This window comes from Pezoporus flaviventris, unplaced genomic scaffold, assembly GCF_033815535.1.
Source record: "Pezoporus flaviventris isolate CSIRO_AGI_PZ_B2104156 unplaced genomic scaffold, CSIRO_AGI_Pfla_v1 ptg000031l, whole genome shotgun sequence".
NCBI classification, from domain to species: domain Eukaryota; kingdom Metazoa; phylum Chordata; class Aves; order Psittaciformes; family Psittacidae; genus Pezoporus; species Pezoporus flaviventris.
Window position 1 is genome coordinate 30711799 of NW_026892579.1, and position 216001 is coordinate 30927799.

At 39.2% G+C, this 216001-nt stretch overlaps 3 protein-coding genes across 10 annotated transcripts; all 3 read right to left on the reverse strand.

The window, feature by feature from the left end:
- Nucleotides 1-12268: 12268 nt before the first annotated feature.
- TINAG (tubulointerstitial nephritis antigen) lies at nucleotides 12269-67697 on the reverse strand. Its single transcript, XM_061460601.1, has 11 exons — nucleotides 67193-67697; nucleotides 62805-62868; nucleotides 61683-61772; nucleotides 58651-58765; nucleotides 49455-49578; nucleotides 47113-47260; nucleotides 37808-37988; nucleotides 37306-37351; nucleotides 32083-32188; nucleotides 13549-13594; nucleotides 12269-12494 (listed from the first exon to the last, which is right to left on the reverse strand). The coding sequence occupies exons 1-11, from the start codon at nucleotides 67560-67562 to the stop codon at nucleotides 12384-12386; spliced, it is 1401 nt and encodes a 466-aa protein (XP_061316585.1). The 5' UTR covers nucleotides 67563-67697; the 3' UTR covers nucleotides 12269-12383.
- A 7588-nt stretch (nucleotides 67698-75285) lies between these two features.
- MLIP (muscular LMNA interacting protein) lies at nucleotides 75286-186775 on the reverse strand. 8 transcript variants are annotated; one of them, XM_061460608.1, is made up of 13 exons: nucleotides 182898-183208; nucleotides 138831-138989; nucleotides 136462-136830; nucleotides 129541-131175; nucleotides 124704-124775; nucleotides 116856-116921; nucleotides 116688-116771; nucleotides 116530-116589; nucleotides 114765-114809; nucleotides 113115-113159; nucleotides 84731-84784; nucleotides 77556-77590; nucleotides 75286-75392 (listed from the first exon to the last, which is right to left on the reverse strand). In XM_061460608.1, the coding sequence occupies exons 1-12, from the start codon at nucleotides 182955-182957 to the stop codon at nucleotides 77564-77566; spliced, it is 2676 nt and encodes an 891-aa protein (XP_061316592.1). In that variant the 5' UTR covers nucleotides 182958-183208; the 3' UTR covers nucleotides 75286-75392; nucleotides 77556-77563. The 8 variants fall into 8 exon arrangements, with proteins under 8 accessions (XP_061316592.1, XP_061316591.1, XP_061316593.1 ...); XM_061460607.1 differs by lacking the exon at nucleotides 84731-84784 and adding an exon at nucleotides 103209-103334 and having other exon boundaries at nucleotides 182898-183182; XM_061460609.1 differs by lacking the exon at nucleotides 84731-84784 and having other exon boundaries at nucleotides 182898-183209.
- Nucleotides 186776-190041: 3266 nt separating this feature from the next.
- LOC133273390 (uncharacterized) lies at nucleotides 190042-208633 on the reverse strand. The gene is made up of 6 exons (XM_061461783.1): nucleotides 208613-208633; nucleotides 208087-208290; nucleotides 205757-205993; nucleotides 203727-203804; nucleotides 201870-201965; nucleotides 190042-190215 (listed from the first exon to the last, which is right to left on the reverse strand). Exons 1-6 carry the CDS (start codon nucleotides 208631-208633, stop codon nucleotides 190063-190065), a joined length of 789 nt encoding a protein of 262 aa, XP_061317767.1. The 3' UTR covers nucleotides 190042-190062.
- Between the last annotated feature and the right edge of the window lie 7368 nt (nucleotides 208634-216001).

Consider the following 216001-nt stretch of genomic DNA (forward strand, 5'->3'; position numbering starts at 1 on the left):
CTTCTAAATTGAAATATAACTCAGCTTGCCATCTAAAAAAACATTTGTCCCAGGAAAATTTTAGTATAATGACATAAGAATAAAGTTACCCACCTGAAGTCACTGTTATATTTTTGTGAATGAGATATGAATATGGTTATTAAAAAAGACCTTTTCTACTCCAGTAAGAAGCCATCCCCTAAGCCCAAGGATCTAAGAACTCTTAACAGCAGTGTGCCAGCTTTAATTAGTCTTGGAAAAAGGGTGATTTGACACCACACAAAGTAGGAAAGTACATAAGAAATAAATTCCAGTTTATTTAATCTTTTAATTCTAAAACAAGTGGAAATGCCCATAACTATTTGCATTAAGTAAACTTAAGTAAACTTAAAATTGCCACAGCATACTACAATATTTCCTAACACACATGCCAAATTCACTAACATTCATAATATTATCTTTGCTGAGGAATGAATATACATATAATAAATGCACACAACATTACTAAATACAGAGTGATATATGTTTTTTTATCTTTATTTTAAATTTCACATCCTAGAGACTTAGCAAATATTTTATGTTCCTAACATCAAGTGAAGATGGGAGAAATTCAGATTAATTTTACCATTTTTAATGTTGGATTGCAAAGCTTACGTAACTACAGAGAAAGGGTTTGAAATGCTGTCCATGTGTAGACAAAAAGTCCTTGAAACTGACTGAAAAAAACCCACCTTTTTTAATGTGTTTATGAGTTGCATAAATCTCTTGATTATTTGAGATCTGACAAGGATTTAGCTGTAGGATTTAGCAAGACACTTCTGCTAAAGAGAGCAATGGGCGAATGCTGTGTTTACGTTGCAGCATGACACTGGTTATTGTTTCCTATTACAGTTAGATTGAGTGTAAACTACAGGCAAGATAAATAAATCCCAGCAAACCAGTGCCATTTTAAATTATTCACATCTAAAGAAACCAATGAATAAGATGACTTCATTCTTTCAGTTGCATTCAGCTCAGACAGGATTACAGCCAACCTGGAGAAACTGCTAATGAAACTTACTGCTTTTCTAAGAATAGAGACCTCAGCTTGAAATCTAATGCTTGTGCTTCTGCCGAGCCTAAAGAGAATGGAAATGTAGCTATAAATAATTTTTGGAAAGACATCATTGCATTACAATGTTTGCCGATATTCAATAAACCTATATTTGCCCGTTTGAAGGACTCTCTATACCTCTCTATGATAAGCAGCTTTATTGGTTCAAAAAAAGAAAAAGGAAGTTAAATCCCTGTGTCCTGTTATCACTGTGGGAATTGCATGTGTGGGAGTTAACATAAGGAACTGCAAAGGGAATAAAGTGCAAAACTAGGCTCAAAAAACATCATTGTTTGATTTTGTTTGTTTGGTTTTTGACTTCTTTCATACACCTCATTTTGTGGGAAGTTTCATTCCTACATAAAAAGATTTTTTCTGAATTGTTATAATCTTAAACAATGTATTTTTGCTTCAGGTCATAAAGTAAATGATTCCAGCCTCTTTGATCTCAATCAGGACCTTATGAATTGCTATGAAAGCTGCACACATTCATCTTCTCTCTGAACCTCACACAGTTTAGATGAATGTACACTAAATATGTATTGAAATCAATCTGAGTCCTTTTGAGGACAAGAATTTCTAAAAACAGGCATGATCATAATTTCAAGGAGTATTTATCTGGCAAGTAAATTCACTAATAAAGAGGTGGAAGAATCTAAGACCTACCCGTTTACTATGCCTAGCAAAGTCAAAGTAGGAATAAAGAGAAACCATTTAGACAGGGATGATACATAATCCACAAGGGGTTGTATAAATGTCTCCATGTATTTCAGTATAAAAAACGTTCAAAGCATTAGTCACATTTCCTTTACCGTCCCTCATTTTAGTTACACACACATCCACATGTGATTACAAAACAGGTAGTTATCTGCCACCTTCTTCAGAAGATCTTTGTTCTGGTGTATCACAGGAGATTTGAGAGGTAAACTCACTTACTAACCTTGGAGCAATCATATGTTAATTTCCACCACTAATGCGAGAACTTGCATGTACATTCATACACAAAACTGTGTACCTCTTAGTTTAAATCAAGTGCCTAAATATGAGCTGGAAATTGTGTATCAATTTGCTCATATAGAAAGGAAGCACAGTGTAAAGGGCAAAATAAAGAAAACGAGTGGTATCACGTGGTAATTCTAGTGGATGAAGGACTGCATGACCATATCAGGCAGAATTTCTGACTTCCTTGTTCTAGGCACCATTTTGCAGCTTTTAGAAAGTAAAGACTCGCTTTAAGATAAATGAAATATTGATTTTTAGGTTGTAGCTAGACTCCATTAAGATGCTCTTGTAAGTCACATTGCATCTGCAAAGAGTGGAGTTTTATGACCATAAATCAGTTTTCTGATACCCATAAGAGGGTTTTTCACCCAGACATAATTCACCCAACTTCCCTGTGCATTAATAAAACTTGCCTTGCAGCTTTCTTAAGCACTTTCAAAAAAAACCTTACCTGCATGTCTGGTATTGAGTATATCAATCATGACTGTTATACCATAGACACTCCTTTTGTTTCTGAATACAGCAGCTATAGAAATAGCATTGTGAAGAAAGAGACAATCAATAACTCACAGAGCATTTCTCTGTGTTTTGAAAGCAGATGTTTTGAAAATATGTTTGAATAACGAACAAACTTTTGACCAATGCGGTGCACGGTTTGAAGTGCCTCTGGCTCTGCTAGGCCTGTTTACACTGCCAGATGCAGCAACGCTCAAACTCCAGAAGGTGCTTTAACACAACAGACCTGGAGCCTGGATTGCTACAAAAACCATGAAGTGGAGGCTCAGCACTTAGACCTCAAAGGGACACTCCAGCCACCACCAGGTCATCCTCACTCCAGCCCTGAGCAAAAGCAGTTCTTCCCTCTACTCTGGGTGAATATCAGCCTTGAAAGTCAAATTAACAGAAAGAAATTGCTGATTCCTGGATTACCTCAGTCTTTGAATCGTCCAAAGTTTTACCGTATCTCTGGAAATTCCATCCAGTTGCCTAATCCTGGGAAGGTGGGAATGCATTACAAATGGGCAGGTCAGCCGGAGGGAGGAAGAATAATACCCAGAGAAGCCTATTTCACTTAAAGAAGGGGGAAAACCCACATGGACTGCACTGGGATAGAATTTATTTCAAGATGAAAGATTTCTTTGGTAGTAATTTAACAGACAACATACAAGGATTTTCAGGATCTTCAGGTTTCTTCCATGGGCAAAAGTGCAATCTTTACAATACTTTTTTACCTGCTACCAGTAAGCAACATGCTTGATAATGACCTTATACAGAGGTCATAGATTTCCTACATACAAATAATCACTGATTAGCAAAATGAAATGTTAAGCAAACTAAAGGACATTTGTTCAGTGAAAGGTCAGGAAAAGTTTGATTTTTCAGCAATTACAATTTGACATTACTTGTGCCATGCAGTTATAGTGGTACTATGCTTTTTCAGGAATTACATCACAATTGATAAATAAGTACCACATACATACATATGTATGCAAATTTGCTATGTTTTCCTCTACTGGAAAGCAAATGCTAAGGCAGAAAAATTATTATTCCTCCCCCCCCCCAAGAAAAGGCATAAACAAAGGAATTAACTTCTTTGATCATATAAACACAGACAGCATTCTCCTGGAGATAGCTTTCATGTGTAGACGTACACAAGCCTACAGAGATATTGTTACATCTGGTTCTGGTACAGAGTATGACCCCTTGAATAAAGACAAGTACTGTCACCCAGACCAGCATTGCTCTAAGGCCATATCTTGATAACAATCCCATGGGTAATATAATTGAATCCTTTCGGAAAAATGTGAACACTGGGGAGAACTGAATGAAAGTTGGGCTCAAAGAAAGAGGGAGACTTTCAAACTAAATAAAAAGAAAAAGCTGGGTTTTTCCCAGCTCAGCTAAGTCTGAATTCAGACCGCCAGTCTCATTAAATCCTAGGTAGAGAACAATCTTTGTGCTCACTAAGGATGCCAACATTGCTCCTCTGGGTTTTTGCATGCATTTGCAGGGAGGGAAAGAAGCTGGTGAATAAAATAAACCAGTGCCCATCTCTCATTACGACACCACAGGAGTCAGATCTTTGTATTCAAGAACACACATGGTCAAAGAATTATTTCTTTTCCCTTTCCCTCTAGTGCTCCTCCTGTGCGAGAGCATCACCACTGACACCAAAGAGAGTGGTGTTTTTGCAGAGCAGTCCCTGTGGTAAGAAAACATGAAGTTCTTGGCCTCTGGATAAACATTAATTCATGTATAATGAGGTTGTTTGTTTTTTTTTTAAATAAAAGATGTTACAGGAAGAAGTTATTATACAAACCCTTCTTGTATAGTTAATGTTCTCAGCAAAGCAAATTCACCTGCTTTCTACAGATACCTTCATGGCCTTTAGACTGAGCAACCTGCCTTTAGAATGAGAATTTTATTTTCTTCCCTGAGATTTGCCTAGTCCTACTCACCCTGACTACCTGAATTACCTGTCACTGGGATTTAGCATTCCTTCAGAACAGCCCAATACCCAAGTGCTTTGGAGAAAATGTACTCACTGTGTTTATTCAGATACACAGGTCCATGCATCCACAAATGCACACATGTACTGTAGCTATTGTCATGCCAATTAGTGTGATCCCAGCACACACATTGCAAACAGCTTCTAACCCTCCCTGAAGCTGAACTTACTTATTTGGAAACTCGGGGCATCTCACACAAAGGGAATTGTAAATAGCCTTAAAAGCCACACATGCACAACACTGTCTTGGGGCATCCATCTTAACTATTCAAGCATCTTGCTTTCCTAGCATCAGCTGGACTTTCAGGTTTAATCCAAAGGCTTTTCTTAGCCTCTTTATTCAAGTGTGACCAGTTTTTCTCAAGATTTTATCTTAACTAATAGTTCACCTCTTTTTTAAGGTGAGTCTCTGATGGAAAAAAGCCTCTGCTGTTGGAGCTATATACTGGGTGAGCAGAGTACCCCAGTGAGGACTGAGCATGCATTGTTATGTATAGAAGGGAAGCTGACAGAGACTCAGGCTGAAAGAAGATTGAACAAAATCAGACTGATAGGTGATATTAAAACTGCTGTTATGCCCGTTTATATTTTTTCCACTTGGGTGGTCTGTCCATTGAGAAAATTCAGTATCCAGGAATTACATTAGATTTCTTGTCCTTATGCTCTCCTGAAGTAAATTTCAGCAGCCTTTTTGAGACCTCATGAAAATTTATGGGAGCACAATATTTCACAGATGGCTTGTCTGCAACCTTATTTAAATACCAACCTCACTGTCCCAAATATAAGTCTGTCAGTAGTAACAGAGATAATACAGAAATGCAAACACATTAAGAGGGAACACACTGTGAGGAGGCAGAGAAGCATCAGAACAGTGAATGAAAATCTGCATTAAAACTAGCCAATTAATGAAATGCCATCTGTTCATCAAAACTTCATTCAAAAGCAGGAAGTTTTCCTGTTTAATGGAATAATTAATACATCAGGGTTTGAAAAAAATAGTGATCAGTTGGGTTTTTTTCCCCTCTATGAAGCCTTTTCTCTGTGATGAATCATTCTGCAACGATTTACCTTGAAAATGACACTAGAGCAGCCTCCCCCATGTTGCTCTAGTATTTTTCTCTGTAGAAGTGTTTTATGAAACTTAGCAGGATCTATTCACTGGAAGTCAAATGTGCTTTATTTAAACAAAATAATAATAAGCTTAATGCCTTCCTTCAGTGCAGCTGTGTTAATCTTCTGTCACAGTCAGTTCATTTGGGGTTTGGACAACAAGGCAGAGTGAGGTGGGGTGAGTTCCAAGCCAGGCTGGGTAGAGTAGAACCATTACAAGATGATGTGTAATATAACTTCCAGTAGAAACATACTCTTGCTTTTGGCTTTCTCAGAGCTTGGCCTGCACTTGCTAAAATATCTGTAAGTGTTTCTAATAATAACTTATTATAATTTTTGGTTTCTAGTGAGCTGAAACCCAGCAAAACTCGCTGAGTTTTGTTTCCAAGACAAAAGTACAATTAGTTTTTGCTTCCAGACCTGGTGGAAAATAGGAAGAATCATTAAACCACTTTTCCCCTGCTCTCTGCTTCTACTCTTTTTGCGTTTCTCTTAATGTCAAGGCTTTCACAAGCTTCAGCAATTTGACTTCTATTGAGGTCACACACTCTTAATACAATTTTCTGCAGGCTGTGGATCATGCCAGCTAGGAGTACAGAGTAAAAGAAAACGACACATGCTGGTTCTAAATCCTTGATTGTCCAGTTTCCCTGTTTGCAAGCTTCTTGATGAGCAGAAGCCCTGTTGGGGGATTTATGCTATCTCAGTGAACAGCATTACTGTTGCATACAAAAGCAATATTGCCAGTGAATTTGGACCACCACCTGAGTTCTTCACACTATGACAGTATAGACACTAGGGCTAAATATTTGCCTTTAACACCTCAGTTTTCTAGAAATTTTTCTTTGATAAAACATTGTGCCCTTTGTCATGATTTGATAGATGTAATGCTCTAAATGGGTGCTTTCATTCTGGTTTTGCTGCAGAGAAAAAGAAGAGGATAGTACTCAGAGTTTTGCAATGGAAACACGGTTGTGCTTAGACCAAATCAGTTGCTTAAATTCCTGAGTTCCTATCTATGTGTTTATGTGGCTGTCACTGTTGACACAGCTGAGTGAAACCTCCAGATAACTCTAAAATGTTTCATACACAGCTTGAGGTGGTCCTTGGCTTCAAGTGCCCCCAAAAACTTTAAAGCACTGAGGATTTCAGTGGCAAGGAGAATCTGACCAACTGGCTCACGCTTCTCACCTGCCTTCTCTGAGTATGGCTTTGAGTAGTGCTGCTCCCTCATCAAGGTTTCCAGGCACAGTAATAAAGTGTTATAGATGAAGCAGTAACAATCACCAATGTTAAGTAATACAGTATGTGTATTTGACAGCCACACTTTTATAAATAAAAGCAAAAATCAACTCCTTTCATTACATTCCTTCTGTTTTTAATATTCCCTAAAACCAAGTTGGTGTTATATGAAGTAGAGGTTCTTTCTGTGCAGCCCTCACTCACTGAGCTCCACCAGCCTCCTTGGCTCTGAGTGACTGCTGAGCAACATAAGGGACCAGGAGTTAAAGACCAAGAAAATTTCAGCAGCAGGGAGTCCCCACATTGAATGTGTCTGGAAATAAACATAGTAACTGGATATAGGTATATCTTGGCTGAAGGGACATAAGAGTGCTTTAGAATAAAGCAGTGTTACTCATAATCTGCTGTTTAGGCAGATTATGCCTAAACATAACTCAGGCAAAGATAGAATCTCCATCCTGCTAAAGGCTTAATCCTTGCAGGGGGTGCAAATATGTAAACCAGTTGTTCATACAGGAAACAGTTACCAAATGGTAGATACAGAATTAGTGCCCAGCTGCAACTCCTGCCGTGTCTCTAGTAAAGCATTAAGCTGAAAAGATTTACAAGCAATCTCCCTCCATATCTAGTTCACAGAAGTGTAGCTCCTTTTCTTGCTTGCTCTCAATCTAACAACTTTCCTTGATCCTTGAACTACAGAAGATTGTTATTCCTCTCAGAGCTTGTCTAGTCCCTGCTCCAGATGCTAGTTCCTTATTTCCCTTGGATTTCCCTTTCTGCTTATATTCCCTTAAAACATGTTACATGTAGAGCTGTACAATTTTGAGGGGAAGCTCTCCTAGAAGGACTTCACTCTAGACATTCAGACAAAGCAGCCACCCACAAAAAAACCCTTCTCTTTTTACCTAACCACAGCTTTCTAAGAAAAACGAACAGACAGTAACCAGCAGACAGGAAAAATTCAAGCCACATATTACATTTGCTAATTAAAGGCAGGATAGAAATGACTCAGTGCTGGCACAAGGGCTCCTCAGTTCTCCAAAGATGGCATTCAAGGGGTTGTTCATATGCCCTACTTCTCCCATAATTTGAAACATTTAAATACCCCGCTGGCAAAACCTTTTCCTCTGGTCCAACCACATTTTGCAGCCCGGCTGCCTTCAGCTTTTTGTTCTCAATTGTGCTTATTAGGTGAGATGTTCAGACACTTTTCTCAATTTTAGCAGGAGTATGCACATGATGAGCTTTCATGCTAATGTATTGCTGTGTGAAAGCATTTTCATCATGCATGATTATGAGATAGTAACATGAAATTGAGTTCTGTGTGCAGTTCTGGTGCCCTCAACATAAAAAGACATGGAACTGCTAGAACAAGTCCAGAGAAGGGCCATAAGGATGATCAGGGGACTGGAGCACCTCCCGTATGAAGACAGGCTGAAAAAGTTGGGGCTGTTCAGCCTGGAGAAGAGAAGGCTGCGTGGAGACCTCATAGCAGCCTTCCAATATCTGAAGGGGGCCTATAGGGATGCTGGGGAGGGACTCTTCATTGGGGACTGTAGTGATAGGACAAGGAGTAATGGGTTAAAACTTAAACAGGGAAATCTTAGATTAGATACAAGGAGAAATTTCCTGTTAGGGTGGTGAGGCACTGGAATGGGTTGCCCAGGGAAGCTGTGAATGCTCCATCCCTGGTGGTGTTCAAGGCCAGGTTGGACAGAGCCTTGGGTGCCATGGTTTAGTGTGAGGTGTCCCTGCCCATGCCAGGGGGTTGGAACTTGATGATCTTAAGGTCCTTTCCAACCCTAACGATTCTATGATTCTAAACTAAAATCCCTGTTATGGAAAGTGTCATCAAATTTTCAGAGTTCTTAATGAAGATGAGCAAACTTGGGAGCTGGGGAAACCTGGTTTTGCCAAATTGTGCGCACTGATTGCTAGTGAAGTAGGGAAAGACCTTTCTGTGCCTCTTAGGCCCCCAAAATCTCTGGCTCGACGCAGGTGTAGGGGCAACTCCCTGTGACTCATTTGTTCAATCCTGACTCAGACCCCTCAGCAGAGCAATCACCTTCAGGAATTCAGTGCTTGCACCCCTATGCAAACAAAATGATTCAGCTGTAGAATATTAACAGGCTTGATAACATTTTCTATTAAATAGGAAGCCAATCTTCAGAGTGTGATTTGTTATCATTTAACAGATGGGCTATCTTTCTGTAGAAATAGGATGGAACAAAGGGGTAAAGATAGTGTTAAAAAAAAAGCTGAGTACCTTTATTGGCTTCTTAGCTGTTTTAATTTTAAAATTAATTCCACTTAAAGCCATCTCAAAGGGCACTAACAGCGTTCATCTATTAGATACTGTCAATAAAGTTTAGGATCTGATTGCAGGAAAGCACTGAAAGATGATCAATATAAATTACAAAAGGAGCCTCTTCTGCTCAGTTAATATTGGGAAGATTCAAACTCTCCCAAAGTTCATAGGTATTTCTGTTTGGATTTCTATCTGAAACTGTTTCTAAATGTACAGGAATTTCGACAAGTTTTCCATTAGATATGAATACTGTCAGGTACTAAGTCCCAAGACATACACTCTTCTAGCTATTTTAATACCCAGTTTTAAAGTTTCATGGTTAAATTGACAACTAATCAAAATTCTTATAGCATGCTGTTAACAAGATATACAGTAATGTGCAATCTGACTGGGGATTTCTTTTTTTTGCTTGCCATAAAGATGAAACCTGAAGGCCTTTCCTACATTGCCTTCCCTTCCTGTTACCACTCTTTTCTGCAGTTCCCACAGACTATTACACATACCAATGATTTAAAGTTGATGAGCTGCCTATTGAATTAACTTCAGCTACATATTGTTCCTTCCTATTCGTGCAGAAGAAAGCTTCAGGCTAGATGATACTTGTAGTCCAATCTAGCAGGCATAATTCAGCATTAGTGATGGAGAGACCGAAAAAGAAGAGAAATAAGAGAGGTGGCCTCTTAATGAAGAACAAGTTTCCTCATACTCTCACCAAACAGTGGACTAGAAGACCTTAAAGTCCTTCTGACATTTATAATCTGTCTCCAGGTGGTCTGCATGAGACAGAGCCACTGGTGGCTCCCAGAATTTACTCTTTCTTGATCACTTTAAGTGAGAAGACCTGCACTAGCAGGAGATCTTTTACTTGTGCTCTGAATAGCAGCAGAATAGCTGCCTCAACAAGGTTGTTTTCAAAGAGCAAATTGGCTTCCAGGTACAGACACTTTTTGCCTGCCTATTAAATTCTGAGCGCTGTCACATTTCCACAGACAGTAGCCTTATGAAACCAAGGGAATACTGAGAGCATGGTGCACACATACACCACTCAGATCACCAAAGGCCTACTCCATAAGGTGGGTAAAGAAGTATTGCTTTGCAAGCCATCAAATTGCTTTGGCGTGATTCGATTCATTTCACTTGCATATGATGCTTTGTTCAAACCAAAATGACCCTTTGATCAGGTAAAGATTTAGCAGATTAGTTTTGAGCTTTCTCATCACTGAAGAAAATTAATGTGACAGCCCAGATCCTAGAAAGATCTCACAAGCAAATCTGGAGTAGCTACAGCTACTGACAAAAGAGCTAGAGCTGTGTGGATCAGCTTGAAGTTTAATAGAACAAAAAACCTTAGAGTTGACTGAATATGTTTCTACAGGGTCATTCATACCAGAGCTATATTCTACTCTATTAAAATCCTGATGTTTATGGAATCAATGCATGGCAACATTAGGAAGCAGCTGTGTAGATGGCCTGGTATGTTTTCTTCTAAAGTACTGGTTTAGCACACCAAACCTAGAAAAGTTTTTTTCTGCTCTTAGATCTGCAAAAATTGCTCGTGTTACAAATGCTATAAATCTCAAGCGATGAAGGTTTTTACATTCCAATTCAATTTATTGTATGACACTAGAGGCCACAGAAGAGCTGTTCAGCAGTATGATACTAACATTTTAATGATGGCTCTTTCAGTTGTGATGCAACAGAAATTGTGATCTAGGTTTAATATAGGAGTCGTTATTTCAGGAGGAAAGACAGTGGATGTATACCACTACCATGAAAAGTTCTTGACAGAAAAGCTATTGCTCCTTTGTTAATGACACTAGAAGTCCAGTTCTTAATTTTCTAGAAAGAATGAAGCATAAACCATTAAAAACCTTGAAGGTGTCACTGGAAATTCATGGCAACTTTCCCCCCCCCCCACCTATTTGACATTCTAGGGTTGTTTCATAGATCATTTTATGACTGATGATTCCTGTGGGCATTTGGTTTCTAGGTTAATTGAAACTAAAAGGGGTAGAAAGTAAATAATTTCTTCTTACATTAGTAGTTGCAATATATACATATTTGAATGAACAAATAAGTAAAACAGTCCTTACATCTGTCAAGACTTGTAGAAATGTGGATAGGCATGGATACATGACAGTAGGCTTTTTCTTCAGACAGAAACAGTTATCTGAGCATTAGGAGCAAAAGAGACTCTGGGTGTCCTGCCTGCACTAACTGTCCTTCTGGCCAACACCAGGAACTATGCCTGGACTACAGATATGTCAGTGGAGGCAAAGAACAGAATGTCTTTTCAATCTTTATCTACTGGAAACAGACTTTTGAGAATGGGCATACATGTTTGTTCCCAGGTTAAACAGTGAGTGGAAGGCAAGCAGTTCAGAAATTAATCTAGTCTAGACTTAATTGAGGAGAAATTACATTTTCTTCTTTATTTTACTTTAATTAAACAAATAATTAGAATTTTACATTTTTAGTTCTGGCTGTGGGAAAGGAAATATACTGTTTCATTGCAAGTAATTTTTGTATTACTCTAAATGTATCAACTTTATGGAATCTACTACTAAAAAAGTTAATTTCCAGGAAAAGAAAATGATACATAGATAAAACTTATCTAAGCTAGGATAGGAAATAATTGGTTTGCAACAATTAAAACTCAGATTTCTTTGGTATTTTTTATCCAGTGTGACAATGAGTTGTCTGAGCCAATTGTGTGAAAGAGCACATAATATTTCTAAAGCGATTTCTGTCCAGAGTATGTATTGTAAGGAGATTAATATTAGCATTGTAACTCCATGTATTTTAGTCACTGTTCAATCAGCCATTAGTAATATAACAAAATATTGGTGAGAAGTAAATAACAGAGGAGGGAACTTCCTGAAAGACACCAAGGTTTTCAGTAGTTCTGGATACAACTTGCTATTAGCATAAAGGGGTGTTTGTACCAGGAAAGATCTGAGAGTGTTGCAATAGTTGTAGTCCATTCGAGTCAGAAAGCTTTAATGAGCTATAACAGCAAGAAAGGTAACTTACAGAGAAGACGTTTTTATTTCTCTAGAAAGACTCAATATGCAACAATGGAAATAATGGATACATAAAGCAGAGTATGGTACAATACAGCTAGGGTGGAAGACTATGGGCTATCCCAAAGTAGCTAAAATCAGCTTCTCAATATCACACTCATTTCGCCCACGTAGAATCCTAAAATAACCATTTTCTCCCCAAGTTTTTCCCCAGGAATTTGCAGCAATCTAAAGAAAAACAAAAAGGAAGAAAATAATTTAGTTTTAAAGTAGCATTTAAGAATGCAGGTGTAAAATGCAGAAAGAACCTCTTGTTAGTTTCTTTTTAAAAAAGCAGTTTCTCAGATTTGGTGAGCTGAGAATCAGAATGCATGTTTTTCTGATTTCAAATAATTTGTTCCTTTTTGTTTTGATCAAAATTTCAGTTCTGAAACCAGGATTAATAAAAATGGAATACTATTTCTAAAAGGCAGCTACATATATTGAAACAAAAATCATTTGGTAACATAACTGTTGGCTGGAGAAAGCAGTCATTGAAATAACAGTGGTCAAAATTCCAATTACAACTAATCTGTTAAAGAGAGACCCAAGATATGAAAAATCTGACTTTTAATAAATTAAGTTCCATTCAGGTAGCTATTAGCATACTGAGCAATTTAGTTTCTAATGAAGTCTGTAAAAGTTTTGCCCTAGATGTCAGTGAAACTACCTACCAAAAGACTTCTGCCATCAGCTCCAAATTACCTTTATTGAACACAGGAATAATGAGATGAGCTGTTAACTGTAAGTAGAGTAATAAAATTTGACTGACTTACTCTAAATGTCCGAAAATGACTTTTTTTTTTTCTGATATATGTATCACATTTGCCAATGCTGTTTAGATAGATAGCTTGTCTTTTCCGAACTTTTTAACAAGTAATGCATTGTTTTTATGAAGTCTCATTTGCAGGCATCAAAAATAACTGAGTCTTCAAGGGGAATCTGAGTAAAATGTGAGAGTTTGTAGAAGATTTAAAACAGAAAAGACCATGTAGGAAAAAAACACAGATATAGGTAGGACACTGGATAAAACAGGCTTTGAAATTGAGGTAGATGATGCTATAGTTCAAAGGTCAATATTATATAAGCTGACAGAAAGGGAATAGAATTCTGAAGGAGATTGAGGGTGAAGGAAAAAAATAGATGCAGAGAGTGAATTAAAAGAAAGAAGTTGTTTTTAGATAATCTGTGTTGTAAAGGTTGTTTCTTTCTCTTCAAAACCCACTACTAAGGATTTACTTACCCAGAACTTCTGTTTCTGTCCATTTTTGTCAGTTAATGCTCCCCACCTGTGACAAGAGATGGTCTGAGTGAAGCATTTCATGGATATATTCACATTTTGAAGCTTTAAACAAGCAAACAGAAAATAAAAGCTTGTCTTAGTATCAGAACAAGGCCTGAGTAATAGGCATCTCCATGTTTAAATAACAAATTCTAATGATGAAAATGAAAGTAAGCATCCTGTTAGCCACAAGCCAAATCACCATTAGGGACTACAAAAACTTAATGCATGTGTACTTTTATCATTGTAAAAAACTTGTTTTAGTGACAGGATCTCTCTGGAGAGCTTGCCATCTGAACTGAACTGTGTAAGACTACTGAAATTAATGGGAACACATTTCTTCAATTCAGCTTAAGATCCCTCTGAACGTTTTTGTTAAAGATTTCATCCAACACCTTTACAAAAATAGCTGGTGATTTGGGACTGAAAATGCTCCCAGTTTTTCTCAGCTCAAATTAAGCTGCTGACAGCCTAATCTGTTTTATGGCACAGTGTAGGGGATGACTTGTAAACTCACCTGATGTTTCTTTGACATCTTTGAGGACACGTTTAATGTTGTGGCACCATGCATGAAAACACACAAGAAATTGTCCCTGCCTGCTATGTGATAGGACTTTCATAATTGTGTGTTTGTAGCTGAACTGCACAGTGCTCTGAGTTGTTAACATCAGTTATATATATACAGGAGAGAAGTTCCAAATCAATCATCTGTATGTAGCTCAATGAGCAGCTCAATGCAGCTGCACTGCACTTCTTAGGTAGCTAGGTATATATGGTATGTCTACAGGCTGCTCAAAGAGCTCTTTCCTGTTCTATATGAGTGTTTGTCAAGATACTATTTATAGGTCATGATGCATGGGTGCCTATAAAAAGGCACAAATAAACAGAAAACCAAGGACGTGAACTTTTGCAGATTTTTTCATAGTATAAAGTTAATTTTAGAACATCCCGAATGCCACCTACAAGGTATTTATTTGTGTATATCCCACCAATGCCACTATTTGAGCTGTGTTTGCAGTGCTGCATTTGAAAGGCAAACAGCAAAACTATGATAAGAAATCCCACATTGTGGATGGGAAATCAGGATTTTTGTCTTTGTAAAACCAATTTTAACAGCCAAGATGGCATCCATTTTCCTTAGTTGGTAGTAAACCCTAATGTATGCGGAGTATTTGCACTTCCAGCCAAAGGAATCGAAACAAATTGATGACTAGCAGGGAGGTGAAGTCTGTATTGCAATTGCAAACACAAATTGTAGCTACTGCTCATTATATGCAAAAAGTCATAAAAACAATGTTGATCATAATGACAATTGACAGTAACTGCTGTTTTTTAAAAACGCCCTATAACAGCACATGAAAGTTAAAGGATTATTAATATTATTCATTAATAAAACTAATATTATTTGCCATTTCTTGGCAAAATATGTTTCAGATACAGTCATGATTATAAATTAAAAAAAAATAAATAGGCTGTCTGATTTCATAACTGATTCAGACTTGTTTCTTTCTTTGTGACCATTTTACTAAAAAAAAAAAAAAAATCAGCTGTAGTGTGAAAGTCCAATATTTACATCAGCCTTAAAGACAGAGGAAAATTGCCTTGAATTTATATTCATGTATTCCTGCATTCACTATTAAACATTATCTCTCCCACTTGTTTGAGCAGAATGATGACCAGGTCCTGCAGACTCACATTTCTGTGATTAAATATTTTTCTAACACTTGTTATTTTCTTTAAAAAAAAAAGAAAAAAAAAGTCAGCATCTTGTTTCATACACTGATAGGAATCTACAGATTCTCAGAAGTGTTTCTAAATGGAAAAAAATTTAGAAACCAAAATGGAAAAAGGATCTTTTTTTTATCCTTGACAGTAACATAGCCATGAATTTAATTTCCTAGATTTTGTTCCATCATAGTCAGATACAGAGGTACTAGACATTCATTTTATCTTACGGTTTAAAAAAAAAGCTGTTTTCTCAGTAACCTCTGCTCATGGACATTCACCCAAACACTCCAAACTAAAATACATTGAATTAAAGTATACTAGAGTACAGCCAGCAGGACAAGAGAAGTGACTAATCCCCTTTATTCAGGACCTGCCATGCTGAATCTGGAGCACCGTGCCCAGTTTTGGGCTTCCCCATACAGGAATGACATTAAGAGACTAGAATAAGACCAGCATGAGTCCACTGAGATGTTTGGGATCTGGGCACATGATATATGAGAAAAGGCTGATGTAGCCGGCTTTGTTCAGCCCTCAGGAGTGGTGGCTCCAGGGAGATGTATTAGTTGTCTTCTGCTTTTCAAAGGTTGGGTATAGAGAAGATAGAGTAGACTCTCCTGATAAAAGCACAGCTGATGGTCAGAAGATGAGTCACAGTTTTCAGCAGGGAGAATTTCAATTGAACATAAGGAAAAAGAAGTATTTTACAGCAGGAGTGTTTAGACATTACTGAATTGAGAGCTTGTGGAATATCTGTCCTCAGACATATCCAAAACTCAACTTGAGAAGACCCATGAACCTTAACTATGAAGGTTGTTCTGCTTCGAGGTAGCGGATTCAACTAAATGACTTTCAGAGATCCCTTCTAATGTGAAGTGTTCAGTGGTGTAATCAACTTGATCTAAGATGGCCTTGCCAATTTAGGGTGCAGAGAGTTGGACCAAACATCTTCCAGCCTCAGTCTACAGTTCTACAAATTCTTAAATTTTGTATTAAATATATAGATTTTGTGTAACAGATAACTACGTATACTAATAGATGGTGGTGGGGCAAGTGATTTTGTCAATTTTTTTAATATCTGCAGTCTAAAGATAGAAAATAAGGCTGATTTGCAGCTTACTGATCAAAACCAGTCCTGGCGTTAGGGCATGAATTGGGAACAGGACTTAGCAGGAAAGGTGGAACAGTGTGTTATCTCTATCAATTACGTCCTTTACTGGCAGCAACTGTGGCATGAGGTCCTAGGCCTGTTTACCAAGCCTTTCCTAAAACTTGGCACTTGTTCCAAAGACTGGCTGAGATTTACCAGTTCTTATTTCTCCCAGACTAATGCGCTTCTCTCAGTCTGATAAGGCATTGTCTGTAACAGAAACAGCTGTTGTTTTGTGAATTGCGCTCTATATATACTGTTCAATGATGCGTTTTTTTTGTAGCCACATGCCAGTTTGATTAGACATCTTGTCTTGGGGAATGAATGCCAGCTCCATCAAAAGCATTTCTGGATATTTCTTGGCTCATTCATACTATTTTCTAAAGAGGAAGGAATTCTTTCAAAAAACTCCTTAGTGGAAAGTGTTTCTGCAGTAGTATCTTTAGGAAAGGAGGACATATTTTTGAAAATGGATTTCTCAATTGTCTAAAATAGATTTCTCAGCTTAAGTATTGTATTTTATCTTTTCAGTTTCTCTTTGTCCTGGGTTCAGCAGTAGCAGTCATGTTTCTCCTCCTTGGTAGCTGGTGCAGTGCAGTGTTTTGACTTTCGGCTCGGGAACAGAGCTGAAAGAGATGTTTTGGTTTGGCCAAGGACTTTGTGAGCCTCATGCTCTGCCAGGGAGGAGGGGAAGCTGGGAGGAAGCAGAGACAGGACACCTGACCCAAACTGACCAAAGAGCTATTCCATACCACAGCACGTCATGCCCAGGATGTAAGTGGGAGTTAGCCGGAAGGGCTGGGAGACTGCAGGGTTGGAGGAGGTATCGGTCGGAGCTTGGTCGGGCTTGGGGGGCGAGTTATCGGTCAGCGGGTGGTGAGGTGTTGTATTCTCTTCCCTTGTTATTTCCTTTATCATTATTATCATTGGTGGTAGCAGTAGTGATTTGTGTTATACCTTAGTTACTAAACTGTTCTTATCTCAACCCGTGGGAGTTGCATTCTTTTGATTCTCCTCTCCGTCCCTCCGAGAGCAGGGGGAGGGCAAGAAAGGGGGGGAAGTGAGCGAACGAATTACCTGACTGGGTTTAAACCACGACACTCTTTTTCCCTTTTACTGCCTATAAAGAAAACTACTTTAGTAATTTTCATGATTTCAGCCTTATTGATGGAATAATTTTATTCTTCATTGTATCCCTTAGCTACACCTGTCAAACATTATGGCATTCAAGCACAGCTTCCACTTTAAGCTTAATTTAAGTTTAGATTCCTCAGAGAAAACAAATCTCTAAATATTCTTTCTGTTGTTAAGCCAGGCATAGGAAGGTGAATTTTCTGAGTTATAAAGAAATATGTGACATAAATTAATAATATTGAATCCAGCTTGAATTTTCAGTGCTGTTTTACTTGCTGCTGTAAGTATTACTCCTTGAAATATGAACAGTGACTGAGAGGAATTTGTTAAAATTACCAAATAATATTTAGTAATTGAAAATAAATTCAGAGGAAATGTTAACCTTCTAAAACTCTTAGCCATCCATTAGGCTGACTGGAAACTGATTACTTCTTCCTTCCACAATTCAGAAAACAATCTTGTTTCGATTGAGTTCATGTCCTGTATGTTTTCCTACATAGATGGGACTCTGTACAAATACATTTACCTGAATCTGGGTAATCTTGGTGATTTGACTTCTTTATTTCATATTTTAAGATAGATATTAGCTGCAAAATTTTATTTATTAATAAATTAAAAAGGAGCCTTCGTGGAAGACACTGTAGGAGTAAAAAGGAACCTGGTATATTATTGACAGCAACTGTGGAAAATGATAGCATTCCAGATAATTTTTCCCTGCATAGCAGCAGCTCAGAGGAAGTGTTGGTTGGTCCCTCAAAGTCTTCAAAACCAAAATTTTTAAAAAATCAAGTAACTAGAAGTATAATCCTGAAGGCGCTAAGTATGACATCAGGGTTTAAAAGTGAAACCTATACCATCCACTTCTGTCCCAGAAAAGTGAAACATTTGTACACGTTGTGGCAGGCATAATGTAGGACAAAGATACTATTAACCAATGAAAATTTTTGCTTTGCTTATACTGTGGAGAAACAGAATACATAATAGTTCCTTTACAATATTTTCAAAAACATAGTTAATAGCATGTACTACTGTTTTACTGGTTTCTTTTGAGATTGAAGCTGTACATTGGCATTGTTATCCTTACTGTAAATGTTAATGTCAGTACTGAAATCAGAATTTGTCTTTTTCCTGTCAGTAAAACACTGTGGGATTTAGTTCAAGATTAAGATATCTAAATGTATGTGTCCCACAGTAGTAAACAGAGTATAATGTCAACCATTCACTTTCCTAAAGGCAGGTGTTCAGGGCTATTTGAGGGGCCTCAGGGTGCTTGAGATGTCCAGGTGTTTCTGGGAAACATGACAAAGGACCTATGAGACATCCACATCCTTTGAAGACACAGCTAGGTGGGAGACTCTTCCCACTTCTGCTAACATCAAATATTTGCATGGGGGCAACTAACTGATCCATGAGCAGTTGTATCTGAGTTGCCCTCCAGTCTCCACTGACTTTGTGGACTAGATCACTACCTCTGATGAGAATTTGGATATCTAGCACATCACACCTACCTGAATATGACATTGAATCCTGACATAATTAACTGCCTAATTCTGAGCAGAACAAAGGAGAAGACTGGAAGTTACTAGGAAATATACTGTGAATAGAATATTAGAATGGGAATCAGCAGACAATAGAATGTATCAGCTTTAAGAACTAGAGAACTGTAACACAGATAAATGACGAGGAAAATTAAGACATTAAGACTGAAAGACTTGGATTCTGTCCATCTTAAACAATCAGGTATAAAATCAAAGAATTTAGACAAGGTGGTGAAACTATCATGATAAATAACATGGGAATTGTTGTTCTAATGTTTATCTGTTTTTCACAATATAACACAAAATCATAGATTGCACAGTTTGGTTGAACAAAATTAAACTAGGAATGCACTGTGTGAAAAAGGTCACTAAACTAATCTGGGATGCATTTTATACTCCCTCATGGCTTGGAGCAAGAGCTGGTTTAGGGACCAACAAACTGGAACGGAAAATGACACTTTAGTTAATCTTTCCTGTTAAAAAGCTGTGCCTTGGCATCTCAAGTCATGGAACAGAAAACCTTTCTGCTGAGCATTGTAAGTGAAAATGATTTAGTAGAAAAAAAAAATCCTGTTGCCATTATCTGCTTTCAGAAAGCAATCTTAAAAGAAAAGAAATGTGAATCTATTAATGAATCTGAGAGTTATTAATATTTTGACTATAAGTTAAAATCAATGGGAATTAATAAATGATCGTCACTACTTCATAAACAACTGACACTTTCAGAGTTGTTAGCTGATATAATTTCTTTAATATAGGCAATATAGTATCTCCTCCTACAGTTAATTTTCTTTCTCTGACTATTCTTGTTTGTGAGATCCCGTAGTTCATGTAACCAATGTAGTCATTGCCAATTTTTCCTAAAGTAGACATATACAAACTACGTGCTTTTAACGCATGACATTCCACCTTGTTAAAAGTAATCAGAGATTTCATGTGTCTCCAGGGAACCTAAGGCCTTGAAAGCTAATAGATGTGATAGTCAGTAGCAAAATAGACATGCAGTCTGCCTTAGGTATGTTAACAATATTAGAAAGAAGGCATAAGAAGCTGGGATTAAATATAGGCAAGATCATGACTCTTTTGAGTAAAGAGTTATACAGTATGTGACTGGATCACTACACTAAATATGATATGTCACTGATAAAAAAAAGCAATAGCAATAGGTATTTGTGTGACGAATTAAGAAAATAAGTCAAAATACATGGACGCTAACAACCTAGATGAATGTAAGGCTCAGTCACCAAGCAGAAAGAGAAAATTGCCATATATAAGCATCTATAGATAGAAAACTGAGCGGAAGTCCAGGAAAGAGAACAAGAAAAAAATATCCCAGCAATGAAGTAACTTAACTCCAAGTAGAAATGACAGAGACTTAAAAGTGAGTTGACGCATTCTTGTACAACATCCATTAGAGAACAATATTACATTTTCTGGAAGATCATCAAAATGATCCAATAGCACTTTTTTGTCTCTTGCTTTTGTGATTATTCCAGCTTGATATTTACTCCGAATGAATGACATTTGAAAAACAAACAGATGCTGGACCTCATTACTCACAGAGACAGGGAATCTATTAGGGTTATTCCTACAAAGCTTTAGACCACTAATGCCCCCACCTTTGGCATTTTTAGGAAAAGATTTAAACCTTACCTCCTCCAAAATTTCCACTTTTATTAAGAAGACAAAGAAGAGATTTTAAGGAATCACTAAGGAGAAGGTCTGCCTATCAATTACCAAAAGTTATTTTTAAAAGGAAGTTTTCTTCTGTCTGACAAAAATATTCTGTAATATTTCTGAAATACACAACTCAGCTTTTCTAAAAGAACCCATCATGATCTTCAATCAAAAATAACCTAGAATAAAAAGAAGCAATTTCATTGAATTACATTCCTTCCCCTTCAGGAGAAAAAGTAAGCAAGGTATTTCCACTTACTTGAAGGAAACCAGCTCCAACTGACTCTGTAAAGAGAATTTTGGTGCTCTTTCAGATAAAAGGATGAGGACTTGCATGTTTCCATAAAAGGATTTTCATCATTTTGCGTCCATTTTTATGCAGTGGAGGCATCTTAGCTCTCCCTCTCAGAAATAACTTTCCCTTGATGTGAACTCTGTAGGAGTAGGCCCTGAATGCACAACACTGCCTGACAGTTAAATAACCAGAATACAGAGACTGGTTCAGTATTCTTCTACAGAATGGAAACTGGTTTTGAACTTTCCTAGTTTCTTTTTCAAGAAACTATGTTAGTACAATGGAAGTATAATTCACAATTATAACGAATATTTTCAGAAAAAAAATAGTTGATTATTAAATATCTTCAAATAAAATAGTAGAAACTATAGAAGTATAACCTAACACAACAAAAAGGCTTATCAGCCTACACTGAGGTGTTTTGTAGGAGAACAGACTGGGTCATATAACTGATATAATACCACCAGACAAAAAAAAAGGTATAGCTATTGCAGGTTATGTAATTATATTCTTCATGCTGTAACACAAAATACTAGTGCCTTTCAAAACCTAAGATTTTCATCTACTCAATAAGACAAAAGTTTTGGTTTTACTCTTTTATTAATAAGAAGGTGGTTGGGGTCACTGACTAGTGTTCTCCATGAGATAAAAATTCCTAGAAAATGGTTGCTGGAATTTGAAACTATAGTTTTGCCTGGACTTTTCAGCATGAGAGATGAGTCAAATTATCAGTGAGTCAATAGTTAAACCATTCCAACAAATCTACTGTAATGAATTATATTGGAGACAGTCTCATGGATTTAACTCCATGAATCATCAGACACTGCGTGTTTTTTCCCCATCATCTTCTAATTTATTTCTTTTTCTTGTAAAACATTTTGAGGTGTGTCGTGGTTTAAACCCAGTCAGGCAACTTGTTCACTGACTCCCAGTGAGTGGTGCCGGGCTGACAGCAATCAAGGGCCCCCCCACACACACACCAGGGCTCTCTCCTTTCCTGCTCCCAGAGGAAGGGGGAGGAGGATCGAAAGAGTTACCCCCCCACCCCAGGCATGACGTGCTGTGGTATGGAATACCTCTTTGGCTAGCCTGGGTCAGGCGCCCCGTCTCTGCTTCCTCACAGCTTCCCCTCCTCCCTGGCAGAGCATGAGCCTCACAAAGTCCTTGGTCAGGGTAAACATCACTTAGCAACAACCAAAAACATTGGTTTCACCAACACTGTTCCCAGGCTGGAAGTCAAAACACAGCACTGCACCAGCTACCATGAAGGAGAAACATGACTGCTACTGCTGAACCCAGGACATTATCCACCCCTTATTCCATACCATTCACGTCATGCTCAGATCCCACATTTTCAATACTCCATCGCTCTCCCACATACATGCATCCATATACACACAGACCAAGAGAAAAAGATCATTTTCTTAGTGCATGGACCAATCCCTATAATGCTGCTGAGTCCATTCGGTCCATGATGTCAGGTTCCATCTCTTGTAACAATCTTTCAGGGCAGGAAAGGCTGTGTGCAGTACTGGATCGTTGCCTGCTGATGCTGGTCGTTCCTTTACTGCAGAGCTCATTCGGTTCTATCAAAGTTCATTCTCTGTTGGGATGATGGTTGGAGGGAAGTCAGGGCTAGTTGCTGGTGACCTGGAGACATCTAGTTGATGGGCTATAAAAGCATTACACAGCAGGCCACAGCATACAATTAAGTTCACTGGCTGTTTTCCCCTAAAATCAAATCCCCTTGAGGTATACATCGGACTTCCCCATCTTCCCGCATTACCCACCAAGTATATCCAGGTCCCTGAGGAAAAGCAATCCCACGAGTGGGTTTGCCTTTACCTGAAGCAGGAATAACCCAGACTGTCTTCCCCAGCAAATTCTTCATATGCACCACGGGAACTTTGTCCCCCTCTACAATATGTAAAAGTTCTGACTGGGCTGGGCCAGCCCTGTTGGCAGAACCTCTGGTGTTGACCAACCAGGTGGCCTTTGGTAAGTGTGTATCCCAATGCTTGAAAGTTCCCCCACCCATTGCTCTCAGTGTAGTTTTTAACAGCCCATTGTACGGTTCGATTTTCCCAGAGGCTGGTGCATGGTAGTGGATGTGATATACCCACTCAATGCCATGCTCTTTGGCCCAAATATCTATAAGGTTATTTTGGAAATGAGTCCCATTGTCTGACTCAATTCTCTCTGGGGTGCCGTGTCGCCACAAAATCTGTTTCTCAAGGCCCAGAATAGTGTTCCGGGCAGTGGCACGGGGCACAGCATGTGTTTCCAGCCACCCGGTGGTTGCTTCCACCATGGTAAGCACATGGCGCTTGCCTTGGCGGGTTGGTGGCAGTGTGATATAGTCAATCTGCCAGGCCTCCCCATATTTATACTTTAACCATCGTCCTCCGTACCAAAGAGGCTTTAACCGCTTAGCTTGTTTAATTGCAGCACATGTTTCACACTCATGAATAACCTGGGCAATAGTGTCCATTGTTAAGTCCACCCCTCGGTCACAGACCCATCTATATGTTGCATCTCTGCCCTGATGGCCTGAAGTGTCATGGGCCCACCGGGCCAAAAATAATTCACCTTTATGTTGCCAATCTAAGTCCATCTGAGCCACTTCAATCTTAGCCGCTTTATCCACTTGTTGGTTGTTCTGGTGTTCCTCAGTGGCCCAACTCTTGGGTACATGGGCATCTACATGACGTACCTTCACCACCAGGTTCTGCACCCTGGCAGCAATATCTTTCCACAGTGCAGCAGCCCAGATGGGTTTACCTCTGCGTTGCCAGTTGCTCTGCTTCCATTGCTTCAACCACCCCCACAGGGCATTTGCCACCATCCATGAGTCAGTATAGAGATAAAGTACTGGCCACTTTTCTCGTTCAGCAATGTCCAGGGCCAGCTGGATGGCTTTCACCTCGGCAAACTGACTCAATTCACCCTCTCCTTCAGCAGTTTCTGCAACTTGTTGTCCAGGACGCCATACAGCTGCCTTCCATCTCCGATGCTTTCCCACAATACGGCAGGACCCATCAGTAAACAAGGCATACTGCTTTTCACTTTCTGACAGTTTATTATATGGTGGGGCCTCTTCAGCACACACCGCCTCCTCCTTTGGTGACATTCCAAAATCTTTGCCCTCTGGCCAGTCCATGATGACTTCTAGAATGCCTGGACCACTGAGATTTCCTATTCGAGTTCGTTGTGTAATTAGTGCAGCCCATTTACTCCATGTAGCATCAGTTGCATGATGTGTAGAGGAGACCCTGCCTTTGAACATCCAGCCCAGCACGGGAAACCAGGGTGCCAGGAGGAGCTGTGCTTCAGTGCCAATCACTTTCGAACCCCTTCATAGGCTGCCAGTATCTCTTTCTCAGTTGGGGTATAGCTGGCCTCAGATCCTTTGTATCCCCGACTCCAAAAGCCAAGGGGTCGACCTCGAGTCTCCCCTGGAGCTTTCTGCCAGAGGCTCCAGGTAGGACCATTCTCCCCAGCTGCAGTGTACAGCACATTTTTTACATCTGGCCTGGTCTGGGCTGCTCCAAGGGCTACTGCATGAACTATCTCGTGTTTAATTTGCTCAAAGGCTTGTTGTTGCTCAGGGCCCCATTTAAAATCATTCTTCTTCTGGGTCACATGATAGAGAGAGCTTACAATCGAACTGTAATTCGGGATGTGCATTCTCCAGAACCCCACTGCACCCAAGAAAGCTTGCGTTTCTTTCTTATTAGTTGGTGGAGACATTGCTGTTATCTTGTTGATCACATCTGTGGGGATCTGTCTACGTCCATCTTGCCATTTTATTCCCAAAAATTGAATCTCCTGTGCAGGTCCCTTGACCTTACTCCGTTTTATGGCAAAACCGGCTTTCAGCAGGATTTGGATTATTTTCCTCCCCTTCTCAAAGACTTCTTCTACTGTATCACCCCACACAATAATGTCATCAATGTATTGCAGGTGTTCTGGAGCTTGCCCCTGTTCCAGTGCAGTCTGGATCAGTCCATGGCAAATGGTAGGGCTGTGTTTCCACCCCTGGGGCAGTGGGTTCCAAGTGAACTGGACACCCCTCCAAGTAAAAGCAAACTGTGGCCTGCACTCTGCTGCCAAAGGAATGGAGAAAAATGCATTGGCAATATCAATCGTGACATACCACTTGGCTGCCTTTGACTCTAGTTCATACTGAAGTTCTAGCACGTCCGGTACGGCAGCACTCAATGGTGGTGTGACTTCATTCAGGCCACGATAGTCTACTGTTAGTCTCCATTCTCCATTAGACTTTCGCACTGGCCATATGGGGCTATTGAAGGGTGAGCGAGTCCTGCTGATCACCCCCTGACTCTCCAGTCTACGGATCAGCTGATGGATGGGAATCAGGGAGTCTCGGTTGGTGCGATATTGCCGCCGGTGCACTGTTGTGGTCGCAATTGGCACTTGTTGCTCTTCAACTTTCAGCAACCCCACAGCAGAGGGATCTTCTGAGAGACCAGGCAAGGTGGACAGCTGCTCAATTTCCTCAGTCTCCAAAGCAACAATACCAAAAGCCCATCGGTACCCTTTTGGGTCTTTGAAGTACCCTCTCTTGAGGTAGTCTATGCCGAGGATGCATGGAGCCTCTGGACCAGTCACAATAGGGTGCTTTTGCCATTCCCTCCCAGTCAGGCTGATTTCAGCCTCCAGCACAGTCAACTCTTGGGATCCTCCTGTCACTCCAGAAATATAGATGGATTTCACCCTTGATAGCTTGATGGCACGACGGTACACTGTGCACCGGTATCTACTAGAGCCTTATACTTCTGTGGGACTGATGTGCCAGGCCATCTGATCCACACAGTCCAGTAAATCCGATTGTCCCCTACCTCCACCTGGCTGGAGGCCGGGCCCCTCTGGGACCCTGCCACAGAGGCACCCCCAGCCCTGCCCAGCCCAGCACAGCCTGGCCCGGCCTAGCCCGGCCGGTCCCATCCTCACTTTGACTTCCAGCCTGGGAACAGTGTTGGTGAAACCGATGTTTTCGGTTGTTGCTCAGTGATGTTTACCCTGACCAAGGACTTTGTGAGGCTCATGCTCTGCCAGGGAGGAGGGGAAGCTGTGAGGAAGCAGAGACGGGGCGCCTGACCCAGGCTAGCCAAGGAGGTATTCCATACCACAGCACGTCATGCCCAGGGTGGGGGGTAACTCTTTCGATCCTCCTCCCCCTTCCTCTGGGAGCAGGGAAGGAGAGAGCCCCAGTGGGGGGGGGGGCCTCGATTGTTGTCAGCCCGGCACCACTCACTGGGAGTGAGTGAATGAGTTGCCTGACTGGGTTTAAACCACGACAGTTCTTTTTGGCGCCCAACGTGGGGCATGAGGGGTTGAGATAATGACAGATCTGACTGGATTAATAGTCACTCATCACAATGCTGATTTATTGGCTCTCAAGGTTGTTCCTCTTGATCTCACAGTTTCAGTATATCATATCTTACTTCCATCCGGTATTTGCTGTATTAGTGTTTTTCAAGTGTGGGGCTTGGGCTAAGGTTTTTGTCTCATTGTACTTTATGGTAATGACTTGTAATAAAATAGAATCATTGATCATGAAACTGATCTGGCTTATGTTCCCAGTGTGGTCACCACCTTTGTATTTTGGGAGGTATATAATAGAAGTGCTTAGCGATTACACATCTTTTTTCTCCTTCTCAGGTGCTCAACCTGTGAAGGAGACATCCTTTTACCCTCCCAGTCATCCCTCCAGACCATTTACATTTGAGAGTTTTGAAGTTTTTGAATGGCCTTTTAATACTGTTGAGACTTGTTTGCTGATCGTGATGGGAATCACCATGCTAGCACGCATACAGAGTGTGTTTTGCCCACTACTGATTTCAAGAGTTAAGCAGAGTCAGGTTTGGGTCTTGTCTGGGGTCAAACGATGATGTAGGAGGACCAAGAGATTTTCCCTGAGGCTGGACAGCCATGAGTGGCAGGGTGCGTGGGATAGTATGGGCAGGTATCTAGGTCAGTGGGCCCCTCCAGTACTTCGGAATTTCACTACCGAACAAGTGCAAAATCCAGAAGAATTAATAACACACTTAAATGAGGTGTGTGGTCATTCTGGCCATACCAGAGATGGACAAATCATGGCAACGTGCTGGGGCTTGGCCTATGCTTACAGGGCCTTGTTCAACACTATCCAGCACCTTCAAAAGGAAAAGAATGTCGGTGGATCTGAGGGCAAAGCAACAGTCAGCACAGCTACTCCAGCTCCAGGCACAGCAGCTTCACCACCCCCAGTGACAAGTACAGTCGCTACTCAAACTTTGGCTGCAATGAACAGAGCAGCTACCCCAGCAGCAAGTACAGCAGCTGCTCAAACTTCGACTGCAACAGACAGCGCGGTTACCCCAGCTCCAAGCACAGCAGCTGTGCCACCCCCAGCAACAAGTACAGTTGCTACTCAAACCACAGCGCTGCACCAGCTACCACAAAGGAGAAACATGACTGCTACTGCTGAACCCAGGACAGAGGTGTTACTGTTTAATTTTTAAACTATAATATCTGATGTTGATTGTTTGATAAATGTACAATCAACAAAGTAGATTTCCACCCTGCCCTTAAAAAAAAAGAAAACTCAAACCAAGATTTTAGTCAGGAAAAAATAATTTGGGTCATGACTTTTGTTGGTTTAAGAAGTTACTTATTTGTTGTTATTCTGAATCTAAGCTCAGTGAGGACAAGTGAAGAGGAAAACAAAAACAGTGTGTTCAAAGCCAAAATATGCGATGTCACTAATAGGAGTCACAGTTATCTATTTCAAGCCTTTGGACTTTGCACAGGTGAGTCAATTGTTTATTAAATCTTGCAGTGCTGTTGCTCTGACTATTTCCTCAATACTAAAACAAAAGGTTTTGCCTCACATGTCAATTTTATATCCATTAGTATAGTTTTTCATGTTAAGTAACATTCAACTGAAGTTTTTTCAGGGCATAGATGTTTCAATGCCATTTAATCTGCTGCACTATTGAATTTAAAGCTTCCAGTGAATCACTGATAAAAATAGAGGGGAAAAAGTGTTTCCACTTGATGTAAAACCCTCAATGTCCTTTTATGAAAGTCCTTTGTCATTCTGATCACCTTCCAAACACCTAAAAATCTATTTTGTTTGTGAAACAGTATCTAAGGCTTTTAATAAAATTGGTTTTGTCCCCTTCAAGCCTTGAGGTGGCAATCCATAGATCTGATTGTAGCCAAAGTATTGGGAGTTTGGGGCCTTTCTGAATTTTTCACTGTCAGGGGATCAGCAGATACAGCTTTTTTAAGGCTTTTTGAGCTTTTTTTCAGATATCACAGCTTGACACTGATACTGAAGTAATGCAGAGGAGAGAATCTGAGAGAAGATTTGTCTGAACAGGCTGCAGACATTAATGATGGATACTTTACTTCACTATGCCCAACTTTGTAAAGATTATATTTAAACTAGAACTGTAGCTATATAAGCAAATGTAATTCCTCTATGCTGAACAGACTTTGGCATCTTTACACCATTAATAAATCTGCCTCATGTTTTCTTTCCCTATGGATACTACATTTCTGTCATCTTTTCCTAGGTGGAACTAAGAGCAGCAGGAAAAGAAGATTAGAAAAAAAAAAAAAAAAAGCGCTGATTTTACAGAGGCTTTGCTATAGAATAAGCTTGACAGGTTTGTTCAGCAACTTTAGGTGAAATGTATAGATTTGAGAGATGAATCTGCTATCAAGTTCATCTTTGATATGAATTTGATCTACTTTGATTATTAAGAGGCCTTGAGATAAAGGTGGCAGTTTCCCATGTCAGTCATTAATCTTCTTAAAATAACAGTGCACAGAAGAAAAATTTAAAATTACCAAACTTTGACCAATTTATCTTCCTTAGTCCCACTTGCTATTTGCATTTTCATTGTGCTTTCTCATCTTGTTTTCATTCTGGTGCCATTAAGAGTTGTAATATGTATATGTATATACACATAAGTCCGTACATATACACAAACATAAATATGCAAGACATTCTGAAGACACTATCTTACTATAAATATTATGTATCATTCAGATGGTCATTTTGATTTTAAGCTACTTTATGATTCTATTACAAGTGAAATTCCTCTAGTCCAATCTAATTCTAATGTTATCTATGTAAGTCTGATGTTACTCCACAGGTTCTTTTATAGTCAGCAGAAAGAAATAAGATCCAGCAAAGCAATTCAACTCATGTTTACCAGGACAGAGCAGAAGAATAGTCATGGAAGGTAACACCATGGGTGCCCAGTTGTGAGATAGGAATCTGACTATTGCACATCAAAATTTAGCTATTATGAAACCCAGTCTCTGTTACTTGCTTTTTCTGCTAACCTCCTTCTCTTTGGAATACAGACACAGAAACTGCTTGAGAGATCCTACTTTCTCTAAATGTCAGTGGGGTCAGTCCGTCCTGCCTTTGAATTGCTGAAAGCCCTATTACGCTGTCCATGTAAACTGTGATCAAACCTAAATTGTCTGCTATCTATCTGCAACCACAGTTTCCAGCTGGCTGTTCCATATTTTTCTGTCCTGCTTCCATGCTGTTCTGTCTTTTCCCACTCTCTCCCTGAGCCTGAGGTCACATAATAGCTCACTGGAGATAGACGCATAGTCTCATAAGAGCTGATTTTATAAATAAGGAGCCTTCAAAATAAAATAACTAGTAATTTCAAGTTGCAAAAGAAGGGAAACCAGTCAGTGGATTTACAATCCTTATAATTAAACGATCACTTAGTTTGTATGTGCATTTCAGGGTTTGTACAAATAGCTATTCTAGGCTTCACCAAAATTTATTTTCATTCTATAACTCTGCACCTTATATATTGCAAAATTCATGGGCAGTTTAAGACCTCAGAAATGCTTCTGAGAGATTAGAAATACCAGTTCAATATGATCATTCACTATTATGGCTGCCTTTTCATAGAATCATAGAATAGTTAGGGTTGGAAAGGACCTTAAGATCATCTACTTCCAAGCCCCCTGCCATGGGCAGGGACACCTCACACTAAAACATATCACCCAAGGCCTTGTCCAGCCTGGTCTTGAACACTGCCAGGGATGGAGCATTCACAACCTCTCTGGGCAACCCATTCCAGTGCCTCACCACCCTAAGAGGAAAGAATTTCCTCCTTATATCCAAGGATACCCCTTGTCCTATCACTAAATGTCCCTAATGAAGAGTCCCTCCCCAGCATCCCTATAGGCCCTCTTCAGATACTGGAAGGCTGCTATGAGGTCTCCATGCAGCCTTCCCTTCTCCAGGCTGAACAGCCCCAGCTTTCTCAGCCTGTCTTCATACGGGAGGTGCTCAAGTCCCCTGATCATCCTTGTGGTGCTTCTCTGGACTTGTTCCAACATTTCCATGTCCTTTTTATGTTGAGGACACAAGAACTGCACACAATACTCCAAGTGAGGTCTCACAAGAGCAGAGTAGTGGGGCAGGATCACCTCCTTTGACCTGCTGGTCACGCTTCTTTTGATGCAGCCCAGGATACGGTTGGCTTTCTGGGCTGCAAGTGCACAATGCCGGCTCATGTTCATTTTCTCATCAACCAACACCCCCAAGTCTTTCTCTGCAGGGCCGCTCTGAATCTCTTCTCTGCCCAACCTGTAGCTGTGCCTGGGATTGCTCTGACTGAGGTGTAGGACCTTGCACTTGCCATGGTTAAACTTCATGAGGTTGGCATCAGCCCACCTCACAAGTGTGTCAAGGTCCCTCTGGATGGCATTCCTTCCCTCCAGCGTATCAACCGAACCACACAACTTGGTGTCATCGGAAACTTGCTGAGGGCGCACTCAATCCCACTGTCCATGTCAGCGACGAAGACGTTAAACAAGACCAGTCCCAACACCAATCCCTGAGGGACACCACTTGTTACTGGTCTCCAGCCGGACATTGAGCCATTGACCACAACTCCTTTTGTGCGGCCATCCAGCCAGTTCTTTATCCACCGAGTGGTCCATCCATCAAATTGATGTCTCTCCAATTTAGAGACAAGGATGTCGTGTGGGACAGTGTTGAACGCTTTGCACAAGTCCAGGTAGATGCCATCAACTGCTCTACCCCTGTCCATCTGTTCCGTAGCCCCATCATAGAAGGCCACCAAATTGGTCAGGCAGGATTTCTCCTTAGTGAAGCCATGCTGGCTGTCACCAAGCACCTTGTTGATTTTCATGTGCCTTAGCATGCCTTCCAGGAGAATCTGCTCCAAGATTTTGCCAGGCACAGAGGTGAGACTGACTGGTCTGTGATTCCCTGGGTCATCCATTTTCCCCTTCTTGAAAATGGGGGTTATATTTCCCTTTTTCCAGTAGTTGGGAACTTCACCTGACAGCCATGATTTCTCAAATATGATGGCCAGTGGCTTAGCAACTTCATTCACCAGCTCTTTACAAATATTTAATCTCTTTTACAAAAGCAGTTATAACTAAAAAATCCATCTAAATAAATATCAACCCACATGAAACCCCAACATTTTTTACCCTATGTGTCAGCATGTCTCTGCTCCTTTTCCTTCCTCTAGGAATCATCTCAGCTAAGCAGAATGCAATAATCATCAATAGTTTTAGTTGAAGTCCAACTTTAGTGAAATTCTAGTGATTATTTCATGTAGGTCAAGGAGTTTGCATTATTCTTTGCTCAATAAAACAACATATGGCACATATAGCTTGGGTGAAGGTTTTTTACACCCAAGCCACACATTTTACATTCAAACTAATTCAAACAAATTAATGACATGAAAAACTGATAGTTTAATCTTGAAGATATTAAAACCTGTATCAAAGAGCAGTTTTAGACTTAATGGTGAAGATTCACATTTTACATTAGGAGTTAACAGTGCTCCACCTCTGGAAATGAAATGTTTGAGTTCTAGACTGGCTATTGACATTTTATAGTGTTCATCACTGACAGAGAAAAAGGGAAAAGAATACACTTTACTCACCCAAGGAGTTTGACTGAATGAGTTTTCCATCTAGATCCTGCTTTTTGGGAGTGTCTATAGATTCCCCCTTTGTAAAGGAAAAAATCTTCATACACTTTCATTATAGCTAAAAAATAAACCAAACAACAAAAACCAGGAAAAATCAGCAGTCAGCAAATATTTCTTCAATTCTTGTTTTCTCCTTGCATTTTACCAGTGAGATTTTTTTGTGTGTTGGACTGTGTAAGTGTACTTTGCAATTACACTAAATTCACTTATTTCAGAAGTTCACTGCTGTGAGTGATCCGAGAGAAATATTCTAACAGAGTTCCCTCAAAGGTCTCTTGTCAAATTAATTGGGTTTCTATGTCATAAAAATTCCCTATCATAGACTTTTTCCAGTACAATGAGAAGAAATATTGCTTTGTGTAGGTTTACTTATGTTTTCTCAGTTCCATTGAAATCCAGTTCAATAAAACAAATATCAAGGTTCATGTACAAAATCCTCAGTTCTGACAGGCACCTGCATATTCAGGAGAAGTATTTAACAGACAATGCATATCCTGTGAAATACAGTGGAGTAACCTGTATGCCTTTTTATGAAACCCAGATACAGCGCAATAAGTACACAGCAATCTTCTTACGGAAAACTAAATTGTATATATGTTCATTATGCCTTTCAGCTAAAAGTGTGGGAATAAACCTCCTCTGTATCCATAAAAGTGTAAGACTGAAGAGCTGATGAGCTTGGCATTTTATGCCAAAGAATGAAGATTGCAATTTGAATTTTATTTTTATTCATTATTTCCTAGGAATATCATTCATTTCTCCTTTATGAAAAATTTGTTTAGTTTATTTTCCACATTTGGTCTTCCACCTTAGTATCATTTGCCTTGTTATATCTGGGCTACAGATCCAGAGAAATGAAAGTATTTCCCGGTTTGCATTACCTTTAGAATCCAGTGAATGAGAAGCATTACATAAGAGCTTAACTTCAACTTAGTTTTAGCTTATGATTTTAACAGTCTTAGACTGCCACACATCTTGGAACATAAGAATTAGTAAAATCCAGTTTCCTACAGTCTTGCATCTTGGGAGTTCCATAAAGTAAATATGTATTGTACTGACCATTTTTATGTGATTGGACCATTTATACTGTATGTGCCTGGTATAGATCTGTGGTATCCATTAAGGTGAGCTCATGCTGCAGTTTTTTTCTGTCTGGCATACTTTCAAATTTCTTTTTTCCTACCTGCATAAACTCAAAGGAAATTAACTATTTTTATAACCTCTTGGCCTCTATCATACTTGGCTGAACACAGAAAACATTCACAAATTTTAGGGGATGAAAGAAAACAGCTAAATAAATGGTCAAATGAGCCCATATGCCCAGGAAACCTGGCTAAAAAAATACTTTGCTAATGAGGTCTCTCACATAAAAAATGTATGCCAACAAAAATGCATGTGGAATAAGCAGCCATGATGCTACCTAGGTGGCAAGTCTGGGGGAGAGATAAATCATTTAAATCAGAAAAAAAGTTAAATGCTTTTAATGAATAATGTTACATCTTCTGCCAAGTTGTCTGCAGAACCAGAGCTCACACATATTGACAGCAATAGACTGGAAAATAATGCATTCTTTTTGACTCTCCTCTCCGTCCCTCCGGGAGCAGGGGGAGGGCAAGAAGGGGGGGTCCTCGATTGTTGTCAGCCTGGCACCACTCACTGGGAGTGAGTGAACAAGTTGCCTGACTGGGTTTAAACCATGACACTTTATTCTTGGTTTCTAGCTGCAAGCTCAGGACTCTGTTAGAGCTCTCTGCAAAGGTTTATTCCCTCCCTCCCCCTAGGCTCACCACTGTATAGAGCTAGGAGTTTAACTCCTGCTGGTGTCCCTGTACTGCTATGCAAAATTCCAGCTGTTGAGGTTTCTGAGATTCAGAGAAGCTTGTGGAGGGAGAGTTTTAAAACAGTACAGAGGAACAGAAAGGGAAAAAAAGACTCCCACTGGCCTTAGTCCAGGTGAGGATGTCAGAGGAGAAGCGCAGGTGATCAGTCTTTTAAAAAAATATTGTAGAAGCTTCCCTGGATTTTGTTTTGATATCTTGGCCAAAGGGAGGCAAAGAAATAGGGGTGAGTGCAAGGACTGCAGAATTCACTTCTCCCACAGTAGGTCTGAGGTTAGAAGATCACATCTATCATCAGGCTGAGACAGGATAAGGTAGTTTCATTTCTAAATCACATTGTTATTTGAAATCAAGTTCCATATATTCAGTTTCAGAAAACAATTTATTCTTTATCAGGAGCTCTAAGTCAAAAACATGTACTTGGCTCTGAGAAGAAACATATCTAAATTATTTCCACTAAAATGAAATAGAAAATTTGAAGTGTATTTCCAGAATAACTTTAGTCTATGTGAGAGAATTTTATCCACGATTACATATCTCCATTATGTGTGCGTGTATGAATATATATTTCTCTATATATGCAAATATATATACCTGTGTATTTGCATATCTATTTACCTATGTGTGTATATATCCCTGCAATCAGGAGCTAAATAATGATACAGTCTTTGGAATAAAGTGAGTTGGGTATGTGAAGTGTAAGGTAGACAGTGAGATGATAATTCAAAATCAAGCACTGAAATATTTTATTTCGTAACTCTGTCCTGATATGGATTGTGACTTGGACAGGATGAGATGATCACAGTCCACCAGCCAACTTTGTTCCCTCCCATGTAGAAGAGACTTTGTATTTTCCGAAATGAATGGATTATTAATGAATCAGTAGAGCTAGTGATTTTCCTAAGGTTGACAGTAACTCATGTATCAGCTACCACAGTCACGCTGAGCTGTCAGATCTGTACATATAAAAGAAGTAGATTATAAAATTCTTAAATAAGAATTTGTGTCTCATAGACATATGAAGATATAAAGAACTAAAAGCACTTGCTACAAAAAGAACTAGAGTGTAACGCTGTACATTAATGTAGCCTAGTATTTTCTCCGGATCTTTTTCTTGTGTTAGCAAATTAAATACACCTTTTTTCTTTCCAATATCATAATAGCTGAAATTATAACCTTCGCAGGGTCAAAACTTTAATGTATTACCAAGAATGTGTTTCTTTTTCTTTTGATTGAGACTGACTACTGTGACAGGAAGGATTGCTTTCCTTCATCAGCATTATAACTATCAGAACATTATCGAAAGTCCATTTTAAAAAAAAGACAAATGGGCAACATTAGATTGTTCATTTGAATGCTTTTAAAGCATTGATGAAGCTTCACTGTGTTTATTTGAAATCAGATTTTTTTAAAAAACTAGTGTTCATTATTTGCATCTAAAAGTGCTAATAGCTCAGTTCCTGACCCATTAAAACAATGAGGTATGTCAGAGACAAATTGTCATTCAAATTTGACAGCTGTATAGGAGAAACTTTTCAACTACATTCCTACACATACTGTTTCATAATTGTTAAAAAATATGCATTTTCCTTAACATTCAATATGCCCCAAATCCATGTACATTCATGATCAAACAGGATGACTTTCTACATCATGATCTTGAAAGGATCTTGAATATTTTCCAGCTATTAAACATTACATATTAGATAAGACTGGTTATAAACACTTTGTAACTTCTTGAGGAATGACAAGTGAATAAATAATGGAAAAATCTCTTTCGGTAGAAGACCTTTTGCAGAAAGTTTTGGGGAAAAAAAAAAAAGTATGATATGATTTGAAAATTAGAAGTATGCACTAATTTCATTTGTAGTACAGGAAGATAGAAGAGAGAATCAGTGGTGAACTACTGAGTCATAATTAGGACTCTTAAAAATCTCATTATAACAAAAAGAAAAAATGGAATGTGATTTTACTCAGTCATACACACTCTCAGTCATAAACTCTTCTTCAGATTTTTCTACAAACAGCATTACCTTAACCTGACTAGACATTTTCTCTGAAAAAGCATTGACATTTAAAAAGAAAAATTGTATGAATTATTGTGTGGTTAAAACCTAACAAATGGCTGAACATAGATTATTTTATGTGGAAGATTTAGTAATGACAGATTAATCCAGCAAACTGTATATACATGGACTACAAATGCAATATTAGAGAGAAGCCCCAAAATTTTTCTTGAGGATAGTAATCTTTTCATTTTCTTAAAGCCAGCAGAAATTACTGCATTCACTTCTAGATCAAATGCAGCATGAGAAAGAATATTTTCCTTGAGCAAACAAACTTGAGTAGAACAAAAAGGACTGATGATTTTGAGCTTGTCAAGTTTGAGCTTCAGATTAATTGCAACTTCCCACAAAAAGAGCTTTAATAAGTAATTTCAACTGCATGACATACTGAAATGAATTAAATCTAAGAATCAAGACCATTTTGATAATAAATTGGAGGTCATGATAATTTGCCATATAATTGAGGGCAATAGAAACACAGAAGTCACCTGAAGTAAAAGGCTTTGGTTTTTTCTTCAAGATGGGTGGACATCCTGAACTATGACATTTCCCCATCACCCCAAACTCCACAGCTCTCAACCTCTCCAGTTACACTGACCTGAGGGTTGAGCAGGAACCTGCATTTTCAAGTGCTGCCAGCACCATCAGTGACTCCAAACAGACAGTGTTCAGGCTAAACAACATTTCTGCAGTTCCTCATTCCTTGCTGAAGTCTCTTTATTTCTCTAAGAGGTCAGGGATCTCCATTGCAGGGTTCAGCACAGAATTTCAAAACTAGCAGCCCTCTACAACCACGAATATTTGGGTTCTGAAAGGGAGAATTCTGGAAGTATTCCAGAACTTAATGATTTGTTGGAGGGCCCATATACTGCACCATTGCCTTCAGGCTTGGTGGGTTAGGCTCAGCTAATGGGGAATCAATATCAGCCCTAAAGAGGAGAGCTTTGCTAACGTTTACCTCCTCCTGCACATCCCCAAATTACTATTTCATCAATAAGCAAGAAAATGTCATGGGAAAAAGGCACATTTCCAGCACACAGATTTTCAACAAATCCAGCTCAAGACCATTTTACTCATCATAGTCTATGTTGCAGTATATCCAACTTTAGGGGCACTAGTTGCCCACCAAACATCCCTGGATGAACTACAGTGCATATGTCTGTCCTATTCACTGTGGAATATAATTTGCGTTTTCTAATATTTTGATACAGGGACATTGCACACTTCAATTATTTCAATAATAATATTATCATTTTCCAAACTTACCATACCTTGCACTGGTCCTTTGTCCATGATTTCTTTCATTATATCAGTTTCCTGAAGGAAGGTAAGAACAACAGCAGAGAGGGCAAGAGAAGATAACACATTCTATTACATAAAATTAAAACTCATACTAATTTACAATTATGTACATAACATCTATGTATGGATGATATGAATGTACGATTGTACTTGTATTTCTGCTAGACAATATTTAGTTTGCCAAATGAACAAAACTTTCAGAAGCATGTTTAAGAAGCACTAACGCAGTTATGACTGCATGCTTTCTTTTCTATCTCTAATAAGTACCACAAGCAGCAGCTTTAAAAAGATGATGTAAAACTGAGAAGCTATAAAGAATTTGAACTCTTCTGAAAATACAAGGGTAATACACAGGAAAAAAGTCACAGCTCCAGTCTTTAAGTAAAGTGAACATATTTCCATATGCCAGATAATTTTCAAGCCCCAGAGGAGAAAACTGAGTGAGACAATGGGTGAACAGCATTAACTTACTTTTGAGGAGACCCTGTAGTGGGCGGCACACCGGTATAACCGATTGGATTCCACCAAAGCATTTGGACATGGTCCATTTGTATGGTTTTTCCCATATTCGCTTGACACATAACAGTGACTTTCACCTGATGGCTCCAGGTGGCTCTTCCAAAATGATGGATAACAAGCATAGGACACAACCCTGTTTAGTTATTTAAAAAAAAAAAAAAAAAGTTGATAAAAAACTTCCTTAAACATTTTTATAGTTTTATTTTAAGTTGGAACACTGACAAAATATATGACAAAACAGGTGAGAATGCATAGGTACCAGAGAGGTGGGACTTCCTGCAATTTCACAGCTTGGTTATTTTGCAGTAACATTCAGACTGTTCCTTAGTGGAAAGACAGGTTTATGTTTGGAAGTGAATGTGGACCAAAGAGCAAACAGAGACAAACTTTGTGAAGTTCAGTGTGCACAAAAGCCTGGGGACTATCCCACGGGGCTCAGGCCACAGGGGTCCTCCTATCAGTTCCTGATTATTGGCAGCAATGAGCCTCTCGAGGAAAATAAATGACAGGTTGTGGCATGATATCACAGGGGCATCTACATCTCTAAAATTATGTTCGCTATTTCTTAGAAAAATATCTATCTCAAAATATTTTCTGAATGCTTAGAGAGTTTTTGGTCACACATAGAGCAATTTAATTTTTCCTACCATTTATTATAAATCTGCATTAAAACTTTCAATTTCAAAGTTTTAGAGTTTATATAAAGAAAATATAAGTAATTTTTAACACTTTTAAATTAAATTCCATATTCTACAAAGATTAATTTAAAAATATAAATTCAAGTAATTACTGGGCAGTTCATTCTATCAAAGATTTCAATGTGCAAAAATTCATTTATGTAAAGAATAATGGGGGAAACGTGTAATAGCAAATACATGTCTCCTATGAAAACAGGCTAAGTGGGAGTTCTTCAGCCTGGAGAAGAGAAGGCTCATGGGAGACCTTATATCAGCCTTTCAGTACCTAAAGAGGCCTACAAGAAAGCTGAAAACAGACTTTTTACAAGGGCGTATAGTGATAGAACAAGAGGTAATGGCTTTGTATTGAAAGGGGATAGATTTAGATCAGATGTTAGGAAGAAATGATTCATTATGAAGGTGGTGAGACACTGGCACAGTTTGCCCAGAGAAGTTGTGGCTCCCCCATCCCTGGAAATGTTCAAGGCCAGGTTGGATAAGGCTTTGAGCAACCTAGTCCAGTGTAAGGTGACCCTACCCCTGGCAGGAGGTTGGAACTAGATGACCTTAAGGTGCTTTCCAACCCTAACTATTCTGTGACTCTATGTATTGCCTTTTTTTTTTTTTAAAGAAAAAAAAAAATCTTCCAATAACGAAGATTTTATCTGTCCAACACATTCATGAGACATCACTTGGAGTATTGTGTGCAGTTCTGGTGTCCTCAACATAAAAAGGACATGGAAATGTTGGAACAAGTCCAGAGGAAGGCCACGAGGATGATCAGGGGACGGGAGCTCCTCTCATATGAAGACACGCTGAGAAAGTTGGGGCTGTTCATCCTGGAGAAGGGAAGGCTGCGTGGAGACCTCATAGCAGCCTTCCAGTATCTGAAGGGGGCCTACAGGGATGCTGGGGAGGGACTCTTCATTAGGGACTGTAGTGACAGGACAAGGGGTAACGGTTCAAACTTAAACAGGGGAAGTTTAGATTGGATATAAGGAAGAAGTTCTTTCCTGTTAGGGTGGTGAGGCACTGGAATGGGTTGCCCGAAGAAGTTGTGAATGCTCCATCCCTGGTGGTGCTCAAGACCAAGTTGGACCGAGCCTTGGGTGCCATGGTTTAGTGTGAGTTGTCCCTACCCACGGCAGAGGGGCTGGAACTTGATGTTCTTAAAGTCCTTTCCAACCCTAACTATTCCATGATTCTATGATTCTATTTCTAGTTATAGGCTTTAAAGGCTTAAAGACATTTAACTGATTTTTGACAGTTGAGTGATTGAGGAGGTGTTGTGATAACTCACCTGTGACTTATACCCATGCTAATTTTGTATTTGAAAATCTCCAAAGTGCTAAAATCAAATGATCTTTGAAGCACAGGTTAGGAGCCTTCATTGCATTCAATGGAAAAGGGCAATAAAAATGAGGTTGTTTCAAGGAAAGGTAAGGAAGTGTTTTAATTCTTTACCTTGGCAATACATCAAATGAATTGCTGCTTCATACAGTAAGTTTGTTTCAAGTAGTTTACCATGAATTGTTCAGCCATTTTGACTGCTTGGCTTAGTTGAACATCCTTTTTACTTCACTAAAATGAAGGAAAAAGTGTGTATTTAAAATGCACCTACTAACAATCTCAAAGGTGCACTGAATCTTCCACTTATTATTTTATCCTTGTTATGAGATATTGCAATCGTCTAGTTTTCTACTTTGCACTGCTAGATGTTTCCAAAACAACATACTCATTTCTGTACAGTGCCATGGAGGCTTATGGGAGGGTTCCTTTTAAAGAGTCTAATTAAATAGTTCATTGAAGCAGAATATTTTAAAATAGGCAGTCTTATTGAAAGGATATGCACTTAAGTAGCTCACCAATTGTCCTGAACTTTCTGAACCTGAAGAAATAAAATCTGTATTTCATTTAATGTTCTAGTTTTTTTTTTCATTTGTGCTTACCTGTGTATACTTAGTTGCCAGGAATTTTACAAGCTGAGTACATACATGCTTCAGCTACTTTGAGTAAGTCATGGCATTTTCCCATTATCATTTGGTGGTATAAAAATTGACCCGAAGAGAATGTCTTTTTGATTACCAAATTCTTTCTGCCTGAACTAGACGAACACACACAGAAGATCAAAAAAGCAGTAATTCTGCCTGCTTGAAAAGGGATTTTCCATCCAAAGTTGTTAGGTTGTTAGGGTGTCGTTACTTAGGTACTCACTGGCAACCTCTTTTATTCCTTTCTGAATATCTGAAATTATTCTGGATTCCCAGATTTCCAGTGGGGAATGTATTTAGGCCAAATATACATGAGCTGTTATTAATAATTTAAAAATTTCTTATGTTTTGCTTCTATTGTTAGATAAAAAGAAACCTTTGTTTTGTATATTTAGACATATCATATATGTAAATATAAAATGTTTCTATCTCTAATAAATGCGTCTATAAAATATATTTATAAAATATATCTATCTCTACATACATAATCATTCTAGTCACCACTGATCACCAAGTTCCAAAAGAAATATACTGCTGATGAGTGTAATCAGGCCTTTAAGGCAAGTAAGGTGAACAGATACCCTCCTCAGAGCATGATCTGGTATAGGCAGGGCAGGAGCAGGTGATTGCAACCCTGTGTAAGAAATGGCATGACGCTATTCCTCAGGTGTACTTACAAACATCTCAGAGAGAGACAGCAAAGTAAAAATTCATTCCTGGAGTAGGGATTTTTTTTCCCCTCCTTTCAGTTGGATTGTCCCTCTGGAGTTGTCACAGGTTCTGCATGGATGGGTCTTACTTCTATGGCAATAGAAGTGAAGCACCGAGTGACACACTGGCATACTGGAGCTGTGTGGTAATCCAAACATGATGATTCATTCTGGACTAACAGTCACTTTTGAATCCTTTCACTAGCCATATTCTGCAGTCATGATTAACAGAATTCAACAGCTCTTTACTGAAACATGAGTTCGTACATGCTGAAGCATCAGAACAGTTAACATTAAATGCATTTCAGAAAGACCTTGCCAGAAAAGTCATAGAGGAAAAATAAAATAGAGAAATAAATAAGAATGCATTTATATGTGCAGATACATACACATATAGAAAAATACTACCAGGAGAAAGCAGCATTCAGAGAGAAGCAACAAAAGTCTCCAGTGTGTTCCTACATTCTTGAGAGAATTTATCTGAAGTCATTTTTATATGTTCAATCTAATGAAATTTCTTGCGGTTTTATCATATTTGAATTGTGTTGAATTTTATCACATCTGAATTGTGAGGTGAGAATATAATCTCAAATATTAGATTATGTTATTAGCAAGTTGACCAAAACTAATAGCAATAACATCCTTATCATACCTGGAAATTGCTAACAGCCCAAGGTACAAATCAGATCAAGCCCTGATTAGAAGCAGTAGTTTTGTTCAAACGTGTAACCTTTTACTATATGAAAAAAAAATGTTTCTTCCTCATTATTGAAGTCTATAATCTTTTCATTTCCCTTACTAGATAAAATAGGTGTTTTCAAACCACACTGATTTCTCCTAAATTGTGGCTTGCAACTGAAATGTCTAAAATTAATAATAAATAGAAATAGAATATGGATTTATTCTTTAATCGATGGAGAAAGAGAGAGAGAGAGAGTTTGACAGTGATTCTGCTCCACCTGGAGAGATTTCACTATTAACTGGGTGCTCAGTGATTCTGACAAGTCAGGTCCTAGCACTGGCCTAACCTTGAGCTTTATGAAGGTCTTTCATTGACTTCAGTGAGGATAGTCTAAGTCAGCACTTGATTTTCCTCAAAATCTATCAAAATCATGAGATAAGCATACTTCAGAAATCGGGAAAACAGAAGATTTAAAACAGTATTGAACACCTGCTGTGAAAATTTACAAGCCCACAAAGAAAATCAATGCACTTTCTCCCTATTGCAAGGAATGGAGATAATGAAAAAAATTGATTGCAATATATTGGTTCATAAATAAAAGTCACCTGAAAGTGCAAGGAAGCAAGCACTATTTAACAGGGCTCATTCAAAAGACACTTCAGACTTTTATATCATAAATTTACATCTTTTTTTTCATTGTCAAAAGTAAATAGTTATGGATTATAGGGTTTCAGCTACAAAAATTATTCAATTATCAGTCCAATGAATCAAAAATGTTTATTCTGTTTTTCGTTGTTGTCTGTACTATTTACTCTTGGCCACTGTCAAAGACAAAATATTGGGCTAGATGGACCCTTTCTCAGGTACAGCATAGCCATTGTTGCGTGCTTCCAGTATCTGTCCTCAGAAATATTTGAATATTTTCCGTAAGGTGTTTATTTGTGTCTGGAACTCTTGGAAGAGGACTCGAAATATCATTTAAACTTGAGGAAAGAACATCAGGATTAAAGAATGTTGTTTATAAAAATAGTTGAGTAAGACATATCATCAGTGTAGTAGTACACTGATGATGAATTAGTGATCAGGGACAAGAATGGGCAGCCAGCAAAGGCCTGTGAGAGCTCAGTGATGTTGTACATGTGGCATCTGACCCTGTGGGGACAAGAAAACTGGATAAACGACTAAGAAAATAGTCTCAGACTGTGAAGATGTATTGGAGATCTAGATAGTCTCAAAAAAACTGTGGTTGTTCTCACAACTGCCTGGCAGATTCTTTAATCACTCATCACTGATCACCAATAAGCTGCAAGAAGCTGGTGAATACCACAAGCCATCTCAGGTGACTGAGCAATAATGCAAGTACTGGGGAATTGGGAGGTGAAAAGACAGCTCCCACGTGTGCTCTGGCGAACTCAGGTGCCCTACCTGTACGCTTCCAGCCTCACAGGAGTCAGAAAGCCTGCTCTGCACACCATTTTCACACTGGTGCTCTGCGGTCAGAGAGAGAGCAATCTTTTCACTACTTCGTTTACACCAGCATGAGCTCCTGTGTGAGTACAGCTTGGTTGATAACCAAGTACCTCATACAGTCTCAGCCCGTTACATTTTCCTTATAGAAATAAATTAACCCTTGTACACTTAATCTGCCTCTGCAGAACAGGCAGTGACACTACCCACACTGCTTCAGGTAAAAGAAATTTAGCTTTCCGGTACAGGAAGAGTCTTACTACTATGGGCTCATGGTGGTTATGCCCATGAAGAAATAACAGTCAGAGGGAACAGAAGACTAGGCAGTTTTCTTATTGTTGCATTCTTTTTGGCTTTTCCTCTACAATTAGATTGCTCCAACTGCTGTGGAGACAATACTTATTAAAATGGATCTCTTAGCAACACTGGCAATTCTTGTGCTCCTGCCCTCAACATCGTAATCAAGCAAACAATCCAGTGAGAAAGAGTATTTACTGTCTTAGGAACATGAGTTACTGACTAAAGGAGCCTGTTCTTCTACTTACAGAAAAGTGTTGGTTAAAATGTTAAGTTATAATTTTCATCTGTTCATGAATGAAGCTTCTGCCCATGAGGTAAAACCCCCCATTAGTTGTTGATGGGTTTTTGGATAGAATCCATTAGCGCCCACAGTAATCGTTCAACTAAAGGGTCTCACACTTAAAACCTTTAAACCCTGAGACAGAAAGACAGAGGAACACTTGATGTAAATTCTCCACATAACAACACAAAATCCCTGTCAGATCAGAAATAGCTTGGTACACTTGAAGAAATCAGAATGATCACTCTTTATACTGTGTCTGTGTGAATGACAGTGCTTTGGTCTTCATTTAGATTACAGGCTGCCATGTCAAATATGACATCCGATGCATCATGCCTGACATTCTTTTGCTCTTTCCATGGTTTGTTTCTTTGTTTGTTTTTAAACTAAAATTTAAAGTTGACAGACAGCACACCCAAGATACTTCTGTCTGTCAGTATCAGGCATATCAAAGCTAGAGTAAGGGTATGAAAGTGAGAGAGGAAACAGATTTTGGTAGTAAGCAAAAAAGATAAAAAATTTTCTATAATTTATGCTGAGAAACAGCAGAATGTAACACAGTATATAATATCTGGTTGTTCCATATTCTCCTGGGAGCCATTTCCAGGCACATGAAATTCAAGAGGTTGACTGAGAACAGGCAGATTTACCATGGTAAGTTATATCTCACCATGATGAGATGATGAGATGACCTGGCCATGATGAAATGACTGCCTCTACAGAGAATAAGAAAAGCAGTGGACATCATTTTCCTTGACTTCATGAGTGTTTTCAGCATGGTCTTCTGTGGTGGTGTTCTAGCTTACTGGACTAGATGCCAGCAGTGTGCGCTCACAACCCAGAAAGCCAACCATATCCTGGGCTGCATCAAAAGGAGCATGACCAGCAGGTTGAAGGAGGTGATCCTGCCCCTCTACTCTGCTCTCGGGAGACCTCACCTGGAGTACTGTGTGCAGTTCTGGTGTCCTCGACATAAGAAGGACATGGAAATGTTGGAACAAGTCCAGAGGAGGGCCACGAGAATGATCAGGGGACTGGAGCTCCTCTCATATGAAGACACGCTGAGAAAGTTGGGGCTGTTCATCCTGGAGAAGGGAAGGCTGCGTGGAGACCTCATAGCAGCCTTCCAGTATCTGAAGGGGGCCTACAGGGATGCTGGGGAGGGACTCTTCATTAGGGACTGTAGTGATAGGACAAGGGGTAACGGTTCAAACTTAAACAGGGGAAGTTTAGATTGGATATAAGGAAGAAATTCTTTCCTGTTAGGGTGGTGAGGCACTGGAATAGGTTGCCCAGAGAAGCTGTGAATGCTCCATCCCTGGTGGTGTTCAAGGCCAGGTTGGACAGAACCTTGGGTGACATGGTTTAGTGTGAGGTGTCCCTGCCCATGGCAGGAGGGTTGGAAGTAGATGATCTGAAGATCCTTTCCAACCCTAACTATTCTATGATTCTATGAGTTGCTTACAAGGTCAGTAAGTGAACTGAACTGGCATGCTGACAGGCCAAATGATCAAAGTAACTGGTGCCTGTTTGCTAGTGACTTTCTTCATGAGCCAACACAGCGACAGCACTACCTTGCATCTCAATAGAGATCTGGACAGTGGGACATAAAGCAGTAAGGCACCCTCAGTAAATTTGTGGAGGATGCCAAATTGGTGGGGAGTGGTTAGTGTTTAGCAGTCCTTTCATTCAGAGCAACATCACAGGCTAGAGAAATGAGCTGACAGAAACTTCATGAAGTTCAAGGAAGGCAGAAAATAATCCTGCTTCTGAGCCAGAGCTGCCCATGCAGAAGTACTGGAAGGGCATTGCCTGTGCAGTTTCACAGAGAAGGACCTGTGGTCCTGATGGGCACAAAGATGAACACGGATTAGCAGTGGGCCCTCCCAGCAAACACAGACAATCAATACTGGCTTGTCTTATCAAGAATATAGCCAAGACATTGTGAGAAGTTATTATTCTCTTCAAATTGTCACTTTTGTGGTTACATGTGCGGTACTGTATGGGATCCCCAGTGAAAACACTGACAAACTGAGCAAATCCAATGGAAGGCACTTAGAGGTCTGAAGCACATGATATGGAAAGAGAGGGTGAGGCAGCTAGATTTGCTCAGCCCAGAGAAATGAAAGCTAAAAGGGAATCTAATTACTGCCTTTCACTATGTAACGAGAGGTTGTAGAGGAGACAGAGCAAGACTCTTCTTGGAGATACACAGTGAAAAGCTGAAAGGTACCATCACAGGCTGTACTAAGGAATATGCTGATTAGATATATGAAAAAGCAAATGTTTGACCACAAAAGTGGTCCTGAAGGAAAGGCTGTGGAACCTCCATTCTTGGAGATACTCAGAATATGACAGGGGGTATGGCCTGAGCAACCTGATCTAATTTCAGAGTTAGTCATGCTTCGAGCAGAAAGTTGGACTAGGTGACCTCCAAAACTTCATACCAAGCTAAATCATTCTGTGATTCTAAAAATTATTATATGTAATTTTAAAAAAGCTTCTAGCTCTTTGTGTGGAGTTTGAGAGATGTTAACTTTGCTTAGTCCCACCTGAAAAATGTCTAGATATACTCTTTGTTACAGTGTCGCATACTGGCACAATCTTGGGATGGGATGATTGCTATTTGCTTTACAGAAAGACAGTGTTTGATCTTTTGAATATTAAAAATGTTGTCTCATGCAACTGCCTGCTTACTCAAGGTTGTTTAATGTGAAGAGCCTGTAGCCCAAAAACCATAGAAGTTTTGAATCCCCTTACAGTATTGTCTTTAACATAAAAAGCTTTCTTGTTTATCTTGCTTTAGAGAGGATACCATTTTCCCCAGTTGTATTACAGCTAATAACAACATCTAGATATAATAAGGCTTAAATGGGAGCAGGATGGTTGAAGTTTTCTCACTGAGAGCTCTCATTCAAAATAATCTTCACTCACTTCTTCAGGAATGCTAGGTTGTTCTTCATAAAAGTGATTTAAAGAAGGTATAAATGAGAGAAAGTGACAGTCTTGATGAAGTAATACGGTTAACCGGGGCAAAGCTGAATGCTTCTTTTTGAAAGGTCAGAAATTATCATTGTAGCACAAGCAACACTGTATCCTAAGCAACTAGACCAAGTTAAAATTACCTAGACAGATGGATTAAATATTTACCCATGCGTTTTCAGATATCTCCAAGCACCATCAATACTTCCACCATTACATCCATGATTCCTGGTATCACAAGAGATCAAATTCTGAACAGAAAGGTTGTCTGTCATCTGACCACCAGAATGAATTGTTATCCTATCTGCCGCAACACCTGTTTTGAAACAAATATTCCATTATCAAAACCAAATAATTACAGCTTCACATTGGTTATTGTGAAATAGGGACTGAAATACAACTTCAATATCTTTTGTCTGTGCAGATACCTTTACAAAACAATACAGATTTAATTAGTACAGATGTTCGAGAGAGGATGGTGAAACTGCAAATCATCATGAGCAACTTTGCTGTAAATCAACAGATTTACTGGTTATCATAAAGTCCCATATATGTAAACACAAATGAAGCATTTACGTAATTTAGTCTGATGGTTTCTAGTATGTTTGTAAATGCATATTCATTTCTGTTTGACTTCAGCAGAAGATGCAAATACTACCCCACCTCTCTGCAGCTGAATCTCCAAATCTCTCCTCTTCCTTTTTTACCTTCCCTACTTTAGTTGAGAAAAAGAAGAAAGGCAAAAATGAACAGTCCTATGAAGGAAAAAATTCAAGACTGAATGTATTGGTTTTAGTGGAAAGAATATTTGGAATTGTTCATACTAATGTGTAGAAGTGGGATTCATTGGAGCACCCTCCCTTATTACACAAAATTTTTCTTCTGAGACAGACACCTTAGATGTCTGAACTCAATCAGATAGTCATAATTCTAAGTACTAATATATTTATGCACTGATTTGAAGGCAGGCTAGGCTAAGTTGTGTGTGAAATTAAGCTACTCTTCCTTTCTTTAATGAGTGATAATGAAACAATTATTAGGCCCCAATCCCAGCCATTACCTGTTCTTAAATTATATTTTTATTATTGTTAAACTTTATTTTTCAACCTGAAAAGAATAAAAAGCACCCACCTTGAAATCTAAAGCACTATTGAAATCAGCACTAACTTCAGTGAACTCTGGACATGACTTCAGAAGAGTCAATCTGCTGATAGCAGCTGATAGCAACTGTGTTCTTTACTTTTTTGATATGTCAGATGAAGGTGAATTTATTTTCATAAATGTAAAAACTTTTTACTGAAGAGCTCTGGAATACTCACAGGAATTACTCATGATAAGAAAAAATGATGCAGTAGTGTTTGTCTATTTGTTGAGCAACAATTAATCTTACCAAGAAGGATTGAAAATTCAGATTGAAAATGCTAGAGGCACCTAAACAACATAGGAAGGCATCTCATAGTATTTAACATTGAAAAGAACTATGTGAATTAAGAACAAAAGATTCAATTACAAAAGGGAAAATTTAGACTGAAGATCTGGAAAGTCTTTCCTTCTGTAAACTCTGTTCATCTTTGCAATAATTTGTCCAGAGAGCTGCTAGAAGCTTTCTTGGTTTCCTCTTTTATAGCTACACTGAACAAGACATATTAGTAACAGAGTGCCTTCAGTCTCTTTGCCAGGGAGCTGGGATTAATTGAACTAAATGTTCCTTTCCTTCTCTTACTGCTGTGATTTAAGGAAGTGGTTGCAGAAACCTACACCCATGAGGACCCACTGGCCAGGTTAAGTCAAAAAGACTGATTGCAAAATTTTTCTTCTCTATCTTTATATGTACCAATATATACTGAGATTTACTGCAACATAAGAAAAATGAACATAAATGATTGCTGTACCTTCTTTTGTGTAAGTGACACAAACACTTGTGTCCATTTCTCCTAAAACCAGAGGTTGCAGCACATGCAGTTTGAATTACCTTACTGACATTTCCTTTCTTGCCGAATCTGAAAACGGTTACTTCCACAAATATTTGAGCAGTTTCAGGGTTTTCTTCTCATAAAATTATTGAAAAGGTTATACTTAATTTGCTGGAATAGCAATGGTTGGACAATGGTAAATGGTAATGTAAACATACATTTACCATTACAACCCCCCCCCCCGTTTTAAGCTTTGAAGTCAAGAATGCAATTGTGCAAGCAAGGGGTGCAGGTTTTTAAAAAGTTACTCTATCAATTACAAAAAAGTGCATTAGTTAATTTATTTTCTGCTTTCTGTCACCAAAACACCTCCCTGTGTTACATGAACTTATGAAAAGCCAACAAATCTCTACAGCTTAGATGGACTTCTTAAGACTTCGGGATGACTTAAAGGGAAAGCTGTAGAAATGTAAATGTTCTTAGTTGGTGATAAAAAGTGAACAGCAAGCTGAAGTTACTCCATTAATAATCAATACAAGTTTTCACCACACACCTAACATCGAAGATATTTTTTAAAGGAGAAAAAAATAATTTTACTTGCGGTTGAAAAAGCCCAGGATGCACCACAGTTTCGTTGATCCAGAGGATCATGAATCCACTCAGGCCATGCATAAGTGGCTGCAAAAAATGCAGGAAAGTATTCTTCTGGAAGTGAATTTCCCTAAAACAAAATGTATATGCTTCAATACTTAATTTTATCTTAAATTTTACCTAATTTTACTTTTAAAGTTCTTAAATTTCAAAATGAGGAAACCCAAAGCATTGGCATCTGTGGCTTCCTCAGCACCAGTGTGATGGTTACACTGTGGCTGAGAGCTGTGGACCCCCTGAGAGTAGGAGGGTTCTGGCACTCTACTAGCTGAGCTGGAAAGCTGAGCTAAACGACTGTCAACCTGAATAACCTTCTAGTTTCTCTCTGATTTTTATCTCAAACAACAATTCCCTATGCAACACATTAATTATGACCATATAATTAATTATGGCATTTTGGGGGAAAAGCCTTCTACTACAAACAGCAGAGAATTTAGTTACCTGTTACCTTATTCTCCTTGACACATGGCTGTAGGTAGGAAATTTTAGTCACCCTGGGAGGGAGGCATCAGTGTATCATTGATCATTGCATATCACTGATTTGTCTTTTACACAGAGGATTTTCAATCTCCAGCACTTATTCCAGAACAAAAATCAGTGATTTTCCTTTTGCGCTGCACTCCAATGTTGTATAGATGAAAATTCATGATCTGTTTACTAAAGCCATTTGGACAGCCAGTTCTTCATCTCTTAGCCCTGATTTATATCCTCCAAACTTTGTATATCTGCATATGCGAGAACCATCTGGCACAATTGCTATTAATCTGCTTTGCATTCAACATACCAAAACCATTCATTCATGTTTGGTTGGGTTTTTTTGCTGTTGAACTTTATGGAATGATTGCTTCTGCTGTTCTGGGAAATAGGAATAGCCACATAGAATGACAATATTAGTCCATCTAGTCCATCAGTTTGTCTCAAACAATTGTTGACAACATCTGTTTTAGAGGAAAATACAATATACAAACTACAAGAATGTGTTCCTAAGCAAAACATTTCCTGATGCTTTCTTAAAAGCAGCCTCATATCCTGAAGCACAAGCTTCAATTCTGTCCATATTCCTTTATTTTACTTTGATTTACTTAGTTTTCTAATCCTGTCCTTGCTGAACCATTTTTCTAAATTTCTTGTGTGACCTGTAAGACTTCATACCTATTCCTAAAATGATTTAAACTCTTGAGCTCAGTTCTTTCAAACTATTTAAAGACACTCTGAGGAACCAGACTTCACCACTATGGCTGTATCTAAAATGGTTTGTTGTGTATGCTGGGAAACAGCATTGCCTCCCGCTACCTTGTACACCTGGGTTTCTCACTGAAAACAATGACTGAGAAGTGGTTAGAGATAAAAGCGGTTTGTACCTCGGCTCTGTATCATAAAATCACAGAATCACAGAATAGTTAGGGTTGGAAAGGATATTAAGATCATCTAGTTCCAAATTCCTGCCATGGGCAGGGACACCTCACACTAAAACATCTCACCCAAGGCTCTGTCCAAACTGGCCTTGAACACCAACAGGGATGGAGCATTCACAACTTCCTTGGGCAACCCATTCCAGTGCCTCACCACCCTAAGAGGAAAGAATTTCCTCCTCATATCCAATCTAAACTTCCCCTGTTTTAAGTTTTAACCTAACCCCTTGTCCTATCACTACAGTTCTTAGTGAAGAGTCCCTCCCCAGCATCCCTATAGGCCCCCTTCAGATACTGGAAGGCTGCTATGAGGTCTCCACGCAGCCTTCTCTTCTCCAGGCTGAACAGCCCCAACTTTCTCAGCCTGTCTTCATACAGGAGGTGCTCCAGCCCCCTGATCATCCTCGTGGCCCTCCTCTGGACTTGTTCCAACATTTCCATGTCCTTCTTATGTCGAGGACACCAGAACTGCACACAGTACTCCAGGTGAGGTCTTACGAGAGCAGAGTAGAGGGGCAGGATCAACTCCTTTGACCTGCTGGTCACGCTTCTTTTGATGCAGCCCAGGATACGGTTGGCTTTCTGGGCTGCGAGCGCACACTGAAGCTGGCTCATGTTCATTTTCTCATCAACCAACACCCCCAGGTCCTTCTCCACAGGGCTGCTCTGAATCTCTTCTCTGCCCAACCTGTAGCTGTGCCTGGGATTGCTCTGACTGAGGTGTAGGACCTTGCACTTGGCATGGTTAAACTTCATGAGGTTGGCATCAGCCCACCTCACAAGCATGTCGAGGTCCCTCTGGATGGCATTGCTTCCCTCCAGCATATCAACTGAACCACACAGCTTGGTGTCATTGGCAACAAGACCGGTCCCAACACCGATCCCTGAGGGACACCACCCGTTACTGGTCTCCAGCTGGACATTGAGCCATTGACCACAACTTTTTGTGTGCGGCCATCCAGCCAGTTCTTTATTCACTGAGTGGTCCATCCATCAAATTGATGTCTCTCCAATTTAGAGACAAGGATGTTGTGTGGGACAGTGTTGAACGCTTTACACAAGTTCAGGTAGATGACATCAACTGTTCTACCCCTGTCCATCAGTTCCGTAGCCCCAACATAGAAGGCCACCAAATTGGTCAGGCAGGATTTCTCCTTAGTGAAGCCATGCTGGCTGTCACCAAGCACCTTGTTGATTTTCATGTGCCTTAGCATGCCTTCCAGGAGAATCTGCTCCTAGATTTTGCCAGGCACAGAGGTGAGACTGACTGGTCTGTAATTCCCTGGGTCATCCATTTTCCCCTTCTTGAAAATGGGGGTTATATTTCCCTTTTTCCAGTCATCGGGAACTTCACCTGACTGCCGTGATTTTTGAAACATGATGGCCAGTGGCTTAGCAACTTCATTCATCAGCTCCTTCAGGACCCGTGGATGGATCTCATCAGGACCCATGGCTTGTGAACGTTCAGATTCTTATGATGGTCTCAAACCAGATCCTCTCCTACAGTGGGCCTAGGGTCTTCATTCTCACAGTCCCTCTGTCTGCCTTCCAAGATTTAGGTGGTGCAGTCAGAGCCTTTGCCAGTGAAGACTGAGGCAAAGAATTCATTAAGAACCTCAGCCTTCTCCAAATCCAGGGTAGCCAGTTCTCCTGATTGTTCCCGAAGAGGGCCCACGTTGTCCCTAGCCTTTTATTTCCAATGTACCTATAGAATCTCTTCCTGTTATCTTTCACATCCCTAGCCAAGTTTAATTCTAACTGGGCCTTAGCTTTCCTAACCTGGTCCCTAGCTTCCCAGACAACATCCTTGTTGCGGTTGCCTGTCCTTGCTTCCACCTTTTATAAGCCTCTTTTTTCCCTCAAAGTTTCCTCAGCAGATCCTTATCCATCCATGGAGGTCTCCTGGCCCTCCTGCTGCACTTCCTTCTAGTTGAGATGCAACACTCCTGAGCTTGTAGCAGGTGAACCTTGAGTATCAGCCAACAATCTTGGGCCCCCCTGCCCTCTAGGGCTATATCCTATGGAACCTTACTGAGCAGGTTCCTGAAGAGGCCAAAGCCTGCTCTTTTGAAGTTCAGGGCAGTGAGCTTGCTGCACGCTCTTCTCACTGTCCTGAGGATCTCAAATTCAACCATCTCGTGATTGCTGCATCCAAGGCTGCCCTGGAGCATCACATTTCCAATGAGCCCTTCCCTGTTGGTGAGCACGAGGTTAAGCATGGCACCTCTCCTTGTCGGCTCCTCTATGACTTGCAGAAGGAAGTTGTCTTCCACACAATCGAGGAACCTCCTGGATTGCTTGTGCCAGGCCATACCATCACTCCAACAGATGTCAGGGTGGTTGAAGTCACCCATGAGAACAAGGGCCTGCGAGCATGAGGCTTTTCCTATCTGTCTATGGAGTGCTTCATCCGCAGGTTCTCCTTGATCAGGCGGTCTGTAACAGATCCCCACAGTAATGTCTCCCATCGCTGTTCTCCCTTTAACCCTGACCCACAAACTCTCTGTGGACTGCTCACCTGTCCCCAGACAGAGTTCCATACTCTCCAGCCTATCCCTAACATAAAGGGCAACTCCCCCTCCCCGCCTGCCAGGCCTGTCTTTTCTAAAGAGCCTGTAACCTTCCATTCCAACACTCCAGTCACAGGAGCCATCCCACCATGTTTCTGCAATGCCTATTATATCATATACCCGTAGACATGCGCACATCTCTAATTCCTCTTGTTTGCTCCCCATGCTATGGGCGTCTGTATGGAGGAACCTGAGCCGAGCTCCAAATGAAGCTGGCTCATTGGTTGGGGCAGCTGAAATATCTCTACATTGCTCCAAGCACAAGCGAGGGACTTACTAGAGCAGGCAGCCTCTCTGCAACATCCCTGATCTGAGTCTCTGGTACCAACACACCTCCCTTGAGACTGGGTCAGGCTAACAGATGGGTGCCTCTGTTCCTTTCAAAGCAGAGTCCCCTACTACTATGAGCCGCCAATTTTTCCTGGAGGCATCAGTAGTGATCCTATTTACGGGAGCATTAGCTGGTTGTTCACATGTTGATGTGTGTGTATCTGACGCTAAAATGGAATACAGACCCAACAGACAGATTAATGCAATCTGTGGATATGCCTAGACCCAGTAAAACTCAAGTGCTTCTAGGTTCACTATGTTAGATGCAGTCCGTGAGTTCTAAATACTATTAAAGTATACTGAAAACCATTAAGTCACTTAAGTACTTCTGAAAGTTTTGCCTGCAACCATGGAAAGCCAGTAATCTTTTAAACCTTGCTAAAATATTAATGTCAATATTTTGATTAACCACTTTCGGAAGTCTGATTTCTCAAAAGCTTGTGAGATGCATGGGACTTGCAACCTCAAGTGGCACACAGAAGGCAACAGAAGGCTAATTTCAACAATATCTCGCTAAATTCTTACATTCATTATTAATGAGCAAGCACAAGCAGAAGATTTACTTTGAAGATTAGAGAAATCATACAGGTGAAATCCTAGACAAATAGTGTTTCTTTTACGTGATAAAACTGCTCATTATCAACCACTAAACAAGTAAAATTTGGCAAAGGTTGCTTAGCATGCTTAAGAGGGCAGTGACCGCTTACAATTTTACAAATGAGGCAGTTGAGAAAATAAAATTCTAAATAGATCTTCTGTCTGAAAAAATGTGTCACTTTATGTATTCCTAAACTGCTGCCAATGTATTTAATAGCCTTATATTGTAAATCCCAGAGCAAAATCCTCATTAACCCTCAGCCTTGTCATTTAGAAATGCAGGATTGACCTGTAGCCAGAAACATTAGCTTTTTATGAGAGAAGTTCCTATCCTAATATTGAGAAGCACTGCCGCTTTGTATCAAATATTTAGTCTAGACAATTGTTTTGCAATGTGTGATCCATGAAGCAGCTTCAGATAGCACAATGCAATCAGCAAAATGAATGAGTGGCAAACTATTTTTAAACCTTCATATGTATTCTCTGTAGTCAAGGTAGGCCAAAACAGGAAGGTAAGTGAATGTAAAAGAACACTCATACTTCAGCTATGACTTCAGTAAAGTTAGATGGCCCTTCAGAGAAAAAAAGGCTGAAGATGATTACTGAATTTGCAAATGTGGATATAGTTTTTCTTAAACTATGCATTCCATTTTCTTGTAAGATGGCACGTAGGTGAGTACCTTGTTGCTGACGGGTTCAGACCCCACCGTTGCCTGAACACATACTGACAGAATACCATTAAATGTGTATCATCACGATGTGTTTTAAAGGCACAGCAGGTATATATGTGTGCTACACAGACCTTCAAGAACGATTACACTATCCCCTGTAGTGAGTAAACACTTTCAAAATGCCTTCTCATATAACACACATGACACTATTGGGGGCTTCAGTTCTGTCAGGAGTCACAACAGGTTTAGTGGTGTATTTAGCTGTCTGCCTATGTTCAGGTCTAGGCATACTCTGCAGCACAGGGCCCTCAGTTCAGATTTAGTTCTTGTTCCAAATCATTGTCTTTTAGGTATTCTATTGTGACAGCATTTTAATCTACCCTTCCAGATGTATGCATTACCTTATTGAGCAGGTATAGTCTTTTATTAATAGCAGAGCTTTTGAAAGCTCTATAAACAATTTCAAAAGTTTGTGTTTTCCCTAAGATGAAAGGTAGCTCTGTCAAACCATTTAATTTGACGTTATGTTAAAGAAGCTGTATTTGTAGTTGAAAAAGCTTCTACTCTACAACTAAACCTTTCAGGACTGCAGATAACTAGGACTCTGCCACAGATGTAACATAGTTAACACAGAAAGGCTTTATATTCTTTAGTCCTTTTTTCCACGCAATTGAGTAAGCGGCCCCTTCTATACAAAAAAGCTTTTCTCAAGCATCCTCCAAAGACAGTAAAAAATAATCAGAACAGCCAGAAACTATTATTTATTATCTAAAGAGTAGAATAGTAGACCAGCAGCATGCTGAAGAAATTATTTTCATTTATAGCAAAAAAAAAAGTTATTTTTAATGAATGGGTAGCTATGGTTCTCTTTCTACATCATCAAACCTACCAGGTTTTAATCAGGCCAGTACAAGACAAAGCTCAAAATTTCTGAACACTAATTGTAGCATTTTTATCAACTAAGTGTATGACTTTGGGCAAATGACTTGCAGTTTTCTCACTTGCAAAATGGGAAAGGCAGTAGTAATCCCAGGGAATACATGAATATTTAATTACTGCCAATTTATCCACAATAAGTAACTAGTACATTGGCCTGCAGGTAAATTGGTACTCAGGAAAGTCAGTTAAAGGTCAAGCCATTAAGGTTTGGAGAATGTCTGAAAAATATATGTCATTATTTCTGAATTTCATCATTCATACCTTTTTACTCTCTTCTGAGTTGTCACCTAGTTACAGGTGAAGCTTAATGGAAATAATGTCATTCTTTTTTTGTCACTTAGGACTTTGTAAAAGTGTTAACATGCTTCACCAAATAGCAGTAACAGAAAATTATTCTTGAGAGGTGAAGCAGAGTCTCTGAAAATCTGGTAAGATACTTACCTTATAAAGCACCTGGAAGTTGATGCCATTGCTGAGCCAAACCCATGCTATGAATTTGCCAGATCACGCAGTGACAATAGATATGGAGCTGGCTATGAGTGAATAAAACCTTTCTTTTTTTCTTTTTTTTAAATATTTTTGTGAAGTATTAAAGCATGGCACATAATTGAGAATTTCCTCAGGCAGAACAAGGACACTATAGAGATTATGGTCTTCTAGAAAACTAGAGAACGGGACAGAATCAGGGAGATTTGAAGCTTTTCAGGAAGCTTCAGAGAAAACTATTTTTACATCAAGACTAGGTAAGACAGAAACTACTGGGGTAAGAGCAAGAAAGTTCTAATAATTCTGAAGAGAAACTATAGGAATGAAGCAGGCTTATGTACGATTCAAAGAAATTTTCTGCAAGCTCAGAGAATTCTCCCGAAGCTGACAAAGTTAGACAGAGATTATTTCATAGTTTTAGCTTTTGTAAGTAGAGTAAAATATTTCTTTGAATCCTGTGCAAATCTTGTGCATCCAGCAATATGTAGGACTTCCTGAGGGCCAAATGCATGAGTGCACAAAGCTGGATTTCTGGACAACAATGCACTAAAGCTCCTCAGGTGTCTGGCGGTGCCAAAGGTAGTTGGGTTGTGGCTCACAGATTTTGTAAAAATGTAACAGGTAGAGAAAATTTGCCTGAGAAATGTATCAGTGGAACAAAGACTTCAAGTAGTGTGTCTGTCAAAGCTATGGGAAACTAAATAACGATAATTAAATACACTAGACATAATGCAGGACCACTGAGTGACCAGCTACCGCAAAGTGAATGGAAAAGAAGAAATACCATGTAGAATTTCTGCAACTTTCTCTGTCTTGTTTTCCTAGGTGGGATTTCTCTCATCTAGCTAGATATTTAGTAATGTAGACGTCAATCTCTGAGCTAGGTACACGATATCCATGCTTCTGTATAAGCATCACACTTTATTCCTCAAGTTAAAAACAACAGCAAATCAACACCAACTGTCTTTAGCCTCAGTGTAGTTAACTGGCAATTTGTAGCAGATACCTACTAAATCTTGCACTAAACCCTTTCATATCATTGTCTTATTTTGACTTGTCATCTTGAACTGAAGTGGATCCTTCTGTGGCTGCGAGGAGTAGCCTAGCAAACCATAAAAGGCAAAACTCCAAAGCTTAGTATCTGTCAACTTCTTGCTCTGATAGCCCTACATAGTGTAATTTTGAGCAAGATAGCCAGCGTGGGCCACAACCCAATGCCTCATCATGCTGATGCAGGAAGCTGTGTGGGACAAAGAACCAATCTGCATCAACTAAAGGGCTAGGATGACTAAAATTGTTGCAGAGGCACATGGTCCTCCCCGTCTTAACCAAATTCCCTGTCAAGTGGTAGCTTTGCACTGTAATTTTGGTTCTTCTAATAGTGTAATTTTGGTTCTTCTAAGAAAGAAGCCAAGAAACTGATCCAAAGAGTTCAAAAATCTGCTCTGGATTCAATAACTATGCATTTCTTCTTTAACTGCTTATCCTATTTACACAACTTAAAGCATATTTGCTTTTATTGCAGAACTAAATATAAGAGCATAAATATATGATAGGAAATTTAATTTAGCTGCCATGAAAATGGCCGTGGCAAAGAGGCATAGAAAGCTGGTAGTAGAGAATCATCTCATTTTCCCATTCTTCCTATCATTTTTCTTTCCATTTGGCTAAACCTCCAGTCTTCTACTGCATCTTTCATTTCATTCTTGTATTCTTTCAGAGCTTCTTTCAAAGACTAGTGTTTAGTCTCAGCTGCTAGTGTCAATGAATTATGACTAATTTAATAATTTTTTCTGGCTACAGCTATGCGTGCGATGATTAATAAATGGAGGCAATAGTATGGAAACATCCTAAAGAAACAAAGATTTCAAACACCGATGATCTACAATGATAAGTCAATATTAATTCATAGATTCCCAAGGTTTAACATTTGCTTTCGCTCCTCCTTGTTTGATTTCCATCAAAAGGACCACACTCTCTGTGGCTTGGAGAACTATTCATATTCAGCACAGAAGCATTTAGCATATTTAACATGGAAGCATTTAGTGTTAAATCCCTGAATCATAATCTTATAATTGTCCACATTTATTTTTCCATGTGATAAAGTTATTTTAAAAATTAACAATTGTACACTTACTGGAGGTTCTTTCATATTCAGCAAGGAATGAGATGGAGGGAAGGTGCCCAGGCGCTTTTTGAAACCTTCTTCCACTGTCATTCCCCAGAACTGAGTGTAGTTGGCAGCTATCCATCTTCCTCACAGACAGAAAACAAACAAGCAAAACCCAGGTTAGGGACACCATTCACTTTAATAACTTGTTTCTTTTTAAGAGCAACACTAACATCCAGAAATAAATCTTTCCAATTACATTTCAAAACCTTGTATTCAATACACACAAGAAAACAGTCTAGAGAAGAGAAGCTGCATGGAGACTTCATAGAAGCCTTGCAGTATCTAAAGGGGGCCTATAAGGATGCTGGGGAGGGACTCTTCACTGGGGAGTGTAGTGACAGGACAAGGGGTAACAGGTTAAAACTTAAACAGGGGAAGTTTAGAATCATAGAATCATAGAATAGTTAGGGTTGGAAAGGACCTTAGGATAATCTAGTTCCAGCCCCCTGCCATGGGCAGGGACACCTCACACTAAACCATGGATGGAGCATTCACAACTTCCTTGGGCAACCCATTCCAGTGCCTCACCATCCTTACAGTAAAGAACTTCCTCCTTATGTCCAATGTAAACTTCCCCTGTTCAAGTTTGAACCCGTTACCCCTTGTCCTGTCACTACAGTTCCTAGTGAAGAGTCCCTCCCCAGCATCCCTATAGCCCCTCTTCAGACACTGGAAGGCTGCGATGAGGTCTCCACACATCCTTCTCTTCTCCAGGATGAACAGCCCCAACTTTCTCAGCCTGTCTTCATACGGGAGGTGCTCCAGTCCCCTGATCATCCTCGTGGCCCTTCTCTAGACCTGTTCCAACAGTTCCATGTCCTTTTTATGTTGAGGACACCAGAACTGCACACAATACTCCAGGCGAGGTCTCCCAAGAGCAGAGTAGAGGGGCAGGATCACCTCCTTCGACCTGCTGGACACACTCCTTTTGGTGCAGCCCAGGATGCGGTTGGCTTTCTGGGCTGTGAGCACACTGAAGCCAACTCATGTTCATTTTCTCATCAACCAACACCCCCAAGTCCTTCTCCACAGGGCTGCTCGGAATCTCTTCTCTGCCCAACCTGTAGCTGTGCCTGGGATTGCTCTGACCCAGGTGTAGGACCTTGTACTTGGCATGGTTAAACTTCATGAGGTTGACATCAGCTCACCTCACAAGCGTGTCAAGGTCCCTCTGGATGGCATTCCTTCCCTCCAGCATATCAACCGAACCACACAGCTTGGTGTCATCGGCAAACTTGCTGAGGGTGCACTCAATCCCACTGTCCATGTCAGTGACAAAGATGTTGAACAAGACCGGTCCCAACACCGATCCCTGAGGGACACCACTCGTTACTGGTTTAGATTAGATATAAAGATACTATGAGGGTGGTGAGGCCCTTGAATGAGTTGCCCGAAGAAGTGGTAAATGCTCCATCCCTGGCAGTGTTTAAAGCAAGGTTGGATAGAGCCTTGAGACCATGGTCTAGTGTGAGGCATCCTTGCCCATGGCAGAGGAGATGGAACTTGATGATCTTAAGGTCTTTTCCAACCCAGACCATTCTATGACTCTATGATTTAGTACAGGCTCTTCTACTGTGAATGAGTGTTGGATGGAGCAATGCAACAGTGTATGGAAAGTGGTGATTTGAGGTCAGCATCATGTCAGCCTGCACGAGACAAGCAACCAATACTTCAGGGAAACACTGGAAAACAAGGTGCTTGATCATAACAGTTAGTGCTGTCTTGAAGTTATGCTCAAATTATGCTTCAGGTCACATGCCCACAGAGAACTAACAGCTTAATGTAGTGAGCTACACTGCTTTCAAGCTCTAGTGCACCAGCAGTGAGACACTGTTGAAGCCAGCAGAAAGCCTACCTGACACATTCTGCCTGAGTTTTACACCAATAGCCAGGTTGAAAGAGAGGGCTTTCTATGGCTGTTTAATTATTCCCTCCCCACTCTCAAGTAGACTAGACTGAGATTGCACTGTTAACTGCAAACTGTGCTCACAACAGAAAAAAAATTACCTTGGAGTCATATACATTTAGAACACACTGAAATTTGTTATTATCAGAAAAGAGCTGGACCACAGGAGACAACATTATTTTTGCCCAGTTTTTTCTTTCTTGTGTATGAGTAGCAAGGAGGCAGGATTCATGCTGCCCAAATGAGAAGCCTCGCTATTCTTGGTCTGCATGTAGTCAGTGAAGAGTGCAAGTACCTGCAGAAGTTGAGTCATATCTCAGCTGGGCTTAACCACCCTGTGGCAAACCTTACCACTGACAAGAGGCAGGTGCAGGGCTCTGGGTGCCTAACATAATTGTCTATCCTAAAACAGTTGGTTTGAATGTCTCTCATGAAGTACAAAACATTTTAGCATTGAGTCACTGTTTGAAATCTGGGTAGTGTCAGTGGTGAATTTAGCACTTCAGCTTCTAGGAAGACAATCCCTGTATCTGTCTGGAAATAGCAGGATACCACAGCACACTTCCTGCACTGAGGTGTCTGTAATCCCTCTGCACAACCTGGGGAAAGCAAGAACTAGCAGCAAGAGAAACACCGAGCTTCACAAAGTTCTGGTCACCATTTGGCCTATCTTCTCCTCTTCGAACATTACCGAGAGTCCTGTTATGTGGAACAGTGCTCTTGAAGGGGGAGAAAAATTACCTTAAATATCTATCATACTTATCCAGGTAATAAATTGAAGAATAAGGGAATATTATCTAAATAATATATTGTGAGGAAAAGAAATTATACTAAATTTGGAGAAAGTTTTAGATAGGTGTTTACAATGTTGACTCTCACTAGCATGAGACTGTTGGTCTTGTTTCATTTCAAACCCTAGAATCAACCCGAGATTTAGGAAATTTTCACAGATGTACACTTACAGTGAAATTTATGTAATGTAAGTAGGGAAGGGAGGGGTGACAAGGACTTCATAACTTGTAATTTGCACATACGTACAATGAGCAATACAGTGGTTTACAACAAAACCTTAAATGAAAAGTGTTCTCACCCATAATCTCCAGAATTGATGTGCTGAATTAAGTCTTGGCGAACAAGACATATTTCTTTTGAACACTTCCAGAGACTTTGCAAGCATTTGCTGAAAGGGCAAGAATATCACTGAGCCCAAAATAAATTGTCAAAGGAAAAACATGCACTTTAACAGCAGAAGGAGGTTGGAGAAAAAACCCAAAAGTTTTCACAATATAAATGTCAAACAGCATTTATGAAAACACGATGCTACTTCACTACCTAATGAATGATAACTGGAACAGGGAGGGAAGGTTTACAGCTTATGAGAAAGACTGTATTTGAAAAATTTTGCTTCCACCTTTGTTAGGCCGAACCAGGCATAAAAGACAATATCCTGTAAATGAGACCTTTAGAGAAAGCTTCACTCTGGAAACCTAGAGAGAAGCCATATGTCAGTAGACACGTTGCACCAAAGACCCTGGGCTATAGTCAGGACAGCAGGAGCCCCAGCTCTTTATGCATGCTGCTGGAGTCCTCTGGGTTTCCCTGGGGCTGGAGGTGCAGGGGTGTTTTTTGGAGCAGCAAAGCAGAAAGGCAGCTCAGGCAGCCAGCTGCTGGGACTAGCAGCAGAGCTCCCCTGCCTGTGCCACCTGCTCCTGTTCCAAAGCAGAGAAAGGGATGTTCAAACAGTTCATCCCTTTCCTGCGTAAATATACATACATATGCTTCCTTTATGAAATAATGTCAGGTTTCATTGCTCATGCCAAAGAAGCAGAGGAAGACATTTTAAAATAATCCCCTAAACTTTAGTGGTATTTGTTTTGTCTGCGTTCAGGTCAGTGCCCAACTCTAGGCTAAAACCATTTTGAGTTAAGTAAGAGGCAGCAGACTGACTGAGCAGGAACAGAATTAGGCCAGGGAGGTGGAGATTTTAATACTCTAACTTTTATATCTTGATTAGAAAGCCCATTGGGTGACTCTTGCCATTCTTCTAAGTTGGCTGTAATCTAGTTCTACAGTAGCTTAATACAGCACTACTCTTCCAGCTATTTTGACTTAATTACGTGTTTAGTATGAATTTAAGAATGCAGACTACCTTAATAACTCTTTCATGACATATGCTAAATAAAATCCAATTTGCTGTTCTCTAGAACATTACCAGGAATTGCAGTTGTCTTTAATTATTGCTCCTTCTCCATAATATCGGCCAGCTCTATAACAACCTGTTAACATAACATATAGATGTGTGAAAAAAATTATCTTTTTTTTAAGTGAATTAACTCAAAATTCTTGCAACTATTGAATTAGTTTTATGAAATGTGCAAAAATTATTTAGTTGAAAGTCGGCAACGTTTATACCCAGTTTCTTCCAAGTAATGTAGGCGGTTTGATGTATTTTAATTTTTTACCAGGTGCATTATCATTCATAGCAAATAAAACCAGCAACAGATTCAAAACACCCACTGAAAAAATATCTTACATGTAAAAATATAATTCTTCAAATAAAGTTATTTTTCAGTAATAAAAATCAATAGAATACATTTCTAATAAAAATCATTTTACATTTATCAATTAAAATAGAAATAAGATTTTCCAGTTATAGAATTTTAAAAAACTAATAACTACTCCAAACCTATTGTAATATTGTAATATAATCTTTTCCCTTCCCAGTTTAATTTCTTTTTGAAAAGCAGGTAGATCAATTATGTTTCAAGGAAACGTGTGTTTCATATATTCTCCAAACCCAATATAAAACCAAAATCGAGTGATGACTTTTCTAAAAAAAATAAATGCTTCCTAATTTTTTTCTTGGATAATACTTCAGTGAAAAAAGACTTTGTGCGTGTTTTAAAATCTTCCACACAAACTTTCTTTGGTGTGCTTGATTGTCAAAACTTCAATGAAAGAAAGATCCAAAATCACAGAATCACAGGATGGTTTGGGTTGGAAGGGACCATAAAGATCATCTAGTTCCAACCCCCCCCCTCCCCCCGCCATAGGCAGGGATACTTTCCACTGAATCAGGTTGCTTAAAGTTTCACCCAGGCTGGCCTGGAAGAATGTCTGCACAGGGCTTTGGATCAAGCCTATAACAAACATTGTACATTTATCACATGGGTCTTTCTTTTCCAGACAGGTAGAGATCATAGTTCCTCCCCCACTGAAAAGGTTTGAAGTCAGAACCCTCAAGTTCTGCTTTCTCCTCCGTTTTCAAGAAACTTAAGCCATATATCATACTGCTATAGTGTTGGCTTGCATTTGCAGTAGTATATCATGCTTTTTCTCTACCGCAGGTGTGAGGAATGCCATCCCCCTCTCATGCTGAGGGCTGTCTGCCATGCGCACCTCAGCTGCCTAAACGTCTCCTGTTGGCATTAGCCATAGCTAATTTCATACCAGAGTAGTCTAGAGCTGATGAATTAATTATATGTGTCTGTCTTTCCCTGTTAGTCATATAGCAGGCTATGTTAGCGCAGGTACAAGAGACATCCCAGCTACGCAGTCTGACATCTAAAGTGTCTGTTCTAATTCAGCTTCTGCTGAGAGCTGAGGCTTTTTTCAGAGAATACATGATGCAAATTACTCAGTTTGTCACAGTCTGCCGCAAAATCAGCATCAGCAAAGTGTCTGGAAGGAGGCATCCAGCAAGATACCTCAAATATATCAAGGGAAGGAAGTACTGATGCAGCATCTGAGGGACAGAGCCCACTGGAGCTCTGCTGGCAGGCATAACCAACTATGCCTGGGAAAAAATACAAACCAGGACAAGTACAGAAGAATCTTTGGGAATCTTTAAGAATGCTTAGGGGACTGAAGATTAAAACCATACAATTTCTTTAATCCAGCCAAATTAAGACCAAGAGGGCCAGGAATGTTGCCTGAGTCATCAGTGGCAGAGGGCAGAGATATCAAAGCTGAAAGACACTGTTTGCATGAGAACACAGCAAGATTGTCTGGCTGTGAACATATTCAGTTGGAATATTAATATATTAAGTGGGAAATTAATTAACTTGAAGATGCAGCCTGATGACTTTATGAATGGGATTATAGGATGTGAAAATCATGGTCGGAAGGAAGAGTATTTGGTAAACAATGATTTTCCTCACAGTCCAGCATTCCTACAGCCTTACAGGTCTTAATCTATTTGCCCGCAGTACTGATGTAAATACTTCTGTCAGTGAAATGTCTCCAGGTTTATTCAGTTGTAGGTCAGATCCTGACTGTGTGGTGCAAAAGCAATAACCAAACTCTCTGGATGTCACTTCTGTACCACCACCAGGATGAGACCCACTGTGTTGAATCTGACAGGGCTTTTTCATACCGTCAGACTAATTGAAAGAAAAACATAAATAATAAATATACTCAAAAACTATAAGAATTCTTCTAATAACAAAAATTAAAATATATTTTAAAAATCCAGAACTTCTGTTTGGCATCGAAGCCAGGCATGTGCACAGTTTCTTATGAAACTATGAAGAAAGCCATCAAAAAACACTGAATTCTGGGTTCACAAAGGCAAAGTCAAAGCAATTCCATACAGTTAAACCAAAACTGGCCCTCCACATGCTGCACACCCATGAAAGAAGTCAAGTAACTTGCTACTGCCATGCACCGAGTCAGTGAATAGATGGCAATGCAGAAATAAAGCACCAAATAGTTTTATTGCTGCTCATTCCAGCCCATGTAAAGCACTTCAGTTTATTGGTTTATTTAAAGAAATATGACTTAGGAAGCACTGAGAGCAAAACCACAGGCAACCAAAAGATCAAAATCTTCCGGGTGAAAAGAACTTTGGCATACGTGGTCTTCTAGTGCTTAAATAATTCTTAGCCAAAGGCAGAAGTATAATCTCAGTAGCTAAAAGTCCGCTAATACTGTTATGCCATTTCTAAAAATATTTCATAGTTTGCTTAATCTACAGACATTCAGTCCTTTTTTTCTATTTTTTCCCTTCCAATTAGATTCTCTCTTCTTCCCTGTTCCTCAGACATTCCAGTTCTAGAAAGTTCCTTTAGAGTTGTGATTTTTTTTCCTTCCATATTTTGACTGCTTTATTATGCCCTTTTTACCCTTTAAGTTACTTACATAACAAATATCCAACAAAGAGATTTTTAAAAAGTTGCAGATTTTCCATCAAGGAAGCACTTTAAGGATCAGAAAAACAGGGTCTTTCTTTGAGGTCCATGAACAGAGTAAATATAATTACCACCTCTTGCAGGTATGTACAGTCCAGGTGTTATAAAACACTGAACATGCATACAAAAATTGGATTAACAAAGGCAGTAAACATGTTATGCCTCACTTATTCCCTTATCTAAACCCTCTGTTATATTTTTACCTTTTAGAGGTGCACCTCCAGGCAGGGCCCACATGGAAAAATGCTGCAGGTTCTGCAGTGATTTGTTTCCATGAAACATCAAACCAGAGCTGCAGGCTGTCAGCTCTGTAGCAGAAATTCTGCTAAATGTTTATGTAAAACTTACGAAAACAGCCTGATCTGCTGGAAATAATATACACTACTGAATCAAATAAATATGAAAGAAATGTCTTTATTTACATAAATAAAGGACATTCTTTTAGATGATTAGAAACGCTTTGGAAAATCGAAGTTGTTTTGCAGCATTTCTGTCACTCCTACTTTTCGTGGTTTGGCTACATGCCTGGCTTACAAGCACAGCCTTCTGAAAAGCTTGTGGTTTGAGTGCTGGAATGCAAGCAGTAGGGTTACTGCAAATAAATAGTTAATTTTAAGGAGTCATGGTATCATTTTTGTTGATTTAGGCTTTTGAAAGTTTGGTACAGTCTCTACATTTTCAGACAGTTTTGGTGTGCCAATAGGAAGAAACTACATAGTCGTAGAATCCACAATTCTAAACTTTTCTCATCAGCAGAGATTTGGCATAAAAGGGAACCAAGGCAGAATCAGCTGCCTGCAGACCATTTTTTTGCAATCTCTAGTTCTAAAAAGTTTAGAGTAGTCCTGAAAGAATTTTCACTACAAACTAACTAGTAAGAAACTAAAATATGCCAGAAATCCTTGATCTAACCACTTCCCTTTACCTGTTCCAGGTCCTCTGCTGTCCCACATTAAAGCTATGCTGGATCAAAACCATTGCACAATAATTCAGAGCAGTATAATTCAGAATAACCCTCAGTTTTCTTGATTATTTGTGTGCACTGATGGATACAATAATTTAGAGCTTGCTGTTCACCTATTGTTGATCTGTGAAGCTCTATTGAAATTGTTGAGATTACACTAATTTTAACTCAATGAGGTTATCTCTGAGAAGTTACAAGTAAAACAGAGATTCTGTTCAACAAAAATATAATTTAACCAATTTAATCAATTTAACCAATACTAAAAATATGTTGCTAGAGACAGAGAAATAAGAGCAAATGTAATTTTACTCCAGTTTCATGCTGTCTTTCTCCACTATGTCTTTAGTCACATTTTTAGGATGCATGCACTGTGATCAGTAAGTTTGCTTCCAAGTATATATTTATCATAATGCACTAATACCAACTGAACATCTTCTCTATGCCTACCTGATGTCAGAGGTGGCCAAGGTTCATTTGGCCTGGTGGGCTCAACATGGTGGTCACAGACATCCCAGTAGTCAGCACAACAGTCTACAGGGCCAGGAGAACCTGAGGCACAGAACTGGTCACAGTAACATATAGCTGCTCTGGAGACAATATTAAAGGTGCAGTCATCGTCTCTTCCTGTGCAACAGCCTCTTACCCTGCAGGATCTCCCCTGATACAGACTCCTTTTTAGCCTGTTCCACTTTGCAGAACCATCATCTTCAACAGGGTAAAGTCCTCCGGAGAAATTTCTTCTAGAGCCAAACTGCTCTGCCATCCAAACTTCACTTGCAATGCAATATAAGATCAATATATGACTTTTGAGACACATTCTTTTACCTCTAGCAGCCTTATTTCAGGCTCTCTGTGTTTCACTTTAGCAGTAAATATCCATCTACTGCACATGCAATTCCTTCAGTTAGTATTCAGAAAGAAGTCTGAGCAGAAATCTACAGACTAAGGTTTTCTAGGAAGACTCTGTATGTGTTAATTATTAGTCAGTCACGTTGTAAACTGATTTATTTTCCCAGGATACAGAGATACTGGAAACAGAGCCATAGCTATGTATTAATCTCTATGAAACATTGGGTGCATTTTTCGCAAGTGGGAAAATTTATAGTAAAGGTTTCAGAATATAAAGAATATGCATGGTCTGGTAGTTTAGTTCTATACTTTACTGAAATCAAAACAATGTGAGGAGTAAGTCAAAGGAAGATCGCTTTCTTTCTGGCTTCATTTACCTGTAACTACTATATTCTCCATGTGATGGGAAACTATATAACAGATTGCATTTCATCTACATTCCGCTTTCTGATATGCAGAGCTATATCACTGTATTAAATATATCCTGCAACCCCTATTTCAATCTTGCTTCCAGTGATCTAGGTTATCTTTATATGCTTCATTTTGCACTGGTTTACTGTGCGTGAACTCAGAAAAAGGTGAGATTCAATATAACCTATTACCCAAAGATGTTCCTTAAAGGTTGACATTTCTTTAGTTAAAATGAACTTGGTAGTCATTGCTAAAGGCGCTATTACTACCCACTGATGAGTGCTCATTCTTATTTAAAAAGGAAATAGCTGTATTTATAAAGCCACAAAGAAAACCAGAGCAGATATCAAAAGATGAATCTAACAGCCTTTATTACTTGATCTCTGCTCTCCAGGTTTTTGGACATCAGTGTCCTGGGTTCAGCAGTAGCAGTCATTTTTCTCCTTCTTAGTAGCTGGTGCAGTGCTGTGTTTTGACTTTTGGCCTGGGAACAGCACTGATAACACCGATGTTTTTAGTTAACCGCTCAAATGTTTAGTCTGACCAAGGGCTTTCTGAGTCTCATGCTCTGCCGGGGAGGAGGGGAAGCCGGGAGGAAGCAGAGAGAGGATGCCTGACCCAAACTGACCAAAGAGGTATTCCATACCACAGCACGTCATGCCCAGGATGTAACTGAGAGTTACCCGGAAGGGCTAGTTGATGGTGGGGTTGGACTAGGTATGGGTCGATGCTTGGTTATGTGGGGTGGGAGTGAGTGACAGGTCGGCTGGTGGTGAGGTGTTGTATTCTCTTCCCTTGTTATTTCCCTTATCATTATTATCATTGGTATCTATATATATACACCTTAGTTACTAAACTGTTCTTATCTCAACCCGGGGGAATTGCATTCTTTTGATTCTCCTCCCCATCACTCTGGGAGCAGGGGGAGGGCAAGAAGGGGGGGAGTGAGTGAAAAAGCTGTGTGGCTGGGTTTAAACCACGACAATCAGACATAAATAAATATGCGTGGTACTTTTGCCAAAGCTTAAAAGAATAAAAAATGAAAGCAGCAAAGAACTTTGACATTCCTAACAGAGATAGAACGTAAGGCTAAATGGCGAAAAGTATCATAGGTTCAAATCTGAACCATTACAAGATAATTTAGGGCTCCAAAGCTGAATAAGCAGAGGAAAAATCTAGTCATAGTTTTTGTTTGCATTCTGTAGCAAATGAGAGGAACCTGGAGAAGGAGGTGGCAGACTGTTTTCTAGGGAATGAAGGAGATCTTCTTCTTTGGGAGTTCAGCTGGGCTTTTCAGTGCTGCAGGAAGTCAGAGCACCAAAGGATAGCTACTTCTGAAAGCGCAGCTGGCAGCACAGCTGGTTTGGGTACATTGCTGTGAATAACAGAGACATTAAGTGCTAGTGTGTGTATATGTGTGTGTACGTTTATCTATGAGCTTGTTGTCAAAATGTTTGAGTCTTTAATAACATTTCTTGCCAGCAGTGCTTTATGTTGGACCTGCTTCCCACAGTGTCCCCACCAGAGCTAAAGAACTGTGAATGACGGGAAATTGCATCAGACCACATGATTTTTACTTTGCTCTGTTGCAAGCAGTCTTCTGTGTGGAAGTTAATAGAAAGGCCAAGGTCAGCAACATGCAATCACTGTACATAATAGGACATAAATCTTATCCTTAAAATTTGCTCTGTGAGGTTTTTTTTATATAAAGTTTTATTTATAAGACAAAAAACTGGACAACATTTAAATCTGTTACTGTTGTATATTGTATCAAATATAACAAAGGAAAATTGGAAAAGACATTCATGGAAACTCAGGTGACGTGCTCACTAGAAATTATAGTCTAGTTCTCTTCCTTATGTCTATGCAGCTCCATCGGTTCCAAGAGAATGACTCCTGATTTGCACTGACATTATCAAAATGCACATCTTCTTTGTTAGCACAGATGTATGGAAATACTTTTACAAAGTTATCTCCTCGCTCTGGAAGCATAAGAAAAAAAAAAGCTACCATATGTGATAAATGTTACAAGCCAGTCAGATTAAGTGAACAGGCTTATCTGTATTTTCACTTATAGACCTCTGGTTTCATTTTGGTTTGTTTGGTATTTTGATATTTATTTTCAACTTTTAAAGACTTGATGATGATAAACCAGAGGCAAGGGATTTGCTTGGAAATGAGCTAGTTTACACAGGAATGAGATTTCCTTTAAAGGAGAGTGAAAATGTAACTCGTACTTCTAAGCAGCTTTGTTTTTTGACACATAAAACTCTGCTGAAACTTGATAAAATTCACTTTCTCCTAGTTTTTGGCATGTGTTCAAATCTTAAAAAAAAAAAAAAAACAATCAAAAACCAAACCAAAAGCCAAAACCATTAATCAATTCTGTTGTGGTTCAGCAAATATTTTATTTCAGTTCTTTCCTTTGTAAGCAAAGTAACCCTGCTCACTGTAAAAAAAAAAAAAAAAAAAAAAAGCATACTGTAACTATTTAAAAATAGTTAAACATGATTCTTTTTCTCTATTGAAGATTAACCTATTCCAAGCACAGCAGCTCCGCTAAGATTTTGAGTTATGGTCCTTGTCTTAGTTCTAGTCTCTACAATTAAGTACAGAATTATCTGACTTGTACCTGTTTCAGCATTACCTGATGTCTACCCTAGAGCTTCAAAAAACACCACACATTGGACAGAAATTCAAATATTAGTATCACTGAACATTTGGTGGAGTAACAGATAGAAAACAGTTTTAAATGTCCAAGAATCTCTTTAAAACTTGAGCAGGATTATTCCACAGCCTTTCTTTCAAAAGTCTCCTGATTTGTCTGAATAAGCCTATTGAGTATTATAAAAATCTCATTTCTAACCAGAGCACTGGAGATAGCAGTGGTCACTGAGGCTCTGGGTGCTGAAGGTGACCTCCAGGATGGACAACCCCATAAGAAGACCACAGCAGCTTCCCTTCTGGCTGCTGCAAGCAGACTAGTGTCAAGCTTTGTGCCCAGATTCAGAAGGAGAATTGCAGTGCTGCTAAATTGTGCCAGGAAAATGGAGTGACTCTCAGCACATTTAGGAAGAAAACAGAACACCAGATGCCAATTCAGTCATTCGCCAGTAGGAAAAGCACAATGCATAAGGGAACCCCTGTAATTTCTTATCTCCAAGTTAAACTCTGCACTGACACAGGCCACCCTTTTCTTTGAACTCAAACAGAAATTTAACTGGTGACTCCTTGCACAAAATACATCACTAATTTGTAATGAGTGCCATAGCTTGCACTTATTACTCTTTCTTATTAATGGCTGTAATACAATGTAAGTAATGCAGTAAAAAACACTTCACCTAAAGCATTGTCTTCTCTCTCCTATGTACTAATGGCAGAATGAGATTCCCAAACTGCAAGTGACTAACTGCTAGATGTGTTTATGCAGAGAAAAGCAGTGTGTTCAAGTGATTTTCTCACTGTCATTTTGGTCTCCATATGTTTGGAGCGGGAGTGGGTGTGCTTTCACCCCGTTTGACAATAGCCTGACAGCTCACTGCTGTGGGTTGTTGGCATGGTATCAAGCAGTGTCACTTTTAATTCACACATTTCAGGCTGACTATCGCAATTATTACAATGCTAATCCAGATTTACATGTAATTTAGAATAATGGTGGTTTAAGTTATAACGCTCATCAGATGTCTAACTAGAGTCCTGCCACAGTATGACTTGCCTCTGTGACCATCATGCCTAGTTCCTCAGATACTTAAATCAACAGATTTAGGGTCAAAGTAAGAGGTATAGGAAGAGAAACTGACCCCAATCACCTATGACAAAGAAATCCCATTCCTCACACACACAGATTCACATATACAAGTGCTCAAGCACTCAATAAACGACCACTGGTAAAAGGTGACTTTATAGGCACAACATTGTACCAAGTGTTTGCTACAGCCTCATAGCCTTTACACTCTTCTCACCACAGTAATTCACCACACATATTTCCCACCCCAGCAGCATCACTTGGTCAACCTCAAGGCAGCAGGTGCCATGTCCTTTTTATTGTCAGCCATACTCCAGCATTGCCTTGAAGTCAGCCCTCTCTGGGCTCAGTCAGGTAAATATATGTGAAGAATGGGGCACGCTGCGCATGAACCAGCACAGTATGCAACCACACAGCTGCAAGCATTCTCCTAAACAGTGTTTCCCTACCTGCAGAACAGGTAAGAGCAGTCATTGTGGCTTATATCTGAATAGGAACCTCACAGGAGACACAACCAGGCATGGAAATCTTGGCGGTGTTCCCAACGTATCATGGACCGCACGCCACCTTTGTTATGCTGTCAGTGTAGATTACTGTGGACAGCTTAGCCTGTGCATGGCTGCACACAGGTTCAGAGAGGTGATGCGTGCAGTAAACTTGCCAATCCCAAACCTCCTGAACCAGTTAGAGGTGACAAGGGGAACATACTGTATTTCACTGTCAGTAGGAGCTCTCAGAAGGTGTCATGCAGGTGTTTCATGGAAGATGGGTACCTACCAGTGTTCATCTCAAATATCTGGCCCTATCTGATGCCAGCAGTGAATGCTGGCACTCCAAGTCCAAACTGTTCCCTTGATCATGAGTAGACTGAGAAGCACAGAGGCAGAAGTAGCCTCCCAAACCAATATTAGAAACCTGAACAGGTTGTCCATATGCTTACTATTAGTCTTAACATCAGGTAGGCTTAGAGGCATTTTTGGATACATACTAAGTTTGGCATTATTGCAATGCAATTGTATCCACTCCACTTGTAAATAAGCTAGCTTGCCGTAGGCTCTTCCCTAAACTTGTAAGCTACACTGTGCCATTTGTTTTGGGGTGTATGACTTGACTAGTGTAGAAATAACCTAGCATCATCTGTGTACTACTCCTTGGATAAGTGAGAGCAGTCCTACAGAAATTGTCAGCTCATTTTTATTCAGACATCTTTTATAATGTACAAAGAGATGCTGCAAGAATGATATATACACCTTATTCATGTGAAACCACTATGCCTTTGCTAATTCACACACTTGATAGCCACTATTAACATACTCACCAGCCCCAGTAAGTCAGCCAGTGAGCCTGTGCAGTGTAAACATCGGTCGGGTGGGGAAAGACTTGGCTTCTTATTCCTCATAACAGGATGATTCTCAGTGTTGCTGAGTTGCCATTTTCTGATCTCTGCTTTTAAGGATTTTTTTTATACCTTAAGGTATAGATTTTTTCCTTTTGTATCCTTGAGCTCTCCTTAAAGGATTCTTTTCTTTTAATACCCTTTCCATTGGTTTCTCAGATACCTTGTAGACTGTAATTACCAACATACTCCCATTTTTCATATATAGACAGAAGCTGTTTGAACAGATAGGGCAAATGTTTTTTTAAATATGCATAGATGAACAAATTTACAAACCCAAAGGTCAATAAAAAATTCCTCTTTTCCCCTTCCTATAATCCCAGGATTTCTTTCTCTTCTTTGTATTCCTTCCACCTGTGGGATTCAGTTTATCATCACTGGGCTAATTTAAACCTAACCCATACCATGTGAATAATTCTCTTGGCTAGACATGCTAGATGGCATTTGTGTTTCACAAAAATGGAATTCAAGAGGAAAATAAAGTTGGGTTTGGAGCAAATTCAGAACAAAGCAAATCTTTTGAAAAAATGGGCAGGGAAGCTTACTACAACTTTTGAGAATCACGTAGATCACACTGATTCTAAATGTTAAATTTTCCCACTTCAGTGCTTTACTGAAAACAAGAAATACTATTAGGTCCTTGGTGGGTAGAGCTATTACATCTTGCACAGTATTTATAACACACTTATAGTTATAAATGTGTTAAGATGTAAAAATGTTTATCTATTGTTAAAATTTTTCAGTAATTTCTTTGTTATATTTACCTATATGTATTCATTTCTGTCCCCAGGAGCTCTCTCTTGAACTCACTGAAATGCTTTTCTCAACTGATTTTTTTTTCCACCATCAGATTAATGAGTATGCTGTCCACAATACAGACACATTTCTGCTATATTTCCATTAAGAAAAAAAACTAATGCAAAACCAAACTTTGTATTTCTATCAATCTGTTCATGACATTCTGAAGGAGATGTGTGCCCCTGTATCAGGGGTAAAATGTATAGTTTACCTATAGGTCGATACCCACTGACTGCCGAACTTCTATTTCCACAGTTCCACCACTCAAAAGTTTAAATGCTGGCTGGATTGAAATTGCACCAGGTTGTCTAGTGCAAGAGGCTGAGTAGCCTGAGACTATTCCATTTAAACTATTTTTAATTTTAATGTTTTAACTGATGATCATATTTTATAAATCAGTTCATTGCATTCATTTTAATGAAAGCAGCAGCAATTCTCATTAAAATATTAATCTTAACCACAATACATAGCAGTGCGTCAGAAGGCAAAATGCTCCTGCACACCAAGACAGGGCTGTGCTGCAAAGGTCTTGAACACACACATACCTGTGAGGTGATTTGTGGTTTAAAGGATCAAAGGATCAGGGAGAAGGCAATCAACTCATGCAAGCATCAACAGTCTGCTTCCTTCAACTTATAAAGCATTTTGGAAGCAAACTGCTTCCAACTGGATCCAGGCTCAGGCAGCATTGTAAGGGAGCAGCACAGGGTAAAAATGAAAAAAGAGCATAAACTGAAGAGGAAGGTGGTGATTATTCCATGTGGGCCAGGAGCACAGCTGACAAATCTGCCTGCACTCTTCAGCTCACACAGACACTGCCCGTTCAAAATGGCTATGAGTATTGCATGGCAGGGAGGAATCATGTGCATGCTGATTGCTGTGGGTACTGACACAAACGTGAATAATTCCCTGATTATTTCACAAACATAAGTGTGTGGTGACAAAATGTGACCAAGGTTAAGAGCATGGGAGTGTTTTCCTTTCCAGCAATGCTGACATTCATTCTCAGCTGCTTGAAATATGTGGAACTAGATTTGCAGGACTGAAAATAAGAATCGCAACAAACACTTTGCAACAAAAATACGGCTTTATTTAATTTCAACATTCATTATTATTTCAAAAGAAAATATGCTGTGTTATATTGGCCATCTCTTAAATTAGCAAGCTCTTCAAAAAATATTACAATATGTCATGTCCATGTGTGTGTCTCTGGGGTTAATTATGCTAGTACATAGTCTCTTGAAAGAGTTTTATTGTTATTACTGCTTTGCAAGTGGCATACTGGAAGCATTTTTGTTGTGTTTTAGGGTTTCGGGGTTTTTTTGTTCGTTTTTTTGTTGATTTTCTTTAATGGTGTTTTAAATAACATTAGTTCTGTGGATTCCTTCTCAGTACAGAAACAGGCCTCGAAATAATCTGCAGTTTTAGCTCTTGATCCTAATCCAAGGCTGCAAAAGAAGAGTTTTTACATGAACAAAAGTTGTCAAAAATACAGATTAATAAACTCTATAACGTGCACTGAGGTCATTTAGTTCTCCTAATTTATACAACTTGAGGATCTAGCTAACAAATGTAACTCATAGTTTAACAGAAAAAAAGTCATAAAGTTGTCCCTGCCCATGGCAAGGTGATGGAACTAGATGATCTTTAAGGCCCCTGCCAACCTAAACCATTATATGTTTCTAATATCTCTTTATAACAGTCCATTATGAAGAGATATAAACTGCTGCGTCTCTACTCTGTCCTTGTTTCTTGTCTTCTGTGTGAAGTGAAGATACTGAAACCTTTAGAACTTTTCTAAATGTTCCATTTGTTTCCCACATCCCATGCAACTGCTTCTTCACTAATACTGAACAGAGACAAGTAATTACCTCCACCATACTATAACCACTCCCTTCAACATCTCCCTGGAATATAATTTTTTGTAACAACATTACCTCTTCAACTTGGATTCAGTTTGTGGTCCTCTGTAATCTTCAGGTTTTTTCCCAGTAGCATTATTGTAATTCCTTTTCAGTTTATGCTGCATTTTTGCTTTTTTTTTTTTTTAATTTGTATTCAATGAATTTTATCATATTGATTTCAAGCCATTTCTCTAAGGTGACATTTTTTGAATTCTAACCCTGCCTCCTTATCTTCTTGCAAGTCCTCCCAAACAGGCAGTATGTGTAAATTTGGTATGTTTACTGTCCATGTGATTGAGCAAGTAATTAATGGCAACGTCTTATAGTGCTAGAGCTAGAAGACAGCATTGTGGAAGCTTGTATGAGATGTCCCCTCACTGTAGTAATAAATGATTGCTCTCAGAGTCCAGCTTTGCAATCAGTTGCACATCTTGGACAGGGCTTTGGGTGACATGGTTTAGTGTGAAGTGTCCCTGCCCATGGCAGGGGTGTTGGAACTTGACAATCTTAAGGTCCTTTCCAACCCTCACTCTTCTATGATTCTATGATTCTATCTACCTTATGTGAATTTAATTTAGTCTGTATCTGCTTTGCTTGCTTATGAATATCACGTGGGCCTGTGTCAAGGATGTGCTGTATCAAACACATCCTCTGTATCTGTTTTGCTGTTAAAGTAGGAAATGAAGTCAACTTGATAGGATTTATTTCTGACATGTCACTGTGCAAGTCATCTCCTCATTTAGGTAGTTGCCTACAAGTGTATTGTTTAAGACTGTTCCAGTATCTTGGAAATGCTATTAGGGCTGACTTCTCTGTAATTCTTTAGATTTTCGTCTCCTCCTTTGTTAGATATGACACTGTGTTTGCCTTTCTCCAGTTTTCTGGGAACTTATTCATCCTGCTAATCACTAATATTTGAGAAATTGCTTTGGTTAAGTATTTTAAGGGTAGGTTTCATTAGACTGTGCTAATTTATCTCAGTATTCCTTCAGGCATTTCTTTCCTTTTCTTTTCATGATCCTACTCCCAAATTCTTAACAATAACTGAAATAATTAACCTATTTTCTGAAAACAGGAACAAAGGAAAAGGTATGGAACATTTCAGCCTTTTCTCTTTCACCTATTTGCTGACCTCCCACATCAAGTACTATGTTATATCTGCTCTCAAGCATAGTTTTGAGCAACCTGGTCTAGTAGAAGGTGTCCCTTCTCATGGCAGGGAGGTTGGAACTACATGATCTTTAAGGTCCCTTCTAACCCATTCTATTATTCAGTGACTCCATGATTTCCAATATAATATTGTTTAACTCTAGCAAACCATTCATTTTAATAGCACTATGGGGTTATGTGCTCAAATATAAAATAATAGTAATCTTATTAATCTTATTTCAATCACCTTACTTCACAATCTAATTCCAGACTATACCTCATTTTTTTCCAACTGTTTGATTGCATCCCACTTGGAATTAATTCAATTGTGCCTTTATTCTGTGAGGTTAAGAAGTTGAGTTATTCTGCATTGCTAATTACTAATGGAAAATCATTCACCAAATATAGCCAGCTTATTATCCAAACATTAATTTTGTAGCTAAAGCATCCTATCATCTTTTTAAACAAAACCATAAAAATTTGTTAAAGTGAGAGTAAAGATATAGTTACATATTCAAAGTGGTACTGTAATCAACTCAGGAAAATAGTAATACTCACCGTTACAGTTAAACAGAACCTCTTTCATTGGCAGCCTGTAAAAAAGGGAATTAAACGATGAAAACAAAATGGAGAGGAGAATAAAAACTGCAGTATGTTAAACAGGCACCGTTCTACAAATTGGTGGACAACTTCATACAGCAAAGTGCCTTTTAAAAGCATTGTTTTCCTGCACTGTTTATTTATAACTCTGCCTACTGAACAGAGGATGACTTTTAAGACATTGACATGTTTGAGGAAGTGTACTGCACATAGCAAATTTCAACAGACAATCATCACCTTGGCTAAATGCATGTTAGAGGACATTTCAGGCTCACTTCTCTTTTGGACCGCACCCTGGAAGGACAGAGCTTGTGCACAGCCATGCATTCATATAGCATGGATACTGTTTTCATCCACCTTAACAAGGTTTTTGACACAGTTTCCTGTTGCAACTTGGTACCCAAACCAAGAAGTAGGGTGAACTACAGTGTGGATGAATAATTGGCTGCTGGGTGACTACTTGCCTAAAAAGATAGTAGTCAACTGTTCAAAGTCTCTGCTCTAGGTGGAATTTCAGAGGATGCTAGGGTGGCGTGGCTGGACGTGGGTGGTAGGAGAGCCAGGAATTCTGGATGTTGCTAACTTGGAGAGGAGGGGGAGACTGATATATGAGGGTATGGCTCCCATATAGAGGACTTCTGCAGATCAGAGGAATGTGCTGGCAGGAGCTTCGTGAACAAAGGCAAATACAGAATCCTGCATCCGGGGGGGGACAAGGTGAATGGATGAAGTGAACAACCCTGTGCAACAGTACAGGCCAATGACTGACTGGCTTACTGGCAGAGAAGGACCTGAGGTCTGATTGGCATCAAACTGAACATGGGCTAGTCCACCCTTTTTGTAGTAAAGGATAACCTCATCTACAGTTTCATTAACTAGAGCATAGCCAGGAGTTATTATTCTGTTTTGCTAGGCAATAGTGAGGCTGCATCTGGAACACAGTTTCCATTTTTGAGCCCTCCCAATAGAAAAGTTTAAGTCAAGCAAACACAAAAACACAGTGGGGGATCATCAGGATGGTGGTGAGCGCTCCCTGATTTCTGGGAAAGGCGTATGATACATGAGGGGAGGCTGCATGGTTTGTTTAACCTCAAAAGTAGGTTAAGGGGTATCTGTTTTCCCTCTCCAGATACTTAATAAGGGTTTATAGACAGCTCAGATTTGCATGGTGAAAGGAAAGGAGGCAACAAGTGGGGAAATTATAACTAGCCATAAGGAAATAAATTTGTTATCATGAGTGGTCAAACACTACAAATAATTTTATGAAGACAGGATGAGAAAGTTGGGGCTGTTCAGCCTGGAGAAGAGAAGGCTGCTAAACAGGGGAAGTTCAGGTAAGATACAAGGAAGAAGCTCTTTACTGTGAGGGTGGTGAGACACTGGAATGCTCCATCCCTGGCAGAGTTCAAAGCCAGGTTGGACAGAGCCTTGAGTAACATGGTTTAGTGTAAGGTGTCCCTGACCATGGCAGGGGCATTGGAACGAGATGATCTTAAGGTCCCTTCCAACTCTAATACTTCTGTGATTCTCAGATTTTACGATTCTGTCATTCTAATTACTTATGCATTACTTAAGTATTGAATAATAAAAAAGCTTCTTCAGATTACAGTTGTGCTCTGACTACTTATTCAGGGCAAGCTCTTCTCTAAAGTTATTATGCAGTAATATGCCATTGTCTAAAGTGGACCAAATACAACAGTTACTTCTTAAAGCCAAATATAACTAGATTAAAATTGCAGTTTAAATTGCATACTGACATTTCATACTTTCTCTGTATTACATTTTTATTAGTTATTTATATGGTATACACTTTCAGGGTTTTAAATGTAAATCTACTGTATAAGTAATACATATACAGTAATACTTCTTATAGCTATCACATTAGAAATAAAATCCCAGTAATGCATTAAATGTTTTTCCCTGTTAATGCATGGTGATTTACAATGCCCTTTCATGTCAGAAAGCTATAACTGAAATATTTTACTTAAAACAAGGAGGTATTATTGAAGCCTGCTAAAAGTATTGCCCAAATACCTGTTGCAAGCATAAATTTCCTGTTTTACATAACAATTATTAAAAATTAAAAAGTTTAATGCATTGCTAAAGTATAAATAGAAAGTATGCCTGCTGATATTTAAAGTTTTTTGTTAGTGAATTTACAAATGTCCATTGTTTGGACCTACCTTTCTACTTATAAATATCAGAAGACTGCAGTTTACGGTTCCCATTTAATCACCCATCCATTTAGAAGATTAAAGAATTTGTTACAGCTAACAGCTGAAATTCTTATTCTATAATAAAAGAAGTAATTATTCCTAATTTTAATGCTTACTTGGTGGATCATCAAATTTTCAGTTAAATGAACTGTTATGATGATATGGAGACAGCCTTGGGCTGCAGTCTTTGGTTTGTTCAAAATAAACTAGTGGCTGGTGAGACTATCACTTCAGAGACGCACTGTTCATTTTGTTCCAAAATATTTTGGAATATCACAGCTTAAGTCAGAACAGTTCTCATTTTGAATGTAAGTGACATCAAAGGATTTTTTAATTTGAAGTATCCAAGAGCTGTTTTAATATGTATTGCTGTTGCCCTATGCCTCATTATCTGTTGCCTTAATCTCTATGTTTAGACTTGGTATGTGCAGCATTCTTTACAAATTGCCTAATGTCCCCTAGCTAGTTAGATAATTCATAAACTCTTTAAACCAGTGGTGCTGTAAATATCACTCTGACCCTGCATCCCAGGTGTGGGAACAGAATTGGTGCTGACTTTGTCACAGTGTGGCACAGGCATACCCTGTGGCCTGGCTAGCTATGGAGCTGACAACAGTACTCTGCCACACTAGTCTGAAGGACAGGGCTGTAATTTTATGCAAGACTAAAAGTATAAAGTGAATAGTGTGTCTGTGATGTGACAGGTAGAAACCCTGTGTTTATATCTCCAAGGAAAGCACTAGGAGCAACACAGTCTTTTGCCCCAATATGTCAGGGTAGGACCTGCGCCAAATGGAAAAACGCAGTTGAACAAAGGAGGTGAACATGTGAGTAAGAGCAGCTTCTGATGCAGTTCCCTCTAGTTTTATTAGGTATTCATCATATCCTGATTCTTGCTTTGACAGAGGTCTTCTTTACAAGTTGAAAAGGTATTGAACAGTACATGAAAGCTGAATCATTCCAGAATACCTAAGCACTACCAGCAACCTCTCTCAGGCTGTCAGGATAACCTGGAGGAGAAGGCAGAGTGTACCCTGCCCTCGCATCTTCTCACCACAGGCAGGGGAGTGCAAGCCTCTGCTATGGGCACAGCCCATGCTCATCCATCCCTGCTCCATAGTTATTATGCTGCCAAGCAACTTCATGGGGGACTTCATAAACTCTGGGATTTTCTGTGTAAATCCAGGGTAAAATGACCAGGGTTTTTTTTAACTGGAAGAACATCACTGTGCTCTGATAGTGCCCGCTTGGAGCTTTCGTCTAACGTTAAAACCCTTACATAAATCATTTAGTACAAGGACTATTTCATAAAACGGGTGCATTTTCTTCCTATATGTAGAGTCTATCAATGATTAATGCTAATGCTGACCTCTGACCAAGAACACTCCTTAAGAAAATAAAGATTAAGAGCAATGTGTAATAGAACTTTGGACCTTACTGACATTTCATTTTCATAGAATCTCAGATTTCAAGGACTTTTGCTACTGAAGCATTTGAAAATGGAGCAGGACAGATAATTGTTTCCTCTGGTAAAAAAAAACCACAAAAAACAACAACAAAAAAAAAAAAACAAGCAAACAAAAACAACAAACAAACAACAAAATAAACCCAGACCCTCCCCCCCCCCCCCGAAAAAAAAACAAAACAAAAAAGAGCTTCTTGCACAAAAGACAGTCAGTGAAATCCTGTCACCATTGAAGACAATGAAATAAACTTTTTCTCATAAGGTCTTTTTATGAATGTTGACCTGTATGTAATGTCTTTTTGTGACTGTATGGGAACTTATGCCCCTTGTTCCTTCTAAAGATTCTGACACAGTACAATTCCGAGAATGATTATAACATCATAACCTGGGCAAACACTAGATTTACTTGAAAAGAAGACAGTATTGGAAATTACTGGTATATGTCTTGGTTAGGTTTTAAAGGCAGCATCCTTCAGATCTCTTCCAATTAAAAACACTGTCTGTAGAGAAGGATTTTTCTAGGAGGAGAATGTCCCTTATTTGCTTTCCTGATTTCTCAGTGACAGAGAATCATGCATGAAGACAAGAATGCTGTTCTTCTGAATACAAAGATAACTCCTTCCCCACCCCCCCTGCCCCTGAATACTTTGCTCTGAGGAAAGCAATACAAATTACTAAGTAGAAACTAGCAGCACCTTCCTTTCTTTCCTTCTCTCACTCCTTCCTAAAGGTCAAGGATGTGCTTGCATTTCACAGAGCATCTGCCCAATCTTTTTTGGAATTGCATAAATCACACTGATGTTTTCTCCGTGTGTTTTTAGCTCTGAGGGAGGAACATTGTGGGAGAATCAGTATGAGCCTATACGTAATCTTAGATAAAAAATTGCATTTTTGTGAGGGCAGAGACTACATGACAGGGATCTAAAGATCTTATTACAGAAGTAGGAGTATGCTGGGCTTATACCTTGACAGAATTTTTCCTAATCAGTTTATACAAACAGGACTTCACTGATAAAAGGGAAACATTAAATTAGGTGGACACCTGTGAGTTGTGTAAACTCATAAAGTGTAAATTCAGTATAAGCAGTCCCTAGATAGATTCCTAAATAAGAAGGAACAATATAGATGCCTGAAAGATATTGTGATATTAGAAATCATCAACCAAGAACTACCACTTTCAGAGCAGCTACAAAATGTGCCTTGAATCTTTTGAGCTGCTTCTGAGTCTATGTTTCTCTCTTGTCTGTCTCCAGGACTGCATAAATGTTGATGTCCTGGGTATCGGTGCTGTATACTTCCCTCTCCAGCAATAGATCTCAAGGGAAACAGATGTCTTTGTTCAGTCCTTCTTGACTGAAAATAAGCAAAGACGGTCATCTTTAGCCATATTTGTGTCTTCTTTGCCCCTTCCTAAATATGGTAAGACATTGCTCAGCCAACATGGCCAACATGCTGTACACTGCTCACCTCCTCCTGCTAAAAAGGAGATATAATTGGGGGGGGAGGGGGGAAGAAGGAAATTAGATAACATTCCCTGTACAAGTATTTTGAAAAGTTCACTGGAGAAGACTTTCTCTGATTTGTAATAGAGAAAACAGAAAATGTGCATCTCTTGATGTTAATTCCTGACCAGCTTGTGGTGAGCCTGACACAATTCTTCCTGCTACATGTGGACTGGATTACACCTGTATAGTCATACTCAGTTACAAAATACAAATTAGTGACAGGCCCCAGGGAACCAGCACAAATAGCTTGCTCAGCTGAACCAAATGGTATTTGACACTTTTCCAACTTTAAAGCTATTTGCTTGCACCCAGCATTATTGTACATGGTGAATGACTGTCACCCAATAAGATTATAATCAGTGGAAAAACAAAGAGTACTGATATCAGCCCAGATAAATCCTTTTGCTTCCAATTGATTGTCTTTAGTCTTTGTAAATGCAGCCACAATTGAATTTTAAAGGTCATGGTACAAATGTTCCAACTGTGGGAGTACATTAAAGTTTTTTAATAAATTGCTTGTTAAAAATTCTGTTCAGTGTTTCTTCAAAATCAAGGCAACTTTCTGAAGACAGTTCTATATATTTTATCTGCCTTGGAACAGATCAAGCTGGCCTTCAACCAAAGGAATTCTGCACTTCTGTTGCCATTGTCAATTCATTTTTAAGAATATCTCATGTTTTTAAGAATATCTCAGTCAAAGTAGTCTAACTTTATGATGTCAGCATGAGATGCTTCACTTTCTGAAGTGATCTTAATAATGCATCAGTTAAATTGTCTTCTTTCTTAAAATAAATATTTTTAAAAAGATTTGACTTTCCATTAGATCTAAAAAGCTCTCCCTCAATGTGGACGAGAGGATGAGAGATGGGGGTTGAGCTGTTTCCTTTCTTCTATAATATTTTCAAATACAGGAAAATCAGGTGCTTCATCAAAGGCTGCATATATATACATATAAACACATGCATACTTACATATATATACATACAAATACACACACACACACACACATATTTATATATGGAAAGGACATGAACGTGTTGGAGACGGTCAGTGGGCTGGAGCACCTGTCCTATAGAGACAGGCTGAGAGGGTTGGGCTTGTTCACCCTGGAGAAGAGAAGGCTCAGGGGAGACCTCAGAGCAGCTTTCCAGTAACTAAAGGGGGCCTGCAAGAAAGCTAGAGAGAGATTACATTCAAAAGCCTATGGAAAAGAATATGATAGTTAATTTAATTACATATGTTGATTTCAACACCAAGGCTGTAATTCAGCTTCATGTTCATGACCTTCTTGGAAAAAAGACTTGCCTGAGCCAGCAGAATCTTTTTATCTTCACTGCCTCAATAGAAAATTGATCACATATAGCAGATCACTTCTGCTCATACTGAATGAATTATCAAGGGTGGTAAACACTGATCCCAGAGTTTAGATATGTAAAAGCAGTAGGGAATTGGCCACTGAATTTAGATTTTAAGATTTGTGTCCTTCTTCAAAGGCAAAAAGAACTGGTACTGAATTTTGATACTAGGCAGACTTGCACTGTATATTTTTATGTTTTCTTGACAGTCCTTTATGAAATTCTCAATAACTAATTCTCCTAAGTGCTTCTAGTAGTTGCATCTGTTATTTAGAACAGAAGTTATAACAGTGACTGTAAATCAGGGAACGGGTGATTTAAATGGGGCTAACTAAAAAGCACATATCAGGAACCTGAAGTGGAAATCTTGGGATTACTCCAAATTCATATAATCAACAGAGTCTGCAACACAACTCTGATGGGTTTTATACTTAATGATTAAGAATAACTAGCATGTATCTAGTCTATGCAATGGACAAAAGCAGACTTGAGAGCACAGCACATTTTTGCTCACCAAGTTGGCACGAACTACATAAATAAAAGATAAAGCTAGCATGCAAATGCTTAACCAAATTAAATGTCAATTGATTACCTCCTTAGAGCTGAGTGTTTCATTTTCTGGAATAGGCACTATGGCATGACTGGGTTGCTGGGCCAAGATGTCAAGTTGGAGAGAGCATGATGTTAAAAACAGGAAAAAGAAATTAATTATCAGTTCAATTTCTATATAAACTATCACTACAGTTTAATAACGAAAGCAAATACCCTCAGTTTTGCAAAGGATAGCAAGGCAATGAAATCCTGTTTGTGTTCAACAGGCTACCTGCCAAAAAGGCTTTTTCACTACTATTTTGTCTGTACGAAAATCCATTTCAAGGTATGGCCCATTTTCTATTATATCATATTCCATAATTAAAAGGGTGGGAAGGGATAGATCACTTTCCAATCTGAAGGAGGTATCTCAACTGAAAATCACATCAAGGGCACCTGCCGTATAATACATCTGAGATACTGCATATAAAGCTATTTAAAATGCAATTGTATTTCTGTCACTTTGAAGATCCATCTTCTTAAATCTCCTTCAAAAGAGCTCTCCTTAATCTTAAATTTCATGGACATAAATCATACAAACACTTAACTAAAAAATGCTGTATAACAGAAATTAGTATTTGCAGAAAGGAGTTTCGGATCTCAGTGATTTTTCAGTGTTTTGAGTATTATATGACTTTCACCTGAGCAATGAAGTTTGATGAGTATGACTCAAGTGAACAACCACACCAATTTCAATAAGATTTTAATTAGTAATAGGTAAATTAGGTAAGTAATAGGATAGTAATTAGGTAAATAGATAAGCCAGAGCTTATAAAGGCAATGTTAAGATCACAAGCTTGTGACGTTTCCCTATGCAGTGACACAGAGACATCCTCTTTAGAGGAAAGCTTGCTGAAAGTGTTGGGGTTTGGGTATTTTAGAATTCTATGAAAACAAGGTTGGAAGAAGCCTATTTTCAGTGTATCAAAGGCATCACTTTGTTTTGGTATTTAGATCAAATAGTTAATTAACAGATGATGTGTTGCTCAAAAAGATATTGCTCTTGCCCTAAGAAGATTAATTTTGAAACTGTGCTTTTCGTGAAGCAAAACTGCTCTGCTAAACTGCCCCTATATATAAAGAAGGATACTGAAGTGGAATATACTCTAATTTTCTGCTATTATGTAATAGATATGCTATGTATTGCTCTCTCTCTTTGTACATTTGCCTTGATTCGTTTTCAGGGAAGCAGGAATCAACTCTAGCAGTAACAGCAGCAGTTACAGAAGTTTGGCCCATTTTGTTTCTTTTTTTTCCTTTTTTTTTCCCCAAAATGAAAAGGCAAATTATTAACTTTAGGCACCAAGTTTATTTATTCATTTATTAAATGTAGACAAGGGAATAATTTTAGGCAAATAAAGAGTAAGGAAGGAGTAAGAAGTCTAGATTCTTTCAGCAGCAATATTTCTCCCTCTGCTGCATACCTGGCTCCTGATTTTAGCCAGCACAGCCCCTAGACTTTACACCACGCCACTACTGCAGCACAGACAGGAGGAATTTAATGGCTTAAGTGGGAGACCAAAGTCCTATTTCTAAGCCAAGCACCCTGCAACTACCAAAGGTGGGCAAACCTTGGTGATACACAGGCACAAAGTTCTAACAACACCTGCAGTGTCATGGCAAGCTTATTTCATTGAAATAAGCCTTGGAGTTATCTATTGCCTCACCAGAATATACATCTTTCTATTCCAGGAAAAGAAGGGTCAATCACAAAGAGAAAAGTATTGATGATTTTCTGGTTACTTTGTGATGTGCACCTAAGTTCTCTGAGAACTGTCTACTGCTTGTTGCAGTAAAGAAAAGCTCCCTAGCCAGGTAGTGATCTGAGAATGCAACAGCTCTTTTTCTTAAATTGCACAAAGACCAGTCAATGAAAAATGCACTTTTATTGTGTTATCTCATCCTGGCCTTTCTTGCTAGTATTCATTGCCTGTCATGGTGACCTGAAATGCCTCTCTGAGTCATGATTCTTCCTTACCTTGTTCCTTGAGTATGAGGTCTCAAGTCCCTCCTTAGTTCTGACAAACCCAGTAATTCTTTCTTTTTTTTTTTTTATCCAAGAAATATATTTGATTCCTTTATTTTGATAGCATCCTCTTTTCAATCTAAAGACCCAACATTTATAGCAGTCTCCATAGAGTGGGAAATTATCTCTATTTTCTGGACATGCACACTTAACATTGACTAATTTGGAGAGGCTTAACTGAAAGAAGAGAAGTGAGAGGCAAACAAGGATTTAACTGATTAATAATGGAGAAAAAAAATGTTTAAAAGGCTGAAGACCTGGAGAAAAACTGAACAGTATAAAGTTCTCTGCTTGCACCAAGCTTCTCTGACATAAGGTACCTTAGAAGAGTTTATACATTCTATAGTCAGGTGTCTGAAGACCTGATTTTGCCATAACATTGGGTCTCATCTTAAGGAAGTCACATATGGTTACATTTATAAAAAGCTTTAAGTAGTACTTTAGTGAATATGCAGCACACAAGCCAAGCACTGCATCCTTTCTGTTGAAATAATGTTTAGCCGTGCAGGTCCCTGAAAGGAGGGTGTTAGAGTTTTTCCTGGAATTGTACAGCTATGCCTCTGCCAGCTGCAAAGGAGCTGAGTGCCTTGGCCTGGGTGACTTCATCCTAATTAGCTGGAGGCTTTTTCACTGTGTTATTTCTATCAAGCATCAGTGTAAACTGAAATGTGTTAACTCTGCTATGGAAGAAGTCCCATGCCCGCCCTCCCGGAGTTTAACCAAGAGGCTACAGAATCTTACTGTTTCCTCCATGATTTTTCCCTACAAATATAATTCTTGTTTTCTTGAATGCACACCAAGCCAATCCCACAAACAGGATGGAACTTGCTGTCCCAGTGTTTTTGCTTTCTGCAGCTCTGTGGGTAAGGAATGTACTCTTTTGGAAATGAGAGAATGAGTCTGAATTTCTGCAGGGTGAGATAAGCACTGTAATCAGGTCTCTCACTGTCTGGGCAAGTATTAAAGGAGGGCATTGGCATCTTCATGTTGTCTTGTCTGCATGGCCATCAGCCGGAGTTGTTGGGAGGACACTTAACAAGACAGACAGCCTACCTGATTAAACTCAACCTTGTGCCTGAATCATAGTACAACTTAAAGCACTAAGCACAGGGAAAAGATCCTCACAGCGAATGATCATCTCAGCAAAGATGAGCTATCAAGATCAGAGTACCAGACAACTTCAAAGTACTGGAATGGAAGATAGGCCGAATGAGGTGGGATTAACACCCTTACTAGACTACCATCCCTGAGAGTCATACAGTAATATGCTCATGTCCACAAGTTCTGAATTATGAATTCAGCTTGGACTATGTACTTTTTATGCATGTATTGTCTTAATGAGACCTCATCAAGCTCTATCACTGGCAGTCTTTCAACTCCAGGTCAAAACAGGTATCAAGAAACCTTAGTTTCTCCCACAGATGTAAAGGAATTGCATCTGTTGATGTTGAAAGATGACAATATGGTTTTTATAATTTGTACTCTTAATGTCAGTTACAAAATTCTGCATTACTCTTACAAGGTTAATTAATAATTTTTAACTTTCCAGATATCATTATTTTCTTATGTTATGATATTTTCCTTATTCTTTCTGAGAACAATGAAAGAGAAAAATAGGCAAATCTGCTTTTGTGGCAGCAAAAATCATACTGTGGAGGGTGGATATCCTGACAATATTTAAGTATTTAAAGCATGTAAGATCAAAGGGAAATTATATGCTTGGCCAAAATAATCTCTTGCAGACTCAGCCAAGGCATAAAAAAGGTGATTATATAACATCTTAGTTAGACCTTTGTTCATTTAGCTCTGTAGGGTAATCAGCAAGACATATTTGCCTTTAAAAGGTCAGTTTATCTTTATTGTGCTATGAATCACAGCTGCCTCAGAATAATATAAAGCTTTCTGAGGTGTTCTCAAGGTAAGACCTTTTTCATAAGTCTAAGTGACTCTCTAGAGGGTCTGCAACCTTTGCTAATTGAGGCACAGGTTTAAAACCCTTTGGAACCAGATAAGGTACATAAAAAATAAGAATGTTTCAACTATAGTAACCAGAGAACATTCATGTATACACTATTCTTTCAAACTTCTTTGTTAAGACCACTAGGTTAATCCACTTTGAAAATAAATAGGTAATATGGATTTGTATGAAACACAGAGTCATTTCTTCACAACAGGAAAAATTACTAATTTCTAAAAGACTAAAAAAGTTTGTTTATACACATATAACAAGCAAACATTTTTTTATAAAACAATTTTATAGATAATTATTTTTTCTGAATGCAAGCACAAGAAATCTAGGGTACCACTAAATGGTGAAACACCTGCAGCAGCAAAGGCTACCTTAGACAAAGGGGAGAGAAAATATATAATGATGTAAAGAGCCAGTTCATAATTATGACAATTCAATATCTCTGAAATTACATGGTATAAAATCCATTTCAAAGATTCAGTCAGTTAAATACCCATTTTTTGCAATTTCCACCTCTCTATAAAGAAAAGTAAAGCAGAAATGCTGATCACAACAAAGATTTATAACACACCTTCAGCCACCTATGTCCTGACTGACTTGCAAATCATTATTATATAGTACCATCCTTGTGCATTTTTAACTTGAAGATTCCAAACCTCTCCCCAGATACTGGTAAGTATGCACACAAGACAGACAGCTCACACACAGGCACGGTTCCCTGACAGGTTTTCACAGGACACAGGCCTGGAGGGCACCAGAGTGGGGTGAGACTGAAAGATCTGTATGAGAATACCAGAGGCTGGAGAAGTTACAGGGCTTTGCAGTAGGGATTCCTTATCTTTAAGTGGAGCTGGAGAGAGGGAGATGCACACAAGTGCAGCAGTACATCAATTTTTCCTTGGGCTACCTTTTCTAAGCCAAGTTGAACATCTCACGCTGGGCTAGCCATTGATGGAACTGGGTGGGGATTTTCTGCTAAAATGATTTTTCAATGAAAAACAGCAGCAACAGAAAAAAAGAAGCTTTCTGCAAAACATTTTGATCCCTTGTAAACTCTCACTGGTCATTTAGAAAATTAAAATGAAGTGTTTAATTGTAAGAAATCCCATCTGTAACTGGCATATTGTGTTTTCTGACCTGGATGTTTCATTTTTCATCACTTCCATAAAACATTCAAATGTATTTCACTGTCAGTTCACTCTGCGGCAACAATGATAAGAGCCTCTGCTCTCTGCTGTGGGCTAATCAAGCTCTGCAGCTCCTCACAGGGCTAATTTCACTATAGGTGATTACGGGAGCTGGTGGCCAGCAAGGGTACTGAGCCCGTAACAAATACTTGGGGGAAGAAAACCACAACCTGCACACCTACAGGGTAAGGCAGCAGAGACAAACATCTTCTAATCATATGGGTTAGATCTGCATTGAGTTAGATCATATAACCCAAATGATGCATATTGATTTCTGGAGTATTTAATGTTTTCAAATTCCCATCTGTATTGGAAAGAACATTTCAGAACTTCCAGCAATACGAGTGTTTGAAATTTCACTCAGCACACTAACTGTGAACTATTTATGGACTCACAGAAACTGAGTCATTGGTCAAAAATGACGATACTTCTCTGCCCCAGGAAGGGGCTCATTGCTCATTGACTGATAACAGCCAAAGAACTTTAACTGCTTTCCAGGTGAGAGTGTGAAATGAAATGGATTTAATTTTCAGAGTTGACCTTCCACCCACATATTTTCTTCCCAGATTAGCTGCAAAACTGAATAAATCCTGTTTTCTGAGTAAGCTTTTCATGCAACAGAGATCTTTGACCTTAGTTACTGTATATCCAAACCACAAACTTTGACTGAATTTTCTAGGGTATACGTGCGTAACTGTCATCGCCTATATAAAAATTTGTATTAAGATTGTATTCTACTATATAATTATTAAAATTATAGCTACTTTTTAATTAATAAAAGGAGAAAGCTAGTACTGTAATTTACAGCTTATCATATATGACCGCTTCATCAAAATTTAGAACACATAGCCAGAAAGAAAAAAAAACCAACCACTAACGCCTTGAAGTTTATAGAATCTTTGTAACATACATAAATACTGGTTTCTTTAATTAAAGCTCGAGTACATACTTGGAATTTCACAGAACTAATTATATTTCATACATTTTTCTAACATAACTAGAAAAAGAGTTAATTAAGGCCATATTTCGGAGTACACATTATATCAATACCTGCCATGACAGTTAATTGAATTTTAATTGTGGCAGTTTGTCCTTTAAAATGCAGAGTTTCCAAGTCAGCTCACTGTTTACTTTTCCTTGATACCTCAGAAGAGTTTTTACAATCTAAAAACCAACAGGTTTTTAGAAACCTGTCTAGAAACATGTGTTCAGTGACATCTAAGATATGAATTTCTATGCAGCTCTGTGTGTTTTGGGATAGTTTCCAGTAACTATGATTTTTTTTTTTTCTTCAGACTTTGTTTTCTCACTGTCTTTAATAAAATGCATACAATTGTTTTTTCTGTGTCTCATACAGGTTGTATGCCTGCTAAATCTTCTTTATATTTTTCACTCAATGGTATATTTCTGCTTTTGTTGTTAAAACCAACAATCTTTACCTCTGTGTTCTGTTCTTTGATATTTTGTCTTCTGTTTTTATTATTGTATTACAAGCAAAGACATGTCATAGAATCATAGAATGGTTAGGGTTGGAAAGGACCTTAAGATCATCTACTTCCAAGCCCCCTGCCATGGGCAGGGACACCTTACGCTAAATCATCTCACCCAAGGCCTCGTCCAACCTGGCCTTGAACACTGCCAGGGATGGAGCATTCACAACCTCCCTGGGCAACCTATTCCAGTGCCTCACCACCCTAACAGGAAAGAATTTCCTCCTTATATCCAATCTAAACTTCCCCTGTTTAACGTGTTACCCCTTGTCCTGTCACTACAGTCTCTAATGAAGAGTCCCTCTCCAGCATCCATTTGCCAAATCATTAATAGAGATTATTTCTTAACGTTCCCATTTTCTGTGCTTTCAAATTCCCTTAGAAATGGAGTCGTATCCAGTTCAAACTCCATCATGGATCATGATCCCAGCATCAGAAGCAGCCTGCAACCTATGGCAAGCTTGCCCCCACCACCATCAGCATGGCATAGAATCCCCTTCACAAACGGTCATTAGAAGCAGATACTAGAAGCGCTGTATTTAGTCTGTTGTGTTTCCTTTGGTTGCTCTCCTAAGATGTGTGCTCACATATTAACCTGAAAATGCAGAAGGCTAAGATAAAGAGATCTTGGAGTTGTTAGCTAGGGCCAGAATTCCTATTATATTTGATATTGGTTTATGCATTTAAAATGTCTGCCTGAAATACATTAAGCAGAAGACTAGATGCAATCTGCATAGAAAACCATGGATAAGACTGAATTCAAGTTTTATATTACATGGAGATTTCTAAGAATAAAACCAAAACATTTTAAACTACTTTTTGGTTCTTGAGACTGGTTTAAGCTTTCCCAGCAAAGACAAGCTGCATAAATAAGAATGCAGAAAACAACAGAAGTGGCTCTAAGTAGGTTCCAAAGAACCAGGACACTTCTGGGCACAGTGTTCACTGGAAAGCACATTTGATTTCTAATGAAAGTGCCTGCGGGCATCTGATCCTATCATGTTCAAGAAAACAACTCTGTGTGAAAACAATTCTTTGTAAAAACAATTTATTGATTTCTAAATGAAGTACACCAAAGATACCAGGGTCCTACCATCAACAGCTTCTCCTAGTGGAAATAAGACAGCAATGCCCTTAAAATTGCCTAACTACCCAGGCCAAACAGAGTGAGGAAGTGGTATTCAATTCCTTCTTTTCCTTTGGAAAAGCTCTCTCTGGAGAAGTGCATAAGAGAGGTCTTTCCAGGCAGTACCAAACTTAAGACATCTTCCTGTTAAGTGAATGCTGTGGTGTCTCCTGTTGAGCCTAAGCTACCGTCTTTCTTCTGTTGAAGAAAGCAATCAATTACCAGGTTATGATCCTTCTAAAGTTCTTTAGGAGAAATGTCTTCCTTTAAAGATCAGCTGAGCAAGATCTCTAAAGGCATTTTCTGCAGGCATTATCAAACCAAGCCCAAAGTGATAGAAATGTCATTTAAGTACAATATGATTTAAATAGTTCACTGAGCCCAAGCAATGCCGTTAAAGGACATAAAAAGGAGCCACAACAATATTAAGAATTAGTACTTTCCCAACGAGGAGGTCCAATTTGTAGCACAGCACTAATGAAATGGCTTGTTTGCCTCTGATTTCTTTTTCTACACTAAAGCAATTGCTCAGGATCACAGACAGTAGAAGGCTGATCAACCACAATACACCTACACAAGTATAGCATTTAAATATCACCATTCAAAAGAGAGACAGAAACTCTATTCTAGAAATAAAAGCAGCTGGGATGATGTCGGGGAGAAAAGTACTTTTCCATGGCAACCTTGAAAGGCTGCCGTGTTCACAGAATGTCAATCCCCACTATGCTACTATTAATCAAACACAAACTCCAATGAGTAGAAGATTGGATGGTGAAGTAAACACAACTGATTTCATCTAAAAAATAAGAAAGATTCTTTTTAAGTATTCTGCTTACCTATACGCCTGCAGACCTGCAAGTGATTATGGAAGGCTGACACAACATTTAGTGATCTCAAGAAAAATCCATTCAGGTCCAGGAAAAAAATGTAATAAATAAATTTGCTTGAGTTCAAATTTGGGCATTAAAGAAAACTTTTTCTGTGCAAGCTTAGACCTTTCCTCCTATAAATAATGTCTGATCAGATACAGAAATGGCAATTTAAAAAAAAAAATCTTGTACTTCTTGCAAAAATCCAGTTCCTGCCAATCCATTTTTAAGGCTGTACTGCTAAAGAATTAGCTGACAGAGAGATTTTCACAGGGGTGTACATGAATCATGTTCTCAGTCTTTGCAGACAGAAAGAAGAGGCAGTTTGAAAGTCAGTAAGGACTAGGAGGCAGTCCCCAGCTGAAGGAGCTACACCTGCTCATCCTCTGGCTCTCCCTTGGGCAGGTCATTCCTTTCTCCTTCAAAATGACAGCTGGTTTCCCAAAATCTAATGCTGTCTGCCTTGACAGGTATTTAATTCAGTCATGCCCCATATGAATCATAGAATCACCAAACAGCCCAGGTTGGAAGAGTTCAACCTTTTTTGGGGAAAGGGAGCCTAGGTGAGATTACCTAGCACCCTGTCCAAACACATCTTGAAAACCTCCAGTGGTGGGGACTTCACCACATCCCTGGGGAGGTTGTTCCAGTGACTGTTCTCACTGTAAATAAATTCTTCATACAACATGAGGAAACCTCTCCCAGTACAAGATGTACCCATTGTCCTTTGTCTTCTCCACGTGCCTTCCTGTGAAGAGGAAGCCTCCATCCTCTTTGTAGCCATCCTTTAAGTACAGGAATACTGTAATGAGGTTCCCCCCTTAGCCTTCTCTTCTCCAGGAAGAAAAGACATAACTCCTTCAGTCTTTCCTCATAGGGCAGATTCTACAGCCCTTTGATCACCTTTGCAGCTCTCCTTTGGATGGTCTCCAATCTGTACACTCCGGTTTTTAATTGCTGGGACCAGAACTGGATACAACATTCCTGATGCAGAGTTGTCCTCTTCCACCCTACAGAGCCCTCTGTTAAAAACTGAAGGGATTCCCAGCAGAAGCACTCTTTGGAATTAACCACAGTTCTGAGTGTTACCACAAGCTCTCCATCCCTGCAACAGTTGTACTCATGTCCACCTTACTGAGCTGTTTTATTCCAAACAAAAGGAAAATAATAGTTTTTAGAATAAAAAGTTCAATTCCCATAATTATTCAAGACCAAGGAATGTAACTAAAAATAGCAGCACCTGATGCCTGGGGGCAGACTAGGGAAGGAGAGGACAAGGGACATAAGGCAAATGAAAACAGAATCAGTTCAGTTGAATTGGCAAAATTCTTATTTCAGAAGCAGCCTGTGCATGGAAGAAAGGAGCCTTCCCTGTTCTCCAAGCAGAAGGATAGACACAATAGCTTTGTTCATGCTTCCTCCTCCCATCAAAGTTAAAACCACATTGTGAAATTATTTCAGCCACAGCTTATGGATTCCATCACTCTGAACAGTTATAACTACAAGAGCTGCCAGGTATATCTTTCAGCTTCATCTGTGTAATTTTATCAGCTATGACGGTTCAGGCATTCGGCGGAGCTTCAAACAAGAACAACCTGGACCTTAGTGTCCTTTTGATACACCATTTCAGATAGAGAAAGCTGTTATTTTTTCACACACCGAACGAGCAAATGAAATTATTCTGGTTTTAGGAGCTCACCATATCTAACATCTCTAATATAAGACACAGGTAATCATTATGGGTTTTTTTTCCATATCCCATTTCTAAGGGAAGACTTGTTCAGTGAAAGTGCAGGTAAAAGATAGCAATGCCCTTCACCAGCACATTGTATCCATTCTCAATGGTATATTTAAAACATATTTTAAATGATTGTTAGGAATTTATGTCAGTGGGTTTTGCCCTCTAGTGGAAGATGAAGCAAAATACAACATATACTTCGAAATGCAACATATATATAATACATATGGATTGACCATGTAGACACTTAGCAAGTGTTTACTAGATGCTAGAGAGGCAACAAGTGAGTCACAGTGCATACTATCCCTTATCCCAGGGAAGGAGAACTGAAGAGGGGGAACACCAGGAATTTACAGAGGTGACAGTCCAGGTTTAGTGGAGAATGGAAAGAAATTACCATAATATCTGGATATTGTTTAAGGAACAGGTCTAACAGTTTGAAATTTCAACACCTGATACTGTGTCTACTGCATTGTGTTTTCTGCTACTTCAATTATATATGAAAATAAATAATTTATTTTTAAATTAAATTTAAAAAACATTAATTTTTAAAAACATGAATACCTCAGACTATAGTTGGGTGGTGCACAAGGTGCACGAGGGCTATTGCCAGAAATAAGAGGCAAATATTGTCAGGGGTTTTATCAACATATACTGATTCAAATGTTAAATATTGATCATGTGAATAAGGTCTAAATTAATCATCCTTTGGTTACCAAAGAATGTTAATACTATAAACCAAAACAGATTAAAAATATATTCTAAGTGGTTAATATTTACTTCTTGTGTAAATAAACCTCTGTTTGTATTAAATTAGCCCAGTATTGATATCTGGTTATTCTGTTTCCCAAGGTATTGGGCCAAACCTACCTCCATTGTCAAAAAGAGAAAAAAGGAAGACTCAAGGAGTTACAGGCCAGTCAGTCTCACCTCAGTGTCTGGCAGGATCATGGAACAGATCCTTCTAGAAACTATAGTAAGGAATATGGACAATAAGGCGGATGATTGGTGACAGACAGAATGGCTTCACAGGGGGCAAATTGTGTCTGACAAATTTGGTGGCCTTCTATGATGGGGTTATGGCACTGATATATAAGGGAAGAGTGATTGACATCCTCTAACTGGACTTGTGCAAGGCATTTGACACTGTCCCACATAACACTGGAGAGGCATAGATTTGACAGATGGACCACTTGGTGGAGAAGGAATTTTAATATCTCTCTGACACATTAAAAAGTATAAAATAGAAAAGTAAAATAAAAAACCTTTACAGATGTATGAAGCTTACAGGAAAGCCACATGAAATACCTTTGCTAACAGTGGACAGTAACAAATGACCCAAGAGAGAAAACTTGTGTTGTACAGAGAAATGGAAGCAACCAAAGAGAAAATATAGCTCTTATACTAACATTATGCAGGAAGAACCTGTTAACATCAGAGAGGTATAGCTGCATTTATCAGTTTGCAAAGCTCACAAAGGTTGCCTGAAATGACAAAAGTTCCTTAAGATCAAAAACTGTGGATGAAGAGGCCTCGTAATCATTACCATATGGTTGGAATGCAAATACACAGGTTGGGCTGTCCTATGACCTTTGTATTCAAGAGAAGAGTTTTGGATACACAGTGCTATGGAAAATCAGAGCAGCTTCAAAATTCCTTATTTGAGCAATTATTCAGCAAGGGTATTCCTGTTTGAGAAAACAGCTAACATGATACACCAAAAAATTACACTATCTTACTATCTTAAGAGAACTTATTCATCTTCCCATACAGATTTCTGAGTTTCTAGCAGTTTTCATTAGCAACAGCTAATACCTCTTTTCATTATAAAAGCTGGCTTCAATGGTCATATGAACTGTTTATTCACATGAATGCCCTGTAATGAACCAGGAAACTTGTTGAAACCCTTGCTGTCTAAAATAAATATGTCAGTCTGTTTTAGTAAAAGTTGAAACCCAGTCTAGCAGATGTGAAAAGGTTCTTTTTTGTTCAGGATGACTCAAAGACAGGACAGAAGGTTGAATTTAGTCTTAGTTTTAGTCCATCCTAATAAGTGGGTAGAATTCTAAATTTTATACATTTCACAGGACAGAGGGGACAGCTTCGGACACTATTGACTTTGCCTATTAACCTATATTATGTTTCTAGTCAGTGGGCATAGAAAGGCTTTTCAAGGCATTTCTTCAAAGTCCAGTGGCTGACCAACATACATTCTCTGCAGAGGTGATAGCTTCTCTCTTAAGCAGTTTCAGCTCCCAATCTGCCTAAAACTAGTAAGTCATATTTCACCCTGTGCTTCTCCTGAAGAGGAAACCATCACACAGCCTAAAGATACAGCACCTAATGCTTGTGTTTTAACCTCTTGCATCCTAAATAAAGCACACTGTACATCTTAGAGTGAGGTTATTTCTCCAGGAATCAAGGTTTGAGCATTTCCAGCCAGGTCCTGTCACAAAAAGAGGACATGGGAAGGATGCATCTGCTGGGTCCAAACAGCATCTTCTATGGACTTCCACAACCAGTGCTTTTCTAACACCAGACAAGAGCTCACTTGACATATTGTAAACACCCTGTGCCAACTGCTCTTTGAAAAGACTTCAGTTAAGCAGCAGGGCCTAGTTTTCACCTTACAAAGCTCATTAGCCAGCCTTGTCACCCACACTTTGGACTACTGAGATTTTGTCTAACTTCATGCTGTTTCAAAGAAGACACCAACGTCAGCAAAGCTGTGGTTCCCTATGTATGGGCAAGAGACAACTGCTTGTCAAGAAGACAGATAAAGCCACTGGAAAAGCCTGTATTTCTCTCAGGTTAGCCTCCCTTCCCTCAGACCCCAAGAAAAAGGAAATAGCCCATTACTTTAGTATGGGTAAATGTCAAAAGTAATCAGAGCATGAGGGATGAAACAGATTATTCCTCCTTTCGAGGACAAATAACTTGAATAAGGAGTAGCCCTGTCCTGGCATGCCTGGAGTAAACAAGCCCTGACACAAGCTGTGCCAAGGAAAGGAAAAGCAGCAATATCTCCAGGGATGCTGAAGACACAGGCTTGTCTGAGATGCATCTCCCAGACCACCTGCCAGGACTGATCCTAAATTTTGCCTGGAATTGAAAGGATAAAAGCCTGACAAAGCTCTTGAATCACGCCACACTTGCCGCTCACCTTATTGTACAAAGAGCTTTGATTGTAAGGGCTATAAGGATTCTCTTGAACATCACACATGATGAAAAGACAAGTGACAGAAAGGTCCAGTGTTTAGACAGTCAGCAAGGGAGACAGATAGAAGACACATAGGGTACTTAGTTGGAGGGATCAGTTTAGTTGAATACAGAGGGTGTAGGAGAGCAGTCTCCTATGAAAAAAAGAAAAGTAAACAAAAGATTAATGGATGAAAGAAAAAAGCTCTGGACAGAAAGCAAAGTGCTTGCCTTGCACCCTTTTTACATTTCACAGGGCTTGATGATTAACTAGGAAAGACACTCTACCTTCATGCCAATACAACTGTTCTACACTAAACACTTTCATTGGCATGAAAGTACACATGAAAAAAACCCTGCTGTAGATGACCCATTAAACCAGCCACACTTTGGCTGATGACCAGTGCATCTCCTTGCATAACCATGTTTTGGGACATTTTCTGGGAGGGTAGGTTGAAGACAAAATCAATCTGAAAACTTGAAAAATTGAAAACAAAATCAAAGTGTTTGAGAGTACAAAAGAAAATCTGCCTTATCTATGTACTAGCAGGATCACTTCAGGCTTTTTAACAAGACTTTTCATCCATGTAAGAGTTAAACCAGTGAAGGTACATACAGAGTCTATTTCACTACTGCAAGCTCTCAGCAATTATCAGTGTTTCTGGTTATAAAAAACCCCAAACATTACATATATGGGGTGCGAAACCTAAAGAATAAAATCCTTTAAAAATAAAAAAAGTTCTTTTAAAAATTTGGGATAGAGTGAAGGATGCATACACAGGTTTTGGCACAAATCTCATGCTCATGTTTTGTCTAGGTCACTGACACAATACACCCACTTGGTGGGCTGAGTCTAGACTGGGAACTCCTTTGCACGCTGTGCCTTTGAGCTCAGTACCCAGAAAATTTGTGACAAGAGCTGTGATGAGTTCCATCAAAACCTAACGTACTAGCTGCCGAAAGAGTCAGAGCGAGCAAACTAGTGAATCAGAGACCAGCAGCAGCAAGAAGCTGGAAGGGGACCAGGCGGCAGTCACTTCACACAGACCTTGCCTCCTGCCTCTTGCACTCCTCCTCAGTGGCACCAGCCCTACTGATTTATTAATGATGAACCTTGGCAAACGGGCTTCATAGCTTCATGCCACTTGTAACTAGTATCTCCTTAGTTCATTTTTCTCTCATTCTTCCCCTGGCCAAAGTGGCTTACTTTTTTAATGACAAAGGAGCCTATGTACATTCTTGTCAATGAATGCTTGCAAGCACATGAATTCTCTAACATTCATTGAGTTGTCTTCATATTAATGTGTAATAAAAAACCCTATTATTTCCCCCAAAAGATTCTATTTCCCTAGTTTCCAATTAAAATCTTCATGAAACCACCAGTCACATCAGCACTGGACATGAGTTACATATACTTCCAATATACTTTATGGTTGTTTTTTGAACAAATTGGAGCATATTTGCAAATTTTCTGAAACATTAATGAAATGTACTAAGCAAGAGAAAAAAAAATCTTTCTCAGAATGGGGAAATTACCATCTCCAGTAATGGTATCTAAAAACGTGGGAAGCTTAATACTGTCATACTGGTACCTCAGTCTGTACCACTGTCTGCAGAAAGTGCTTAGTGGGGGGATATCCACTGAACAGCCAGTGTTACAAATTGTATATGTCCTCAGGAAAAAGCTAATATGAGAAAAAGCCAAAATAAAATGGGCTTTTTCCCTTGTTTATAAATTTTATTGGCACACGAGTGTCAGTCTACTCCCAGAACCCAAACAAAAAGGCGCTTTCTGTGAGCTGAGCAACATCTATCTTTATTAATTCAGAAATCTCTTTTTGTCACTATCCACTACTTTGGATTATCTGCACGAGAACAACTGCCTGTTAAAGCAAAAATTACTGTTTTTTTTACCAGGGAAACGGCCTTTTCCACACAGGGACATTTCTTAATGAAATGAAAAGCAAACAAGCTACTCTCTGCTGTGCAAAAAAAAAAATGTATGTTCGACACAGGGACATGAAGCTGAAGGTCAGCAGTTACAGCTGGCTGCATCGATATGTCTCAAGCTGAATGTCACCCACATAGTCACCAGTGCTTAGTGTCACATTGGGAAGATTGGCACGGAGAGGAAATACTGAAGAGGGCTAAGAAAAATCAAAAGAGAGAATAAAGCTGATACCATCTGGAGTTTCATCTAGTCTGTACCATCCTTGACAATGCAGCCTGAATGTGTCTGTCCTTTCAAGAAGGGCTGGATGAAAAAGGGGTGGCAACATCACATAGTGAGATTTTTATTAGCAATGCTATTAGTGAGAAAGGAAAACAGAGAGATAGGGAGAGAACAGAAATGTTTTTTCCCTCCAGGAGTGGAAAGATCTCCAAAGAAAACCAGGGAAAATCAGTAACAGTATGAGCAGTTTTGTCCTCAGCCAAAGTAGGTACTCTTATTTGAGGACAAGTGCACTAGTACCATCTCTTCTGCAGAAAGCAGGAAGCCTAACTGCTAGCTTCCTGGTTTTAATCCACAGCCCTCACATCCCATGAATGCAGTCAATTTACCTGACTTTGGGGTAATATTAGTGAGAACACCTCCCACTCTTTGGAAGCCAGCCACTGTGCAGCCAAAAATTGTAACTACTGAAATCAGGTGAAGGGGGAAAATGAGTGTCCTTACAGGCTAACAACCCTATGGTTAGAGATGAACACTGCAATTTTCAAGCTGTTGTCTGGGCACTGAGCCCAGTTCTGCAGGCACTGCTATTGCTCTCCTACAGGCACTAAAACCCCTGAGGAGAGTTTCACAGATGCTGTAAGATTATGAACATCCTCATGTGGGCACCCAAGTCTTCTCCACTCACAAGAGACTTGCGTCAGCAAGTGCTGACTATGTCAGCACCATAAACCTACTCTGAGAGGCAAAAGCTAAAATCATAAACATGCTGTCATGATCAGCACTTCAGCATTTTCCCCAGATCTGGCTATTATCATAGTACTGATTGTTCTATTAGACAAACAAAAATGGTTTCTGTTAAGCCAGTGAATCCATCTGTATACAGGTCCAAGTGCTTCCTTTTTCAGAACAAAGTCTTTATAGATATCTCCCAAAGTAACAATCATTTTACAGCAACCTGCAGTATTTCTTATCACAAGCTTAACGTATTCATTGTCAAATTAACTTTTCCATCTATCGAAGTCAGCGCACAATATGTTTAGCTCATTTTAATATATAACATTTATGTAAAATAATTTTGGCTTTCGTTAAAACTACCACATTTATTCCTGGACTTACTGCATCCTCAGTACGTCATTAATATGTACCATAAGTAATTTATGTTTGATTTTTATAATTAGTTTCACAGGTCAGAAAGCTTCAGACTATGGCAACAACCCCAGGTTTGTATTTGCCTAAAAATACAAGTTTGGCAGAATCAGTGCCCAGCCCTGATAAAAGGAAGGTATGAGCTGCCCCTGTCTTTGCAGAGGCCCCACTGAGGTGGTCTAGCAGCAGCTCCAGGGCAGCTCTCTTTCTCTTTCATCCCAGGTGAATGGCAGGACAGCGTCTTGGCATGAGAAGGTTTTCAGTAAGTCAAAGCATGAAAAACTCACTATGAACTCATGTGGAGTCTTGGAACTCAAATATTCACTCTCAGCCTCAGAAGTTCAGAGACAAACTGTAAATCATCATTTTTATTATTATTCTCTCATATTTTATGGAAACTCTATATTCTATAAAAATCTGTAGAATGAGAAACCTTCTGATGCCACCCATATGTGTTGCTGGAACCCACTAACACTACAAATAAATCTTCCTCTCTTTGTAATGCTGCGGTACTCTTGAGAAATGCTAGGATTGTTCTACAGCAAGTCAGAACTATGGTGAGAAATGGGAAGAACTAAAAGGAAAATCATAAAAAAAACCAAATATATCAGTTTTAAAATGGAGAAGAGAAGGCTGCCATTGTTAAAGCCTCTCTCTAATGTGAGAGGCATAGAAGAGAAATTTGAGTGGTAAGGTACTTTATTCACTTCGTGTCTGACAAGAGGACTATTGGCTTCATTTCACTACCCTGGAAATGGAAAATTCCAAACCTGCTGGTTAAGTTAATAATAAACTCTTGCAGGGACATTCAGATTATGTATAGCAGTTAAGGTTTAATTCACATAAATGTACAAATACAAATGAACAAGAAAAGGCTGACAGAACCATTTGTCTAGGGTTTCTCTAAGGCAAGGTCAGCAAACTTCAAGATGTGTTTTTGCAAAGTGACCCTGTGGCTTTATGCAGAGGTCTGCGGGAGAAGACAGCACTTTTGCTGGCCCATGGGCTACATTTTAGTGCCTATCACATGTGATAGAAGAGCTATCCTCTCAAGCTGTGAAAGGACAGCTTGGACCTGGGGTAGCTAGACAGGGGTGTGACACAGAAACTCACTGAGACTCCTCTCCAATCTCCTTTGGAGAAGGAAGAATGAACCTAGCCCAATCCTTGCTGTCCTCATTTCTCTTTAGAGAGGATTCAGATCTGGACCCCAAATGGATGAAAGGCTTTCTAATAGATCTGATCCAGACACCTGCTTGACAAGGGAGCACAGGATTTCTCCTTTCTTTTGTACAGTGTTTCCTACAGACATCATAAAAAAGTCCTCTCCTCAACATATAGGCTTTCAGAACACACCAAAAAAAAATGACGCTTTAGAAAGCCCAGCTGCCCATATCCAGCCTGGAGACTCTCCTCCAGGAGTCAGTGACCATTAGGGAATCATCTAACTTCACAATAAAAGAGACCAGGACAAAAGAAGGGTTTAAGATTATTCCATCATCTTTAAGAAAACTAAATGAGGCTATAGAATCCTTCAGAGTGAGAGTTACTCACCTGCTCAGTATTTTGATCACTGATTTCTTCAAGGTACTTTTTAAAAGGATTGGGTTGATAGGGCTCCTCCTTTTGCTGTGCACTCTTTCCTTTCACCAGCACCGGACGAATGACACCAGGTTTTGTCTTGACCCATAACACAGCCGTGGGAAAAGTGATGGAAGAAAATAAAATAAAATACTTTACAGTTCACAGAGTATTTGTTGGGTCAGTTCCAGAGCAGCTGTACTGACTAGGGTATTTTTAATTTTACCAGTAATTTATTTCACCACTAAAATTATGCAGGTGTCATGCTGCCTGGCCTACTTTTACTACAGATTCTGGACTAAAACAGCAAGAGCTGTTTTTATGCCCAGAACCTCACCACTGACATCTGTTTACTGTCAACACAAAAATAGATGCTGGGCTGTCAGGCTTGTGGGGTTTGCTGGCTGTTTGTGCTAGCTGTTCAGCTGCATCTTGATAAGTTCATCAAGTCACACTTATGCACAACCACACATCTGCTTTCATGCTGCACATTCCTTTCTGGCTTCCTCAAAACAGTAACTTTGAAGCAAGGAAGGGCAACATGTGATGCTGTTAACTTACACCCAGGCAGCAATAGATCAGGGCAAAGTCTTTCTGGGGAACAGTATCAGTGACTGCATGCTGAACTTCATAGAATCGTAGCAGTTTTTATGCTGCACAATGGCTTCCAGCTCCTCCTGTTTGCTACCCATGCTGCTTGCACTTCAGTTGGGCTATTGATTCTACCACCTTTTAAGGAGAAGAAGCCCTGATTCCCACATGACCATTCCCAGGTGCTTCTGTGGTTTCTAACATGTCAATAACCCCTTGTCTTTGCTGCCACATGGATCTTCATCAGCTACCTGATACAGCAGACCAAAGGATCTCACTTGCATGCCATCTCTCAGACATTGGCTTGCCACCCTCAGGATTATCTCTAGCAAGCCCCCTTCAAATCTAATTAAAATATCCTTCGGTGAGCCCTGCAAACTCCTGCGCAAAGATCTTTTCCCCTTTGAGAGAGGTGAACCCCATCTGTTGCCAGCAGACCTGGAGTTATACAGACCAACCCACGACCAAAGAACCCCAGATTCTGCTGGTGACACCAGGCTAGGAGCCAGGTGTTGATCTGCGGCTCTGCCTGTTTCTTCCCTCCTCATTCCCTGCAACTGGTTGGATAGAGGAGAACACTTCTTGTGCTCGTGATCCCTTGCCAGTCATCCCAAGGCCCTGAAGTCTCTCTTGGTTGCCCTTGGACTTTTTATTGTAACTTTGTCACTGCCTACCTGAAAAATTGGGAGCGGATAGTAATCTGAGTGCTGTACTATATTGATAATGGATAGTAATCTGAGTGCTGTACTATATTGATAATGGATAGTAATCTGAGTGCTGTACTATATTGATAATGGATAGTAATCTGAGTGCTGTACTGTATTGATAATGGATAGTAATCTGAGTGCTGTACTGTATTGATAATGGATAGTAATCTGAGTGCTGTACTGTATTGATAATGGATAGTAATCTGAGTGCTGTACTGTATTGATAATGGATAGTAATCTGAGTGCTGTACTGTATTGATAATGGATAGTAATCTGAGTGCTGTACTGTATTGATAATGGATAGTAATCTGAGGGCTGTACTGTATTGATAATGGATAGTAATCTGAGTGCTGTACTGTATTGATAATGGATAGTAATCTGAGGGCTGTACTGTATTGATAATGGATAGTAATCTGAGGGCTGTACTATATTGACAATGGATAGTAATCTGAGGGCTGCTATAGGAAGTTTTCTCTTTGCATCTTTAACACAGGCCCCAGGGAGGCAGCAGATGTCCATAAGAAGTGGGTCCAGTCTGTGTATTGACTGGAGTCTCCTATGACAATGACCTGTCTTTTTTAACTTTATGGAAGCAATTTTGACACAGGACATAGGACAACTCAACCTTGACAATGTCTCCATGCTAGATGAACCATTATCCTTGTCATTGTTCCACTTGCAGAGCCTCACACCCCTCATGCAGGAGCACCTAGGCAGGTGCGGCATCCAGAGGATGGATGCATCCAGGCACTGAGCAGTAATTTGTCACCATTGCCCAAATCCCTTAAGTCGCTGTGTTCAGCCAGGCAGAGAGGGAACAGGGAATCCTCCATATCATACATCCTGTCTGCCTGCTGGGTATGTCTCAGGGAAGGCAGCCTGTGTCTCTTTCACTCTCCCTGATAGACCTCAGTCTACTAACGTTCTCCCTGAGCTCTGTCACTAAGGAGACAGTTCCTTTACCTGGGCACACCTCCCACAGGTCTGGTCATTGCTGCTGTGCAACACCAGTGTAAGAGAAAGGCACAGGCTGCAGCTGGCACCAGGGTGGCAAAGTGCTCCCACCGGAGCTCTGCCTGGGCAGCTGTGACCATTGTGGTGGATGCAAGCTTAGAGAGGCCATAGCTTTCTGCAGGGTAGATACCACTGCTCCCTAGTCAAGCTGGCAGAGAGATTCAGCACCTTCCTGCACACCCTTCTGTGTGAACTGCCACACTCCATGCCCTGTTTGCCCACACTGTTGGCAGCATTTCTGGTCACTGGTGATCCCTAAGGGCTTCTTTTATACACGGGGGGGCTTGGCAGCCATAGCTCCCAGCTCCCCTCCCCAGGTCCTGTCAGCAACTGTCACACGAGCCGCAGGCTCCTGGCAGCTCCCCCAGATCCCCTGAGGTTCCTCGTGTTTGGGAACCCTCCTGTGCTCCATGCTAGAGCACTCTGCTGTGGATAGCACTGGCACCAGTGCCACTCACCTCAGTGACTGAGTGACAGTACCTTTAAGAGTTCACTTAGAAAAGTGCAGTTTTAGAGACTTTAATTAGCATGGATGTGTGATACCCCTCATTTCAGAGAGACTGGATTATTTAGTCAAGAAAAGATCTTAGATAGCTACCAGCCAACCAGAAAAACTGGCTATTGACTTGTCAATTTAGTACATCTGTGATTTTCAGAATCCTTACAGTAAAGTCTGACATGATGGATTGTGACATAAACTCTAAATGGGGGCTAGGGGATAATTTTAAAATACACAACCTGTTCTGTAAACAAAGAAAAGGAAGAAAATACTTCGCATTCTCACTGGAATTTGGGAAGTACTGAAGTCCTGGAGAAATTTGTGATTGAATTTGAACTTTTAAATAAGTCAATTCTTCTCTGTTACAGCTATCCCTGAGAAAATGGGCAGGTTTTGTCACAACTGATACAGATAACAACAGCACTGATGCTAAGCTCCTTCTGTGGTTGCAGCCCAGAGGGACAGCTTGCCCAGCTGAGACTGAGGAAGAGGTGCTGTCATAGCTCTGCATCCTCAGTACCCAGCAGGGTATAAAAATGCAGAGAAGAAACCTTTTTCACTACTAGATTTATTTATGAAATTTAGACTATGTACATTTAATGACACCATACTGCCTATTTACAAGAACAATACACTTAAGCAGTGTATCTGGAATAAAAGAGAAGCTTACTATGATGGCATCTGATATTGCCAGATGTATCATGTAAACTGAATTGTTGATCACTTTCAAATAAGACCTGCAGGCATCCAGCAAGGACAGGGTAGGAGGGGTGCCTATCAGAGGGGAGGGTGCAGGATGCAAGAGAAGTCTCCACACCTTGTGCATCTGCCTCTGCCTTGGGAAAGGACAGAGCAGTGCTCAGGTGCTGAGGTGAAGTTGGCAGAGGAGCAGAAAAGCACAACGTGCTTGGGAAGAGCAAGGGCCAGGCAGCAAAATATTTTCCCTTATCTTTGTAGTTTATCCCCTCCCTCCTTTCCATGGGTTGGGGCCTTTTCTTCTACCTCATCAAATAAGAAGTATATTCAACTGAAAGCAAAACATCAGTCATGAGGTGATATTCATTCTTTAAAAAGGATAATAACTGCTGAGTTGCATTAAAAACTCTTTCATTGCAAAGGTTAACTTAGTGAAAAATATGGTGTTCACTTAATAAATTTATAGTCCATAGTTCACGATTATTTCTTTGTAGAATTCACTATAAAATATTTGTTTTCTTCTCCAAAGTTTCTGAGCAGAGTTTGCAAAAGGGAAAGACTTCTGGCTTTCTACAGAAAAGTAAGTATAAAAATAAAAAGAAAGCTACAGTTGTTATCAAGTCATCATCACACAGACAAAGGACCTGTGGCCTTCTAGCACTCCTTCACACCATGCAATTAAAAGCCCATTGAGGCACCTGAAATCACCAAGGACAAGCTACTCTCCTTATGTAAGAAACCTCTTCCAAAAGCACTTTGTGGAAATACTTTTAAGGGAGCATTTTCTAAACAACATCACACACTCAAGTGTTGACTGAGTCATATGTTTGTGTCTGACTCTGCTAACAAAGTGACAGATATCAGCCAGCAACCAGAAATTGAAATACTTCATTAGCACCCTGACAAAATATATCAAATCTCTGATCCAAACCTAAAAAACTTGAACCCCTCATTTAATAGCAGGTAGCACAACTGACACTCCTGAGAAACAAACTGAAACTTAGTTTTGACAAGGAAGCATTGATCTTCCTAAAACAGCACTGAAAAATGATAAAGGCTGTTACCATAGCAATGGACTGCCATCATAGGGCTACTCCCCTAAGAGCAAATTACACAGAGCCAAGACGCAAGCTCCAGAGCTGACCCATAATCAGCTGTACTGATTTGGTGTCAGGGTACTTCCTGGCATGGTTTTGGCTCAGGTTGGCAAACACACAGTCAGAAATAGCAGGACAGGCTGGGCGAGGGCACCTCTTGATAGGCAGTATGGACATGGCTACCCTTCCTCAGGGACAAAAGGAATTTTGGTGTATGAAAAAGAGCCCTGTGTGATATTTCCCTCAAAAGTCAGAAGACTGAATTACTCGTCTGCAGGTGTATGGCTATGTTCAACTCTATTTTTTCCCTTTGTTATCATGACATTGGTTGTCCCTGAAATCTTGCTGAAACTGGTGGATAAGGTCCCACCTGCAATCCTGTTCCTCTCAGAAGAGGCCCAAATTTCTCTTCATCCCACATTTTCCTGTCTGAATCACTGTCACTTCCCCTTATCCAGAGTATTAAGAGATTACCAGTGTAGGATCAGACCCTCCTCCTCTGTTAGCTAGCAATGACTGCAGCCACTCTTTGAGGTGCTCTAGGTAACTACATAGACATTAAGGCGTTCTGGATACCTGAACAGCTTTTCTATAAACAAGGAAGTTACGTCTTAATGTTTAACAAGGAATTGGCTCTTTCATGTATTTTCAATGCAGTGCTGTTTTGAAGCAGCCTGTCTCTGAGACAACCAGACAAATAATTAACATAGATAAGACATGATTAGATAAAAATACATAACAAAACAGGAGAGCTAGCCTTGTGATAAAAGTTAGCGGCCATCTTTCGTTTCTTTCCGCTCTAAGTCCATCAGAGCCCTCTTGACAAACAGTAAGCACTGACTCTATCTGTTTGGCTGCACGGTCTTTACTTTTTGTACAAACTGTAGTCTTTGAAGCCTTCTGCTTCAACTGGGATAACCAGAGGAACCATTTCCAGTTCTTTCCAACAAAATCTTTAGTTTTGGGGAAAGGGACCCTGGGACAGATGGGGCTAGTTTGTAATGCAGCAAGCCTCAGCTGATGCAGTCATCTTTTTGTCAGCACTGAGACGCCAAAGTTACCTAAAGAGCCTTTAAACTGTTGACAACACCTGCTTTCAGATAGTGAGGAATTGGCTCCCTTGTAATAAAAGAGTATTGCAGTTGCCACTGTCAGCAAAAAGATGGGGTTTGCCCTAACAATACAAACACAGAGGCTTTGTCTAGTTAAACTGTGAAACACCCTAAAATATTCCCCTTTTATTTTTTTTCTGCACAAATAAGTCTTCTCAAAAGGAAACATGTAATTGAACATACTACCTTCTTTTTATTTTCCTTTGTAGAGGTTTACACTTGCAAAAATGCAATAAAACATTTCAGGCAGTGTATCAGTCTATGACAAAGTTCTCCTTCAGTACATTTGAAGGTGTGAAGGCATAAAATTATGGTTAAAAGAATTTCCTCTTCCTCCAGCTAAATAGTAAAACTCACATCACTGAAAGCCTAGGAAGGAAAAATAATTATTTTCTTCACCTCCATGCTGAAGCAGCATCAGTTCTTACACCAGAGCACAGAGAATAAGGACAGTCTGTTTGAAAATTCAAGTTGTCTTTATTTTTGTTCAGACTGAAATATTTGCATTCAAGAAACACAAATTTTCAACAAGATGTCTGATACTATACTGTGTGCTAAACTAAGCCAAAATTAAAATCAACATATTTAGCCCCTTTCCATTTTATTCACTGAGCTTTTTCCTCAACAGCTGGAGAAAAGGGACAGATCCACAATAAGAGCAGTGTGAACAAGGCACTCACCTCTGTTGCTATTCTGCAGCCAACAGAGGAGCAAGTTTGCAAGTCTGGGACCAGAAAAGGGAGCAGGTTTGCTCAGGCACTGCTGACTGTCCAGGCTGGTGGCAAGGAGGGGGACAATGGCAATAAACCCTTCTACTGCACAATCAAAACCTACAAATGACTGTTGCAGCATTAAAATGAATAAACATAATATATTTGGGTACTAAGATAGGCAATACTGGTCCCACATGAATTTTGCCTTACTTGCTTAAGATGCTACAGTTAATGATGATGTCAATAATATGTGTTGTGTTGGTGTGCTGGGTGTGGTTTTGCACTTTGTTGTCATAAATCATTCATACTCATCTTTTAAGAGTAGAAAATCTGTTGATAAGAGTCACAGTGGCAAGCCTAACGCTTCACCTGTCCATTGGATTGAAGTCACATAGCTGAGAGGCAGATAACATTTCTGCTCACCATAAAAATCAGTCTCTGGTATAGCTAGTCAGAGACTCCAAGACAGAAGAAGTAATTAGCTGAATCATAAATCCTGCAAAATTTCTAAGTCAGAAGAAGAATCATTCACGAATAAAGATCACAATGTGCTCAGAGACAGGTTTGCTGTCTGAACACACAAGAATTCCACTGTAGTGATCACAGTTTGAAACAAGTGAATTCAAATATATAGTTAAATAATTAAAATGTTAAGAAAAAAAGACAGAAATCAAAGAAGCTGCCAAAAGTATTAAATAGTTATAAGTGCCGTGAATGCTACTTAAAACAGTAATGTTTTGGAGAAGCTGTGCGTCAGATTATAAGACTTTAAGAGACCAATACTGATGTTCAAAGAGCATCAAAGAAGTGCAAAGATGTGGAAAAAAAAAAAAAAGGATAAGGAGGAAAAAGCTCCAAAGTCAGGAAGTTGTACTCAAATACAATCTACAGAAAGAAAAAAGAAAAAAAAAGGAAAATCTAGCCCATAATATAAAAATGTCATAAATTACATCAAGAAAGAGAAAAAAAAATGGCTAAATTTCCTTACAACTAACAGTCTATAGGGCCAGTAGATAAAATCAAGACAAAAAAGATGCATGAAGAAGAGGAATCCAAGGCTGAAAATTAATTCCTCACTTCAACTTTCTTCACAGGAAGACTTAAGGAGGTTCTCACACTGGCAAAGAAGTAATTTGGAGGAAATGTATGAAGCACAGTGTCAGTAAGACAGATCTGAGAACAAATCAATAACATGAGCAAATAAAGTGCAAGGAATAAATAAAACTCTAAAGCACTTCCAGTGTGAAATTTCCACACTATGAATTGTGGTATTTAACTTCCTCCTTCAGGTATAATCAGCTCCAGAAGAATGAGAAGCGCCAGCTGTGGGGCAGGTTTTACTACAGGAACCTGAAGGGAACAAGGAATCACCAGTCTCTACGTGTGTCATTTTAAGCTGTGCGTAGTAGGAACAAATTATAGTAAAGAACAGAATTACTATATTTTTGAACAAAAAACAGGTAATGTCTTTTCAAAGGGCAATTGTGCCTCATAAATATTTTAAAGCTATTTTAAAGAGTCAGTGATGCAAGAAAGCTGGCTGATACAGCAGATGAGGTTTGCGTTTAAAATACCAATATGAGAATCTTTCAACATGTAGAAACACACATTACAGGAAATCAAGTGAGAAACCACAGACCATCTTCCGTGAGGCTCAGTATTTGTTTTTTTTTTCCCACCAGGTCCTAGAAGCACGGTCAGGGATCACAAAATGAAGCTGCAGCACAGATTATGAATTTCAGTGGATGTGCAGCCATTCTGCACATGGATTTCCAAAGGCTTTGGTGAAGGTCTTTCAGCGGGGTCTACTAAGGAAATGAAAATGCTACGGAATGAAAGAGAGTATTTTCTGTGGACAAATTAAAAGATAGGAAGGAAAAGCGTGGAATAAATGTTCAAATTTCACAATGCAGGGAAGTCACAAAAGAGTTCCTTGGAGACTTGCTCTGGAATCTGGGCTTTGAGTTATCGATAATAGATCAGCTAGAAAAGAGTGGCCAATAAGGTGTCAAAGTTTGACAGTTATACCACATCATTCAGGAGAGTAAAAATAAAATATCAGTGCAAAGAATTACAGAGAGATCTTATGAAACTGAGTGAATGAATGATAAAAAGGGTGAAATTTAACTGAATTCAACATTGATATATTTCACTGGAAAAACTAAGCTATATTGTAAATTTACACAGGCAGTGAAGATCTAGTTAGCTCCAAAACTAGGTGTCACCACTCTGGAAATATATCTTGGATTTATTGTATACAGTACTATGCAAACATTGGCTTACTACTCAATACAAAGAATAACTAAATAAATTACTAGGAATTGCTAAGAAAGGAATAGAAATAAGAATAAAGACTCTTATTATGCTGTCACGTAAGAAGTACTGTGTTCAGAGCTAGACAAGAGTAGTTTATGGTTTTAGTCTCCCAATCTCAAAAACAAAATATTGAAAAAGATACAGAAAAGGACAATGAGGTTCATCAAGGATATGGGACAGTATCCACATTTCTCAAAGAGCAACTAATCAATTTTTACTTTTCTGTATGTAAAAGTTGTCTGATAGGGTAGTGTGGGGTATTATGGTTAATACTTAGAATATAATTATTATTTAGAAAGTGAAGAAAGAATAACTTGCTATTTCAGTACAAGAACGGAGGTCAAGTAGTAGGATTAAAATAAATAAAGTACAATTTCTCACAATGCATGATTGAAAACTAAACCCTATTGCTGCAGAATATTGTAGGGACTTGTTGTACAAAATGTTGAAGTATAATAAGATTCAAAATGTACCTGGAAAAAATTATGAAAGAAGCGGTCAAAGATTACGAAACAGAAGAAACTGATTCAGGAATTCCCTAAAATTCCATTAGCTGAATTACAACGGGAAAAATTTCTCATCCACTTCTCATTTTTCCCCATTTGTGGTCACTGCCACTAGGACAGGATCCATGACCTCTCTTCTGGCTCTTCTTCAGAAAGCTGGGCTCCAACAGGACTAAATCATGATCAGAGCTAAAATGCATTTGCATAATCTCCCTTTCTTTATTTGATTTTTACACTTGCTTTTCACTTGTTAAACCAGCTTTGATTTAAGGTGATGTGTAAGAAGAAAATAGATGCCAGAACATTTTTGCATATAAACAAAATTGTAGAAGTGGGATTTTAAAAGGGTCCAAGAACTATAGTTGTCATAGACCTCAAGATTCAGCAAGACTCTCTAGTTTGTCAATTAGTCCACGGGTTTACAGGTATTGTCAGGATTTACAGTTACTTCAAACAGGTGTGTATTCAGTACAGAAGAAAGCAATATGAGTCTGTAGAAGCAATGCAGCTTTGTAGGAGGATATTTCCTCCAGCTTATTTCAAAGTACTAAGAAAGTAATAATAATTACTTTTGATATTGTGCTTGGGCAAATTTTGAAAAACAGCGTACCACCTGTGCAATACATACCAGCTGACTCTCTGTTACAATAGGTGCTGATTTGTAAAGGCTGGCCTGCAAAAAAGATAAATACACACAGCATTACATACAATATCATAGCGATTATATTTATGACAAGAAAAATCCATGGACAGCAGCATGGAAGCTTTTACTACTGATGCAATGGTATGCAATTGATAAGAGAAGTTAAAATAGTGTTATTTTAGTGTTTTTTAGGTACAACCAAATATAAATGCCAATCATTAACATTTCAGGGAAACCTTTTTTCAAGGGAAACAAAATTCTACTTTTTCATCACAATCTAATCTCAAAATACAAATCCTGACATTTCTTACCTGCCATTGTCTGTTAGCTTACAGCATCAGTGTTATTAATACTGCCAGTTGTATTGGGACTTTGGTCCAACCTTATCATCCTTCTGACTTCACATTATGAAAACCAGAACAATCCTACTCAAGCATTACTTTTTCTTTTTCTGAGTATACATTGAAGCTGTATTTACCCCAATCTAAGTAATTGTGATGAATGCAAAGTATTTATGCATGTATGTGAAATAGCCATGTGCCACATGCTTATCCATGCAGTGCTGATATTCAGAATTTCTGGTGCATTGATCCCTCCCATCAACTCCTTCAAGCATGGCAGGAGTTGCACTGGATTAACACAGCGGTTCTGAATTGATGGTATATGTCAGCCACAGCTTTGGGAGCTGGAGATCTGCTCTGGAGTGTTATTAAATATATTCTGTTCTCACAGACTACATCTGAAACACACTTTTTTTATTTCATCAGAAAGGTGTCTTCCAATATTCTTTCTAATTAGTATGAGCCAGCACAATCTGTCAAGTAAAAATCACAGTATGCAATAAAATATGCATACCACCACATTCAAGAAGCGAAATTGAATTGATCAGTCAAGCATTGTGCTGGCATAAAACTGGAAGGCCTCGGTTGCTTTAGCAGCATTGCTTTGACTTGAGGTTCAACAGAAATGCTGAATGATGAATAGCAAGCAGAGATTTCTCAACACAGGACTAGATGAGTTGTAAGTGAAATATGGAACCTGCAGTAACTGTGTATGCTAGTAAATATTAAAATGTTAATTTGGTTTAATGTTTCAATAATGGAAGAGATGACTCCATGTAGAGATTTTCTTTATATGCTAAAATGTGTGTGTCTGTGACAAGCAGCTTTTCATCATCTCAGGATAAACTAGGGGGTTTCAGCCAGCTCTGTATCTTGGAAAGAAAGTTTGGGTCAACCCCAAATTCTAATGGACAGGCAAGAACTAAAGGGCTTATGCTAAATCCAAATAACTGCAGCTGTCAGCACCCATAACAGTCTGTTTACCAAATAGCTGAGCTCTTGCCACACATTTAAAGGAAAAAACAAAAAAGGTGTTTGAAAACATTAATTTTAATATCATATTCACACAGGTAAAATTAACAATATACACCGCTTTGAAAAGATTCTGGCCATGAGGGATTTACAGCAGCGGGAAAACATCTCAAGTCTCAATTGCCAGCGCTCTAACACACTCACTTCTCTGTACCAGTCAACACCATTTGTCATAATAGATGCCTGTGCACACTAAGTATTATATCAAAAGCAGACAAATTAGACATTTCTGCACGCAAAATGTAATTATAAAAGTACTCACATATCTGGTTTCACGCCCAGCTGCTCTTTGCAGTGCTGTTGACACCTTGTATAAAATAAATAGATATATTAAGAGCAAAGAGTTACTTTGAGGAGTAACCCAAAGAGACTTTCATCATTGTGACAGTTCTTGCTTGCTCAAATTCAAGAAAACGTCAGTTTTCCAGAAAGATTAATGCAATACATAAGTTACCTTAAAGTTTTGCTTGATAAGTTCATTGTAGAAAATACTGTTTAATTTTTACTGCTCAAGAAAATTATCCCACTCTATTGAGGAAGGCATTTAAATTACCTCTGAGAACTCTCATAACAAAATGTTATTATTAGATAGCCATAGTTGTGGTTCCCCCATGAATTTTAAGTTAAATTTCTTCACAAAATAACCTGAAATGGCATCTTTGCATGTTCTCATTTGCAAGAACTTGCTTTCATCTGACTAATCCATGCTATTTCTATGGTATTTTCTTATATGCTTTTTTTCCCTTCCTGTCTATGACCCTCTTTTACACTTAGTTTAAAGCATTTTGTTATAAGCACTTTAGCTGATAAAGGCACTTCTGGTCCCTATGTTGCATCCTATTAAACTCACTTTTTGTCCCCTTTATTTGGTCATGACTGCTAACAGAGGCCTCCAGCTTGGTCAAGGCTCAATTCCCAATTGCCCAAGGAAGTAGGTTTTGGATGCTACAGCATTTTAACCACTTTGGATTCAGCAGACATTGGAAAATATTCCCTCAGCAATTATCTGTGCCTGCTTCTTCATGTTACTATCATGTTTCTGTCTTTCAGCTGCCTGAAGCCTGATTCACCATGGCATGTTTGTTGACAGAAGAAATAATTTCATAAATGAAAATTACATTTTAACTATATATTGAATATAGCCACTCAGGAATACTGGTTCTATGCCTTATTTTTTGCCTGGTGAACTGAACATTGTACAAGCTATTTTGAATGAATGAATTTCTTGATATGTCCCTCTGCCAAAAACCCCTTTCCTCTTGTTTCCAGCTGGATTTCTGTCATTTTCACTTTCCTATAGCTACCATGACCAATGTAAATTTATCCGTGGCAAACCACGTAGGATCCTCTTCCGTTGGTTAGTCATCCTTCTTAACACAGAAGGCACATCAATATAACTTAATGAAACCAGAAGTTTAACACTAGTATAGAAAGTTTTCCCTGTCTCTCACTATATGTTTCTGAGTTATTCAGGGTAAATTAATGTAGTGGGCCACCTCCTTATGTGAGGGGCCAGAGTTAAAAGGAAATCAGCCTTTAAGAGCAAGTCTATTTATTCATTTAATTATCCCATTATTTGAGAATTAATAGTGAACAAAAAAAAAAAGTTCTGAAAGATTTCCAATCATTGAAGCTAGAAACATTTGCTCCTCTGTAGTGAGGACACATAGATGGGAAAAAATCGGTAAGCTGGCCAAAGATGTTGTAGTATGGAAGGCAAGTTATGAAGGATTTCTTCCTAGTGGGTCTTAGCTTTTGAAGACTTAATAAACAGTTTCTCATTCATAAGATAGCCCCTTCTGACTTCAGGAAAGCATTCTGCAGCAAGGACTGCTCTAACTCTAGGGATACATTTCTATCCTTCCATGTCTTTCAAACCACCAGATACTTATACTGACGCTGGATGTCTCAACTGCAGCTTTCATTGCTATAGGTTTTACTGTTGTCATAGGCTCTACTGTGATTTTGTTTGCCTTGATATCTACCTGGAAAGAGTCCTTGGTGTCTGGGTGGGCTTATTCACCTACCTTGCCAACATCTGGCTCCATGCTCATCTGCAGAAAACTTGGAGAAGACTCAGATCGGCGCTGTAAAATTATTTTCAACACAGAACAGACTTATTAATGATGAGGAAAAAAAAAAGGAAAGGAAGAGAAAAAGTCAATCCCCCATACTGATGTGTTACCATAGTCAATGGGTCCTGAAGGACTTGATCAATGACAGCACACAGCTCTTCTGTTTGTTGTCTGAGCTCAGCAGGGGAGCACATCTGAAAAAAAGAGGATGGATCATTCAGTTAACCTATGCTTTTTTGTTTTCTAATAGAGATTTGAAAGTCATATAACAGCACTACCTCTGAATGAGTGTCCAAAGCAGTGTCTTCACTCACACTTGCAGTCTTGGTTGGCTCTTCTAATGCCTGCAATTAAAAAGATGGTGTGACACTGAGTTCAAAATTTTAGAAACCAAGCAAACATAATTTTTGCAATGCTGTGTTTCCAGAGGTGACACTCTAAGTTTCACCATGGAAAGATGGTAGAAAAAGAAGTTACAGGCCTTTGGAGCTGCTTCAGGTTACCAATTTCTGATTCTGAATCAGAGGGGGGTTGCATGGTTGCAGAGAGGGAGAGAGCATATGCAAGTTACTTAGATGAATTATCCCTGCTTTTAAAGATCAGAAACTACCAGCTTAAATTGTCTTCTCTGACAATGTCCCCCTCCTTCACAGTAAGTATAACACTGTGAATGTGTGCCACGTGCCAAAGAAGGGTCAGGGGGCTGCCTGCTGTGCACCATCAGAGGAAAGCCACCAGCTACAGGCATGTGGACAAGTCAGGGGTCTAAGCACACAGGAGGTCCTTTCTTTTCCTCCAGTAGACATTTTCCTTAGAAAGTGCCTCCTTTTTAAAGAGGATTGTGATTACACATTACAACAAACCAATGCCTGATGTTTCTTGATTTTAGCCTGAAATTGGAAGTGTATAAAGAGAAATATGTGCTATACATATGTGATATGCACACAGGTGTGCAATCTCTCCACAAGATTCTTGTGCTTGTATATACCTCCTGTTTTTCTATACCAGTACCACAAGCACACTTGGGAGCAGTGTGAATCAGTTTGCTGATCCCTCAGCTTTATCAGGAAACTCACAAAACACCCTCAAAAGCCAGAATCCAGTGGCTCAGTTCCTTTTTCATCTTCATCCAGAATTTGAGACAAACTCTCACTGCCATCACCCATTACTGCTTTGAAGTGTTTTTCAAACAGGCTTCATGCCGAGACCAAAAATTACTCTGGAAGCCTGCTGATGTGTGAAGCTGGACTACAGGGGAGGGACCTGCAGAGTTTATGTATTTTTTGTTTAACACATTATGCTCTTCTGAAGTTTCATTTTGCTAGTTAATTGGAAAAAAAAATAAGAAAGAACAAAAAGGCATTCCAGTAAAGCACTTTTTCATGCATGTGGGATTCCATAGGAATGGACTGATACCAGTGAGGGGAGTATGAGGGCTGCCAGTCACAGAAGACATGTGGAGCTCTCAGAAAATGGCAGAATTTTTAAATTAAAAAAATGTAAATAAATAAGCATATAGTTAAGCAATTGTTTCTGGGTTTAATTTTGCTCATTACATTTTCTCTGGCAAGTTTCCTGTGCAGCTACTTGCAGCATACATCTATTTATGCATAACTGAAAAGTTAATGACAATTTACTTTTGATATTATTTTTATATCATGCACAAATTATCCTGAACAGAAACGCTGTCATCTCTCAGAGAGTACAGTAATTATAAATGAAGAGTAGCTTCTTTCCAAATAGATTTCTTCCCTCCCCTCCAGTTCTAGACAAACCTGTTTGCCTTAGAGTAGTTGCATTTCAAAAGGAAAAAAGTAAAAGAACGATGATTTTTGACATACAGAAATTACTGTAATCTTATCCCAAGACAGAAGATTAAAAGGTCAACTTTCTCAACTCTGCTGTCTCATCACTGTTACCCAGCTAACTGCTCAGATCAACAGGCAGTCCTGTAAAAGAGGAGGGCTCAGCTAAAGAGCACTACACTCAACTACTGTGTCCCCTGTTCAGGTTCAGTCAAGATTACGTCCTCCTGATAAACATAAAATGAAGTGATAAAATGAACTAGAAGAGTCATTCCAGTACCTGTTAGGGCCAGGATTGCCAAAGTACCCTGTTTTAGGCAGATGATGAGTCTGAACATTAAGAAAACCAACAAGTTTTAGTCAGTCATGGGATAAGAATGCAGAAATTGCTAAGCTTCTCAAAACCTCGAAGAAACAAGTAGGGTAATGAACATAATAAAGTAATTGTAAAAAAACCCCACGTTTCTGCTTCATATTTACTTCACCAGAGCAGTGGGAGAGGGTGAACACAACCAAGGGTAAGAAACAACTACCCAGAAGATTCTGAGGAATCTTTCTATAGGAACTACAGACACATCTACCAAGTCCCTGGTCAGAACTGAGACTTAGGATAACTTAAGTAACCAAACACCCATCTGTCTCAATAGAAACTGGGTACCCAAATTTCTTCGCATTTTGGAGCCTTCATTGACTAAAGAACTCAGGTGAGCCTAGCATAAGGTCTATGTATTCCACAGTCCCCCTGATACACAGACATCATACAGGACCCATGTCAGAGAAAGCTGCAGTGTTTTTCCTTTTTGAACCTTTGGGGAAAGAAAAATTTAATCTTCAAAGTGATCAAACTAATTTCATTCACTGTTTTATCTCCTTTTTTATTTATTTATTTATTTTCTATTTGAACAGCCCTAGTCTTCCAAAGAACAAGAACAAAGAGTACCAGATTTTAGGCATCCCTAAGCATCCCTAACACTTCTACAAAGAAAAAAGGTTCTGTTTAATCTGTTGTTAGCTTTTCAAATTAAAACTTTTTTTTTTCAGCAATGTTTTTTTATTATTTTTTTTTTTGCATTTCCACACAGAGAAAAGTGTGAGATTAAAGAAATATAACTAGTGTTTCTGAACTCATTACTGGAATTAACATGCAATAACGTCATGATTAATTTAAAGCATTAGTCCTATCTACAGTACTGTTGATTAGTGCTATCAACAGTATTGAAGCTTCAGTTTCTGTGCTAACAATATTACATTAAAAATGGAACATTCCCATTTAGGTATTAGATTTTTGTTATTATTATATATGAAAAACAACAGTGAGACCACAGTTTAAAGGAAAGTGCAATTTAGAGAATGAAATGTGTTTGTGACAGAATTTAAATGTTCAGATGAAACAACCAGTTGCTGAACTACTAGTTTTTTTCCCTTGCAAAGGCAAATTCAGGGGCGTGATGCATATGCATCATTGACGTCAGTGATGACTACAACCCTTTCCTCCTCCTTCTCCCAAGATATGAGTGTGCTAAAGCTGTCTTAGGGCTGAAAAGATACTGGTAAATGAGGCAAACAGGATCATCAACATTTTGTTAGAAGAATAAAAACTCTTGACAACATATAGGAAATATTAAGCATTGTTTCATCCATCAGTGAACCACATCAATAGTAGGAGAAAAAAATGAATATTGTAACCTTGATCTGACGCAGCCTCCTTCTTACTTTATTGTGAAAAACCTGGGCTGAGCAAAAGCCAAGAAGTTTCCTCCTATTTTATTTCTTTTGTGTATTTTTCCCATCACTATCTTTTACTAAGCCCTCAGCACATGCAAAAAAATCCCTCTGTATAATGGAACTTCACATACCAGGAGTTCCTTTAACTTATTCCATGAAGATCCTAGGAAATGGTAGTGAAAAACCTGGCTACTTTTCCTCACATAAAATAATTAATACTAAAAGCTGCAAGGCATTTGAAAGAAAGAGTGAGCTCATAGCCACCTCCTACATTGACACAATTGGTTATTATTACAGGCAAACTAGGTCCTTTATCACTCTACAACTGCACAAATTGTTTCCTTTCTTTCTTATCACTAGGTATTTATCTCTAGCCTTGAGAAGCATTTTGACATGAGTAAGTGACCTGGATGCAAGAAATTCACCTAATAAGTGCACACCAGAGGTGCTTGGGGAAAACTAAGGAAGGTTTTATTAAAATAGTCTCTTCAAAGTGTTGTCAGAATTGCTGTTCAGGTCCAGAAAAGTCCTGAAACACTTGATAATAGCCCACCATCCAGCAGTTAGGTCTACCATCTGAAAGTAAGAAAAAAATGTCTTCCAAGTTCCTTCTGTATGATTTCAAGGAGCAACCTGAATTTGCATTTGTCATGATCAGTCCTTATACCAGTGGATATTTGATGATACAGTAGGTAGAGTTCCCTCAAGGCAAGAACACAGAGCTGCACTCCAGTGTAACAGATCACAGTCATATTTCCTCAATTGCATTTCCTTCTTTTCATGCAAAAAAAAAAAAAAGAAAAAAAGGAAAAACAAACAGGAAAAAACAAACCAAAACACTCTCTTTTTCCTTCTGCTTTTTTTCCCTCCACGAGAAGAATATAGTGCACTGCTGGCAGTCTGCTGTGTAGGGGACACAAGTAGGATCTGGTTTAGGAGATGTCTACTTAAGAATCGTCCTGTAGCTCCCTGAAATAAACTCCTCATCACTACTTATTTTGACTGAAAGATATTTTTATAGAAATTTGATAATCTCCAAATAACAGGTTAATTACTTTTTAAATACTGTCTGAGCAGGAACGGAATTTGAATTAGACTATGATCACATCTGGTTAACTAGTAGCTATACAAAAGTGAGTGTCAATAAAGGGGTGACTCACTGACTCAACATTAATAAGGCCAGAAGGAAACACAGTGATCAGACACTAGTCTGACCTCTTCTTTAAACCACAGAACTGTCTGGAATTACTGTATGAAGTGCCAGAAAAGCATCTTGTCTTGATTTTTCAGGTTTTGTGATAAAGAGCTTACTTCTATCTCCAGAAAATTTTTCTAATGGTTAATTCTTTCACTTATATTTTTGCCCTATGCCTACATTAAACTTGTCCAGCTTCCTCTTCTAGCCAGTGGATCCTATCATCTGCAGGGCTGAAGAGTTCATTATCACAGTCTGTGCATCCTCTCCATTGCTATGAATCTGTATGGCTACGATGGCACTGCTGAGAGACCGTGGTTACCACCACCTCATTATCACCATCTTTGCTCTTCTTGCTCAGGCACTGTGGAACTATACCCTTGCTGGTGAGGACAACTGTCCTGCCAGCCTTACTGCCACGCTGGCTCCCAGTTTGCCTTCCTTGTGGAGCAGCCTGCTCTTGCAGGCCTTACAGAGCCTGATCATGCTGACGACACCACCCTTAAAACACCAGTTTTTCCTCTTCTGCCTTCAAAGGAAGTTACTGCCTAATCTTCTAAAGGATATCCTGGATTGGCCTTTTTCTGAGCAGAGCAGAGGTGATCGGACAAACATCAGGTTAATACAAACTCAAACAGCTGGAAAGCATTCCAGTTACAAGATTTGATGAAATTAAGCCACTTCTAGGGTTGGCAAAGTATACACACATATAGTCAATAAGCCTTTTCTTTGCTGCTAATGAGCAGAGATTTGAAAAACTTTCTTGGAGTAAGAGTACTGGAGGATAAGAACACCTCTGGAAAAACCATAAAGATGATGATAGCCTAATGTTTTCATAAGATGATGAAAAATGCTGGCTGAAATTAAAGCAACTACACACTCATAAAATAAAAAAAAACCTGACAAAGAAAGACACAAGGAGACCATTTAGAGGCAGACAAAGCATTGTAACTTACATAACATATCAATGTCAGTCTTCTGTCGTTGGATCTAATTAATACTGCATATGAATTGTCACTAGAATACCCACATCTGATGTGTCTTCTTTCTCACCAAATTAATTAATATAACTATTCACACAGTCAAAAAGTTGACTTATGACAATATGCATTTCTAGTTTCATTGCATAGTAAAACACTTTTTTAGCACTTTAGGCAGATGATGTACTTCTAATCATGCATTCAGCTCAGTAATATCTGTGCCTTGCATCTATTATGTGTCTTTCTTACTTGGTAAAAAAGAAAAAACGCTAGAAAACTTCTCCTCATAACCATGATTCTAATGTTCATAAAACATCACTTACGCTGTTAAAATCTTACTCTAAAATATCTCTCTCTTCTTTTATCCAGTGCATAAAATGCATTGCATAAAATGAGAGCAATATAATTTATGTAAGTAGCATGAGTTCCTTCCCACTTCACTCCCCAGTATTTTTGAGGAGAAAACTTGGATATTACAGATTGGTGCAATGTGGTCTGTGTGTGACTCCTTCATCCTTCCTTTAAGACTAGTACTCTAAATGCATGTCAGCTAGCATAGCAGGACCAACTTAGGAGCACTGTAATTTGCTGCTGGAACAGGTCAATAGGAGATTATTATCCATAATTCCCAAGATGGCAGAAAGCATGTAGTCAGGCCATGATGAAACATACAGTTTACAAATTAAATTAGTCTAGAGCCTCTCCTGGAGGCAAATCCTGTAGCAGAAAATTGATTTCTTATTAGTTTTACATGACTGTGCTTTTGCTACTTAGGGCTACACCAAGGCTAGCATTTCCAATAAAGTGGTGAATAACCAAAAGTCTGTCTAAACACAGATGCCTTTTGAGTCATTACTTTTTCCACAGATACTGGTATTATATATACTATTCAGTTTTACGTATTGGGGGTTGTGAGTAAATGCCCCAGAAATCATCAATGAGATCATGAAAAGGAATCCTTTTTCTTCTGAAAAAGTACAATCAGATGGCTGATTCTAACCTGCCAAACAAAACCCACCCAAAACACATTCTGTAGGGGTGTAGGATCCCCTGCATTAGCTATTTTCCTATACAGAGCCATTCCTATTAGACCATATTGCATGATAAAGCAGACACAACATTCATTAGTGCATTCCAGGTTTAAGTAACAGAAGAATCAGGTATTGCGCAAATGATTAAAAAATCATTTAAGATTAAAAGAACAAGGGAAAATAATTGAATGTCCCTTTTTTAGAAAAAAAAAGTATTTAAAGCAGTTAACTGATAACTATTAGATCACAATCAGTAATATATAAGGACAAAATTATGATCTTCAAAATTCTTACAGTTAAGTTCACCCTCTCCAAAGTTTTTAGGCTCTGAAAACTTCTTTGTAATTAGCTGAGCTGTGTAAATGAATACATATTTGAAGATGTAGTTAGGAATGCTTAATCTTTCAGAAATTAATCAGAGGCTAGTTTCCTGAACTGGGCCCTGGACAGAAATCTGTTTTTTTTTCTGATAAAGCTATAAACTGGATGTCGAAGTGATTAAGCATGTGTTTAAACATGTAAGACATTTAGCTCATTGTTCATCACAGAAAAATTTCGTTCAACTTAGTGGGCTATTCCAACACAAAATATTCTATGATTTTATTCTTTTGTGCAAAACTAATTGTGGGGAGCTGGAATAAAACTAGACATTGGTAGGTACTTTGAACTCTTCATGCAAAATGCAAACTTTCAATTCACTTCCAAAGTTGCATTATCTAAATAAAAACTATACAACCCAGCTTTTGCTGGATGTGTCTCTGGCTGTAAATAAATGCACTAAAGACTTCTTTTTATCTATCAATCATCATACCTTACAGAAAAGGATTTTCACCCCAAACTACATCCTGGGGAGGGGACAGGTCTCTGGCCCATGGTAAGTGTTGGAAGTGCTCAGGGAGGTTGTCTGGGAGAATGGTAGATAGAGGACAGTGCAATGTCCAGGACTGTTCCCACAGTTTAACAATACAGCTGATCAAATTTGCGTATCTTGGGATGTAAAATTTACTAGTATAAACATAGTCTTTGAATAATCAGTAACTGACAGAGACCTACTGATTGGTATGTCCCAGAATATCAGTGCTCCAGACACTTTCCAATGATAAAACAGACTTCGAGAGTTGCCATAAATGGCAGTTCCTTCAGAATGGCAATTCTTTTGTTTTTTGTTTTTTTTTTTACATCAAACTTATTTGCAGAAATTCACATTAGTGAAGGCTTTGCTCTTCAGTGGAAAGTGACCCTGAAAACTGGTTGGATTTAAAATCCTGAGCAGTTAGTTCCCAGTGTTTATACTCTGCAATATCCCCCAAAGAAATGTCAGAATATGTACATAAAGTTGACTGGTGTCAAATACACAACACAATTCCCATGTCTTTGAGTAAACACTAACCTTCTGTTCCATAAGTAATGTGTTTGTAGGGATTGCTGCAAATGCCTTGTAGCTTGTCTTGATCTTGTATTGCTAAAAGGGTAAACCAGAAAGCAGGAAGAGAAGTAAAACATGGTAGAAGAGGAAGAGAGGGAATATGGGAAGAGAGGGGAAAGGTACAACAGAATGAAAGACGATTCCAATTGTCTTGCAGACATGTAGCAGCAATACAGTGCTTACATATTACCTAGGAAAGCTATTTCTTAACATCTAGTGCTTCTGTTAAGATCTTAAAGGACTGTAATGCACATCTTTTGCTTTTAGGAATGAAGTAGGGCAAAGCAAATTCTCTGTACTAGCTTATAACTTCCAAAGTGATTTTGACTACTTTCTGCTGACTACTATCCTTAAATGAGTATCTGGAGAGGCTGTGAAGTTTTTCCAAGTTTGCTTGTGATTTGATATGATGACGCACAGCTACTTCTGCAAGTGCATGCACTTCAACAAGTGCTGCTGTGCGGTCTTATTGCGGACCACTAAGTCAGAGGGATTTCTGTGATTTGATTTAATGAGACTGATTAGGATCCTTAAATGCTGAATTACTTGTATGAGTGGATAGATAATTTAAGTCATGTCACAGCTTTTTATCTCCTGCATAAGTAACTCTACCACCCAAACAAATATTTCAAAGTAACTGTAGGAACTTTCATATTCTAACCAAGCATATAAGACTGGAAATCTAAATCATATAAAATGCATGGGTATTCATATAAAAATTCTAAGATTAGCCTTAAGAATTATTATTTTAAAACAATTTATATGTTAGACTGTTTTAGCTCACCAGTTATTTTTAACTCTTTAGAAACCGTACTTTCTAGTATTCCTTTCTAGTTATGGAGGTTGAATTCAGTAGTTTTAAAATTATTTATGAGATTCTTCTATATTACATGAGTTTAAGAGATAGGATTCTTTACAGGATAATTCATCCACCCCAAAATTGGCATCTATCAAGGTAAAACAAAATCATCCTGTAAATACACCATATTCTTTCCATTAACTATAATAGAATTGCCCAAGTTGTGCTCAGACATTTAACTTTCAGATATCAAAAGTCACGTGAGGTGGATCCTACCCTTTGAACATGCAGACAGCAACACTCTGCTATAAGTATGTGTATATTCATATATATGTGTACGAAATCTATATGCAGATAAAATACTGCTCACTGAAGTAAGATGGAAGACCAAAACTCCAAGCATTAAAATTGCCATATCCACAAAATGTATCCTTGTTTGCTTATAATTGATATTCAATCAAGAAATTTATATAATTGCACATGTAAATGAAATGCAACATATTTACTAGCCCACAGGCTTTTGCGTATGATGAGATGGGCATCATATATGATGAGAATACTGTGACCATTTTGAAGTGGTTGTACTGTCATATGAACTAAACAAAGATAGATCAGGCTGCTAAAATGTAAAATTTTCTATACCACTGGAAGGTGCTCTATCGCTCCCAGATACTGTAGAACCTGTGAACAATGTGCATTTGTCACAGTGTCTGAGATGCGTGGAAAGTCTTTAATTCAGTTTCTCATCTGTATGAATATGTTAACTGACACATTAGTTCATGTTATTTAAAATTCTTATTCAATGCCTAATACATGTAATAATCTGGTTCACAGGAATCTAGCAGTATTTTTAAATAGCCATGGACAGTTAGGTCTGCTGGCTTGTACCATGGTCCAGTCAGAAGCAAACCTAGTCCAATATCAAAGCTCAGGCAAATATCAGCCTGTGGAGTTTTGAGAAAAGTGCCCTACTTTTCTTGCTCAAATGATCACCCAGGGCACCTACAGGGCATTGCAAAGTGTGTTAGACATGTACCTATAAAGCCTTCAAATCAGCGACTAACCATGGTAGTGCAGAGCTCTTCAGGAGTAATCTTTCCTGCTTTGTGGTAATTTTTGCAGCTGTGCTGAGCTCCATGTTGTTACAGTTCATTTGTTCCCCAGCTGTTTTGGGTAGATCTACATGCACTCCTGTGCTACATTTAAATAGGAAAAATCAAAGAATATGTAGAAATGATACCTCATGAAATCACTGCAAAGAGTTTTCAAACAGCAGCCAGAAGTTCTTATTCTAACCTGTTCCTGAGGAATTTTATGTGTCTCCACTCCATCCTACTGTTAATTTTTCTACATTAGGTCCATGAGGACACTATTAATGTGTCTGCAAAGTCTGGGGAGAGGGGTTTTATTACCTTTGGTCACCTGAAGTTCACACTGATCTGTAGATTATGTTTATATTCACTTTGCAAAGCAGTCATATTTTGAAATCACTGGTGATCACAAATATATAAAGCATGGGAAAGCACACATTTATATATGAAAATGCAAACAGTTAAAGAAGTTCATCAGTTATTCTTTGATTTGCATAAATCAATGCATGCATAGACATAGACATTTAAAAGCTCTCATTTCACAATTGCTTTGATATCATGCTAATGAAACAGTTTGATGTGAATACTGAAAAGTACATCTAATATCAAAATTCTGGTTTGATAGGTCTTGGTTTAATAGATGTCTCAACATCAACCACTGTTGAAGCAACATTAAGGTAGATAAATTACACATGCCAAAGTAAGTCACGCACTTATAGATGCTGTGCTTTTCCCTTGATGTTCACTTATCAAATTCATACATGCAAAAATTTTGTCATGCATCGACAGTCATCAGGTGAAGCAACTTGCTTTTTGTCTAGTTCTGAAGTTGAGTTGATTGGCACTAAAGAGACCTAAATGCTGCTTAGGATTTAAATGTTATTTCTCCTCAATTTTTTCTTTTTCTTTTAGTGGAAATATACTGGGATTTGAGGCTGTAGAGTTTTTAGAGAGCTTGGTGCCATTAACAAATCAGTAAAGCTCATTGTGCTATGCCATAAACTAGGTATGAAAATAAATGAGAGCAGGAGGAAAGGCAGGTGTTGAATGCACACTATTATTAACTGTAAATGAAATCTCAGCTTCACACTTTAAAGCCACAAGAGACCTTTCCTTCACTGAACACCCAGCTGCATTTGATTTACAGATTTCAGATCTTCCACGTCCCTGGTGGAGCCAGCTTCTTTGGCATGATTAAAAATTGCACCCAGCTAACAGTCCAAGTCTGTTAAACTGCTGCACACTCTCACTGTCTCATGTGCTTCTGGGGCAGTTTCAAAAGTGCCACCATATCACATGATAAAGCAGGATTAGCAGGAAAAGGACAGTAGGGAAAACAGAAAGGGAGGAATAACCTCCGCAAATATAAACCTATGCAATAGCTCTGCGTCACAAGCAGAGACTTTCCTTATGCCAGAGACTCTCACAATGCTCATTGCACTGACTAGCAGAAACCACAACTGCTTTGCAATCTGCAGGCTCTGTCATGCCTTTCAGTTTTGTCCCGGGGCTTTTTTCCTGGAATTTCTACGATTTCATTTTCTTTTTGATTCATTAAGTAGTACTGACAGGGTGTAGCAACACTGTACAGCTGGGCTTGGCACAACAGTTCCTCTTGGATTATTTGATTTTTAAAAGAACTATTCATGACAATTGCTACTTTGTGCTGATCTAAACCTCTCATTTTCAATTAACATTTTCCAAGCAGTTCAAGTCACCCTGCCATGGCCAAGCTGTTAGGAAAATATCTGACACAACTTGATCTGGCAGACCAGGCTGTAATTTTGTGCTGTGAACAAATACATCAATAAACTGTGATAGCCTTTCAGTGATGGGCAGAGCTCAGATATGAGCAAAATAAGGCACAAAGGAAGCACAGTGCAGAGATAAGATAAAAGAGGCTGAAAAGCCTTCTACATCTCTGATGTCTTCTAGCTCTTCATTTTGCATAGCAGCTCCTTTTGTTTTCACCTACCTGATGCATGCTTTTTGATCAGCTTTCCTTTCCTCCCCCTTCCCATTCTTGCGACTTATCCTTAGGTTTAAAGTGTGACTGGTTCCCAAGCCCTCCTGCAGAAATCACTGTTGTTGCTTATTCTCACTCCACTGGTGGAAGACAAACAGCAGGAGTGTGGCTGATCCATTGAGTGTGAGACTTTCATATTTGCAGTAGCTCATGTTGTAGGGAGACTTTTGTTTGGCTGGGATTTTTATCCTCATGTCCTGTCTAGCACAACAAGATCAAAGTAAAAACGAAAGGGAAGAAGCAAGAGACTGTCCTTGTCCTCCCTTTCTGGCTCTTGGCCCCGAAGTCCCTACTCAGGCTGGGCTCTGCTGTGCCTTTGGACTGGTGAGTGCAGGCTCATGGGGTGTGGGGAAGACAGGCGGGACACGGTGCTTGGGAATCAGCTGTCACTGGAACAGCCAGTTCACATCAATCAGATTAGACTGCTTCTAGCTCAGCCCTGCACCTAAAATCACCAGAATTCTATTCCTTTCAGTGGGAATACATATGGATTTACATTAACATGGGTGCATAGAACGTGGTTTATGTTTATTTTTGACACACTAGTGTTTCATGTGAGCTTCAAAAATAAGTGCACCAAATGTATTTCAGGGCCACTGGACACAAATCCAGTTTCAGCACTGTTTTCCCCCACTCATGAATAAAGTATTTGATTTTTATGCTAAAGGATTCCTCCAGCATCTTCCCCGTAATATAGAACACATTGCTAGCAATTCGATATAGTAGGATTTGGTCTTCGATATTGTCACTATCAATACAAAATCAGTTCCTTTTCAAACATTTTTCTTACGCAGTACATTTATTTTACTAGCCTTGTGCAACATGGATGTGGTTTTTCCTACAGGGACAAAGAACTATTAGAAAATAAGCATGCACTAAGAGTACCTTGGGTTTGATGTTTTCATGGTCAGGAGGCAGGGAAAAAGACTGTGGTGAAGTCGGCTCTCTGGGTCTTGATGGTAGTGTGCCTGATGACTTGTCTGAGACAGAAGATCTGCACTTTAACACAGGAGAGGTGGCAGACTGCTCAGGTCTTGGGGAGCAGGAATTAGACCTATAACTTGTGCACACCAGTGAAGAATTAAGTTGCAGCGGATAGGAATTAAAACTACCGGTTTGTGGAACCAGTGGGGTAGAATGAGGTCGTGAGAGAGAACACTGCTCTGAGGTGCTTGAAGGGGTAGGAGAGGAGACACTTATCTCCTGAACAGACCTTTGGGGAGAATCTGATTTAGGTCTGGAAGCTGGATACAAAAGACTTGGGGAAGGAGATGTGTGTATTTCTCGGGTGGGGGAGAATACACCACTAAGACTAGTAGAAGAAAGCAAAGGATATGACCGGCAGGTAAAAATGGGTGAGTAAGTGTGTACCTTCTGAGACTTCTGAGGTGTCCGGGACCCGGAAGCAGCATGCTGCACCCCTCCTGGGGAAGGAGAGGTAGGGTGTGCATGGGAAAAGGGTGCGGGGGGATGAGGAGGAGGCAGTGTGGACTGCAAACCTGGAGAGGCAACTGATTTTCTATGGGAGAGGATGGGAGATGTCAGAGGACTTTGGGAATCTGGAGAAAGTGTTCTGCCTGGAACATGGCTTCTAGGAGAAAGGGACCCTGCCTGAGGGGTGGGATGAGGCTTGGAGGGTAAAGACTGATGCTGAGCCCACCCTGAAAGCCAATGCTCCTCTCTACTGGGAAAATCTGGCCTTATAGGAGGGCTTGAAACAGATTTCTTGGGGGTTGGAGAAGTCGTTTTGGACTTTTGATCTATTGCAAACATTGAAGAACTAAGGGGGCTAGGAGAAAACGTGGGACAAGAAGCAGGAGAAACTGGTCGTCGCTGGGAAGAGCCTGATCTTAAAATAGCAGTTAAGAGGGTCAGTCTGGTTGGCAGAGGGGATCTGGCTCTTGACTTCGCTAAATTTCCTCTAGATGACATTGGTGTGAAAGGCTCATTTATGCTACATATGGTAGAAGAGGAGTCATAAACAGAGGGTGGAGACAAAGGTTTAGGGCTAGGACATAATGAATGTGTTATTATATGTACAGGGACAGGAGATAAAGCATTCAATCTTTTGGAAGAACTGGGGGATAAAGACTGAGCTGAAGATCCTTGAATTACAGCTGAACGTGAAGGACTGGGGGAAAGACTTGGACTCTTTACTGGAGCAGAGGATGTGGTGAAGCCTCCCATTTTGCAAACACAGCCAGAGGTAAAGAGACTTGATGTTTGAAGGTTATCATACAACTGAGGAGTGGAATAACAACTGTCTGATGTAGAAGAGGTTATTTTAAACACAGAAGGAGGTGAACTATGGGGAGCACAAGCAGACTGAAAGTACAGAGATGAATCCTGTTTAGAAAACCCAGTTGCTGGCTGCCAGTTGTTACAGGAGTCTTCCAACGAAGAGGCTTGATTCAAGTTAGCCTTGGCACCACACGCTACTTTCTGGTTAATTGGAGAAATTAAGTGGACAGCAGGTGGTTTAGAGGAAAGATGATCAGAGATGGAAAGAGTAGAAATTAACTGGAGAAAAAAGAAAAACAAAAATGTTAAAATAGGTGAAACCTGGGAACTGTTAAGCACCCCACATTTCAGTCCTGTGGTCATGCATATAGTGTTTTCATTAGTACTGCTCTGTGGGTTAAAAGCACAGGGCTGTCTTAAATTTAGGGATATAGCCTGATGGATAAAGCTCTCAGGGGAGGTGACAGACGAGTTGTGTGCTAATTTATTCAGACCTCAGTTTTGTTGACATAAACAAGTTTCAAGGCTACTGTATTTTTCATTTCAGGTAAAACCCAAGACAGTTGTTCCATCAGTGTCCAGAATCATGTGATAACCATTCCCACTGTATAATTACAACAGAAAGTAAGAAAAATGCAATATTGTCCCATCTCACCTAACCAGTTCAGTGGAAATGAGCCTTTCTGTAAACGAGATTCAAGTCAAGTACTCATTTTCTTACTCAGTAAATAACACCTTCTGAAGCACTGTGATATCGGAACAAGAAATTCGCTCAGAACTACTTAAATCAGACATCCAGTTTGTTTTCCACTTTTCTTGTCGTTCACAGAGCAGTGCATTTGACAGGCACATAAGAGTCCTTATCCCCTTCTCCACAGTCTTGCAATACACTAACAAAACAGTAATGAGCTCTTTCATGGGTGCCTTTTTTCTTAGGTCTATTCTAATTAGGATTTTTCAAAACTAATTAGAGTGTACAAGTATATTATCAACCGTTTATACAGTTTTATGCTTCTAAAGAAAGAAATTCTCTCAAAATCTTCCAAGTTCTCATAATGCTGATATTAAAAACTGGGGTATACACAATATGAATAGAACATATCAGTATGAAATAGTAAGCTAAGTCAACTGTAAAAACAAAAGGTTAGAAATTATCACCTAACTTTTGACAGAGCATTTTGAAAGCAAGCACATTTACTCTAATCCCTACAAACTTCATATAAACACACCTATTTATTTACTGTTTGATACTCTGAAAATATTATGCAATTCTGTAACAGACAATTATACCCTTTAATTTCTACAGACATGACTTGTACAATACTGTGGCTCAGCTTATGAATTATATTTTTAATACAGATATCTTCCCCGTAAAATAAAGGAATTATTATGATGATTATGGTTATTATTTTTATGTCACACAGTATTAATACATCACAAAACAAAAAGTAGAACAAATCAAATAATAGTTTTAAAGTGAGAAGAAGATGTTAGAAGAATCTCTAACAGAAGAGCAAGATTTGATATTTTTAACAGCTAACCTATATGTAAAAGGCTAAATATGGCTTATATATTCAGATCAGAACCCTATTAGGCAAGCTCTCCCTGCTAAAAGATACTCTATAAATAGAAAGCATTGTAAACTGAAGATACTATCTGTATAAGATAACGTCAGAAAAGCTGAGGCTATCCCTTGATTTATAGAAATATAAGCCAACAACCAGAATGCCTTTACAACCACACTGATTTGCCCTTATTTTATACATGCATTAAGGTGTCCCATTTTGAAGCCAAAAGCCAATAGCTATATACAGGGCAAACATCAGAATATGAAAATTAATAACGATATTGTATCATAAATTCTATTGGATTAAGAAATTGTAACCCTATTTGAAAAAGCTGCTAATTAAGAATAAGAAAAAATATTGGAAAGTGAGAATAATTTACCAACATTTAAGCATTCTGAAAAAATATTCTTAAATATGTCACAAAACATAACACTATTTAATAAGTTAAAAAGCAGCCTGGTAATACATCTGATTGGTAAACTGGAGTAGCCTCCTGAATCTAATAATGAGTTCTGGATGTTGATCAACTAACAAAGCAGGACAGGGGAATGAAATCTTTATTCCAAAATAAAATAGATAAATTTTCCTTACAAGGAAAATGGATTAAAAGAAAATAAGGAACTAGTATGAAACTGCATAATGAACGAGCAGGATGTGCAATGACTTCTAATTAATTAAAAATTAATAAGAAAGATTTATAAGCAGCTAGGAAAATATTCATGGTAGCAGATGATGAATTTGCTCCTGTGAGTATGATAAAAACATTTTGCAGCAGTTTGAACATCACTGAACATTTACATCCTGAGATAATTAAGCCATTATTCAAGTCTTCTGAAAAGATTCTGCTGTTGTATTACAGTATTAACTACACCTATAGATGATCACCCTCTTATTTACAGGATCAGAGAATCATAATCAAAGTTGTTTGGAAGTGACTTCTTGAGGTCATCTAGTCCAGCCTCCTACTCAGAGCAGGGCTGTCACCAACACCAGCAGGTCAGGTCAGCTGTGGTTGCGTCTCATCAAGTACCTAAACCCCTAATGGAGAGACGGCTCCAGGGACCCTGGGCAGCCTGCATCAGTGCTGCACCACCTCCCAGTGAGGAAGATTCTCCACGTGTCCAGCTGGGACCAGACCTACCATGCTTCAAGTTACAGACATTGCTGCCTCATGTGCCACTGCAGACAGGATTTTGGTTCTGTCATCCCTGCAACTGCCCTACAAGTAGTTGTGGGCTGTTTCAAGATGCCTCCTTGGCTGCCTCTTGGTAGAAATCAACAAAGCCAGCTCTCTCAGTCCCAGCTCATATGTGCCTGTCCTGGGTTCAGCAGTAGCAGTCATTTTTTCTCCTTAGTAGCTGGTGCAGTGCTGTGTTTTTGACTTTCGGCCTGGGAATGGTGCTGATAGCACCGGTGTTTTTAGTTACGGCTCAAATGTTTGGTCTGACCAAGGACTTTCTGAGCCTCATGCTCTGCCAGGGAGGAGGGGAAGCCGGGAGATGGCAGAGACAGGACACCTGACCCAAGCTAGCCAAAGGGGTATTCCATACACCACAGTACGTCGTGCCCAGGATGTAACTGAGAGTTACCTGGAAGGGGTAGGACTGCGGGGTAGGACTAGGTATCGGACGGTGCTTGGTCGGGCTGGGGGGGGAGTTATTGGTCGGCGGGTGGTGAGGTGTTGTATTCTTTTCCCTTGTTATTTCCTTTATCATTATTATTGGTGGTAGCAGTAGTGGTTTGTGTTATACCTTAGTTACTAAACTGTTCTTATCTCAGCCCGTGGGAGTTGCATTCTTTTGATTCTCCTCCCCATCCCTCCGGAAGCAGCGGGAGGGCAAAAAGGGAGGGGAGCGAGAGAGCGACTGTGTGATTTATGGCTGACTTTGTTTAAACCACAACAGTGCCTCTGCCAACTTTATGGCTTTGTGATGGATCCCCATTCCCTTCTTCATGTCTCTTGAATCTGGGGTGACTGGCCACAAAACTGAGCATGGTTTCACAGGTGCAGCCTCACCAGTGCCCATAAGTGAGATATAATGACTTGACAAGTGGAATTTGTTTTGCCCTTTTTTTCTTTTTCTGTTCAGTTTCTCTGCTGGTTTAAAACATTTCTGTAGTTGTATTGGGTTAGTGCAGAGCGGGTGAATGACCAAAGTAGACCTGCGTTTCTTTGGTCTGTGGTTCAACTGCAAGCCTTTTTCTCTTCCTAGGCTCACCACAGATATGCATTTCCTGAAAATGTATGAAGAAAGTTGAAATAGGTGTCGATATTACCTTAGGACAAAGGAATCAGGGAACTTGAAAAAGATCTTTATGTTTCATGGATGATGATCCCAGAAATATAAAAGAGGTCATAGTTCAAGTATTGAGCCTTGCCCAGGAGATCTTTGGATTTGAAGCAGCAGAGCTGAGCTGGGTACAAGGCAAGTGGTCTTGTGAGATCACATTGCTTTGGAAGGGCACAAAAATATGTGGCTACTTATACCAACAAGGCCCTGAGACATGTGCTGGTCAAAAAGGAAAAGGGAGAGTGTGACAAACTGAGGGGCAAAAAGGCAAAACTCATGTCTGAGAGCAGAACTGATTCAATGTAGAACTTGTCCTGAGGCTAGTTAGCCATGCTTTGATCTCAGTAGAATTTGATAATTGGACAAAAAATATTCCCTACAAAGCCTGTGACCTGAGAACCAGAAAGTCAGAAAGAAGCACTGGAGACTGTGGAAAACTTGACAAAATCTCTGGAGACTTGAGACAGAAAGCTTAAAAAAACCTATAGGACATTATTTTTTTGTGTATAGTCCTACAAAAAATCCACCCGGTTTCTGTGACACCTTTTAAAGAAACCACCCAAGTAAGCCTGGGAGAATCTGTACACTGAACATTGATGAAATAAATTTGTATTTCCCAAGGACGGTTATTCTTTTACAGGCTGTTTCCTCTACACGGATTTATCTGTGCCCTTATACCTTCCTCAGGTAAAATTCCACTGAGTTCACTGGGAGTTTTTCAGAAGAAATGGACATTTCATAATGGTATGAATCCAAAACCAGAGTGGATTTATTATTCACAATTTCCTCAATCAAAAATTCACACTGAATTTGATGAAAATTTGAGTACCACAAATATTTCAACACAAGATAGGAAGTCCTATTCATTTTCAGAGACAAAGTAGCCATGCTTAAATTTTATTTTTTTGAAGTATCAATGAAGAATTGCATTTTCAAATGATGAAAAGCCTGTCAAGGTCAAAAAAAAAAGTCTGAATTTATTCCATGTATGAAAGATATTGCAATTTTGCTAGAGACAGAGATTTCCTCTGCGTATACACCCTTGAAAACCATCCATGTTATTTCCAAGATGGGAGACATTAACTTTTCATGCAGCAAATTGTATTGATGCATTTTGAAAATGAAACATTTTAAAGATCTTTTTTGAATTGTCCCAGTGACAACTTAAAATTTAAATAAATCAATAAATGTACCCTAAAAACATCAGCATAAAAAGGGCTTTCATATTCATTAGTTCTTTACACTTGTGCAAAGGCAGTGCTAACTAACAATCAGAATAACGGATTATTCTGTTTTTGCAGCCTCTTTACCATAAAGAGTTGCATCAGGTGCTGAAAACAAAAACTGGGCCTGGGAAGTCTGATGGCACTAATTCAAATAATCTACAGGCTCCACTGATTTCAGTACATTTAGCCTAGCTAGGAATCTAAAATCTTCTGATTAACTTGCTGTGAGATGAGCTGCTCTTAAAGGAAAGAACAAAAAGTCTGCATTACCTGTTCCATGTGTACACCAAAGCCATGGAGAGAGGCAGCAAGTCAGAAGGGCTGGGAAAATACTTTAGAGTCCAAACGTGACAGGAATGGCCAACAAAAATGCTAACTAAAAAATAAATTGGCCAAGCTGCTTTGCAAAGTGAGTCAGTGTCCATGTCCTGAAAGCTTTAGTAAGCAAAGGTTAGCTCTGTAGTTTAAAGAACAGGTTACCTGATGTTTTTGTGGATCCACAGTGCTATGGGAAAGTGCAGCACCTGGAATGTGCTCATCTCCAGGAGGTTTCCCTGCCCCAATTCCAGGAGAAACATGGGATGTGGCCAGCAGCTGAGCGCTGATGGCACCATAGCCATTGGAAGGCCGAAGAGCGTTGCTCGAGGCAGCAGCTACTTCATCTTCTTCACCGGAGTCCGTAATCAGGATAAACTCAGCCTTAAAAAGGTCATTCTCCTGCATTTCTCCTTTGCTCAGATTACACCCCGGGGACTGGAAAACCGTTCGGATGCTGTCTGTATGGACGGCCGACACGCAGTCTTTTCTGGCCCCACTCTTTAAGGCCAGTTCATCAGAGACTGCATTAGACTGCAAAAGGTACAAGGAAAAAAATCCCAATTAGCTGCATTTTATTCGTGCTTCCCAAAATGCAAAGTAGTTTTAACTTGCAGTGGTGGCTGGCAGTGCACTACCAAAGGTGCAGAGGGCAAACGAAATTTGGGCATCAACACCGAGCAGAAACAATCTGCCAGGGAGCCCCCCACTTCCAGCTCCCCAGCCGACGTTGCGGGGCTTCTTTCCCAGCATCTCACAGAACAACGGGACTCTGAACACAGCAGTGGCCCAAGCCTGGGGCTGGTTCAGGAACTGAAAAGGAGGGTGCAGTTAAGCCAAATGAGCTGTCATAGCAGACTATGCCAGACACAATGGGAAGGCATCCCGACAGTGGGATCCATGGGAGCAGACAATGCTCCTCAGAGGAGTCTGACAGAAAAATCTGGGACAAAACTTATACATATTAATGAAGAAACAAAGGCCTTTGTGCCAGGTCATCCTCTGAAGACAGCAGACAAAGAATCTGAGGTCAGAGAGCATTACTGTATCTTCAAGTTTGTCAGCACAGGCTACAATTGTTCTTCATATTTTCTGCAATTTCCACTCCCATTGTGTAACTTCTCAAGCATGCTTTGGATGAGAGTGGGAGTAGCGCAAGCTGGGCATGTGACACATCACAAAATCATTCTGTATTGAAACTGCTAAGGTAAGTCATATTTCTCTTGCAGCAGGAATCAGGTGAAAAGACAGGAATACTGTGGACTGCGAGAGAAAGACTGTAGATGGGGCTTATTTTTTAATCCAGGTGGAGGACTATAGTAATTACAAATTTCAACTTCACTTGCAGTTCCATGAGTTCTTGGAGCTCAGTTCTTGAAAAAAATATTGGACTATAATGGGGGAAATGACTATGGAGGTGCTATTTAAATTATCTGATGTTGGTTTGGTTTTTAAAATATTGTTCAGATTCTAGACATTTTAGAAGAAGGAATAAGCTATGTTATGAAGGCCTCACTACTGCTCACTTGCCAGGAAAGTTTTCTCTGCCTACAGGGAAATACAGGGAAACAGATGTGAGGAAAACCTGATTCTGCTTTACCGTTACTTACAGCAAACCCAACATTGAGTGGCTGGAAATGTAATTAATAAGTTAAACATCCTGAGGATAATATTGCAATGCATGTCTCTTCAAGCACATCCATTCTCTGCCCAGACCTAATCTGGTTTTAGACAGACAGGACACTCAAAATGCTGGAGCATGCTCAGGTCAGAAGTCTATGAACTCCTGTGAAAGTTTATGACACAGAAGAGCATCCAGAACTGCAGCACCAGCAATGTCTTAGAGAAGGAGCTGTTTTACAAAAGCAGAATCACCATAAGCATTAATATTAACCAGAGGGCTGCATTTTCTTTTCAAGCAGCGTGGAATAAAACAAGAGACTGTTAAGTGTTGGGAGGCAGAAAGTAGTAACAAACACTGTGAGCTTACCAAAGGAAGAAGTACCAGCAGTCTTGGGCTGGTGGCTTCACTGTCGTAAGTAATCATGGGGATAAGTTTCCAAACACAAAAAACAAGCTTCCACTTTGACACACTCTATGCAGCTATGAAAGGGATTGGCATCTTTGCTGGAAGCCACAACACAGGAATTTGATGAAACCAGGATCCCATGACCAATTCTTGGTCAATTCCTATGTGATAAAACTCCTTGCACACCACCTTTGCTCCTATGAAGATCAGGAAGGAATCGCAGTTTGTCTGCCAAGAATATAGCCTTGCATGACTGACAGAAGGGAGTATCAAGATGGGCAAGGTTTTCCTTCCAATACAAACTCTGCCAAAGGCAAAACAAGCTATTGAGCAGGTATCAGCCTTCCCCAGCACAACAATTCTCCATCTCTGGTAGGCTTGGTAATTAAAATCAAGAACAAGCCAAGGAACAGTTCAAGGGAAAGGGCAGGAGTTCAATGATGCTCAGAATAAAATCATCTATGTCTTTGAAAAGGTGGAAAAATTAGTGCAAACAGAAATCTACCTTATTTATAATTTCTTGATTGCTCAGATCCTTTGGTTCCTCTGGAATTGTCACAAGGAACTTAGAGACATCCACAACCTCACAATGAGTTGGAAGTCGTCCAATGGATGGTACAAATGTGAAGGTCAGAGGTTTGGTTCCAGATTCTTCAGAAGTCACCTAAAAATATCATAATTAGTTCAACTTTTTTATCCAAATAAAGAAAATTTTAGTCAGAGTTGAAAGAACATGAATTATCTACTTAACTTACAAACATATTATTAACTATACCAGTCATTGTGGGCTTTTTATTGGGTCACAGTATATTTTTTTAACATGTATATATATATATATCTCTGAGAACGGAGACCTTGGGACCACTGTAGGAGAGGATCAGGTCTGAGATCATCTTAAAAACCTGAATGTGCATAAGTCCATGGGTCCTGATGAAATCCATCCAGAGGTCCTGAAGGAGCTGGCAAATGAAGCTGCTAAGCCACTGGCCATCATATTTGAGAAATCATGGCAGTCAGGTGAAGTTCCCGACTACTGGAAAAACAGAAATATAACCCCCATTTTCAAGAAGAGGAAAATGGATAACCTGGGGAACTACAGACCAGGCAGTCTCACCTCTGTGCCTGGCAAAATCTTGGAGCAGATTCTCCTGAAAGGCACGCTAAGGCACATGAAAAACAACAAGGTGCTTGGTGATGGGGGCTTGAGCACCTCCTGTATGAAAACAGGCTGAGAAAGTTGGGGCTGTTGAGCCTGGAGAAGAGAAGGCTGCATGGAGACCTCACAGCAGCCTTCAGGTATCTGAAGAGGGCCTACAAGGATGCTGGAGAAGGACTCTTCATTAGGGACTACAGCGATAGGACAAGGGGTAACGGGTTCAAACTTAAATAGGGGAAGTTCAGGTTAGATATAAGGAAGTTCTTTACTGTGAGGGCAGTGAGGCACTGGAATGGGTTGCCCAAGGAAGTTGTGAATGCTCCATCCCTGGTAGTGCTCAAGGCCAGTTTGGATGGAGTCTTGGGTAACATGGTTTAGTGTGTGGTGTCCCTGCCCACGGTAGGAGGGGTAGAATTAGATGATCTTAAGGTCCCTTCCAAACCTAATTATTCTATGATTCTATGATATTAAAGCCTTCTTTACCAGACAAAATTGTCTCGATTTTGCCAAACAACATACTATATATATTAGTGGTATGGCACAGCAGACAGGAGAAAATTTGTTCAATAATTTGTTATTCTTTCCATTTTCCATACCAGCATCAGAAAACCATATTCCATTCATTTCAAGGCTGTTTTTATCTTTGTTTAGCTCCACTTTAATAGAACAACAATGTAATTATACCACTGTATCTGGACATATTGCAGCCTCAAGAGTATTTGTTTAACAACTTTAATTGGAAAAACCTCTGCTCTGCAAAAAGAATACAAAACTTGTTTACGTTTTCCAATGCAAATGCAGCTAATTCTGAACAACATCTGGGGTGAATTCTGATTCAAGGAAAGGATCTTATCCTGATTTCTTCAGGTCATTCAGCCACATGCACGATCTAATTGCATGTCTGTCTGCTTATTTCTCTCTCTCCATCTTGCATTCTTGCTAAGACTGTGTGTGTGGAGCCTGAATGCACTGAAAGAAAAGACTAAGAGAAAGCAATTTAACCTAAACATTCAATTTTACCACAGTGCTCCCCCATCTATTCCATCTCCTTCACCGGAGATACTGAACAGGGAAAAAAGTCCCTACCATGGTAAAATCTCTCAGCTGTTTTGCCAGGTATCAGGGAGTAGAACTACAAAGGTCTTGGCAAGGTAAATAGAAGGAGCTACATCCCAGACCACCAAACCTGACATGTTGACATCCTCACTACTTGATGTAAAAAATCCTTCTTTCTGATTCAAAACTGTGGAATGCATAGATTTCCACTCTTTTTTTTTTTTTTTTAATCATCTGATTTAAAGCTTATGGCAGTTAATTGTGTTTTCAATGAACTCTAATATGCAGAGCTTTGAACTGGAATGAATCATACAGAAAAACAGGACTATTTCTTGGTCTCTGGCTTTTGCTTGCTTGTTTAAAGTAAAACAGATTGGAGAACTATGGCTCTCATTATGCTTCTTTGTAATTTGCGTCCATAAGTAAGTAGCAATTACAAAACAGAGTGGAATTATAGAATACATTCACATTATTCTCCTTATATATATCCTTGTGGCTGGAACATTAAAATTATAGACATAGATTTCCAGTTTTTAAAAAAAAAAAACACATATCTAAACAAATATTCATTAATTCCACTGACAGCTGTCTCCTGGAGGGCTTATGCAAAACAGGGACAGGTTATTTCTACAAACACTACCAAGTGCTCTTTTCTCTACAATTTAGAACTCTGGTCTCTCAGGCAAACCCTGAACAAATTTCCGTGTGTCCTCCTCTAATTCTGAAACAATGAGGTGTTTTGATGTCTGCAAGTGGCAGCTGAGTTCCAAAATCACACCTTTCTATTCACAAACTTACATGAGCAGGTTACATTACACTGCAGGCTTGCTACTCAGCTAGAAGCAAGAGGATCTCCTACTTTCCTCACCCTCCACTTCACACAAGTGGCCAAGCACTGGAGTACATGATGCAGGGCCTGAATCAGTAGCAAAAGACTGATTGTTAAATGCTTCATCGCAGGAGGATCCCTGGATGTTATTTTATGTGACTGAGAAACAACATAGCTCTGTCCTTCCCTCAACACCCAAGGTACCTGAATCTGATCATTGCTTTTCATAAAGAAGCATCACAGGTTTTAAATATTAATAGCCAGCACATTAAACACTTATTGCTTGCTCCTGATATAAGTCAGCAGAGTAACGTCAGTACTCAAGGACATGCTCACTAGGAGGCAGTCACCAGTCCCTATAATGCAGCCAGGGATAGAGCCTCCACCCAAGGACCTGCTGCACCCAGAAGTACTCCTGAAGAAGCAGAATTGCCTGAGCACAAGCAGGAGCATCCATCATATTAGCATCAGCGATTTCTGCACAGCTGACATCCATTACAGTCTTACACAGACCCCAGGTCTCCACTGAAATCAGATGGAGATGGCTTTTGCTTTCCTGCACATCTGTAGCTGTGCTTTCATCTTCTATCTCTAATTAGGAAATGCAGCTAGTGACTCTGGCTACCTCAGTCATCTTTACTAACATTTTCTCCCTCTACCTCACCCTCTTCTCGTGCTCTTGTTTGACACTTGACAGCAGCCATTCTATATCAGTGAGTATTCTTTATCAGAGCACAAAATATTCCTTGTAAGAAAGGAGAGAGAAGTGTGTAAATAGCAAGCCCGCACACAGATTTGTGTGAAAATTTCAGTCAAATGTGGTAGCACTGCTAAACTCACCACACTTTATCTGCATATTTATAATGAGTAAATACAAACAAAAGCCAAGTTACGAGGCTCCAGCCCATTGCACTGTAGTGGAAAGATCTTGCAAGCAGCTAATTCTGTACTGTGTCTTACCCTGCACTTCCAATTTTATTGCTTTGGTGAAAAAAAAAAAAAAAAGAATACATGAAGAAAACTTTGCTGTATTTGGCCTAAACACCTTGTGTAAATAACCATCAAAATTGTTTGCAAGATAAAAATAACATTTGAAAACACATATAAAGATGTGCAAGCTAGAATATCTTTTCAGGTGGGAGGTGCCATTAAAGCATGGCACTATTTATATTCCCCTAGTATATTTTATTTTTCCTAGAGCTTAGAAAGTAAAAACTGACAAATAGAATTACTGCATTTCAGAAAGTTTTGAGTTGCCAGATACTGCATGAGGCAGCGTGCAAGAATGACTTCCTCTTAGGCTCACTCATAGCAAGTAAGAATCAGGAACTTCTAGCAAGTAAAACTTGTCATGCAGTCTAGGCTGCATCACAGAAACCTAGGCAACAAGCAAGTATCACAACGCTAGTTCAGAAAATGCAAACGTTTAAAAAATACATAAAAATACTTTGACATTTTAAAACTTAAATATTAATTAGAAAATATTAAGTAGAAAGAACCATTACATACTTTTTTTAAAAAAAGCTACAGAAAGGATTTTTGCATTTTGTTTAATATACTCATGTCATTTACTGTATATCTCTGGCTGATGTTTTTGTCCTTGAAGAACTGAAAGAAATTAACAGGTTGGATTTTCAGCATTTAATTACACCTGCTGATAGCCACTCTGAATATATAGAGGCAAGGATGGTGAGGAATGTGAAGCTTGAGGGCAGTCATGGCTGCAGTGACCATGAAATGGTGGAGTTTGGGATCCTTAGGGTCCAAGCAGGGTGTGTAGCAAGCTCGCTACCCTGGACTTCAGGAGAGCGGACTTTGGCCTCTTCAGGTTTCTGCTTGGTAGAATAACATGGGATAAAGCCCTGGAGAGAAGAGGGACCAAAGAAAGCTGGTTAATACTTAAAGAACCCCTCCTCCAAGCTCAGGAGCAATGTTTCCCAACAAAGTGGAAGGCAGGATAAAAAACAGGAGGCCTGAATGGATGAACAAGCTTTTGGACAAACTCCAACACAAGAAGGAAGCCTACAGAGGGTGGAAGGCAGCCTTCCAGTACCTAAAGGGGGCCTACAACAAAGCTGGAGAGTGACTATTTACAAGGACAGGTAGTGATGTGAATGGAGTGAGACCCCACCTGCAGTACTGCCTTTAGCTCTGGGGCCTCCAGGGAGTGGACCTGTTGCAGTGAGTCCAGAGGAGGCCACAAAGATGCTGTGAGAGCTTGAGCACTTCTGCTGTGGAGACAGGCTGAGAGATGGGCTTGTTCAGCCTGGAGAAGAAAAGGATCTGGGAAGACCTTAGAACAGCATTTCAGTACTTACAGGAAAGCTGGAGAGGGGCTTTTTACAAGGACACATAGGGACAGGATAAGGGGGAGTTGCTTTAACCTGACAGAGGGAACATTTAGATTAGATTTTAGGAAGAAGTTGTTTACTGTGAGTGTGGTGGGGCACTGCACGGGTTTCCCAAAGAAGCTGTGGCCGCCCCAATCCTGGCACTGTTCAAGGCCAGGCTGGATGGGGCTTGGAGCAACCTGATCTAAGGAAAGGTGTCTCTACCTATGGCAGGAGGGTTGGAATTAGATGATCTTTAAAGTCCCTTCCAACCCAAACCATTCTGTGATTCTGTGATAGGATACATAGCCTTCAAATTCAAACAAATGTAAACATGAAAATTTCTTGCAGGTTATCCTCTTTTCCCCATAACCAGCAGGAACGGTTAAAAGTTCAACGCCGTACATTCCCTGCTGCTGTAATTTACTTGAATCAATAGAGTTACAGTGGCAGAAAAATGCCATATGCTACATCTACTCAAGTTGATACTGATAAATTCTGATTAATATTATATAATCAACTTTATGCACAATGAAATAATTGATTGTTTTTAATTGTATCCTTTCATGTTACTTAGTTCTTTGAAGAATATAAATTACAGAGTTTAATATAAATAACCTTTGAATATCCACTGGGGTCTATAAACTGCTGCATACACATTGCTGAATAGCTTCAAAAACTTATTCTACATAGCTTCCATGACTTCCTGTACCATCAACTTACAAACAGGTTTGTTGCATAATTAATACCATCTGTTTACAACTGCCCCAGGGATAGTAACTTAAATTATATTAATTATTGCTTTCATTACCACAGCTTCTACAGCCTTTACTTGTAGAGCACATTTTTATTGTCTTAGCTACCTTATGAAGGCAAATGAACCTTCCATTTAATCTCTTGCATGTTCTATATACATTCAGCATACTGCCTATTTTGTAATTTAAATTGAGGTTCCATTGTCAGTGATTGCTTCCCAGGATTTCCTTCTGGAATACAGATTGCTAAAGTGAAATTGAATATGCTGGTTCACATTACCACTTCTTCCACTGATTTGCTAATGTAAGTCATTTCACTAACAAGAAGACACCCTGAGAAAACCTCACTCTTGCAATACCAAGTACTTCCTTTTGAGGCTGTTTATTTATTTGTTTAAAGGATAGATAAAGGAAATATATGCATAAATAATAGCAAAATAATAAGCATGTGCATCTTGATATAGAAACATGTTGACTGAAGCACTGTTTTGGTCAGAGTACAAATTCACATGCTCACAATTCCTGTGTGCTAAATATAACTCTAACACACAGAGAGAGCTAACAGCTCACAAAGTGAGAATAGCTAACACCACTCACCCAGTCAGGGAGAGGGGACATCCGAAAATATGGCTTGGGTTGTGTAACCTTTCCTTAAACTCCTTTCCTGTGCTCAGACTAAAGTCAAAGCACACAGAGACATTATCTCCTCCTTGAGACAAATACTAGTCTACTACAGAACAAAGTATCAGTTGAGATGTAAGAATCTTCAGCATGTCTTCATATCCTGATTTATAGCTATCACAGTAACCTAATATGGATTAGCTGATTATTGTGTAATATGAGCTCTGGCTTATCTAAAACCTTTTACAAAGAGCAGCAGATGATCTGAACACCAACTTTGTGAAATTTCAGGGGAAAAAGCTAAATCCAATCCAAAAGTCCAGGATGAAATTACAGCCCAGATGAATTTTGTGCCAAAATTCCCACTGACAGCTGTGGTCCAGGAACTTCCCCAAGCCCTGTGATGTGCCCCTTGTATCACCTTCAGCAGATCATTTTTCCTTCTTTCAGTACATCAGCACACACTAAAATGCACACACAGACAAGTAATTTTTGAAACTTAATGTGTAAAGCACTAAAAAGAGCAAATGAATGATAGTATAAATTGTAATCTGCTATTTAAAACGCAAAAGCTCATTCAGCTGAAGTGCTTCCTTTCAGTAACAATTTTAATTAGCTCTTTAGCCCAGCAGACTTTATACAGCTGTAATTGCTTTTTCATACTGGTCTACATATATGCAGCTAAGCATGGTGAAAAGTAAGTAAAGATAACCTTTAATTTTCTCCTTTGCAAAGAGGGAGTAAAATACTTTGCCTGTTATGTTTAATTGATTTAATTAAAGCATTTTGACTAAATTATCGTAAAACATTAGACACCAAGGATGACTGGGGTGACCCACACCAGACTGCCTCCAGCCATTTCCTCAGCAGGTAATCACCATTTCCTTCTGTCTGCCTGCATTCATTTTACTGCATGGATCAATCAGAAATTATTCAAAAATATTGCTGTTGATTTTGCACAGGACTTTTTGTAGTATGGCCAGGCTTGTCATCTGGTCTTGCACAGAAGGAAGTCAAGGAAGGGCAGAAGTAGACTGAAAAGTTTGAAGGTTGATTGCAAAATAAAATTAAAGAAAACAAATAAATGTTGCTGTCGTGCATGCACACGGACCACTTATGATATACATTAGCAGTCAGAAGGCTCCCTGGGAAATGGGAGACTTCACACCAAGCCCAGTGCCTGTAGATACATAAAAATTTCTGCACCTAAACTCAAGTCCTTACAGGGTCATAGGATTTATGAGATCGTATGTAGAGTACGCATACTAGTGCATACACAGAGACATTCACACACTCTGATGTGCATCATATATGCTTATACAATGTCATGCTACTTCCACTCAACAAAAGGGCTGCAGACTGCTTAGTCACATAACAGCAGCAAGGCACTATAGATCCCAGTTTGCCAGTCCTTTTTTGAAAAACTCTATCTCAATTACTCAGTGAGAAACTGAAAGTTAACTTTATTTTTTTTCCTATAAAAGTTTATTGCAATTTCAGTGCTGAGAGTTTCCAGAGTGCTCCTGTCATTCTCACAGCAGTCTGGGAACACAGTTTCATTAATGTGGATAACATAGCTCTCCTCATGTTCTTTTCCGGAAAGCTGCATCTATGAGTAAGCAGGTGGGAGTTTCAAATCAAGCACTGGGAATAGAAATAAATCCCTACTTTCATCTGTCAGAGCTGAGAGATCAGTCTTGTGGGATGATGCTAGCAAGGAACTCCAGTTTAACAGTAACATGCACCAGCCATTTGCCCTTTGGTTTCTCAAGATGCCTGAATGGCTGAGGGCCTGAGGGATTTCAGGCAGACCAGCTCCCTCCTCATGTATACAAGGCTGACATGCAGTGAGGTTTTGCCACCACACCACTGAGCACTGCCAGTCCTGCCCTCACCACTACAGGAAGATCAAGGTCAGGTGGTTCTGCTACCACAGATGAGTGCCTTCACCTTTCAGAGATGCATCATAAATCAAATTTGGTAACAACCTGGTGATATTGTTGCAAGCAACGTATTTTTGCAGGAGGCGGTACCCAGCATCACATCTGTGTCTATACATATCCCTGCATGTGACATCTAATGGACCATTATTTTTGTACAGTGAAATAACTAGTGAGTTACTCCAGAAAAAGGATATATATATTCTAATAGAATACATGTCATGTTATCAAGAAACTACATCTTGAAGGCTTTTGAAGAAAACCAGGGTATTTTAACAGATGCCTCCAAAAGTACAAGCACAAGATAATAGCAGAAGCCTGGAAACTGCAAATATAGGATAGGAGCCCTAGGACTACAAGCAAAAATTATCAATAATCAGTTATTATTCACTACACGAATGCAGCCCTGTGTGCTGCTATTAAGGATAATAGAGGAAGTAAAAAAACAGTACCCAGCATGTGTAAAACATAACAAACATAGAATTTCTATACCACATAGAATTTGTTGGCCAATAAAAAAAAATGTAAGTGAACTGTTAGCAAACACAGAAAAATAACTTCAAGTGGGCTAGCAGTGAAGGGGAAGTGAGCCTCACCATCAACGTCATACACCTCCTTGCAAACAAGAAGAGGTGCTGGCAGCTCCCATAACAATGCAAATGAAAAAAGAGGTGATAAAAATAAGAAAGTTTGTCTAGGTCAGTTTTAATTGTGTAATTATTGAGAATGAGCTGCAATAATAATCCTCACACTTAAAGTGTAGCTGGACTAGTAATCATCATATAAGCCACCTGTTATGTGAATTTGTGTGCGTTTGTGTGAGCAGTGCAATGAGGAGATGCTAAGAGAAAACAGTAGATTGAAGGCAGGGTAAGTATGAGAGGTAACACATGAAAGTCTTTTCTAAACTGATAAACTCAGGAGATTAGTGGTCCATCTGAACACACAGGAAATGATGAATTCAGAATATGAGGAGTCAGCCCAATCTGCCCGAGATCACCAGGACACACTGGAAACATCAGTGAACAAGTTGAACCCCATCCAAGAATGCAGTAGCTGCTCTACATAGACCATACGGGATTGTACACACAAACAAAGTAACAAGAGGCTCCCAAATTAAGTTCATGACAACTCAACCTAGAAGCCAAAGGCACAGCAGTAGGTCCCTCTGCTTCTGCACAAAGGGTTGCCCTCCCAGCTGTGGCTCCAGCTGGGTAGCTGTGAGTTAGTGCATGAGATTAGAAGAGACCTGCATGAGTAACTAAAGGCACTGTGTGAATAGTTATCCACTGTTAATAAAACCAGCCTCATTCTATCAATGGCAATAAAAAGTGTTCTGATGAACACTGGTTGTGATGACTGACTCCTCTAACTCAACAATTTGTCAGAAAAAAAAAGGAATTAACAATAAATAATAATTATATATAATTAATAATAAATATTAGACTGCTAACACTTTAATTAAATTAACTACAAATTTTTGCATCTCTCCCTGTGTCTTTTTAGTACGCTTGAGCCGCACAAGTTATCTGGTCTTTCACCACACCCTTCAGGCTTGTCAGTGATTTGGATGCAGAGGCCAAAATTGAGCATTTCCCACTTGTGCAACTTCTCTGCTCATTTTTGAAGAACTGTCTTCCTGATTTGTTTACACACAACTGAAGGAGGACTAGTACAGCCTCACATTAGCAGCTGAGTTATGCTTTAAAGAGCTCCAGGTTAACAGCTGTATGTGAAACCTTTCATGGACTCTTCTGAGGATATGCTGGATTTAGGGCTGTCAGTGCTGTGCTCAAACCTGTTGTTACCAACAGCACTTTAGCAGTATTTTGCCTATAGGGCAGCACTGACAGTCTCTCTGTGTTTCCCCAGGTGTAACTCTATCCAAAACACTCCAACAGAGTGTGAACACCCCTATCATCCAAGACAGACAGCAAGAAATGAACAACCATGATCCTTTATACCATGGTCACCTAGTTTTGTAGCAAGCACTCTAAAAAAATTTCTCCTCAAACCTGAAAGACCACAGGTTCAGGCTCAAATTCATTCTCACTTCAAACACTTCCATTAAAGTGTTGGAAGCAAAGAAAACCTCCAATTTCCCTCTTTTGTGTGTTCTCAGCTAAACAATGTTATAAGTACATTTATTTTTATATATATTCTTTTTTCAGGTTAGTTTTTTAAAATATTTTCATTTTTGAACATTGTAAAAGGTAAAGCGGTTTTGAGTGTTAAAACCTTTTGGCTGAGTTTGGTTTAATTGGACAGTAACTTTTCATTTAAAAATAATTGATCTAACAGGGCAAAGAAAACACTTATGTGATGTGCTCTTGGCATCACAGCTCCTGTTAAGTTGCCTCCTGTGTTTGGACTCTCCTATTATTATTATTATAAAAACTTCTGGTTTTATTTCTTTTAAATCTCTGAAATACAACATTTTCAATAGATATACCCACTCCCAAACTGCTGCATCTTCTGTCTGGGCTAAGGAGCTGTTTTTGGAGCAGGTACGCAAAGGATATAAAGAAACAAATAAAGATGTACAGACTAAATTTTCAAAGGCACTGCATCTGGCACCCACATATCAATGACAGATAATACCACATCTTTCATGCTTATCTCACCAGCTGATCTTGACATACTCTCAAATATGATCTTCAAATTCCAAAAAGCCATCCAGCATCTGGATTTATCAAATTTTTTTTATCAGTTGGAAAAAGGTATTTAAAAAAAAAAAACAAAAAAAAGGACGCTTTCATAGATTTCATGAAGAGGAAATTAAAATGTTAGTCTTTATCCACTCTTACATGACCAGACTGAGGACTTCTAGTTTATCTGCTGTCATTTTTTCTGCTGCCATTCCAACAGATAGCAGTGAAAGTCTCATAAAACCAGATAGCCCAGATTCCTCAGCTCCTTGCCATAAGGAACAGAGTTCTTATTGATGTCATTAAGGATACACAGTATTTTGGAAATGTCAGATGCTAAATTTCAGCTTTTTTAACTAATTACAAGATGAGGCTGTTGGTATTTTAATCATTAAAAAATGGATTCTTTCATCCAATATAATCAGCAGTAAGCTTCCCATTAGAAGCCACACCACCCTTTAGAGCCTTCTGCCAAGGGATTTAGTGAGTAATCAATATGAACTCATCTATAAGCATTCTTACCTGTTCTCTGCTAATAAAACTCAGTGGGCTGATAATTCAGATGCCTCTTTCCCCAGGCTGCTGTCTGTAGCATGCACAGCACAGTGCGGGATATATAAAAATGAACATAAAAAAGCACTGAAGAAATTTATGTGATAAAACCAAGGAAGAGGTCATATTTTCCCCTTCTCAGCAAGGATTTTCAGAGGTCCTTTTAATGGGTTATTTCTGAGTGGGTCTGTGTGGGCTCAGAAGAATGCTAGCTACAAGGAGTAATTATTCTGGTGCTCAGCTACTAACAAACGAAAAGGTAAAGCTGAATGGCTGTTGGCTTCTTCCACACATTCACAAGAGGGCAGGATGATAAACTTGAGATATAGTTTTCTTCTCCATGCTAATCATTAAAAAGCAGCTGCCTTTAAACTTTCAACTTGACCTTTCTCAGTTGTAAAGAATACTGCATGTTTAACAGCACCAGGATCACCTTCCTACAATTTCATCTATTTGGAGAAACAACTACACTTGTTCCAATTAAGTAAATTTATTTTTTCCAAGAAAAGCGTTTGTGTGAAGAATTGTCATTTTACAAACTTGACTTTGTCTCATAAAAAAAAAAAACAAAACATATTGAGTTTTGCACTCTGGAATAATCATTCAGCTAAATAGAGTCATGTACCATTCCTCAGATATTTTAGAGTGTAGGAGAAAGAATAGGAGAACTGTAGAACAGTGGACTGCACATTTTGTACCAAGAACAAGCATAATTTCTTTAGCCAACAAATCTGGGCAGCCTGAAAACTGATTTCTATACTGCGCCTCAGGCTTCCTGTGCAGCACTGAGTAAATGCCTATAACCTTGTCTATACTAAAATATTCTGACAGTCCACGTGTACTTCTATCAAAGCTCTATATCCTACATCCACATGACGTTGTCTGACTAGTTGGGGTGAAATTAGCATGTATAGTTAGCATGTTAGGACATGCTAATTTAGGACAACTCTCACCTCACCAGTTTCTGTACCTAGAGGTGACATACAGTATCTATCCAAGCTCCAATATGAGTCCAGCCAAACAGCTCTTCATATCTGGGGCTATCCCATTCAGACAGTAATTTTTACATAAGTCAAGTTCTGGTTTTGCCCTGCAAGTCTTATTCCTGACAGAACAGAAATATAAATGACGCTGTTTCCTTTCAAAATCATGTCTTCCTTCTTTCTAGCCTTATGCTCTTGGTCTTGTATTTCAGGGTCACTTGACGCACCTAGAGACCAGTGATTCTTTCCTTTGTGTTTTTGTGTTGTTCTTAGCAATCTCTCACCACCTAGATTTCTCTTGTCATTCTCTCCATTTCCAGTTTGCAATCTACCTTTGAGTTATGGTAGAGTTTACATCTGACTTGTAGATAAGTGAGAAAACACAGTGATTTTAGGTTTGGCTTCATGACAAAATGTGCTACTAATATCAGACTTCTAAAGAAGGGCCTTTCAAATTCAAGCAACCTTCTGTCGATGTTATAAAGAATACTTTAGACTTTCAGCTGGAAATGTGTAAATAACACTATAGACACTATGAACTAAAAGGATCACAGTATTATAAAAAGGGCTTAAGTTTAACAAAGATCTGCACAGTCATTTACTTTAGACTAAAGAAGCAATTGAGTTTTTTGTCGGAACTTTATTTTCAGGGATTTTATAAACATTTTTATCACCTTAAAATATTTCAAATATTATTTCAAAACCCATATCTAAGCCCAGATTTGTTGGCTTAAAATATTTCAAAGTCCATATTTCCTGTAATACCCAAAAAAAACCTCAGTATCAAGGTTGATCCTGACAGTAATTCCATATAGATCCTGAAACTACCTTCATCACCAGGGAGAACCGCTTACCCTTAAACTCTGCATTAAGTTAGAAAACTAACATATGCCACATTGGAATATATTCTTTCCTCCTCTCCCACGGTTTAACATTTTGATTATGGTAAGTGTTGTGTACTCTCTTCTTCAAACTATAAGGTTAGATTCCAAAATTCTGTAGCCTTTCAAAGCGGCTTTTGTTCCTTTTGCCTTTGTAGCAGATGACTTTGCAGTCTTCTAAGAGCAGAACTGCCAGATTCACAGAGAATGTTGCTCGCTTACTGCAGTGTTATAAAATGTCTGGATGAAGGACAATACTGAGAGACCTAGAAGACATGCTGATTTTTTTTTATGACTTTGGACCATTTTTTGTTGAGAGTTACCTGAAATAATTCAAATTTTACCTGAGAACTGAATTAAAAACGATGCAATTTTTGAACTTGGTCTTAGCTTTGAAAAGGGAGAAAAAAATATATCTTGGATGTCAGTTGAACATTATTTCCGTCATTACTAATAACAGAGCAGTACCATTTACCATCATCATCCCAATTATAACAATGTGCATTATTTCATAAAAAGACTCAACTCCGAGTTAAAGTGAACATCAAAACTCTGAAAAATAATATTATATATATGTACAATTTGCTACCAACAGAGATTGGTATTGTTCATCCATATCCTGAAAAACATGTTTCCGATGGAAATTAATATTACAATTCACATTATATAAATTATAAGGTTAATACAAAATTTAAAAAACTTTAAGTGTTTCAGTGATTACTTTGTTGTTTTGAGATATTAGTCAAAGTTTTAATTTCCAAGAGCAGGGATCATTAGACCAGACATCAAATGTGAATCTTTCATTTAAATTCAACAGGAAAGACCCTATAACTCATAATACTTTTTCACCCAATGTTTTGGCAAGTTAGAAGATTTATAGATAATAAACAGAAATGGACTTAATAAAACTCCTTCTTATGTTTCAGCAAATAACTCTCCTTAGAATTCTATATCCCAGAGATTATCTAAGTCTTGTGAACAATATTAAGAAATCACAAGCATTTTTATAAAGCTCTCACATCTGTATGCACAAGGCACCATGTAATCTGAAAGTGTTATAATCAACATCTAATGAACAGCTTCACAGGTTTACATAATACAAAAGCATATCTAGTCTCAAAGTAAAAAAAAAACCTGAAAACTCTAAAACTGTAAGCAATGTATTAAGAATATCTTAACACCAATGTACTGGCAAATCCAATTTAACTGTATTTATGAATGCTCCTCATTAAAGCTTCAGGTTATTTTAAAATTGTATTTCAGCATTATTTATGTCAGATTCTGTCTTTCTCATGGTGTTAGATTTTATATTCCTACTGACTATGATTGTTTCTTCGGGGGAAAAAAAAAGAAAAAAGGGATTAGAAGCTCAGTCTGGCCAACACTATCCAGCTGAGGTTCTGATTACAGCAGGTCAACAGAAGAGCTCAGGCACTTCAGAAAAGCACAGGGCAGATGTGCCCACAGGATTAGTCCTCTTCTCTGAAACACCCGTTCCCTGACTTTTAAAGAAACTGTAATAAAAGCCATGCATTTTACCAAAAATAGTAGCTACCTCATGCAGTTCATGTCTTACAGTTCCAGTCTTTAATTTTGCATCTGCACATGTCTTACAGTTCTAGTCTTTGATTTTGCATCTGCCCTGCCTATTAGGTCTTGTTTGTTAACCAGCCAGAAATTGGCACATATAAAAGAGTTTGAAAGTTAAGGAAATGAAACAAGTTATTTTTGGAAGTGACACAAAAGCCCTCTTGTACCAAGTACTTATTTTTTCCTCTGCTTCCCAGAAAAGATCCTTGTGGGACATTACCAAATATACTAGTAGATGGTAAAATTTAATTAAATTAAAAGGTTGTGTTTAATTTCAGTAGAAGTCAAATGCTGTGTTTGTTGCATGTTGTATTGCCTCAGCTGACTCTATTGCCAGTATACATAGGAAATCTCATCTCCTTTGCAGCTCTGAAATGGACAAGGAATTTTTCTTCTAAGTATTTTCTTCCACATAAAAAAGTCAACTTGCTCTAACAAAATCTCTCAACAGATCATATTTGCTTTTAGTCACTTTTCATCTGGAAGGTTCCTTGAATCCAGGATGGAGTGACTAGTAGAAACACCAGCATGCAGAGACAGAACTGCTTTTGAATACGCCTCTCTTTGAAGGACAAGATGGAAACTTACCCCAAGTTTCCTACAGCACTGATGAATGCCCCAGCTACCAGGCTATTTTCAGATGTCTCTTTCTCAGATGTGCTTTTCAGCATAAGCTTTGAAAGATGCTATCCTCCATTAGCATCAAGAAACAAACTTTCCTTCAGATAAAGTATTTTCCTAGCAAGGAATGTCAAACCCAGGGATTGAACATTATAACAGTGATAGGACCTACGGTCAGGGAAGAAATCAGCACAAAAGTCCTGAAGATAAGGCCTTGGGTGAAGGATTTAAGAGGCAAGCAAGGAGCTTTAGGCAACTTCAAGGGAGCACTTTGTTCTGCATCACTCTCTGGCACCTGCCTTTGGCCATCGAGCAGCCAAGACCCACTGAAGCACGTGAAGCTCACAAAAAAAGCCAGAAGGCTGCAGATAAAGGGTCTGGATTGAGGGGTTGTCATTAGCCTTTATTATTCTTCCAAAACAATGCATTTGAGGTCACAGATAGATTTGAAGTTATTGGCAGACATTTTTGTTTGGCTTCTTACTATCAATAAATAAACACAAACTTTAAGACTGCACTGGCCCACAGCTGGTTTTGGCAGAATTAAAAAAAAAAAAAAGGCTTACACAGAGGATTTCTGCCACAAAACCAAAATCAGGTCTGCTTCAGAGCTCCTTGTATGCTACACGGGGCACAAACTATTTCTTTTTCATTACACTGTCCCTCTGGTTTACTGGAACCTCAAACATTCATTACAGCAGTCAGGATTTTGAGGCTTTTGGCATGCTTTCTGTAGAAAGCGTGTGTCTGTGCGCGTGTGTGTTTTAAAACGAAAGACAAGAGAATACTGAGTGGGTGAAGGTGAAGAGTCAAGAATTTGGGATTTGTTTTTGCAGTCTATTGCCTATGTCAGTGGGCTATATAGTTGTCCTATTAAAATAAATCAGGCCTTACTCATACAAAATTCTATAGCTTTTAATGGCTACCTGGGAAAAAAATACAGATTTTGAGCTATTTTTAATGAAGTTTTAGAGATGACATAAAATTAACAACAAAAAATCCATGCTGTGATACATTTGCACCTGCCTACTTTAAAATATACCTCATTCCATGAAGACTAATTAAAGGCACAGTCCAGCAAGAATTATGCTGCATCACATCAAAAGATCAAATTCTAAATGATCAGATTGTTTCAGCACCCATAATTATCTAAGTGGCACACTTCAGAAGCTGTTTTTCTCATCCAAACTCAGCTTATCTCTCTTGGAGCATGTGCACATGATTGTGAGTCTATTTTAAAAGGTTATTATCTGGCAGTGGAGGTATAGATAGGGAACCAACCATCTATAGGCTGCTGGACATCTGCAACTGCAAAATAAAACAAATGACCATGAAGAAAACATGTTTATTTAAATATCCTACCATTACTTTTTCCCCTGGGCAGCGTGAGAATGTGTCTCCACTAACATGGGATAGCTTGTTTGAATCAAACAATTCAAGCCATGTTAATCGAACAATTGCAACCATGTAACCTCTCATGTCTGATAAAACAAACCTGAAACTTTACAGAAAACTCCTTGGCAGGATTTTTTTTAGTCAGAAGTATTGAATTATCCATCACTTCTCATATATTTAGCTCTTTCTTAATTGTTTGTCACCACATTAAAACAACCAGCATGCAAATACACACTTAGAAGGTATATTCTGGGTAAGAATTTTTATACACTGTACCCCTCATAGCAACTGATGGGCAAGATAAACCTTCTAATAAGGCTTCATATTTCTTCTCTTTTCAGACTGAGTTCACACTTTTGTAGCACCCACACAATGTCTACTAAGTTATCAAACACTACCTGTAAGCCTAACGAATGCTGACTCCATGCATAGACTTTCTTTTTCTTTATGAAATAACAATCTGATTATTGAAAAATGAAATATAAAAATGAAGATAGAATAAAAGAACAATATTTTTAGGGAATATGCAAAGAATGCATTTAACTCACATAGCAGCAAAAGGGGTTGTACAAAAAATGTTAGTCTTCTGTTAGTTCTTGCCATCATATGCAAAAATGTTCAAACACACAATGAAATTCTGTTCAGAATGAAGAATATTTCAAGAGCCATTAAAAGGTTCCTAAAATTATTGGAATAAAATTGAATCATACAAGGAAAAAAAAAAAGCCCATAATAAGAACATACAGAAACAAAAAAATATTAAAATCTAAGCACTAGCTGATCATCAAGACATGGGAATCAAAAGGACAGTTTAGTTTCCCCACTCTGGCTCAATGAATATTTAATTAAACAACATGAAAGAATTTCATTTGGAGAAACCTGCTCACATGCCTTGTGCCTAATGATAAGACACTGGAATTCTCCTGCAAATTAGGGTTTCTGAGTTCTCTTCCTGTGCTTGCCCCTTTCTCACACATTTCTCTAGGTATGTTACCAGCCACAGCCTGAGACAAGACGCTGTACAAAACAAGACTCTGGTTGATCCAGCTCGGCCACTTTTATAGTCTTATTCTCGTAAGAAACTGATATCTAGTTTAGAGGCCTAAATTTGGAATGAGTCACAGCTGAGAATGCCGAACAAGGCAAGCGGCTTCCCTGTGGTGCAATGTCAGATACTCACCGCTTTCAAGGGCCAGGGTTTAGGCTTGTTTCTGCCTTTTCCTGACGGCTGCCTGAGGCAGCTCCCTGTCATGACTTGAGGTGATACTACAGATAGATCAGTGACCCCTTCTTAAGTTCCTGAGCTCAAACCTGCTGACCTGCTGGCTCAGCAGCTATGCAAAGCTCAAGCTAATTGTGTAGACGGTCATTTCATTTAATAAGTACAGTACAGCTCTGTACTCATTTTCCACAATGAAAGGGTTCCCATCCAGATGGCGGGAGGCACTTAAATCCTTTCCTTTAAACATGGCCCCAGAAGCTGAAGAGGGAGCATGCATGCAGCACAGCCTGGAGATTGCAAGAGACCCCAAAGCACCCAAAGGTTAAAGCTGCATAGGCAATGCTGGACTAAGAGCCATTGAGATTCCACCCCAAAAGACTCACACGTATAAAGGAAACCCCACCCTTACTTCATTCTTCCATAGTACCCACATGGTGAATATGAAATAAAAATCTATGGACAAATGAATTCCAGTGACATCTAGAGTCATCACAGAATTGTGCAAGTTAAATCCTCACAGCTCAGATTTCCACCATCCATTCAGAGTCTGTGCCAGTTATATAAGTAATACCACAATTGCATTTTCAATAGAAAATGTGTATGTTTCCAGACATTTAATTTTGAATGAAACATCCAAAATGGGTTTGTACTCTTTGAAAGAGGAAAAAGCCTTGAATGACATTGAATCTGTTCACAACATCATGAATTGTTGGCAATGAAATTAATTGTATGACAGCCTCTCATAAGAAAATGTTACCTATAATCATTTCATATCCAAACCAATAAATGCTACCTCTATCAGTAAGGGATATGAGGAGGGAGATAGAAGGAGATAGGATAGATAGAGGGAGATACTAAGGGCAATGCTAACAACTGAAGCAATATATAATAACCATATTTATATCAAGGAGTGTGTCATGAAGAAGTCAATGTGATATGTATATTAATACATGCCAAATTTATTATAACATCAAATCAGAGTCCTAGGTCAATGTTTTGTGCAGTTGCTGATAAAAGTGACACTGGTAACAGCAGTATCACTTATCAAGATGTATTAATGTCAGCTCACTTCTCTCACTGCCAGCAGCTAAAATGTATAGTGATAGTGCACTACATACGCTACCCACCTCTCTCTGACAAGATCAACCTAACATGTCAAATCTTTCTAGAAAACACTAATCAACACACTCTGCTACAGTAAACTGAGATACCAAGGCTATCTAACTTAAGAAGCTGATGAATAAATAATAAACCTCCAAGCATTACAAGCAAACTGATTCCTCCAATTGTAGATATTTTAAAGACTGACAATGACTGCAGTTGGACATCATATTTACCAAAAACATCGTATTTATCAAATCATATTTCTTTTAGCAAAATACCTTCACAGTAGTACATATAGCACCTATTAATACAATAATGGCAGTGTAGTAGATACATTTTATAATCTATACAAGACCTTGAAATCATTTTACAGACTTACTCCCAGTGAAGATTTTGTAAGACATACATAAACACAGCAGAAATATACAAGAGATATGTTGCATTTGTCATTGTCAATAAACCATCATTCTAGCCTAACTAGTGTTTTCCTGCTGTAACAGCCTTCATAAAATAAAAATATCCCTTAAAAAAATCATATGAATGACAGCAGTTTTTTCTGTGCCCAAGTAACACCTTCGGGAAAGACTAGTGCCTAAATCTCCAATTTGGAAGTAGTCCTTGGTATCTCACCCCTATTTAAACAAACTCCAGTGAACGTTGCCTACAGTGGTGGTAGCTCACATCACAGTCACTAACCAGCATGTCCATATGTCTCTATCGGATTGAAGGGTGCTGATGTAGCAGTGCATCTGCCCAGATCAGTGAATGAGTTTTGAGGTGGGAAGAGGTGGAAATGTTGGGACCAGAGATGCCTCTGAGATTTTCACTATTGATTTCAGTGAAGAAAGAACATGTCCTCAAGTTTTATCCAAAGTACTTTGACTAAAATATTTATAGAAAGTCAAATGAAGATCTCTTGTTCTGGCTTTATCTAATGAGAAAACAAAGCACAAGGTGGACTTGGTTTGTGTTCTGTCGTATGATTTCTCTGTACTTACATACTTATTTTCCTTTAACTGTGAAATTACTGTAGTGGGATCAACTAGTGGAAACCTAGTCAAATCCTTGGCAAAATCCTCCCAAATCATGAGACAGATTACACTGTTAACAAGGCTGAACATTATCACTGTGAGACATTCTGAATTTAATGCAAAATATGCATTATAACATACTCTTTACATGAGCCCCCAGAGCAACAACCTTTTTTGCATTATTATTTTTTGCATGAGTATAGATATCCTTAAGTAAGGCACATGACAGGTACTCAAAGTTTGAAGAATCACTGATAAAGGTGTTAACAATATTATTACTTTAAGAAGTTGATGCTTTAAAGAGTTTAGATGCAGTCAACTTGCATGTCTTGTGGTGACTGGAAATGCACCATAAATATTATAGATGGTCAGAAGTAGTGTATTAATTTGTCAGTTTCTAAAATGGCAGTAATTAGCAAAAGGTTAATCTCCATCAGTCAATTGCAACTTTAATAAAATACACCGAGAGCCTTTGAGCTTATGGTATGCAATACTGCAAAAGCAATTGTACTTCTCTGCCTGCTTTGGAAGTGAAGTTTTTTGATGACAGCCAGCCAAGTTCATTCCTAGTGATACAGAACACCAGGAAGCAGAGACAGGACACCTGACCCAAACTGACCAAAGAGGTATTCCATACCACAGCACGTCATGCCCAGGATGTAATGGGGAGTTACCCGGAAGGGCTGGGACTGCAGGGTTGGAGGAGGTATCGGTCAGTGCTTGGTTGGACTGAGGGGGGCAAGTTATCAGTCAGCTGGTGGTGAGGTGTTGTATTCTCTTCCCTTGTTATTTCCTTTATCATTATTGTCATTGGTGGTAGCAGCAGTGATTTGTGTTATACCTTAGTTACTAAACTGTTCTTATCTCAACCTATGGGAGTTGCATTCTTTCGATACTCCTCTCCGTCCCTCCGGGAGTAGGGCAAGGGAAAGAAGGGGGGAGAGTGAGTGAACGAGTTGCCTGACTGGGTTTAAACCACAACAAGTATAAAGGCAATAGCTGCAGGGATCTGTTTATCCGTTATCTTCAAACAGAATCAATTTCATGTTTATATATATGTAAATATGTGTAAATATTATTGCACCTTCTTGAACCTTAATTCTCTAAAAGCATTTCCAGAAAACATACTTGATCTATGCAGTAAGTACTGTAATGAAAAAACTTTAAAATAAACCAAATAGCCTCAAACCTGACAAACGGCATGACACTGAGAAAAGGAAATGCTAATGACACTGTACTCTTTGACACAGTCCCCATGATTTGTACGTAAATCCTAAACTATACATCAACACAGGAAGAAAGTAGTAAATGTTTTTCTAACCACAGCTGTTTAAGATTGTATAGGATACTGCAAACCCCTTTTTATTTCTTTAAAACTGTCTAGATATATTGTCAGCAGTAAACAAAAATAAATACATTGATAAACAAAATCTGACACTACTTTTCCTAGGAGAAAGCATTAAATTAGAAATAGGGCAAAGTTTATGAAGAGCTAAAAATGTGCAGGTAGACAGAATGATTCTTATGGCTTCAGGAAGGCATAAAAATCTGAGGAGGAATTCATGACAGAGGTAAAACTCATCTGAGGGAAGATGAAAGGACTGTGGGTTGCTTCTTCAGCTGATGTGAACTGACACCACTCCTTGCATCTCCCTGTGACTTCAATGGTCCACACCACAGAACCAGTGGGGGAAAAAAAAATAAAGCAGCAAAATTTTTCCCAGTGCCATCTACCACTCTGTGAAATAATCCCCCACGAGAGGAAATCCAATTCTTTGCAAGCTGCAGAGATCAGGTTTTTACTAAGAAAGGATGGTATGGTGCAGAAAGGTATTTCTTATCTCAAATATTCATGAATCTATGGTAAGAACTACTATTTATTTCTTACAATGTTTTCCTTTAGCATATAGCCCATTTCTAAATACCTTTCTAAATCCAATTAATATCCTCCATAAGATATTTATAACTTTTGTGATTCAAAAAGTATTTGCAATGCTAAATTATTCTTTCTGCTACACCAGGGATGAGCCTAGCAATATAGAGATTGTTACAGTACTAAACATTAAGGCTGGTGTCTAATAAAGGCAGTTGTGCTTCCTTTTAAAACAAACTTTCTGAATAAATTCTGCCTGAAAAAAACTTAGACCCATGTAAGTATTCCCCAACCACCAGGCATGAGGCAGTTCTTGCAAGAGGTAATGCTCATTCCTTTGTCTATTACAGCTGCTTTATATTCAGAAAATATTCAACATTTATGGTTGCTTTTTGTCCGCTGACACTTAGGAGACATTCTTCATACAGGGTGAGATTTAGGGTTTGGGAAGCACCTTAAGGTTGGTTTAAAGAAGTTTTTCAATAACTGGGTGTCCAGGCTGCTGAAGGCCCCCCACCCACAGCCCGATCCCTGCAGGATGTCTCCTAAAAGGAGCCAATGAGTTTTCCTTTTCCTTTGGAAAGGAAAACAGAAAAGTAGAAATGGCTTCCCCATGCACCTCCATTCTGTGAGGCAGGCTTAGATCAAACCCGTAAGATCAGAGGATGTGTCAAAATAACTCCTGCTTTCTGCATTTGTGATTGGGCTGGAGTTTCAGACTGGCATCAAAATACTCAGAGTATACTGTAAAGAAAACTCACTGAAGCTGAAATTGATGTGCTTGGGAAATTTTAATATAAAAAGCCTTGAATGCCCTAATGTTCATGGATGCCCGTGACTTGAAGGGAACTAAAATTGAGTTTTTCTAGAATTTTGACTGAAACATTAAAATTACGTCTGAATCACACTCAGGATGTGAAACGAATTTCAGCTCAGGCCCCAGATTAGGAGACTTCCTTGCCTTGCCCTGAAGTAAGCTAGCTTGCAACTGTGGTCCATAAGAGCTGTTTAGTTTTTTCGGTTTTTGACGTCTTTAGTTCAAGAATTATGATATATACCTGGAAAACAAATAGGAAAAGACCAAATTCAGTTTAGACTAAACAGACTAAAAATAATCCATGTACCATAGTATTACAAAGACTGCTTTGTTACCTTGCTGATACACTATCCAGAGGTCTGTAGGATCTCCAGAATAGGGTTTTGGGGGTGAGGGAGAAGAGCAACCTGACCCTGATAGCAAGCCCAGTCAACAAATAAATGATGTACTGACATGACAGTAGCAGCTTCTTCCCACTGGTATACAATGGGCCCTGAAGATGCTCAGTACCTCTTGTCAATTAGAAAACTTGAGATAAATGCTGTCTCTACCACAATCCTGCTGTTCTCTATGCGCTGTGCAGATGAAGTGTGGTGGTACCAAAAAGCACACAAGCTGTTCAGCCAGCCCAGGCTATTCAATAACTCCTGGTGCCGTTTTCATCTTATCTATCTCTGAAAGCATTGACAGGAGATTTTGCACGCCAACAAATCTCTCAGAAGACAGTGGCCAACTTCATTAGTTTGTGTGTCTGTCTAAAGAAGTAATTCTCAAAGACAGCCACCAAGGACATATGACCTGTTGCCATCCTACAGATTTCATTCCTGTCTCTGTCACTATGTGACCTTAGGCAAGTCACACTTCATCTTATACTTGCATCTAACATGTCTGTTATTTTCTTGTTGGGGAGGTTTCAGGTATGTAGGGTACCTCACTCTCAGTGATGCAGCACAACACGGCCATGTGCATTGATAAGGTCTATCAGGTGTGATATAACCCAGTCATTCCCCCTTTCTACAAAAGAATATCCTTACTTCTTTATTAGTAGACGGTGTCCTTTGTGAATTTATTCTTGTTTAAATGACAAAAGCTACTCTTTCTGTAAAGATTTTATGTTGTAAGGCACTTTTTTTTTCTTGAACGAAATTGTCTGCATTATGATTTGTTAACAGAAATGGAAAACTAGATGAGAACAATCAACTGGCTCCTCTGTTGCTGCAATTCCAGTAAATTCTTGCAAGACATTATGCAGAGTTTCTGTTTATTTTACTGCTTCAATGCATACTCAATAGTGTATATACACTATGGAGTAAAGCAAAATTCAAGCAATGAGAGTGGGATATTTTCACATATTTCTGTCCCTCACTTTCATGAAGAAGGAGCAGAAAAGTTCTCTGCAGCCCAAATGAAACTTTCATGGATTCCTTGAAAGAAGATGGACTGACTGGTGCAATCTATGAATATATACTAGTTAAGTACTTTGAATCACCCTCTGACAAATTACTACTAGGAGAAAAGCATTTATTAAGTATACGTAATTCATTCCATTAGTATGACCTTTTCTCCATATTTCTTAATTCTATTTTTCCAAAACAGAATAGACTTTCCAGGGAGAAATAGACTTTTCAGGAGTCTATTATCACTCATCCTTTTTTATTTCTGAACCTATGACTGCCCTCTCTTAGGCCATGTCATGTTCCTTCATATTTTTTTCTTTCCTTTTCTTAACCACTAAATCATAGAGATCATCCTGAATTTACAAATACAGCAAAGAGAGTAACCTTCCTGGACTATTCTCTTTGATAAGAAAATAAAGAAATATACAAACTGTATGGGTCAATCACACTGTGATATTGGCATTTAAATGGCAATATTCTATGACAAGAAAGGGTTATGATTATTACGGCTTGGAAACTGCAGTACTTAAATTTATATAATTAACAGTACAAATTGAATGTTTTCCTAATCATTTTATCCTTTATTTTTCAAGTGAGAAATATAAGTAGATCCTTGTTAGCTTGCCAAATGTACCAGAAAGAATATTCAGGATGTAGTAGAATATTTAACCAGGCTGTGTGAATGACTTTAGAAAACATGAAAGACAAAAGTCTGTAAGATAATAAATGCCATTGACATACTTGACATGCTGAAAGTCCTCTTTCAGCTTGAAATACCTTGTGCTATCAATCAAAAAGAGTGGTTCTTAAAATAGTCTAACACTTTTCACAGGAGTAGGAATGTAACCAGCTATTTCTTGGGACTTTGCCCAGATTTCAGTCTACACTTTTTTTTGCATTTTCAATCGCGTATATCTTGAACTTCCCATCTAAAATTTGGTGTGTCAGCTGATATCTCTGTTCCACACCAAAGACAACTCTAAACAACAAATACAATAATTTGAAAGACAATAAAATAGCATTGAAATAATCTGAAAAGCTGGTTTCTGTAGACTTAAACTGCAGTTTCCCATACAGAGAGTTAAGGAAATTTAAGCACTTATCACATCTACATTTGAGCTTGTTCAAGGCTCCATTACGGTCAAAGGAGAGAGAATAGGCATTTCATGGAAAATTATTCATTTCACTCTAAGATTGGCATCCAAACTGCAGCAGAGAATAATGTCCAGGAAGCCCGTGTTTCTATCCACTGACTAGAACAGGCGTCTAGACAACCTGTTGAGATGTGAATGCAGTTGTCTAAACTCAGGAGAGATGATGAATCATAACCTATTGACTAGCCATGTTAACTAAAATGACAATTTCTAAATTTCTAATTTTGGGGAATGAAGATCAGGTCATTAAAGCAAGAACAGACTAAATTAGCAGGAGAAAAAAGATTGTAACTCAGGGCCTACCCACTCTCATCTCTCTGATTATTTCAGAAGACTAGCAAGTAGAATATTACAAAATCTCCTGTAGGTCTCAAACACCTAGAGTTTGACTTCCAAAATTCATAGCATAGGTCTTACATAAACTTAAAATAGTACCTGTCTTTAGTTTCTTTACACTTTCTGTACCAAAATCTCATGGCGGCCCCTGAAATTTCTGTGGGAAGGAACACTGAAATGCCAGAACAACCAAGAAATAGGCATAAATGTCTTTTTTGTTTGTTTTAAAGAAAGCATAGCACAAGAATGCTGGAAAGCATTACTAGAAACTAAATGTAATTTGCTATTAATTACAGAAACTGCAAAACCAGGATAAATCAAATGCTAGAGATTCTTGAATGCTTAATTATTGGCTTAGTCTAGGACTGTTTACGTCCTTGGATTAACTTTCCTCTCCTGCCTTTTTACTGGAAAATGGTTAAAATCAAAATACCACTTCCATTTGCTTTGTGGAATCAAACACTGAATTTGGCATCAGGATCAGGAAAGACCTGACATCAAAAGGGCAACATCAATCGCACAGCAGTAGTTTGTGCCAACATGCGGTATGGCAGCTACAGATTCCTCAGCCGTCAGGGAGATCAAATTTTTGGAATGGTCTTGAGATGGCAAGCTCTCAGCTAAAGGCACACCACCAAGGCATTTGCAAGCTGAGGCTCTCTATCTCCTGGGTGCAGGGACCAATTCTTCTCTTCCCCTGGCCCCAGGATCATCTCTTATTCTCCAGCCCACTGCATACCATGTACATTTACCTGACATCTAGCTTTAGTTAAAGGAGCAAAGTGTTTTTCTTCACCTTGCCTTGTTTGTTTTCAAGGTCTCTTTTCCTCCTTTTTGCTAGCTGTCAAACATAAAAGAGATAGCATTAATCAAAATGGTATGGACAACCTTTCAAGAGACACTGAGCTGGGAATTCTCTTTATAGTCCAAATGAAACACTTCCATCATCCCAGAAGCGGGCTCTTTTGAGATTATAGGCAATTTAAAAAAAAAAAATTAAAAAAATTCCTGCACCATGACGTCAGGCATTAAGAAAAAAAAAATGTTTTAAGACTATTTAATTAGATGAAACTTCCTTGCCATTTTTTTCTGTACTGCAGAGGCACTTTAGCTTGTGACCAAGGAGCCTAGCTACCACCTGCCCACAGGGTACCTGAGGAAGGAAAACAAGTAAAATACACTTTACCAGACTATTGCCTCATGAATTATTTCCTGAAACACAGTTGTTTCCCAAGATTATACATATTCCTTCTTCCCTATTGAATGACCTAAGACTGACATTCATCTGATCAAATGCAAAGGTGTCCAAAATAGAAATCGATATCTGAGCTCTGCTCTCTTTAAATGCAATATGAAGAAATCAGCATTTCTGAGGTGTAGTTCATCCCACTCAAAGGTAAATATTTAATACGGATCAGATTAATCATGTTCTACAATTCCTGTGCTTTTTTTTCATAAACTGTGTAAGAAATTCCAATGACTTTCTCACTCAGAAGTATATCATAGACAGCTAAAGGACAAGATATGAATCCTGTCTAAGCAACATTAATTGAACAATTCATAGACAAGATTCACTGTAAACGTGAGCCAGCGGTACCTAGGGCAAGACTATGCCTACTACAATATTGTGTCAAAAAACAGATACGTATAAAGGGCAGTTTGGTAGAAGACCGAAATTGCCATGAGGCACCACACAAATTTGTCATACAATTGAAACTAGTAGGATTTCATATAACACATAATTACATTAAGAAACCCACTGCCTCAGGAAGTCCCAGATGCCAGAAAGAAAAACAGTCCGAAACCCAAGAAAATATACCCACAAGTGAATAGATCCACTCTTTTACACTAAGGCCAGGAGGACTAGGAAGAAGCAGGAGTATTGATCCTTTTCCCCACACCTTTTTTTCTTAAGCATGACCTGCAGGCAACAGTCAGGGACATGATACTGGGGTAGATGGACCACCCATGAGGTCAGTATGTCCCTTCTTATTTACTGACCTAATATTGACAACACTTTCCTCATGGCAGTAAGTCAACCATGCAATATAACCCTGCCTCACACAGACCGTTTTTTCCTAGGGTTACCAAATACAGCATCAGCCTCAGTTTTACACCAAGAAACAGACCCAAAGCACAAACAGAAAATGCAATCCACCACCCTACGAGCTTTTACAATCCTACTTCATAACATCTGTGCTTGGTCCAATTCTCTATTTCTGATACATTATTTCAGTACAGATATTAACTGGTGAGGACAGTTCATGTAGGAGCCAAACACCTACTTGACATTATCCATTATGTTTGTCATCAATATGACTCATCAGCAGTAGTCTCATCTTCCGTCCTTTTGGGCAAGGTTGAAAAATTGCTAAGAATAGCCATAGAACTTGACTGTGGAGTGTTTTTCTGGGGAACACGAATCTTAGACATGACAAATGACAAGTGACTAATGCTGCTAATTGCATTTTTACCTCCATCTTGTTAAGGGAGAACATAAACAGTAAGAGGTAAGGCTGGCTTTTATAACACTTCTTTCTACTGCATCGTCCCTGTCCCTTCATTTCAAGGCAGTGAAATACCAAACCATTACACAAAACCCTCTCCTAAAAGTCCTGCAACTATTTTTCTAAAGAATCAGACATATGGGGAATTCCCAATAATAATCTGGAGCTCAGTGGTAAGCTATTATTGCAACACAAAACAGAACATATGTTCTGACCCATTCATGTTAAAAAATATTTCACGTATGGCATATCCTTTTTTTCCTCCCCTGCCAACTTCCTCTCCTCCTTTTCTTTTAAAGTAGCCATTAGTTTAACTACTGTATTTCAGCAATGACAGTTGCTATGCACAACCAAATCTGAACTCTTGCAACAAACTGAAATTGATACGTATTGTTCACATTAAGTACTTCTAGATAACTAAGAGAAGTGTGTTAGGGAAGAAAATCTTCTGTATTAAGCTAAGACAATCTCTTTTGAGCCCTTTCAAATCAGCTCTACAGAGGGGAAAAAGAAGAAAAAAAAAAAAAGAAAAAATTTAAATAAGCACAAGAATCCTAAAAATATTTTGCATTAACTACTATTCCATTCATCTCATACTAACTCAGAAAGTTATGAATTGCTGTTATCTTCCAATACAATCAGTGTAAATTAATTATTTCAAAACTCAGTAGAAATAGACCCACAAAACAAGAATGTTCAAATGCTGCTAAAACCAGAAAATAGTTACAGGTGTTTACAAGAAAATCCTTAAAAAAAACAAAACAAAACAAAACAAAAGAACACCCAAAGTTTCCTGGTTCTTTTCTGCTGCAGTCAAGCCTGCATAGAGAGCCCATAAGAACAGATAGCATCAGGAGCAGAGACTACGTCAATATACAAGTCAGCTGGCTAGGGTAAACCTGTGAACCTGTGTTTAGTAGTGGTAAGCTTCAGGACAATGTTTGAAATTTCAGTGTTTTGGGTTTTGTTGTTATTGGGTTTGGGTTTTGTTTTTTTTTAAATCAAGCAGGACAGTATATAATCAAAACCGGCTGCATTCATAGGAAGGGAAACACACGAAGCTGAGCACTAGCAAGTAAGAGTGTGAGTGCATTTTGTAATGGCAAATGCAGTCAGTGCTGACATTCTTTTCTGTATTAGCAGCCAGTCACACAGTACTTACAACAATCATTGACACAGAGTTATCAAATTTTTCAACCGCAAACTCAGATCCCTACAGAGATTAAATCACAGAAGCAATCCAAACAAAATCAGCAGAGTGCTTCTAATGAAGTGTGTGCATAGATCCGCACAAAGTCTTAGCCCCAAGTGCTTATCAGACAGAAACAGGCTGGTAACCAGATGCCAAAAAAATAATAATCATATGTCAGAAATGAAGGATTAATAGCAGTTAGTCTGTTGCTGCTGTAAGTGACAGAAGACAACTGAAAGGAAAAGGAAGGAAACAAAACATTCCCACAAACTACGGCAACTGCACAATCTAATTTGTGTTATCTGACATTACTCCAGGCTTCTGAATGCTGAAAAAAAAGCGCGAGGTTATCTCTCGAGTCAAATAAAGACCCAACCATGGGACTGAAGAGCACTGTAAAGCTGTGAAAGGACAAGTCTTGCTATTATGCCCAAAGCTCCTGTCAGGCTGGAGCAGTGTGGCTGCCTCACATGCCTGGCATGCAGAGAGCCGGAGTGACACAAATCCTGTAAACACTTCAGAAGACATGGGAGAACAAGAGGTCGACCAAAAATGTGACATATTGCCTAGTGCTGATGAGTGAGAAGCAACCCCTACACTGGAAGAACGGCAGCAAAGGAGGATTGTCTGCACATGCTGAAGAGATACTAACCATGGAAATAATAACAGCAAAATAAATCAAGCAAAGATCTAGAGCATTCTCACTTGTAGATATGATGGAAAGTAGCATTCCTGGCTTCCTGAGTAGAAATATATCTTCTAGCATACTAGAATAGGCCATCCTGGGATGTAAAAGTCTCCTTTATACCTACCTATATCTACTTATATATATCAACATATAATTATTTGGGCAAGACTGAGTAACAAGTGCAGTCAAGTGCTTTTATATAAAAGTGCTGGAGGGAAAAGAGGGAAATCTTGTTTATAGTTCAGCTAGGCCCAGTTATGGGAGTCAATGGCAAAACTTGTTTGTACAGAAAGAAAAGAGTTGTCCCTAGGATCACTATCATGTGGAAAGCTGTGACAATGAAGCCAGCAAGCAGATGCAATAGTAGGAAGGCTTTGGTCTCCTTACTGAAATCCCTTATCCTGCAATATGTGAAAAAGCACAACGAAACTTTTTCTTGGAAGAGGCTTTTAAATGTCTATTGGGGAATCAACAGACATTGTGAGAATCCCTTCAACAGTGTGAAAAGTTGCTACAAACACATTAGCAGAAGGATATTGTCCTGTTAAGTGTTCTGCCAAGTAATCTGTGAATTCCACACTTATTTACCAAAAGGTCAAGTAAAAATATTAGGTGTAAATGATGAAGTATTAGATCGATTCCCATGTTTCTTGATCTTCTTTGATTTACACTTATTTCTTAAATCTCACTAACATCACCTCTTAGTGGTTTTACTTAATTTTTCAATAGCAATTGCCTTTTTTCCTCTTCTTTCATTTCTCTCATTTCTGACTTCCATTACTTTTTCTCCACCTTCTCATAACGTTTTTTAGGATTCCCTACCTCTCCAGTCTTTCTGTCAGCTTTCTTCCCAAGCTTTGTCTGACATATCCATTGCAACTATGTCTGTAACCTGCAGTGCAGTATAGAAATGTTTGTGGTGTACACCACATTGCTCAGGACTTCAAGCAGATTAATTCAGCTACTAACAACGCAATTTTCACATTTGGCCACAGCATTGCTAACTGCAAAGACACCACACCGCCTCCACCCTCCAGACTCACTCCATTTTTTACTTCACCAGTGGTTTTCCCTACAGCACTGATTTCACTGGCCTATGCAGGGAAGAATTACAATGATTTAGCTAAATTCCGTTGCTCCAGGAAACAAAGTACTGAAACTCCCACCAAAAGCAATTTAGCAGTTAAAAATAGCACTTATGCCTCAAAAGTGCTTCTAAGTTCAACCTTTCAACCCCTCTTCTCCTTTCAATGTCCAGACGTTTTGAGTATCTGCAAATTCCCGTAAGTATAAATTCAAGAACTAAAATATCCTTAGGTATTTATGCTACCATTATTCATAGAATCAGAGCATGGTTTGGGATGGAAGGCACCTTAAAGATCATCCAGTTGTAACCCTCCTGTTGTGGGCAGGAACACCTTCTGCTACACCAGGTTGCTCAAAGCCCCATCCAACCTGCCCTTGAACATTTCCAGGGATGAGACATCCACAACTTCTCTGGGCAGCCTGTTCCAGTGCCTCACCACTCTCACACGAAAGAACTTCTTCCTTATGTCTAATCTAAATCTGCCTTCTTTCAGTTTAAAGCCATTCCGCCTTGTCCTATCACTACTGCTTGCCCAAAGGTGCTACTGCCTTAGCTCAGCTCAACATTGAGATGCTCATCTCATGCCCAAAGCCAGCCAATGATTATTAATAAGGTATCACAGACCCACATCTCCTGATAGGCAAGATGTAACGCTCAGGGAAAGCAGAGATACCAGATAACAAAACCAGGGACTCTGGAGCACATCCAGGTGCCAGAGGCATTTCTGATGGTGCAGAATTGTTGTTCAGTTGGAGGGCATAGCAGGGTAAAACATTGTGTTAATAGACCAAAAATGTAAACTTAACAGGTGAGAATATAATGAAAGAAAAGTAAGGAATAACAGGCTGTTGCAAATAACCTTCACGGAGAGAGAAATAAATGGTCGTTCTGTGTCTCTTTTTAAAGGTTAAAAAGTAGCTTTCAATTACTTTGTGGGTTAATAGTTCCAAATACCCTAAAGTACTCACCGCGCCACATAATACCTAGCTAGTCATTTCCGTCATTTTCTAAATAACTGATTTAAACACACAGCTCACAGACATAAATGTGCTTTCTGACAATTTTTCTGTCAGATATGTTCATTCCTTTGAAATGAATGTAACAGAAAAAATGCATTTTAAACTTACAATTACAGTTTTAAAACTTCATTAAAACCTATTTAAAATGTACTTCATTTTCCAGCACAAATCCACACATAAATCCTAATTCATGGCAATAGCTTTCTGTTTATGAAATTTACATATTTAATATGTGAATTATAAATATTTAAAATTACATAAACACATTTAGTTAGAGAACTATTTATTGAAATCAAGAATATAACAAATGTTGGGATGTTTAGTCATGAAAAATGAGGAGAAGGGAAAAAATGAGCTGTTTACTGTCTTCTAAAGAAAATCAAGTTCACATGAAATAGTACTTTTTCCATATATTCAATAGCAGCTTGAAATAAACATCTGAACTTGACATGAAAGACATTTACAGAGAATTTATACAAAGAATTTAGTGTACAATGGCATGTGCAGTGTGTTCAGGAGACTAGAGTAGACACTGGTTATGTATTGGTTCCTAACCTTGATCTCAGAGGCCCTGATGTAGATGGTGAAATTGCAACATGCATCATATAAAATTACAGTATTAGTAATGCTAAAGATGATGCAAACTTTATTAATACTTATGCAATGATTTAGAGTCTCCGCTGGTTTCCAAAACAACCAGTTTGAATCCTGAATATTATCTGATTCATTTTAGTCTACATTCAAGAAGCTGGAGCACTAAAATCTCTAATATCCACAAATTTTGCTCTTTTTAAGAAATTGCTTTAACTTGCCCCTCATAAGTGCCACCTACACCCTTCCTGCCAGTGGGTAATTTCTGAGAGCACTTTGCAGTGTGCTGAACTGTGTTTTGAACTCATCCCTTCTGTACGGTCAACGTGGTGGAGGGTGAAAACGCCAAGTTTCCTTTTCTTTGAACATCCTGACCATTTGAGTTATGTTTTCAGCGTGGGTCAGGAAGCACATGTTCTGAAAAATGCAAAAATTATCAATTGGAAACAGAAGGATGAAATATTAGGTATCATTTTACCATATTTTACTTATAAAACTACTGGGGGTAAATGCTCTGATCACATCATATCCTGATTTAGCTGGTGGTGGCAATCCCTAAGCACAATCACCACTTGAGAAGAAATAAATAGCCCATAAGTTATTGGCATTTATGCCATTAACACACTGATAAAACAAAGGAAAATTAAATTCGCTCAGACAATCCAATTTTCCAGAATATAAAGTGTGTATCTTCAGACGTAGATTCTTAGAAGCCATAAATACTGGAGCCCCTGAAAACCCCAGGCAATCTGTCACATGACACAGCACTGCATCACCACAGATTGTTAGCACAGTCCACAACCTTGGAGCCCCTCAGCCCCGATTTCTGCTCCTTAGAACCTGGGCAGGAACTGAAAGTTGACTTCATGAGAGAAATAATTCATCACTGTAATCCTTCAGCACATACCCTTTCTTTCACAGAAAAAGACACTATAACCTAGGATCTTGTTAGATTTAGCTACTCCTCACAAAAACCACTGGCAGTTTCTTGGGATTTTTCTTTTTTAAATGCGATTATCACTGTTAGTTCACCTAATACAATGTAAACAACGTAACTACAATGAAAGCTGCGGTATTTTCATCTGAGATCAGTTTCATCGCAAGTGAAAACATTATCCGCCGAGGAAAAACAGAGAAAGAGAAAAATCACATCCACTTTTCTGCTGGGATTTCAAATACAAATACTTCACATTTTGCTATTTTCTCAGACTGAAAGAAAAAGCACAGTTTTGACTCAGGAGATTTGCTAAGAATTATGATCTGTTTGATTATCAGTTCGGCTGATGTCTGGCTTTTGATCTAGATGTATTTCAATGTGCATTTACTAAAGAAGGATATTACATTATTTAGCTCTTGCTTGAGGCTGAAAAACCTAATGATCTTTTTCTGGCATGTTTGCCATACGAAATTGTCACCAACATCTATATTTGTAAGAAGCAGTAAAATGGTGATAAATGTGCTGTCAGTAAACTTTTGTGAGATATACAGAACCACTATGAATATAATTTAAAATCTATTCAACAGGGGAAAAAATTCTGATGGCTCTTTCCAGAATCTTCAATTTTAGTGGTTCAAGTGAATCCAGTTGATTTTTCCACAGTGTTTAAAAACAAAGCATTTAAAAATCCCTATAATTTTCCCATGTTTTATTTCCAAATTTTTGTCCTGATCAAGGCAAGAAACATAAAAAAGCAAAGACAAAATGGCAATGATTCAATATCTGTCTCATGGAGGTAAATGTGAAATTGGCTTTTGAATTTCTGTAAATCTGTCACTTCTGGAGTATGAATACATTCATTTGTGTACAATTCAAGATATGAAAAGCTCTGGCCTGCTGCTTTCCACTATTCAGAATCCTTAACAAACTAAAAGCTATCGAGCAAATTTACGTTTTCATCTAAATTCAGTATATCTGCTTTTGGCCCTTTTCCTCAAGAATGGATCTTCATTAGCTCAATCTGTATTTAATTAATCCTTTTATGCTTACGAGAGACAGACAGATATAGTAAAAATGCCATCAGAAAATATTTTGAAGTATGTACTACATGTCACTGTCAATCCTTTAGAAAATCTACCAGTTAACTCTCAACACTGTAGTACTTAATGCACAGAGGTTTCCTGTATGACCATGACATTCAATAAAGATTAATATTGTCTTAAAACAACATCGTCAAATAGATCTGATGACAGGATGACCACTGCCAAAACACAAGGTGCAGTTTTTGCTGCTGAACAAGACAACTGACAGTTCAACCATCTATTTCCTAATAAACATTAAAAAATCAGATGTGAAAAAAAATTTCTTGTGAAAACACAGAACCATGTTGGGAAGCCTTTCACTTCAGAACAGCCATTGGGCTGCAGATTTGGCTGTGCAGTATTACACACGCTGTGATGGCATTTGCAGGGCTACATTACAGTAACTCCCCTGCCGTGGCACACCAGAATGTGCTCCCTGGTCTCTCTCCACTTGGACTGGCACAACATTTGACCCTTAGAAAGGCAGGGAAAGCTGCAGAATTCTATTACAGAACTTACTACACAATGTGGTGGGTTGATAAACTAGCACACTTCTTTTTTCCTGCCACAGCCAGCCACCCTACTCCCACTTCTCCTCATCTAGTGGAATCTTCACCTCAGGGATAGATGAAAAAAAACACTAAATCGTCACTTGACAGAGCCTTAATGCATTATTTAGAGTTCCTTTACTAATCAACAGTACATTATAAGAACATATCTTTTATTAAAAAAAAGAGAGAAAAAATAACCACTGCCTTTTCTGGGAGAGATTTTTTTATTAAATGCCCTGATAAAGTTAAGATATTCCAGTTTTTTTAGAAATATCAATGAAGCTATTGCATCATTGCTGCCACAACAGTATTTGCTGCCTTATTTCAAAGACAAGAAAAATAATAAAGATGCCTTGATATTTCTATCATTTTCTTCGAAAGACTTTGATTTTTCTGGGTAAGTTAGTGCTTAAGATGCTTAGACTCAATGTCTAAAATGTATTTAGGAAAATTATTTTAACAAGCAATCATTAATTACCAGCCTTTAAATATAATCTAATGGTGTATCCATGGAGGGCAATATGGGCAAAACAAACTGAAATGTTACGCATTTCATAACTGATCCAAAGGAAACATGGAAGCTTCTTGTTGCTTGTCTGCCTGTTGCCCTCAAAGGCTAGCTCACTTCACATCCACCTTCTTCCTCCCTTTCACTAATCATTTCTTTCCTTTTATTCTGTTCATTGTCAAGTAGCTCTATTTCCAAGAATTCATATCAAAGTAACAGATTTAATGCCACTGCTGTATTATTGAGTGCTTTCAGAATTCAAAGGACAGTGAATTGAAAGCAGTTTGTTTATAATGCAAGAATGAAGAGGTCTTAATGATAAACAGAGGAACATTGTGTATCCATGTTAAATGTGTTAAAGGTGTTTTGCAGATGGAAAAAGCTGTTAGCATGTTTCATGACAAATGCAGTAGTGCAGCTTCAAAATCAAAGACCGAAAGGAAAGTTGTTTGGAAGGGACCTCTGGAGGACATCCACTCCAGTATCCAGGTCAAGGTAAGTCTACTGTCAAAGCAAGGTCAAATCAGCCATGACTTCATATGGTTGAATCCTGACAATTTCCCAGGGTCGATGTTCCACAAATTCTCTGCTTGTTCCAGTGCCTCCCCACACTTCTAACAAAGAGATTTTCCTAGTGTCTGTCCTGAATTTCACTGTCAGCAGCAGTAACAGACAGAGAACATCTTTCCAAGTATCACCCATAACTCACTCCCACGTTCCCGAGGAATATCGTTTGAAAACACATATTTTTTCTCAGTAATGGTCTTCATAGCCAAACTTATTCTGAAAATGGTCTCTCACCCATTCTATCTCTCAAGCTACACATCGGTATTATTCAGGCAAGTACCAAACCAATATCATACCACAGACCAATCTTTCAGTTCAACTGACTTCAAAAAAGTTCCAGTGCCTAGAAATATATTCCCAGGACTATTATCAGCAGGGGCTATCTTTCCATGTTAATAGTTCTTTCTTTGCTGCCTTCCCCAAAATGCAATCATTTGAATTTCCCTTCATGACTTTGTTGCAGCAGTTGATTCAGCTGATAAGACAGGAAGTCTTATCTTTCCCCACTGCAAAAAGCTCAAATATGCAATTGCTACTTGTTCCTAAAAAGCCTCTTATACTATCACATTCAAGTACCTGCAGGAATCTGCTGCCCTCGTCTTCTGAATCCCTGCATGAAATTGCATGGCAATGTTCCACATAACCTCCAGCCAAAAATGAGTTGATGACATCCCTCCAAGACAGCTTTTTTTCCCACTGATGCAACCAAAACCTTCCTCAAGCATGTCAGCAGTGCTGTATAACTGGCATTAGGTTAAAGAAAACGTTTCATAAGCTCAATGAGGTGAAAGCTAAGTGACAGGTTTAGAAAGGAGGACAAACCAGGATTCAGTGTTTCCTGCTTGCTTTTTTCCTGTTTAATGTCACATCAACAGTGCTAAAAATATTCTGCTACTTGCAGCTTCCAAGTTTATTCCTTCCTGCTTGGTGATCAGTTGCTGAAGTAATCCATGACTTCAGGGCTCAGGGATATTTGAAAGTGTCTCCCGTGACAAACCCTTTCAGCTGAAGCTGCTCTAACCTGGGACAAAGCAGCACAAAACTCGTTAAGTGCAACGACTCACCCACCTGAACTCAGCTGCATGACAGAAGCTCCCAGAGAAGGCCACAAGCAAACTCTAGAGGAAAAAATAAGGCTTTCTTCTTAGATAAACAGGAGTCATTTAAATATAGAATCATACAATGGTTTGGGTTGGAAGGGACCTTTGAAGGTCATCTAGTCCAAACCACCCTGCAATGAGCAGGGATATCTTCAACTAGACCACATTGCTCAAAGCCCCATTCAACCTGGCCTTGAAGTTTTTAGGGATGGGGCAGCCAGTTTCTCCGGGCAACCTGTGACAGTGCCTCACCACCTCATCATAAAAGGTTTCTTCCTTATATCTCATCTGAAATATTCATTTGTGTGTATTGTATCGGTCAATTAGTTAAAATGCAGCTTTATATCTTTTCTTAAGAAAATCTCCTTTTTTACATACTATTATAATTACACACTAGAAAGCCTGCATATCTTAAAAAGCTGACATAGAGTCTTGTATCCTCTTGTAATACACTAGAAGTCTCCTGAACAATGAAGAAGTAGTTCATTATTGCACACTTATGTAACAAATGTTTGAAAGCATGGTATTATACGTGTAAAGCGCTTGCCTAACTTTAAAGGTTAATATCATAGAATCACAGAATATATACACACACACATAAAAACTTCTCTGACTCTGCGGTAAGTATGTGTGTTAATTTAGTTTTATATGCTATGCTGGATACGAGCATGATGCTCATACTTCAGTACCGAATTAATCAACTGAGGAATGGATTCAGGCAGGGCAACATATTTTAAGGAGTTTCTTTACTGAGTAGGTGTGTTCTTATAAGAAACAAATAGAAAAGTCAAGGCGTAAAGTAAACCAGTTAAGAAAGAGGACTTAAACAAACAAAAAATCTCTTTTTACCTTTCACCTTCACCCTCTCATCTGAACGACACAGGTCTGCAGCCTTGCAGCTACCAGCCTGTCCCCTGTTAGGGGAGAGGAGAGGCAAAAATGGATGAGGTCTTTGTACCTGGCAGTACATGCCACTATCTTTCTCATAGAGTGTAACCTGCTGAAGCACCTATACATTCTGCTCTCCAGGCTGTACCACTGTACTTCACTTCCTGAATCCCTGCCGTTCTCACCCGCAGCAATTATCACCTTCTCTCTACAAAGAAAAAGAAGCCTAGCTGACCTCAGCAATGCTGTTCTATGATCTTACACTGCTGTCATGGCTAGAAACATACAAGCATGCAGACCCTCAGCCATGCACGCATGCGAGACACCTGATGCACGAGGAACCTACAGACCTGCCCCTTTCACAGACTACAATGCAAGTGGCTTGACTTGAGCCACAAGCTTTTTCCTCCCACCTCAACCTTTCCAGGCTTCCTTCCCCACCCACTGCAGTGAATCTGGAAGGGCATTTGCTTGTGGAAACCGGGAAAGGCTGGCATCCATACAGGCATAAGCACAGTTCCTCTCCAGTGCCATGGGCAGAAGCGGCTATTCTATTTGTTACTCAAACGTAGAGATTTCTCCTGATGCCAAAGATGACTCTGTCATTTGGGCATTTGATTCCCTGCATATGCACAAAAAAAAAAAAAAATTTGCTCTTCCCTCAGCTCCTTTTCTTTCCATGCTGCTTTGCACTAAGACCTTTTACCATGCCTGTTTGACCAGTAGTACAGCCACCCCTGCTCACTCAGCCCCTTCAGTACTGCAGCAACTATTAGGCAGCCAGCAGTACCTGCTATGGGAGCCCGGTGCATACCCAGAGGTAGCACGACAGAGCGCTGACCATAGGGTCCTGGTCCTGGGTAAGATGTGACAGCCTGAGCCTGGAGGCTGTGGTGCCATCTCTGCTCATCTGGCAGCAGCCCCCCACCACCACAAGAGAGAGGGTGACCTGGTAAAGAGGTCCCCATGGGGAGGGTGATTGTACCTGGCACCTCCTGCCATGCCCACTCACACCAGCCTTCACCCAGCTCTCCTCCCTCCTCTTCTACTCTTCAAACAACCTTTCCTGTCCCATACTTACTTCTCACCTGGTTTGCACGTAGTTAAATCAACAACTAAACCTGCAAGCAGGGCCAGTCATCACCATATTAGTCACCATCCTCCATTCTGTTTTGGCTCCCTTAGGTGGTAAACTTCAGGAAATGGACTGTCTTCTCTGAAGAGTCTTTACTTCCCACAGAGAGGACCTAACTTGACAGGGCTCCTTCTTTTGCTACCAGTGAACAAAGATTAACCGTTGTTTCTCTTGTGTAGGCTTGATCTGAACTGTCTACTCTGTATGAGCTGTATTCACATATTGTTTGTGTAAAGCAAATGCTAATTCTCTGTATGAAGTCCTGCAGCCCTTTCTTACAGAGTCCATCCTCTCATCCAAAAGCTAACCTTAATGCTGCTTCAAGCAGTGCATGGCATTCTTTCTGATCCATATATTCATTTGGTTTATTCTGTTCGCTCTTTATCACTACTTACCGTAACAAGAAGGTAAAAAAAAACACAAAAGCAAAAAACACTTATAATGAAAACTAAAGCACAAAGACATTCCCTGTTAAACATGCCAATATAAACATTATTTTAAATGCTATACGTCATGTGCTGCATTTTCACAGGGAGATAAGAGATCAAATAGGAAACAGACAAGTGCGAAATATAATTACAATGATTTCAAATAATAGAGGTAATATGCATTAATGGAAGAGGGCTTCAGAATGTAAACAGACTATTTTGAGCTCTGTTGTCATTTCAACAGGGGAACTGGAATTACTCAGTCCTTCTGAGCTATGCTAAAATCCTTTATGAAAGGGAAAATTGAGTCCATCTGCTTGGTCCAATGTATTTGAGAGTGAGTCATTCTATTTTCACATCACAAAATGCGCCCTCCATTTCCACAGCCAGTTTCACACAAAGACTCTCTTCAGGATCCTGTCTGCCAAGGAATTTTCCTCCAGGAAGCAAAGACAAAAATTCTTTAACAACAAATTTCACAAATATTACATGAAGTATCCTGAAGTGGTAGAGAATTTTATACTATTTATCTTATCCACAGTACACAATGAATGTAAAGGTACACCACCATTTAATAAAACTCTCTGCGAAGCTGCGATTTATGGATGTTATACTTTGAGAATGAACTGGTCTCTATTTAATTGGCACACTGCAGTCAGAATAATTTCAGGATTATATAGATTTTGTTCTTTTGAAAATGTAACAAAGTATACAAGCCCAAGATTTTTCTTACACACATAAATATATATAGGTCATAGGACTGTGACATTGTAGAAATGACTGAGATGTGGTGGCTATAGTGATGTATTGGATGGACACAGGCTTTTCAGAAAGATGAGGAAGGTAAGAAGAGGATCTCTCAATGTGAAGCAGCAGCTTAACTGTGGGGAGTTCTGGTACAGGTTGGACAACAGGGTAGGTGAGTACTTGCAGGTGAGGATCGGAGGAGAGGTCAGTGAAGGTGACATCATACTGGGACTGGGTTAAGGACCACACGGCTGGGGTGAGGAAGTAGATTATGCTCCTCACAACAACTTATTTAAATAACACAAGCAAGTATCTGGATTACAGACCTTGGGTTTTATGGGAGACTTTATCTTCCCTGACACCTGCTGCAGAACAAAACAGCAGGATGCAAGCAACTCAAAGGATTTCTGGATGGTGCCAAATATAGCTTCCTGATACAGGCGCCATACAGGCCAACCAATGTCATGCACAGCTGGATCTGTTATACAGAAATGAGAAAGAAGTGGCTGGGGATATGATACTCAGTGGCAGGCTTGGTGGTAGTGACTGAGAAATAATGAAGCTGAAGATCTTCTGGGGGACTGAGGAAGACCAGTACCAGAGAACCGATCCTGGACTTTAGGAAAGCTGACTTCAGGCTTATTCGGGAGCTGGTAAGTGGGATCCCATGGGAGGCAGCTTGGAAACAGATGGAGCTTGGGAAAGCCATCTTGTATGTGAAAACCACCTCTTACACATGCATGACTGTCCATGCTGGTATTCAGGAAGACAAGCAAACTTATCAGGATGCCAGTGGGGCTAAACAGGGAGTTTGTAGCAGAGCTGCAGTGCAAAAAGGCAGCACAGAAGGTGGAAGCAGGTAGGGATAAGACTAGGGTGACTCAGTGATGTCTTTGCATCAGCCTTCACTAACAAGTTCTCCCAGACCTCTGTGCTCAGCAGCAGAGGTCAAGGAGGAGGAAAGCAACCAGCAGTGGATAAGCATCACATCAAAACAGGGGTACGTGAGCCAATTCAACCAACCCCTGCCTGTCGTAAACAGGTGATTGGGAACAGCATTTGGAAATCATACCTGACCAACCTGATTGCCTTCTACAATGAAATTACTGGACTTATGATTAAGGAGAGAGCAGTGGATGTCATTTACCCTGACTTGCCTCCATACTGTCTCCCACAACATTCTCATATCCTTGCCAGGACATGAGGGCCTTAGTGATTGTCATAGATGGCTAAAACGCTGGCTTGACAACTGAACTTGTTTAATGAACATTCAGATGTTCATTGTTAGTGCTTTATACTCTTCTTGGCTAGAGACCTTCTGAGCTCCCTTTGCACCTGAGTTATCCTATGCTTTTACAAAACAGACATAAAGAAAAAAATCCAGTTAACAGCACATAATGTTGAAAATTGACACCTCCGAGCACCTATAATACAAAATTGTTTATGAATTTGCTATATTGAAGTTAAACATATGCACAGACATGAACAAATGCACATGTAACATGTACAAATAGTATCTGTAGCACAGATTGACACTGCTCCCGTGCAGTGTTGGAATATTGACCTGACCTGCATGTAACAAAGAGAAAAGGACAGAATCAATAAAAGCCCAGGAGGTACAAACCAGGGAAAAGTGATGGTGAAGTGAAATCCATGTAGCAATCCAAAATAAAGGCATTAAGGCTAAACAAGCAAATAAAGAGATGGGGCGAAGAGGAGGCTAGATGCTGTCATCAGGCAGGAGGACGGGCGTGGGGCCAGGGCATTCCTCCACTGCCAGCAGAGCTCCATGAAACCCACCAAAAGCACCCTCTTGCTGAGCACTCACAGGGATGTGACCTGCCGCTGCTGACAGGGACCCTCTCACCTCACCATGTTACAAGAATTCAGTTTTGAAACAACCAAACAGCTGGTGACCTGGCACAAGCATTAACGTGGCTCCCATCAGTGGGGTCCCTGTTTGCTCCAGTTTGCTCCTTAAAATTAGTAAATGATGCGCACAGAGGAAGTCATCAGAAGATCATTAGGATTCGAAATGAAGAGCTCTGCACTGTGGGAAAGCCTGACTTAAGGGTGCCTGCTCAATATTTTGTGCACTAAGATGCAGTCAACAATTACATAATAATAGTGCCTGTTGACATTGCTATGTATTTCCTCCATATATCTGCTAGGACAAAATTTCAAACATTTCCTTCAAAAGCTTTCCTGAAGCTTTTGTGGATTTCACATTTGCTTTTAATTTTGAAGAGTTTTCCTTATATTTTACGTATCAACCACAAATTCAAAATGAAGTCAGTGTATAACATTAATTCACTAATGAGAAAATGAACAAGTAAAACATTAGATATTAGTCAAAACATCATGCTAAAGCTTTACCAATGTTGTTTTGAATGTTACTCTTTATATAAATACTTCTTTTCATAAAAAAAGAAAAGGTACTTTAAGGCCAAGTCATTACTTTCAGTTTCTGCACTTCCCCTTGCCTGGGTGAAACTGTATTTAAAACTGTCAACTAACACAAGCTTGCCAAGTCTCCCTTAATCAAGGCTGGTAAATGTCGCGATTAAACAAGAGTAAATGCTGGCGCACCACGAAATCAAACTAACACAACACCACCACTATTTCAGATAAGTGCTAACAAACTCCGTGCTAATTTGTTTCTTAACAGAAGTGATGACCACCTTCCTTCACAGCTTTGCAAAGTGAAGAATAAACTGCCCTTTTTGTGATATCAAGAATATAGCCTTGTCAATGCATTTCAAGCCCGAGCTAATTAAAAATAAACTCTGGTTTGTCTGTGTTTGTTTTCTTTTAATAATTTGTTTTGTTCACACCTCTTTTCAGTAAGCTCCAGACACACTCCAGACCCAGGCAAACAGTTTCTTCTGCATTTTGCTGATCCAGAGTTATGAATAATAGTGTGCAAAGACATGAAATAGTCCTTCAAGAAAATTCTAATAAAACCACAGACTGTCAGCTGTTGGTTTGGGTTACGATAACAAATTGACATTGAACTGAGAGTTAAGTTTTTGCACTTCACATGCACACAAAATACATTCACAAATTTACGGTATTTCCACAGAAATGTGCCATCACAATTAATTTAACATACATGAATGAAGTTTTAATCTTCAAGGTCAGTGGTTAAAGGAAGCCCAGAAATACTCCTATGAAGTACAACAGAAGATTTGCCTCTCCTTCTTATCATTAAATAAATAAATAAATAAACAGTAACATTTCTCCACATATCTTACCGTTCGTTTTTCCTCTAAAGCATCTCTTCCTGAGACTTTTACCTGTTTTCCTAACTCCATTTCCCAGGGCGTGGGAAAAACACCCTAATATACTGAGCAGAAGTGATTTAACCTCACTACATGTTAGATATCCCAGTACTTTTGGAGTCGGGAGAGAGAAGTATCAGACAGCACTGTGGTGATTTCTGGTCAGCGCATGTTTCCATTTATAGCTGTTGAAAATCCACAAATAGAAGCGTGGGGAGAGGGCAGGCAGCTGCCTCTGATAACAATAAATGTTGGTTTGGCATCACAGAAAATTATTCAGGAGGCATTCTGGTTACTGGACCCATTTACTCCCCCCTCCCCCCTTCTACCCCAAAAGCTCATACTCAAAAACTCCATGAAAATAGATAGCTATGGTCTCAGTAGCACCAGCTTGTATTCACAGAGATTATTAAGCCAGTAAAACATCAAATATGATTAGCTGGCACCATATGTTATATGTTATGTTACGTTAGTATGTTATGTAGAGGCAGAAAGCATACAGAACAGCATTTTTAATTGCTGCTTTAGCATGACTATTGATCTTTCTCCGTTGGGTATTTGGGACTGAACTATGCTCATACACATTCATGCAGAGTGTACTGTCCTTTTCTAATATTAGAACATGACATCTTGGATTTTTGAAACGCAGAAAGAATTGCAAAACTTTCAGCAGGCACTGTGAGCACCCCTAAATATGAGAAATGACCAGTAAGCATTTAAAATGAAGTGAATATCCATACAAATGGTCGTTATGGAGTCAGTTAACTGCAGAAGAATAACCTGGCTCTGGTTCACAATGATAAAGTCAGGAGACCAATATTAGAAACTGTAGCACCAGGGGAACCTCTTGGCAGCTCTGCTGTGGATGCCAAGGTTTATAACACACCCTCCAGTTGCCACATCAACTGAGCTCATGTCGGGAGTGATTCACATACAAGACTAGCTCTGCACGCACAAGCAAGGGAAGGGGAAGCACGATGACACAAAATCACATAGAAAATGTTTGCTACTGTTAAACAAGAATGTTTAACATTCTCTCTGGTCAATCTGGTTCATTAAGAAGTACAGCCCTTTGTAAAGCTGGCACTTTAAGCATCTCACTAAATCCTTCGTGAAGAAAACATACATCCTTTCTTTCTCTTCCTCTCAACATGCTGGTGAAAGAGACTTCTAAAATAGATAGATAGACAGACAGACAACTATAAAAACCTTTTTCATCTTTGTGGAAATGACAGCAAAACTAGGCACTTCTTTCTACTCGTTTCTAGATGGATGTTGTACTCATGTAACCTTTAGAGCCTTGAATAGGAAGAAAAGGCAATCAAAGAAGTCATCACACAACAGTGTATACAGTTTACATACAAAAAGTTGACCAAAACAAAACAACCTTAGAGTATTCCTGTTCTGAAACATTCTTCAGAACAAATTAAAAATATTCCAGTGACAATTATTTTTCTTTAGTCTCTTTTACCTTCATTTTCAGAAGTATACAGCAACCAGTAGAAGAGTAAATGTGGTAAGGCAAACACAAAGAACCAGTCAAACCTACATGGGCTGCTGTAGTAGAAGGAATAAATATGAACTTGATGTCACAAGAGTAAAAATACACCCTGGTGCTTTTCCCAGAAATGCTGGGATAAAAGAGTAAGTGACATAATACCCAGAGGAAAGCTGTAGCTGTTCTCCACTCTTCAGCAGGAAGGCAAACAGCATTAAGAAGTTAGTATCTCTGAAATCTTTTCTACGAGGCTGAAACATATCCCTGTGGTGAGGGACTTGTATAATGCCTTTGCACCACTTAATGTCCTCAAAGGAGGCCTTCCGTGGGATCCAAACAGCAGATACATTACACTGCTGCTTACATTACTGATCATTCCTGCGGCATGGGTGAAAAACTTGAAGCATCTCCACTCCCATTAACCTGTCCATTTGCAATGGTTATGTATCATAGACTAGGACTGGAGCATCTCAGGTGGGGACGTTCAGCTACATGTGCCCAGTGTCCTCCACAGCCCTATCCCACCAGTGGCTGGGATACCCCAGCTGTCAGCAGGTTCCCAAACGGCAGCTCTCAGGGGAGTCTCTCCCTCCTTGTGCTGAGGAATGGTTACCCGTGTTGGTAAAACAGCAGGCTGTATCTGGAGTTCATGCTGTGGGTAATTTAGCACTCATACTAACTACACTAAAAAGTAATCTTCAGTCATGTTTATACTCTCTGCTTCCAGGATCTGTTTTCATGTGTCAGCTCATCCATGTGAATGTTAAAAGTGATCACTACGGAAAGATCAGGGAAATGACTATGAAGTGACTATAATTCCATATAAGATGCTAATGAGAGTACATAGTTTTATAAGTGGGTTTTTCATTAACATAGTGGCTACTAGAGCCTGAATAGGAGATTCCATGGGGAAAAGGAAAAAAAAGGTGAAAATTAAAACACTATGATAAGGAAAGACCTAATTTCTCATGGATGGAAACTCGTACTCTGTATGCATCATGCTGCTGACAGTGCAAGTGCTAGGGAGCTGGAGCAGACTGCATTGGAGATGGGAATGGGAGCAAAAAGCAAGGAATGCAAGAGAGTATGACAGTAAACTTCATGCCATCATGTTAAAATCAGGGAGCACAAAAAATACTGAATGCAAGGCCTGGATTCTAATCCATAAGGACCCTGGATGTAGTGCAGAAAGGCTTACATCTCCTTGTTATCTACCACACCTTGTTTAGCATGACATTTGAAGACTAACTGGAGGAAAGACCATGATCCTAACCATATAAGAATTTGGGTTTATATAATTATAGGAGTACATTTCTTATACCTACATAGAAATAATGGTTATTCTACTCCAAGGACTTTCTAAGACACCATTAGTAACTGTATATTTCCTGTTTTACTTCGCAAGGGAAAACATAGTAAACAGGTGCTAAGTAAAGAGCATGTTCTACACATCGCCTAAATTACTGTGCTGTTTTCAATTACTTCTTTGTACTACAGTCACTGGTCTCTTGACACCTGTCTTTCCCCTCAAAGCAGGACCTAACAAAAGGCCAAGAGATGAAGTTAATGGGGACAGGAGGGGTGGTTTGTTTGGTTTGGGGTTTTTTTTATGTAAGAAGGAAGTGCTGAATATCCAAAATAGAAGCACTATGTAAATAAACCATTTAGGCAGATGTATTTTCTGTACTCATTTGATCTGCTGTTCTTGGAGAAGGAAGCAAGTAACTATTGTGATGTTTGTGGGTCACTCTCAGCTGTGTTTTCACTCATGTGGTTGCAGCAATTCTTTTACTTTGCCCATTTTCATATTCAGCCTGACTTGGCTGTAGCCCAGGGCTGCCAGCAAATGACCGTATCACACATCATACATCTGCACCACATCGTTCTGTTTGCTCAGCATCAAACACACCATAAGCATTCAACAGTCAGAAGTATTAATTCTGACCCTGATGTGCTCAATCATATTATACTCACTTAAAAGCCACCTACTTTATTTACAGTTAACTATGATTAATACAGAACTCATACCTGCAGTGATTTTTCAAGGTCTGATGTGGAGAGAATTTGTCCCACACTTAAAACAAGCATAAAAGCTAAAAGAAAACCCAGTATGCTCCCTTACTACTTGTAACCATTACTCTGGCAGAAGCTGCATATAAAGCTTTCCAGGTTATTTCTGGTGCCCACCCTTCTGTCAGCCCCATCATGTCACGCCAGCAAGAATCTCTTACGTTACTCCAGCACATCCACCCAAGGTCACACGCACATGCCTGGAAACTTCAGGACCTCAGCAGTGTTTCTAGCTGGTATGTCATGGCATGTTGCTTACAGAAATGAAGAGCGCTACAGAGCGGCTGGGACCATACACGGAGCAGGCTTACCTTCCAGGAGGCCTGGAGCCAAGGCAGGAAGCTGATCCTTAGGAGAGGTGGGGCCGCATTCCTGCCGCGGCACCCGGCAGCTGCTGCTGTCGCTCCGTGGTGCACCCCGCCGGCTCTGCAAACACTCGGAGCAGAAGGCGGCAGGCGTGGAAGAAGGAAACATCACAGGAACCGCAAGCCTCCGCTTTGCACATGAGGAAGCAGAGCCCTCCGTGTCATGTACAGGGAGCAGGAGGCTCCTTGGCAAATTTCCTCCAAATGGCAAACTTTGAATACATTTGAGGATAAAACCAAGGAGGGTTATTTCAGTAGGACCATAAATGGATTCTGAGAGCTCTGAGCGTTCTCTGACATGGCAGTCAATGGAAGCTGTAAGTGCTTAAGTGCTCTTTTCGTGGGGCTTTTAAGTCAACTGTGTTAAAGTGGACTGTCCTGCTGGCAAGGTCCTACATGTGCTGTCCTCCAGGAGTACGGACAGCAGTGGAACAAGTGACCTCTTTTCTGTTGCATACCCATTGTTTCAGCTATATACACATGATGTTCCTGAATATTACTGCTATACCCCAGGCTGTAAAATATATTTCAATAGGTGCATTGCAAAATAAAGAAATCTTCCCTCCCATATTCAGTGACACTGTTTGTCTTGCCTTCTTTCACAGTTATGTATGTGGCAATGTTGAGACATGGCTAACAAAATATATTAGGAAAGCATTAAATACCTTGTTAACTACCCTTTAAGTGATGTGGCAGCTGGGAAAAAGAAGAAGCCAGTTGCCCATGGAAAATGAGGAACTGCTCCACAGTCAGGCAGTGGGCTTTTTCTAGGCACTTCACAGGTGAGCAGCAAGCAAGAGCACAGGGTATGAGCTGTCATTAACAGGCCAACTCCCATCATACCTTTTCCACCTTGTCTCACCCACGCTTATCAAACACCAAACCTCAAAAGATACATTACTCAGCACTGATAAGGACACGGGCATCTGACCTCCAACTCTACCCCTCTTTTGCAGAAGAGAAATGAAATATAATCACCTGCCCTAGCATTTTTTTGCTTAAGCAAAGCCTGAATAAACATGTACCAGAGGCTTTGACTGATGGACTTTGTGTTTGACCATTTACAAAATGCTCACGGCCATTTACAAAATGCTCACCGCCATTTCCAAAAACATTTGAATTCATTTGTCAACTTGTGTTCAGGTTTTTTCCACAGAAAGTGCTACCACCGTAAGTTTATACCTAAAACAAAATCCTCAACACTGCAATATGAAATGTGCTTTGAAATCAAATCACTTGAAAAGGATAAAGTGTTTAAAAGTTATCTGAATGCTGACAGCATTTGATTAAAAGCATGTAACTTTGATAGAAAATATTTTTATTTCCAAGACCTAATGAAGGATCTAAAATAAATACCTGTACATGAGGAGGAAAAGAAATGAAATGAAGAACTCTCAACAGCTCTGAACTACAATTTTACCTGCAGCCCGTGGCTGGTTTATAACAGCAGAATTAGTTTACTTCTTCTGCAGCCTAGGAAGACATAATAAAGCAATAATAAACTGTATGTTATTAGCTGGATTGCCAAAGATTTTACAAGTTTTGAGCTTGATATTTTTGCAATATGCATTGATTAAACATCAAGTCATTATGGAAGTACCCTCCTCTTGGAGGAAGAAAAGGGATGGGAAGCAAATATTTTTGAATATAACTTCATTTATCAACATCATTTAAGCTAATTCAAATTGGAATCCACATAATACATTCTTTATTATTAAAGCCATACCAGATTCTAAAGCAATGTTCATTTTGCAAATGAATGAAAATTAGTGTAATATTCCTATTGCTATTTTCAATTAAGATACTGATGTACAAGATAACGAAAAAGCCACAGTGGATGCAGTTGAGAGTCAAGAGTAATCTTGATATCATAGCGTTATTGCAAACCTATCTTTTCTAGATAAAATATCCCTTTTATCAGTAGGGGATATTGTTCTAACTCTGTGACAGCCATACTCTCCTGGGAACTTGTTCCAGAAAAGCCAGCTACCAGCATTCTTTCGAGTCAGATATGAATGAATCACCTGAGAAATGCCGCAGAACGTGATTAAAAGATGAGGATTTACCAGGTACTGAGTTGTCCTATATTATATTTACAGGAAAATAAATTGATACACATCATAAACCCCATAAATGCATACTTTATGCACCTGGAAAAGTCATGACATCCCAGTCTAGCAGAGCCAGACCCCACCTCTGATTTAAGGCAGCACCACATATCTCAAATAAAGATCAATCCCAAAAGGCTGTTCTAAAGCACCTCAAAATGCACTAGAAACCTGACCAGCAGTGAAGAGAATTGAAGGAAGGAACGCTGTTATACAAGAACATTTGCTCTTAAAAGCTTACCTCGTGTATACACACACACACATATATATATATATACATGAAATACTGGCATATCACAGTAAGTAAAATTTGAGGTGTTCTGCTTATATACAAATCAGGAAAAGAAAGAAAAGTCTCAGTTCCTCAAGTATAAGAAATTGATTTTCAATTCACTTTCAGGTGCATAGTTGTGTAAGATGCCTCCAGCATTTAGATCTCATAAAACACAATATACAGGTCCTGTCCAAATCTGATACACATTTACCTAGAGAAACTATTCTTTATTACACTAGAATAAGATAGAGAATTCCAATGGAAATAACATTTCTCTGTAGGGAAGAAAAAAATAACCAAAACCAAAACAAACCAACAGCACTATGTAAAAGACAGAAAAGGATTTTTTATTCTCATAGAAAATGACATTAAAAGGAACAATCCAAAGGAACTTGGGGGTAGAAAAAAGGGTAAGCTATATAGACAAAACATGGACACGAGTTTTAAAAAATACCCTCCCAAACTATACAATTGTTTTCAGTGTGTTTCCAAATGGGTAAATTACCTTCTGAATAAAAATCACATGCTCTTTTCACCATTGTATTTAGGTTCTGTTGGATGCCCTTACAAGTGGCTATTGAAACATGTGGTCACATTCACATAACCTCACCCAGCACATTTTATTTCAAGTGCACAGGTTCTGGTCAAAGGAAAGTTCAAGGCAAAGAAATACAAACATAGGCTCTGCTCCCCCAGCTCAAACCCATCTTCTGTGTAATGGTTTTCCCTACAAATAAGGCATAGCGGTTCAACTACTACATTAAAAGTAATCAAACAATGGGAAAGAAAACCACCCATGAACTCCTTCCAGAGAAGTACTTTATTAGGGAGGGTAAAAAGCACTGTTCAGACAGTCCGAATAGGCATGGCCTTCTGTGCTGTCGGGTTCCTCAGGCTCAAAGTCATCCGGGTCTGGGGGCAACTGGTCGTTATCTTCATCAGAAGTGGAAGGGCGTGTGAGGATTATTCGAGGTATCTTCAGCAAGATGCAAAAGATTTCAGAGAAAAGAGTCAGGTCAAGAGCAGAGAAGTGGGTAAAGGGTTTAAATGTGAAGCAGGTGATGAGACAAATATGAAAGAGATGTAACATAGCAGGGTTTCATAGCATCATAGAATAGTTTACTTTGGAAAAGACCTTTAAGATCAAGTCCAGCTGTTCACCTAACACTGCCAAATCCATCACTAAACCATGTCCCTAGTGCCACATCTACATGTCTTTTAAATACTGCCAGGGATAGTGACTCAACCACTTCCCTGAGCAGCCTGTGCCAGGGCTTGACAACCCTTTCAGTGAAGACATTTTTCTTAATATCTAATCTGAGCCTGGCATAACTTGAGGCCACTTCCTCTCCTCTTATTGCTTGTTACTTGGCTGCACTTCCACTAGCTCTCCCAGTACCATTGGGTGGATCCCATCCAGCTCCATAGACATGTGTGTGTCTAAGCAGGTTGTAACCATTTCCCTTTGGATTAGGGGGGCTTCATTCTGCTCCCTATCCCTGTCTACCAGCTCTGGCTGGTACCCAGAGAACAACTGAATTTACTATAAAAGGCTGAGACAAGTGGCATTAAGTACCTCAGCCTTTTCATCATCCTTTGTCACTATGTTTCCCCCCACATCCAATAAAGAATGGAGGTTCTCCCTAGCCATTTTTTTGTTTCCTTTTGTTTTCAGCTTTCTGAAAGAGAAAGTGTTCTATGCCAAAAATTGCATTGATAATTAAAGCAAAATAGAGATAAATCACCTTTGCCTCTCACTGGCCAGCTTTTTTTTTTTAAAAAAAAAAACACTTCCATAGGAAAAAAGAAAAAAAGGATAGAAAGATCTTTATAAACACAAATCAATATGAAAAATATAGAACTACTATTATTTAACTTCATTATTTATCAAATTCATGCACCTGAAATAAATAAAGTGTTAAGGACCATAAAACATATAAATTATAATTTATGTAACTATAAATTATCTAAAATATAATTATGCTTATAAGCATATCAATTATTGCTCTTTGGAAAACTGCATATTTTGGCTCTTTTTACTGACAAAACGTGTTTAAGGGAAATGGTAAGACAAAATGTCAATCTGTAATTCATTAATAAATATGCATATATGGATTTGATTCGTATCAATTTTTGTGCTACAACTTTGTGTTCTTTGAGAACTATATTGTAATGTTTTGTAATTTATTTAAGTGCTGTAAAGAGAAAAGAGAAGAATACTAGGTTCTTTATGTATAGGCAAATTATGTATCAGTAATGGTTTGTATCAATGAATGGGTTATTACAAATTTAACTCTGATGTGCAAATCAGATATTTTACTAATTTTTAAAAAAGTTTAACATGCAATGAAAACAGATATAACAGTAAGTCAGTATATCTAATGGAACATATAACAGTAAGTCAATATATCTAATGAGCAGGTAATATAATGACAGGTAATACATAAAATGCACATCTTAGGCACAGTCTGAAAATTTTCAAAAAAGGTAGTATTTTTTATTTATCAGCTACTTAGTTGCATTTCTTCACACTTTACAAGAATGATTAATGTTGACACCACACAATTCAATCATTTCTATACTATTTCCTTGCTGTACATTATTAGATTTAGGAAATGACACAAGCACATAGATGCTTCATGGCTGTTCAGCTAGTCAGCCTGTAGTTTTCTGCACTGAAGTAAAATGAATTATTCCCCAGGTTCCATCAATTGCATTAGCTCCAACTCTACTGACTGTTGGGGGGGCATGCACACTACACGTAGATACCGAAATGCACGTGTCAGTCCAGAGCTTAATCTCCCCCATGATGGGCATAAACAAATTTTAAAACCAGGTATAAATGAAGTTATATTCCCTGGAGTATTGAACATTCAGACATAGCTCCTTTTTTTTGTCTTTTTTTCCTTCCTTTTACATAGACAAAGAAGGACACATTTCTGGAAGCTTTAAATAAACTATATAGATCCTAAGTACTGGCCAAGCCAACAGCTCCTGGGAAGATTTTCTTCTGTCATGCACACCTGACAGCACTTATAAGCTTTCCACACACTGGATGTTTCTCTTGGCTCTGTTCATTGCTGAAAGTTATTTCTTATTTAACGATAGCCAGCAGCTTTGTGCTAAAGCGAATGCACATCCTATATATAAGGGTGGTATGCTGGGTCATATATTGAAATATCGCCATTTCAAGAACCAGTGTAGAGATCTATGCCCTATCTGAAGTTATCTGCAGAAATACCCAGGACCAGACTTTGCATTTCATTGAGCTGTCTGTTCAAAGCTCAAGGAAGGCCTTTCTTTTTGTACCATGGTACTAATAGTGTTCACTATTAGTGTTCACTATTCACTAGTAGTGTTAATAGTGTTTCCCCATGACCAGATTGCATTAAATTAGCAAGTATGAAGGAAGAGTCACTGGTATGTCTTTTTCCTTTTGAAGAACAGCCCTTAGCCATTTTGAATGTGAGTTATGGAAATTCTCTTTATCACCATGGTTTCTACTCCTCAGTGATCCCACTTGCAAGGAATCAAATCCAATTCTCTGTAAAAGCTTTTCTTAAAATACTTCATGATTTCTGGAGTCTGATTCTTGGATACTGTTTTTAAATACTATGATGGGACTAAGTCTTACAGTCACAAAGTCAATTTAATTGATGAAATGGAAAATAGAAAAAAAAAAAATCTAGCTGTTAGTGAGGCATAACCCTAAAAAATTAAACTAATAACATGAAGTTCTTGTGTGTTATTCCCCTCCACTACTGAAATACCCTTCTTTTAGAGGCCATTATTAATTTTATTTATCACAAAAAATACACATTTTAAAAAAGAATTATTTAAAAATTATTTAAAATTAATTACCAAAAAAATTTTTAAAAAGTAATTAATTATCTGAAAGAAACATAAAACTGCAATTGTAACAATATTGCTAGAGGAATGAATCCCACAGGATACTCAGTTCTGGCACAAATACTTCACATTTCTCCCTATGTTCAATACACTGCAAGCTGTAATTTGGCTTTCCCAGCTTTCCCAAAAACTTGTTTTATTTCCTTGATGACACACTCTATCCTACACCCACGGTCTGAAAGCCTGAACACCTCTAAGTACTTGAACAGCCAGCTGCAAGACTCTGCAAAAACCAATAGCCCTGTTAGACAATTTCCTGTCCACTGGTTCATGCCTGTCCAACATTTCTATGGTATTTGTATCAGCCTGTTCCATGAAATAAGTGCTGCTGGGGAAAGCCTTCCATGTAATCTTTCATGCTGCTGCAGATAAAGAGGAACTGGCACCAAATGACTAACTTTCTACAGCAGAGGTTGAACAGTGTCTCAACCCAGAAGTGCTGCAAAGGCTGGAAATCTGTGCTCCCAAGAGGAAAGCAGGATCAGCTTTGATCTGCAGCTGTCCCTCTGTATCCTCTCCAGGCAGATGAAAACTCGCACATACACCCACTCATGCTGATTTGGAGTCATAACGCTGAGTTTCTCTAACAAATCAAATATTCTGGTCCAAGCGCAGCCGTATCCTTTCTCCCTCTGCTTGCTGCACATCTCTCTGCCCATTCTCTCACTGAAACCCCTTCTGAACACATTGCTGTCCCCAAACTCACCACTGCTCGTTCCATTGTGGCCAATTGTACTGTTTTGTGCCTGCCTCCTGGACAGGATGTGGAAGAACCCCGATTTCCTTCCTGTTGAATCATAGGTACCAATGACAAAACAAAACAACTCTTAATTGTGAATTGTGCCACCTATGCAATTGCAACAACGAAAAGAGGATCAGGCCTCTACTTTCTCTCTCCTAGCATCAAAGTTATCAATCTCCTGAAAAAAAAAAACAAAAAAACAAACAAAAGAAACCAAACAAACAATAACAACAAAAAACAAAACCAAACAAACAAAAAAACCCCAAAACAAACCAAAAACAACACAAAACAGATGTAAGATGCACACTTCCCAGTTCTACCCACAGTGGACACATCTTCACCTAGCTGTCCCCTAGCAACCTAGCACTCTCCATCACTGCCTTCACATTCACCCTAGCTCCAGAAAAAACACTATCACTACAGGAAAATAAAGCAATCACTAAGTTTTATCAGATTCCTTTCCTTATCCAGTTTTGGTTTTTAGGGGAAAAAAAAAAAAAAAAAAAAAACAAATACGAAACCAAAACAAAGTAACAAAACTCAACATGATCTTTTGTTCCATCCTTTTCTCAAATCCACTGTTTCTCTTCCCAGAAGAGAAATCCCAGAAGTACTTTCAGGTTTCCAGGCTTATCTTCATTAACCAGAGTTTCACCTTGTTATGTAGGCAAGTTTTGCTTTTGAAACTTTTCTTTACCATTCATATTTAAATGCACATTTCCTGGTGCATCATGATTGAAGAAAGACAAAAGAACAGACTTCATGTGCAAAAAAATGTCACAGAAAGTGGAAGCAAACTATTTCCACTGCCCCTTACAAGAAGGGCAAGACAGACATTTGGGATGGAAAGAAGGAAAACCTTTCCAGCACAGGCAACTGATCTCAAGCTGCTTCCCTAAGGCACCTGGGAAAGTGTAGAATTCCCATTTTCTACCAGTAATTCTTCAGAAGTTGGTCCTGGTGTAGGAAAACAGATTATCCAGGATCCTGTGTTGTTCCATTGATTTACTCCACTAGTTTTTACTGAATAGTGTCTGAACTTGTTTAAAATATTTCCGTTGAAATTGCGTAGTCCTCCTACTCGCATCCCATCATCATTCACGCGTTATTAAAATAATACCCGAAGCACGAGTCAATCCCAAGCATCAAAATATATGGACTACTTTTCCAGAAAAATGTAGGATTAACCATTTTAAACAGGTTACTATTTTCCTTTTGCCCCTGAAACTGTATTTGCAGTGCCTAAAAAGTAAATTTCTCAAAGGACATGTCCCATACCAAAACCAGTGTGTTCACTGCGGGAATTTCATTCACTACCTCATTTGCATCTTTCTCACGCTTTTCAACATAAATACTAAGACTTTGGACACTGAAAAGATTCACTAAAAATGTTGTTCTTGTTTAAATCAGGTATTGATAAAAATCAAATTATTTCACGCACTCACTTAATGGAATTACCACCCTTCATCAAATGCTGGGGTCCTTTAGCTGAGCACAGACATGGGCTGCCTACGCAATCCTAGTACACTGCAAGAAGCTCTAAAATATATCCATCTAGATAACCTGGGACAATTCAGCTGTGGTATTGGCTGCAAAAATTCTTTCATATTGAAATAGGATAGGAACAAACCCGCAACTACCTATGATGCTCCAGCTGAAAGCATCTTCTTAAAGCATCATAAATGAGATGTTCTGCCAACAGGTTAACATCCAACAATTTTTAACGTCCTGTTGTGCACATGTGCTTTCCTTTTCCACTTAAAAATGTTTGTCCAAAAGGTTGCAGAACAGTCTGTAAAGAACAGCTCATTTTGTCTTTTTTAACCTTTTCAAAACAAATCCAAACAGAACAAAACCCACCACCTTTTTTCTCTTTTATAAGTCTTCCCCTTTCCCTGACCTCCCCCCTCACAGTGCCATACTCCAATCTTAGCAGCAGAATAAAGCTCTCAAGGCAAGAGTCACAGAAAGCCTGAGCTTCGCATGAAAGGCATAACCAGCAGCGACAGGGCAAAGCACAGCTGCAAGCAAGGCCAGCCGCTGGGGAGAGGCTATGAATCAGAAGGTGATCAGACACATGAAAAGCCCAAGTTTGAAAGAACAGGGGTAAGGGGAAAGGATTTGGATTGACCTTTTGGAAGAAAGACAGACAAATTTTTAACCCTAGTTCAAACAGGTCTGTTTCTAAAGAAAATATTCTTCAGCAAGAAAATACCTCTAATAGGGAAGCCTGCCTACTTGAATTCCATATATCTGAACAGTACATATTTGACTTAACAACTGATCTTCACTGAAGGGCACCAGCCTTAGCACTGGTGTAAACAGGGGAAAGCAAAATCATCTATCCAGATGAGAGCATTTGCAGGGGTTTGCATAAACCTCATAAATAATGTAATGATTTCACACTTAATTTTACCTTTTTTATCATCACTGCTGATGGCAGCATTATTTTAGACTTGAGCAACAGGAAATTGAGACTTCCCACTAAACAGTTCAAACATGCCATTGCTAGATGTGAAAGGCTGCATTTGGTAATGACTGTACTTATGGAAGAAACTGTCTAAATCGAATTTTAAGTGAAGGAGGGCACTGAGTCATGCCTGAAAAAGTGTTACACAACTGAATTTTTAGACAATATTTTTTAAAGAAGATGCCAAAATGCATTCAACTAGAATAACAGAGAATGAGCTGATCAACTGCCGCACAGTTGAGACCAAACTTGCATCTAGTAGGCTATTTCATTAAAGCAATACGATGTGTTGCTCCCAAAGACAGAGATAAAGGATAAAAGCAACCTTCTCCCCAAAATGAAACATCCAGAAAATACAATTTAAAGAGGGACAAAGAGATCTAATTAAATCCTCTTGAATTTGTTACCCACAAGCAACCTCACTGCAGAAGCAGGCAAGGTAGCCAAGGTGCCACAAGGGAGGGAGGCTGGGGCAGAGGCTGAGGCAGAACCACAAGAAACGCCTAATGCACAGCAGCATGTATGAAACCATGAGTATTTGCAACCCCCACCCAGGCATTCAACACAGCTTCCCTTTAATAGCATGTTACCGGGAACATTTTAACTAGCATGTGTTTCAGACTGCATCCCTAACACTCCTCGTCTTGGAAATCCTTGATTGCATCCCTTCCCCTGATGCATTACAGTGTTATTTCACTGCTTTCAAAGCCTGTGGCCAAACTCCAGGAATTATGAAGTCAGATGAAGAGACAGGTATAAACCTCTCCTGCACCCTGGAGAAGATAAATCATGGTCAGGCACGGAAGAAGCACCTCATTATGCTGTGCAGCAGAATACTTCTGCACAAGGAAAGCAGTGGCCCATGCTGCTGCGTTCATGGGGCCACTGGCTCATGACAGCACCTGCTCTGGGTTGGAAGACGGCAGTACATAATTCCTTACACTTGGAGCAGCCACACTGCTCTCAAGAACAGTGAAAGACTCATGCCTGAGCTTTGGCACTGTTTTCAAACATGCTGTCTTGGGTTTGCATGCAGCATTCCAGTGAGAGCTCAGAGCACCCCATCCCTCTTCCCTGAGCTCATTGCTCTTTCGACAGTGGTGTTTTGATCTGAAATCTACTTCAGCTCAGCATGGTTTTCTGGTAGTTCAATGCACTAGACAAATGCCACTGCATTTGCTCTACCCTAAAATTTCTTCTGTGTGAATTTCCTAGAGATTGATATCCTTGAAAGGCCAGGTTTAAAACTGGGTATTTTTTCCCTTCTTATTGGGATAGCATGTGAGCCCTTTTAATGTTGTCTCTGTCTCCCAGAGTGTAGTATATATAACATTTGGGCATGCCACATTTAGAGCAAAGTTCCTTTCTATTCTTCCTATCCAGCAGTTGAGTGCCTCCAAAGGGCAATGCACAAGGCAAGGGAGTTAAGTAAAACTCAACGTTGCATTTCATAGCAGACAAAAATGAAAGATCAGTGTCCATCATGTCATATCTGCAAAGTTGCTGGCCATAAAAGCCTTTTATATAATTCCAACTTCGTAGGAAAATTGCCCTTCCTCCATTTCTTTTATCTTCTAATGTACCACTGGATAATGATTTCCCTGAAACTGGAAATTGGCACTTCATAGATTTTCATTCAAGTGCTTTCTGTGAAATCATTGATGTCCTGACGCTATAAAAACATTGAAGAAAATGAATTCTTTTGATCACATTGGAAGACTTAAAAGGTCCTGCCCCCATAAGCAGTGCTACCCATGGTCCAAGTTACCAAACCTTTGACTTTGAAGAAAGTTCATCACCCCTGTGAAAGGCAGCGGTCATACCTGCAGGAATTCAGTACAGCCACCTCCTCTGCTGAATTCCTACAGAGTCCATGAGGATGCATTTCACAAGGGGAGATGCTGATCATTTGTGTGATTGTTCAAATATTTATCCTCTTTCATTCTCAAATACTATGTTATGTCCTACAGCATGGTACCTTGCTTGAGTCTACTTGTTTCTTGTATGTGTTTCTGCTTATGTTGTCTAAAGTCTTACATTGTCTACCAAAAGATGGGTTTACTTTGTAGATTTTTTTCTGTAACTTTGAGGTATTCCAATACGGTATCTTGAGCAGATCAATTAATGATTTATTTTTTAAAGGTTTTTCCTATTTAGCATTGTTAATTACAAGCTCTGCAAAACTGAAGAATTTAAACTTTGAAGTGAGTCAGTTCTGACTGAGTCAGAATTTGGTATCTCTGCACTTTTAACAGAAAAACTAAAACATTTGGCTTTTTTGGCTTAAAGAAGTTCTTCAGATTTGTCCAATCCTTTGAGAGATTTTATATTAAATAGAAAGTCTCTAATACCCTTATGATGTTAATAGCCCCCAAAAATGGATCCAAGAGATGACATGACGATGCATGTCATGAAGTGATAGGAGATGCTGAAACCCAGCAACACTCTCCATTCAGTCAGACAATATCCATTGGAAACTTTAGTCAGAGCTTGAATAAAAATATTTTTTCTGGAGAAAGACTGTGCAGGGCTTGTTCTGTGTCTGAGAGGATGAGTAGGAAATAAGGAGCAGAGGGCAGAAGACAGAAAAATAAGAGAACTGGAAATGAACTCCAAGTTGCAGTTCCTTCTGTCAGCAGGGGGCACTATTGGCAGCGTTTGTATCCTGCACTTTTTCCTCCCCGCTGTAGTTAGGCTATGCAGCATTTTACACGGCTGTGCAGCATTTTTCACGCAGCCTGCGTGTAGATAGTTCTGTTTCTAACCTGTCATCTTTTGATGTCCATATTTACATACATACTCTTATATTAATATTACAATTTTAAATTCCAAAGACTGTTTAATTTGGTTTTATATATACTAATTAAAGTAAAGGATTCCATATTTTTGGTGTGATCGGCATAGCTGAGAAAAGTCTATAAAATACAGTATGTAAAAAAGTACTATAACTGTAATTAAAGTTCTTGGGCCTCTATATTTCAGTAAAATAACCATATTAAAACCAAGGGTAATTCCCATTTTTCCTTTGCAAAACAAGGACTTGGCATGAAAGAACTTTTCATTTTCTGTCCAATAAAACACTGATCATTCACACTGTCATGGAATCTTAAAGCTGGAACAAAGGGTTTCAAATTGAGTTTGACTGGATGTGTTAACAATTCAAATGAGCCTTTTAGAATAAGTTAGAGCAACCAGGCACATGGAGAACAAAGAGGAAAACTGAATCTGGTAGCAGCATTGCCCTTTATAATGTCAAAGCATCAGGCTCAGAGATGGGATAGGCAATGGAAAGAGATGGATAGAGGGCTATGGATAGCAAATAAGAGACCTAATATTATCACAGCATATGCAAAGAGAATGTTTATTCAGATTCAATTAAAAAAAAAGATAAAGACTGAGTCTATGCTGAAGGGAAGGAACAGTGATGACATAGGAGAGAGGGAGATGGGAGATGGGCAACATCCAGCACATAATTCAGCTTTTACAGGAAGAATAATAAGAGCCTTTGGCTTCTTTGACAACATGCTTCTCTCCTTCCCTGCCTTGATGCAGATGCACCCATCTTCTCTTGAAACCTTGCCAGAAATACAAAGGAAACAAACCTTCCTAGATTCCTAGCAAAGAAGATTCTGCATTAAGGTCCTACTGCCATCTGCTTCTCTGAACATGCAAAACATGTTCTCTATAAGAAGCCAGGCTGCAAACATTTTTCAGATAAGACAGTTACTGAGAAATAAGGGGAACTTCACCAGAGAAAGCCAAGAGTGAGAGGAGTGAGAGGAGATGAGATACTGAGCAGTTCCTGAGCCAGCAGGACACTCCTCAAAAGCCCATAATCCCTAAAACTGATGAAAACTGCTCTAGGTTAAAGGCAATAACTACACAATTGATGGGTTCTGATAAAGATTAAAAAAAAAAAAAGAAAAAAAGAAAGAAAGAAAAAGAAAAAAACCCCAAATACAAGTGTTTCTCCACAGAAGAACACATATTTTGGCTACTTTAGACACTTGGAACATATTCAGCCAAATGACTCCCTCTGTCTACCATGCTCTAAGGTAAGTAAGCATTTTGGTGTAATCTGCCTCCTCCTCCTTTCACAGGTGAAGAACTTTAAGGGAGACATTATTTTCCAAGGGGCATACAACGTAAAAAACAGTCATTTCCTCTTTTTGACTGAAAACACTAAAATTCAGATACACTACAACAGATCCAGGCCCCTAGCAATGTGAGAATCAACAATTTCAACAGTAGTTCCTCTAGCAGGAAACCTTGTGCTTCCTGCAATATGGGTTAAGACTGTAAGAAGCAGCTACCAAGTAGAGCTGGACCAAAACAAATTATAGAAGCATTTTGATCTGGAAAATAAAAGTGGTCTAAATGTTTCACAAGAGGATGCTGGAGACCACAGCCCCCAAAATAAGTTTCTTTAAGAACTCAATAGAAAAAAAACCTTTGTTGGTCCACTTCATAGACAAAAGCTGAAGCTCAACCCTCCTTAAATATCAATTCACACAGGAAACCAGAGGAAACCAAATTTGTGTGGTCTATTTTCTTATTTTTCAGCCAACTAACAAATCACATTATTTAAAAAAATGTGTATGGTTAATAAAAACTGAATGTGGTCTTTGATAATAGTCTTTCATATAGTAGGTAAACTTTCACTTTGCCATTAGCTGGGTTGTGAAGGGCCTTCCTGGAAAAGGATAAAAAAAGGTTGGAAGAGGAATCCAACAAAGCACTCCTCAGGCATTTGCTGTAGGAGAAACAGTTGTAGCTTCCTGGTACTTCAGGCTTAATACAAGTAAGTTGCTTTTTGACCTTAATCATTCAGACATCTTGATCTTACTGTATCTCCCTAATAAAGCCATAATTTCAGGTGTGCACATGATTGTGCCAATTGTGCCATGATTGGACCATCAGAGACTGGACTTCAGAGAGTTGAGATTTTGAGAGTTCACAAAAGTGGATCAGATTTCTTAAAGCCATCCTGCAGGCTCAGCTGTGTCCTGTGGCACGTGTGAGAGGTTTAATCTCATCTGAAAATAGCCACCTAAAATATGGGCATGCAGTTTTAGCCTGTCATGCAAGTTCCCCCTTGAGTCAAAAGATACAAATGGTCACCTCCAGGTAGCAGCTCAACATCTCCCTCCTAAAAGAGGCCTCCTGGAAATGCTGCTCCTTCCATTAACTAGAAAGAGAGTCTAGACAACAGAATAAACACTCAAACCGGAGGGAATGGACACTACTCTTAAAGCCTCCAAAACAGAGTGCTTCAAAAGCTCTGGTCTGGTGCTTATCCAGATGAACTCCACTCAAAACCACATCCCAGCTGCTGTGACAGCCAAGTAAACACTTGATAGGATCATTAATCTTTGGTAGGTGTTCCCCTCTTACAGAGCTGCTAACAAGTATTGTGCTACTCTACCATATTTGCTAGCCTTAATGACAGACAACACAAAGTACTTTGCTAAGCATGATTTGTTACTCACTGGGGCCCCATCTTACTTACTGTTATGATGTGGTTTACTGTTGGGAAGGGACTGCCCTTGGATGAAGCTTCAATGGGACCAGCATCAAGAATGTTGGGTTCTGAAACGAGGGATGCCTTTAAAGAAAAAGCAGCAGAAATGCACATTTTTATTCTGAATGCTGTTTAAGAAGGGAATTCTCTCCCTCTCAGGTTAGTATATAGATGCTTGGCCCTATCATTATATATGATTGCACAGTGAAAGCAAATATTGTAATTCTTGCTATATGCCCTTTTTGATGAACACACTGTATTTGAACTGTTGAAATGGTCGGTTCAACAATAAGCAGTTGTAACACATAGTATCAAGAGAAAAATGCTGGTTATTTGTACACAGATTAGTCCTTTAGTCAAAACATTAGGACTCCTATGGCACACCTAAATGCATTAATTGCTTCTCATCTCCCACATATTAAAAAAGAGGTTTCACACAAACACACACACGCACACACACACACACACACATTCTTTAAATAGATGAAAGATTGTGCCATCTTGTGGGAGACAGAAATCATAACTATTAGTAGGATAACAACAGCAGAACAGAACATTATGCAGTGGAAATTTCTTCTCTTTTTTACTTGCTTCACTATTCATTAAATGAACAGACATCAGTAGCTAGTATATTTCAAATAGCCTCCAAAATAAGAACAAATTATGGCCTCATGGAGGAAGCTAAGCAAAGCAGCTGATATTTAAGATACTGACTCTACCAGAAACTTTGCTCAGAAGTTAAAGCAACTAAAAAGCCTGTTGTTTTTTTTCCTCCTTGATCATCTGATAATGTGAAATATACAAAGAACTATTTGAATTCTTTCATGTTTGTTAAACTATAAAAATTAGATAAGGATAATCTTTTCATAAAATAAAAAAGATAAAATTACACCAAATTCTATCTGTAATTAACCTTTTAGAGATGTCAAATTAACTTCCATATCTGCATTGTGTAACACAGTCCTCTATTTATCAGTCTATAGTATAGTTTTACAAAATTAGTAGGTTATCATTAATTTGACTTTGGTCGATATAGTTTTTAATCCCTATTCCTGGCAATGTAGTAGACATAAAATATTGCCTGCTCTATTCTACCTTAAAATTCAAGAACGAGTGTGCTGGAGTAAAAACTATTAACTTAAGCAAGTATAAATGACAGTTTAAGAGAACAAGAGGTGAAAAAATAATTACAGACCAGTTTCACCTCAAAGCAATTTTGTAGATGCTCTCCTCCCACTCCACCTTTCTCAGCAGGTGAAAAACAAACAGTAAGTTAAAAATATGTACCACAAAACTGTGCGTGATTTTGGGAACCTCTGAAGCTCAAGAGAGTGGCTTCTGATAGGAAAGATGAGGCTTAGGTGGAGCAGCCTGAGACACTTTTATCCTTTGGCACTTGGCACTGTAAGCCTCCATCAGGGGAGTTACTTTGAGCTGTTCTCTCTCAACCAAAAATTACCTCTGAGAAACAAGCTCATCTAGTTTCTATTTCTTTGTAACAACTGAAATGAACTCATCTGGTAAATCTAATACAATGTCATAATAAAGCTTCTTGGACCGAGTACAACTGCATTTCTGCTTACATAACTGCTTACTAAGACCATTATTTTGCTTTAAAAATCAGACATTTAAGTGAACACTTTGAACATACAGATCTGAAAACCAGAATATAATAAGAAGGAATACAATAATTTAATGATATTATTATTTCTTTATAATGTAGTTTGGGAAGTATCTACAAAGCTAAAGCAAACCTAGATCTAGATCTCAAATTTCCCAACTCTGAGTGATTTGATTTGAAGATAACAAGAGAACACACTCCACACTGACAAACAACCCATCTACCTCTGCCACTCTGTGTCCTGCTTGTACCCCAGCCAAGTCTATTGGACCATCTTTCTGCAGCCGTGCAATCACGATCCCCTGGTAACACAAAAGACAGGTTTCAGGCCTGACAGGGTTTCTTGCAGTGTTCTTAGATGTCAAAAGCAAACAGGAAGTAATTAATTTGCAGGACTCGTTGTTCTGCTGCCTCTACTTAAAGAACAACTAAAAGTCTTAGCAAATTAGGAAGAGAAAAAGGTCTCCATAGCTGACACATTTGACAATGAAAAAAAAGTCTTTAATTGTTTACTCTGTGCCAAGGGGGACAGACTGGGAAACAAAGATTTATTTAAATGATAATTAAGGGAGAAGATGTGAGAAACACTTCTCTTAAATGAAGTTAGCTCCTGGGAAGGAGCAAACGGGATGGGAGAGACATGTGGATTGCCAAGGGAGTGACCCCAAACCGAGGCAGAAAGCGGAAACTAGCACACAGTGTTTCAGACAACAGATTGTGTTTGGAAAATCAATGGTTTACATCGGGTTTTCTCTTCAAAATCATCCCTCCAGGAGCTTCCCCATGAAAATCTATTGCTGGCTTCTACTTCAGGAAATATAATCTTTACTCTTGTTCACTTTATTACAAAGATAGTGATGTTACATTGAGGACAACCTCAGAAAGAAAACAACAAAATAATAGCTTCATAGAACTGCTCATCAGTTTCTTTCTCATGTTTACTAGATAAATTTTGAGTTATGAAATGCACCTCATCATTGTCTTTACATGGAGATGAGCCCTTTCCACCAGCAATGCTAATACCAAGACTCCCCATTTGACTGCACACAGTAATGGTTACCTGGAAAAGAATTATAATGGGTAAGTGCACGATTAATGACATGAACAATGCCTATTTATTACATGAACAATGAAAACTTACCTCCCACTCTGAACACCAGCAGCTTTGCCCCTGTAGAGCTCAACCCAGATCAAAATAGTGCTGTGTTTCAACACTGGCATATGTAAGACTAGTCTTTACTCTTTAATAACACAAAGAACGCATTATTTCTCCACGTTTGACAGTCATGCAAAAAACATATAAGGCTGCTGACCAGACCAGTTGTTTCATAAACCCCACTGATTTTCTGAGCATTCAAAATGGCAACAAAGCCAGTACACAGGAGGAATGAAAAGTAAATACTTTTTCATGAGTTTATGAAAAAACCTTTGCTTTCGAGCCTCATCTACAGTCTGATTTGCTTGCTCTCAATACCCTATCAGTCACTTGAAAGCCACCCTACAAGCTGGGTGCTTAGACTTAACATACCCTCCTGCTGGAGACTTCACAGGACCATGCCACCAACAGGTCCCAGCATGGGTGCAACACCCAGTAAGCTGCCCTTCCTGGTGCTACATCCTGTGACCCTAGGGCTGCTGCAAGATTCTGCATCTCCTGCCCATGGGTGGTCACCAGAGGTGGAATCTGTGCTGGGAGACCCCTGTGAGCCAACCTGTATAGTATATTTTCTCCTCATGGGCTCCAAAGCCTGCGAAGATGGGATATATCCATTGAGTTCAGGGTACAACTTTCTCCATAAACTTCAGCCCAAGCCTTGCAGTTCTCTCTTGATAAATTCTCATCCCTTTTCATGGGATGGAGGCTTTCTCATGCTATGATGGTAAGGCCATGCCACTGTTCCATGGACTAAATGAAGACTTAGCTGAGTGCCCACATGCACACATTCTTGAGGTGACCTTACAGTACCAAAGCTGGATATATAAAACGAGTCAGTATTGAGTGACTACAAAGAAAATATTTACTGTTTTTTTAATGTAAAACTCTTTTCCCATATAAGCCAGTGGGCACAAGGTCAAACCTCAGCTCCGTGAAAGAGAAGTCGCAGACATCTACTATGCAATATTCCCTCTTCTTTGCATCTTTCATAAATTACCTCACACAAGAAGGGGACTTCCCCATGAACATAAGGGCTTCCCCACAGACACACACAGACCCTCCCCATTAGCAAGCCCAGCCCATGAAGCAGTTTAATACCTTCAGTGGGGGCTGTGGCACATCAACTGCCCTCGATTCCTCCAGGGTGCATCCACTCTCACTGGGGAAGCTGCCCGCTGCTGAGATGGGTGGCTGCACCTTAATGTTAGTCCCTGAAAGAGTCTTCCCTTTCATTGCCAACTTGTGCTTTTCTTGAAGAACTGTTCTGGTGTTTCTTTGATCTCTCATGCTGTCGTCAGTATCAAACAGACTGCCAGAAAACTTGGAAATAGGTTCCTGGGGGTTAGAGATAAAAAAGGTAAACATAGCAACAACAAGGAGAATACCTATCTGATACCCAGCCCCTACCTGTGGTAAATTGGATGTGTTCCTCTCTATCACATTGCTCTTCATTAGATTTGTTTCAATAAAGACAAATCTGTAACTTTAAAGCAAATGTGCAAGTATCTTTTTTTTACCATTATTTCTCTGGACATGGTTTTCCCTCAGTATGGGGGTAGATATTATGGAAACTAGGAGAGGATTGGCATTCATACAGACTTTCATTGTATCCCCTGGCACACACAAGCACATACAACACACATACACCCAAGTAAGTCCTGCAATGCCCTATTAAAAGGACAGAACATGAGAATGAGACTATTTGGGTCAGCTTCTGGCAGCTCAGTAGCACTGAATCTGCTGTCCAAGGACAAGGAACCATACACCCAAGGCAAAGGAAAGGGCTTTCCATGCAGAAAGTAAAACATTTTTTGCAGTTTCTTAAGGTTCACATTCTATTTTTGGGATCACAGGTGTGGGAGGGAAGGGAAGAACCTACCTTGCATTTACATCACTAAGAAAGGATTTTGTTTAAGCAGTTGGAATGACTTTATTTAGCTGCAAATGGCAGTTGAGTGGAGACCTGCAAACTTAGTGATTTAGGGGTCCACTGGAAGTGGAGCCTCAAAGGTGAGGCATCCTGAAGCCTTCTTTGAAGCCTGGCACTAGGCTGTACCTAATCTGAGATGCAGTGAGGAACTGACAATATCACCACAAGCACTTGAAAAGAGAAATACACAATTAAAGCACATCCCCCAAACAATCAAAGCTTCAGACAAGCTTGACTGCAAAACACAATTTTCCAGTTATCAGTTATCTTGGCTAAGTGAAATCAAGCCATGATGTCCAAATTCTGATCAGATTTTATGGATGCTATTTATATGTAGCTGACTTTTTTCTCCTTAATTTGATGGGTAGGGTTAAATTAGATCTTCATGTTACTATAATCATATCTTTTAGTGGCAGTAAAATGATACAGCAAACAAAGGTCAACACCTTTCAAAAAAACCCACATAGGTCTTCCTATGCTTGGAAGTTTAATATCAGAAATAAAAAGCAGTGGCATTACAAGGAACAGAAGCCCCACTGGACATTTTATTTTTCAGTTGATACCAGAGCTTTCCCACAATCTCTTTTTGTTGGGATGAAAGAAGCACCGCCAACCCCATGGAGAACAACCAAGGCATGACAGCTTCCTATTTTCATTTAAAAGGGAATTTGTTTAGCTTTAACTCCCATAAAACATTCATTATCTCTCTTCTCTTGAAAGAGATGCCTCTTTACTGTCACCAGAATAAATAACACAGACTCATCAGCAGTGCTAGGGTGCCAAGGGGGAAGGCCAGGAGGGAGAGCTGGGTGTGAAGGCTGGAGAGTGGGCACACCAGCAGCAGTCTGGGGCTAGGAAGGGAGAAGAGATCCTGGCAGAGGAGCAAGAGTCCGAGTTCCTCCCTCAACTCTTAGCAAATATCTGGTGAGCAAGGCCCTGAAAGGGAAGGATGGCAAGAGTGCAATCACAGCCTCCTTTTCTCAGGCTTCAATCAAGAAGACAGCCAAGTTTACACCCGGCTGACAGATAATGAGCACTGGCTAGAGGAACCATGGCATCCAGGGTTTCCCAGATGTCAGCATCCTGGAAGAGCACTACCCAAAATTAATTATGCAGTGGAGTAACACTGCAACCTCAGTTTTCTACCATCCAGTCCTTGGGAAACATAACTTCAAACACTGCTATCAACCTGCTTACCTGAAAGACATGGTAACAGGGGATATAAGTAGAAGTTAAATAAAAACCTATCATTGCTCAAGTTACTCATCATAATGAGCAAGTTGCACTGTGCTCTTGGGGACTGGATGGATTGTTTAACTGCAAGCAAAGTAAGCGAATAAAATACTGAACATGATTCTGTACCCTCTGCACAGGAAAGGATGTGAAAACGCAGGCCGTGCAGCCTCCCGCTAACCCAAAGTGCTCGGTAGCGTAGCTGGGCAAGAAGATTGTAGCTTCTGGACCAGCACACAACACTGACTTCAAGGAGACTACATACATCATCAGGATCCTCCAGTTCCTCTGCTTCTTGCTCGGGACTGATCCTTCCCTCCCTCCATTTTCCATTAGCAGCACTGAATTTGTACAGGTTTCCACACTGAAAACTTTCCTTTCCTTTCAACGAGGACCAGCGAGAGCCCTGGGAGCTCCAGTTGTGCCCACCATACAGTTTAGGAGACTTTGGAAGCCACTTAATAGAGTCCTGAGAGGAAGATAACAAAAAAGAAACAAACAAAAAAAGAAAGGGGAATGAATAGATTTTAAGAAAGTGGTTGAAGTATGTATGTGCAGAAATTGTCTGCCAAGTTCTGCAAGGTATTTTAGTGTCTTGTAAATACTGGGCTTCCCCTTTTTGCCTTGAGAGGTACCTGCAGTCCTGGAGAGACACTTTGACAATTAACTGGCATTACTGGTGATAACAAAGAGCAAGTGAAGGCTGCTAAATCAGTGGAAGCCTTCAGGGACTTACATCAGTGTGGAACCAAGCCCACTTTCAGCATCATAAAGAAGAATTAATGACCAACAACAGTCTTCAATAACGTCATACTCGGTACTATTAAGAAAACAAACAAGAGTACTTAGACCTTTTCTGATCATCTCATCTCACAATCTGAGTCAAAAAAATCCTATCAAGTCACCTCCCTGTTTTCACTAGTCATTAAATAAATTGTACTCTTTTTTAAACAGTCCCAATAGAAAGTACAATACTAAATTGATCTTTTCAGGTTTGCTGTTTTTCAAATTTTTCCCAGAATGTCCATTACTTATTTACATCCAAAAAACTCCACCTCTCTTCTTCATGCAGAGAGTTCATACACGACAAGATGTGTCAAGGTCGCCTACACACCTCAGTTTCACTGAACTTCAGAAATAATTATTTTAAAGTAGCTTTTACATTTCTTTTAAGCTTTATTTTAATCTTGCCTTTAAATTTTCTCATGGTGATACAAATCCAATGGCAGGAAGAAGCTTAGCGCCATATAAATAGGTACATTAATGCATAATTTCCAACGTGGCAGAATGATGGAGAACACAAACTAATGAAAAATAAAATACCAACAAGCTTGTGGTGGGGCAATCAGCAGCACACAGTGACTTTCACATTGTTTAAACAGATATTTAATTCAAATTTAACACTTGTTTGGCTCCCATTTTCCCCTTTAATGCAGAATGTTTATGGTCACACACACAGAGATTTCTTGCTGTTATCAGCACCTTGATGTCACCATCTCTATTAGATCTAAGGCTGAGAAAGAAAATATAGGAACACTATTGAGGCTGAGGTCCATTTGAAATTAAATCTGGCAAAGGTTGTCAAGGACAAGAAGAAGGGCTTCTTCAAATACATCAGTAGTAAAAGGAAGATAAGGGAAAATGTGGGCTTGCTGCTGAATGATGTGAGTGACCTGGTGATGGAGGATACAGAGCATGTGGAGTTACTATGCTTTCTTTGTTTCAGTCTCTATTGCTAAAGCCAGCCCTCAAGTATCCCAGAACCTGAAGGCAAGAGAGAAAATCTGCAGAGAGGAAGACATGCTCTTGGTCGAGGAGGACTGGAGATCATTTAGGCAAACCTGACACCCACAGATCCATGGGTCCTGGTGGGATGCACCCACTAGTGCTGAGGGAGCCGGCAGATGCTAAGCCACCTTCCATCATCTTTGAAAGGTCATGGAGAACAGAAGAAGTGCCTAAAGGCTGAAGAGTGTTACTGCAATCCTCATAAAGGGCAAGAAGGAGGACTCAGGAAACTGCAGGCCAGTCACCTTCACCTCCACCCCTGGAAAGGTGACAGAACAGCACATCTTGGATGTAATCTCTAAGCATGTGGAGGAAAAGAAAGTTATAAGGAGCATGGATTCATCAAGGGGAAATCATGCTTAACCAACCTGGTAGCCTTCTATGATGGAATGACTAGCTGGGTAGATGAGTGGAGAGCAGTGTATGTTGTTAAGCTTGACTTCAGCAAGGCTTTTGATACTGTCTCACATAACATCCTCACAGGTAAGCTCAGGTTAGGTGAGTGGACAGTGAGGTGTATTGAGAACTGGTTAAATGGCAGAGCTCAGAGGGTTGCAGTCAGAGGCACAGGGGAGGCCTATAGCTAATGGTGTTCCCCAGGGGTCAGTATTAGGTCCAGTCTTGTTCAACCTAGTCATCAATGACCTGGATGAAGGCACAGTGTAGCTTCAGCAAGCTCGCTGATGATACAATACTGGGAGGGGTGTCTAATATACCAGAAGTCTGTGCTGCCATTTAGCAATACCTGGACAGGCTAGAGAGTTATCTCATGAAGTTCAACAAAGGCAAGTGCAGGGTCCTGCCCCTGGGGAAGAATAAACCCATGCACCAGCACAGGTTAGGGGTTGATCTGCTGGAAAGAAGCTCTGCAGAGAAGGACCTCGGGGTCTTGGCGGAGAACAAGTAAACCATGATATAGCACTGTGTCCTTGTGGCCAAGGCAGCCAGTAGTATCCTGGGGTGCCTGAGGAAGTGTATGGACGAGGGAGGTGTTCCTCCCCCTCTACTCTGCCCTAGTGAGACTGCACCTGGAGCACTGTATCCAGTTCTGGGCTTCTTGGCTCCAGAAAGACAAGGAGCTACTGGAGAGGGCCCAGCAGAGGGCTGCAAGCATGATTAGGGGTGGAGAGCATGTCTCTTATGAGGGAAGGGTGAGAGAGCCTGGGGAAAAGGCAACAGAGGGGATCTTATAAATGAACACAAATATCTTAAGGACAGGTGTCAAGAAGATTGGGCCAGATTCTTTTCAGTGGTGCCCAGTGACAGGATGAGAGGTAACATGAACAAATTGGAACACAGGAAATTCCACCTGAATACTAAGAGGAACTTCTTTACTTTGAAGGTTGGAACAGGCTGCCCAGAGAGGCTGTGGAGTCTGCTTCTCTTTAGATACTCAAAATCTGCCTGAACATGATCCCGTGCATGACCCTGCTTTAGCGGGGGGTTGATCTCCAGCACACCCTCCCAAACCCAACCACTCTGTGATTCTGTGTAAAGGAGATATGACAAGGCTGTCAATGCTGGACATACTGATTCACCTTCAGTGCTGAAGGAGCTCCCCTTGGGATTTTTCACTTTTTTTTTTTGGTTTTAGGATGGCTGAAAAGATTAGGACATAGAAAAGGACAATATCTCAGAGCCTCATTGGAAAAAATTACAGATCTTTCTGTGAGTCCTGAAAAGATTATAGCCCCAACAAAGGATTATTTGCACTGTACGCAGAAGGCATGATTGGCCTCTATAGGAAATTTCCTGTTAAACCACATTTTGAACTGCACTGACATTTGGAGATACCACTGTTTGCTGATCAATAGCAGGTATTTCTGGTTATTCTAAACCACATTGCTCAGGGCACTCAAGCTGACTGTCAACTTAGTTCATTAATTGAACATCAATGATCATGGTAGTAGCTCCCACTGCTCCTGATAAATCAGAACGCAAGGCAGGATATCTCCTGGTATTTCTCTATGCTTGCCTTGAATATAAGGAATCCTTAAATAGAAGCTTTGTTTCCTGTGAATATTAACTAGGTGGATGGCAATTCTAATCAGATAGGTAAATAACATACTGGTTGAAACTGTTTGCTACTGTTTTGGTCTGTTTTATTTCAGAATAGCTAATGTGACATCTCCTAGCATTCAGAGGATTTCCAGAGGCAGTTTAAATCCTTGTCAACTTTTAAGCTCATTAGGAAGTCATAAAGCAATTTCACTCTAAAAATAAACACTGTACTCCACAGGTACAGTGGAGCATTCAACTTCTTCTGATGGAATGTCTTATCCTTGTTTGACCCCGATCCCTAATCCTAAACAACAATTTCTCAAACTCAGCCTACCAAATTCTGCAAGACCAGTAAAAGGCTGTTCTCTCAAGGTAACAGATACAGATTTCAAATTAAGCTTATGCTGACAATCATTTCACCATCTTAAGCATACATTCAATTGCTGTGGTAGACTCCTGTATAAACAAGGAGCAAGCTAATGTCCATCAGTAGATTTTACTTCCCTATGCCCCCCGCAGCTGAGCTGGCAATACAGAGCTGTAGGGCACTCCTGCTCCCTGCCTGTCTTCACCTGCAGAGGATGCTTTTCCTCATGCTGACATACAGCTACAAGGGAAATTCAGTATTTGCTTCACACGTCCTACCTTCTTTAACCCAAGAGATTTTAGTCTTCAATATTCTTGATGTACAGCATTTTAAAGTAAAATGGGAACAAAATGACAATTCCGGGAAGAGCTGCTTGCATTTTCGCTAGGTCTATGCAGTACCATGGATGGCATTATCTTTATGGAAAGCAGTTTGATTAGATCAATGGCAAGAGATTGAGTGGAACAACCAGAAATGCCTTTATATTTGCACATTTAAGTAAAACATCCCATGGATTATGATTTCAATAAAATGGAGAAACAAAGAAAATTAACACTGCTGCTGTGAGCAAAGACTAATTACTTTGAAACAAATCTTAATCTTCAATAATTTCTTACAAATTGATCCTTTTTGATAAAAGGAGGAAGGCGGCATGGATTGAAATAAGAAGATAGTGGACTTTTAATCCAGAGTTCAGTAACAATATAAGATGAGGAACAGAGAATGCCAGGGATGCTGTTGCTAGACCTACTGACTGCCAGGGTGTTACCATACCTGGCTCTTCTCACCCTTTTGGACAAAGCTAAGAAATGCTACACAATGCTGCAAGTTCTTAGTGACGCCAGTCACGTGCAAAGTTTGCTGTAAGGAAGAGATGGAAGGTACAGCTCTGTTTGCTAAGCTTTAATGCAAAGCAACCACTCAATCTGATTTTTTTTAACCGGTTTTGTTTTCCCTTTCAAAAATAACTCCTTGCTCAGATGTATTAATGAAAATTGTATTAGATGGTCAATAAGCTGCCATCCCCACTCAAGGTGGAAATCATTACAGTTCAGCTAACAGATAGTAGATCTGTACTCCAAAAATAAAACTAACAAAACTCAAGTAATTTATTAGCTCGTTCTCATTACATTACATACTATAGGACTGCTTTGAGACAAAATAGGCTACAGGCAAGTATCCTAATATTAAAAGAGAAAAATCATTTCTCGTCACAGAATTCTACAGGTAATTGATCTTCTTATTACCCACGAAAGACAGGAAGTTTCTCCTTGTGTTTTACACATGTGGAAGCTGAGACCCAAAAAGACCAAAAAGGTCAATGTTCTAAGTCATCAGTAGCAAACACAGAGTGAAGCACAAAGATTTACAATCTTAAAATATTTAGAATAAGACATAGGAAGAAGGCAAATTCATTATTTAGAACTTTAAGTTTCACGGTTGTTTGGACTGTGTAACACTGCTGCTTTGTAAGTGCAGAAGTGTTTGGACAGAAAAACTATTTATTGTACCTAGCAGTTGTTACGTTCCATGGAAATGCATTTTCCATCCCCCTTCATTAGTAATGATACCAACTGGTTGGAGATGGATCATCTTCCTTCAATATTTCAGCAGCAAGTCAGGTGGGCTCCCTTTTTGCCTCCTTTCAATGTGTTTGTCATGTTTGCAAAGGCAATCTCTTCAGAATATAAATACTCCTCTGTATCATGCCCCTGTATGTTAAAAGGACAAATTCTTCTCATAAAGTACAAGGTGTCTATTCCGATAAGATCTCACTAATAAATCCTGTAGAGAATGAATTTCCCCCAGGCAGTAAAGGCATACAAATGCTGTATATCACCCTAAATCATTCTACCAGATGAAAAAGAAACCAAAACACCCTAGCAATAAAAGCCAAGACGTGAAAGCCATCCACATTTCTGAAATACCACACTGAAACCATACCACGACAATGAAACACCGTGCTCACAGCAACAACCCAGTCACCATCAGCAAGTAGAAGCCAGAGCTTTCCGTTACCTAGAATATTTTGATGGTAATACACTTGCTACTAGTAATTCTACTTAAACCCCCAAATTTACATCCTCTCCTATTTTAAAAAAAAAAAAAAAAAAAGCTTAAATAGCTTAATTAGTAAATACGGTTAAGAAAACATCTTTAAAGATGTATTTCCTAGCACATAAACACCCTTTTCCTTTTAAGTAAAAATATACATAACACAATTCTGCTAATTGAAAACTATTTCAGACTCATTCCTTTTTTCGAATACAAAAGGCTATTCCTAAAGAGCTTTGTCTGATTCACATGAAATGAGAATGAAAGCTAAACAAAATGCTGCTGCAACAAAGGTAGTCTTGAATATGCTTTTGCTGTAGAGAAGCAACACAAAAATCGCCTGAACAGATTGTTGAAACAAGCCTTCCACAGGGAAACTTTGCTAGCAGTAAAGACATGACAATTTTAAATTTAGATGTTCAACTAGCCAGATAATATTTTTTTAATTTCCTGAAGATAACATTTAAGAAAACATGCGGCAGGTTATCCCAAAAACATCCATTATACAAATGCTCTTCAGACTTGCAGTTTTCTCCACATTTGAATGGAAAGAAATCATCTGCAATATTCAGAGTCACTCTTTTTGTTGGTTATCTCAGATTTTGTTTTGGTTTGGTTTATTGGAATTCCATGATGTCATCCACAAACTATAAAGAAATTCAAGTCATGTTTATAATCATGTAATTCTCTGTTTTCCAGAAACACAGGACAATTGTATCTCCTATCAGCTACTTCAAAATGGTTTAATGCAGCCCATTTATTTAGGTAAAACTGGCAAGTTATTGGGAGAGGTCAGAGAATCAAACTGCTTGTATCAGTGGCGCACAGTCCCATAATTGGCTCAAGTTTGCTTTAGGACCAAAAGAAGAGAGTTTCGGTTCAACACAAACCTAACTCTTCCAGTCAAGTCCTATCTCTGCATTATTCTGCAGATACTTACAAACTGAAATTCAAGCTGCTGATGCTTTGGTGGTATTTGCAAGGTCTGTGTGCACTTGTGGACCTTGAGGAAAGCTACCACAGTCTGTAGCTGTCTACTGCAATAAGTGTTGCTTTTTGTGTATGGCCCATGCAGCCAACATTGCTAACATTTGGGGTATGGCTGTTACAGTGCCTCCAGATGCACATCCAGAGATTTCAGTCGAGGCAACATTCCCCAGAAGCAGCTAAGCACAGTCAAAAAACGTCAAAGGCTACTGGACATCAGCTGTCCGCTTCCCGGTATTAACACCAAGGGAGGTTTGAAACATCACTGAGGAGCCAGTTTCCCCACAGACAATACCAATGCTGTACTTTCTGGGAGATGACTTCTCTATGAAGATAAGCGACTTCCTAATATGTCACAGACTAACAACATCAGTGCTAAAAGGCCCACCCTGAAGAAGCTACAAATTCAAAACTAGACAGCCACAAATGCTTGTTCCTGAAGTTAGTACAACGCACGGTCCAGCCACATGCACTGCACTCCTCAAATCCCTCTGCTGTGGCAGAACCTACGACTGGCCACCCTGTTGCCACAAGAACCATAGAAGAGACAATAAAACACATGGTGTCTTCAACATCCACCAGAAGAGGAGGCAAGATGGCTCCTGCCAAGCAGCCCACAGAGCTCTCCTTAAACGAGGTACCTGCTCTTCCACTTTGAGAAATCACACATTTTTCATTAAGGTGGTTGAATCCTGATTATATTCCTGACTTCAGAATGAAAGAGGAAGGCACAATTGGTTCAGGAGAAAGGGAACACCCAGAACATTTATTGACAGCCAAGACCAGTCAGCTTTTATCATCTTCTCTGACAGCAACCTAAGCACGGAAACAGATTTGTGTGTCTGATGGAAACCGAAGATGGGAAGCACTCTTATTAAGTCAATTGAAAACCTAAAGTAATTTTATTTTTGGGAGTCAAGGTAAAGAACAGCAATGAATTCTCCATTAACAAAAGGTCTAGACATTTCTGACAACTAGTGTG

What these genes read in the sequence shown, in the direction of transcription:
- TINAG (XM_061460601.1), bottom strand. Translation starts at nt 67,562, where the DNA reads ATGTGTCTCAAAAGTCATATATTGATCTTATATTGCATTGCAAGTGAA. An exon ending in GGACAAAGGACCAGTGCAAG is followed by an intron (nt 32,189 to 37,305) that starts GTATGGTAAGTT and finishes TTTATTTTTTAG; the next exon opens with CTATAATGAAAGTGTATGAA. An exon ending in GACAGAAACAGAAGTTCTGG is followed by an intron (nt 12,495 to 13,548) that starts GTAAGTAAATCC and finishes GTTTTTCTTTAG; the next exon opens with ATTGCTGCAAATTCCTGGGG.
- LOC133273390 (XM_061461783.1), bottom strand. Translation starts at nt 208,633, where the DNA reads ATGACGTTATTGAAGACTGTT. An exon ending in TGACGTTATTGAAGACTGTT is followed by an intron (nt 208,291 to 208,612) that starts GTTGGTCATTAA and finishes TCTTCCTCTCAG; the next exon opens with GACTCTATTAAGTGGCTTCC. An exon ending in AACTGGAGGATCCTGATGAT is followed by an intron (nt 205,994 to 208,086) that starts GTATGTAGTCTC and finishes TCTAACCCCCAG; the next exon opens with GAACCTATTTCCAAGTTTTC.
- MLIP (XM_061460603.1), bottom strand. Translation starts at nt 182,957, where the DNA reads ATGGAGTTAGGAAAACAGGTAAAAGTCTCAGGAAGAGATGCTTTAGAG. An exon ending in CTTTAGAGGAAAAACGAACG is followed by an intron (nt 138,990 to 182,897) that starts GTAAGATATGTG and finishes TGATATTTTTAG; the next exon opens with GTGACTTCTGAAGAATCTGG. An exon ending in CTTTGGACACTCATTCAGAG is followed by an intron (nt 116,772 to 116,855) that starts GTAGTGCTGTTA and finishes TCTTTTTTTCAG; the next exon opens with ATGTGCTCCCCTGCTGAGCT.